Source organism: Pristiophorus japonicus, chromosome 8 (genome assembly GCF_044704955.1).
Source record: "Pristiophorus japonicus isolate sPriJap1 chromosome 8, sPriJap1.hap1, whole genome shotgun sequence".
NCBI lineage: Eukaryota > Metazoa > Chordata > Chondrichthyes > Pristiophoridae > Pristiophorus > Pristiophorus japonicus.
In genome coordinates, this window is record NC_091984.1 from 217,898,344 (window position 1) to 218,154,122 (window position 255,779).

The 255,779-nt window shown below is 42.9% G+C and overlaps 2 protein-coding genes and 1 long non-coding RNA gene across 3 annotated transcripts; 1 reads left to right on the plus strand and 2 right to left on the minus strand.

Moving 5' to 3' along the window:
* Positions 1-916: 916 nt before the first annotated feature.
* On the minus strand, positions 917-59,765 carry pxmp2 (peroxisomal membrane protein 2). The gene is made up of 5 exons (XM_070886375.1): positions 59,624-59,765; positions 35,785-35,901; positions 32,313-32,475; positions 28,443-28,562; positions 917-4,757 (listed from the first exon to the last, which is right to left on the minus strand). The coding sequence occupies exons 1-5, from the start codon at positions 59,725-59,727 to the stop codon at positions 4,689-4,691; spliced, it is 573 nt and encodes a 190-aa protein (XP_070742476.1). The 5' UTR covers positions 59,728-59,765; the 3' UTR covers positions 917-4,688.
* Positions 59,766-62,085: 2,320 nt separating this feature from the next.
* Positions 62,086-188,245, plus strand: pole (polymerase (DNA directed), epsilon). The gene is made up of 49 exons (XM_070887921.1): positions 62,086-62,190; positions 64,594-64,729; positions 64,950-65,030; positions 66,163-66,207; positions 67,453-67,545; positions 67,653-67,807; positions 74,555-74,693; positions 77,371-77,451; positions 77,867-77,974; positions 79,139-79,249; positions 79,522-79,607; positions 85,364-85,483; positions 87,125-87,257; positions 92,871-92,984; positions 97,241-97,453; positions 98,658-98,765; positions 99,976-100,104; positions 104,839-104,941; positions 112,160-112,306; positions 112,697-112,842; positions 113,390-113,538; positions 115,823-115,915; positions 117,258-117,402; positions 117,856-118,013; positions 120,480-120,675; positions 124,457-124,671; positions 125,235-125,337; positions 126,406-126,486; positions 128,914-129,036; positions 131,412-131,627; positions 134,019-134,225; positions 138,573-138,716; positions 139,070-139,210; positions 142,093-142,246; positions 145,736-145,842; positions 148,865-149,041; positions 151,128-151,351; positions 152,297-152,517; positions 153,299-153,503; positions 154,366-154,539; positions 156,350-156,475; positions 157,748-157,880; positions 162,390-162,576; positions 170,062-170,193; positions 171,418-171,611; positions 173,680-173,880; positions 183,026-183,151; positions 185,433-185,522; positions 185,880-188,245. Exons 1-49 carry the CDS (start codon positions 62,126-62,128, stop codon positions 185,991-185,993), a joined length of 6,849 nt encoding a protein of 2,282 aa, XP_070744022.1. The 5' UTR covers positions 62,086-62,125; the 3' UTR covers positions 185,994-188,245.
* LOC139269000 (uncharacterized) lies at positions 152,295-240,518 on the minus strand. The gene is made up of 3 exons (XR_011594145.1): positions 240,470-240,518; positions 170,044-170,296; positions 152,295-152,423 (listed from the first exon to the last, which is right to left on the minus strand). It is a non-coding gene; the product is annotated as an uncharacterized lncRNA (long non-coding RNA).
* Between the last annotated feature and the right edge of the window lie 15,261 nt (positions 240,519-255,779).

Genomic DNA, 255,779 nt, shown 5'->3' on the forward strand with positions numbered 1-255,779 from the left:
TCTTGCCCATGCGAATGTCCTCACTCCCAAGATGTTGAGGATGTAAAAGCCGGTTTTCAGCGCATGCGCATTGTGCGCTGAAAACCGGCTTTTGCTATGCCTTCCCAGGTCCGTACACACTCCATATGGACCCAGGGAGGCCATAATGTCTGGGCCAATATAATACATTTCTAGGTATTGAAGCTGTCAGAACCCAGCAAGTTTAATTCTTTGTCCCACTAAATTGCTTCTCCAGATGGCAAATAATCAATTTTGGAGCAGAGAGAAACTGCTGATGTGACTTTCTGAAGATCAATAAAGCTTCTGGTGGTTGTTTTTATATATTTACACTCTTTTCTTTGAGAATAGTGTGCAGTAGTGGAAGGATTCACAGGCTAACACTCTTTCCATGGCTATAACTATCTTTATACTAGCCAATAAGGCGGGAGAGTTTAATAGACTCCCACAACCAATATAGTGAGGGCCACCCACACCCATTGGCTCCACTCTTCCTTTGACTACCCTTTTGCTATTTACGTTTATAAAAGACTTTTGGGTTCCTTTTAATGTGAGCTGCTAATCTATTCTCATACTCTTTATTTGCCCCTCTTCCCTATTTTAGCTCTCCTCTGAGCTTTCTGTATTCAGCTTGGTTCTTTACTGAATTATAAACCTTACATTTGTCATAAGCCTCCTTTTCCTGTCTCATTATAATCTTTATAGCATTAGGGTAGATCTGCAGGGAGCTCTAGTTTTGGATGCCCTTTCTTTCCCCCTTGTGGGAATGTGTATTGTCTTTACCTGAACTAGCTCCTGTTTGAAGGCTTCCCCTTGTTCAATTACTGTTTTGCCCATAAATCTTTGATTCCAATCCACCTGGGCCAGATCTGTTTTCAACTCACTTTTATTTTTGAATTTTTAATATGAAGAGTAGGCACACATAGATTATTAAATTGAATAAATTAATTGACAACATATAGAATTATATAATAGAGATTAAAATACACTAGAGACGCAACAGTGGTTCCAGACAAGCTTTTTATCATCATGGGGTGTGTGAAGAAGCCAGTGTAGATAAGAGACTATGGGGTAGAAGTTTGTCTTGGCGGTAGCGCTAAACAGGCAGTATGACATCGGACCCCAGTTATACGCCCCACTTGATATTCAGTTCTACTGAAGTTAATGGAAATTAATATCGGCAGGGAACATAACGAATTGATACCGTCCAAGACGAATTTCTACTCCCATGTTTCCTTTGTAATAAAGATTGGAAGAGATAAGATATCAGGGTGGACATAACTAAGGGTAACAGCAGCTGTGCCGACAGGTTACACACAGGTGGGCAGTGATGAGACTGTTCCACACATTTGTGCAACATAATGAAACGTACAAAAATTCAACTCCCAAAAGCTTAAAAGAGGAACACTTGAATTTCTCTCTTTGAGGCTAGCTTAAGCAGCAGAAAAGATCTCCTGAAGTATGTAAGTATTATTGTACATATATTTCATATATACTGCATGTAAGGGATAACATTTTATTACCTCATTGCCTTGATTTAATAAGGTATTAATCAGATGTTTTTCAGTGTTACCCTACTCCTTGAACTTAAGGATGTATGACAATATCCTAGAATAACTCTTCTTCTTAGGCAGTCCTTCGGAGCCGAGGATGACTTGCTTCCGCACTAAAAATGAGTTCTCAGGTGACTGATGAGTCCAATGCGGGACCTAGTCACTGTCACAGGTAGGGCAGACGGTGATTGATGGGAGGTTGGTTGAAAGGATGGGTAGGTGGAGTGCTCGAGTTGTCCTGCGCTCCTTCTGCCGTTTGCGCTTTGCACCCGGCAAAGAGACTTGAGGAGTTCGGCACCTTCCCGGATGCTTCTCCTCCACTTTGTGCTGTTGGGCTAGGGATTCCCAGGTGTCGGTGGGGATGGTGCACTTTTTCAAGGAGGCTTTGAGAGTGTCCTTGAAACGTTTCCTCTGCCCACCTGGGGCTCGCTTGCCGTGTCGAAGCTCTGCATAGAGCGCTTGCTTTGGGAGTCTCGTATCGGGCATACGGACGATGTAGCCCATCCATTGGAGCAAATCGAGCATGGTCAATACTTCAATGCTGGGAATGTTGGCCTGTGCGAGAACACTAACATTCGTGCGCCTATCCTGCCAGTGGATTTGCAGCATCTTGCGGATGCAACATTGGTGGTACTTCTCCAGTGCTTTGAGGTGCCTGCTGTACATAGTCCATGTCTCTGAAGCATATTGTAGGGTGGGTATAACCACTGGTCTGGAGAGCATGAGCGTGGTGCTGTGTTTGAGGTCCTGGTCTTCAAACACTCTCTTCCTCAGGCGACCGAAGGCTACACTGGCACACTGAAGGCGGTGTTGGACTTAGTCATTGACGTCTGCCCTTGTTGACAGTAGGCTCCCGAGGTATGGAAAATGGTCCACTTTGTCCAAGGCCTCATCGTGGATTTTGGTAATGGGGAGGCTGTACTGTGTGGCGGGGGCAGGTTGGTAGAGGACCTTTGTCTTACGGATGTTTAGTGTAAGGCCCATGCTCTCGTACACTTCTGTGAAGGTGTTGACGCTGGTTTGGAGTTCGGCCTCAGAGTGTGTGCAGACGCAAGCGTCGTCTGTGTACTGTAATTCAATGACAGGATGGGACGACCTTGGATCTGGACTGGAGGCAATGGAGGTTGAACAGTTTCCCATTTGTTCTGTAGATTAGCTCCACTCCAGCGGGGAGCTTACTGAAGGGGAGATGGAGCATTGCAGCAAGGAAGATCAAGAAGAGCGTCGGTGCGATGACACAGCCTTGCTTGACCCCGGTCCGTACATGAATTAGTTCTGTGGTGGATCCATTGGTCAGGATCACGGCTTGCATGTCATTGTGAAACAGGCGGAGTATGGTGACAAATTTTTGAGGGCAGCCGAACTCGAGGAGGACGCTCCATAATCCCTCATGGTTGACAGTGTCAAAGGCCTGTGTGAGGTCGAAGAAGGCCATGGTGTTGTTGGTGTTGTTCCCTGCATTTCTCTTGAATTTGACGCACGGTGAAGAATAACTCCACATAATGCCAGTAGGGATATATGACAATATTCTATATAAACGCAAGAGACACCACTGTGGGCAAGCACAGAAATTGAATATGATTGAAGACAGATTTGGATAAACCTAAAACTACAATAGTTGTTAATGTATCCAGTTCTTGTGTTAAATTCTGATTGGTTTGGAGTATAATAAAGCATGTCTAATTATATATCGAACCATCTTCTGTGATTATATTTCAGTTTGTTGAAGCGGTTGTTTTTTCTTAATGTATTTTCAATAGATTTTCACATTACAGAAACTCTCAACTCACCTCCAGACAATTTTCCATTGATTTGGTGCTGAAAATCAGGTTCCAGGAGGGGCATGCAGGGCCAAAAATTGTCACAAAAATTGTGTGCTATATGTACTGTGCCTCCCTAGTGCTATGCAAGTGCATCAATGGATCCAATTTCCAGCACAAGGACTAGGGAAAATTAAGGGAAGAATCCAGTACCCACCCCCCTGCCACCTAAGAAAAAAATAACAGGAAAATAGTTTTTTTAACTGATCCACCAACCAAAAACATCCAAGAAATTTATGCCCAAGATCAATAAAAACTGACTTTAATGATCCTTAATTTTAATCCACTCAACCTTGCTAAGTCACTTGAGTCTTTATCAAATGTTCTTCACTCAACGAACAAATTTAGCATTTCATAGTTTCTCCACTGAATATTTTTGACTGTATTTAGTGCTAATCAGTGCTACAAACTGTGAAATGAAAGAGATTCTCAACAATTAACCGCATGGCTGCAGAACATTCATTAATTCCTGTTAATTTGTTATTTTGGTTTCGTTAAAAAAAAGTCTTTTAACATTTAGCTTCAAATACATTTGTGATAATGTATATAATGTTCCGGGGCAAATTTACTTCATCCCAATACATAATGATGCAATATACTTCATACAGTATTGTAACATATATGTATATAGTAGGCTATCCCTTTAAAACATACCGTAAAATAAAATATAACATCACTGTATTATCAATCATATTGTACCACAGCACTTCAGTTTTAGCCATATAATTTGATTATGGAGTTTGCTAGCTGTTTGAAACAAAACTACCTCAATCAATTAATTTATCAATATATTTGGAAACTGTATCAAAATTCCTGAGTACATTAAATAAGATTCCTGAATTCAGTATACATTATAGATAGTAAACACAGGTAGGATGGAACAGCAAAATTTTGGCTTCATATGGCATTCTTGCTTTGTTCCGACAGTTTACAATTTCAACTGAACCCTTTGATTGGTTACTGCTTTGTTATGCACTACAGCCCAATTATCCTGTAAATGATCAAATGTACTTTTAACATCTAATGTAGAAAATAATTTACAGAATTAACGAATGTTCAGCAAAGAAGTTAAAAAAGAAGCTTTTTGTAAATGCCACAGGCTGGCTTATACTATATCTTGTTGTTGTCATGACACATTTCATAGTTCCTTCTCTGAGTAAAACAGCTATCAGATGTTTTGTGAAAACATAGAAAATTACATTAGATTTAGGATTTGGCCAAAGTCCATTTCATTGCATTCTTCTTTCAAAGTCAAAGTTATTCTCAAAGTGGAAGAAATCATTCTCAGTAGATGGTGGCCAATGTTAATGATGCAGCATCATCTCCTGTTTGAAGCTAGGTACGCATACCAGAATAGAGCTACCAGATTAGCAAACAGCACACGGAACTGAAAAAACAAACAACAAAAGAAAACAATAATTAATAGACAGGGTATATTATACTAATAGTCATGTTGTTCATACTCGAGTCATTAGTAATCAATTTAAATGTAGCTCAGTACCATAGCAGGCTGAGCATTCCCTTGACATTCTGGGTTCAAATGCTTGCACTGATGGGCTTTGTAAACCATTCGCCTAAGGCAAAAATGATTTCATCTGTTCACTGCCAAGCTACCACAAGGGACACCTGGTGAAAGCAGAACCCCTCACCTGAGAAGGGGTGTCCAAAACTTAACTTAGTTTATCTGGGAATAGAGAACATAAAAAAGTATAGAAACATCTACCTTAGAATAGAGAACATACAAAAAGTATGGAAAAAAGCTATTTAGCCCAAAAGGCATGTTCCTTCTACAAGCCATGTAAAATATCTTGTTTAATCACCTCGGGGAAAGTTATTTCTAAATATTCCAATTCCCAAAGACAGGATGAACTCCAGAACATTTATCCATCTTGGGGAATTTAGACCAAATCAAAAGGTTGCTGAATGCTATATACACGTTAGGGGCTGGGCCCATGTGGTGGAGGTCCTTCAGTGTGGTTAATTGTAGTCTTATGCATTAGAGTTTGGGAAACTCCAAGCATGTTTGTACAATGTAGGTTTCCTACTAAAGATTACAGATAAAGATGGGGACACAAGGGTCATAATTGATCAATCATTAAGGTGCACAGGCAGTGTGATAAAGCCATTGGGAAAGAAAATAAGGTTTTAGGCTTTATCCCAGAGGGTAAAAACACTATATGCAGGCTATACAAAGCTTTGGTGTATCCATTTTAGAGCATTGTGATCTCACACATAGGGGATATGGAATCCCTGGAGAAACTACAGAGGTGGGCGAGAACATAAGAATTAGGAGCAGGAGTATGCCATATGGCCCTTCGTGCCTGCTCCACCATTCAAGAAGATCATGGCCGATTTTCAACCTCAACTCCACTTTCCCGCCTGATCCCCATTTCCCTCAATTCCCCGAGAGTCCAAAAGTCTATCTATCTCAGCCTTGAATATACTCAATGACTCAGCATCCACAGCCCTTTCAGGTAGAGAATTCCAAAGATTCACAATCTTTTGAGTGATGAAATTCCTCCTAATCTCAGTCGTAAATGGGAAACCCCTTATCCTGGACAATGCCCCCTACTTTTAGACTCTTCAGGCAGGGGAAACAACCTCTCAGCATCTACTCTATCAATCCACCTCTTATGTTTCAATGAGATCACCCTTCATTCTTCTCAACTCCAGACAGTATAGGCCCAATCTACTCAATATCTCCTCATAGGACAACCTTCTCATCCCAGGGATCAATCTAGTGAAACTTCGTTCCACCACCTCGAAGGCATATATGTTCTTTCTCAGATAAGGAGACCAAAACTGTGCACAGCACTCCAAGGGCCCAAATTTGGCCCTCTGTTTAAAACTGCACACCTCCGAGCCCCCGCCGACTTTTTACCTTAAAAGCTGCGCCGAAAAAACTTGCTGCGATCATGGCCGCTTCTCAGGCCATCTGTGGAGCTGGTGTGGCGTATAATGAAGAGGGCGGGGGGGGGGTGGAGCTAGGTCCGTGCTGGCCGCGCAGAGCCAGCAGGGGGGCGGGGCCTAATCTGAGTGACTGTGTGAGTGCTGGCAGCGCACGCATGCGCGTTGCAGCGTTCGCGCTTGCTCAGTGGGGCATTAACATTGGCAATCGGCCATTTTTAAAGGGAGAACCTCTCACTGAGTTTTGGATGTTTTGAAAGCTATAGGAGTGCTGTTTGTAGTACTCTGCAAGAATTCAGCTGCTAAACTTCCATAAGGAGTGCTGCATAGGTGAGAATAATTCAGCAAAATAAGGAGTTTGTGTTTTTAAAAATCAGAGTGTCAATTCAATTGAGCAATGCAAAACCATGCCCCCAGAACGAAGAATTTCACGCATCAAGAAGTGGAAGTACAAGTGAATATAATCGAGGAAAGGTGGCAGGAGCTGGACACCGAGCAACAGAGGTCGTGTAAAATTGCCATTAATAAATAAACGCTGGTACAAACTTGCAGAAGATTACTGCGCAATGGTGAATGTCACGAGAAGTGGAAGGCAGTGTAAAAAGAAATGGCAGGACCTTGGTCAAGCAGTTAGTGTAAGTAATATTTTCATTTGTCAATTGTCAAGATGGAATTGCATCTGTAAATGTGACCATCTGTATATGTCCCACCCAACAGAAAGACACCCTCTCTAACAAGTTATGTTTTAATCTTTGCAGAAAAAATTGGCCCACAACAAAAGGGAAAGAACTCGAACAGGAGGAGGCCCGCCAAATCTGCACCCATTGACACCCTTAGAACAGAGGGTCGCTGCTTTGATGGGCCTAGCTGGAGAAAAGCAATCAGTACTGCACAAGCTGGGCCCAGACGTGAGGGAGAGGGTAAGTACTGAAAATTACTCGTGGCCCTTCAAATCAACCTGCTGCCTGGCCTGCTACGTGTGAGCCTACTCATGCCACCTATCCTGCCCCCTCCTCTGCTGCTAACCATTTGACTGTTCTGTTATATTTTGTAGAACCTGATGCCAAATCCTGAAGATACAGAAGAAGATTCAGATGCGGGCGAGCCAGACCAACTTTGTAGGGGGGAAGGGGGTGGCCATGGAGAGATATGAAGGGGAGAATCTTGAACTTGCGTTGCCAAGCACTTCCATGATTTCTGATTCGTCATTCTGTGGTTTGAGCACGACCCAGTCTCTGCATTATGGTTTAGGGTCTGATTCGTCACGCCATGGTTTCAGCTCATCCCAGTCCCTGCATAGTGGTTTAGGGTCTGGTTCGACATTCCGTGGTTTCAGCTCATCCCAGTCCTTGCATAGTGGTTTAGGGTCTGGTTCGACATTCCGTGGTTTCAGCTCATCCCAGTCCCTGCATAGTGGTTTAGGGTCTTGTTCGACATTCTGTGGTTTCAGCTCGTCTCAGTCCCTGCATAATGGTTTAAGGTTTGGTCCGATATTGGATGCTTTCGAAAGTCCAGAGGTTGCAGGTTCCAGTGCTGCTGGAATGCAGTATGGATCATTCAGTGCCCCAGTATCCCAGCCTGCTGGAATGCAGTATGGAACACCCAGGGGCCCACCATCCAAGGTTCTGGGTCCCATTCCTGCTTGAATGCAGTATGAAACACCCAGGGGCCCACTGTCCGAGGTTCTGGGTCCCACTCCTGCTGGAATGCAGTATGGAACACCCAGGGACCCACCGTCCGAGGTTCTGGGTCCCACTCCTGCTGGAATGCAGCATGGAACACCCAGGGACCCACTGTCCTAGTGCTGGTGAAATGCAGCCTGTAATACCCATGGCCACACCTTCCCAACCTGCACCTCACACTGAAGGGGTTCCACTAGACAGACCCAGGGCGAGGCCAAGGAGAAATGTACCATGCTGTCCTGAGCTGGAGGGTGCAACAGATGTGGCTCAGGTGATGGCATTGGGTATGGAGACCAATGAGCTTACCCGATCACTCGTAAACACCGTCAGTGGGGTGGGTGATGAGGTAATGACACTGACGGTAGAAATAGCAATAGTGTCACGGGACATGAGGGAGGACATTTCCGAGGCAGTGGGAACGATGGCACAGGCCATCAGGGAGGGAATGTCACAGGCAGCCGAAACGATGGCACTGGCCATCAGGGATGTAGCTGCTGCAATAAGAGAACACAGCCAGGCTAATCCACTGCCATTCCATGGCAATACCCACACTAGTCTCTGTAGAGTCCCAAGCCGTAAATCCCCCCCCTCTACCACCATCACCAACACCCATGAAGCAGTGCACATTCACTGAGATGTGGATCTGAGATGGGTGCAGCCTTTCTTTGCTGCTGTTGTTTTTGTTGTTGTTGTTGATTTTACTCTTGTAACTGTTTTCAAATGTAAATTGTTTTGTAAGTGATATAACTTTACAAGACTAAAGTGACCTTAAAGTTTTTAAGTAATCTTCCAGTGTAAGTTTTTTCTAATGGAAACTGTTTTGTAAGTTTTGTAACTTTACAACTTATAAGTGATCTTAGGTTTTTAAGTGATCTTAAGAGCGTAAATGTTCTCACATTTTGTAAGTTATTTATTTTTGCACCTAAAAAGTGATCTTGAAGTTTAAGTGATTTTAGAGTGTAAGATTTTTCACATTGAAATTGTTTTGTAACTTTTGTAACTTTACAAGTTTATAAGTGCTCTTAAAGTTTTTAAGTGATCTTAAAGAGTCATATTAAAGTACAGTTTGATAAAAAAAACATCATTACACTAAAGTGTAAATTCTAAAATTTCAATAAAATATTTTTTACATTGAAACTGAATCATGTTCCATTAACACAACACACAGCCCAGCTCTTCTCACTCCCAAAACAAGGTAAGAAACCCAAAGGTCTTTTGTTCTCTCCCCCTCCCCCTTCAGTCATGTGACTTCTTTATCCCTCCTTGTTAGCAACCCCCCCCCCCCCCCCCCGCCACAGCCTGCAGAGTTCTGCCTTCTCCCTCCCTCCCACAGCCTTCCGCGTTCTTTCTCGCTCTCCCCCTTCCTCCCACAGCCTGCCGCGTTTTCTCCGTTTCTCTCCCCCACCCCCCCACACAGCCTGCCGCGTTCTTTCTCACTCACCCCTCTTCCTTCCACAACCTGCCGCGTTCTTTTTCACTCTTCCCCCCCGCATCCTGCCACGTTTTCTCCGTTTCTCTCCCCTTTCCCCCTCCCCCCACAGGCTGCTGCGTTCTCCCGATTCTTGCCCTGGCCGAAGGTCTTGCCGGTGTCCTGCCCTTTGCCCTGGCCAAATGGACTCCAGCACGGCCAGCCTTCAGTTTAAGGTAGGATTTGGTGCAGTACTTTTATTTGTTACTTTCATTATTTACTTCACTTCTTTATTTTTTATTGAATTGTTATTACTGCTTGTGCTTTCTTTGATGCTTAGTGGTGCTTGAAATGTTGTTTAGGTGCAGGGTTCCTTCTATCTTTTTATTTTTATTTATTGATTGCTTATTACTTTGGTCTTGGTGCTTTCGGTGCAGGGTTGCTTCTATTTTATTTGTTAATTAATTGCTTATTACTTTTTGTGCTTTGTTTGGTGCTTGGTGGTGCTTGAAATGTAGTTACTTGCACCGATTCCTTAATTGTAAGTAAAGTCTTTCTATGCGGACATACGCTGCCCTAAGTTAGTTTAGTACAACTTTTTTCTGGCCAAATTGGCATAAATGGTGTAAGTGGCTGGGAACGCCTCCTTTTGAAAAAAAAACTGACCTAACAAAAACCCTAACTCACTTACACTGGCTCAAATTAAATAGCCATATTTGCAACTTTTAAGATACACCAGAAAAATCAAGTTACACCAAAAAAAACGGTGCAACTCATGGGGAAATTTGGGCTCCAGGTGCGGTCTCATCAAAGCCCTGTATAATTGCAGTAAGACTTCCTTACTCTTGTACTACAAACCCCTTGCAATAAAGGGCAGTATTAGCAAATATGCCATTTGCCTTCCTAATTGCTTGCTGTACCTGCATGCTAACTTTGTGTTTCCTGTACAGGACAGCTAAATTTCTTTGAACACCAACATTTAATAGTTTCTCACCATTTAAAAAATATTCTGTTTTTCTATTCTTGCTACCAAAGTGAATAACCTCTTATTTCCCCACATTATACTTCATCTGCCACCTTCTTGCCCATTCACTTAACCTGTATATATCCCCTTGCAGGCTCTTTGATTCCTCCTCACAGCTTACTTTGCCACCTACAACAACAACTTATATTTATATAGTGCCTTTAGCACAGTGAAACATTCCAAGGTACTTCACAGGAGTATTATGAGGCAAAAAAAAAAAAAAATTTTGACCGAGCCACATAAGGAAAAATTAGGGCAGGTGATCAAAAGCTTGGTCAAAGAGGTAGGTTTTAAGGAGCGTCATAAAGGAGAAAGGAGAGATAGAGAGGGGCAGAGGCTTAGGCAGGGAATTCCAGAGCTTAGGGCCAAGGCAACAGAAGGCACGGCCACCAATGGTTGAGCGATTATAATCAGGGATGCACAAGAGGGTAGAATTAGAGGAGCGCAGACATCTCGGGGTTTTGGAGCTGGAGGAGATTACAGAGATTGGGAGGGGCAAGGCCATGAAGAGACTTGAAAAGAAGGATGAGAATTTTGAAATCAAGGTATTGCTTAACTGGGTAACAATGTAGGTCAGCGAGCACAGGTATGATGGATGAGTGGGACCTGGTGCGAGTTAGGACACAGGCAGACGAATTTTGGATCACCTCTAGTTTATGTACGATAGAATGTGGGAGGCCAGCCCAGACAGCATTGGAATAGTCAAGTCTCAAGGTAACAAAGGCATGGATGAAGGTTTCAGCAGCAGATGAGCTGAGGCAAGGGCAGAGATAGGGGATGTTATGGAGGTGGAACAAGGCAGTCTTAGCAATGCTGCAGATATGTGGTCAAAAGCTCATTTCATGGTCAAATATGACACCAAGGTTGCGAACAGTCTGGCTCAGCATCAGACAGAGGTTGGGGAGAGGGATGGAGTCTGTGGCTAGGGAATGGGTTTGTGGTGGAGACCAAAAACAATGGCTTCGGCCTTCCCAATATTGAATTGGAGAAAATTTCTGCTCATCTAGAACTAGATGTCGGACAAGCAGTCTGACAATTTAAAGAACGAGCAGGGGTTGAGGGACGTGGTAGTGAAGTAGAGCTGGGTGTCATCAACGTAAATGTGGAAACTGACGCTGTATTTTCAGATGATGTCGCCAGGGGGCAACATGTAGATGAGAAATAGGAGAGGGTCAAGAATAGATACTTGGAGGACACCAGAGGTACCGATGCTGGGATGGGAAGAGAAGCTATTGTAGGTGATTCTCTCGCTACAAATAGATAGATAAGAATGGAACCAGGTGAGTGCAGTCTCACTCAGTTGGATGATGGTGAAGAGGCGTTGGAGGAGGATGGAGTGGTCAACCGTGTCAAAGGCTGCAGACAGGTCGAGAAGGAGGGATACTTTACCTTTGTCACAATCACAAAGGATGTCATTTGTGACTTTGATGAGAGCCATTTCGATACTGTGGCAGACACGAAAACCGGATTGGAGAGTTTCAAACATGGAATTGTGGGAAAGATGGGCACAGATTTGGGAGGCAACAACACGCTCAAGGATTTTGGAGAGGAAAGGGAGGTTGGAGATGGTGCGATAGGTTGTAAGGACGGAGGGGTCAAAGATAGGTTTTTGAGGAGAGGAGTAATGACGGCAGATTTGAGGGAGAGGGGGACAGTACCTGAGGAAGGAGAACAGTTAACAATGTCAACTAACATGGGAGCCAGAAAAGGAAGTTAGGTGGTCAGCAATTTGGTTGGAATAGGGACAAGGGAGCAGGTAGCGGGTCTCATGGACAGGATGAGCTCGGAAAGATCATTAATAGAGAATTCAAACAGGGTGCATTCAGACAGGCTGTGAGAATTCACAGACTTCCCAGTCAGAGATGCTACGTGAGTGGGAGCATGTTGCATTAAGTCATCAATCAACTTGACATTTTAGCACCTTTGGTAGCGAGCCAATTAAAGGTTAACAGAATATCAATTGAGCCAATAAGGTCAAAGAGGACACGTTCTTTTCTGTAAACTGAGCCAGGTATAAGAACAGCCATTTTGGCCATGTGGTCTCAGTAAGACAAAGGAACTTACAATCAGCTAAAAGCTTGTTGCTGCTGCCAGAATAAAAGTTATGTTAAAACTACAACCGGAGTTCGCATTTCATTGAAAATGAAGAGATCTAACAATCATGAGGAGAGATCGGAGAGAAACTGGAAAGATGTGAGGTCAGGGATCAGGCAGGGGGGATCCTGAGAGGAGGTTTGGCCTGGTAAGGAAGGGAAGAGGCAGAGGCGGCCGAACAGATGGTCTCAATCTCAGAGACAAAGACATCCATGAGCTCCTCACACTTATTGTATCATCAGCAAACTTGGATACATTGCACTCGGTCCTGTCATCCAAGTCTTTAATCTAGATTGTAAGTAGCTGAGGCCCAAGCACTGATCCTTGCAGCAACCCATTAGTTGCAGCCTGCCAACTGGAAAATGATCCATTTATCCCGACTCTCTGTTTTCTGTCCGTTAATCAATCCTCTTTCTGTGCTAATATATTATTTCCTACCCCCGAGCACTTATTTTGTGCAGTAACTTTTTAATGTGGCACTTAAAACTCTAATAAATGTGTTCAACACAATTTCCCTTTCATAAAACCATGTTAACTCTGCCAAATCATAAAGTTAAAGCTAATCAAAATGATACTCAAACGTAGGGCTTTTGGGCTCAATTTTCCCCGATGCCGTTTTTTGGCACATTGCAAGAGTTACGCCCGTTTTTTGGACCCCAACTACTCCTAAACAATAGCTAGCAAGTTTCCCCATTCTATTTTTTGAAATAGGTGCTGCGCAGCCTGTCCTTTAGCTTTGGGGGGGTGGAGCCTAATGTCTGCGCCAAAAAAACTATGCTCTCCTTCTGCACATGCGCGGAAAAAAAGGACATTTTTGACATGACTGGGATGGGCGAGCATGCCCAGTACTGCTCCCGGTCTGCAGTTGGCTATTTTTAAAGAGTCAGTTGTGTGTGAGAACTTTAATTCTCATTGGAAAAATCAGAGATGCAATACAATATGCAACACGGCTCAAGGACCACGAATTTCTTACAGGATGAAGTGAAGGCACTAGTTACTGTAATTAAGGCCAGATTGCACAAACTGGGCACCAGCAGAGGTCACATAAAAATTTCACCAAAAGAAATGAAGAAATGCTGGCATCAACTTGCAGAAGATTACTGTGAAATGGTGACCATTCCAAGATCTGGAGGCCAGTACAAAAAGTGGCAGGACCTTGGTCAAGTTGTTAGTGTAAGTAACATTTTCATTTATTCAAAAGGAATTGCAATGGTAAATGTGACCATCTGTATATGTCCCACCAAGCAGAAAGACACCCTCTCTACAAAGTTATATTTTCATCTTTGCAGAGGAAGGTGGCACACAACAAACGGAAAGAACTCGAACAGGAGGAGGCCCGGCAAATCTGCACCTACTGACACTCTTGGAAGAGAGGGTCGCTGCTTTGATGGGTCCTGCCTGGAGAAAAGCAACCACTGCGCAAGCTGGGCCCACACTTGAGGGAGAAGGTAAGTCCTGCAAATTTCACAGTCTGGCTTTCCTAAATGTTAAGTACTACATGGGCTAGCCATGCTTCGGTTCATGGGGATGTCTCCATCAGCTATGCTTCGGTTGATGCAATGTGCTATCATTCATCGTGGTCCTTCAAATGAGCTTTCTGCCTGCACTGTGTGTACCTACTCATGCCACCCTGCCCCCTCCTCTGCTGCTAACCATTTGTCTGTTCTGTTATATTTTGCAAAACGTGAGGCCAACCTAGACGAGTCTGAAGAGGAGAACATCTTCCAATCCCACCTTCCAGACCAAGAGCATGGGGGTGAGGGGGAGGTGATGGATCAAGCCCACACTGTTGTACTCACTCTGGAGGTGCAGGTGTCGCTCATTGAGGTGCCAAGCCTTTTCCTGACATTCCATGGTTGGGACATTCATGGTTTCTCACATTCCGAGGTTGGGGATTCCAGTGGGATGCAGCAAGGCACACCCAGGGCCCCACCGGCCGAGGCTGCGGGTCCCAGTGGGATGCAGCGAGCCACACCCAGGGCGAGGAGGGGAAGGAAAGCTCGACTGCGCTCTCCTGAGGTGCAGGATCTAACAGATGTGGTTCGGATGATGGCAATGAGTGCGGAGAGCACTGACGTTACACGATCACTCCTAGACACCATCAGTGGGATGGGTGATGAGGTATCAGGATTGTCGGGAGAAGTAACAACACTCTCACGAGAAATGGGAACACTGTCCAAGAACATGAGGGAGACAATGTCTCAGGTAGCTGATACGCTGTCGGTGAGCATGAGGGAGGGAATGTTGGAGGTAGTTGAGACACTGTCAGGGCACATGAGGGAGGGAATGTCGGAGTTAGCTGCTGTAATAACGGAACACGTCCAGATCCTGCGCCCATTTACAGAACTGCCGCTCCCACTCCAATCCCCAGATCAGCCTTTGAAGAGGCCCAAGCCGGGCCTTCCTTCCACATTACCACCTGCGCCCACCCCCACCCCCCATCAAGAAGTGTGCATTACCCGAGATGTTCGAAAGAATAAGCTTGGTACCAACCCGAGAAACACTGCGCCACCACCTGCAGGCAGTGGAGGAGTCAACAAGAGCAAGCGCAGCAGGCGGTCTTAGAATAAGGTGGATGCCTTTCTTTGCTGCTGTTGTTGTTATTATTATTGTTAATGTTGTAACAGTTCTCAAATTAAAAGTTTTTTGTAAATTAAGTAAATTTACAAATTTAAAAGTTTATAAGTGATCTTAACTGAAAACTTTAAAGTTTGATACAAGAATATTTTTATTAAAAGTTAAGTACAGACAAGTTTGTTAAACTTTTGAATAAAATATATTTTAAATTATAACTGAATAATTTCCATTATTTTTCCATTATTAAACACAACTTTTTGAAATAAAGAATAATAATTTCCATTATTTGTTCCATTAACACAACACAACATTACGGAACAGGTCCAAACAGTAAACATGGTCCATTTGGAATAGTTGCCGCTGAGCCTTCAGGCAGCAAAGCGTTCATGGATGAGCTGCTGGCGCACAGCTTGAGCAATCGTTAAAGGGGCACAATGGCCTGCCCTCCTCCACCGTCATGCTCCAGGTTCAGGTAGTTGCATGGCTTCCTCGTCCTCCTCCTCCTCATTATTGTTGTGTATCTGTAAAGCATGCACTCCCATGTTCCGCCACCAGGCAGCTCATCCCCTGAAGTCCCAAGGGATGCTGGGATCCCTTGGGAGCACTGTATATAAGCCGGCCCCTAAGGCCTGTTCCTCACTCTGGAGTGTCTTATTAAAGACTGAGGTCACAGTTACTTTAACCTCCCTGTGTGCAGTTTCATCTGTGTTAGGAACACAATAACTGGCGACGAGTATACAAATCCAACGCAAAGATGCAGCAAACTGTGGGCATCCTGAAGAAGTTCACGGAGGGTGAGGACTGGGAAGCCTATGTCGAACGGCTAGACCAGTACTTTGTAGCCAATGAGCTGGACAGAGAAGGAAGCGCTGCAAAAAGGAGAGCGGTCCTCCTCACGGTCTGCGGGGCACCGACCTACAGCCTCATGAAGAATCTTCTGGCTCCGGTGAAACCCACAGATATGTCGTATGAGGAACTGTGTACACTGGCTCGGGAGCATCTCAACCCGAGGGAGAGCGTGCTGATGGCGAGGTATCGGTTCTACACGTGCCAGCGATCTGAAGGTCAGGAAGTGGCGAGCTACATCGCCGAGCTAAGGCAACTTGCAGGACGATATGAGTTTGATGGCGACCTGGAGCAAATGCTCAGAGACATTTTTATACTGGGCATTGGCCACGACACCATCCTACGAAAACTTTTGACTGTAGAGACACCGACCCTCAGTAAGGTAATTGCGAAAGCACAGGCGTTTATGTCCACCAGTGATAACACCAAACAAATCTCTCAGCACATAAGTGCTAGCAATGTTCATAAATTAACTGGAACTGTGTTTGCAAGCAGAAATGTACAGGGCAGGAACCACGAGTCTGAAACTGCCAGCAGGCCTCAGGTGACCCAGATGACTCAGAGTCCCCAACAAAGGATGACTGCAAGGCAATTCACACCTTGTTGGCGTTGTGGAGGCTTCCATTCAACCTATTCATGCCGCTTCAAAGGGTATGTTTGCAAGAGCTGTGGAACAATGGGGCACCTCCAACGAGCTTGCAGAGGAGCTGCAAGCTCTGCAAAACCTGCTAACCACCACCTGGCAGAGGAAGATCGGTCCATGGTGGATCAAAGCAATTTCGAGCCACAGAGAGGAGTCAGATGCTGAAGTACACGGGGTGCACACATTTTCGACGAAATGTCCACCTATAATGCTAATCGTAAAATTGAATGGCTTACCCGTAGCCATTGAACTGGACACTGGCGCTAGCCAATCCATCATGAGTAAAAAGATGTTTGAGAGACTGTGGTGCAACAAGGCATTCAGACCAGCCCTGAGCCCCATCCACACGAAACTGAGAACGTACACCAAAGAGTTTATCACTGTCCTGAGGCGGTGCCATGGTCAAGATCATCTACGAGGGCACGGTGCATGAACTGCCACTCTGGATTGTCCTGGGCGATGGCCCCACACAGCTTGGAAGGAGCTGGCTGGGCAAAATCCGTTGGAACTGGGATGACATCCGAGCGCTATCACATGTCGATGAGGCCTCATGTACCCAGGTTCTTAACAAATTTCATTCCTTTTTTGAGCCAGGCATTGGAAACTTCCAGGGCGAAGGTGCAGATCGATAAGGCGCGAATGGTACCTCACATGATGAGGGAGAGAGTGGAAATCGAGCTGGACAGGCTGCAACACGAGGGCATCATTTCCCCAGTGGAATTCAGCGAGTGGGCCAGTCTGATTGTTCCAGTACTCAAAAGTGATGGCACGGTCAGGATTTGCAGCGATCATAAAGTAACTATTAATCGTTTCTCGCTACAGAACCAATACCCGCTACCTAAGGCAGACGACCTATTTGCGACATTGGCAGGAGACAAGATGTTCACCAAGCTCGACCTCACTTCAGCCTACATGACGCAGGAGCTGGAGGAGTCTTCAAAGGGCCTCACCTGCATCAAGGGACTGTTTATCTAAACAGATGCCCGTTTGGAATTCGGTCGGCTGCAGCGATCTTCCAGAGAAACATGGAGAGCTTACTCAAGTCGGTACCACACACGGTGGCTTTTCAGGACAACATATTGGTCACGGGTCGGGACACCGTCGAGCACCTACAAAACCTGGAGGAGCACCGTCGAGCACCTACAAAAACTGGGTCGCGTGTAGCTGCGGCTGAAGAGGTCGAAATGCGTCTTCATGGCAACAGAAGTGGAGTTTTTGAGGAGAAAGATTGCGGCGGACGGCATTCGGTCCACAGACGCCAAGACAGAGGCTATCAGGAATGCGCCCAGGCCACAGAATGTCACGGAGCTGCGGTCGTTCCTGGGACTCCTCAACTATTTTGGTAACTTCCTACCGGGGTTAAGCACCCTCTTAGAGCCCCTACATGTGTTATTGCGTAAAGGTGAGAACTGGGTATGGGGAAAAAAAACAAGTAATTGCTTTTGAGAAAGCCAGAAACATTTTATGTTCCAACAAGCTGCTTGTATTATATAACCCGTGTAAAAGACTTGTGCTGGCATGTGAGGCATCGTCGTACGGAGTCGGGCGTGTATTACAACAAGCTAACGTTGCAGGGAAGTTGCAACCTGTCGTCTATGCTTCCAGGAGCTTGTCTAAGGCCGAGAGGGCCGACAGTATGATTGAGAAAGAGGCATTAGCATGTTTGTTCAGGGTAAAGAAAATGCATCAGTACCTGTTTGGCCTCAAATTTGAGCAGGAAACCGATCACAAGCCCCTCATATCCCTGTTCACTGAAAACAAGGGGATAAATACTAATGCCTCAGCCCGCAGACAAAGGTGGGCACTCGCGCTATCGGCGTATAACTATACCATCCGCCACAGGCCAGGCACCGAGAACTGTGCGGATGCTCTCAGTCGGCTACCATTGCCCACCACGGGGGTGGAAATGGCGCAGCCTGCAAACTTGCTGATGGTGGCGCAGCCTGCTGACTTGTTGATGGTCATGGAAGCATTTGGAAATGATAAATCACCTGTCACGGCCCGCCAGATTCGGACTTGGACCAGCCAAGATCCTCTGCTGTCCCTAGTAAAAAGCTGTGTACTGCATGGGAGCTGGGCCAGCATCCCCGTTGAAATGCAAGAGCTAATCAAGCCATTCCAGCGGCGAAAGGACGAGCTGTCCATTCAGGCAGACTGCCTGTTGTGGGGTAACTGCGTAGTGCTACCAAAAAAGGGCAGGGAGACGTTCATCTCGGATCTCCACAGCACACACCCGGGTATAGTAATGATGAAAGCAATAGCCAGATCCCACGTGTGGTGGCCCGGTATCGACTCTGACTTCGAGTCCTGTGTACGGCAATTCAGCGTGTGTGCCCGGAGAGGCACCACTAAGTTTGTAGTCCTGGCCCTCCAGACCATGGTAGAGGATCCATGTCAACTATGTGGGCCCGTTTCTCGGTAAAATGTTCCTGGTGGTGGTGGATGCTTTTTCAAAATGGATTGAATGTGAAATAATGTTGGGAAGCACCGCCACTGCCACCTTGAAAGCCTGAGGGCCATGTTTCCCACCCATGGCCTGCCTGACATACTGGTCAGTGACAACGGGCCATGTTTCACCAGTGCCGAATTTAAAGAATTCATGACCCGCAATGGGATCAAACATGTCACCTCGGCTCCATTTAAATCAGCCGCCAATGGGCAGGCAGAGCAGGCAGTACAAACCATCAAACAGAGCCTTAAACGAGTCACAGAAGGCTCACTCCAAACCCGCCTGTCCTGAGTACTGCTCAGCGACCGCACGAGACCCCACTCACTCACAGGGGTGCCCCCGGCTGAGCTACTCATGAAAAGGACACTTAAAATCAGACACTCGCTGGTTCACCCCAACCTGCATGGTCAGATAGAGAACAGACAGCAGCAACAAATTGTAAACGATGGTCGTGCCACTGTGTCACGGGAAATTGATCTGAATGACCCTGTGTATGTGCTAAACTATGGACATGGTCCCACGTGGATCACGGGCACGGTGATAGCTAAAGAAGGGAGTAGGATGTTTGTAGTCAAACTAGACAATGGACAAATTTGCAGAAAGCACCTGGACCAAACAGACTGCCCTGAACAACCCACAGCAGACACCACCTTTTTCAAGCCCACAACACACACCCAAAGGATCAACGACACCACGCCGGACCAGGAAATTGAACCCATCAGGCCCAACAGCCCAGCAAGGCCAAGCTCACCTAGCAGCCCTGCAGGGCCAACAATACGCCAGCCCAGCGAAGGCACAGCCAACACATCAGAACAGACATTTGTACTGAGGCGGTCCACCAGGGAAAGAAAGGCTCCCGACCGCCTCACCTTGTAAATAGTTTTCACTTTGACTTTGGGCGGGGCGGGGTGAGTGATGTTGTGTATCTGTAAAGTATGCAATTCCATGTTCTGCCACCAGTGAGCTCATCCCCTGAAGTCCCAAGGGATCCCAGCATCCCTTTGGAGCACTGTATATAAGCCGGCCCCTAAGGCCTGTTCCTCACTCTGGAGTGTCTTATTAAAGACTGAGGTCACTGTTACTTTAACCTCCCTGTGTGCAGTCTCATCTGTGTTAGGAACACAAGTTATCTGCATCTTCCTCCTCATCATCAGCCACTCTCACCTCAGGTGGATCTTCTACTACCAACTGCTGCTGCCTTACGATGGCTAAATTATGCAGCGTGAAGCACACAACAGTGAACTGACCGACAATCTCAGGGGAGTATTGCAAGTAGCCTCCGCAATGGTCTAGACATCGGAAACGCTGTTTCAAGATGACAATGTTCTTCTCTGTTATGCTGCGCGTCGCAATGTACGACATGTTGTATTCCCAGTCAGCTTCCGTCTGGGTTATGAGTAGGGGCGTCATGAGCCAAGTGGCAAGGCCGAACCCTTTGTCTCCCAGTAGCCAGCTCTGCCCTTCTAGCTGCTGCTGAAACATGACAGATATAATGCTCTCACGTAGGATGAATGCATCATGGGTGATGCATCAACTGACATGATGTGATGCATATCGCCACACACAAGCTGCACAGTAACGGAGTGGAAATCTTTTCTGCTCCTGTACATCTCGGAATCCTCCAAAGTTGCTCGCAAGGTGATGTAGATACAATCAATGCAGCCCTGTACCTTTAGGAAGCCAGAAATCCTGGAGAAGTCCATAGCCCTTTCACGTATTGCCTGGGGAACTTTGCGTAGTCATTCCTCCGGGCATAAGAACATAAGAAATAGGAGCAGGAGTAGACTATACAGTCCCTCGAGCCTGCTCAGCCATTTAATACGATCATGGCTGATCCGATCATGGACTCCACTTCCCTGCTCGCTCCCCATAACCCCTTATCGTTTAAGAAACTGTCTATTTCTGTCTTAAATTTCTTCAATGTCCCAGCTTCCACAGCTCTCTGAGGCAGCGAATTCCAGATTTACAACCCTCTGAGAAGAAATTTCTCCTCCTCTCAGTTTTAAATGGGCGGCCCATTATTCTAAGATTATGCCCTCGACTTCTAGTCTCCCCGATCATCTTCTCTGCATCACCCTTGTCAAGCCCCCTCATAATCTTATATATTTCGATAAGATGACCGCTCATTCTTCTGAATTCCCAGTGAGTAGAGGCCCAACCTACTCAACCTTTCCTCATAAGTCAACCCCCTCATCCCCGGAATCAACCTAGTGAACCTTCTTTGAACTGCCTCCAAAGCAAGTATATCCTTTCGTAAATATGGAAACCAAAACTGCACGCAGTATTCCAGGTGTGGCCTCACCAATACACTGTATAACTGTAGCAAGACTTCCCTGCTTTTATACTCCATCCCCTTTGCAATAAAGGCCAAGATTCCATTGGGCTTCCTGATCACTTGCTGTACCTACATACTATCCTTTTGTGTTTCATGCACAAGTACCCCCAGGTCCTGCTGTACTGCAGCACTTTGCAATCTTTCTCCATTTAAAAAATAACTTGCTCTTTGATTTTTTCTGCCAAAGTGCATGACCTCACACTTTCCAACATTATACTCCATCTGCCAAATTTTTTGCCCACTCACTTAGTCTGTCTATGTCCTTTTGCAGATTTTTTGTGTCCGCCTCACACATTGCTTTTCCTCCCATCTTTGTATCATCAGCAAACTTGGCTACATTACACTCAGTCCCTTATTCCAAGTCATTAATATAGATTGTAAATAGTTGGGGTCCCAGCATATAGTGCAGCAGTCACCTGCAGAATGCAGATATGTGTTGCATGTTGAGAAATGGTGCACACAGCCCCAGTTGTGGCCTGGAATGATCCAGATGCATAACAAAGCAGTCCTCATGACGCTTCTAGATTGCAGGTCTGCTTTTACTAACTCGTAGATCTCAGTTACAACTTTTTTGCGGAAACGCAGCCTTCTCACACTGTCTGCATCACTCAGGTGCAGGTAAGAACGCCTGACTCGATATACCCGATGTGGATAAGGCCTCCTGCCCGTTATTGTACGTGCTCGGCGGTTCCTCATGTGATAACGTCGAATCAATCGTCTCCTCCTCAGCACCATCATGCAGAAGGCTTGCACAAGGTATGGCATTGTCAGTATTGCCCCCATGATTAAATTGTATCTTTTCAAGAAGCTCAAGACAGCAGGACAAGCTTCTTTGTTCTCTCTCTCCCCAAGGTCGACGTCCTAGTATGGACCACACCCACGTCTGCGCATGCGCAATAGGCTTGTTTAGAACGGGAAGCTTGACATTCAAATGAGGACATTTGGGGCAACAAAGTCTAATGCAATTCTTTAATTTTAATATTTTTTTCAAAGAACCACCCCACCACCAACCGAATGTCTCCTCACTGGGCTCGAGAGTTGGCCGGCAGAATCGCTCCCTTGCCCGAACACGGGGCTCAGCAAACACCCACCCCCGGGGACTTCTTTTGATGCTGCCGCATAGTGTAAGAGTTCTCATCCCATCAGTTTAGCTTCCACACCAGCCCCCACCCATCACCACCACCCCCCCAACACACACACAACCCCCCAGGCCTCTTTTGATGCTGCTGCATAGTGTAAGGGTTCTCATCCCTTCAATTCGGCTTCCAAACACCCCTCGGGCTTCTTTTGAAGCCAAGCCCCAAGCCCTTGTGTCCGGGCGAGGGACTGATTCTGCCGGCCGATGCTCCGACCCTCGAGCCTGGTTTGGAGTCGTTCGGTAGTGGCGTGGCACTTTGAAAAAAATCCCAAATTAAAGAATTGCATTAAACCTTCATTTTCTGTGTTTTAAGTTTGAAAAAAATTAAGCTTCATGATGCATATTCTTTGTCTTCTTGACTCCCTCCAAATCTTCGCCTAAAAACAATGGCATCTTTCTGTGCCGATTTTTTAATGTGCGCTGTTTTTTCTTAAGTTCCCAAAAGGTTTTTTCTCAGTGGTCACATACGCTGTCCAAGGAAAAATGTAAGTTGGCCAAACTTGCATAAATATGAAAAACTGGCCCAGACATTAGGTTATGCCCCTATCATGCAAAAAAAAAACCTAAAAAAATCGTAACTAGCTGAGTTTCGCTGGCGCACAATCTTTGGGGAAACTTAGATATTTTAATTTAGGCCAAAAAAAGCAGCGCTCCAAAAACACAGTGCCGATAACTAGGGAAAATTGAGCCCTTTAAGTTATCAGGATAGGCACCAAGGTTATTTTCTATAGGGAAACACAGGATTATGACTGAATATTTTAAAATGATAAAGGGATTAGATTTTATACAGTTGGATAGATTATTTGAGCTGAATAGGGATGGTAGAATAAGGAGGCATGCATATCAAATTCTTAGACAAAGAATTAGGTTAAATATTCGGAAGCATTTCTTTCAACAGAGTCATCGCCCTTTGGAACAGATAATCAAAGAATGTAACCAATATGGATTCCCTATAATCCTTTAAAAGGGAGTTAGACAAGTTCCTGAGACGAAGGCACTTCCCAGTTATAAAAGGCAAATTATGGGTCAATTGGAATTAAAAGTATTTGAGGTACTACAGATTCCTGGAGCTTTGCTTAATTGCCTTCGGGAGTTGTTGTGGAATTTCCCAGAATTTCTACTGCTCCAGGACCTTGCGTAATTGGGGGATAGACCAATGCTCTGTGGCTACATCATTTCTGGATGGGGTAGACTTGATAGACCAGATGGTCTTTTATGGTCCTTTTCATATGTTTGTAGGTATATATCAGAGATACCTGCTGGTTTTACAGGACATAAGAACATGCCTGAAGGAGAGACTTGCACATCAAATAAATGTTTACATTTTATAAAATATGTATAATAATTCCACAATTAACATTAAATCTGAATGTTGAATGTAAAATTAGGATTTTAAATTGTCTTTACTTTCCCCTTTGATATTATAGAACGGGTTTTCGCAATATAAACGTCACAGAATTAAATTGCATTCTTTATCCCATTCATGAATTTTATTTTTTCATTTTTACAACATCTTTCATTTATGTAGGACCTTTAACTTAAGATACATTCCTCCCCATGTCATAGAACATCCTTCGATTGAGGAGAAGGACAGCGTGTTCTCCCTCTAAGTTTGAAATTATCTTTCTACTCATTTGTTTCTGTATCTGCTGCCAGAAGGTGCCCGAGAGGCCTAGAGTGACTCAGTTGACCATGTTTCCTCCATGTAATCAGTCACTAAATCTTTGCTCAGCACTCCCAACTAAAACAGCAACTGGATTTGTGAAACTGCCACATAGTGAATGATGGGATCACAAATCTGCAGCCGATAACTCTGTGGCAGAGCTTGCATGGAGTACAATCACATGACAAAATCCCTGAAGAAATAGCACTTTTGAGGGCACACAGGCAACTTTATTGATTTCTCTTGATGGACAGAATTTTGCCCTTGACCTGGACAAACCTCTGACATAACTGCCAAGCAGCTACCAGACAATGGGGCAAAATTTGGTTCTGTCAGGATCCCACCCGGAAATTTCTGGAGAGGCGGGGGGGGGGGGGGGGGGAAGGGGGGAGGGAGGGTGGCGGGAGTGAGGCAGAAGGCATATCTTCACCACCCACTACATCAAGGGGATGTGGATGTGGGAATTCATGAATTTCTCCGGGACTTCTGCCCAATAAAACTCATGTCTGCTCAAGTATAGGTTCTATTATCTTCCAAAAGCCCCAAAATACTTAAATAAAAAGATAATGAGTATAGCAAATAAGGTGGATGAGCTAAGAGCACAGGTAAACATTTGGGAGTATGACATTATAGCCATTAAAGAAACATGGCTGAAAGAGGGGCAGGTTTGGCAGATCAATATTCCTGGTTACAGGATTTTTAGACAAGATAGAAAGGGGGGTAAAAAGTGGGGGTGGGGGTGTTGCGGTACTGATTAAAGGAACTATTACAACAGTGAGGAGGGATGATATGTTAGAGGGATCATCAAATGAGGCCATATGGGTCGAATTGAAAAATAAAAAAGGGGCGATCACACTGCTGGACGTGTATTATAGACCCCCAAACAGTGGGAGGGAGATAGAGGAGCAAAGATGTAGACAAATTGCTGTGGAAGTTCAAAAATCATAGGGTAGTAATAGTAGGGGATTTTAACTATCCAAATATTGATTGGGACAAATATAGTGTGAAGGATATAAAGGGTGCGGAATTCTTGAAATGAATTTAAGAGAACTTTTTTTAGTCAGTATGTAGCTAGCCCAACACGAGAGGGGGTGATCTTGGATTTGGTTTTGGAGAATGAAGCTGGGCAAGTTGAAGGGGTATTAGGGAGAGCACTTGAGTGCCAGCGATCATAATTCAGTCAGATTCAAGTTGGTTATGAATAAGGACAAGGACAGGCCTGGAATAAAAGTCCCGAATTGGGGAAAAGCTAATTTTGCTAAGCTAAGAGTGATTTGGTCATAGTGGATTGGAAACAGCTACTTGTGGGTAAATCAGCATCGGAACAGTGGGAGGCATCTAAGGAGAAGATCCGGAAGGCGCAGGTCAAACATGTGCCCTTAAAGAAAAAGGTTGGGAATAATAATAATTCTAGAGCCCCCTGGATGTCTAGGGACTTACAAGGGAGGATAAAGAAAAAAAGGGACGCTTATGTAACATTCCAATGGTGAAATACTATAGAATCTTTAAAGGAATATAGAAAGTTAAGAGGCAAAATTAAAAAGAATATTAGGAATGCTAAGAGAGAGCATGAGAAATTCTTGGCTAGTAAAATTAAGGAAAACCCTAAGATGTTCTATAAATGTATTGAGAGTAAGAAGGTAACTAAAGAAAGGGTAGGGCCTATTAGAGACCATGTGGGTAATCTTTGTGTGGAGGCAGAAGATGTTGGTAAGGTTCTTAACGAATACTTTGCATCTGTTTTCACAAAGGAAAGGGGCAATGCAGATACTGCTATCGAGGAGGAGTGTGATATTCTGAATGAAATAAATATAGTAAGAGGGGAAGTATTAAGAGGTTTAGCAGCTTTGAAAGTAGATAAGTCCCCAGGCCCAGATGAAATGCATCCCAGGCTGTTGAGCAAAGTAAAAGAGCAAATAACAGAGGCCTTGACCATCATTTTCCAGTCCTCTTTGGATTTGGACATGGTGCCGGAGGATTGAAGGACTGCTAATGCAGTACCCTTGTTTAAGAAAGGAAAAAGGGATAGGCCGAGTAATTACAGGCCTGTCAGCCTAACCGCAGTGGTGGGAAAATTATTGGAAAAAATCCTGAAAGACAGGATAAATCTACATTTGGAAAGGCAGGGATTAATTAGGGACAGTCAGCACGGATTTGTTAAGGGAAGATCGTGTTTGACTAACCGGATTGAACTTTTTGAGGAGGTAACCAAGAAGGTCGATGAGGGTAATGCGTACGATGTAGTGTACATGAACTTTAGCAAAGCTTTTGATAAGGTCCCACATGATAGACTGGTCAAGGAGGTTAAAGCCCATGGGATCCAGGACAACGTGGCAAGTTGGATCCAAAATTGGCTTGGAGGTAGGAAGCAAAGGGTAATGGTTGATGGATGTTTTTGTGACTGGAAGGATGTTTCCAGTGGGGTTCCGCAGGGCTCAGTACTGGGTCCCTTGCTGTTTGTGGTATATATCAACGATTTAGATTTGAATATAGGGAGTATGATTAAGAAGTTTGCAGACGACACTAAAATTGGCTGTGTGGTTGATAATGAAGAAGAAAGTCATAGGTTGCAGGAGGATATCAATCTACTAGTCAGGTGGGCAGAGCAGTGGCAAATGGAATTTAATTCAGAGAAGTGTGAGGTGATGCACTTTGGGAGGGCTAATAAGGAAAGGGTATAGACATTATTAAGTGGCCTACTGCTTAGTGTAGATGAACAAAGGGACCTTGGCGTGCTTGTCCACAGATCCCTGAAAGTAGCAGGCCAGATGGATATGGTGGTTAAGAAGGCATACGGAATGCTTGCCTTTATTGGCTGAGGCATAGAATATAAGAACATGGAGGTTATGCTTAAATTGTATAATACTTTGGTTAGGCCACAGCTGGAGTACTGCGTGCAGTTCTGGTCGCCGTATTATAGGAAGGACGCGATTGCACTACAGAGGGTGGAGAGGAGATTTACTAGGATGCTGCCGGGAATGGAGAATCTTAGTTATGAGGACAGATTGGATAGGCTGGGTTTGTTCTCATTGGAACAGAGGAGGTTGAGAGGAGACCTCATTGAGGTTTACAAAATATTGAGGGGCCTGGACATAGTGGATAGTAAGGGCCTATTTCCATTGGCGGAGGGGTCTATTATGAGGGGACATAGTTTTAAGGTGGGTGGTGGAAGGTTTAGAGGGGATTTGAGGGGGGGGGTTCTTTATGCAGAGGGTTGTGGGGATCTGGAACTTGCTGCCTGGAAGAGTGGTGGGTGCAGAAACCTTCACCACTTTTAAAAGTTAGTTGGATAGACGTTATGGACCTAGAGCTGGTAATTGGGATTAGACTGGATGACCTTTTTTTGGCCGATGCAATATTAATGGTAAGTACTGCAGAGAATCGAATACGGCCAGGGTGATCTCCTGGACTAGTTTCGATCGCCTGGATGGGTCAGAGAGGAATTTTCCCAGATTTTTTTCTCCCTAAATTAGCCTGAATTTTTATCTGTTTTTTACCTCTCCCAGGAGATCACATGGCTCTGGTTGTGGTGGAGTGTAGAATGTTTTCAGTATAAGGGGTGTCGCAGTTGTGTGAGGTGGACTAGTTGGGCTGGATGCTCTTTGCCCTTCCGTCATTGTTCATAGGTTTATATGTAACTGTCAGGGCTGCTGACCAAGGGCCATGCGGCTCTTTGTCGGCTAGCATGGACATGGTGGGCTGAAATGGCCTCCTTCTGCACTGTAAATTTCTATGTTTCTATAATTTATTGTCTATGAAGAGCTATGCTCGTGAAACTTCTAATGCCCCATTTACCTGCCCCTTCCTATTGGGGCGTTTGACTTCTTACTAGGAGTGGCAAGCTGCTGCTTCAATGGTGCAACTTATAATGCCCCATTTAGCTGGTCTGTCCAAATGGGGCCTTTGACTGCCTATTAGGAATAGCAGGAGGCTAATCCAATTTTCTGTGACTCCATCAGGGCAGGTGCCGTTGGTGCTCCCTTACAGGCATGGGCCACTCATCCAGAATATGCAGATAATCCCGATTCTTGTTCCTGACAGGGTCTGCATCTTTGCAATCGTTACTTTGGGCCAATGCTCTTTACCTAGGTGAGTGTGAAGCTCATGCTTAAGCATTGCCTTTCCTTCGAGCAGCAATGTTGATTCATGCTGGGCATTTTAAAATATTACACAGGTGAACCTTGAAAATGGCTGTTGCTGCTTAAATATATTGGCAGAGCTCAATAATCCAGGCAAAACATGTGGGCATAGTACCAGTCATTCATCAATCATATTCACCTCTACAACAAACAAACTTTTTTTTTACCTGAGCAGGAACATAATTAATGTTAATGTACTGGAAGATTGTCCAAACTTTCCAGTTCATTTTCAGTGCTGTCCAGTATCCAGTCTGCATCTTATCCTTTAGTGCCTTCAGGTTCTTCCCCTATTACAGACACAAAATTTCTGGTCATTTTAGTGGATCATTCCACTCAGTATAGCCAACTGATACACACGAAAATAAAACATCTCAAAGCACTTCACAAAATTAATTACTTTTAGAATGACTTTTATGTAGGCAGATAAGGAAGCTTTCCGCATCAGCAATGCCGCACAAACATAGTATTAGTTGGAAAGGAATTTTGGCCAGATCACCTGAAGAACTCCTTGTTTTTTTTTCCCCCAAGTAGTTCCATGCAGTCTTTAATGTCCACCCAAATCACTTAAACAGGCAGACAGAACCTTGGTTTAATGTCTCATGTGCAATGCAGCACTCCTACAATACTGCACTGATGTGTCAGCCTCGATTATGCACTCAAGTCCAAGTGTGGGACTTAATCCCACAACTTTCTGACCAAGAGACAGGAGTGCTACCAACTGAGCCATGCAAATATAGAAACATAGAAAATAGGTGCAGGAGGAGACCATTCAATGTGATCATGGCTGATCATGCAACTTCAGGACCCCATTCCTGCTTTCTCTCATACCTCTTTATCCCTTTAGCCTTAAGGGCCACATCGAACTCCCTTTTAACTATATCTAACGAACTGGCCTCAACAACTTTCTGTGGTAGAGAATTCCACAGGTTCACAATTCTCTGAGTGAAGAAGTTTCTCCTCATCTCGGTCCTAAATGGCTTACTCCTTATCCTTAGACTGTGACCCCAGGTTCTGGACTTCCTCAACATCGGGAACGTTCTTCCTGCACTTAACCTGTCCAATCCTGTCAGAATTTTCTATGTTTCTATGAGATCCCCTCTCATTCTTCTAAATTCCAGTGAATATAAGCCTAGTCGATCCAGTCTTTCTTCATACGTCAGACCTGCCATCCCGGGAATCAGTCTGGTGAACATTCGCCGCACACTCTCAATAGCAAGAATGTCCTCCCTCAGATTAGGAGACCAAAACTGTACACAATATTCAAGGTGTGGCCTCACCAAGGCCCTGTACAATTGCAGTAACACCTCCCTGATCCTACACTCAAATCCTCTCGCTATGAAGGCCAACATGCCATTTGCCTTCTTCACCGCCTGCTGTACCTGCATACCAACTTTCAATGACTGATGTACCATGACACCCAGGTCTTGTTGCACCTCCCCGTTTCCTAATCTGTCACCATTCAGATAATATTCTGCCTTCCTGTTTTTGCCACCAAAGTGGATAACCTCACATTTATCCACATTATACTGCATCTGCCATACATTTGCCCACTCACCTAACCTGTCCAAGTCACCCTGCAGCCTCTCAGCATCCTCCTCACAGCTCACACAGTCACCCAGCTTAGTGTCATCTTCAAACTTGGAGATATTACATTTAATTCCTTCGTCTAAATCATTGATGTATATTGTAAATAGCTGGGGTCCCAGCACTGAACCTTGCGGTACCCCACTAGTCACTGCCTGCCATTCTGAAAAGGACCCGTTTATTCCTACTCTTTGCTTCCTGTCTGCCAACCAGTTCTCTATCCATGTCAATACATTACCCAAATACCATGTGCTTTAATTTTGCAAACTAATCTCTAGTGTGGGACCTTGTCAAAAGCCTTTTGAAAGTCCAAATACACCACATCCACTGGTTCTCCATTGTTCACTCTACTCGTTACACCCTCAAAAAATTCTAGAAGATTTTTCAAGCATGATTTTCCTTTCATAAATCCATGCTGACTTGGACTGATCCTGTCACTGCTTTTCAAATGTGCTGCTATTACATCTTTAATAATTGATTCCAACATTTTCCCGACTACTGATGTCAGGCTAACCGGTCAAAAATTCCCTGTTTTCTCTCTCCCTCCTTTTTTAAAAAAGTGGGGTTACATTAGTTACCCTCCAATCCATAGGAACTGATCCAGAGTCTATAGAATGTTGGAAAATGACCACCAATGCATTGAGTACTCTGGCAGACTATCAGGCCCTGGGGATTTTAATCGGTCTTCAATCCCATCAATTTCCCGAACACAATTTCCTGACTAATAAGGATTTCCTTCAGTTCCTCCTTCTCGCTAGACCCTCGGTCCCCTAGTATTTCCAGGTGGTTATTTGTGACTTCCTTAGTGAAGACAGAACCAAAGTATTTGTTCAATTGGTCTGCCATTTCTTTGTTCCCCATTATAAATTCACTTGATTCTGACTGCAAGGGGCCTACATTTGTCGTCACTAATCTTTTTCTCTTCACATATCTATAGAAGCTTTTGCAGTCAGTTTTTATGTTCCCTGCAATCTTACTCTCATACTCTATTTTCCCCCTCCTAATTAAACCCTTTGTCCTCCTCTGCTGAATTCTAAATTTCTCCCAGTCCTCAGGTTTGCTGCTTTTTCTGGCCAATTTATTTGCCTCTTCCTTGGATTTAACATGATCCCTATATTTCCCTTGTTAGCCACGGTTGAGCCACCTTCCCAGTTTTATTTTTACGCCAGTCAGGAATGTACAATTATTGAAGTTCATCCATGTGATCTTTAAATGTCTGCCATTGCCTATCCACCGTCAACCCTTTAAGTATCATTCACCAGTCTATCCTAGCCAATTCACGTCACATACCATCAAAGTTATCTTTCTTTAAGTTAATGACTGTAGACTCTGAATTAACTGTGTCACTCTCCCATCTTAATGAAGAATTCTACCATATTATGGTCACTCTTCCCCAAGGGGCCTCGCACAACAAGATTGCCAATTAATCCTCTCTCACACTAAAACCCTCCTATTAACCCGAGTTTACAACCTTTCAGAAGATTAGGAAATAAATACAAACAAGGAAGGTCATTGGCCCATCATTCATCTATCGTTCCCTACCACAGAATTCTACTGGCTCTTGAATGACTTAAGGTTTCCGCCTCCACTAGCCAGAAGCTAATTCCAAATGTGTATTACTCTTTGGGCAAGTTCTTTCTGACAGCAGTCCTTAATTTGCCTAACACCAATTTGATCCTATACCCCTTTTTCCTACTGTCACAGTTCATCTTAAAGCAGCGCTCCAGATTTACCTTTTCAGATAAGGCGTCAAAGAAAGTCTCTATCATTTGAATATCTAATTTGGGTAATAGGTGTCAGCCGTGGCTCAGTTGGTTGTTCCAGGGACTTGAGCACAAAGGGCAAAAGAACCCTTGGCACTATTTCGAAGAAGAGCGGGGGAGTTATCCCAGATGTCCTGGCCAATATTTATCCTCAATCAACATCATTAAAACAAATTATTTGGTCATTATTACATTGCTGTTTGGCATGACCCCTTGTTGCTTCCAGGACATATTGTTGTCAAACATTATGCTGGATACACAAGAAATTCACTGCCTTTCTGACAGGTGCTAGTCTGCTTAACCCAATCTATATGAAAGTTAAATCGCCCATTAAGACCACTCTGCCTTTACTACACACTTGGCTGATCAATGCATTTATACAATCACAGCTGCTACCAGAGGGCTTATACATAACTTTCATTTACATTTTTTTTAAATCAATTTTGTACTCATGCTCTCAAAGGCCTCGAAAACTCTGCAATCATTCTCTCTTACCACAACACCATTGTATTTTCTTTCAGAGCCCACAACTACAATATCTAAAATATCACAACGCTACGCTATCTGTCGCAGATTCCACAAAACCACAATCTCTTAGGCCTCCTATCCCCATATTTGCTTTCACTCAGCCACCCATGACAACCATCCCAAGATGTCTATTTTGTCCTGGTGATGAACACTAGGACCCACCTCAAGTAGACTGATAACCACAAAAAAAAGAGCGAGGAATGCTGGAGCAAATATCAGACGGTCCAGCAGAAGTCTCTTTATTTGGGAGTAGGGAACATTGGATGGAATCAGTTTATCCAGATAGTGGTAGAAGTAATGACTTAGAGGGCCCGTGAAAACCAACCTGAAACAGAAAGTAAAAGCACAAACTATGTTTAGTGAAGCAAAATAATCAGAAATATTTATGTTCTCATTAGGCTTTAACAAAAAGTGAGGAAAAGTTTTAATTACAGGAATCAGTCCATTTGTGGCAAGGAGAGGCAAAGCAAAGTTACTGTTAATAGTCCAATTATTTTTGGTCCATACAACTGAACTAAGAAACTAACCAGAGAGAATTTAGCACAGTTACTGAAACAGAATTGATTAAATAAGCATCTGAGAAGCAACAATCCATCCCGTTGTAAAACCATCCTGTATTTAGCAGAGGCAACAACAACAAAAAATGTATAATGTTTCAGCAAAGGGGCTAAGACCAGATTGGGCAATGCTGCAGAGGAGGAAGAAACTGTCTTTGTGATAGAGAGGACATGGGGTCTGAAACTCAGCACAAGAGCAAACAGGATACCCAAGATGCAAACAATCTAGTCTTGTTCAGCCTGAGGCGGGGAGGGCAATGGCATAAGTGGCAAGTTCCTATGAAGAAAGAAACCCAGAAGAGGCAGGCTTATAAAAAGAAAGGAGGCAGCAGGGAGAGGAGGTTCTGTTCTAGATAAAAGGCCAGAATGCAGAGGAGTTATTTGCCTGTGGGACACGATTTCCAAGCAGGGACGGGGTGGGGGGGCTTCTGGTCCCGACGCTGGGCAATTTTGACTCCATAGCGTAAATACTATTTTTGTAAAACAGGATCCCCACCGGGAAGCCAGCCTGATTGGGCGGGGAACACTGCAGGAGAGGCCGCAGCTCAGGAGCAGGTGAATGCGGCTGCTGGAGGAGAGGGGGCATGTGGCTTATTGGGAACGGGGGGGAAAAAAAAAAAAATCGCAGGGCTCAGAGACAGATCAGACGCAGAGATGGGAAGGATGAACGGTGATTGCAGGTGGGGATGCTTGGTGATTACGGGTTGGGGGGGGGGGGGCAGAGGTGCAGGTTAGCTCAGGAAGGGGGGTGGTGGGAAGCATTACTGCTCCTACTGGCCCACAAGCAGTGCTGTAAAGGCACTTACCTCTTCTACACAGCAGTCCTCACATCCCATTAGCTTTTCCGAGACCCTGGAAACCCGGCCAGCCAGGGTTAAATCTAAAATCGAGATAATAGCTGAGGCACGCAACCTCATTAAATTTTTTGAATGAGCAACCTGCCTCCTGTCTTTTCAAAAGTTCGTACAGCACACATAGGGGGGATATTGTTATATCCCAAGGGTTACACAGTCATATTTGGGAGCGATGGGCAACTCCCAAAGAAGTAGGACATTCTGACCACTTGACCGGAGTAAGTGACACAACTGAGTCTAAGAAGGCATCTATGCAGACCCTATTCCAGCATCAGTGCCCAAGCAGAACCACATTCCAGTACTAGTTGTGTGGCAGATAATATGCACAGTGATGCAGACTTTCAGAACAGTAACACAGGTGTCAGCCCCCTTAGATGTCTGCACACGTGATTAAAAAGTAGCCTAGGCCAGGCTTCCCTTGCAGCAGCAGCAAGATATAGCCTACAGCTTGGCTCTTGGAGACCTCATTTGCTCTGAGATGAGGACCACTTTGGTCCCCAAATGGCTCCTGCTGTTAAGCACCAGCCAATCACTTCAGAACCTATTGCTACTAAAGGAGCACTGTGGAGAAGCAGGAGACTAGGTTTAATTTGTCATCTTTCTGTTTCCCCCTCTGTGCCATTAATCAATAATACTTTGTGAATGGCAAAATTATGCAGCAAACCACGACAATGCACAACTACTGTACTGCAGTACTCCCAGCTTCTAACAAGTCACTTAAAATTTACCTTCAAAATACCAGTGGTTTGCTTAGTTATAATGCTGTTGGCACCATAAGCCTCATTGTATTGGTGTTCACCAGGGGTCCTTGTGATCTGAACTGCAATGAGCAGCTGATTGGCTGATGTTTTCAATAATCCCAAATTCTACTTAAAAAAGAGGTAATAGAAACATAGAAACATAGAAAATAGGTGCAGGAGTAGGCCATTCGGCCCTTCTAGCCTGCACCGCCATTCAATGAGTTCATGGCATAAAAGTTGAGTGCCATTAAAATTGTTACTGACACCAGCAATGGGGTGCCTCTGATAGATGCCTCCTATGGTGTCTGATGAGCCTGGCCTCCTGATTTTCCTCTTTCTATTAAAAGCAGAGGTAAAGGGAAATTCTGAAAGGAAACACCATTGTCTGTGATAGTGAAATGATTAACATGAAAGAAATGAAGGACCACAACATTAAGAGCAAGGATGGAATAGGGTAGATAATAGCAGACTGTTTCCATTAATTAAGGGGTCTATAATAAAGGGCAATAGATCCATGATTAAATGCAAGAGATTTAGAACAGCGCAAGAGAAACTGCTTTACTCAGAGAGTTGCAGAATTCACTTCCAGGGTTAGTGGTTCTGGCAGAAACTATGTCAACATTCAAGAGTACATTGAATAGTTTGATGAATGAAAAGGGCATAAGGATTATGGAAACAGGGCAGGTAAATGTGATTAGGACTATTTGCTTGCATGGAGGATAAATGCCAACAGGGATTAGTTGGGCTGAATGGCCTGTTTCATGTTGAAACCTCTAAGTATGCATTTCTATGTAACGAGATGCAAAAAGTAGGAAAAAAGATTATTCATTAGAAAAGTAGAACCTAATACAGATTCCTGAGAATAAGGCCTTAAACTCCAAATGCAGATTGGCCTAGCAGCCACGAACACCTCTTTTATACTGGTTTTCATTTCAGCTACCTTTAGATATGATTTGCGCATGGTGGGCATTATTTTAGTGTGTGCCACTGGCTGCCAATGTGGCACTTTGCAGAAAATTGCAATGGATGTTTTTATACCTCCCTGTCCTAGTTCCCTCTTACAGCCACCCTGAAAATGGATGCTAAAATATGAGATCGTACTTCACTAATTCAAACAGAATAATTGTCAAATCACTGGTAGTATTACTAAAATCTTGACTTATTCAAACAGAATAACTGTCAAAGCACTCGTAGCATAACAGACGCAGTGAGCACAAATGGTATGTATTAATGTACTGCCACTACCTGGAATCATTCTCCAGGATTATCTACAACCCCAGGCACTCAGAGCTGTAAACTACTGTGTATATAGGTACTATACTTGGTATTCTGTATACTATGAATGTGACTGTGTTGCATCCAAAGAACAATTGCAATAACATTTTAGAAAAGAAAAAACAATAAGAGTAAACTCAAACACGATACTTAAATTCAGAGTTGAAAAGTAGGGCAAAACACCATTGGCAGTCCAGAGTTTCCTTACCCAAATACTCCAAATCTGACCGGGCCTCCAAAGCTGAGACTCTTGACTGTATTTGGGCCCTTGCCTCGTCGTTCCATAATTTGAGACAAAACATTTCCAAGTCCTGAGAGAATGCCACTGTGAGGAAGAAGAAATAAAGACAAATGAGCATATTAAATCAGAAGCCAATTCTCCCTTCTTGCATTTGGAAACCATGGGGAGTTAAATTGGAAGGCATGGGAGAATACAAGAGTGGAGCCAAGCATTTATTTTTCATTCTCTATTCCCTTACTTTTTTCTACTTGCTGAAGTGAGGGTGCAGCAATTTTGTTGGAATATTCATATCAGCAATTATGCCACTTACGTTTTTACTATCAGAGTGACTGCTGCCAATGTCTGAAGCTGAAATACCAGAAGCTGGCGGAGGCTGCGCAGAAGGATTCTGCGCATAAATGTTAACTTTCATAAAGCCGATAGAAATTCAACATAAGCCGATAGAAACACCAAGTCAAATCTTAATTTTAATTTTATTTTCAGCTCAGTTCGGCAGCGCATAAACGTGAACTTTCTCGGCTCAGTTCAGCAGCAGCGATCTCGTTTCCCCACCTCCTCCCTTGTTGGTAATATTTAACATTAAACTATCATCAGCCATGTCTATTTTTTCTAAAATGTAAAACTCAGTGGATGCTGACTGTTGAGAAACTCCAGGAGCTTTCACTTCTCGCATGCAGAACCCAGAGCCGAGCCAGTCCCCACCTTCAAATCACATCAGCGACCAGAAACACATTAGAAACTACTGGAAAATGCAAGTATCTTTACTTCTAATATTTACAAAGATGATTTATTTTGTGAACAAACCACATTAATATATCACTGCCTGCTGCCAACAAAGTCAGGCGAGAACAACTAAGAAACTGAGCATGCGCAACAACTTTATTTCATTGGCATCAGTCGTGTCCTTTTACTATTGCATTGGAACAAGAGTAGGCCATTCAGCCCGTCGAGCCTGTTCCAATGTTCAGTTAGATCATGGCTGTTCTGCATATCGGTATATAGGGCTCAAGTTTCCACATGATTTGCGCCTGATTTTTAGGAGCAACTGGTGGAGAACGGACTATCTTAGAAATCGCAATTCTCCACATTTTTTTTTTTGCAGTTCTAGTCAGGTCGAACAGTTCTACTTTGGAACTGAATTTTTTCTTCAAAAGGGGGCGTGTCCGGTCACTGACGCCTGATTTCAAAGTTTCCATAGTGAAAACGTACTCCAAACTAAGTTAGAATGGAGCAAGTGAAGATTTTTGTAGAACTGAAAAAACCTGTTCTACACATTAAAAAATCAGGCGCAGGTTACAAATTAGGCGTCCGTTACAAATTAGGCGTCCAGAACGAGGTGGGGGGGGAGGAAGGGAAGTCATTAAATTCTACAATAAATCCTTATTTATACTTCTACAAATATTATACAAATAAATCCAACTTGAATAAACATTTATAAGCAAGGAAAAGATTAAATAAACCATCTTCCTACCTGTGTGAAAGTGCTTCAGGCACGGAGAATGCTGCAGTTAGCCTGAGGTGCCCGTTCTTCCCGCGTGGGTGGGGAGGGAGGGGAGAGGAGGCGCCCGTTCTTTCCCGCGGGGGTGGGGAGGAGACGCCCGTTCTTCCCGCGGGGGGGAGGGAGGGAAGGAGACAGTGAGAAGGCTGCAAGTGCTGATGTGCTGATGGCAATGTGCTTTTATTAAAAAAAATTTCAAAAATTAAACAGCTACAAAGAACTACAAAAATGGCCAAGTGCCAATGTTTTTTTCACACTGAGCATGCGCGAACGCTCCAACGTGCACGCGCAGGGTTGCCGGCAGGAAAAAAACTAATTTAAATATTACCCGCCTCCTCCCACTTACAAAATCGGCGCGAGTGTAGGCTCCGCCCTCCTGGGCGCCGCGCCAGGCAGACAAGGAGCTGCAGGGCGCTCCAGAATCACGATTTTTGTTTTAGGCGCGAAAAACGGGCGTCCAGCTCGGAGGGGCGCCCGTTTTTTATCGTGTGGAAACTTGGGCCCATAAAAAGGAAAAGAGTGGCTAAAGAAAATGTTGGTCCCTTAGAGGAAGAGACCGGGGAATTAGTGATGGGGAACATGGAGATGGCAGAAACTCTGAACAAATCTTTTGTATCAGTCTTTACGGTAGAGGACACTAATAATATCCCAACAGTGGATAGTCAAAGGGCTATCGGGGGGGAGGAACTTACCATAATCACAATCACTAAGGAGGTGGTACTCAGTAAGATAATGGGACTAAAGGCGGATAAATCCCCTGGACCTGATGGATTGCATCCTAGGGGCTTAAGAGAAGTAGCGGCAGGGATCGTGGATGCATTGGTTGTAATTTACCAAAATTCCCTGGATTCTGGGGAGGTCCCAGCAGATTCAAAAACTGCAAATGTAATGCTCCTATTTAAAAAAGGAGGCAGACAAAAAGCAGGAAACTATAGCCTAACACCTGTGGTTGGAAAATGTTGGAGTCCATTATTAAAGAAGCAGTAGCAGGACATTTGGAAAAACATAATTCAGTCAGGCAGAGTCAGCATGGATTTATGAAGGGGAAGTCATGTTTGACAAATTTGCTGGAATTCTTTGAGGATGTAACGAATAGGGTGGATAAAGGGGAACCCGTGGATGTGGTGTATTTGGACTTCCAGAAGGCATTTGACAAGGTGCCACATAAAAGGTTACTGCACAGGATAAAAGTTCACGAGATAGAGGATTGGCTAACTAACAGAAAACAGAGAGTCGGGATAAATGGTTCATTTTCTGGTTGGCAATCAGTTACTAGTAGGGTGCTGCAGGGATCAGTGCTGGGACCCCAACTATTTACAATCTATATTAATGACTTGGAAGAAGGGACCGAATGTAACATAGCCAAGTTTACTGACGATACAAAGATGGGAGGAAAAGCAATGTGTGAGGAGGTCACAAAAAACCTGCAAAAGGACAGGCAAGCTAAGTGAGTGGGCAAAAATTTGGCAAATGGAGTATAATGTTGGAAAGTGTTGAGGTTATGCACTTTGGCAGAAAAATATCAAAGAGCAAGTTATTATTTAAATGGAGAAAAATTGCAAAGTGCTGCAGTACGGCGGGACCTGGGGGTCCTGGTGCATGAAGCACAAAAGGTTAGTATGCGGGTACAGCAAGTGATCAGGAAGGCCAATGGAATCTTGGCCTTTATTGCAAAGGGGATGGAGTATAAAAGCAGGGAAGTCTTGCTACAGCTATACAGGGTATTGGTGAAGCCACACCTGGAATACTGCATACAGTTTTGGTTTCCATATTTACAAAAGGTTTTCTTGCTTTGGAAGCAGTTCAGAGAAGGTTCATGAGGTTGATTCTGGAGATGAGGGGGTTGACTTATGAGGAAAGGTTGAGTAGGTTGGGCCTCTACTCATTGGGAATTCAGAAGAATGAGAGGTGATCTTATCGAAATGTATAAGATTATGAGGGGGCTTGACAAGATGAATGCAGAGAGGATGCTTCCACTGATGGGGGAGACTAGAACTAGGGGGCATAATCTTAGAATAAGGGGCTGCCCATTTAAAACTGTGATGAGGAGGAATTTCTTCTCTGAGGGTTGTAAATGGTTAATTATAGCAACAGTGACCACTGTGCTCTGAAGTTTAAGTTAATAAAAATCTTACAATTTCAGTTTTTAAATTTTCAATTAACCTAGCTTTTGGGGAGAGTTCCAGATTTCCACTACGCTTTGTGTGAAGAAGTGCTTTCTGACTTCACTCCTCAACAGCCTAGCTCTAATTTTAAGGTTATACCCCCTTGTTATGGATTCCCCCCACCAAAGGAAATAGTTTCTATCTACCCTATCAAATCCTTTAATCATCTCAAACACCTCAATTAGATCACCCCTTAATCTTCTATATGCAAGAGACTACAAGCCTAGGTTATGCAACATGTCCTTGTAAGTTAACTCTTTTAGCCACAGTAACATTCCATGAATCTGTGCTGCACCCGGTCTAAGGCCAATATATCCTTCCTGAGGTGCAGTGATCAGAACTGAATGCAGCACTTAAGATGGGGTTGAACTAGAGACTTGCACAGCTGTTACATAACCACCCCTTTGTATTCCAATCCTCGAGATAAAGGCCAACATTCCATTAGCCGTTTTAATTATATTTTGCACCTGTCATTAGCTTTTAATGATTCCTGTACTTGGGCCCCTAAATCTCTCATCACCCACAGTTCCTAGCTTCCGCCATTTAAAAAATATTCTGATCAATCTTTCTTGAGTCCAATGTGGATGACCTCACATCCTCTCACATTGATCCATCTGCTCCCAGCAACACTATTTACTATTTCTCTTAGTTTAAGATGTGAGCATTGGCTCAGTGGTAGCACTATCACCTCTGCATCAGAAAGTTGTGGGTTCAAGTCCCACTCCAGAGACTTGAGCACGTAATCTTGGCTGACACTTCAGTACTGAGTAGTGCTGCACTGTTGGAGGTGCCATCTTTCATAGAATGAAACATCAGATAAAATATCTGCCCTCTCAGGTGGACATAAAAGATTGTATGGCACTATTCGGAGAAGAGGAGGGGGGGTTCTCCCCGGTGTCCTGAGAATTATGTATGCTTCAACCAACATCACTAAAAACTTTATCTTGTCATTATCTCATTGCTGTGGGACCTTGCTGTGCACAAATTGGCGGCCACGATTACTACATTATAGCAGTGCCTAAACTTCAAAACTTCATTGGCTGTAAAATACTTTGGGATGTCCTGAGCGAGAGAAAGACGCTGGATAAATAAAGATTTTAAATGTGATGTATGTGACGCATGTTTAATTATTAATAAAATCAGAGAGTGGATAGTCTGGTATTGCAACAGGACAGATGTTCCAGTATATCAGAGATTAATCACCCACTTTCACATATCCTTTCCCCAGCCAGTGTAGCAAATGCTCTAACTGACCTGTGAGAGCTTGATGGACAATACAGCGGGAGCTTCTCTCTTCATCTAACCTGTGCTGTACATGATGTTGACACTCGGTACCAAAATCGAAAAGTGTTCTATTCTCTGTAATGATATCCTCAAAGAGCACATAAATAAAAAAGAAACAGTGTCCCAGCATTGACCCTTGCTCATTCTGATAGTTCGTAGAGGTGATGCAGCTAAACGTTAGTAACTAGAGTGACTGTCAGCAAGCAAGACTACAAGCCCTACTTTCTGCACTCAGCAGTTACTGATAACTTTAGCCTTTCTTTATTACTGCAGACTTTGTCCATATCAGTACTTTGTCAGTGACTCTGGAAGTAAATGATTAATTATAGCAACAGTGACCCCTGTGCTCTGAAGTTTAAGTTAATAATAAAACATGTGACTTCAGTGGAACTCAAATACTTTCTCTCTCAGGAATTCCTTTGCTGTTGAACGCAGCTTGTGCACAATCTCTGCACAGTACAATCTCAAAGAACACATATGCTTCAGTTAGAAATGATTCCAATCTAATTACAAAGATATTCATGTTCTTAACAGCAGCAGTCAATTTCGGATATCTTCTTGGCTTTGTGATGATCAGTAACTAAAAGGCTAACTTTCTAAATCAAGCTTCCTAACAGATTGGATTCTACAAAAAAATAAGGTGATGAGTGGAGGGTCTCAGGAGAGTCACTATTACAAAGAAACAATCGCTGATTCTTCCAGCCTGTTTCCCACACCCCAGAGAAATCAGTTAAAGTTGCTTTCAATTTGTGCTTTCTTCATTATCACATATCCTTCCCACAGTTGTACGAGACTTTGGACCATATCTCAATCAGGGAACTTCAATTTGACTATCAATTTGAAGGCCCTGAGAAATGGAATTAGAAGGGGTTTTCTTCCCCATAGCATACTACTGACAAGGAAATCACAGTTTTACAATGTAAAAAATGCTGCTAATCACCGTAAACAATTCCATTATGTCACATGCACAGCATCTGCTTAACGCACTCCATGGAACTGCACAAAAATTGATGGGCTTAACGACTCGAAATACAATTAATCGGTCTTCAAATTCCTTTCTCAGTTGGTCTAGATCACAAATTAAAATAAAACATAGGGCAATACGATGGCAGTGTGTTATAGCTACGGAGTGGTAGAATGCTGATTCACCTCATGATTCCCTTCTTGATGTTAATTGTGCTACAGTGGGAATTTCTGTTCAGCAGCCAGGTGTTTCCCATAGGGAGGAGGCAAACAACTAGAGGCCCAAATTGCAAATAACTGTAGTTATTGTGTTCCCAATTTCAGTAATTTTAACACTACAGAGCAGAATCTGAGCATATCCAGGTCTTTACGTAAAGCTTAAGCTGACCACTTAAATATGCATTAGCAGTCTGTTGATGACATTTGCCCAATGTTCCCTACCTACTTAGAGGGAAACCAGGTGGCCTTTACTTCTAGAGACCTATGCAAGACTGTCTGAAAGCAGCTGATGGTGAGGGGGACTGGAAAATGCATTTAAAATACATACATTGGCAATGGACAGATTGCACCTCCAGCACTTCTTTTTATCGATATGCCCAGACTCCAAAAAAGGCTGAGGCACACAGACAAGGAATGCGCCACATTAAATTCCCAGTCGGTGCTGAGTTACATGATTTCCTGGCTCGGTGAGGAAGCCAAAAAAATCAACCACTCCTGATCACTGTCCAGACCTTTGCTGGAAAGCATGTGCGTAGAAGAATGAAAAGGACGAAAAGTGAGTCTTCATTGTCAGATATTGATATCACCAGATCTCTTACCACTTTGGATTCTCTTATTACTTCAAACAGGTATGCCCCACTTTGTGATTTGGGGAACACGACAGGCAGTGAGGTCAGCACCAGTGACACCGAACCTCAATGCTCATATCAGCATCTTGGAAAAGGTATGGGAACGGCTGAAAGTCCAAATGGTTGTCGTTTGAACAGCCAAGGAAGAGCAAGAGGCAATGGGCAATCCTTATCGGCACACAGACAGCACCCTAGGTAGAGGTAAGGCTCTGTCAAGCGCAGTCTTCTGTTTTCGAGGGGCCAAAGTAGCTGATACCTGGGTGTGGATGAATTGATGAAAGGTGAGTGTTAAGATACTGCAGTAGGTTTACATATTGGAACTAATGATATTATGGCTAGAAGTCCATTTGTTTTGTAGGATTCCTACAAAAGCCTCGTAGATGCCCTTCAGCAAAGGGGTGCAAGGGTAGTAGTCTCCGGGCTATTACCAATCATGTCCAGATCAATGGAGAGGAACAGCCGAATCGCAGGATTCAACGTATGGTTTCGGGACTTCTGCAAAGAAGCTTCACTTCATCGATAATGGGAAGTGTTCACTGGACAAGGTAGGATGTTCAGGAGGGACAGCTTCCACCTTAACTTCTTGGGAGCAAAAAGGCTGGCAGAGGGTCTTGAGCATGCTTTCAGAAAGCATTCCAACTAATTCAGCAACGGGATAATGTAGATAAGTTCAAAGTTAGTCTTATATAATTACATAGATGCTAAGCATGAAGAGGAACCAGGTAGGAAACAAACAAGAATTAATAAATTTAAGAAATTAGATGGGAGACCTTTAAATTGCTTTTATGTAAATGCAAGGAGTGTTAGAAGCAAATTGTTAGAATTACAATCTTATGCTATGTTGGATAATTTAAACATATTGTGTATTTCTGAGACATGGCTAGATGACAATGATGGCACAGAAATTCACCTAAAGGGCTACGAGGGTTAGAAACATAGAAAATAGGTGCAGAAGTAGGCCATTTGGCCCTTCAAGCCTGCACCACCATTCAATAAGATCATGGCTGATCATTCCCTCAGTACCCTTTTCTTGCTTTCTCTCCATACTCCTTGATCCCTTTAGCCGTAAGGGCCATATCTAACTCCCTCTTGAATATATCCAATGAACTGGCATCAACAACTCTCTGCGGTAGGGAATTCCACAGGCTAACAACTCTCTGAGTGAAGAAGTTTCTCCTCATCTCAGTCCTAAATGGCCTACCCCTTATCCTAAGACTGTGTCCCCCAGTTCTGGACTTCCCCAACATCGGGAACATTCTTCCCGCATCTAACCTGTCCAGTCCCGTCACAATCTTTTAAGTTTCTATGAGATCCCCTCTCATCCTTCTAACCTCCAGTGTATAAAGGCCCAGTTGATCCAGTCTCTCCTCATGTCAGTCCCGCCATCCCGGGAATCAGTCTGGTGAACCTTCGCTGCACTCTCTCAATAGCAAGAATGTCCTTCCTCAGATTAGGAGACCAAAACTGAACACAATATTCCAGGTGAGGCCTCACCAAGGCCCTGTACAACTGCAGTAAGACCTCCCTGCTCCTATACTCAAATCCCCTAGCTATGAAGGCCAACATACCATTTGCCTTCTTCATCGCCTGCTGTACCTGCATGCCAACTTTCAACGACTGATGAACCATGACACCCAGGTCTCGTTGCTCCTCCCCCTTTCCTAATCTGCCGCCATTCAGATAATATTCTGCCTTCGTGTTTTTGCCCCCAAAGTCGATAACCTCACAGTTATCCACATTATACTGCATCTGCCATGCATTTGCCCACTCACCTAACCTGTCCAAGTCACCCTACAGCTTTTTAGCGTCCTCCTCACAGCTCACACTGCCATCTAGCTTAGTGTCATCTGCAAACTTGGAGATATTACACTCAATTCCTTCTTCTAAAATCATTCATGTATATTGTAAAGTGCTGGGGTCCCAGCACTGAGCCCTGCGGTGCTCCACTGGTCATTGCCTGCCATTCTGAAAAGGACCTATTTATCCCGACTCTCTGCTTCCTGTCTGCCAACCAGTTCTCTATTCACGCCAGTACAGTACCCCCAATACCATGTGCTTTGATTTTGCACACCAATCTCTTGTGTGGGACCTTGTCAAAAGCCTTTTGTAAGTCCAAATACACCACATCCACTGGTTCTGCCTTGTCCACTCTACTAGTTACATCCTCAAAAAATTCCAGAAGATTTGTCAAGCATGATTTCCCTTTCATAAATCCATGCTGACTTGGACCGATCCTGTCACTGCTTTCCAAATGCGCTGCTATGACATCCTTAATAATTGATTCCAACATTTTCCCCACCACTGATGTCAGGCTAACCGGTTTATAATTACCCGTTTTCTCTCTCTCTCCTTTTTTAAACAGTGGTGTTACATTAGCTACCCTCCAGTCCATAGGAATTGAGCCAGAGTCGATAGACTGTTGGAAAATGATCACCAATGCATCCACTATTTCTATGGCCACTTCCTTAAGTACTCTGGGATGCAGACTATCAGGCCCCGGGGATTTATCGGCCTTCAATCCCATCAATTTCCCTAACACAATTTCCCGCTTTATAAGGATATCCTTCAGTTCCTCCTTCTCACTCGACCCTTGGTCCCCTAGTATTTCCGGAAGGTTATTTGTGTCTTCCTTCGTGAAAACAAAACCAAAGTATTTGTTTAATTGGTCCGCCATTTCGTTGTTCCCCATTATAAATTCACCTGAATCTGACTGCAAGGGACCTACGTTTGTCATCACTAATCTTTTTCTCTTCACATATCGAAAGAAGCTTTTGCAGTCAGTTTTTATGTTCCCAGCAAGCTTCCTCTCATACTCTATTTTCCCCCTCCTAATTAAACCCTTTGTCCTCCTCTGCTGTATTACAAAATTCTCCCAGTCCTCAGGTTTGCTGCTTTTTCTGGCCAATTTATATGCCTCTTCCTTGGCTTTAACACTATCCTTAATTTCCCTTGTTAGCCACGGTTGAGCCATCTTCCCCGTTTTATTTTTACTCCAGACAGGGATGTACAATTGTTGAAGTTCATCCATATGATCTTTAAATGTTTGCCATTGCCTATCCACCGTCAACCCTCTAAGTATCACTCGCCAGTCTATTCTAGCCAATTCACGTCTCATACAATCGAAGTTACCTTTCCCCAAGTTCAGGACCCTAGTCTCTGAATTAACTGTGTTACTCTCCATCTTAATAAAGAATTCTACCATATTATGGTCACTCTTCTCCAAGGGGCCTCGCACAACAAGATTGTTAATTAGTCCTTTCTTATTACACATCACCCAGTCTAGGATGGCCAGCTCTCTAGTTGGTTCCTCGACATATTGGTCTACAAAACCATCCCTAAAACACTCCAGGAAATCCTCCTCCACCGCATTGCTACCAGTTTGGTTAGCCCAGTCAATAGGTAGATTAATGTCGCCCATGAAAGGACAAAAGGTTCGGTCAAAGGGGAGGCGGTGTTGCTATTTTTATCAATGAGGATCTAACAGCTAGAGAAAGACTTCATATTGCCTCATCAGGCTCAGCTGAATTTATCTGGGTTCAAGTGGACCAAGCTCACAGCCAGGGATTAATTATCGGTAATTGTTATAGGCCCCCGGGTCAGACATTTGAACGTGATGAGTTATTATGGAAACAGATCACTGATGCTTTTAATATAAAATGCCACCTTTGTCTGGTGATTTTAATTTTCCTGGCATTCAGTGGCAGGATGGTTTACCTGCTGTTGTGGTGGGAAGTGCAGCTGAATAATTTATTGAAAATATACAAGACTGTTTCCTGACTCAACATGTTAATGAAGTAACTAGGGGAAATCATATATTTGATCTGGTGTTTAGTAGTGAGCCTGACCTCTGTTCCCTACCTACTTAGAGGGAAACCAGTTGGTCTTTACTTCTAGAGACCTATACAACACGAGGGGGAACATCTGGGCAACAGTGATCACAACATTATATTGATGTTGAATATAAATAGAACATTTTTAAGAACAAGATTAAAAATGTGGTAAACAAACATGTACCCAAAATCAAAAGATGTGATGTACAAATAAGATGTAAACAGAAATGTTTCTGTAAATTAAAGATATTTACCACTCAAATAAATAGGGTTGAATACAAGGAACTAAAGAAAATGAAGGCTGCTATTAGATCAGCAAAAAGGCTAATGGAAAAAAGGATTGTAGACAACTGGGAAGAGCTTTTTTTTTTAGTTATGTAAAGAGTCAGAGAACTATCAAAGACTGTATATGGCCACTAAAGGGTGTTCAAGAACAGGTTACAAAGGACTCACTAAGTATGGCGGAAATATTAAAAGAGTACTTTGCATCAATCTTCATCCTTGAAGATGATGCTCGAATATTAGAATTTAATAATACTAGTTTTCTAAGTAACATTAACATAGATAAGCATATTGTTTAGAAAGAATTAAGAACTTGAAATTAAATAGAGCAGCCGGGCCAGATAATAACCACCCGAGGGTCCTCCAGGAGATGGGACATGTGCTGTGTGAGCCCCTAGCCTATATTTTTAATACCTCACTGCATTCTGGAATGGTTCCTACATATTGGAAGGAGGCGAATGTAGACCCCATTTTTAAAAAAGGTGACAAGGCAGACCTTTGGCCTATCAGTTTAACATCAGTAATAGGTAAGATGCTTGAATTAATCTGAAGGTTGCAATATATGAATAATTGGATAGGGAGGGACATATTAGGGACACCCAACACTCATAAAAAAGAGGTCATGTCTCACAAATCGAATTATATATTTTTTTAAGTTACAAAGTTGGTGGACGAGGGAAACCCAGTAGATTTCCAAAAAGCTTTTGACAAAGTACCGCATAAGAAGCTTCTCTATAAGATGGTATTAGTGGAAATATATATAATTAGATTCAGAACTGGCTGGCAGAATGTGGGCAAAGAGTAGTTATAGATGAATTTGGATCTTTTCGGAGACCAGTCACCAGTGGTGTCCCGTAGGGATCAGTGCTGGGACCGTTGCTTTTTATTAATGATCTGGCTTTTGGGGTTGGGGGCACAATTTGCAAATTTGCAGATGATACCATGATCTGTGCGAGTGTTAGAATGGTAGAAGATGCTCTTCTGCTTCAGGCAGATCTTAATGTGTTAGAAGATTTCGCTCAAGACTGGAAAATAATGTATAACTTAGATAAGTGCAGTATTATGCAAGTGGGCAGGGCAAATGCTCAAAATTCATACAGCCTCCAGGGAAAGGCATTAAAGATGATGGAGATAGAAAGATATTTGTGTATTCTAGTGCATACTTCTTTAAAAGATACATGACCAATGTTGTGCAGCGATAGCTAGAACAAATAGGATGTTGGGCTGTATCCATAGGACAATTGAGTATAAGACGAGGTGTACTGTTTTGTCCTTGTACATGACCTTAGTCAGGCCGCACATGGAATACTGTGTCTAGTTTTGGTCTCCTCACATGGTGGGTGAGGCTCTAGAAAGAGTGCAGAAGAGGGCCACTAGACTAATTCCAGGAATAAAGCATCTTAGTTATCAAGATAGGCTAAAAGAGTTGGGGCTCTATACCTTAGAGCAGCGTAGACTTAGGGGGGATATGCTTGAGGTTTATAAGATAATGAAGTGAATAGACGGTGTTCCAGCTGAGTTTATTTCAATTAAATAGGTTAGGCAGGAACAAGGGTCACAAATTTAAGTCGCATAAGGCTAGATCTAGGTTAGATGTCAAGAGAATAGTAGACCTCGAGAACAAGCTGCCGCTTCATGTGGTGGATGCAGACTCACTGAATTCCTTCAAGCAAAAGCTGGATTTGTTTCTGGCTGTGGTGGTGATCACCTCTTACAGAAGGTAGGTACTGCAGGAAATTTAATGGCCAGAGTCTCCTTGACTAGTTTTGGTCGCTTAGATGGATTGGAGAGGAATTTCCCAGATTTTTTCCCCAAACTGGCCTGGGTTTTTTAATCTTTTTTTGCCCCTCCCAGGAGATTACATGATTTTGGGTGGGGTAGAGTGTATATGACGAGATACACAAGGTATCGCAATTGTGTGAGACAGGCTCGATGGACCGGATGATCTTTACCTGTCCATCGTTGTTCGTAGATCTTGATTGAAGAGAGTCAAATAGCCTGCTAACATTCAATGTCTAGACTCACACATGAACAAGGTTCCAGATAGGAACCAGTGTTGGTGTCAATGGAACTATACCTTGATGAGTGCTAATACTTTTAGGAGAAAAGGGGAAAACAACTGAAAATAAAGGACACAAAAAAGATGACATGAAGTACCAACTAAAGTGTTTACTGCAGCAATGATACAAAGGGCATTTCACTATGTCTAAATGTGAAGAATATGTTTAACCTGCTCTCCCATTGACCTAGCATTACTGCAATGCTAGATTCACCCAAGTCATGTGTTGACAATCATTTTTTTTTCTACAGTGACATGACTCACAGACACCAGTAATTTCAAACAGGAGTTCCATGTGGCCATATGGTACAGTAAGTTTACATGAGATTGATACAATAGATGTATGTGAACCAAATTGGTTGCAGTAGGTTACTGAACCAGAGAGATTAGCTACACAACTTGCACAGCTCTGGAATTATCTCCATAAACCTCGCCACCTCTCTCTTCTCTAAGATTCTCCTTAAAACCTACCTCTTTGAGCAAGTTTTTCTCCTTCTTTGATTCGGTGCCATTTTTTGTCTGATTGCTCTCTTGTGAAGTGCCTTGGAGAAAGGATGGTTATGGGGAGGGTTTTATGATTCTAAGGGGTATATATAAACCAAACTAGAATAAAATATTTGACTTAACTACAAACTGCATTCAGGGGCCCCAGTATCAAGCTCAGAAAAGGGAAGGCAAACAGTTTAGATTTAATTATTTCACACAAAGGGTGGTGGAATGTGTGGAACAGACTAACCAGGGAGACAATGGGGATAGTGTCAGCAAATTCAGGAGGGAGCTAGATGGGTTTTTTTAAGTAAGCAATTAAGAGATAGATAGCATGTTATTTTTCAAACCGGTTAGTCCCACTCCCCACTCTTTCTTCATACCCCTGTAAATGTTTCCTTTTCAGAGATATATATCCCTTTTGAAAGTTACAAGTGAATCTATTTACTCCACCCTTTCAGGCAGCACATTCCAGATCATAATAAACTGCTGCATCAAAAAAAATTCTCACTCTTCCATCTCATTCTTTTTCCAATGATCCTAAATCTGGTTACCAACCCACCTCCATTCAGGAAGGAAGATCGTGTAGAGTTTCTCATCCTATCTTCTTTGCAGAAATCACTGCTAAAAGTGCACATCTCCAGATGTTGATTGAGGACAGGATGAGGCCTAGCAGTGATGCTCCCAGTCACTGAATAGCTTGCTGACACTTGCATTCTAGGCTTACACATGAATTATGGCCTTTTAAGCAAGGTAGCTTGGAATGGAACTGTATCTCAAAATTGTCAAGTGAAAAAAAACACATAGGAAAGAAATGATTTTACTCTTGTTTTGGTCCCACTAGCCACATTTATTTGAGTTGGATAAAAATGTTATTTGCTGAAAGAAACGATTCAATATTCTCTGTACTCTGTACTTCTGGACGAAAGCCAAATGATAACAAATACAACCTAAGCTTTTAACAAAAATGACGAACTAAATATTAAAGGAATACATTTAACACAAAAATACCCCAAGTCAATAGCTAAAGATAGGCGAACCTATGGTAAAGTGAGCATTACAAGGCAGTAATATGCTGAAAGGCCCTCATATCATAACCTTGGAGGTTTAAGCTCTAGTGGGTTTTCTACATACTCCAGACACAAGAGATGAGTTAGTACCTGATTTCTTTTCATATAACTGAACTATGTGAACTGAAATGATAGATATTTATTAGAAAGAGCACACAAAGTACACTAGATCTGAAAAAATGTCTTTGAATTCAAAAAAGGCAGTAATGTTTATTTAAACATTTGCGAATTTGTACCACAGGAATACAACAGGAATAATCAAGGACGCTTGTTTGTGGTTTTCACAGAAAAATTGATAGGAACACAAGAACAGGAGTAGACCATTGAGTTCCTTGAGCCTGTTCCACCATTCAACGAGATCATGGCTGATCTGCCGCCTAACTCGATATACCCGCTTTTGCCCCCTATCCCTTAATATCCTTCGTTAACAAAAAGCTATCAATCTCAATCAAACTTCGATCAGGTCACCCCTTAACCTTCTAAATTCTAGGGAATACAACTCAATTTGTGTCATCTCTCCTCGTAATTTAACCCTTCGAGTATAGGTATCATTGTGGTAAACCTATGCTGCACTCCATCCAAGGCCAGTATATCCTTACTAAGATGTGGTGCCCAGAACTGCTCATAGTACTCCAGATATGGTCTAACCAGGGTTTTGTATAGTTGCAGCATAACTTCTATCCCCTTGTATTCTAGTCCTCCAGATGTAAAAGACAGCATTCCATTAGCCTTGTTGAATATTTTCTATACCTGTTCATGATAATTTAATGATCTATGTACCTGGACACCAAGTCGCTTTGGACCTCCACTGCTTTTAGTATTTCACCATTTAGAAAGTACCCTATTCTATCCTTTTTATGTTCAAAGTGGATGACCTCACATTTGCCTACATTGAAATCCATTTGCCACAGTTTTGCCCATTTAGACCGTGGGCTGAGTCTCAAATTATTGCTTTTCCGTAGGCAGAAAGCATGCCAAAACCCAGAGTGATGATGTTATTGCGAGTTACTTAAATGACCAGTCACAACTGCTGTATTTGTCAGTACCGCAAAATCAGCCAATTATGATCTCTATTACATCGATTAGTCAGTGACTGCATGCACTGAAACAATGGCGTGCTGCATGCATGTAGTTGCAGGAGCCAAAGGCAACATAATTTTTTCTTCGGACTCTAGCTGGATAACAATTTTCACGAGTGTTCATCAGTGGAAATTTACTGGAATGAGAGAAGCTAAAATTGCAAAGAATGCCATCGAAAGTTTAGATCTGGAGCTGGTTATTGCACCAGAAAGACTCGCAATAATCCCACATTTGATTGGATATCATCAGCAGTGCTACATGCGTTTCATTGATAAATCCAAGATCGACAGAGCCAAGAAGAAGCAAGAATGGGAAAATTCAAATTATGAACGCGAGTATACGTGATCTTACAGTATTTCTTATGAAACTGTGTCAGCCTACAAAAATGTTTATATTCAACTTTTGTTCCTTAGTTCAATAGTTATGCCATTTGACACATTCCATTTCGTGGGCCTGCTTCAGCCCCATATACTCATTTCTGTGTAGACTGACTGACTCTAAACTTCTCACTCTGGTCATAACATGCACAAAGACAGCAAAAAACTTTTTTTGACCAAGGGTCATTGTCAGTGGGGCTAATTAGAATATCCATTTTATCATTCCTTTGCAGCCATTGCAGAACCCGTACGGAAAGAAGAGGAGAGGAGTGAAGCCTCCACTCAAAAGACAACAGACCCTAAGGTTATACCTGCGAGGGCTTCCCATCTTCTTCCAGTGCAGTGCCTTCAATGCAAGAAGGACAAGAACACTGTGGAGAGACATAGCCAAAAGAGATGAAGAGACACGCTGGTACAATGTGCTAGGGAAAAGAAAGTCCATAGCAACCATTTTTAATTTTTTTCTTTGTTTTTGGCTATTTCTCGGTAACACTCAATTTTCAGTCTTTGGAACATTTGGGTTTTGCTTCAGATACATAAACATACTTAGCATAGTTCTAGGTACTTCCCACACGGGGATTACAGAACTAAAAATCTAGGGAAGAAAACAGGCTTCGACCCACGGTCTAATTCACTTAACCTATCGATATCCTTTTGTAATTTTATGCTTTGATCTACATTGCCTACAATGCCACGTATCTTTGTGTCATCGACAAATTTGGATATATGGCTTTCTATGCCATCATCCAAGTCATTATAAATACCGTGAATGGTTCAGATCCCTGCGGGACACCACTACCTTAATTAACAGACTCTTATGTAGGACTTTAATCAAATGCCTTCTGGAAGTCCATATAAATAGCATCCATAGACATTCCCTTGTCCATTACTTTAGTCACTTCCTCAAAAAATGTAATCAGCTTTGTCAGGCACAACCTACCTTTCAGAAATCCATGCTGGCTCTGTCTGATCAACTAAAATTTTGAGAATTGTTCAGCCACCCCATTCTTAAATTATAGACTCGAGCAATTTCCTGACAACAGATGTTAGACTAACTGGTCAATAATTTCTTGGTTTCCCTCTCTCACCATTCTTAAATAGTGGAGTGACATGCCCAATTTTCCAATCTAAAGGAATGGTTCCTGAATTGAGAGAACTGTGGAAGATTATAGTTAGGGTATCTGCAATGCGCTCACCTACTTCCTTTAAAACCCTAGGATCGAAACCATCTGATCCTGAGGGTTTGTCACTCTTTAGTGCCATTACTTTCTTCATTACAGTGATTTTACTTACTCTACTCGTGTCAGCTTTGGCTTAGTGGGTAGCACTCTCGCCTCTGACTTAGAAGGTTGTGGGTTCATGTCCCACTCCAGGGACTTAAGCACAAAAATCTAGGCTGACACTCCAGTGCAGTGCTGTTGGAGGTGCTTACTTTTGGATGAGACATTAAACCGAGGCCCTGTTTGCTCTCTCAGGTGGACGTAAAAGATCCCATGGCACTATTTTAATCAGGGGAGTTATCCCCGGTGACCTGGCCAATATTGATCCCGCAATCAACATAACAAAAACAGATTATCTGTTCATTATCACATTGCTGTTTGTGGGAGCTTGCTATGCACAAATTGGCTGCTGCATTCCTAAAATTACAATACACTCCAAAAGTACTTAATTGGCTGTAAAATGCTTTGAGAAAGGTTATGAAAGGTGCTATATAAATGCAAGTCGTTTTACCGTAAATACTGATGCCATGAAAGGTGGAGAAGATTAACTTCACTCACTCCAACAGGAAACCATGGGCCCTGTTCCGTCAACTTGGCGGGGCAAAACCCACCTATAAACACAGGATGACCCTCAGAGCGGATGCCATTGCATCCCACTTGATATATACATCAAAGGCTTTCGACAAACTTGATGACGGTACCAAGATCGTCAACTATGTCTGATCCATTAATCTTGGATGAACTAAACGCAGCCCTGTCGACAATCAAATCTGGAAAAGCTGCTGGCACAGATGTGTTTACCCAGAATTCTTAAAAGGACTGGGACCCAAAGTGAAGAGATGATTGACCTCCTTTTCTGATACTGGCAACTGGTAAAATTCCACCTCTTTGGAGGGAGACTAAAATAATTGCCCACCTGAAGCAGGGGAAGAATGCTTGTGAAGCCTCCAGTTACTGCCTGATCTCCTTACTTTACACTTGTTATAAAGTTCTGGAGAGGCTACTACGCCACAGACTAGCCCCCATCATTGAGCCAACTATTCCTAATGAGCAAGCGGGCTTCCGGAGCGGCTGTAACTGCTGCAACCAAGTGGTAGCTTTATCAACGCACACTGAAGCAGGCTTCCAGCACCAGCTCAAGACCACCGTAGCACTCGTGGAACTGTTAGTGGTGTATGACACAGTATGGAAGCATGACTGCTTTTCAAGCTGTCCACCATTTTACCCTGCAGAACAACGATCATCTTCTCATCTCCATTCTTAGCAACCGCCGCTCCGGTGTATACTCTGGCACCCAGAAGAGCAGATATAGAACATTGAACAACGGACTCCCACAGGGTTCTGTCCTGGCACCCATGTTATTCAACATTTACACCAGCGACCTGACCGAAACAGAGTCCCGCAAGTTCATATAACGCTGATGACATTGCCCTGGCCACGCTAAATATGAATCTGCCCATCACCGAAGAGACCCTGTCCGTGATTTACAAAGGATGGAGACCTAATTCTACCGACGGTGACTTCGGCCAAACCCGCAAAAGACCGTCATCTCGACATTCCACCTCAACTCCCATCAAGCAAATCAAGCTTTGAAGGTCTCCTTTAGCGGTTCAGAGGTAAACCATGCCAAAAAACCCTCCTATTTAGGAGTCATGCTTGATGGCACCCTGTCATATAGACAACATCTCCAGAACCTTGGGAAGAAACTAAAAAGTAGGGTCAACTTGATCTAGAAACTCGCCGGAACTTCATGGGGAGCAGACGCCCAAACCCTCCGTACGGCAGCACTCATAGAAACATAGAAAATAGGTGCAGGAGTAGGCCATTCGGTGCTTCTAGCCTGCACCGCCATTCAATGAGTTCAGGCTGAACATGCAACTTCAGTACTCCCTTCCTGCTTTCTCGCCATACCCCTTGATCCCCCTAGTAGTAAGGACTTCATCTAACTCCCTTTTGAATATATTTAGTGAATTGGCCTCAACAACTTTCTGTGGTAGAGCATTCCACAGGTTCACCACTCTCTGGGTGAAGAAGTTTCTCCTCATCTCGGTCCTAAATGGCTTACCCCTTATCCTTAGACTGTGACCCCTGGTTCTGGACTTCCCCAACATTGGGAACATTCTTCCTGCATCTAACCTGTCTAAACCCGTCAGAATTTTAAACGTTTCTTTGAGGTCCCCTCTCATTCTTCTGAACTCCAGTGAATACAAGCCCAGTTGATCCAGTCTTTCTTGATAGGTTAGTCCCACCATCCCGGGAATCAGTCTGGTGAACCTTCGCAGCACTCCCTCAATAGCAAGAATGTCCTTCCTCAAGTTAGGAGACCAAAACTGTACACAATACTCCAGGTGTGGCCTCACAAAGGCCCTGTACAACTGCAGCAACACCTCCCTGCCCCTGTACTCAAATCCCCTCGCTATGAAGGCCAACATGCCATTTTCTTTCTTAACTGCCTGCTTTACCTGCATGCCAACCTTCAATGACTGATGTAACATGACACCCAGGTCTCGTTGCACCTCCACTTTTCCTAATCTGTCACCATTCAGATAATAGTCTGTCTCTCTGTTTTTACCACCAAAGTGGATAACCTCACATTTATCCACATTATACTTCATCTGCCATGCATTTGCCCACTCACCTAACCTATCCAAGTCACTCTGCAGCCTCATAGCATCCTCCTCGCAGCTCACACTGCCACCAACTTATCCGCAAATTTGGAGATACTACATTTAATCCCCTCGTCTAAATCATTAATGTACAGTGTAAACAGCTGAGGCCCCAGCACAGAACCTTGCGGTACCCCACTAGTCACTGCCTGCCATTCTGAAAAGTACCCATTTACTCCTACTCTTTGCTTCCTGTCTGACAACTAGTTCTCAATCCACGTCAGCACACTACCCCCAATCCCATGTGCTTTAACTTTGCACATTAATCTCTTGTGTGGGACCTGGTTGAAAGTCTTCTGAAAGTCCAAATATACCACATCAACTGGTTCTCCCTTGTCCACTTTACTGGAAACATCCTCAAAAAATTCCAGAAGATTTGTCAAGCATGATTTCCCTTTCACAAATCCATGCTGACTTGGACCTATCATGTCACCTCTTTCCAAATGCGCTGCAATGACATCCTTAATAATTGATTCCATCATTTTACCCACTACTGAGATCAGGCTGACCAGTCTATAATTCCGTGTTTTTTCTCTCCCTCCTTTTTTAAAAAGTGGGGTTACATTGGCTACCCTCCACTCGATAGGAACTGATCCAGAGTCAATGGAATGTTGGAAAATGACTGTCAATGCATCCGCTATTTCCAAGGCCACCTCCTTAAGTACTCTGGGATGCAGTCCATCAGGCCCTGGGGATTTCTCGGCCTTCAATCCCATTAATTTCTCCAACACAATTTCCCGACTAATAAAGGTTTCCCTCAGTTCCTTCTCCTTACTAGACCCTCTGACCCCTTTTATATCCGGAAGTTTGTTTGTGTCCTCCTTAGTGAATACCGAATCAAAGTACTTGTTCAATTGGTCTGCCATTTCTTTGTTCCCCGTTATGACTTCCCCTGATTCTGACTGCAGGGGACCTACGTTTGTCTTTACTAACCGTTTTCTCTTTATATATCTATAGAAACTTTTGCAATCCATCTTAATGTTCCCTGCAAGCTTCTTCTCGTACTCCATTTTCCCTGCCCTAATCAAACCCTTTGTCCTCCTCTGCTGAGTTCTAAATTTCTCCCAGTCCCCTGGTTCGCTGCTATTTCTGGCCAATTTGTATGCCACTTCCTTGGCTTTAATACTATCCCTGATTTCCCTTGATAGCCACGGTTGAGCCATGTTCCCTTTTTTATTTTTACGCCAGACAGGAATGTACAATTGTTGTAGTTCATCCATGCGGTCTCTAAATGTCTGCCATTGCCCATCCACAGTCAACCCCTTAAGTATCATTCACCAATCTATCCTAGCCAATTCACGCCTCATACCTTCAAAGTTACCCTTCTTTAAGTTCTGGACCATGGTCTCTGAATTAACTGTTTCATTCTCCATCCTAATGCAGAATTCCACTATATTATTGTCACTCTTCCCCAAGGGGCCTCGCACAACGAGATTGCTAATTAATCCTCTCTCACTACACAACACCCAGTCTAAAATGGCCTCCCCCTTAATTGGTTCCTCGACATATTGGTCTAGAAAACCATCCAGTATGCACTCTAGGAAATCCTCCTCCACCGTATTGCTTCCAGTTTGGCTAGCCCAGTCTATGTGCATATTAAAGTCACTCATTATAATTGCTGCACCTTTATTGCATGCACCCCTAATTTCCTGTTTGATGCCCTCCCCAACATCACTACTACTGTTTGGAGGTCTGTACACAACTCCCACTAACGTTTTTTGCCCTTTGGTGTTCTGCAGCTCTACCCTTATAGATTCCACATCATCCAAGCTAATGTCTTTCCTAACTATTGCATTAATCTCCTCTTTAACCAGCAATGCTACCCCACCTCCTTTTCCTTTTATTCTATCCTTCCTGAATGTTGACTACCCCTGGATGTTGAGTTCCCAGCCCTGATCATCCTGGAGCCACGTCTCCGTAATCCCAATCACATCATATTTGTTAACATCTATTTGCACAGTTAATTCATCCACCTTATTACGGATACTCCTTGCATTAAGACACAAAGCCTTCAGGCTTGTTTTTTTAACACCCTTTGTCCTTTTAGAATTTTGCTGTACAGTGGCCCTTTTTGTTCTTTTTCTTGGGTTTCTCTGCCCTCCACTTTTCCTCATCTCCTTTCTGTATTTTGCTTGTCTCCTTTTTGTTTCCCTCTGACTCGTCCTGGTGTACTCTACAGCGGAGTACTGTTCTCCGACATGGCTATCAAGTACGCATGCCAAATCCGTTGATGTCCAGCTGAATTCTACAATGAGAATTATCACCAGTATGCTTTTATCGACACCAACACCATGGCTGCCTGTGCTTGCAAACCATCAACTGCCTCAGAACTAGTCATGATAGATGCAGCCCCCCTTCTCCATAGATGGAAGATAAAAGCATACCCATCCCGTGACCCTGGAGCACATCATTGTGCACTGCCCTCAGAGAAAATTTACAGGCAACATACAAGATATCCACGCTGTTACACTGGAAGCTTTGGCCTGGATATCCGACTTAGAAATTGACATTTCATTTGCTTTGCTACTACCATACGAAAGAAGAAGATTGACAATATCACCGCTTTCAGTTTTTAAGAGGCCAACATTGCTGCTGACTACCCTCTTTTTCCTAATATAATTGTAAAAATTCTTTGTATCACTTCCAAGTTTCTTTTCATACTCCTTTTAGTAGCTCTTACTATCTGTTTTGTGATACTTTGCAGTCCTTTTACCTTCCCTATTCGTCGGGATCGGTGCTATATTTTGCATTTTTGGTATGCTTTTTCTTTTAGTTTTATGCCTTTATTTATTTCGGCATTTCTTTGGCAAGTAGAACTCTTGCCCTTCAGGGATAGACACTGGGTATGATGGCATTATGAAATTCAATCCCAAAACATCAGTAAACGTCCCACATCCAATGCAATAAAAATGGAATTGGAAGTATCCCGGGTGAGCCGAGATGATGTAATAGGAGCCACATTAGATGGGCAAAATGAAGGAAATTGAAGTTGAGTGAGCTCTATCTGGATTAGCTTTTTGTTTCTGTTCCTCCCCCCTCCTCCCACCAGCTTTTTGGATCTCAAAAAAAATTCTAATTATTTTCAAATATCTGCTGATTATTTTAATTCTGTTTTCCAGCAGAACTGGAACGCATCATCAAGAGTTTTTCCACAACCAGTAAGTTACAAATAAAACAAGCTGATTCACACTATTAGTTCCCATCGTTTTGGATGAAGTTCCTGACCTTTTCGTCACTTTGGTGTTTTTCAATGCTGTTTACAGCTCATCTTACCTTCTCGCTCTCTACTTTGATGGAAAATATTTGTGCCCACAAATAATTATAATTCGGCATCTTGAGCTAATAAAATATACACCATTGGGGAACCTGTGTGAGACAGATCTTTGGAGGTGAATATTTTGCTGATTTGGGGTGTCAGGTGTCAGCTGTGGCTCAGTGGGTTGCACACTGGCCTCTGAGTCAGGTGGTTATGGGTTTAAGTCTCACTCCAGGAATTTGAGCACATAAATCTAGATTGACACTCCAGTTCAGTGCTGAGGGAGTGCTACACTATCGGGAGTTACCGAAAGACGTTAAACCGAGGCCGTGTCTGCCCTCTCAGGTGGACTTAAAATAAACCATGGCACTATTTAGAAGAGTTGGGGAATTATCTGGCCAATATTAATCCCTCAATCAATATAACAAAAACAGATTATCTGGTCATTGCTGTTTGTGGGAATTTTCTGTGAGCAAGTTGGCTGCAGCGTTTCCCCCATTACAACAGTGACTACATTCCTAAAGTATTTCATTGGCTGTAAAGTGCTTTGAGACGTCCAGTGGTCGTGAAAGGTGCTATATAAATGCAAGTCTTTATTTTTTCCCTATAAAATTACCACGCAAAAAATAAACATAAATCTCAGTTCAAACTCTCGCAGCTGCTGGCATCTCGCATCATTTTCTAGAGCGGTGCGTACTAATCTCGAGTTGAAATATGTTTACCTGGTGATTGACTTGGTCAGTATTGGGTATTTCTTTAGCAGGAGCAAGTACTGATGCAGCAGGAGTCTACTGAAAGGTCGGTCGGGTGTGGAATGTCCTGACATCGTTCAATCTTAGCTTCAGCACCCTCGCATGCACACCACTTCCGTTTACTGGAATTGGACTGATACAATTCGCTGGGTGACTACCGTAAATAACCGAATTATAGTGCCAGCAGATCCCGGCCCTCCGACTGGCAGTGACAGAAATTACTGGAACCCAGCACCGCGTTTAGAGCAGTGTGTTGTAGTAAGATCGGTGTAAATTATGAGAGTGCTTTGTAAAATCCCCAGTATCTATACCGAATAAAAACTTGTTTTAAGTCCACATCTATCTCTGAGCAGTTTGCCAATAGCTAATATTTACTATATACTGAAGGATCATTAATAAATCAGATTTATAATCGAATATTTTTAAAGCTCACTCTCCTATCAAAAGACTGATTATACAACCTTTCCTTCCATACACAATATCGGGACCCTTCTCGTTAATGATTACGTAATAAGAGGCGAGATGAAATTTTGTTTTTACGCAGCGCGTTATGATCTGGAATGCCCTGCCTGAAAGGGTGGTGAAACCATATTCAATAATTTTCAAAAGGGAATTGGATAAGTACTTGAAGGGGAAACATTTTCTGGGCTAAAGGGAAAGAGCGTGGGAGTGGAACTAATGGGATTGCTCTTTCAAAGAACCGTACAGGTATGATGGACTGAATGATTTATTTCTGTGTTGCATTATGCCATGATTCTAATAAGTACATACAGCCCATGCAATGTGGACTCCTTAAAAAAAAGTTTATTGTATTTGAAGAAAATGCACAATAACCATAATTAATAAAAGGGAAATTAAATTACATCACATCACCTATTGATACTTCAGCTATAAATACAGCTATATACGAGGAATCTCTCTATGACAGATGGGGAATCAGACCAGTCCAGGATTCTGTGCATTATTTTCCATAAAAGATTGGGAACAAGTGTTCCAGCAACCAAAGGAGATATATCTACCACCAACAAGAACAGCCAGTGTTTACGAATTGATTTATTAGGTTATGAATAGATCCACCGTTTAACCAAGCAAATATTGGTAGTGTTGGAAATGTAAAATAAAGACAGAAAATTCGCAGAGAATAATTCCATAAATTCATTACCAAGTTATCTGATCCTGGCTGGGGAGAAGCTACATTTGGCCTCAGCTCCTATGCGCTAAGGAGTGAAAAATTACAACACTTGTTCCTGATTGGTGTCCCATGATCCTTGCTGGAAGTGCATATGTGAATGGATGGTCCATGTGTGCAGAATTGGGTTCAGCAGTCAATTATAAAAGCAAGGAAGACTTACATTTATATATTCATGACCAAAGCGCTTCAAAATATTTTTGAAGTGTAGTCACTGTTGTAACGTAGGAAATGTGGCAGCATTTGCACACCTGTTTTAATGATGTTGGTTTTGGGATGAATATTGGCCAAGCTCGTGGGGCTAACTCCCCTGCAAAATAGTCCAATGAGAAGACAGGCAGGGCCTCACCAGCAATACAGCATCTCAGACAGTGCAGCACTCCTTCAGTACGGGTATCAGCCTAGATTTTGTGCTCAAGTCTCTGGAGTAGGACTTGCACCCACAATCTTTTGACTCAGACACAAGGATGGTACCAACTGAGGCACAGCTGACCCTGCATGTAGTGGAAGGAAATAAAGGGATATGAGGGAGTATGGCAAGATGTAATTGGAGAGGAGGTTCGTGTGGAGTTTAAACACCAGCATAGACCAATTGGGCCGAATGGCTTGTTTCGTGCTGCAAATTCACTGCTCATTGTCAAGATTCATTGACCATGTTGGTGGGATACCAACGTCTGCTTGTGATTGGGAAAACGTACACCAGCAATAAGTCAATGTCAAGAGAGGAGGGTGGGGATAAAATCAAGAAAAAAGTACAAGCAGATTATGGGTCCTCATCCTATCACATGGGCCATTCATGAATTCAAATTATTACTGATCCAGCTCTGACGAAAGGTCATCGACCCGAAACGTTAACTCTGTTTTCTCTCCGCAGATGCTGCCTAATCTACTGAGTATTTCCAGCATTTCCTGTTTTGATTTCAGATTTCCAGCCTCCACAGTATTTTACTTTTGTAGCTGAACAAGAATCAGTGCCTGCAGTCAATATACTCTAGGAGGTAGAAGCCTCTCACTGAAATCTATATGGACGGAAAGCGGTGGCTTTTTCCTACAATAGAGCCCTTGCCCCGCTACCAGTTTGCTCGGATAATAACGGTACTGAACACGTTGGAGTCAAAGCGTCTTCCGCATTTTTATCCAATCAGAAAGCTTCCCGGTAACGTCCAATCAGCGAGTGGATGGATGATCTCGCGGTGTTGCAAGAGTGAGGTCTCGCGAGAGTCGCAGGAGCGCGCGAATCGAGTGTGGGTGAATGAGTGGCGCCGAGCTGAAAACTGGTCGTGATGGTGTTGCAGAACAGCGGCAGGTTCAGGCCGGAGCGCGGCCAGGGCTCTGACAACAATTACCCGTAAGTTTTACAATTATTTGTAATTGTGTGAGAATGGGGCTGACGCGGGGGACGGTGGACACGAGTAGTTAGCAACAAGTGTGAGCGCCAGCTCCCGAGTCAAAAACAAACCCGAGACCGTGAACCCGATAGCAACCCTTCACTATCTCCACAGTCAGACTGATTGCTCACCCTTTCTGTGCCCCAGCCGGTGCTGTGTTCTCATTCACTTTGATCACCGTGTTGTCTTATTTGATTGTTTAGCATGTTATGATTGGAAAGCGATCGGCGAATCTACGTCCTTCCCACTGGCATCTCTCTGCCCGCCCCCGCTTGTTTTGTGCTATCCTTACCTGAAAGAGGTGGTTGAAATAAAAAATAATCGAGTGTTTGAAAGCTACGATATCAACGGGAAATAGTGAAGCTATATAATTCACACAGCCATTTCAGTGCTGGGTCGACTGGTTCCTTTTCTTCTAATCTGCGTGTATGAGTTGGTAAGAATATTGGTAGATAATTTGAGTGCATTTGGATTATTGTCTGATTTGATTGAAGGACTGACTATGGTATCTATGGGAGCATACGAGACCATCCATACTTCTGTGTGTGGATTCTGTTCTAAACTTCTGTTGCAGTCTGTTTATAATCATGGATGTTTAATATTGTTGTAGTTCTAACTTGTTAATGGAATTTTAACTAAAATATTTGTAAAATGATCAGCTTCAGTTTTTCAGATTTATAGAATTGAGGAAACACAAATGTTAAAAGATGCGTTGAATCATTTTTACGTGGAGTTAAAATAACATGGAAAGTGTGGGCAAGGACAGGGGCGATGGTTGAATGGGTCTTGTTGCGGGATAGGATATGGGCCGAGTTTTGGATGAGTTGAAATGTATAGGGGGTAGAGGATGGGATGTCTCAAAGTGCAAAGTCCTACCCAGTAATAAGATAAATGACCAGTGAAGTTATTTTTGATGATGTTGGTTGAGGATTGATATCATAGTCAAGACACCAGGAGAACTCTCTGCTTTTGTGATAGTGCCATGGGAATGTTTATGTCCAACTGAGCAGGCAGACTGCCTCAGTTTGTCAAAAAAGAACACCTCTGACAGTGCAGTGCTCCCTCAGTATGATGACTTCTGTTCCTGACTGCTATTTTAGTCAGTATTGTAAATAGTTCCCCTCAGGCTGACCCCCTACCTTCCAAAATTAACATCAGAGAATCCTACAACACAGAGGAAGGTAATTCAACCGATCGACTCTTTGAAAGAGCTATCCAATTAGTCCCACACCCCTGCTCTTTCACCATGGACCACCTCATTTTTCTCTTTTAAGTATTCAATTGCCTTTTGAAAGTTACAATTGAATCTGCTTCCACCACTGTTTAAGACAATGCATTCCAGATAATAACAATTTGCTGGGTTTAAAAAAAAAGTCGTCTCATCTCCTGCCTGTTTTTTTCCTGGCAATTAACTGTCTCTCTTGCAAGTGTAAGCAGTTTCTTCCTATCTACTCTATCTAAACCCCATATCATTTTGAACACCTCTATTAAATCTCCCCTTAATCTTCTCTACTGTAAGGTGAACAATCCCAGATTCTCTACTTGTAACTGAAGTCTCTCATCCCTGGTACCATTTCAAGTAAGTCTTTTCACCCTCTGCAAGGCCTTGGCATCCTTCCTAAAGTGTGGGACCTAGAATTGGACACAATACTTCAGCTGAGGCAGAACCAGTGATTTACAAAATTTACCATAACTTCCTTGCTTTAGTACTCTATTTATAAAGCCTAGGATCCCCTTTGCATTTTTAACAACTTTTTTTAACAGCCTTAACAACATGTCCTGCTAGCTTCAAAGATTTGTGTATGTGAACCCCCAGGTTTTTCTTGTCTTTTAAAATGGTATCAGTTAGTCATCACCCTCTTCCTCAAATAAATCGCTCACCATCGACCACCCTGTCCTCTCTAATCACAATTCCATCTTCCAACTACCTTTTCCTTTCCAAGGTTGTTTTAAAAGTTTTCCTTCTCACATCTGTGCCCACCCTGGCTGATAAGTCGGTTCCTGATAATACTGAAATGAAAACAGAAAATGCTGGAATACACTTAGCAGATCAGAAAGTATCTGTGAAGAGAGTTTCAGGTCGATGACCTTTCATCAGTTTCCGATACAGGGTACTACTTAAACAAAAAGTAAGACTTGCATTTATATAGCACCTTTCACTGCCCCAGGATGCCCCAAAGTGCTTTACAGCCAATAAAGTACTTTTGAAGTGTAGTCACTATTGTAATATAGGATCAGAATTGGATTTTTCAATTACACCATGGATCCAAAGTGGCAGAAACAAGTAAGGATCCAGCTCCATTCTTGTACTAAGTGATGAAATGGCTGTTAATGGATGATATAACTTGTCTTTTTGTTCTCAGTGACGATGGCTCCTCCCTTCCTGCACTCAAGCGCCTGGAGCGCAGTCAGTGGACTGATGAGATGGATGCACGGTTTGGATTTGATCGCCTCAAAGATCCAGGCGAGAAGACCGGCTGGCTTATCAACATGCACCCAGTCAGTTGCTCTTCTGAGTTTACCTTGGTTCTACTGGAAATAATTGCTACACGATAACCCTGGGCATTGTGATGATTGAGCTGCAAATTGCGCAATCAATGTTGTTTATGTAGTTTATAGTGACTGAGTAATTTTTCAGGGATCAGAGATCAGTATAAAGTTAGTATATCAAAATTGCCACTCTTTTCCTGCACTGATGTATATTGATTTCAATTTACAGGCAGAAATCTTGGATGAAGACAAGAGAATGATCAGTGTTGTGGATTATTATTTTGTTGAGGAGGATGGGAGCAGGTTTAAGGTCTGTAACAATGTATGCAAGCACACTTGCATGTCCTACCCTTGTATGCCAAGGCCATGAGCCATCTCTAACTCCATCTAATAAAAGTCAAATAGTTAGGTTTTCATGTACAGCTATTAATTCGTGTTTTTTATATATACCCTAATTATTGCAGTTGGATCATTTTATATTTGGTAATAAAATAGGTCCTCATCATTTTTACCATGTAGTTCAACATTTTTGTGTGTAGATATATTGATATGTGTGTGTATATATACATAAGAAGAGGAGCAGACCATTCATCCCTTCGAGTCTGCCATTCAGTTAGATTGTAGCTGATCTGTACCTCAATTTCTTTAGACACAAATAGCTTCAATTGCTGTTTGTGTCGAATTACTAATTTGCACTATGATGGATGTATTCATCATCTAGGAATGGGCTGACAACATACACAGGAGTAACTGGGCTTTTATATGTTGTGAATTTGGCTTTCTGTACACAATTGACACTGCAATATGATGAAAGTGTAAGTTTTGATACCGAGGTAGGTAATTCCGCCTCCAATTTTAATGTCAATTTACGTCAGGTTTTTCTTGTCCCATGTTTGAAACCCTATGTGTAACCTCGGGTCCTGTGATCTCGAACTAAATTATTTTAAATTTTCCCAGCCATGTTCCAAATCTTCCACTGTTCCCTATTTATGATCTTGTGTCCCCAAGTACCATATTAAATAGACAGAGACTGGTTCTCGTATTGGACTGTACAGCTACCTAAGAACTCATGTTAAGAGTGGAAGCAAGTCTTCCTCGATTCCGAGGGACTGCCTATGATAATGATGATGATTTAAATAGACTGTCAAAAACACAGGATAAACACTAGCTTTCTTGATTAAGCTAACACAATTAGCCTTTCTTGTGAATGTTCTGCACCAAGGAATAGCTGTTGTTGTATTTTAGACCAATTTTCACATTAAAATACCAAATACAGAACTGGTTAAACATGGTCAGAAGGTGACTAGGAACAAATATTTTTTTAGTTCCTTTTCACTTCTCTCCATTGTTTCCATTTATCTTTGTTTTATATTTATTTAAATTTTGTCACTATCTATATTGTCACTATTCATTGTTATTCATTCAGTTTTTTCTTTTTTCAGGTTGCTCTACCTTTCCAGCCTTATTTCTATGTTGCCACAAAAAAGGTTTGTAGAAAATCACCCATGAATCTGGCCAATAAGTGAAAATAAGCCAAATATATGTAGCAACAGGTTTTTTGCATGCATATGCTCAGCACATAAGAACATAAGAAATAGGAGCAGGAGTAGACCATTTGGCCCTTCGCGCCTACTCCACCATTTAATAAGATCATGACTGATTTGATCATGGACCCAGCTCCACTTCCCTGCCCACTCCCCATGACGCTTTATTCCTTTATCGCTCAAAAACCTGTCTATCTCCACCTTTAACTATATTCAATGACCCAGCCTTCACAGCTCTTTAGGGCAGAGAATTCCACAGATTTAGAACCCTCTGAAGAAATTCCTCCTCATCTTAGTTTTAAATGGGTGGCCCCTTATTCTGAGACTATGCCCCCCAGTTTTAGTTTCTCCTATCAGTGGAAACATCCTCTCTGCATCCATCTTGTCGAGCACCCTCATTATCTTATATGTTTCACCTCCCATTTTTCTGAACTCCAGTGAGTAGAGGCCCAACCTACTCAACTTATCTTCATAAGTCAACCCCCTCATCTCTGGAATCAACCTAGTGAACCTTCTCTGAACAGCCTCCAATGCAAGTATATCCTTCCTTAAATACGGAGACCAAAACTGTACACAGTACTCCAGGCGTGGCCTTACCAATACCCTGTACAGTTGCAGCAGGACTTCTCTGCTTTTATACTCTATCCACCTTGCAATAAAGGCCAACATTCCATTTGCTTTCCTTGCTGTACCTGCATACTAACTTTTTGTGTTTCATGCACAAGGACCCCCAGGTCCCTCTACTGTAGCACTACAATTTTTTTCCATTCAAATTATAATTTTTTCTTCTATTTTTTTTCTGCAAAGTTGATAACCTCACATTTTCCCACATTATCATCTGCCAAATTTTTGCCCACTCACTTAGCCTGTCTATATCTCTTTGCAGCCTACCCATACATTGTATGTTAACCTGTTTTTTTACAGTAAACAAAAATGTAAATGCTTGGATATGTTTTATGAATGGAACTTAAACACTTCGAGATTGCAGAGTACTAATGGCACTGTTTTGAATAAGCTGCTACTGTGATTGGACAAAATACTTTGAGGAGCAGGGCTTTGAGAACCATGATTACCCTCATTGTGAGGAATAGACCTGTACTAAAAGATCTTTAAATTAATAAAATGTAACAAATTGTGGAATAGATTGCAGTGAAGGCAACTTTAGAGCTTTTTATTTTAAAATAACAGGGCTGTGAGCGAGAGGTTTCATCATTCTTGTCCAAGAAATTTCAAGGCAAATTAAGTAAAATATCAACCACTCCGAAAGAGGACTTGGATCTGGTGAGTTTTTGTTCTACCACTCTTTGTTTTTGTGTGAAGGCTGAGAAACTAAAACAATGTTTGGGTGGTATGTTATATTATAATCTTTTAACTATGCTTTTCTACAGCCTAATCACCTTGTTGGCTTGAAGAGACTCTACATTAAGCTCGCCTTTAACACCATTGATGACCTGATAAAAGTTCGGAAGGAGATTTCCCCAGCTGTAAGGAAAAACAAAGAGAGGGAGAAATCAAATGATGCCTATACTGTTATGTTGTCCAGGTAATTCCACCATTGATGATGTTTGTGACGTGTTTTCATTGTTGGAATGTTGCTGTTGTTGGCTTCCCACCTTCTGCAATTTCTCTGCGTTATTTAGGATTAGTCTTGTAATAAGTAACACTCTTTTTGGTTCTGAGAGAGGTTATAATAGAGTGTACTGAGATTGCCATGATAAATATCAACACATAAAGTACCAGTGATTGATTATTCAGATGTGAGTCAGTTTGAAGCCCGTAGTACAATAGTTGTTTTTCTTCTTACACTAAATGTATCTTTTGACAAATTGTCTTTTTAGTTCTGTTGGGTGCTGCTGCAATAAGAAGCACTTTTGAAGAATTCAGTTTCTTATAATATCCTAATTTAATTTCACACAAAAATGAGCCTTTCCAGAACGGATGAATAGAGATTTACACTGTGCTGGTGGCGGAGCACGTTGTGTAACAGTGACTCAAAGAGCCTTGTGTTGCTACTGCAGCATTCTGTACCTTGGCTTTATATCTTGTGATTTCTTTATGTAAAGAGTTTCAACCATGGCCGCAAAAGGATATACAAATTAAGTACTTTCGCTATTAGGAAGAAGGATCACTGGCTGGCTCTTCAACGCCTGCTGGTGACTGGTTACTGTGACGTTGGCAAAGGTCGATGGTTATTTAGAAATTATTTGACTGACAAGGAACAGAGTTAAGGTAAATAGCTGTTGCTCTGATTGGAGAGGGTTCGAAGTAGTGTAACTGGGGGCAGTGATGGTTCCACTTTTGTTCTTGGTGTACTATACATAAATGCCTTGGACTTGGGCATAAGGAGCGCAATCTTGAAATTTGCCGATAACCCAAAAGTAGGGGATTGGGATAACCTTCAGGAAGACAGATGGGTTTGTAAAATGGGAAGACGGGTGGAAGATGCAACTTAACGTGGATAAGCATAATGTGGGAGGAAAAACAAGGAATGGGGTGTATATTTAGACATTGAATGGTGTGGCTTAAGAATTATAGAATTTGTATAAAACATTGATTAGGCCACTGTTATGATACTTTGTGCAGTTTTGGAAGCCCTATTATAGAAAGGATAGTTAAGTCAGTAATGAGGAATCATCAATTTAACATTGTCAGAGTGAGCAGAGATCTTGGGTGAAATTTCTTTGCACATCAGGTTAGAGAGCACAAAGTATTTTGCTACGGGGATTGGTTGAGACAAAAATTGCATCTTTTAAGGAAAAATTGGATTAATGTTTGAAGCAGATACAGGGCTCTGAGGAGAGAGCAGAGCAGTAGGATTCATTTTGGATTTTAACAGGGTAGGTGAATATGATTAGGGTTGCTTGCTTGTGTGAAGGGTAAATGCCAACACAGCCTAGTTGAGCCTATTTCCATGTTGTAACTTGGAGTTATTTATTTGTTCTACGAAGAACAGGCACAAATACGATGGGCTGACAGATCTGTGCTGTAAACTTCTGTGCTTATGGGCTTCAGGACGTCACCTAGTTACTTTCTTGGCTGCAGGATGACACAATGGGCCCAAGTTTCCACACGCGCCTAGAACGGCGCAGTCCCGACCTGGACGCCCGCTTTTCGCGCCACAAAGTGCGCCTAAAAAAATCCTCCGTATTCTCTACCTACCTGCAGGTCCTCTGGCCCTCGGCGCAGCCAGCACAAGCTGTGGGGGGGGCGGAGCCAGGTCCCTGCGCTGAAAACAGTGCCGGGACCTCTGCACATGCACGCTACAGTGGGCACGCAAGTGCAGTAGCTCCAGGCGGCGAACTGTGTGGGAGGGGCCCGAAGCACGCAGCCCCTAGCCCTGGCTGAATGGCCTCACTGGGGCTGCGTGAATAAGGCTCCTCCCACGGCCAGCTCCTGCCCCCCCCCCCCGGACCAGACCCGACACCTGCCTCCGGACCAGACCCGACACCCGCTCCCCCCCCCCACCCCTCGACTGACCCGACCCGACCCGCGCTCCTGTTCCCGCTCCCTGCCTCGACCTGACCCGCGCTCCTGTTCCCGCTCCCCGACTGGACCCGACCCGCGCTCCCGACCCCCACCCCACTGGACCCGACCCGACTCCCGCTCCCGGACTGGATCCGACCTGACCTCTCCCTCCCCCTCTCTCTCTCTCTCTCTCTCTCTCTCTCTCTTCTCCCCCTCCCCCCCCGACCCGAACCGAACCTCCCCGACCCAACCCAACGCCACCTACCTGTAAATCTGGTGCTGGGGACGGGCCCTGCCCGAAGTCTCGGGCCGGCCCCTTCAGCCTTTGGTCCCGAAAGGCCTGCCTGAAGCACTTTCACACAGGTAGGAAGATGGTTTATTTAATCTTTTCTTTGTTTATAAATGTTTATTCAGGTTGGATTTATTTGTATAATATTTGTATAAGTATAAATAAGGATTTATTATACAATTTAATGACTTCCCTTCTCCCCCCCCCCTCCCCCCCCACCTCGTTCTGGACGCCTAATTTGTAACCTGCGCCTGATTTTTTTTAAATGTGTAGAACAAGTTTTTTCAGTTCCACAAAAATCTTCACTTGCTCCATTCTACTTTAGTTTGGAGTACGTTTTTACTGTGGAAACTTTGAAATCAGACGTTAGTGGCCGAACACGCCTCCTTTTGAAGAAAAAATTCTGTTCCAAAGTAGAATTGTTCTACCTGACTAGAACTGCAGAAAAAAAATGTGAAGAATTGCGATTTCTAAGATAGTCCGTTCTACACCAGTTGCTCCGAAAAATTAGGCGCAAATCATGTGGAAACTTGGGCCCATAGTGACTGACTGAGTGTTAGAAGGACAGTGGAAAAGCAGCTTTAAAATTTAATGACTTGCAGAGTTTCTCCTTGAATTGTCCACTCTACGGGCCCAAATTTCCACACGATAAAAAACGGGCGCCCCTCCGAGCTGGGCGCCTGTTTTTCGCGCCTAAAACGGCGCCGGAAAAAAAAACGCGCGATTCTGGAGCGCCCTGCAGCTCCATGTCTGCCTGGCGTGGCGCCCAGGGAGGCGGAACCTACACTCGCGCCGATTTTGTAAGTGGGAGGGGGCGGGTACTATTTAAATTAGTTTTTTTCCTGCCGGCAACGCTGCGCGTGCGCGTTGGAGCGTTCGCGCACGCGCAGTGTGAAGGAAACATTGGCACTCGGCCATTTTTGTAGTTCTTTGTAGCTGTTTAATTTTTGAACATTTTTAAATAAAAGCACATTGTCATCAGCACTTGCAGCCTTCTCACTGAGAACGGGCGCCTCCCCCCCCCCCCGGGCGGGAAGAACGGGCGCCTCAGGCTGACTGCAGCATTCTCTGTGCCTGAAGCACTTTCACACAAGTAGGAAGATGGTTTATTTAATCTTTTCTTTGCTTATAAATGTTTATTCAGGTTGGATTTATTTGTATAATATTTGTAGAAGTATAAATAAGGATTTATTGTAGAATTTAATGACTTCCCTTCCTCCCCCCTCCCCCCCACCTCGTTCTGGATGCCTAATTTGTAACCTGCGCCTGATTTTTTAATGTGTAGAACCGGTTTTTTCAGTTCTACAAAAATCTTCACTTGCTCCATTCTAACTTAGTTTGGAGTACGTTTTCACTGTGGAAACTTTGAAATCAGGCGTCAGTGGCCGGACACGCCCCCTTTTGAAGAAAAAATTCTGTTCCAAAGTAGAACTGTTCTACCTGACTAGAACTGCAGAAAAAAAAATGTGGAGAATTGCGATTTCTAAGATAATCCATTCTCCACCAGTTGCTCCTAAAAAATCAGGCGCAAATCATGTGGAAACTTGGGCCCGATTTGGTTGAGCATGCTTTATATTAACACTAAAAAAAATAAGATAAACTAATTTGTGACCTGCTTCAGTTGGTTCAACTTTGTAATAAGTGCTGATATCGGAGGCACTGGCTGGGAAGTGTTTCTGTCTGACAATATAAGGAAGCTAAACTAATTTAGCAGCTAGCGCTGAAAGAACTGACAATTTTGTCACTTGATAAAGAGTAAGAAAGGAAAAACATCCAGTTTAGGTGTGGTTCACATTGTTGTACCCAAATAGTGTGGAAGATGTAGTGTGATGCGTATAAGGTGGCCAAGGTTAGTGAGAAACTAGAAGATTGGGAAAATTTTAAACGATATCAAAGAATGACTAAGAAAGCAATAAAGAAAGGAAAGATGGATTACGAAAGTAAACTTGTGCAAAATATAAAAACAGATAGTAAAAGCTTTTACCGATATATAAAACGGAAAAGAGTGACAAAAGTAAATGTTGGTTCCTTAGAAGATGAGAAGGGGGATTTAATAATTGGAAATGTGGAAATGGCTGAGACCTTAAACAATTATTTTGCTTCGGTCTTCACAGTAGAAGACACAAAAACCATGCCAAAAATTGCTGGTCACGGGAATGTGGGAAGGGAGGACCTTGAGATAATCACTATCACTAGGGGGGTAGTGCTTGACAGGCTAATGGGACTCGAGGTAGACAAGTCCCCTGGTCCTGATGAAATGCATCCCAGGGTATTAAAAGAGATGGCGGAAGTTATAACAGATGCATTCGTTATAATCTACCAAAATTCTCTGGACTCTGGGGAGGTACCAGCGGATTGGAAAGCAGCTAATGTTATGCCTCTGTTTAAAAAAAAAAGGGGGCAGACAAAAGGCAGGTAACTATAGGCCGGTTAGTTTAACATCTGTAATGGGGAAAATGCTTGAAGCTATCATTAAGGAAGAAATAGCGGGACATCTAGATAGGAATAGTGCAATCAAGCAGACGCAACATGGATTCATGAAGGGGAAATCATGTTTAACTAATTTACTGGAATTCTTTGAGGATATAACGAGCATGGTGGATAGAGGTGTACCGATGGATGTGGTGTATTTAGATTTCCAAAAGACATTCGATAAGGTGCCACACAAAAGGTTACTGCAGAAGATAAAGGTTCGAGGAGTCAGAGGAAATGTATTAGCATGGATAGAGAATTGGCTGGCTAACAGAAAGCAGAGAGTTGGGATAAATGGGTCTTTTTGGGTTGGAAGTCGGTGGTTAGTGGTGTGCCACAGGGTTCGGTGCTGGGACCACAACTGTTTACAATATACATAGATGACCTGGAAGAGGGGACAGAGTGTAGTGTAACAAAATTTGCAGATGACACAAAGATTAGTGGGAAAGCGGGTTGTGTAGAGGACAGAGAGGCTGCAAAGAGATTTAGATAGGTTAAGCGAATGGGCTAAGGTTTGGCAGATGGAATACAATGTCAGAAAATGTGAGGTCATCCACCTTGGGGGGGAAAAACAGTAAAAGGGAATATTATTTGAATGGGTAGAAATTACAACATGCTGCAGTGCAGAGGAACCTGGGGGTCCTTGTGCATGAATCCCAAAAAGTTAGTTTACAGGTGCATCAGGTAATCAGGAAGGCGAATGGAATGTTGGCCTTCATTGCGAGAGGGATGGAGTACAAAAGCAGCAAGGTCCTGCTGCAACTGTACAGTGTATTGGTGAGGCCACACCTGGAGTATTGCATGCAGTTTTGGTCACCTTATTTAAGGAAAGATATACTAGCTTTGGAGGGGGTACAGAGACGATTCACTAGGCTGATTCCAGAGATGAGGGGGTTACCTTATGATGATAGATTGAGTAGACTGGGTCTTTACTCGTTGGAGTTCAGAAGGATGAGGGGGTATCTTATAGAAACATTTAAAATCATGAAAGGGATAGACAAGATAGAGGCAGAGAGGTTGTTTCCACTGGTCGGGGAGACTAGAACTAGGGGGCACAGCCTCAAAATATGGGGGAGCCAATTTAAAACCGAGTTGAGAAGGAATTTCTTCTCCCAGAGGGTTGTGAATCTGGAATTCTCTGCCCAAGGAAGCAGTTGAGGCTAGCTCATTGAATGTATTCAAATCACAGATAGATAGATTTTTAACCAATAAGGGAATTAAGGGTTATGGGGAGCGGGCGGGTAAGTGGAGCTGAGTCCACGACCAGATCAACCATGATCTTGTTGAATGGCAGAGCAGGCTCGAGGAGCTAGATGGCCTACTCTTGTTCCTAATTCTTATGTTCTTATGTCCTACATGCTTATGATTTTTCTTCTTCATCCCGTTTCCCCCTGAAAGAGACCTGGAATAAAGTTGGCTGTCTTATCACACCTTTTTAAAAATTTGTACATACATGGGATGTGGGGGTCGCTGGCAAGGCCTGCATTTATTGTCCATCCATAATTGCCCTCGAAGTTGGTGGTGACCCCCCTTCTACAACGGAGTGGCTTACTAGGCCATTTCAGAGGGCAGTTAAGGGGGCAACCACATTGCTGTGGGTTTAAAGTCACATATAGGCCAGTCCGGGTAAAGACGGCAGATTTCCTTCCCCAAAGGACATTAATGAACCAGATGGGTTTTTAAGGCGATCGCTAGTTTCATGGTCACCATTACTGTCACTAGCTTTTTATTCCAGATTAAATTAATTAATTGAATTTAAAGTGCCATGGTGGAATTTGAGCTTGCGCCTCTGGATTACTAATCCCTTAATTTAACCAATATGCTACCGTTCCCAATCACTACTGAGAAACTGTGCATCCTGAAGAGTATAGGAAAGGACTGTGCACACTGAAATCACATGCAAATCACCATTTAGTTATTTTTAGGGATGATTTTGTTGTTTATTAATAAATTGCTGAATTCTCATTGGTCTATCGGTAAGTTTTTGTAATCCTATTCCTGCACTGAATAGGATCTTGTGACAATTTTTGCTCTACGTTTAGTGATATTTGTTTGTAATGGTAGTGCCTTGGCTGGGGGCAGTGTGACCGAAGAGGAAGGAACCTCGAAGAAAATTTCTGATCAAATGGAAAACATCATTGACATCCGAGAATATGATGTACCTTATCATGTCCGAGTATCCATTGATCTGAAGATTCAAGTGGTGAGTACATCACTATTTTGTATATATTTATGGGCTGAAACATAGAAAATAGTGCAGGAGTAAGCCATTTGGCCCTTCGAGCCTGCACCACCATTCAGTAAGATCATGGCTGATCATTCACCTCAGTACCCCTTTCCTCCTTTCTCTCCATACCCCTTGATCCCATTAGCCGTAAGGGCCATATCTAACTCTCCCTTGAATATATCCAATGAACTGGCATCAACAACTCTGCGGTAGGGAATTCTACAGGTTAACAACTCTCTGAGTGAAGAAGTTTCTCCTCATCTCAGTCCTAAATGGCTTACCCCTTATCCTTAGACTGTGTCCCCTGGTTCTGGACTTCACCAACATCGGAAACATTCTTCCTACATCTGACCTGTCCAGTCCCATCAGAATTTTCTATGAGATCCTAAACTCCAGTGAACACAGGCCCAGTCGATTCAGTCTCTCCTCATATGTCAGTCCTGCCATCTCAGGAATCAGTCTGGTGAACCTTCGCTGCACTCCCTCAATAGCAAGAATGTCCTTCCTCAGATTAGGAGACCAAAACTGAACACAATATTCCAGGTGAGGCCTCACTAAGGCCCTGTACAACTGCAGTAAGACCTCCCTGCTCCTATACTCAAATCCCCTAGCTATGAAGGCCAACATACCATTTGCCTTCTTCATCGCCTGCTGTACCTGCATGCCAACATTCAATGACTGATGTATCATGACACCCAGGTCTCGTTGCATCCCCCCCTTTTCTTAATCTGCTGCCATTCAGATAATATTCTGCCTTCGCGTTTCTGCCACCAAAGTGGATAACCTCACATTTATCCACATTATACTGCATCTGCCATGCATTTTCCCACTCACCTAACCTGTCCAAATCATCCTGCAGCCTCTTAGCGTCCTCCTCACAGCTCACACCGCCCCCCCAGCTTAGTGTCATCTGAAAACTTGGAGATATTACACTCAATTCCTTCATCTAAATCATTAATGTATATTGGAAATAGTTGGGGTCCCAGCACTGAGCCCTGCGGCACTTCACGAGTCACTGCCTGCCATTCTGAAAAGTACCCGTTTATCCCGACTCTCTGCTTCCTGTCTGCCAACCAGTTCTCTATCCATGCCAGTACAGTACCCCCAATACCATGTGCTTTAATTTTGCACACCAATCTCTTGTGTGGGACCTTGTCAAAAGCCTTTTGAAAGTCCAAAAACACCACATCCACTGGTTCTCCCTTGTCCACTCTACCAGTTACATCCTCAAAAAATTCAAGAAGATTTGTCAAGCATGCTTTCCCTTTCATAAATCCATGCTGATTTGGACCGGTCCTGTCACTGCTTTCCAAATGCTCTGCTATTTTATCTTTAATAATTGATTCCAACATTTTCCCCACTACTGATGTCAGGCTAACCGGTCTATAATTACCCGTTTTCTCTCTCCCTCCTTTCTTAAAAAGTAGTGTTACACTAGTGTTTTCTGCCCTTTGGTATTCTGTAGCTCCACCCATCATCCAAGCTAATGTCCTTCCTTACTATTGCGTTAATTTCCTCTTTAACTAGCAACGCCACCCCACCTCCTTTTCCTTTCTGTCTATCCTTCCTGAATGTTGAATACCTCTGGATGTTGAGTCCCCAACCTTGGTCACCGTGGAGCCATGTCTCCGTGATGCCAGTTACATCATATCCATTAACTGCTATCTGCGCAGTTAATTCGTCCACCTTATTCCAAATACTCCTCGCATTGAGGCACAGAGCCTTCAGGCTTGTCTTTTTAACACACTTTGCCCCTTTAGAATTTTGCTGTAATGTGGCCCTTTTTGCTTTTTGCCTTGGGTTTCTCTGCCCTCCACTTTTACTTTTCTTCTTTCTATCTTTTCTGCCCCATTCTACTTCCCTCTGTCTCCCTGCATCGGTTCCCATCCCCCTGCCATATTAGTTTAACCCCTCCCCAACAGCCAACAGCACTAGCAAACACTCCCCCTAGGACATTGGTTTCAGTCCTGCCCAGGTGCAGACCATCCGGTTTGTACTGGTCCCACATCCCCCAGAACCTGTTCCAATATCCCAAGAATTTGAATCCCTCTCTTCTGCACCACTCCTCAAGCCACGTATTCATCTGAGCTATCCTGCGATTCCTACTCTGACTAGCACGTGGCACCGGTAGCAATCCTGAGATTACTATTTTTGAGGTCCGACCTTTTAATTTAGCTCCTAGCTCCCTAAATTCGTCTTGTAGGACCTCATCCCATTTTTTACCTATATCGTTGGTACCTATATGCACCACGACAACTGCCTGTTCACTGAAATGTTGATAACTGAGCAACCAAGAGTTGCATGAAAGTATTCCTGTGATTGAGTCTCTCTTTCAATTTTAATTAAACTTGGGACACATGGGGTGGAATTTTTCTAACACTATTCAAGGGTTCGGCTGTAGTAGGGCTGCATCCTGAAATTGAGATTATTGGGAATAGAATTCTCGTGTGACCGTTCTCCTGCAAGTGACTCCTGTAGGATGACTGCCACTGGCATTAAATGTAACTGCTTATCTCGGTGAAATATGAGCAACGCAAGGTTATGAATGCTTTGTTTAAGTGGAAAGGTAGTTCTGTAGTTTAGTCTATCTTCGGCAGTGTCAACTTGATTATGCATCGATTAAGATTATATTTTTTACACTCTTACTTTCTAGGCACATTGGTACAATATTCGAATCCGTGGTGGTATCTATCCTCCCGAGATCATACGTAGGGATGACTTGGTTGAAAGACCAGTAAGTAGTAGATGAATGTACAGTTTCATCCAAATCTGAAAGAAGCAAGATATACCTACAGTAAACCAAACTCCTTTTTTGTATAACATACCAGTTAGGCGCGTTTTCCTTTTTATTTTTCCCAATTGATCTGTGTATAATACAGTTCTATTGTAAATGTATAGTTGTGTTTACACTTTAAGTAAAGTTGCTCATAGAATTTAATTGCACTTATGAGGAACATAATCCCAGAATTATGTTATTGAGCTCACTAAAAACTCTTTAAATTCAACTTCTTGTATATAATTTCCATTTTAGAACCATGTATTAATAGCAAAGATGGGAATCCAGAGTTATGCTAGTTTTTATACAAGTTCTTTATCTTTGGATGATTTGAATGGGATATTTATTTTTTCTATACTATTGACTTTTTCAGGATCCTGTTGTTTTGGCTTTTGACATTGAAACTACAAAACTGCCATTGAAATTTCCAGATGCTGAGAATGACCAAATTATGATGATTTCCTATATGATTGATGGACAGGTTTGTTTAGTTATTTTAATAAAAATGAAAACTGCAAATGCTCAAGTTCAAAGCAGGTTGATCAGCGCGTGGAATAGCAAAAAACCCGCTGTGCAGTTCTTGCATTATTTTTAAATTTAAATTTAATGTCAACTCTAAGAGTGGGTCACAGAAAATATACCAAGCAACGGTGGATTGAGTAGCAAGAAGGGACATATTAAGTACTCCATTAGTCAATACTACAGCTTAAATCTGCAACTGCATTTGAAGTCCAGTGAAACATTGGTAAGACTGAAACCATCATGCTGCCACAAACTCAGCAACCGTGACACCTATTTCATCCCTCTCCTTGGCCACTGTCTCAGGTTGAAGCAGACTGTTTGCAACCTTACATCCTATTCAACAGTGGGCTGAGCTTCTGACCCCATATCTTCTCCATCACAAAGACTGCTGACTTCCACTTTTATAACATCGCCTCAGAGCAGCCCATTTTCTGCTAAAAGCGTCACCCATGCATTTACCACCTCCTCCAGACTTGATTATTTCAATGCTTTCCTGGCTGGCCTCCCATCCTCCACCCTTCATAAACTTCAGCTCATGCAAACCCTGTTGCCTGTATCCTATCCCGCACCAAGTCTCACTCACCCGTCACTCCTGTCCTTGCTGCCTTCTATTGGCTCCCAGTCGCACAATGCCTCAAACTTAAAATTTTCATCCACGTGTTTAAATCCCTTCATGGCCTCACCCCTCCATCATTGTAACTCTTCCCCTCCCCGACCCTTCCAGCTCCTCTAACTCAATTCTTGTTTCCTCCAACTCTGGCATTTTGTGCAACCCCGTTAGCATTGACAGCTGTACCTTCAGCCGCCTAGGTCTTGTGCGCTGTAATTTCCTCCCTATACCCCTCACCACCTCCCTATTCTTTAAGATCCTTGTTAAAACCCACCTCTTTGACCAAGCTTTAGGTCACCCCTCCGAACATTTCCATCTTTGGCTCACATCCATTTTATTCTAATTTTGCTTCTGATATGTCTTGGGATATTTTTCCACGTTAAAGGTGCTATACAAATGCAAGTTGTTGTTGGAGTCTTATCAGCTGTTTCTCAGTGTTGTACAGGACAGTAACTGATATATGACTTTGAAATCACGTGCATGCATAATATTTAATTTTATATGTCTTTTCAGGGCTATTTGATCACAAACAGGGAAATTGTGTCTGAAGATATTGAGGATTTTGAATTTACACCAAAGCCAGAATATGAAGGCCCTTTTTGTGTTTTTAATGAGCCAGATGAGGTGGGTGAAATCTGTTTGATTAACTTATTTGATTTGATACGATATTTTGAAAGTGTTTGTTGGGTGATTTAGCTTTTTACACTAAAGTGTAACTGTAGAATGTGTGTAGTGTTAGCCACTTGAGTCAATCATTCCCCATTTCACAGGTGCCGACTCCTGTCCAGTTACCGTCTTCCTCAATTTACAGAAGTCATTTTATGAAAAGACTTGACTTTTGCTAATGGCTGGTGAGCTGTAGTCACTGTGAGCTTTTACTTTTTATTGTGGTTTAGGCAAGCTTAATTCGGAGATGGTTTGAACACGTCCAGGAAACTAAACCCAACATACTTGTGACATATAATGGCGACTCTTTCGATTGGTGAGTGTTGTGTTTTCACTTTAGTATTTTGTTTATTATTCATACTGCAGTGACTGATACTCCATAATCTTTAAAGCTAGGGCAAGTGCTTTGTTCAGATCTGCTCTAAGTGACATTTTCACTGCCTCTGGGACTTCTCAATGATTGGCTACTCTCAGCTAAACCCATTACCTTTCCTAGGAACTTGCAGTCCCATCTGTCACAACAACCAACTTTTTAATGCATATGAGTAGTATTTGAGCAGCAAATTACACTGCATAAGGCAGGAGGTGGCGATTTGAGGATTTGTTGTGTGATGTTTGGTCTGTGTTAAATCCGTTGCCCTGCATGGCAAAGTTAGGAGTATTGCAGTATTGTGATAGAGGACTCTGAATAATCCTGAATATCCTGTTTAATTGGTCTTGTCCTCTTTCCCTTCCTAAAAATAACAGTTTAATGCAGTTATAAATCACAATGAACATGTTGGATTAGCAAAAAGGGGCTGAGAAGATTTTAAAAGAAACACTTACTATGTACTTAAATAAATACAGAAACTGTGGTAAACACTCGGCAGGTCAGACAACATCTGTGGAGGGAGAAACAGAGTTAGTGTTTCAGGTCCATGACCTTTCATTAGATCTGGAAGATGTTGGATGAACAGCTTTGAAACAAGTACAAATTTGAGTACTGGCTCTGTACTTGCTTAAAAGCTGCTTTATCTCTCAAATCTTTCAGGTTTTGATGAAAGGGCATTGATCTGAAACATTAACTCTTTCTCTCTCCACAGGTGCTGTCTGACCTGCTGAGTGTTTACAGCATTTTCTTTTTTTATTTCAGATTTTCAGCATATGTAGTATTTTCCTTTTTGTCTTGCTATGTAGTTTATAGTTCAACTTGCTGTAGATAAGTAAAAGGGACAAGGGAATTCCTACAATGTCTACAGGACTCCTTTCTAACCCAGCATGCAAGACACCCAACAAGGGAGGATTCACTCCTGGATCTCATAATGGAAAATGAACCAGAGTAGATAAATGAAGTAAAAGTAGGGGACTATCTAGGCAATAGCAACCACAATATAATATTTAGGATAATATTTCAGAAGGATGCAAGAATGACAAAGACCAGGGTAATAGATTGGAGAAAAGCTTATTTTAAGGGGCTGAGAATAGAACTTGGGTGAAAATAAAATGGACAACAATATTGGTGAATAGTGATGTCGAACAGCAATGGAAAACATTTACAATGGTGTTCAACAGAGCCCAGGAAAAATATATTCTGCTTTTTAAAAAAAAAAGCTGAGACATTGTGGATGAATAAAGACGTAAGGAAAGGGATGTACGCTCAGTACGTGTACAGCAGAGGAGAGCAAGACAAGGGAGAATACAAAGAGACTTGGAGAGAAGTCAAAAAAACAATTAGGAAGGTAAAGGGGAATTAGGAAATTATCAAGGAACATAATAAAATATTCTACAGGCACAAATAAAAAAAAAAAGAAGGAAAATCAGGATGGGAATAGGGCCATTAAGGGATAGTCAGGATAAAATCACAGCAGCAATATTGAAATGGCAGAAATATTAAATAATTATTTTGCTTCAGTATTTACCAGAGAGACTAATCATGTGGATATGACATCGGAAGATGAGATTAGAAATGATATAACCACATTTAAAGTAAAAAAAGAAATGCTAAATAAACTCCAAGAATAAAACCCCAGGTCCGGATTGATTGCAACCGCACATTCAAAAAAAAAACGAGGGAAGAGATAGCAACGGCACTATTGCACGTATTTAATAATTCATTTGAAAAAGGTGTAATGCCAGAGGACTAGCAGATAGCTAACATTATACCTATATTTAAGAAGGAGATAGAATATGTTCAGGGAACGATATGCCAGTCAGCTTAACAATGGAATCCCTACTAAAGGAGGATATAGAAAAACATCTAGAAACCAAAAATATAATGATGAATAGTCAACATGAATTTCAAAAGGGAAAGTCTTCCTCGACCAACCTCATTGAATTCGAGAGAAATAGACAAGGATAATTGAATAAATGTAATTTATCTAGATTTCCAAAATGCCTTCGATCAGGAACAACATAATTGACTAATGAATAAGGTCCAAGCAAGCGGAGTCAGGGGACAAGAGGCATAATGGATAGCTGGCTGGCTGAGACAACAAGCAGAGTAGGGATAAAGGATAGCTATTCACAGTGGCAGAAGGTGGGAAGTGAGGTCCCACAAGGATCCGTGCCGAGTCTGCTGCTGTTCACAATTTATATCAACGATTTAGACTTTGAAATCAAAAATACAATTTCTAAATTTGCAGACGACACCAAATTGGGAGGGATAGTCAAAACACTGAGGAGGACGGCAACAAATTACAAGAAGACATTAATAAACTTACAGGATGGCCATATAATTGGCAAATGAATTTCAACATAGATAAGTGAGACATTTTGGTTAAAAATAAATGAGACCCACGTATTACTTGGGAAAATAAGAATATAAATGGGGATAGAGGAGCAAAAGGATCTGAGAGTACAAATACACAAATCAGTAAAAGTTGTAACCTAGGTCAATAAAGCCAATAATTGAAAAATAGAGAAGTTATACTAAACTTGTATCAAACCCTGGTTCGACCACACTTTGAGTACTGTGTTCAGTTCTGGTTGCCATATTATAAAAAGGGCACTAGAGAGGGTGCAAAAAAGATTTACAATGATAATACCAGGACTGAGTGTATACATATCAGAAAAGGGGGAACAGGCCGGGTCGCTTTTCTCGAGAAAAGAGAAGGCTGAGGGGTGTCCTAATAGGAGTTTTTTAAATTATGGAAGGTTTGATAAAGTAGATGCAGAGTGTGTTTCCACTTGTGGGGAAGAACAAACTTAGAGGCCATCAATATAAGGTAGTCACCTAGAAGTGGGCGCACATGTGCAGTAGCTCCAGGCGCCCAAAACTGTGTGGGAGGGGCCCGAAGCATGCAGCCCCTAGCCCTGGCCGAATGGCCTCACTGGGGCTGCATGCATAAGGCTCCTCCCACGCCCAGCTCCTGCTTTCTCCCGACCCGACTCGACTCCTGCCCCCCCTGGACCCGACCCGCCTCCCCCCCACGAACCGAACCGACCTCCCTCCCACCACCCCTCCGACCTGACCCGCGCTCCCGACCCCGGCCCCCTCGGCCCGGTACCGGACCCAACCCAACCTGATCTCCGTCCCCCCGCCCCCAACACGAACTGACCCGTGCTCTCCTGCCCCCACCCCCGACCCGACCCGACCCATGCTCCCGACCCGACCCAACGCCACCTACCTGTAAATCTGGTGCTGGAGACGGGCCCTGCCCGAAGTCTTGGGGCCCAGCCCGTTCAGCCTTCGCTCCCCCATCTCCTTCCCTCCCCCCCCATCTCCTTCACTCCCCCCCCCCATCTCCTTCACCCCCCCCCATCTCCTTCCCTCCCCCCCCATCTCCTTCCCTCCCCCCCCCATCTCCTTCCCTCCCCCCCCATCTCCTTCCCTCCCCCCCCATCTCCTTCCCTCCCCCCCCCCCATCTCCTTCCCTCCCCCCCCCCCATCTCCTTCCCTCCCCCCACATCTCCTTCCCCCCCCTTCTCCTTTCTCCCCCCCCCTTCTCCTTTCTCCCCCCCATCTCCTTTCTCCCCCCCCCTTCTCCTTTCTCCCCCCCTTCTCCTTTCTCCCCCCCCCCTTCTCCTTTCTCCCCCCCCCTTCTCCTTTCTCCCCCCCCCTTCTCCTTTCTCCCCCCTTCTCCTTTCTCCCCCCCTTCTCCTTTCTCCCCCCCTTCTCCTTTCTCCCCCCCTTCTCCTTTCTCCCCCCCCTTCTCCTTTCTCCCCCCCTTCTCCTTTCTCCCCCCCCTTCTCCTTTCTCCCCCCCCTTCTCCTTTCTCCCCCCCTTCTCCTTTCTCCCCCCCCTTCTCCTTTCTCCCCCCCCTTCTCCTTTCTCCCCCCCCTTCTCCTTTCTCCCCCCCCCTTCTCCTTTCTCCCCCCCCCCTTCTCCTTTCTCCCCCCCCCCTTCTCCTTTCTCCCCCCTTCTCCTTTCTCCCCCCTTCTCCTTTCTCCCCCCTTCTCCTTTCTCCCCCCCTTCTCCTTTCTCCCCCCTTCTCCTTTCTCCCCCCCCTTCTCCTTTCTCCCCCCCCTTCTCCTTTCTCCCCCCCCTTCTCCTTTCTCCCCCCCCTTCTCCTTTCTCCCCCCCCTTCTCCTTTCTCCCCCCCCTTCTCCTTTCTCCCCCCCTTTACCTTTCTCCCCCCTTCCCCTTCTCCTCTTTTCCCTCCCCCTTCCCCTCCTCCTCTTTTCTCCCCCCCTTTGCCTTCTCCTCTTTTCTCCCCCCCTTCCCCTTCTCCTCTTCTCCTCTTCTCTCCCCCCCTTCCCCTTCTCCTCTTCTCTTCCCCCCCCCCCCTTCCCCTTCTCCCCCCCCTTCCCTCACTGTCAGAAACACAGACACTGACAGACAGAGAGTGAGACACACACACAGACAGACAGAGAGATAGAGACACACTGGAGGGGGTTTCTTATTAATTTTTTTTGATTTATTGGTTGATTTATTGATGTTTTTATCATTTATTATTGATGATGGCTCTTTATTTGTAAAACTGAAGTGTTTAATGTTTGTAAACTTTCCTTTAAACCCCCCCCCCCATTTCCCTACGCCTGATTTGTAACCTACGTCTGATTTTCTAAAGTGTAGACAAGGTTTTTTAGAGCGTACAAAAATCTTCACTTACTCCATTCTAAGTTAGTTTGGAGTAAGTTTTCACTGCCGAAACTTTGAAAACAGGCGTAAGTGGCCGGACACTCCCCCTTTTGGAAAAAAATTCTGTTCCAAAGTGAAACTGTTCTAACTGACTAGAACTGGAGCAAACTAAATGCCAAGAATTTGAATTTCTTAAGATACTCCGTTCTACACCAGTTGCTCCAAAAATCAGGAGCAACTGAGGCCGAAACTTGGGCCCTAGATGCCATAAGCGTTCTTTGTAGGTAGAATGCAAAATGTATTGGTAACATTTCCAGAAGTGATATTGGCCCAGAATTTGCGGTGGATATTAACACCGTTCGCTGTTATTGCCCCTTTGAAACTGACCGCAACTTCAGTATTTTGCGCTACATAAATGCGGAAATCATGAAGTTGTGGTCAGTCGCACACACAGCCGACAATCAGTGTAATCTGTCAAATCAGGAAAACTGGCAACAACTTTGGTTCTTCTGTGGTAATATCACCATTAAATACCCCATTAAAAGTTAGACTCTTTTGGGTTAGGTGGAACTGGGGTTTTTACATCGTATTGATCGCTAATCAAACCTTATAGTCCTGAAAATTTATTTATATTTTGTGGAGTACCAAATTTATCAATTTTAATAAAAAATAAAATTTAAGAAACTTAATTTTGTTTAAATGTTTGTTCATCTTTATTTCAGGTTTACCTTTTCCCCATTTGAAAGCCCAAATCTTTGTTTGGCTTTCTAACATTTAAAACAAGTTAGAATCAAGGGAGCTTGCTCACTTCCTGGTTCTCAGTCTGAGAGAATTCTGCATTGCAGTTGGCTGCTCAGACAGTTTGTTGACGTCACAGAGGCTCGTGTTGAGGATTCCTCATTAATTTGTGCTGATTTTATTGCATGTCAGAAAAAACACACTTCTGTCCACAGAGATCATGAGATCTTTGTGGGAAGTTTACTTCTGGGCTGTTATTTTGCACTGGAGAGTGGAAGAGTCTTAAGTACATTGCTTTCTTCAGAACTAATTTGCATTTGGTCTATGCTTTCCAGGCCTTTTGTGGAGACACGAGCAGCGGTGCATGGTTTGAACATGTACAAAGAGATTGGCTTTCAGAAGGATAGCCAGGGCGAGTTTAAAGCCAGTCAGAGCATTCATATGGACTGCTACAGGTACAAGATTCGGGCTGATAGAATTGTCTTTATTTGTACAAGTGAACTTAATTGTAACATGATTAATGTAGATGTCTGAAGTTTGGGTACCTTTGCCTTTATTCTCCAGTTGGGAGTTCTTGATGTCAACAGTTGATGTCCCCAAAGTGGAAACTATTCCATTCCCCAACATTGACATTTTTCATCGTGAACATTTTAAAAACTTTTTAATTGTACCCCATTCATTCAGCGACAACTATTATAGATATAACCTTCATTAAAGTGCCAGCCTGAGATTGAGGACGTAGTCTCTGCTGCCTTTGTGAGCAATGACCCAGTGTCCTTCCATAATTGCTAAAACTTTGACTCCGTAAACTGCTCTGCAGCCTTCACAGACCTTCACATTAATGTCCCCAAAAGGAAATGGATTCTGTTGTTGCCCAAGGAATCCACTTTCACATGTGTGCCACTAAACCACTGCTAAAATAGAGTTGCTTGCTGAAATACAAATAGGAAATGCTAGAAACACTCAGCAGGTCAGGCAGCATCTATGGGGAGAAAAACTGAGTTAACAATTTGGATCGATGACTGTATTTGATTGCTGATGTGGTTTGATAAACTGCAACATGTCCTTTAGCAAGGGATTCTCGTTCCTTTCCCTGGCAACTATCTGAGGCTGAACCAGGCTGTTCTCAACCTTGGTTTGTCCCCGAGATGAGTTTCCGTGCTATCACTAAGACCGCCTATTTCCACCTCCGTAACATCGCTCAACTCCACTCCTGCCTCAACTCATCTACTGCTGAAACCCTGATCCATGCCTTTGTTATCTCTAGACTTGGATATTCCAACTCGCTCCTGGCTCTCCTCTCATCTTCCACCCTTCATAAGCTTAAGCTCATCCAAAACTCTGCTGCCCATGTCCTAACTTGCACCAAGTCCCTTTCACCCTCCACCCCTGTGCTCGCTGACCTACACTGACTCCTAGTGAAGCAAAACCTCATTTAAAAAAAAAAATAATAATAATTCTCATCCTTGTTTTCAAATTCCTTCATGGCCTCGCCTGTCCCTATCTCTGTAACCATCCAGCCCTACAACCCTCCGAAATATCTCCGCTCCTCCAATGCTGGCCTCTTGTGCATTGCCGATTTTAATCACTCCATCATTGGGGCTGTGCCTTCAGCTGCCAAGAACCTGAGCTTTGGAATTCCCTCTCTAAACCTTTCCACGTCTCCTCCTTTTAAGACGCTCCTTAAAACCTACCTCTTTGACCAAGCGTCTGTCCTAATTTCTGCTTATGTACCTCAGTGTCTGCTTTTGTTTGATGATGCTCCTGTGAAGCATCACGTGACGTTTCACTGCATTAAAGGTGCTATGTAAATACAAGTGGTTGTTGTTGTTATAAACAAATTGCCTCCCATGAGCAGTGTAGTGGCCAATGATTTTTGTACACCCTACACTTTGGGAGTAAACTGCCGAGGAAAGCTCAGATTTGTCTTGAGCATATTTGCTGAAAAGTAGTGGGTATGAGTACACTTCATCTTGAGGCCTCGAATATTCTTTATTCCATATGTTCAGAATGGCACATACAGCAGCCCCTCTCCCCATTTGGGCTGCTGTTGGACTGGAGTGTAATTTTTAAATTGAGTGCCCTTTTCATGCCAGGTGGGTCAAGAGAGATAGTTACCTCCCTGTGGGCAGTCAGAATTTGAAGGCTGCAGCCAAGGCCAAACTGGGATATGACCCTGTGGAGTTGGACCCTGAAGATATGTGTCGAATGGCCACCGAAGAACCACAGGTAACAACAGCAGATGGGTAGTAAATGTTCAGAAAAGATGAATGAACGGGGATTGCTTCTGCAGTGATTGCATGTGAAAATGCCAAAAGGTGGCTGGCAGAACTTGGGGTGTTGGAAGAATGAACACGGGTATCTCGAAGGAAAATGTATCACTGGGAAGCAGAAATGGGATGGAAAGGTGTGCTTGGTGGTGGGAAATATGGTACAAAACAATCTGGTTAATACAGGGACCAATGGTATCGGATCGGAAGGCAATGGCTCTGTCATCATTGAGAGTGGAGGCATAGGAAATGGAACAGATGTATAGAAACATAGAAAATAGGTGCAGGAGCAGGCCATTCAGCCCTTCTAGCCTGCATCGCCATTCAATGAGTTCATGGCTGAACATGAAACTTCAGTACCCCTTTCCTGCTTTCTCGCCATACCCCTTGATCCCCCGAGTAGTAAGGACTTCATCTAACTCCCTTTTATAGAAACATAGAAAATAGGTGCAGGAGCAGGCCATTCAGCCCTTCTAGCCTGCACCGCCATTCAACGAGTTCATGGCTGAACATGAAACTTCAGTACCCACTTCCTGCTTTCACGCCATACCCCTTGATCCCCCGAGTAGTAAGGACTTCATCTAACTCCCTTTTGAATATATTTAGTGAATTGGCCTCAACTACTTCCCGTGGTAGAGAATTCCACAGGTTCACCACTCTCTGGGTGAAGAAGTTTCTCCTTATCTCGGTCCTAAATGGCTTACCCCTTATCCTTAGACTGTGACCCCTGGTTCTGGACTTCCCCAACATTGGGAACATTCTTCCTGCATCCAACCTGTCCAAACCCGTCAGAATTTTAAACGTTTCTATGAGGTCCCCTCTCACTCTTCTGAACTCCAGTGAATACAAGCCCAGTTGATTCAGTCTTTCTTGATAGGTCAGTCCCACCATCCCGGGAATCAGTCTGGTGAATCTTCGCTGCACTCCCTCAACAGCAAGTATGTCCTTCCTCAAGTTAGGAGACCAAAACTGTACACAATACTCCAGGTGTGGCCTCACCAAGGCCCTGTACAACTGTAGCAACACCTCCCTGCCCCTGTACTCAAATCCCCTCGCTATGAAGGCCAACATGCCATTTGCTTTCTTAACCGCCTGCTGTACCTGCATGCCAACCTTCAATGACTGATGTACCATGACACCCAGGTCTCGTTGCACCTTCCCTTTTCCTAATCTGTCACCATTCAGATAATAGTCTGTCTCTCTGTTTTTACCACCAAAGTGGATAACCTCACATTTATCCACATTATACTTCATCTGCCACGCATTTGCCCACTCACCTAACCTATCCAAGTCACTCTGCAGCCTCATAGCATCCTCCTCGCAGCTCACACTGCCACCCAACTTAGTGTCATCCGCAAATTTGGAGATACTACATTTAATCTAAATTTAATGTATAATGTAAACAGCTGGGGCCCCAGCACAGAACCTTGCGGTACCCCACTAGTCACTGCCTGCCATTCTGAAAAGTACCCATTTACTCCTACTCTTTGCTTCCTGTCTGACAACCAGTTCTCAATCCACGTCAGCACACTACCCCCAATCCCATGTGCTTTAACTTTGCTCATTAATCTCTTGTGTGGGACCTTGTCGAAAGCCTTCTGAAAGTCCAAATATACCACATCAACTGGTTCTCCTTTGTCCACTTTACTGGAAACATCCTCAAAATTCCAGAAGATTTGTCAAGCATGATTTCCCTTTCACAAATCCATGCTGACTTGGACCTATCATGTCACCATTTTCCAAATGCGCTGCTATGACATCCTTAATAATTGATTCCATCATTTTACCCACTACTGAGGTCAGGCTGACCGGTCTATAATTCCCTGTTTTCTCTCTCCCTCCTTTTTTAAAAAGTGGGGTTACATTGGCTACCCTCCACTCGATAGGAACTGATCCAGAGTCAATGGAATGTTGGAAAATGACTGTCAATGCATCCGCTATTTCCAAGGCCACCTCCTTAAGTACTCTGGGATGCAGTCCATCAGGCCCTGGGGATTTCTCGGCCTTCAATCCCATCAATTTCCCCAACACAATTTCCCGACTAATAAAGGTTTCCCTCAGTTTCTCCTCCTTACTCGACCCTCTGACCCTTTTTATATCCGGAAGGTTGTTTGTGTCCTCCTTAGTGAATACTGAACCAAAGTACTTGTTCAATTGGTCTGCCATTTCTTTGTTCCTCATCATGACTTCCCCTGATTCTGACTGCAGGGAACCTACCTTTGTCTTTACTAACCTTTTCCTCTTTACATACCTATAGAAACTTTTGCAATCCGCCTTAATGTTCCCTGCAAGCTTCTTCTCGTACTCCATTTTCCCTGCCCTAATCAAACCCTTTGTCCTCCTCTGCTGAGTTCTAAATTTCTCCCAGTCCCCAGGTTCGCTGCTATTTCTGGCCAATTTGTATGCCACTTCCTTGGCTTTAATACTATCCCTGATTTCCCTAGATAGCCACGGTTGAGCCACCTTCCCTTTTTTATTTTTACACCAGACAGGAATGTACACTTGTTGTAATTCATCCATGCGGTCTCTAAATCTCTGCCATTGCCCATCCACAGTCAACCCCTTAAGTATCATTCACCAATCTATCCTAGCCAATTCACGCCTTATACCTTCAAAGTTACCCTTCTTTAAGTTCTGGACCATGGTCTCTGAATTAACTGTTTCATTCTCCATCCTAATGCAGAATTCCACCATATTATGGTCACTCTTCCCCAAGGGGCCTCGCACAATGAGATTGCTAATTAATCCTCTCTCATTACACAACACCTAGTCTAAGATGGCCTCCCCCCTAGTTGGTTCCTCGACATATTGGTCTAGAAAACCATCCCTTATGCACTCCAGGAAATCCTCCTCCACCGTATTGCTTCCAGTTTGACTAGCCCAATCTATGTGCATATTAAAGTCACCCATTATAACTGCTGCACCTTTATTGCATGCACCCCTAATTTCCTGTTTGATGCCCTCCCCAACATCACTACTACTATTTGGAGGTCTGTACACAACTCCCACTAATGTTTTTTGCCCTTTGGTGTTCTGCAGCTCTACCCATATAGATTCCACATCATCCAAGCTAATGTCTTTCCTAACTATTGCATTAATCTCCTCTTTAACCAGCAATGCTACCCCACCTCCTTTTCCTTTTATTCTATCCTTCCTGAATGTTGAATACCCCTGGATGTTGAGTTCCCAGCCCTGATCATCCTGGAGCCACGTCTCCGTAATCCCAATCACATCATATTTGTTAACATCTATTTGCACAGTTAATTCATCCACCTCATTGCGGATACTCCTTGCATTAAGACACAAAGCCTTCAGGCTTGTTTTTTTAACACCCTTTGTCCTTTTAGAATTTTGCTGTACAGTGGCCCTTTTTGTTCTTTGCCTTGGGTTTCTCTGCCCTCCACTTTTCCTCATCTCCTTTCTGTCTTTTGCTTTTGCCTCCTTTTTGTCTCCCTCTGTCTCCCTGCATTGGTTCCCATCCCCCTGCCATATTAGTTTAACTCCTCCCCAACAGCATTAGCAAACACTCCCCCTGGGACATTGGTTCCGGTCCTGCCCAGGTGCAGACCGTCCGGTTTGTACTGGTCCCATCTCCCCCAGAACCAGTTCCAATGCCACAGGAATTTGAATCCCTCCCTGCTGCACCACTGCTCAAGCCACATATTCATCTGCGCTATCCTGCGATTCCTACTCTGACTAGCACGTGGCACTGGTAGCAATCCCGAGATTACTACTTTTGAAGTCCTACTTTTTAATTTAGCTCCTAGCTCCTTAAATTCGTATCTTTTTTTACCTATGTCGTTGATACCAATGTGCACCACGACAACTGGCTGTTCTCCCTCCCATTTCAGAATGTCCTGCACCCGCTCCGAGACATCCTTGACCCTTGCACCAGGGAGGCAACATAACATCCTGGAGTCTCGGTTGCGGCCGCAGAAACACCTATCTATTCCCCTCACCATCGAATCCCCTATCACTATCGCGCTCCCACTCTTTTTTCCTGCCCTCTTGTGCAGCAGAGCCAGCCACGGTGCCATGAACTTGGCTGCTGCTGCCCTCCCCTGATGAGTCATCAAAGTGGTGTATCTGTTTTGCAGGGGGATGACCACAGGGGACCCCTGCACTACCTTCCTTGCACTGCTCTTCCTGCTGGTCTTCCATTCCCTATCTGGCTGTGGACCCTTCTCCTGCGGTAAGACCAACTCACTACACGTGATACTCACGTCATTCTCAGCATCGTGGATGCTCCAGAGTGAATCCACCCTCAGCTCCAATTCCGCAACGTGGACCGTCAGGAGCTCGAGGCGGATATACTTCCCACATACGTGGTCCCCAGGGACACTGGAAGTGTCCCTGAGTTCCCACATGGTACAGGAGGAGCATATCACGTGACCGAGCTCTCCTGCCATGCCTTAACCCTTAGATACCCTTAAATTGGTAATAACAATGTTACAGTTCACTTACTGATATAAAAAAGAAAAAGAAAAGCTACTCACCAATCACCAGCCAATCACTTACCCCATTGGCTGTGACGTCACCTTTTGATTCCTTTCTACTTAGATTTTGCTTTCTCTCCCGCTGTAGCTGCACCGGTACGCCTTTTATAGGCCGCTCCCGCCTCTCACCAACTGCCGCTGGCTCTCGATCTCCCGCTGGGCCTTTTATAGGCCGCTCCCGCCTCTCACCAACTGCCACTGGCTCTCGATCTCCCGCTAGGCCTTTTATAGGCCGCTCCCGCCTCTCACCAACTGCCACTGGCTCTCGATCTCCCGCTAGGCCTTTTATAGGCCGCTCCCGCCTCTCACCAACTGCCACTGGCTCTCGATCTCCCGCTAGGCCTTTTATAGGCCGCTCCCGCCTCTCACCAACTGCCGCTCTTATCTTGCCTGAGGTAAAATGACTGTTCTGAGGCTCTGGTGTGGAAAGTGGAGTCTGGACATGTATCGATGTCTGTGGTAAGCTTTTAGGCAGAGATTGGAAGAGAGTGAAGTTAGGGAAGGTAAGAGTTGGAAATGGAATCTATAAAAATGAGGGATGGGTGGAAATTGGAAGTATAATTAATTAAATTGTCCAGATGGGATCTGAATCAAGAAGCAGCGTCAGACTGTTAATGTAACTGGGTCAGGGTGTTGAGTAGTGTTGGAGCATAGTGTACAATAGAAAGGCATAGTGGACTTTTAGGAACATTTTTTGTTGACTGGTTGTTTAGGATGAGAACAAATTCAGCCGACAGAGGATGGCAGTGATGCAACTATTTCTTCCACTATTTGAAGTTGTTGAAGCCCGGAAGCCATTCTTATGAGAACTGGAGATGTAGTTTACAAATCTGTTTACAACTGAACCAATGCAAATAATGTTTTCTTAATTATTACTATCAATTTCTATGAATTTTTCCATTGTAAATATTTCAATTTGCATTTTAACTGAAACATAGCAGAAATTAATAATTAAAATCATTTGTACTGTTTCATTTGCAATTGACAATATTAAGGTGATTAAGATTAATGGCCCAAAAGTGGGAATATACATTCCTAGAATGTCAGACTGTCTGGATTTTTAATTTTTGTTGCAGACATTGGCCACGTACTCGGTGTCTGATGCTGTGGCTACCTATTACATGTACATGAAGTATGTGCACCCCTTCATTTTTGCCTTGTGCACAATCATCCCGATGGAGCCCGATGAGGTAGGTTTACAAAATGTTTTCTTGGAATTGTCTCTCGGATTTGGGGGATGTTGGCAATTGCCCATCCCTTGTTGCCTTGAGAGGTGCTGGTGTGCTGCCGCCTTGAGCTGCGCCAGTTCTTGTGATGGAGTTCCTACAGTGGTTTTTGGTAGGGAATTTAAGCGATAATGAAAGACAGCAGTGTATGTGTGCCAGAATGGCACTTGGAGGTGATGGTATTCCCGTGACATTGCTGCTCTTGTCCTTCCTGGTGGTTGAGTGGGCAGGGTAGGGAAGTGCTGTTGAAGTAATCTTGCTGAGTTGGTGTAATGTATCCTCGAGATCATGCATACTGAAGCTGCAATGCATTAACACCCCTGTCACCAGATTTAACGACCATTCTTCTATCACCAATCAAGTGAACTATGTTCTGGATCGTGACAAGCTTCTTGTGTTATTGTGATTGCACGCATCGAAACAGTTGAAGTTGGATGGGCTGAGCAACTGCTGCAGTAATGGGGCTTTCAACAAGAATAACCATCTTCTGTTTTGGCTGGAATGTTATCAGTGACTGGCGAGTTTTCTCATTGACCTCAGTTTTTCTAGGGTTCTTGTGACATACCTAGTCAAATACTGTTGTGATATCGAGAACGGCTGCTCTTATCTGGATCAAGGCTGTGATGAGCTTTGGAGCCGAGTGGTTCTGGTAAAATCCAAACTGAACATTAGCAAGCAGGTTATAGGTTTATTTTTCTTGAAGTATTGTACAAGTTGAATCTTTCCAGTCTGGCGCCCTCGGGACCTGACTGCCTCCGGGGTCAGGCTGGCGTGCCGCGTCCTGGCGCCGGCTGCTCTCCCCGCCCCCCCCCCCCCGGTCGACTCGGTGCAGAGAGGGAGCGAGGCATAGTGGCCGACTGAGGCGCCAAAGCTGGGCACGAAATGCTGTGCAGAGCGACCCGGCCACATTGTGTGCATGGGGGAATTATGCCGGGCCAAAGAATCCCAGACTAGAGAGGTTCAACCTGTATCTTAAAACCAGGTTGAATATTATGTAATTGTAGGGATAGGTTAAAATGATACAACTGTTGGGAAGTGCCTTAGTTCAGCATGTTGTTCCATGAAGTGATGGCATGTCGATTTGTGCCTGTGCCTTCCCATTAGGAGGCCAGTCATTGCAGCCGTAGAGCATCGCTCCCGGAGTTCCTTAGGCAAGTGTCCTCAACCCAACCATCTTCAGCCATTTTATCAATGACCTTCCCTCTGTGATAAGGTCCGGAGTGGGGCTACTTGCTAATTCCACAGTGTTCTTCATCATTGTAAATAGAAGCTATACATTTACTCAAAGGGGAAAATTACAGAAAATTCGAAGGGTAAGTTTTACTCTCTAGGACTGCTGCTGTTTAGCTAGCAGTCTTGTCGTTGCCTGCATGTTTACTGAACATGTATGGCCAGGCAGAGTTCAGATTAAGAGGAAATATTTCACTTTTATAACAAGGGGGGTACATGTTTTATCTATAATAACGACTTGGAAGAGTGTAACGTAGCCAAGTTTGCTGACGATACAAAGATGGGAGGAAAAGCAATGTGTGAGGAGGATACAAAAAACCTGCAAAAGGACATAGGCTAAGTGAGTGGGCAAAAATTTGGCAGATGGAGTATAATGTTGGAAAGTGTGAGATCATGCACTTTGGCAGAAAAAAATCGAAGAGCAAAATATTATTTAAATGGAGAAAGATTGCAAAGTGCCGCAGTACAGCGGAACTTGGGGGTACTTGTGCATGAAACACAAAAGGGTAGTATGCAGGTACAACAAGTGATCAGGAAGGCGAATGGAATCTTGGCCTTTATTGCAAAGGGGTTGGAGTATAAAAGCAGGAAGTCTTGCTACAGCTATATAAGGTATTGATGAGGCCACACTGGAATACTGCGTGCAGTTTTGGTTTCCATATTTACGAAAGGATATACTTGCTTTGGATGCAGTTCAGAAAAGGTTCACTAGGTTGATTCCGGGGATGAGAGGGTTGACTTATGAGGAAAGGTTGAGCAGGTTGGGCCTCTACTCATTGGAATTCAGAAGAATGAAAGGTGATCTTATTGAAATTTATAAGATTATGAGGGGACTTGACAAGGTAGATGCAGAGAGGATGTTTCCACTGATGGGAGAGACTAGAACTAGAGGGCATGATCTTAGAATAAGGGGCTGCCCATTTAAAACAGAGATGAGGAGAAATTTCTTCTCTGAGGGTTGTAAATCTGTGAAATTCGCTGCCTCAGAGCTGTGAAAGCTGGGACATTGAATAAATTTAAGACAGAAATAGACAGTTTCTTAAACAATAAGGGGATATGGGGAGTGGACGGGGAAGTGGAGTTGAGTCCATGATCAAATCAGCCATGATCTTACTGAATGGTGGAGCAGGCTCGAGGGGCCGTATGGCCTACTCCTGTTCCTATTTCTTATGTTCTTATGTTTTACTGTTAAGATAAAAACAGATTGGTGATGCATATATTTCAAATTCAGCTGCCAGTAATTTGAAACTTGTTGAATTGCTGGTGCAAATTTGCAAGACCAATGATCGACAGTTCAATGTGGAGATTTGCAAAGTGAATTTGGAATATTTTAAAGGTGAGAGTTAGGAGTTATGGTGGAGCAAACCGATTTAGGTGTCCAAAATCACTAAGTAAATGTTCAGGTACAAAAACTAATCAAAGGCAAATAAAATGGAACGCTTGCTTTTATTATCTGAGATTGGAATTCAGAAGTGATACTTCAGTTCGACAGAGCCTTGATCAAACACCATCTGGAATATTGTGTTCAATTTTGAGCATTGAACCTCAGGAAAGATCCATTGGCCTTGGAAGGGATACAATGCAGATTCACCAGAATACCAGAGCTTAAAGGGCTAAATTATGAGGGCAGGTTGCATAAGCTTGGATTGTATCCCCTTGAGTTTAGAAGATTCAGGAGTGATCTAATTGAAGTACTTAATATGATTAAGGGATTTGATAGGTTAGATAGAGAGAATCCATTTCCTCTGGTGGGGGCATCTAGAAAAGGGGGCCATAATCTTAATTCGAGCTCAGCTGTTCAGAAGTAAAACTAGGGAGCTCTTTTTCCACACAGGTTCGTGGAAATCTGAAACTCCCCAGAAGGCTTTTTGGATGCTGGGTGTAATGTATGCACATGTGAGAATGCTCACTGGTTTGTTGAGTTGTGGGTGGCTTAGCCAGTCACGTGATGTTCACAAAACTCAATAAAACCCCTGCCAGTTGGGTTCAGGGGATTCACGATGAGGCAGGTGCTTGAGCCTGATGGATGAACTGTAATGTGATCAGCCGGTCCAGGCAGCAGGCGGTCGAGGGGGTTGTTCAGCCCGACTGCCTGCCTCTCTTCCGCGGTTACATCCGAGCCAGGGTGTCCCTGGAGATGGAGCACGCGGTGTTCACTAGTACGTTCGCGGCCTTCCGTGAGAGGTGGGCGCCGGAGGGACTGGAGTGCATCGTCACCCCGGCAACCAAATTTAAATTTGATCATTTAAGTTTAAAGTTTAATTTGTTTCATTTGCCGGTTTTAGTGCCTCCTCTCCCCCCCCCCCCCCCATTTAGCCAGGGGGTACTTGTAAAATTTGTGTGTTGGTGCCCTCCCAAAAAAAAAAAGGGGGACATTGGAAAAAAATATATATATTTTGAAGTGTGACCCCCCTTGCATGAGGCATTTGTTTAAAGTGCACAACTAAAATAGTTTAACTGTAATGTATAGTGTGATTGTTAAACCTTTGCTAATAAACCAACTAGTTCTTAATAGCAATGTGTTGCTATGAATTCTTAAGCAAAGAACCCATGAGACAAATGCATTACACTCGGTCAATTGAAATTTTCAATACTGCGAATGATAGATTTTTTTTTAGGTAAGGGTATCAAGAGGTATGGATCAACGGTAAATAAATGGAGTTGAGGTACAGATCAGCCATGATCTGATTGAATAGTGGAACAGGTTCAAGTGGCTGAAAGGCCTACACCTATGTTCCTATGTTTGACAGAGTTACTAACTTTCCACTGCTGTCTTGCAATGCACAATCCCTGCCACAAGATGGCACTAAGCTTTTTGCAATGTCATAATATGGTTGTATTTGCATTTTATATATAGCACAGTATTAATTAGATTTTTTCACTTACCTGATGCAGTCAATTTCCCCCTTTCTATAGTAGGATTTCACACTGTTGAAGAGTAATTAAATGTATTTTCATTCCTGTGTTAAGTTCTGCTTTGTCTCCATCAGGTGTTACGAAAAGGTTCTGGAACACTTTGTGAGGCACTCCTGATGGTGCAGGCTTTTCACGCCAACATAATCTTCCCAAACAAGCAAGAACAAATCTTCAATAAGCTAACCAATGATGGTCATGTACTTGACTCGGAGACATATGTAGGAGGACATGTGGAGGCTTTGGAATCGGGTGTTTTTCGCAGTGACATACCATGCCGATTTAAAATGGTGTGTATTGAGAACTACCACATCTGCTGTCACACTTTAAAGGCACAACAGAAATTATAGAGTTTATTTGAAATCTGTGAAAAACTATACCTGTGGCATAGAAGAGGGCAAACTGTTTCTCACATCAAAATTGTTGCTTGCAGTAAAATCAATGTAAACGTTGTATGCCTGTTTTCAGATGTTAATAAAACTTGTATGAAGTTGAATGCTGGTCCTTAAACGAGGAAGGGCCGATATAGTTTGTGAGGTTCTTCACTGCCTCCATTCACGTTACATTGTGCTGAGAGAGACTTGGAATTACAGAATGGTATAGCACAAATGGGTCAGTCAGCCCATTGTATCTCCTTGTGCCATTAAGTTTAATTCCATTCTCCTCACTCCCCATACTCTTTAATATTCGCTCTTTTTATGCAACTATCTAATTCCATTTTTAATGAACTCATGGACTCTGCCTCTGTGTGGAGAATCATTTTTCTAAACTTCCCCTTTAATTTTGTGATTTTTCTTAAACATGTATCATCTCATTAGAGCTACCTGTTGGATGGCCACTAATAATCTTGAAGACTTCTGTTGGGATATTCCTTGACAGGAAGAATGCTTCTGGTAGGCAAGGCTGGTCTTGCATGTTTTTTTTGAGAATGGAGCCTCTGGCTGTGTTTACTTCTTAGCCACAACCCAAAATGTTCAAACTCTGTCAGTCAAATTTGTGACTTGTTTGGAGCTCCAAAGTCCAATTAATTTCTAAACCAGCTACCTTAATATCTAATTTTTCAAAATCAGTACGTTCGCATTCCAATGGACAACAATAAAGTGGGAGGACTGTGTTTGGGACACAGTTACTGAGCAGAGGTCAGAAACTTTTACGTAGCAGCAACGGAAGATTTGAGGGAGGGCCCACACCCTTTCCTCCCTAGCTGCCGCAACTAACAATCTTGCCTATGTATTAGCAGTAAGGATTCCATTGCTTCAAGATTTCAGAATAGGTCTGCTGACTGCCCTCTCAGTTAGGATCAGGAACTTGTTGGTCTTCTCTTTGTATTGTGTTCTCGGTCAGTTTTATTTTATATGTAAATTATGAACAAAGCAGCACTAGCTAGGAATTGAACATAGAGATTTAAGAAGAATTGTAAGCCAGTATTGGCGTTTTGTTTATCAGACATGCATTGTTGATTCCATTGTAATTTCTCATTGTCTTCCCTTTCAGAACCCAGCTGCATTTGACTTTTTGCTGCAGAGAGTGGAGGACACCATGCGACATGCCATTGAGGAGGAGGAGAAACTCCCCATGGAGGAGATTACCAATTTCCAAGAGGTGATCAATGTTATAGTCCTTCGAGGTTATAAACTAGAGGTTATCCAAAACTCGGCTGCCCCTGTCCTAACTTGCACCCAGTCCTGCTCACCCATCACCCCTGTGTTCGCTGACCTACGTTGGATCTCTGTTAAGCAATGCCTTGATTTTCAAAATTCTCATCCTTGTTTTCAAATCCCTCCCTGGCCTCGCTCCTTCCTATCTCTAATCTCTACCAGCCCCACAACTCTCCAAAATGTCTGCACTCTTCTAATTCTGCCCTCTTGAGCATCCCTGATTATGATCGCTCAACCATTGGTGCCTCAGCTTAAGTTCTAGAATTCCTTCCCTAAACCTCTCCGCCTCTCTACCTCTCTTTCCTCCAAGATGCTCTAATGTGGCTCGCTGTCAATTTTTGTCTCGTAATACTCCTGTGAAACGCCTTGGGACGTTGCACAACGTTAAAGGCGCTATAGAAATGCAAGTTATTGTGTGTGCTGTAAATGATGGGAGGATAATGGAGGAATTGTTCCATTTCAGCTACCTTTAAATAAAAATCTTAGGGATGTAAGTATGTACTCTTTTAAACACTTCAATTGACTCTTGTATGCTATTTTGGGGCAGCCTATTCCACATTCTTGCAACCATCTTGCACAAATTTCTTTTGGAATTGTTTTTCACTGGTTTAGTTCAAATTCTGAGCTGATTCCTCCAACCAAACGGAAAGCCATTCTCTATTTACCTTGTTGATTCTTTTCATTGTTTTAAATGCCTTAACTATCCCATTTCCAGGGGAAAATAACCCAAGTTATCCAGTCTCTCATTTCAGCTCTCTCATTACAGCTCAGTTCCTTTATCCCAACTATGCTGGTGAATCATTACTGGAATTTTTCCACGGCCAGTTTATCCTCAAAAGCTGGCTGCCTAAAAATGCAGAATATTGCACATTTTTCGTAGTATTTACATTTTTGAGTAGCAAACTTCATAGTTTAAAAAAAGTGTTTTATAGTAAATGCTGTTTGAAACATTTTTGATTAACTTGTTGCTTTTTTTCCCCTCTGATTTTGTTTTGAGTTTCTCTTGTCTGTGAAAAATGACTGAACACGCAATCCATGACCGGGTTGGTTGAAAGCGGAAAGAAGTCGAACCATATGATTGGATATCTTGGGTTGTGCTCAACAATAATTTCACTTCTGAGGAATTTCAGATGGATTTATTTTCTCTCCTGTAGGTGTGTGATGAGATTAAAAAGAAACTGAACTGTTTGAAGGAAGTCCCCAACCGGATTGAATGTCCCCTCATTTACCACTTGGATGTTGGGGCGATGTACCCTAACATCATTTTGACCAACCGTCTACAGGTACTGTCATACGTTAGCTTGTGGTTTCTCTGTACTAAATTATCTTGGCTTGATGATCCAAATTTTAAGCTTCTCATCTGGTTAGCATTAGTTGTTGCCAAACCAGTAGTTTTACCATGCTGTTAATAACTCATAACCTGAAGAATAAGTCATAATGGTACATAATTGAGGTGCCTAGTGCTGTAGGTATAGTTTCAAATGTTAGATCACAGGTGGCTGAGTGGGGGAAAACATGCGCTCCTACAGTTTACACTTAGTGAAAATTAAAGTTCATTGTGCCTCAACTGCCTAGTCTTGCTCAGACTGGAACTATCAGCACTCTGTTGAACCAGGAGAAATTCTTGAACTTGTGTTAAAACTAGGGTTGGCAAGTGATCAATCTTGAGATAAAAAATGTTTAATATCCATTCATCTTGGTTTTAATCTCGCATTTAATTGATGCAGTTCCTGCATTGAGTTCATGCAAATTTGTTTTACATCAAGCGTACGGCACAGGAATAGGCCATTCTGTCCATGGTCTATGCAGGCATTTATGCTCCACACGAGCCTCCTCCCTGCAACTAACCCTATCAGTATATCTTCTGTTCCTTTCTCCCTCATGCTTATGTAGCTTTGCCTTAAATGCCTCTGTTATTTACCTCAAATACTCTTTGTTGTAGCGCATTCCACATTCTTGCCACTCCAATGCCTATATATCCTTTTTTATAATGCGGAGACCAAAACTGCACAGTACTCTATGGCCTAAGCAAGGTTCGATACAAGTTTAATATAACTTCTCTGCTTATGAAAGAGAAATCATGTTTGACAAATCTATTTTTTGAGGTTGTAACTAGCAGAATGGATAAGGAGAAACCAGTGAATGTGGTGTGTTTGGATTTTCAGAATGCATTTGATAAGATGCCACATGAGGTTATTAAACAAAATTAGGGTAATATACTAGCATGGATTGGTGATTGGTTAATGGACGGAAAACATTTTTGGGTTGGCAGGCTATAACAAGTGGAGTACCATAAGGATCAGTTCTTGCGCCTCAGCTATTTACATATCTAAAAGCAAAGAGTCTTCAAGGGGATATAGACAGGCTAAATGAGTGGGTATGAACATGGCAAATGGAATATAATGTTGCGACTTTGGTAGGAAAAATAGAAAAGGTGAGAGATTGGGAAAAGTTGGTGTCAGAGGGACCTGGATATCCTTGTACACGAATCACTGAAAGTTAACATGCAGGTACAGCATGCAATTTAGAAAGCACAATGTTATGTTGGCCTTTATTACAAGATGATTTGAGTATCGGAGTAAAGACGTCTTACTGCATTTGTATAGGGCCTTGGTGAGACCACACCTGGAATACTGTGTACAGCTTTGGTCTCCTTACCTAAGGAAGGATATACTTGCTGTGGATACTTGCCATGGCGGGAGTGCAACGAAGGTTCAGCAGACTGATTCCTGGGATGGGGGGGATTGTCTATAAGAAGAGATTGAATAGATTAGGCCTATATTCACTAGAGTTTAGAAGAATGAGAGGTGATCTCATTGAAGCATACAAAATTCTTACAGGGCTTGACAGTGTATATGCGGCGAGGATGTTTCCTCTGGCCGGGGAGTCTAGAATCAGGAGTCACAGAATAAGGCGTCAGCCATTTAGGACTGAGCTGAGGAGAAATTTCTTCATTTAGTGGATGGTGAATCTTTGGAATTCTCTACCTGAGGTCTGTGGAGGCTCGTTGGTGATTATATTCAAGACAGAGATCGATAGCTTTTTGAAGATTAAGGGAATCAAGGGATATGGGGATAGCGATGGCAAGTGGAGTTGAGGAAAAAGATCAGCCATGATCTTATTGAATGGTGGAGCAGGCTCGAAGGGCCAAATGTCCTACTCCTGCTCCTATTTCTTATGTTCTTATTTTTTCAGTTCTATCCCTCCAGAAATGAATCTCAGTGCTTGGTTTATCTTTTTTATGGCCTTATTAGCCAGTGTCGCTGATCGTGATTTGTATATCTGCTCCCCTAGATCCCTTTGCTCCTCTAATCCATTCACTCTTATTTAGACTCTTCTAATCTAAGCAGTATGTGATCTCTTTATTCTTCCTACCAAAATATACCACCTTTCACATGTCCACATGTCTGTATTGAAATTCATTTGCCAATTAAATGCCCATTCTGCAAGCTTATTAATGTCTTCCTGTATTTTGACACAATCTTCCTTTGTATTAATTACACCTCCCAATTTGGTGTCATCTGCAAATTTTGAAATTGTACTTCTGATTCCCGAGTCTAAATCATTAATGTAAATTGTGAACAATAGTGGTCCCAGCACCGATCCCCATGGAACACCTTTTTTGTCATTCTGTGTAGCTACTTTTAACACCTTCTGTTTCCTGATTGCCTTCCAGTCTGCTACCTGTCCCCTCACCCCACGTGCTCTGACCTTAGTCATGAGTCTAATATGCAGTACTTTATCAAAGGCCTTTTGAAAATCCAAAATATTACATCTACTACATTACCCTTGTCTACTGATAGCAGAATTCACAAAACAACCCTGAATTTAAAAACCCTGTTTTCCTATTTCTGGATCATATTGTTGGTTGCTCGTTTCTATGACTTTGTTTTTTTTAATTCAGTTCAATTTTTAGTAGGAAGAAAATACTATCTGTCTATAGATTTGTAGATAACTTGTTCGGTATGTATTATTAAAACTTTGAATCAAATGTTTTGTAATTAGATATGTTTCACTTTTTTTTCTGTTTGAAAGCCTCACTGAAGTATCTGAATGTTCATTCTGGCCATGGATGAATATCTCTTTTGAAGGAGTGTTTTGGGAAGTTCTGAGGCTATTGAGGGGGTCTAGTTGAAAGAGTTCGGGATTCTGAATCACAGCTATATATTTTCCACTTGCTGGATTTTTGGCGCCCGTGTATGTTAACGTGCGACTTTTTTTTGTGTCTGTGTACGTTCATGGCAGGAAAAAAAAATCGGGACTTTCGCTAAAGAAATACTTGAATTTGGCATCGCACTCTCCGAAGTTAGTCTGGGGGACGGAGCTTGAAGTTTGCGCTAAAAACTCTGGGCATGTGCGAAAAGCTGAAGTTGCCAGGGCAACCAGAAACGCTGAAGTTCGCTCCCCCGAAAGGACTGCTACCCCACCGCCACCAAAAGGGCGCCAAAGGACCTCCCCACCCCCGGCTGGACCCACTGCCACTGCTTCCCCTTGGTTGGACCCGCAGCCACCCCCCACACCCAGTTGGACCCACGGTCCCCCTCCCCCTGGGTCCAGCGAGGGGAGAGCAGTCCTTTCGGCCTGGGATTGCAGTGGGGGGGAGCAGTGCATTCGGCCCGGAAATCTTCCCTTGTTCCAAAAAGAGTTCCCTGTGGAGGGAAAAAAAGTATTTTTGTATTCTTATTGCCTCGCTCCTGTCCTCTTGTGCGCCGCGCCGATTCCTTAACTTCACAGATGTTTTTTTTTGCTGTGCTTTTGGCCAGTGTGCGCTGTGCTGAAAAAAATCGTGGATGGCCAAAATCGATTAAGTGTACAAAAATGTCGCTGATCCCGTTTTGACTTGGGTCGGCAGCAAAAAATGCTATGGTTAAAAAAAAAACTGCCGCGCACAGTCGGCACTGGCGTCCAAATGTTGGCAAAAGTTGAAAAGGGAGTATTTCACGCCAAAAAAACGTTTGTGTGCCATTTTTTGGCATCCAATCGGGGCGCAAATAGGGGCCATAATTTTGAATCTGATCTGAGGAGAGACCATGGCAGTTAAGCAAGTTGTGACCAGAAAAGTGTTCAGGACTTCGTGATGCAGTTATTGAGTGCAAAGTGGAAACAAATTACTCCCTAACATGGCCTATATGTTCCAATTGTAGCACTGACAGTAAGTAATGTTATGATTGGATAACCTAGGCCCATATCTTTTGATGAATGAAACTACTTTCAAGAATTGTTGCATCAGCTGAAGTCCAGAAAGGAGACAGTTATTTTAAAAGGTGACTGACAACCAGTCGGTGTCTTTATAGTTTCTCTTCCTCTCTGGGTATCTCTTAAGTCATGCCATACCTGATCAAAGTTTGCTGGCATTATGAGGTGTAAGGAGATTTTTTTATGCAAAATGTTGGAAAAACATAGAATGCCCCACCTGAAAACGTGATGAAAGCAGAATTTCATTATAGCTTTTTAAAGGGAAGTAGTTAAATATTTAAGAAAAATTCTGAAAGGAACGGGCAGGGGCGTGGTACTAAGTGCTTAGTCCTTTTTGGGGAATCAGTGCTTGTGTGATGAGTCAATGGCCTCCTCCAGTATTCCAACAAAAGGAGCTTTGCTTATGTTACTGGGAGCGCTTAATGTTGCAAAATAGAGTTAAAATGGAAAAATGATTCTTGCTCAGCAGTGGTATCCCTCACCTTGAGCACAAAAAATAATATTTTCTACGTGCCATTAACCTGACACAATCTTTGTTCCTCATTGACCAGAGATCAACCAACTTCATTTTGGATGTTCTAGATGAGCTCAAATTGATTCTAATTAATTGAACTTTGAGCCTACTTAGTTATAGAGATTATCTGATTATACATTCAAGTTTGCAGGCCCAGACAGATTTGTTTGAATTTTCTAGTACGAGTACGATATCCGATGTAGTTTGCTTGTTTTATTATTGAGTAATTAATTAATGCTTCTAGGTAAAGCTTCCATTTGTGTGACTAGTTAATCGTCTCACAATTTAGTACCCTTTCTTCCTGCAGCCTTCTGCCATAGTGGATGAAGCCATATGTGCAGCCTGTGATTTCAACAAACCAGGTGCAAATTGTCAGCGTAAGATGACCTGGACATGGAGAGGAGAGTTCAGTGAGTACAATTATTCATTGGCGTTGTGTCTGGCATGTAGTAAATCTGTCTCATACCTTCAGTGCCTGTAATAATTTGAATTATTACCTTTGTTACCTCTGGACTTGAATATTCCAACACACTCCTGGTTGGCCTCCCACGTTCTACCTTACGTAAACTTGGACATCCAAAATTAAGCTGCCCATGTCCTAACTCGTACCAAGTCCCGTTCACCCATCACCCCAGTGTTCACTGACCTACATTGGCTCCCAGTTAAACAACGCCTCGATTTCAAAATTCTCATCCTTGTTTTCAAATCCCTCCATGATCTCGCCTCTCCCAAGCTCTCTAATATCCTCCAGCTCCACAACCCCCTGAGATATCTGCGTTCCTTTAATTCCGTCCTCGTGAGCATCCCTGATTTTCATCGCTCAACACTTGGTGATCGTGCCTTCAGCTGCTTAGGACCCAAGCTCTGGAATTACCTCGCTAAACCCCTCCGCCGCTCTATCTCGCTTTCCTCCTTAAAAACGCTCCTTAAAACCTACCTCTCATCTGCCCTAATTTCTCCGTGTGATGCTCAGTGTCAAATTTTTGTTTGATAACGCTCCTATGAAGCGCCGTGGGATGTTTTACTCTGTTAAAGGTGGTATATAAATACATGTATGTGTGTTTGTTTTTGGAGGAGCATTAGTTTTATATTTTTATAATGTTCCTTTGTACAGAACTTGCTGTTTTTCTGATTTTGATAGCACAGTAATTTTTCTATCTTAAAGGGTGTTGAACATCTTGCTTATAAAAATGTATGTGACAGAGAAAACTGGATCTTATTAAGGTGATGGCATTGCTTCTTGGAGCTTAGTCAGAACGTTTTTAATTATTTAGCAGGAACTTTTATGAAACAAATGATGCATTTTTTCACTCTTTTGTGTGTTTCAATATTTCATTAGTAAATGCATTAGAGAATTCAACCAGTTTTACAGAATGCAAATCCTGTATGCTTATAGAATTCTTAAATTGGAGAAATCAGTATCCTTATTGTCTTGCTTCTGTAATCTGTTGTCTATGGTGCTAGTCAGGTAATCTGATATTGCTATCAAACGAGTCATTATCCAGGGTTGTCGGCAGGCCTCCAATTTATAGGGCTCAATTTTCCACATTGGGTGATTTTTGGCACATTTGAAGAGGTACGTCCGATTTTTTTTTTTTATGCCCTGACTGCTCCAGAAAAAAAAGTTCTGGAGTTTCACCGGAATTAACTTTGAATTTAGCGAGGCGCACATTGGCCTTAAGGTCTGTGGGTGGAGCTTAAGGCCTGTGCCAAAAACTGATGTTTTGATGATAACGAGGGATGCTCTGTGGGGCTGAGACTGGGAATGGAAACTGATGCTGGGCTGGAAACGGGAAAATGACGCTGCTGCTATCCCGAGCCGAAAGGACCACCTTGCCCCCCCCCCCCCCACCCGGTGCCGCTGTCAGCCCAGACTGAAAGGACCCCCGGTGCTACTGTCATCTCGGGACCAATTCCACTCTTCCCCCCCCCCCCCCACCACCACCACCACGCTAAATGCCCCTCAGTGCCATGTCTTCTGCGCGGCTAAAAGAATGGCGTTTTCCCTCTGCCGGTTTCCTCTTCTCTGCGCCGATTTCCTTAAGTGTAGGGAAGGTTTTTCAGAAGGATGCAATGTACCATTTTAGAAAAAAAATTGTTCTTGGCCAAACTCGCTTAAATGGCCAGAAGTGGCGCATCCGGCAAGTTCCGCCCCCAATGACGTCAAAAAATTGAGAACTAATAAATTGGACATACCTACTTTAGAACGGCACAGAAACTTTGGTGAAACTTGCAGATTTTAGTCTGCTCCCAAAAAAAGCATCGTATGCCAAAATAAAGCGCAGAATGATGCCGAAAATTCAGCGCGTGGTATTGCTGAAGGTGGGATTCTGTACTATCGGCCTGGATTTTGCCAGTGCTCAGGGTGGGTTCGGAGACAGGTTGGCTATCAAAATCTAAGATTGACAGTGGAACGAGATACCGCTGTGAACCAGCCTCTGTCAGTTTCCGAAGTATCAGGTCTGCCTGCGCTTTACAGAACCGACACCAAACAGCGGGTGAGCCAGTTGAAGTAGTTAAGGGGGTGTTTAAAGGTACTTACACAGCATTTTACCATCTACTTCCCATTTTTCCAGCTTTTTGACGACTTTCACAGTGCTCGGGATGAGGTGACAGCTACAAAAGTGGTACAGAAGCTACCATCTCACAGCTGTACACTTTCCAATCTTAGAAGCTGGAGCGTTCAGGATTTGGAATATACTTTTCAACTTTAGGAAGGTTGGAAGTGTTCCAATTCTCTATCCAGTGTCACCACCTTGGAGCAACCTCTCTCACCATTGACCGATCACTTCTGCCTTCTCAACTTTAGATGCCGTCTATTCCAGCAGCATCGGTGCCTTTGAAAAAAATCTCTCATTGGTCCTCAGAATACCACCACGATTAGCCCCAACACCAACATCACTAGGCACACCAGCATTACTAACAACAACACCAACCTTCTCTGCAATCATCTGAAGCTGCACAGGACACAGCACATGACCATATTGCTGCCAGGGTTGGCCTCACCCTGGCCAGATTTACACTTGATGCTGTACAGCCTGGCTGCTACATGATGCAGCAAGTTGGCATGACCCCACACACCAACGCCATAAAGCATCCCTACAATGCCCAAGCCTTCACACTCATCACCATTGTGGGGAGGGGAGGGGGGGGGTTCCGTTATATCGCATCATTCACAACAACTCACTAAGCCTCTTCCAAATGTGCGCACAAATCTGTCCAAGAAGGCAAAGTGTTCAAAATAAAGATTTCAATGTTTAACAACACATTAACAGAAACTTTATATGATCGTTGGCTAAAAAACTCGTGCCTAACTTTGTTTGTTAGTTGGTATGATTGGACAAGGATGAGTGTGAGGGGTGGCCAGTGAGATGGGAATATGATGATGTAGACAGACAGAGAGGGAGGTGCAAGGCAGTTGGTGTGAATAAGGATGTGCAGGAGTAGGCTAGGGAAGGCAGAGTGATGGGGATGTGATGAGTGGCACAGCAGGATGAGGTTGAGTGGCTTTGCAGTAACCTCTCGTGATCTACTGAGATCATTAAAAACTTTGTGCCACTGCAGCCAGGTCCGCCTGACTACATCCCTGCTTGTGTCCTCCTGTGCAATGAGCATCCAGGCTGCGATGGTGTCCTGGGGAGATCTCTTCCGCTCATTGGAAGGGATGGGAACCTCTCTGCATGCAGTGACTCCCTCCATTAGCATGTGGAGGGAGTCATGCGAGAGCATGGGTGCTACCATGCACCTTTTATACAGTGCTTGTAGCACCTCATTACTGCAGAACACTGACAGCACAACTGTCAAAATGAATGTGGAAATGGTCCCTTTCAGGAAACCGGCTGATGACATGTCATCAAATGGTGACATCAGACCCGCTTCCTTTTAATTGGCCGAGAACCTCGCAGGGCGGGCTTAACTAGCCCAATCAAGGAAACATCGTGGTGAAGTGGGCATGGAACCAGGAGCAGGGTTGGAACACTCCCTTGCCGTCGCCTGACTCTCCCGACCCAGTCGGCGAAATTGCGGCCATAGTTCTCTTTTTATATCATGTCCTTACATATGATTGCAGTATCAAAACAGAATTTATCTTAAACTAGAAATTTTAATTTGGCTCCACAACAACTTCTGCTATTCCAAGCAAGGTGCATGGAGGACATGGACCAAAGCTACACTTTCCTCTTTTGTTCCTCCTTTCCCCCACCCTAATATAAACCTAGAGATTGTGAACACTCTCTGCAGACAGATGTGCTGGATGTACTTCAGCTGCTTTGGATTTCTGTTGACAAAAGTCACTGGTAAATTTAAGGGTTTTTGAAGGAATTTTTTTCCACATAAAGGGTTTCGAAAATTGTTACTTTTAATGTTTTTAAAATAAAATATATTCTTGCAAGTACAGGTGCAGAGTTCGGAATCCGTAAAATGTTCTGGAATCCAGACCCGGCGACCCTGCCGATCTCGGTGCCCTGCCGCTGCCCGACATCGGGCCTCGCCCCGCTGCCGCTGCCCTTACCTCGAGGCCTCCTCGCCGGCCCGCCCGACGACCACCTCGGCAGGCCCTGGACGGCAGGTACCCCCACCCCCCCATCTGACTTTTCGAAATTTGGAAATACCCAAACCTGGGCTCGGGTGTTTCCAGATTTGTGACGTCAGAAAGACTTTCCAAAGTCCGGAAAAACGCGGAATCCGGAACGGCCTCGGTCGTGTGGGTTCCGGATTCGGGACGCTGCACCTGTATTTTAAAAGAGGAACCTAGGTTAATATACTAAATGAAACTTGTTTCCCCAGAGACTAAACAATTAGCAATTTGTTAACTTGTCTAGATAATCGAAGAATCCTTCACACCCATTTTGTTGGAAAGTTCTTTGATCCATGTCTGCCTGTGAAGAGGGAACTAAATAGAAAGAGGCTGTTTGAAAAAGGAAGGCTGTGAGAGCGGTGATGCTTGTAAACATCGGTCCAAAAGCTTTACGCAGGCTCAGGGTCAGAAATGCTGGATGGAACAGTTAAAAGACATCTTGTTCAGGTCAAATAAGATGACCCACTGATGTTGAGAAACATGGCATGCTCTTTATTTTTTTATCATTGTGAAGATAAGATTGAACTAAGTGAATGTTTGTATGTTCACTTACTGTGAAACAATGCAGCTTAACAATTAGCATAAAGCCTTTTCTCAGAAATGCTTTCTTGGTCTACCTTCAAAGAGATTAAAGAAGCATTCGTATGAAAGACGAATATTCAGTCCAGATCAGGAAGGGGTGCTATTGTTGGGACTCTGGGTTACGCTATTGCGTATGTAGATATAGAGCACTATGGGCTAGAAATTGGCCAGCCTTGCGCCTGTTTTTTCAGCAATATTTTGCCTTTTTTGATGTTAAAAGGTGCTCGCCTAAATTGGCCAAAGTTGTGCACCAGCAGTTTTGAAATGCCGCTGAAAAGCAGACTGCTGTCGTGCAACGCCAAAAAAAGCAATATTGCTTTAAATTGGCTGTTCAGCGCACCCGTATTCTGCACAGAATAAAATGCCCGAGAAAAGCCTGCATTGCGGTCCTAGAAACAGCGGTAAGTATAAAGACGTGCAAAAAAGGTGAGTCACGTTTTTTAATTTTTAATTCTATTGCAGCAGTTACTTAGTTAAGGGTCTTTGTAAATGTGATTTTTGTTTTTTGCAATTTTTTTTGTGTTTTTCCCCCCTCCCAGGGCCTGTCTTTTTAGCGGTAATTGGCCTCGGACTAAAGTTGGCGAGGACCGTGGGTTCCACCGCGAATCCTCGTGTAATGCCGATTTTTACCATCGGGTGCATTTTGTTGCCAATTTTACCCCTTTAAAAAAATAGCAGTATTTGTAACAGTATTTTTGCGCAAAAATGCCGGGGGAAAAATACCATTATCGCCAAAAGACCAATTTCTAGCCCTGTGAGTCAATTGCCACAAAAGTACGACACTCGGACTACTTACGAGATGACTGCGACACTGAACCTGGGGAGGTAGCTATAGCAGACCTGAATTTCTCAAGGTACCATTTAGTGAAATGGGTGTTTAGTAAAAAGATTTTCTCTCTAACCAAAGGTAATTTAAAACATATGTAAAATACGTGGCACTGGGGGGGCCACGGGCGGCGAGGGTCGGAGGACTGGTGAAAATCTGCGGGTGGCAAGGATCAGCGTGCGGCCAGAACCAGCAGCATTTACATTACTCCTCTGCCATCGACTCCCAATGCAGTCTTGTGCAGTCAACCGGATTACTAAATATAATCTTCCCAGGGGCCAGCAGAGGGGCCGGGATCCAAGGCCAAAATAGGCGCGACCATTAGCAAGGACCCAGCGGCTGGAGAGAGAACGGAAAGTGCAGCAGAGCCTGCGAATGGAGAGGGGGCAGGGGTGGTGATGGCCTGGAATACAGTGGCAGTATCTTTATGGATAAACCCACAAGCTGCTCCAAGATCAATGTGCTCACCTACAGCACGATTCCTGAGGGTTTTAATCCTCTCCACCACCTATCCCCTGAGCAAATAACATTTTTCTTTACAGAAACTAGCTCTGTAAAAAGCTATTGTGCATGAGAAACTGAAATGCAGAGCATTCGCAAGTCACTTGTAAAACACTTAAAACCAGTTACCGTCTCATTATTGCGAAGCACTTAGCAAGACTTACAGGAAATTGACTCTTAATGTTTCAGAAAGTGTATTTACAGGGGGAAGTCACTATTGTGTGACTGGAGATCTCCACTCTCTGGTCTTTCTCGTTGCCATCCCCCACCAACCACAGACAGGCAGAACCTTTGTGTGCTGTTTTACCCCAAGCTTGGCTTTCTTCCCCTCCATCACTTGGACTGCATTCTCTTACCTCCCTGACATTAACTGCCTCAGTATACTTGTCCCTTTACTGATGAAATTTATCCACACATTTATTATCTAGGTTTGCCTTGTCTCTACCCTGCGTAAGCTACAACTCATTCCAAATACTCGCATGTGATTTCTGTCCTTGCTAAGCTTTACTGGTTCCTCATATCCAGCATTTTGGCTTTAGGATCCTCATCCTCTCCTTCAAATCTCTCCATGGCTTTGTCCCACTCTACTTCAGCAAACTTCTCGTTGTTTGTTCCTGTACGCACCTATATTTCCTTTTGGCTGTGACCTACACTTGCCTGCTCATTCAGTCTCACTGTTGGTGGCAGCTTCTTCAACCTGGTGTCAACCTCCCTCCTTTCAATTTTTTTTTCCCTCAGCTTTCCATTTTTATCTGTCTTTCCTTTGATGTCTACACCTCCCAAGAGTTGGTTACGAAAAAGATACAGCTGGGTTTTAAGTGTCACAGTCTGCTTACGAGAACAGCTGTTGAAGCATTTAGAGAGAAAGTATACAAAACTTAATGGGGATTATAGGTCAACTTTAACTCCAGTTTGAAAAGTGGAATCCTTACCTCCTGTTTCTTTTTTATCTGGCTATCCTGTTGGTACAGATTCACTAAGAATATTCTGTAAGAGCTACTATTTATGATACTGTATTTTAAGATTTTAAATTCATTTTGAACAAGACTTCCCACATATAAGTATGCAAAAAAACCTCCAGCTTAACTAGAGTAAATTATGCTTCTTAAAATGGCATGCTAATTTTGCAGTTTATCTTTACAGTGCCCGCCTCACGCAGTGAGTACCATCGTATTCAACAGCAGCTTGAATCTGAGAAGTTCCCTTCTGTTTTCCCAAATGGACGGCCACAAGCTTTCCATGAGCTATCCCGTGAAGAGCAGGCCAAATACGAAAAGAAGCGACTGGCAGGTAAAACTAAATTAATCTTTCATTAACAGTTTTGTGTTTGGGTATCTTCAATTTTGTATATTTTAGTTTCTTGTATTCGTACGTTTCCATGGGCTACAGATATCCTGTGTTTAGTTGGTTGCGTAGCCACCATCTTGTTGGACAACCCCATGGTCACTGAAGGGTGCATGGTGTAAAGCAAATTGTAGCATTACAAAAGTTACACTGGCTGAAATCAACCAAGTCAATATATTGCTGTCCAGTCGTAAATGGTGGTTGATTAATCCTCCAGATTTTTGATGGAAATGAACTCAATAACTCAATTTTCACCATTCTAGAAAAGTTTGCTCAGTTTCTGCAACTTGTACTGCTATTGACTGTGTGTAATGCATCTCTCTCCGTTTTTTTCAGACTATTGTCGCAAAGCTTACAAGAAAATCCGCGTCACTAGGATAGAGGAGAGAGTAACTACAATTTGCCAGCGTGAAAATTCTTTCTATGTAGACACAGTGCGAGCTTTCCGTGACCGGCGGTATGAATTTAAGGGTTCACACAAGGCAAGATTTTGCACTCCCATGACCTATTTTTCTACGTGGTCGAACTCTTAAAATTCAATATCATTCTTTAATCAACATGACGATAGAGAATTCTGTATTTATAAATATTTGGTATTATTTTGGGAAAATCCATAATCCAGCTTCACTCTAGTTTCCTTTCGTTTCTTCCCCAACCACCACAATCACTTAACTACATTTGACCTAGTTCATAGATTTTCTTTGGGTCATCTTATCTATTTTAAGTCTTTAATTTTTGCCCTCATAAGAAACTATCCACTTGCTACTGTCGCCTCTAAATTAAAAGCCTCATTCCAGGACTAGAGCACATAGTACTGAGAGAGTGGTGCATTCTCCAAGCTATTGACCTTCAGATCAGATGTTAATTTGAGGCCCAGATGCTTGCCACATTTGCTTCTGTAGATCACTGCACTTTAAAGTAATTATATGTGAAGCACTTTGAGATAAGTGTTACGATGATATGCAAGTGCAAGTCTTTATTTTTGATTTTTGCCAATTCCTATCTTTAGTGACTTTTATTTTTTTCTAGGTATGGAAGAAGAAACTGTCTGCTGCCATTGAGTGTGGAGATGCTACAGAAATCAAACGTTGTAAGAACATGGAGATCTTGTATGAGTCCCTGCAGCTGGCACACAAGTGTATTCTAAACTCTTTCTATGGCTATGTCATGCGCAAAGGGTTAGTAATCAACTAAATACAAATGGTCAAGTATTGGTAGATACGGCTTGTTTTAACAGCAATAATTATGAGACCGTGCACTAGAATATCAGCTTGTATCTCAGGACTAGGGTGCAGTTTTAATCTGCTTACTGGATTGCCAATTTTAGTGCTGTGTCAATGTTAAACAGTGAACAGAGCCCTCAATGCCTCCCCATGATGTAGAAGGAAGGAATGGTAATGCCCCTTAAGATTTGTGAGATCCCAATGACCCATTGGATTAGTATACAGGTTGTACCTCTCCAGTCAGTCCTGCGCCCTCGGGGCCTGACCTGTGCCAGTTCAGAGAATTTGCTGAACCAAGGGAGGTCATGCCTAGCCTAGGCTTACCAGTACCTGAAGACAGCGCCCGGGCTCCTGAACTACTTCACCACACTCCGGCTGCGAAACTCGGGCCTTGCTCTCTCCGTTCTGGTTTGCTGTTCTTTTTTTTAAGATTGTGTCGACCAGCTCCCGGAACAGTCGCACTCCCCTCCATCGCCACACCCGGTCCTGCCACCACTCACGCTCCAGGCACGGGACTGATGCTGAACCACAGGTGGTGCTGGATCAGAGAGTCCCAAACTGGACAGGTACAACCTTGTCACGGAGTCGGCTGTAGGTCCAGAGCCATAGTTTCACACATGGCAAATTAAAATAATGTAATTCTGAGTCTAAAATATTTTTGCAGGTTCAGATATTGTCATCATTCATTGGCCTAATGTTCCTATATATGGAGCTGTTCTTTTTTTCCTCAGTGTCTGAAATATACAGTGACAACACTGCAGTTGAAAATGTGATTTATTCTATGGGCTGAAACGAGATTGTTTTCTGTTGTTTGTAAATTCAATTCTTGGAAACTCAACAGGATGGTTATATCTATCTATACATAATCTTGTATCTGGTGTATCAAGACTTTCAAAGGTGTTTCATCCCAGATCTTCGCAAGTCTGAGCAAGAATTAGTGATTGGCTGCCTGAAGTAAGGGCTTATTTTTTAAATTACCAAATATGCAATTAAAGGAATATGAAAAAAAATTTAAAAATACGTGATTCACTTAGTCAGTATCAGTAAAAGTTGATAGCACCATTAAACTGAGCAATTTGCTGTGATTATTGGTAGCACAAATCAAATGACTACAAATATTTTAAGTTTGTTTGAACTGCCATCCTGACGATGCCCCCCCCCCCCCCCCGATAAAAATTTACCAGTAAGAGTAACATTTAGAACATAAGACGATACAGCATTAAATAATGCTGAATAAAGTGCGTGTTGCATAAAGTTGCCAGTAATGTATTGTAAATTCCTGGAAAACATTTTCTTGGAGAGTCCTAATCCATTTCACGAACCTGACGCTCAATTGACTGGAGCTTGAATTATTCGATCAGGCTTTATTTTCTTTTGCAAATGCCTGGGATCCTTTTCCTTGAAATCCAGGTCAATCACAGCAAAGTGCCTTTCCCATTCCTTTTGGCTCCAACTACCCTCTCTGCTCGATTCCAACAAGCTGACTGGCTCCTCTGCAGCGGCCAGACCAGCCCGTCTTGTCATTCCTGGTCTGCTGTAGCTCAGTGCACTTGATTCCTATTTAAAATCCAGTTCATTCTTCTAAGAGTTGTTTCTGTCACCGATCACAGTGGGGTAAATATTTGTTCTGGCTTTTTATTTCTTTTAAACCATATGTATTTCGTTAGTTGAGAGGTGGGGGGTGGTGGGGAATAATGGATGAAACATTTGTAAGGAAATGCTTTCAGTAACTTAGTTTGCCTTATCCTTTCTAAGAAATTAGATGTAATAAATTTGAGTCCTAATTGATCATTTTCACATTGGCTAATCAGGTGGAAAAAATTTGAACTGTGGTGAAATAGGTGTGCCACAGAAATGTTTTTTGAGTTCTTAACATTGGATGGGTGACTGACAAAATACATGCGGGATGATTTTATTTTCACAATATAGATTTGTATGTTTTGTCTAGTATGCAATTCATATTTGCAAGTTTTGTGTCACTGGTACCTGATTGGCTCTTTTTCCTCACCCCATGCTAAATGGTGAAATGCATTTTGCAGTCACAAGGGTCGGAACGCATGGAACAGACTGAAGAAACTGTCTTTTATACTATCTACATAGAGGCTTGAAAACTGGACCATTTTTACCCTTTCAACTGAGGAGAATACCTTACTGCTGCTGAAACAACAACAAAGTTAAAATGTGAATGAAGTCCAGGGAAATAACTTTTGTGTGTGTGTGTGTGTGTGTTCTCTGACAGGGCTCGTTGGTATTCCATGGAAATGGCTGGGATTGTCTGTCACACTGGAGCGAATATCATCATGCAAGCCAGAGAGCTGATAGAACAGATTGGGTGAGGGAGTTATGGAATATGGATTTCATGGCTGTTAATTGTTTATTCTTTAAAATCTTCCTCTTCACTTGTCTCTGTTAATCTGCAACTATCCTGATGCTGCCCATTATTTTGCAAATGGATGTATTGAGTGGGTACCTTACATTAAGATTCTTGGTCCCTCGAGTAAATTGGTACTGAGGAGTATTGTAATATTCACTTCTTGAAGGTGCTCATGTAAGCTTCAGGATGGTCTCGTGTAGATTCCACTTTAGACATGTACTGCCTGTTTGGATTCCCATTTCCCACTTTTCAATACTCTATTTTTGCATTTATGTTGGAGAGGAGAGAACATTTCTGACATATTTCAATGTGCATGTTCATCAATAGCATCTGAGCTGTTCAGTTGTGAATGCTTTAAAAACACACGGCTAGAAATGATGGCTGGCATCAAGTTCCTAAAGGATTGGGTGGCTTTTTTGATATTCAATATGAGTGAAATCTGTTGAAGTCACGAGTCAACTAGCAGAAAGAAAATGCCTGGAAATTCAGGCGAAAATATGAATAGGGAAGGGAGGGAAATTAGTTGAAATCTCAGTTTGAATCTGAGTGCAGTGACCGCTAACCAGTGCTCGAGGGATTGAGCTTTGCTGGCCTCATTCTGTTCGTCTATGGGACAGGCAGTGACAGTTTTTGTGCCGTAAGGCAAAAAGTACACAGCTTTATTTTAACATAGAAACATAGAAAATAGGTGCAGGAGTCGGCCATTCGTCCCTTCGAGCCTGCACCACGATTCAATAAAATCATGGCCGATCATTCACCTCAGTACCCCTTTCCCGCTTTCTCTCCATACACCTTGATCTCTTTAGCCGTAAGGGCCATATCTAACTCCCTCTTGAATGTATCTAATGAACTGGCATCAACAACTCTCTGTGGTAGAGAATTCCACAGGTTAACAATTCTCTGAGTGAAGAAGTTTCTCCTCATCTCAGTCCTAAATGGCTTACCCTTTACCCTTAGACTGTGACCCCTGGTTCTGGACTTCCCCAACATCAGGAACATTATTCCTGCATCTAACCTGTCCAGTCCCGTCAAAATTTTATGTTTCTGTGAGATCCCCTCTCATTCTTCTAAACTCCAGTGAATACAGGCCCAGTCGATCCAGTCTCTCCTCATATGCCAGTCCTGCCATGCCAGGAATCAGTCTGGTGAACCTTCACTGCTCCCCTCAATAGCAAGAACGTTCTTCCTCAGATTAGGAGACCAAAACTGAACACAATATTCCAGGTTTATTTCTGGCAAAATGTGGAGCTTTTCTCCAATTTAAACAATAAGCACTTAACCTACTTGTTTCTATTAACAGGCGACCTTTGGAGCTCGACACTGATGGTATTTGGTGTGTCCTTCCTAATTCTTTCCCAGAGAACTTTGTTGTCAAGTCAAACAATTCTAAAAAGCCAAAAGTTACAATCTCCTACCCTGGTGCTATGCTCAATATCCTGGTGAAGGTAAGAATGAAGCCAGCTCAGAAACCTCCTTAAATATTGCTGACAATGCAGCTGGAGTATGTAGGTTGTGCCAGGATTGTGGGGGTGGGGGCGGGAGAGAATATTGAATAATAGGACTTCCACTATACTGCAGTCATCTATTTTCTAATTTCTGTTAATTTAAAGTGTTTGTGTGAATGGATTTCAAAAGATATTTAACCCATAGAGTTAAATATTAAAATATATTTTAATTGGAGTTTGTTCTGAAATGCTTAAGGGCCATTTTCTAATTTCAGAGGTTCAGACTTTGTGTTTGGGAGAGAGAAACGCAAATGCCGACTGGTGGTGTTTTCCAGTGCTATCTATTTGCATAGCTTATTCAATTCCTGATTGTTCACGACAGTGGATATGTAATGTTGTTGAATGAGTTGGTGTGTTTTGCTGCAGCTAAACCTTGACATTTTTCTGCTGCAGGAGAGATTCACTAATGAACAGTACCAGGAGTTGGTGGACCCTGCAACGCTGACCTACGTCACCCACTTAGAAAACAGCATCTTTTTTGAGGTTGATGGTCCTTATCTGGCTATGATTCTGCCAGCTTCCAAAGAGGAAGGAAAGAAACTCAAAAAAAGGTAGAAGTAACAGAATGGCAGATTTCCCAGGTTGCTGTGCTTTGTAACACTAGCTGATCTCCATTGAGTTGCTCATTGGTATTCTGGGATCTGAAGCATGGCTATGATGTTTAGCTGCTACGGTGGCACTGTACTTTCCTGGGCTCCTTGTGAAGGACACTGCTCATTTACTCCCGATGGGAAAGTTGCTTAAATAGACACATTTGTAAGATTTGGATCACAGGTCACACACAGATTACCCAAAGGGTCTTGGGAGTTGTAAGGTATTTTATTAAAGAGTTGCAGTTTTAAGCATAATCAGATACTACATGCGATTGAGATAGATATAGTAGACATACAACCCGTGACAGATGAGGGCAATCTACGGCCCCGGAACAACCGGACAGATGGTGGTCTCTGATTGGGTGGATGCCTGTGGCAGTGGTCACTTCTGTTGGGTTATCCCTTGAGCTGTTGGAGGTATTAGACTATCAGCCAGCATCGATCCACCCCGGAGGTTAAACTTGACCGAGGTGTTAGGCCGTAGCCAGCAAGCGTCCACCTCGGGGAAGCCGTCTCCCCAAGCTGCCTATTTATCTCTCTCGGCCACCCGTTTTTATAACTTATTTCAATGGATTGACACCAGGTATCTATCAGTCATTTTTACCCATCCCATGGTCCAATTACAGGAGAGGGGGTACTACTGACAGCCCCCTCCCATCTTGCTGAGGTCAGCTATTTCCTTATCTGTGTTCTAAATGTCTTGCTTTGTTTATAAAGACATTTTCCTTATCCAACTGGCTCCGAGCTAAACCCCTTATCGGCATAGCTATGCCCTGAAGGCCTGTTTTTCTGTCTTGACCTCAGCTCTCCGTCTGCTGAGATGGCACAAGTACTTCTTTTATAAAACAATTTTTTCTTTTATAATTCGCAATTTCTTCGGATTCATGATTTCTTGAGGTCAATTAGAAGTTGCAGAGTGAAGAGACCAGGTTATCAAAGTTGTAAGAAGTGACTGGCTTTAGGGCTTACGAGGAAATACCTCGGCGGGTAGGAATATTAAGTCCAAACTTCTGTGAGCGGCCGAGGTGTTCAAATAAAAATGTTAATGAACATAGTTGGATATAAATCAATTTGATTGCTGGCGCCTACTCATGTGAAATATTTACTTTTTGTGTCATTTTAAACCTTATTATGGACATTAGAAATTTCAGCTGCTGAAAATATTTTGAAATCCATTTTAAATGATTTGTTTGGTTGAGTTTCAGATCAAGTCAATTTTTGAGTGTCCATAGTTGCAAGTGATTCAGGCTGTTCAGAGTTGACCTTTTAAAAACATATATTTCAACCAGTCAATTCAAAAGCTGTAGTGTATGCAATATCTAAATATAGGGCTGGAATTTGCTGCTTGCCCGGTTAGTTAGACTTTTTCCTGAAGCCTTCAGCTCACATTTTGTTTGCCCTGTAAGTTGCTGGTGGTGCAAGCTAATGGTGTGGCGAGATCAACAGGGCATCTTGGACCTTGGTGACCAACAGTGTATCTCCTTAAGCAATAAGATTTAAGGATTGAGAAATAAACGGAGGAAGGACTGAGAAGGAGGGTGAATTAGAGTGGGTGAATTCAATGTCAAATCAGGTACAGGTAATGAGGGAATTAAAGATTGAATCAAGAGAGAAAGAAGACAAAAGAGCAGTAAAAAAAAATTTTACCGTTTGGCATTTTTAAAAATCTTCAATAATTCACTACCTGAAGGAATGAGACTCCACACTTTTAATTGTTCACTTTTTGGGTCAGAGAGGTTGATGGCAGCCATGAACAATTATCACATTGTTGAAAGGTACTTGTGCTGATAATTACTAAACATCACTTTCTGTAGCATGTTTAATGGGCAATTATTGTGCAAATGAAGCAACTTCATGAAACTCCTGAGGGCACGATGTCATTTTCGTGAAGTTAACAATGTCCCAAATCATCCAGCAACTTGTGGCGATTTGCAATTCACAGGGTGTCTCTTCCTTGCCACAAATTGCTGGCTGATTTGCACATTAATAATGGCAGGCATTGTTCAAATCCTGTTACTTTTTCAGCCAATTATGATCCATAGTTTATTTTTTACCCTTGCTGATAGTAACCATCTGCTGGGATGTGAGCAACAGCAATTTTGCCCGCTTTCCCTCCAAGGATCCTGTTACAAATAGTCATGAACATCAGCAATGCAAGTCTGTGCCTGCCACTTTCTCCTCCACTTGACTTTTGCTGGAGTATGTTTCACAAGGTCCTCATGAGTGAATGAATATCTTTATATGTATCCAAACAGTGAGTGTCGATGGGCTATTGGACTGTGTAGGGCCCTGGATGACTTATCCTCTTGCTTGAGGGAGATCCATTTAGTCAGAAAACTTATTTGGAAAGCAACTTTAAGTGGGCAGTAGCCACTGTCATCGACATGTTTTTGTGAATGATACTGGTCACTTTGTTTCTGGCAGATATGCAGTGTTTAATGAGGATGGCTCACTGGCTGAACTGAAAGGCTTTGAAGTGAAGCGTCGTGGGGAATTGCAGCTCATCAAGATTTTTCAGTCTTCTGTGTTCGAGGCCTTTCTGAAAGGCACCACGTTGGAGGAAGTGTATGCATCTGTTGCCAAAGTAGCAGATTACTGGTTGGATGTACTCTACAGCAAGGTACGGATGACAATATTTAGCTGGTACAGAAACATAGAAAATAGGTGCAGGAATAGGCCATTCGGCTCTTTGAGCCTGCACCACCATTCAATGATCAGCCATGATCTTCTTCACCTCAGTGCCCCTTTCCTGCTTTCTCTCCATACCCCTTGACCCCTTTGGCCGTAAGGGCCATATCTAACTCCCTCTTAAATATATCCAACAAACTGGCATCAACAATTCTCTGCAGTAGGGAATTCCACAGGTTAACAACTCTGAGTGAAGAAATTTCTCCTCATCTCAGTCCTAAATGGCTTACCCCTTATCCTTAGACTGTGTCCCCTGGTTCTGGACTTCGCCAACATCGGGAACATTCTTCCTACATCTAACCTGTCCAGTCCCATCAGAATTTTATATGTTTCTATGAGATCCCTTCTCATCCTTCTAAACTCCAGTGAATACAGGCCCAGTCAATCCAGTCTCTCCTCATATGTCAGTCCAGCCATCCCGGGAATCAGTCTGGTGAACCTTCGCTGCACTTCCTCAATAGCAAGAACATCCTTCCTCAGATTAGGAGACCAAAACTGAACACAATATTCCAGGTTTATTTCTGGAGCTTTTCTCCAGTTTAAACAATAAGCACTCAACCTACTTGTTTCTATTAACAGGTGACCTTTATGTTCCCGACAAGCTTCCTCTCATACTCTATTTTCCCCCTCCTAATTAAACCCTTTGTCCTCCTCTGCTGAATTCTAAATTTCTCCTAGTCTGCAGGTTTGCTGCTTTTTCTTGCCAGTTTATATGCCTCTTCCTTGGATTTAACACTATCCTTAATTTCCCTTGTTAGCCACAGTTGAACCACCTTCCCCGTTTTACTTTTACTCCAGACAGGGATATACAATTGAAGTTCATCCATGTGATTAAATGTTTGCCATTGCCTATCCACTGTCAATCCTTTAAGTATCATTCGCCAGTCTATTCTAGCCAATTCATGTCTCATACCATCAAAGTTACCTTTCCTTAAGTTCAGGACCCTAGTCTGAATTAACTGTGTCACTCGCCATCTTGATAAAGAATTCTACCATATTATGGTCACTCTTCCCCAAGGAGCCTCGCACAACAAGATTGCTAATTAGTCCTTTCTCATTACACATCACCCAGTCTAGGATGGACAGCCCTCTAGTTGGTTCCTCGACATATTGGTCTAGAAAACCATCCCTAATAAACGTCAGGAAATCCTCCTCCACCGTATTGCTACCAGTTTGGTTAGCCTAATCTATATGTAGATTAAAGTTGCCCATGATAACTGCTGTACCTTTATTGCACGCTTACCTAATTTCTTGTTTGATGCTGTCCCCAACCTCACTACTACTGTTTGGTGGTCTGTATACAACTCCCACTAGCGTTTTCTGCCCTTTGGTATTCCGCAGCTCCACCCATACAGATTCCACATCATCCAAGCTAATGTCCTTCCTTACTATTGCGCTAATTTCCTCTTTAACCAGCAATGCTATCCCACCTCCTTTTCCTTTCTGTCTATCCTTCCTGAATGTTGAGTTCCCAGCCTTGGTCACCCTGGAGCCATGTCTCCGTGATGCCAATTATATCATATTCATTAATTGCTGCATGTGCAGTTAATTTGTCCACCTTATTACGAATACTCGCATTGAAGCACAGAGCCTTCAGGCTTGTCTTTTTAACACACTTTGTTTGCCCTTTTAGAATTTTGCTGCAGTGTGGCCCTTTTTGATTTTTGCCTTGGGTTTCTCTGCCCTCCACTTTTACTTTTACTTCTTTCTATCTTTTGCTTCAGCCCCCCTTCTATTTCTCTCTGTCTTCCTGCATAGGTTCCCATTCCCCTGCCATATTAGTTTAACCCCTCCCCAACAGCACTCGCAAACACTTCCCCTGGGACATTGGTTCCGATCCTGCCCAGGTGCAGACCATCCGGTTTGTACTGTCCCACCTCCCCCAGAACCGGTTCCAATGTCCCAGGAATTTGAATCCCTCCCTTCTGCACCACTCCTCAAGCCACGTATTCATCTGAGTTATCCTGCGATTCCTATTCTGACACCACATTTCAGCAATAACTCCAGTCAGACTGAAGTCTATGTTTAAGAAGTACTGGAGGGTTTGCTGTGGATTGCTTTTGACTATTCCTTAAAGCCCATTTACTGCAGTTACTTTGTTACACTGTTCAACTAACTCACCAGAAAACATTAAGACAATGCTATCAATGGCAGAAATAACTAATCTGGAGTCATAGAATTCCATCTGAACAGATGATTGAAAAAACCCATGTATGAGAACTTAAATAAAAAGTTTTAACAATTGATTTGATTGTAAGATCTGACTGTTCAAATGCAGTCTATTTAGAATTTATTGAAACACTGAGCCAGCGTTGCAGGTAAATCTGCTGATGCAGAATCAAAGGAGGATCTATTGGAAGGGTTGGCCAAAAGCTTGGTCAGAGGAGATTTTTTCAAAGGGTCTTAACGGAGATCAGGGAGGTACAGAGTCAGAGGGACTTAGGGAGGTAATTCCAGAGTTTGTGGCTCAAATGGCTGAAGGCAAGAGGCCAGAGTTGGAGGAATGGACAGTTCTGGAGAAGATTGCAAGGCTGGAGACGGATGAAAATTTAAAATTGGAGGCATTGAGGGACCAGGAGCTCAAGTAGGTTAATAGGTGGGTGAGTGGAATATTTGTGCAGGATAGAAAGGGGCAGCAATTGGGCTGAGCTGAAGTTTATGGTGGCTGGGAGGCCTGTCAGGAAACCATTAGAATAGTTGAGCATGGAGGTGACAAAGGCATAGATGACTGTTTTAACAACAGATGTGGCAGGTGCGGAGGCGAGCAATGTTATGCTAGTGAAAGTAGCTTTGTGATGGAGAGGATATGAGGCTGGAAGCATAGGCACAGGGCTGAAATAGGATGCCGAGGTTGAGAACAGTCTGATTTAACCAAAGGCAATAGCCAGGGAGTGGGATTAAATCAGTGGCAAGGGTATGGAGTTTGTGAGCGAAGCTTATGGCTTCTGTTTTCCAAATGTTTGGCTAGACAAAATTGTGGCAAGACTGGATGTTTGATGAGCAATTTGACAGCACAGAGGAAGTGGAGGGTGGAAAGATAGAGCTGGGTGTTGTTGGGCATACATGTGTACGTTGACCCCCATGTCTTTGGATGATGTCACCAAAAGATAGCATGAAGAGGAGGTAGCCACGTACAGATCCTTGGGGCACACTAAAAGTAATAGTGCAGGAACAGGATGAGAAGCCATTGCTGGAGATGCTCTGGTTGTGTTTGGATAGGCAAGAGTGTAATCTAGCAAGGACAGTCCCGCTGAGCTGCATAGCAGAGGAGAGATGCGGAGGAGGGTGGTGAGGTCGACTTTGTCTAAGGTCGAGGAGGACAAGGAAGGAAAATGCACCGTCACATTCACAGTCACAGAGGATGTAATTTCTGACCTTGATTAGGGCCTTTTTTTGTGCTGAGGCAAGGGTGGAAACTTGTTTGTAGAGATTCAAAATGGAGTTGCAGGAAATGTTGGGCACAGATTTGGGAGACAACATGTTCAGGAACTTTGGAGAGAAAGGGGAGGTTGGAGATGGGGTGATTTGAGACTTATGTGTTATGACTGCTGTTTTGAAATGGAAGGGGATAGTACCTGAGGAGAGGGAACCATTTACAAGAGAAGCCATTCTTTTCCAAATGGAAGTGTGAATGCTGAAAAACATGCTTACCCTGAGAAAGAAGCTTCTTATGGGTGGTTTGAGTAGACCTATCTTCTTGTTTCAATTTATAGGCGTCGAACATGCCTGACTCAGAACTGTTTGAATTGATATCTGAGAATCGATCGATGTCCCGTAAATTAGAGGATTATGGAGGACAGAAATCCACCTCAATCAGCACTGCTAAACGGCTCGCCGAATTTCTTGGGGATCAAATGGTGAAGGATGCAGGGCTGAGTTGCCGTTTTGTCATCTCCAAGAAACCAGAGGGGTCCCCAGTCACTGACAGGTAAGAAAAGGAAAAATCCTAGCCAGCATACTAAAGTCTCTCACTAAATTATGTAAACTTTTTATTTGTGGTTCCTTGCAATAATTATTTCTATTTTAGAAGTATAAACCGTAAAACCATCGAAGTCAAAAGTATTATATGCTAAATGGAGAGTAAATATCCACAATAATGAATGGAGAGAAAGTTGGAGTTTTGCAGAACTGCTATTAAAATGAGTCACACATCAGGTGTGTAGGAGTATAATTTGTCCCTAATTATCCATGATCTCCAGTTGCTGCCAGAGAAAATAGGGTATTTAAGTTCTTCAAGATATGTCTTGTTTTGCTCATGTCTTCAAGCTTCAGCTTGACTCAGTTGGTAGCACTCTCCCCTCTGTCAGGTGATGAATTCGAACTCCGCTATAGATTTGAGCATGTAATCTCGGCTGATGCTTCAGTGCAGTGCTGAAAACAATTCATTCACTTGCTGTTTGTGATTAGTGAGCAGTAATCTGTAATAAAACACTGAGACTTTTTGAGGATGTGAAAGGCACAATATAAGTGCAAGTTCTTGATCTCTTGCAGAGCAATTCCACTGGCCATTTTCCAGGCAGAGCCAAGCGTTAAAAAGCACTATCTAAGGAAGTGGTTGAAAAGTCCCTCCTTGCACGACTTGGATATTCGATTAGTAAGTTTCACCGAGGAGAATTTTCTTCCTTTTCACACCCATTTTAGGTATTTGCTTGGAGCTTTGAATTTTGATGATTTTTATTCCATGTATCAAGTAACTGCCAAATAATTCTCAACGGTTAAGTTTAAACATGCTAAATTCAACATCTAAAGTTTAGACATAATCCAAATTTGCACATGATGCCAAGCTAGGAAATATGGTAAAATGTCACGAAGAGAATAGAAATTGCAAAAAGACATAAATTAAATAAGTCGTAAAAATGATGGCAAATGCAGTTCCATCTACCAACGTGAGAGGTTATTCACCATGATTAAGATTGGCTGCTGGGAATGCAGTCTCAATGAGGAAGTGATAATGGGGTCCAGATGCAGATACCATTAAAAAGCTAACTTGCAGGCACCAAAAGGACAAAGTGTTGCTGAGTTTTAGCACAAAATATGGAATATAAAAGCAAGGGAAGTATTGCTGCAGTTAGACAGGGTACTGGTTAGTCCTTATTTTAGTATTGTAGGCACCCCACATTAATATGGATATACTGGCCTTGGTGGAAACCCAGTGATTTGGGTGAATAGTACCTGGGATGAAGGGAATTGGCTGTGATGAGAAATTAAATAAACTTGGGTTGAATTTGCTGAAGATAAGAATGTTAAAGGACGATCTGAGTTTAAAATCATGATGGGAATTGACAAAGGAGCAACTGCTTCTCTATTAGTAGAATCCAGAACAATGAAATATAATACAATTAGAATATAGGAAGTTTCTTCACACACACGGAATGAGAATTTGGAAGCACTGTATCAGAAAGCCATAGATACTGAGTTGATTGAAATATTCAAAAGAATGATCGGTACTTGGGAAGCAAAGGTATGATTAAATGGATATAGAGAACGGGTGGGAATTGGTATAATTTATGATAGTGCTGCCAAAGCAAACAAAATGGGAGAGGATGCTCTTGCTAAGAGAAATATGCACAAAGGATGGGAAAGAATTTAAATGAATAGAATTATTCTCTCATCCCTAATTTGTCAATGGAGCTACAATACAATGCGAGTCTGTTCCTTCTAGATCCTTGACTGGGATTATTACATTGAGCGTCTTGGCAGCGCCATCCAGAAGATTATCACCATCCCTGCAGCCCTTCAGCAGGTAAGTACCTTCACTTCATTCTAATGCTTTATTTTCAAATTACTTGAAATTCTAGATTTCTATAAATTAAAATTGGACGTGACTGCTGCCAACGGACCGGAAGTAGTTGCGCATGCACAGTTCCAGTGTTTTTTTTTGTTCTCGTTGCAAAATGAAGAATAAAGAAGCAGATTCAAAAATCTAGTTTAATTTAATAATTGTGTGAATTGTAGAATTTATTCAGCTTTGAGCCATTTGTTTGTGCATTAAATTGTGGTTGGTCAGAGTCAGCAGTTTTCAGGTAGGGATAGTTTGGCTCCAGCATCGTCTATTTTGCCCACAGGTAGTTGCGTTTGTTAATATTTTGCAAATTACTATTCTGAGACTTGGAAGCATTCAGAGATTCCTGTAACAGTGGTAGGGACGGTAGATTGGGAATCTCGTAACATCAATGAAACTTTATTAGTGATGTGCTTCAGCACTTCTCAGATCCTCCGTCTGTTGTGGCGAATGTTATTTTTAAAATTTGGGTCCTGACAGTTGTGTTCTGCACAGCTTCCAGTTCGTTGGCAGCAGTCACTCCGATTTAAAATTTGATGTTTAAAGCCTGTGGTAGTTGGAGCTGCTGGCAGAGGGAGGGATGCAAGTTCTTTAGCAGCTAATTGCTTGTGTCCATTGCCGTTAATGTTAAAGTACTCAGTATGGGGATCCCAGATCTTGACTAGCTTTTATTGGAAATGTACAAAATTGAAGCCAGCTACTTCTATGTTTGTCCTTGTGAACTGCAGTGAATCAGTAGAATTCACAGCAAGCTGTGCATTATGTACCTCATGAGCCATATTTAGTGACATGTACAGAATTTTGCAATAATAGGTTACACATAAGCCTTTCACCTTTGGGACTTCTAATCCGGTCCAGATGAATGGGATAAATATCTCCTCTTGTCTGTCAGTTATAAAAGGCTTACTTGAGATCTTTGAGCAGTTTCAGCACAATTCTTAAAGGGTAGGGCTGCTGGTTCAGCCCCATTTTCCCTTTGCCATCATTCCACCTTTGAAACTTTGGGATCAGGCATGTACGGAAATCCCAATGTTGCGGTCAGTCTATGCCCCCCTGCCCACAGAACCAGCAATCTGTGTAATCAGCCAAATCATTGAAACTGACAGAAACGTCAGTTCTTCTGTAGTAAGTACGCAATTAAATTCCCCACTAAAAGTTAGACCCATGGGGATTTTAACAGCGTAATGACTGCTAAACAAATGTTATGGGCCTGGAAAACTAATTTTAATTTTGTGCATTGTGAAATTTGTCCATTTTAATTTTTAAAATTCTTAAACTTTAAAACAAATAAAACTTTTGTTTGAAAAGTTTGTCCATCTTTATTTCAGGTTTCCCTTTTCCCCATGTGAGAGCCCCAATATTTCTTTTGCTCTCTCTAACTATTTTAAAAGCTAGAATTCTAAGACTTTTTGGCTTCCTTGTTTGCTGTCTATGAGAATTCTGTCTTTTGATTGGCTGCTTAAACCGCCTGTTGACGTTACAGCAGTTCGAATAAGGGGATCCCACTAAGTTCCATTGAATTGAAGGTTGGAAAACCTGAAGTTCTTGACGCAGGGATTGCGAGATCCTTGTGTGAAGCGAACTTCAGGGCTAGCAGCGAACACCTTCACTTCGCCGCTGACCGCAAATTCCAGGCCATTAACATTCTCACTCGGATCACAAGATGGCTGCTGCACAAAATGGAAAAATGTCAAATTCAAGCAATAAATGATTCAAGTCTGGGATTAAGGGCTGAGGCTTGTTGATAGAACTACATGGACTCTGCATGTACCTGAGTGGACAGTACTTGATGCTAGCAACAGATGCCCAAAATATATATTGTTCCATTCCCCAACATTTATGTCTCATATTGATCACAAAAACAGCAGTAAAATATTTCACACAGTCTCCAGTCATATTGTTTCATTGACCAACCAAAATATTGCATTCTATTAGAGCAAACTTGTGCTTTTTTTTTTAGAAGTTGTTTTGACTACAACTGGAGCCCTAGCTCCCATCTCTTCCAGTTTGCGGGAGGATCGGTAACCAGTAAAACTGACTGAAAAATGTAACTGCATTATGATGTCTGTTTTGCCTTTTGGCTAAAACATTCAATAAATGCCTGCTAACATTGAACAATTAGTAAGAGATTGGTGGTATTTTAATCATCACAAATCCAATTACTAAGAGCGTGTCTGCTGAGTGCCGGTCTGTTTAATTGTAATTTCCAATAGATTACCACTAATTTGGCCGTGTTCAGTTGCTGGATTTGCAAATACAGTAGTAGCACAAGTCTAATAGATGATCAGTGCAGCCCACAATATAACCTACAATATAATGAAAGCATTTTGGAACATGCTGATGCTATCTTTGTTCAGTCTGTGCTAAATGGGAATCGTTCCCTTGCAGGTGAAGAATCCAGTTCCACGAGTACGACATCCTGACTGGCTTCATAAGAAACTGTTGGAAAAGAATGATGTTTACAAGCAAAAGAAAATTAATGAGCTTTTCACGAATGCTGGAGTTAAGCAGGTATGTATTCTCCAGTTAGTGTTGTGAACTAATATTGAAGAGAATTTGGCTGGAATTCTGCAAAATTCTCTTCCCAAAGCACTATCCTCTTTGCCCCTCTCTGATGATCTTCTTAGGCAGTCCCTCGGAGTCGAGGATGACTTGCTTCCACACTAAAAATGAATTCTTGGGTGACTGATGAGACCAATGCGAGATCAACAGTCTCTGTCACAGGTGGGACAGACGGTGGTTGAAGGAACGGGTGGGTGGGGTACTTGGCTTGTTGTGCGCTCCTTGCGCTATTTACGCTTGGCTTCAGCTTGCTCCTGGCCAAGAGACTCTGTCCGGCACCTTCCCGGATGCTTCACCTTCACTTCGAGTGGTCTTGGGCCAGGGATTCCCAGGTGTCGGTGGGGATGTTGCATTTTTTCAAGGAGGCTTTGAGGGTGTCCTTGAAGCATTTCCTCTGCCCACCTGGGGCCCGCTTGCCGTGTCGGAGCTCCAAGTAGAGCGCTTGTTTTGGGAGTCTCGTATTGGGCATGCGGACGATGTGGCTCGTCCAGTGGAGCTGATCGAGCGTGGTCAATGCTTCGATGCTGAGGTTGTTGGCCTGAGCAAGAACACTGACATTGGTGCGCCTATCCTGCCAATGGATTTGCAGGATCTTGCAGAGGCAGCATTGATGGTACTTCTCCAGTGCTATGAGGTGCCTGCTTTACATAGTCCATGTCTCTGAAGCATATAGGAGTACGCATATCACTACTGCTCTGTAGACCATGAGCTTGGTGCCGGTTTTGAGGTCCTGGTCTTCAAACATTCTCGTCCTCAGGTGACTGAACAATGTTGGACTTCGTCATCGACGTTTGCCCTGTTGACAGTTGGCTCCCAAGGTATGGAAAATAGTCCACGTTGTCCAAGGCCTCATCCTGGATTTTGATAATCGGGAGGGCAGTACTGTATGGTGGGGGCAGATTGATAGAGGATCTTGGTCTTACAGATGTTTAGTGTAAGGCCCATGCTCTCGTACGCTTCTGTGAAGGTGTTGACGATGATTTAGAGTTCGGCCTCCGAGTGTGCGCAGATGCAAGCGTCGTCTACATACTGTAATCCAGTGACAGGATGGGACGACCTTGGATCTGGACTGGAGGCGGCGGAGGTTGAATAGTTTTCTGTTTGTTCTGTAGATTAGTTCCACTCCAGCAGGGAGCTTACTGAGGGTGAGATGGAGCATTTCAGCAAGGAAGATCAAGAAGACTGTCGGTGCAGTGATGAAGCCCTGCTTGATCCCAGTCCGTATGTGAATTGGGTCTGTGGTGGATCCGTTGGTCAGGATCACGGCTTGCATGTCATTGTGAAGCAGGCAGAGGATGGTAACAAACCTTTGAGGGCAGCCGAATTTGAGGAAGACACTCCATAATCCCTCATGGTTGACCGTGTGAGGTCAAAGAAGGCCATGTACAAGGGTTGGTGTTCCCTGTGGTGAAGATCATGTCCATTGTGCCTCTTAGTGGGTGGAATCTGCAGTGTGACTCTGGGAACATGGAGAAGGTGATTGAGGAGGATTCTTGTGATGACTTTCCCTGTAGCCGACAGCAGCGAAACTCCTCTGTAATTATTGCAATCTGACTTGTCACCTTTCTTGAAGCTGGTTACGATTGTGGCATCTCGGATCCCCTGGCATGATTTCCTCCTTCCAAATAAGAGAAATGAGAACATGTATTCGAGCCAATGGTGCTTCTCCGCCATGGTTTAGTGCTTTGGCGGGGATTCCATCTGCTACTGAGACCTTGTAGTTCTTCAATTGTCGGATGGCCTTTTCTATCTCCATGACTGGGGATGTGCTGAGATGGTGGTGGGTAGCATGCTGCGAGATGGAGTTAAGGACACTCACGTCGAAGACAGAGTCTCGGTTAAGGAGATCTTCGAAGTGCTCCTTCCAGCGGGCACTGAACTTGATGAATACCTTTCCGTTCTTGGCCAGCAGTGAGGTAGGACCTGGAACGTCAGCGAGGCGCTGACCCGACCTGGGTGGGAACACCTCCAGCAACACTGGGGAAAAGAAGAGGAGCTAGCCACCGCAGGGAAGCCGTGCGAGCCGTCTTGATGAGGGTGACAAAATCGAAGCGGGCGACTAAATCGACATCACAAAATCCGGTGATGGTCCTGTTATGTATCTTCAACATTTTCTCTTTATTTCAGATTTCTTGCTTTTCTTTTCATCGCTAAAGAATTATTTTTGAAAACCCTTTTTTTTTAGAAAGTACTTTGGGAAGAAGTTAAATGCCTTGAACCTAGAATTGTTTATTTCAGATTCAAGAGGACTGATGTGTGTCCCTCTGGGGGTGGGGGGGTGCTCTGTTTAAAATGTTGTAATAAATATAGTCTGTATATTTCAGGTGACATCCAATCAGATTATGGCGAGTGGTCAACAATCAGAAATTGGTGATCTAGAAGACTTTGGTGTTTCCAAGCGTAGAGTACAGCCAGTTATCCCCATCAGCACGAAGAGGAGGCGTATAAATGAAGAGAGCGAGGAGGTATCTCAAGAACTGGAATTAACCCAATCTTGGAGAGAGATATTGGGACCTCCACCACCACTGGGAGCTACAAAGGTAACTTATAACTGGCATGCTGAAATTAAATGGACTCACTTCAATTCAATTATATTTGAATTTACTTGTTTTAATTTTGCAAGTTAAAACACTGAACAGTAACATAAGCGGGCAGTAAAATAAAGACTACCAACTGATGAGGTCTCTGGGCCTCAAGTTCAGTTTAAGATCACAAAAGATAAGTACAGGTGATGGAGGCCATTTAACCCACCTAGCTTATGTTTCCATAGAAATTCACAATCCTCTTCTATATGCACATTCACAATGTTTAACTGCATCTTGAATTATTTTAGAGTTTTTGAGTCCACTACCTTATTTGGAAGACCAATTCAGGTATTAATCATTTTGTGTGAAGAAGTGTGTCCTGTCATCAGTCCTGGACTTGCGTTTCACCAACATCCCCTTTGTCCTGCAGTTCTAGTTTAACTTCAAATATGGTTCCAGATTAACTTATTCTATTTAAATTAGTCCCCTACTTCCAAGGTCCATCCTTATTCACTTCCTTTCAAGCTCCTATCTTTGCCAGCTGTAAGGGTCCTATGTGAATGATTTTTGTTGGCCTTAATGCAGTTCATGGTGGCTGTGTCCACTACTAAATTCTCTTCAGCATAGATTTGCACCGAATTATTCAGAGAAGCTGGAATGCTCATTGCTGCATCAGAGCAGGGTTGTCCAAGTTTATGACTTTGTGGGCTGCATAGGTGCAAACAATTGAGCCTGGGTGGGGGGAGGATAGCAAGTTGCATATAAAGTTTAAATCCATGTTCCCCTTAATTTGCATAATTATACAATTGTTAATACAAACATATCTTAGTTTTCGGATTTAGGATTCATTCACCAATGAGGCCTTTCTAACAAGGCAGCCAGCAAATACAAACAGGACGGAGATACTTGGGCTTTGAAGGCTGAATTGCCAGGGCTGTGCGTTGCCACACGTCTGCTTTAGTGGGTATTCTTGTGAGTTAGGGTCAGGATGGAGAAAACTTTATTCTGCATCAATCTATCTTATACATTAATTGGTGCATTGGATACTGACACTGGCTGCCCTAAGTAGGAGAGTTATAGTCTTCAGAATTGATGTCTTATCACTTTGAATGAACAGAAATATCACACACAAGAAAATAAAAACTTGATGAACCTTTCTTCATATCTCCTCATCTGTGTGAACTCTAGTTAATATATTTGTGTGCTGAGATGGTATTTGAGTGAGGCAAGTTAGAGCCTATGTATGAATGAGCCTTGGGGCTTGCATGTAAAGTTTAAAATCATGTTCCCATGGAGAGCCTGCATATATTTATGTATACATAGTCCTCATCTATATATTTGATCTTCATCTGTCTATATGTGTTCCACAACAGTAAGTTTATTATTCTTTGTTATGTACAATGTGTCCTAACAGCAGCATTTGACTTTCTGGAACATTCTTTGCAGTATTCCATTATTAACTCCCATTGACTGTTTGCCACTGTTGATCTCTGTTTCTAAATGCTGGTATTTTTAGATCTGGGATTAGCACTAGCCTGTCTGTTTTGGTGTGTTAAGTGGGTAGCCATTGACTGCTCTCTTGTCTATCATCATGTCTTGGGTAAATTCTGTTGCACTGCAAAATCAAAGTTTCTAAATTGCTCTGCTTTTATGCTTTCATTGCTAATTGCTGGACACTGTTTAACAGATATAAAGAAGATGTTGCTTGTGCACTGAATTTCTTTTTTTTTCTTGTATCCAAGAGGTATCTCCGGTGTTACTAATACAAAACCAAAATACTGCGGATGCTGGAAATTTTAAATAAAACAGAAAATGCTCAGCAGGTCAGGCAGCATCATTAGAGAGAGAAATAGAGTTAACGTTTCAGAGCGATGACCTTTCATCAGAACGCCTGATGAGAAGTCATTAACCTGAAACGTGAACTCTGTTTCTCTCTCCATAGATGCTGCCTGACCTGCTGAGTATTGACAGCATTTTCTGTTTTTATTTCCATTAATGAAGCGGATTCCCTTTTTCAGGGCCCTGAGTTTAGATCCAGCATCTGAACTCTAGTCTCATTCTCGTGGGTTTCCTTGGCTTTCAACCAGGCCACTAAACCAGCACTCTGCAGAAGTCGGTCACTGAAATACACTAAACATTACCTCACTGGAAGTTAATGATGGCGTAACTTTTGGCCTTACACATGATGGGGATTGGTTTATGCATTGCATTGTAAAGCATGTTTACTGTTGAGGAAACAGTTAAAGCTCGTATTTAATTCAGATTGATATGTCTGCACAGGGCACTGAATAAGCGTTTTTAGTCCACTACATATGGAAACGGGGGGAAAAGCTGCCTGTCCATCTAGTGTTAATTGACTTATTAATTTGAAATTAACTTCCTAATTTGCATTACATTTTGAAACAGAATGAACGGTTAGTGTGGCTGAGGTATCAGAAGAAGAAATGGGAGCTACAGGCAAAACAAAGAAAGGCGCGTAGGAAGAGACGAAGGCTGGACGACGGTGCAGCTGCACCAGGTAGACCTATTCGAGATGGTCCCGCAACCAGCCTCAGCAGCTTTTTGCGTCGAACTGCCCGCACCATTCTAGATATGCCATGGCAGATTGTACAGGTAATGTTTGTTAAATTGGCAAAGAATGACTAAAAAAAAATGATTAAGAAAGAGAAGATAGATTATGAAAGTAAACTAGCCCAAAATATAAAAACAGATAGCAAGAGTTTCTATAGCTTTATAAAAAGGAAAAGAGTGGCTGAAGTAAATGTTGGTCCCTTAGAGGACGAGGCCTGGGAATTAGTAATGGGGAACATGGAGATGGCAGAAACTCTGAACAAATATTTTGTATCGGTGTTTACGGTAGAGGGCACTAATAATATCCCAACAGTGGATAGTCAAGGAGCTATGGGCGGGAGGAACTTACCACAATCACAATCACTAAGGAGGTGGTACTCAGTAAGATAATGGGAATAAAGGCGGATAAATCCCCTAGACCTGATGGCTTGCATTCTGGGGTCTTAAGAGAAGTAGCGGCAGTGATGGTGGATGCATTGGTTGTAATTTACCAAAATTCCCTGGATTCTGGGGAGGTCCCAGCAGATTGGAAAACTGCAAATGTAACGCCCCTATTTAAAAAAAGGAGGCAGACAAAAAGCAGGAAACTATAGACCAGTTAGCTAACATCTGTGGTTGGGAAAATGTTGGAGTCCATTATTCAAGAAGCAGTAGCAGGACATTTGGAAAAACATAATTCAGTCAGGCAATTTGCTGGAATTCGTTGACGATGTAACGAACAGGGTCGATAAAGGGGAACCAATGGATGTGGTGTATTTGGACTTCCAGAAGCTATTGACAAGTGCCACATAAAAGGTTATTGCACAAGATTAAAGTTCGCGGGGTCGGGAGTAATATGTTAACATAGATAGAGGATTGACTAACTAACAGAGAATCGGGATAAATGGTTCATTCTCTGGTTGGCAATCAGTAATTAGTGAAGTGCTGCAGGGATCAGTGCTGGGACCCAACTATTTACACTCTGTACCTTCGTCCAAGTCATTAATATAGATTGTAATGTAGCCAAGTTTGCTGACGATACAAAGATGGGAGGGAAAGCAATGTGTGAGGAGGACACAAAAAACCTGCAAAAGGACATAGACATGAGTGGGCAAAAATTTGGCAGATGGAGTATAATGTTGGAAAGTGTGAGGTTATGCACTTTGGCAGAAAGAATCATAATTTAAATGGAGAAAAATTGCAAAGTGCTGCAGTACAGCAGGACCTAGGGGTACTTGTGCATGAAACATAAAAGGTTAGTATGTAGGTACAGCAAGTGATCAGGAAGGCCAATGGAATCTTGGCCTTTATTGCAAAGAGGATGGAGTATAAAAGCAGGGAAGTCTTGCTATAGTTATGCAGGGTATTGGTGAGGCCACACCTGGAATACTACGTACAGTTTTGGTTTCCATATTTACAAAAATATATACTTGCTTTGGAGGCATTCAGAGAAGGTTCACTAGGTTGATTCCGGAGATGAGATGGTTGACTGATGAGGAAAGGTTGAGTAGGTTGGGCCTCTACTCATCGGAATTCAGAAGAATGAGAGCTGATCTTATCGAAACATATAAGATTACAAGGTGGATGCAGAGAGGATGTTTCCACTGATGGGGGAGACTGGAACTAGGGGGCATAATCTTAGAATAAAGGGTTGCCCATTTAAAGCCGAGATGAGGAGGAATTTCTTCTGAGGGTTGTAAATCTGTGGAATTCACTGACCCAAAGAGCTATGGAAGCTGGGTCATTGAATTAATTTAAGACCAAGATGGACAGTTTCTTAAACGATAAGGAGTTGTGGGGAGCGGGCAGGGAAGTGGACCTGAGTCCATGATCGGATCAGCCATGATCGTATTAAATGGCGGAGCAGGCTCGAGGAGCCTACTCCTGCTATTTCTTATGTTCTTATGGTGTGGTTTGATCTCGGAATGTATTGGATCATGGCAGTAATTTCATATTGGACCTGATTATGGACTTTCTGAATTATTCAGCTTCCAGAAATAAAACCAAACAGAGGCCTATCAGACTAGTGTAGCCCTTTTCTAGAGCAACCAAAATTAATCCAACTGTCTCGTGCTTTCCCCGTAGACTTTTATCTTCCTCTGCTTCAACTATTTATCCAGTTGTCCCTTAAAAGATCAACTTGTCTCTGTCTCAACCACTCTTATCCTCCAACAAGTCTCTGTGTATAGAAATGTCTCCTAACCATTCTCCTTAATATCTATGATAATCACTGGAAGATGAGAAATACTCTCCCTATTCATCTATCAAAACTGTTTATAATATTAAAATCCCTACATCTATTAGCCTTCTCTGCTTCAGTGGAAATGGTCCCAGTATCTCATGTCTCTTCTAATAACTATAGTTTCCCATTCCGGGCAACAGCAAGATGAATTTACACTGTACTCTCTCTGTCTTTAATGTCCTTTCTATAATGGGGCAGCCAAAAGTGCACTCTTTTCCACATTAAATTCCATCTGCCACCTGTCTGCCCATTCCTATGTGTGTCTTCCTGAAGTCACTTACAGGACTCATCATTTGCATGCCTTTTACTTTTATGTTGTCAGCATATTTCAAGATTGAGTTCTCGAGATCCAAATCCAGATTATCTATATATACACAGAGAACATAAAATGGGCCCAACTCTCACCCCTGGGATACACCACTTCCTTTTCCAGTCTGAACACACTCATTCATCCCAACTTTTTGTTCAGCAACTTTCTATCCGTGCTGCTACATTTCCTCTTGTACCATGCGCCTGAATTTTTCGACCAAACCTCTTGAGACACCTTTTTGAGCCTTTTGACTATCTCTTAAAGGCAAGTAGTTTTTTGAGAAATTTAACAAATCTGTGGCCATTTTTGATTAACTTTATCATATGCCTTACAAGTTTCAGTATAATTATTTACGGCTGGAAATTCATCAACCTCCCTCCGCATTTTTCGGCGATATTTCATCGTTTTGTGTGGTAAACGTGCGGCAGGAAATTCCTTGAAGTCTTCCGCCGGCGGTTTTGGAATAACGCTGGGGAGCGGACCACCGGCATGCAAGACTGGAACAAGTGCTTTCACTCAAGTTTGGCCACAGCGGTGACCCGTAGATAGGGTCAAAGAACACGCCAAGGAACAATTGTCAGTGCAGCCTTTGGAAACAGCGGTAGGTATGAAAACCTGCAAAAAAGGTAAGTTGAAGTTTATTTTAAAATTCTTTTGCAGCGATTCACTAAAAAGGGTCTTGTGACTGTTGCGATTTTTAATTTTTTTTTGTTTTTTGGAAAAATAGTTGTTTTCCCCCCCCCTCCCTAGGCCCAACTCTCAGCGGTAATCTGCCTTGGTCTAAAGTTGGCGAGGAGCGCGGTTTCTGTCGCGAATTCTCGTACAACGCCGATTTTTCCCGCCAGGCGGATTTTTTCCTGAATTTTCTGCCGTGGAGTCATAGCGGTTTTTTTTGGCTAGAAACCGGAGATAGCGGAAGGTTGATGAATTTCTAGCCCAATGACCCTAAATATCCATGTCTCCTTTCTGTTTTATAGGAATATGTATGTTTTGTACTCTTGTGTATTAAGGCCACCTATTTCCACCTCCGTAACATCGTCCAACACTGCCCCTGCCTCAGCTCATCTACTGCTGAAACCCTCAGCCATACCTTTGCTGCCTCAAGATTTGACTATTCCAATGCACTGACCTCCCATCATCCACCGTCCCTAAACATAAGCGCAACTAAAACTCTGCTGCCCCGATCGTAACTCACACCAAGTCCCGTTCACCCATCACCCCTGTGCTCGCTGACCTACATTGGCGTCCTGTCCGGCAACACCTCTATTTTAGAATTCTCATCCTTGTTTTCAAATCCTTCTATGGCTTCATCCCTCCCTATCTCTATAACCCTCTCCAGCCTACAACCTTCCAGCCCTACAATCTCCAAGATACCTATGCTCCTCCAATTCTGAGCTCTAGCACATCCCCGATTTTAATTGCTCCTTGCCTTCAGCTGCCAAAACTCTTAAGCTCTGGAATAACCTCCCTAAACTTCTCAGCCTCTCTCCCTCTTTCTTCTCAAATGCTCCTTAAAACCTATCTCTTTGATCAAGCTTTTCGTCATCTGCCCTAATATCTCATGATGTGGCTCGGTATCAATTTTTATTTGACCGCTCCTGTGAAACACCTTGGGATGTTTCAACTAAGTTAAAGGCGCTATATAAATGCAAGTTGTTGATTTCCCACTGCTGATCTGTCAACCTGTTATCTTTTCTGTCCAGTTAATTGAGGGCATATCTCATTATTTTTATTGACTCCTAAATTGTCATTCTTATTGAACCATGTGATCTTGGCATGGAAGCTCTTGTAATTAGATTCCACTGTACTACTGTAGAATGTGAAGTGCTTTAAGTAAGTTATTCTCTCAATGGTTCAGATTGCAGAAACAAGTCAGCCTGGTCTCTTCAAACTGTGGGCTGTTGTTGGTAATGACTTGCATTGCATCAAACTCAACATCCCTCGAGTGTTCTACGTCAATCAGCGGATCCCAAAAGCAGAGGATGGCGCTGTTTACAAGAAAGTAAGTATACCATATTTCTTTCTCATTTTTCTTGGCTTTTTTACAAACAAATCTTATTTTCCACATATCAGATCTATGTTAATATGGTGGACTGCAGGAATTTGAACTCAAGAATTTGAATGTCTGTGGAGGGCTTCAGTTACACGTTGAAATATTTTAAAAATGGAAAATGATGAAAGAGTTCAGCAGGATGATCAGCATCTGAAAGAGTAAAGATAGAATCTGCAAAGCTTGGTTATTATGGGTTTAACAACTGTTTAATGGGACAGTTTGAGAAATAGCAATTTGGCATTTTGTACTTTGGCACTTTTTTTTGCTTCTTTGTTGAAATCTATTTCCATGTGTATTCACAGGTCAACCGTATCCTGCCCCGCTCCAATATTGTTTACAACCTGTATGAATATTCTGTGCCAGAAGATATGTACCAGGAGCACATCAATGAGATCAATGCTGACCTCTCTGCTCCGGATATTGAGGGAGTTTACGAAACACAGGTCTGAATAGCTGTTGGTGATGGATGGAATTTGTCTATAATAGGTTACGTCTGTTGCAGTTGGAGCATTTTCCCCAAAACCTGAATCTCAACGAATCAGCTGTTTTTTAAAACACATTGAGGGTGTGAAATTGGTCAAAACAGACGATAGCAAGTCAGCAGCTCGTTTTACATTTGATTTTCTATTTAATTGAAGCGAAAGGAAAAGAAAAGTGGGTGGTGTCTAACACAGGTCTGAATAGCTGTTGGTGATGGATGGAATTTGTCTATAATAGGTTACGTCTGTTGCAGTTGGAGCATTTTCCCCAAAACCTGAATCTCAACGAATCAGCTGTTTTTTAAAACACATTGAGGGTGTGAAATTGGTCAAAACAGACGATAGCAAGTCAGCAGCTCGTTTTACATTTGATTTTCTATTTAATTGAAGCGAAAGGAAAAGAAAAGTGGGTGGTGTCTAAAACAGGCTGCTAATTTATTATCGCCCGAGACCAGTTTCATCCCCCGTGTCTTTACAACTATTTTGTTGTATCAGTAAAACAATAAAACATTAAATCAAGTGCCAAACTGAAACCTGTTTGTCAGCTGCAGAGAGTTGGTGTAGCCCAGGTCTCTAAATTAACCTTAATCATGGAAGATTGCTCACTAGTAAAATACGTAGGATGCTCATTACGTCTCCTTTCAACTCAAAAGGCAGGAAATTACCTATTGCATCAATTTATACAGGCTAAATTACTGTGCTGATTTATTTATAATTTTTTTTTAATTCATAGAAGCAAAAAAACATAATAGTATGAGAGAATGCGAACCAGTGCACAATGGGTTAAATACCATTTCCAGAATGTTACATCTAGAATTCCTTACAGTTGCTTGCAATGGGGCAGCTTCTTTAAATATATTTAGATGAACCTTCTCTTGATCTTTGGCAGAAGTACATGGCCTCAGTGTTTCCTTTGAGGCGAGATGTTACACGTGGAATAAATGAGCCTCAAATATCCATAAACCCTGGTGTGTCCTCATCAGAAGCAAAAATTAGCAGCCAGAGCTAGGATATTTATCCAGTGGAAATTTCTAATGTAAAGCTATTTCTTTTGAACAGGCCAAGTTGTTGCTAAGTATGGGTATTTTGGCCAATAACTTATTTCCTCATTTCCATTTCAATTTCAACCTGACTGCACAAGACCAGAACTGGAAATTGCACAATGTTCTGACAAATACTGCATTAATATTTTAGTTCCACTGCTCTTCCCCTCCCCCAACCTCCTCATCGGAGGAAAGCTTTACGGCTATATGGGTGGACAGTATCCCTGCTTGGTGGACATGGAATGTGTGTGCCAGGTCCATAATTTTACACTTTGTGAAAAGAACAGTCCTAGCCTTTTGAACTATACAAACCAAAGAGAGAATTTCTTATTTTTGTCACTGTCCAAAGTTTTGGGCAGTGAAAAGGAAAGTAAACCACTACAATGGCACCTCCATTATCCGCCATTGGGGAACAGTTAGCAGATAATTTAGAGCCGCCAAATTTTGTTCTTGCATAGATGGTGCAACAATACTATAGGTGTGGGAATTAAGACAAGTAAAATGTGAAGAATGTGTTATTATCAAGATTAGATGAAATGCAGAAATTGCTATGCACCAAGACAATGTCTCATACTTTGTCCTGTGAGAATTCTGGTGGATAATGGGAATGTGCAATGAAGATTCAACTGAATATGCAGAGGTTAGCCTTGCTTAATTTTTCCAAATAAGTTTAACCTTTGTATTTAATCACTTGTTTTGTATTTCATTTGCTATTTCAGACAGAAACCAACAGATTGTACACAAGTATTTAGTCTTTTATGGTCTTGGGTAGTGTAGTCTGGAATAATGCCATCCTTTTACGAAAAGCTTCTTGAAGTCGGCAAATGCAGTAGTATTGTGTAATTCAGCAACAAACTAATTCATATTTATATCTACAGTAATGATTACTCTTCAAAAATGTTGATTGTGCCATTTGAACGTTGAAGATATTTTAACATTGGCAGAGTTGCAAGTGGGCCTTGGCCACTTTGACCTATTATGGAAAGTAATCTTAGAGCTTTCTATTTTGAAATTCTCCAAACCATGCATACATGTATACCTATCCAGAGAAAACAGGTTAACTGCTGCATCAGAACAGCAGTCAGCAGATATGGACACATTCAAAGTAAAAAGGAAAAGCTGCAAATGCTTGAAATCTGAAATAAAATCAGAAACTTTTGGAAACACACAGCAGCACCATCTGCATTTGCAAAGAGAATAAAGACATTAATAGTTCAAGTTGATTGGTTCCAGGTATAGTAATCTTCGATATGGCCAAAAAAAGCTACAGATGTTACATTCACTCTCATTTGGCTGTAAGAATTTGCCTGCACTAAATTAATGTTTATGAGGAGTGCTCAACAAAGGGACTTGGACTCTGGGACAGCAATGCACTGTATTCAGGACTGCAAAAGTACAGATCAGGACTGAGCTTTCTCCTACTTGATCTGCAGAGTGAGCTTTTTTCTTTTGGGCTATTTCCAGAGTATTTGGAGCCATCATTTGTAAGCTATCATCATGTGTGCGGAATATTGTCATGCAACGAAGAAATCAACCGCTCATGCAGTATCGATTAAATAGCCTACCATTATCACAGAAAGTTCAGCAACAAAGGAAGCCAGGTGGCCCACATATCCCAGTGCTATCTCCACCTCTGCACTATTTACACTAATCCCATTTTCCCATCGTCTTCAAAATGTTTTAAGTGTTTATCTAATTCCCTATTGATTATAGCAATTAATATGATTTCAACAGTCACTTGTAGTATTGAAAAGTTAGTACTGCAAGTGTTAACCAGGCTTTTTTCCCTATGCTTTTTCCTAGGTTCCCCTGCTCTTTCGTGCCCTCATCCAGCTTGGATGTGTCTGTATGGTCAATAGACAGATAGCACTCCATCTTGCAGGACGGGAAGCAGACACCTTTGAGTTGGAACAGCTGGATATGCGTTCCTTGGCACAATTTAATTACCTGGAACCAGGTAATACTAGTCTTCATTGGGGTTTTGACCAATCTCAGAATATCCTACAAAAACACCAGATAATTTAGTAAGATTTGTGGTATTTCTTCACTGGGGAGAAATGGAATAGTGAGTGTGTATATGTCTCATCTGTAAGTCCTGCACATCTGCTGTAAAGCGGTGCATGTTATATATTGCAGCATGAGCTGATGTAGAAAGTAGCCAACATTATGCTGGTATTCAAGAATAACTTGCTGTAATAGCTTCAACTGGTATGCATAAATGGTGTCTGGTTTCTTCATAGATACTAAACAGCGCTTGTGCAATGTGCAAATCAATGTTTTCTTTACTCTATGGACTCTAAATTATGCTTTTTACGTGAGGTAGTGTCCACATTCCAACTGTAATAAATGGAACAGCCACTGATTTTTATCAGTAATTCTTTCTTCTCAGTGCTTCCAATTTTACCTATGGCATTTTCTGTAAATATTATAGTGTGCTTTAATCTATTTGGCATGCCTTGCCAATTTAAAAAAAAATGAGCGATTGATTACTCTTTTCAGTTTTGAAGATAGCCAAGAGTGAGTAAACCACAAACCTTCAAATATGTTTTGGTATGTGGGGAACATTGTGATACAGATGTAGCATCGAGAATCCAGAACCCTCAGAACCAAGGGTTCTGGATTCCGGGCTTTTCTGGACTTTTGGTCATCTTTCTGGCGTCACTAATCTGGAAACACCCGAGCCCAGGTTTGGGTATTTCTGGATTTCGGAACGTCAGAAAGGAGGGAGGGGGGTGGGCGCCGAGGACAGAGGGTCTGAGCCACGCCGAGGATTTTCGGGCGCGCCAGCGAGGTGGCCCTGAGGTAAGGGCAGCGTGGCAAGGCCCCGAGGTCAGGCAGCAGCAAGGCCCTGAGGTCGGCGGGTCCAGATTACGGAACATTTTCCGGACGACTCTGTGACCAATCATTCCGGAACTCTGGATTTTCGATGCTACACCTGTATGTTGAATCATCTGTTTGGCTCCTAGAATGACCCAGTGAATAGGTTCATTTGTGACAATTGGGAAAAGTTGCATTGGAATCGTACTGTTCTGTTTCAGGGAGAAGGGGAAGTATAAAAGGAAATCAAGACCGCTTGGCTCAATAAGTAGACTTCCTAATGGGTACTCATACAGCAACATTGATGATAATTGGAATGATTCAATATCCTAGATGATTCCTCTCTCATGTCTTGCCCTGTTTCTTCCCCCACCCACCCCTCATACTATGCCACCATCAGAAACTGTCTGATTTCCCTCAGGCTCTTTATGTGAGTCTCTATATGAAATCAATGTGTTGGTACGTTTATGGGGATAATTATCTCATGGGAATTTGAGGAAAGCAATGAATTTAATAAAACTTGACATATTGAAATGGATTTTCCACAGCCAGAGAAAAACTCTTACATAAATGGTCAATTTCAGCTGACTGTAATTTTATTTTATAAAAATTACTGAGTCTTTTGATGCGAGTTTAAAATAATGCATTGCTAAAATGCAGCATTGAAGACATTTACACTTCAGGTATGTGCTTAAGTGGCATTAGTATCTCGACAAACAGCAGTAAAGATCTACCAAGAGGGAGTAGAAAAAAGCCAAAATTAAATTTCTTTGCTCTAAAAGGTGCTTAAATGTCTAGAAACGGGCTCTCCATTTTCAAGTTAAATAGCACTAATCTGTTTTGTAACTGAAGAAGTTGTGAAAAGGAGCCAACTGAATTTATAAAACTTTACGAATTAGTTGGTGAGCTGTTTGATTCACAAGCAACATCCTCACTTGTACTGGTTGGAAACCAGTTAGCCTTCGGCATTGCCGCCAGCTTTTCAGGATTTCTTCAATCCAATGATTATTTTAAAACGAAACTAAAAGTTGTTTGTTTGCAAGTCTCCTCAGGCGTGTGTCCACAAAGTCAATACTACTTGATGGAAATTTCAGAATTTTCTAAAGTTTCTTTCTCTATCCTCAAGCTTATGGCTAATGCCTCCTGGAATGAAACCGTTCTAGCTCTGGATAGAGCATTGCATCCAAAGCTTGGAGAGAGACATTTCCCAGTAAACATTAAAAGCTTGCAATTATAAGGCAAGACAAGTTACTTAAATAATTTAGGTTTATTTCCCAAGTAGATTAGAAATAACTGCCAGTTTACACACAACAGAAGACAATGTTCAATTTTTTCGAAACTCCCAAACGCAAACTGTCTCTTCACATTATTAAATGTTGGGTGATTCTCTAGCGGTAAAAGAAATATAGTTACAATTGAATTTAGTATTAAAGCATACTTTCAAGCATACATTGTTATTTTGGTTATACAGATGATCATCTATAAAATATATTAATATGCGACAAAGTTGATGAATGGTTAAAATATTTGTAGTTTTTAACTATCTCAACCTGAATATTGAGAGACGAACAGCCAATTAATTCAAAGTCAAGACAGAATACACCTAGAGATACAGTTTAAAAATACTACAAAGATTTAACATTTTCTCTCTACCTATTTTGTATGTATATATTTTTAATTAAAGGCTGATTTAATATAGCCAGGTTAATTGTTAGTTAAAACCTGATATATTCCTTTTGCTAGCTATAAGCTCATCTAGTTTAAGATATCAGCCGTGGGTTTGTGGTAACACTCTCGCTTCCAAGTCAAAAGGTTGTTGACACTTAAGCACATAACATAGGTTGGCATTTCAGAAAGTTCTGCACTGTAGAGTTGGTGTCTTTTGGATGAGACATTAAACTTGGGTCCCATCTCTTCTCTCTGATGGCAGTAAAAGATATCATGGCACTATCCTAAAAAGAGCAGGGGAATTCCCCTGGTGTCCAGGCTAGCATTTATCCCTCAACCAGCACCACTAAAAATGATTACCTGATCATTTATCTCGTGCTGTTTGTGACACCTTGCTGTGTGTAAATTGGCGACTGTATTTGCCTACATTACAACAGCTACTGCACTTCACAACTGATGAAGAGCTGTGGAAAATCCTTGGATTGTAAAAGGCGTCATATAAAATAACTTTCTTTTTTTGCCTTATGTGGATTGGCTATGATTGCTCATCTTTTATTCAAATATAAATATGGTATCTGTAATGCACAACTGAGTTGTCAACACAATTCTGCGCCGAGTCCCATTTCAAGTTTGGTTGACTTGTACTTGCAGAGTCCCTTCCTGAGTATTTGGCTCCATCTTAAACTTCGAAGGCCTCCTGCAAACTTGGTGGCCTAAAGTAGCCCAAAGCACCAATGACTTGTGGCTCCAAAAAAGAACTTTTTTTTAAAATGCCCAAAATTGAATTTTCAAACCAGCTCAATTCTGATGGAAAACCATGATTATACTGGTCCCCAGCCACATGTGTTCCTGCCCATTGATAGAGTGAAGTGACTGGGGTATTGGACATTTACAAGGTAGAAAAAGAGTTAAATTGCATAATGATTGCATGTGAAATAACTCGTCTCTCTTGTTTTTGCAGGTAGTGTCCGACACATTTACTTCTATCATAATGCTCAAGGGAGTAAGGCCCTATTTGGGCTGTTCATTCCCTCTCAAAGGAAGGCTTCTGTATTTGTTCTTGACACTGTAAGTAATTTTAAGGACATCAGCCTTGTCGAAAGGCTAACTACATATGAGTACTTCAAGAGGGAAGATTTGCCCCATAAAATAATTATGGTGTTTTGCTTTAAGTAAAGACCAAATGGGCCAGGTTCGATTCTGTGGTGCACGAGCTGATCTCGGCTAGGTAACCATAAGGGCATTACAGTTGACCTTGGCAAACCTGGGCTCGGGAAAGCAAAGTCGACCACAGTTTCACCGAAATACTTGTGTGACTCTCACTGGAAAGCTCACATGTGGTTGAGGAGGACACGATAAGACTCCATTTTGATGTGTGCCAGGATTCACAGTTTTGGCTCCAGATAGTAGAGGGCTACTAATGTCTGTGGCACTGTAACCCAAGAAGAGTCTGCACTTTTAGGAGAAAGGAAGGGAATTCAGAAAAATGGTATTAAAAAGATACAGGAGTAAAGCTGATCTGCTGTCAGGAGAAAACACTATGTGCCCTGGATATTGTCAGTTGTGGGCTGTTTTACTGAGTGTAAAAGATATTTGTGTCTTTGTCAGTGCAATGAAGTTAATGAGTTTTGGAGGTGCAAGTAAATGGGATCCCAATGTTTTGCATCTTACTCTACATTTTATGACTAAAACTGTCTCTGTGAAATGGATGTTTTCAAATATGGCCCTTCGGGACATGCGAGGTTCCCCCTTGCAGTCTGTGCTGAGGGCTATCTTAACGGAAGCTGCTGGATGTAATGATTGTGGGCAGATCATGTGGAACTCCTGGAAGCTGGTTACAGGTTAATATTGATGGAACTGAAAGACAGGTATCTGTTCTTCCTCTCGGTCAGAAACTCATACATGGCATGGGAAAATTAAGGAAGGGGACAATATGTGTGAACCAAGGTGGTGAGCCTTACGACTGGGTGCACATAAAATAAATGCGAGGAGGGAATAATAAAAGTAAACACTGATTCATGTTTATGTTGTAAGCCACTTAGCTTCAAGATTTATTTTAGTGGGTTAGCTAGTCATAGTTGTGGATTGGTGGTAGGTATCCTTAGTTTCCTTTGAAATGCATTTTGTGAAAGATGGGGTGTTTGTGTGGTGAAGACATGACGTTTGTTTATTATAGAAACTAATTTCATATGGAACATAAATTTGTGCCTTCATTTTATTTTCCAATCTGAAAAAGTTGACTTTAAATGAATTTGGGCTAAGCTTCAGACTAAAGACGGCTGAAGTTTCAATAGCTTCCCATGCAGGAAGTTGTACACAAGCTGTGCAACCTAGGATCAACTCTATCCGAGAACTTATCTCTAGATGACTACTAGCTAAATTCTTGTATCGAAAAGGCACCAACTACATTTGGCTGATTGACTAAGCATATGTTGAATAATAGGAAATTAGAATTGAGCACCAAGATATCGCTGTATCAAACATTGCTATATGGCAGCGAGACCTGGACCACCTATACCAGGTACGAAAGAAGACTAAACTCTTTCGACACCTGCTGTATTTCAAATATCAAGTTTGAAGATAAAATTCCTGACACCAATGTACTTGAGGAAGCTAAGTTGCCAAGTGCAGCATGGATGCCTTCGGAAGCATGGCCATCTATTTTGGATGGAAGATGAGTGTATCTCAAAGGATCCCCATTAGCAAGAACTTTCATGTTTCAAAGGCTGCTGGGACGACCTTGGCTTGGATACAAAGATGTTTTCAAGATGAAACTTGAAAATCTTTAATGTCGATTCTGCAAGCTGGAAAGATGTAGCTAACAACAGGGTTACACTGGAGGGCTGAGGGCCAAGATTGAGGAAAGAGATGAGAGCTAGGAGGAAATCGCATCAGGTTTCAAGATTTAATATTGCATGGGCTTCATCATCTGACCCTGCACCACCTTAGCAATCAGGAATGCTTGAGAATTGGACTCCGCAGCTACTCGCGTTGCAGCATGGCAAAGTAACTCAACTGCTTTAGTACTTACACTATCTTTCAATACATACAGCTGCTACTCGGGGGCCCGAGCACAAAAGTGGTACCAATTACCACAAAATTGGCAATTTAGTCTGGGGGACCATAGAATTGCTGGTATGGAAAATATCACCTTGGTATAGAAGATGTACATTGAGGCAAGATGTTAGGGCAGAGTAGAGGTGGTTTGTGCTGCATTTGACCAGGGAGTTCTTGTTGCTGTCACCTTCTTTCTGAAAAATAAATAGTTTATTTTACTTGTGCCAGTGTTCAAAATTATGAGGGGTTTTGATAGAGTAGATAGGGGGGAAACTGTTTCCACTGGCAGGAAGGTCAGTAACTCAGACACAGATTTAAGAGATATTTTTTTAACTTTGACCTTTGGGCTGGAATGCATTGCCTGAAAGGGTGGAGGAAGAAGATTCAATAATAACTCTCAAAAGGGAATTGAATATATACGGAAAAGGAAAAATATCGCAGGGTTTTGGGGAAAGAGCAGGAGAGCGGAACTGATTGGTAGCTCTTTCAAAGATTTGGCACAGGCACGATGGGCCAAATGTTCTCCATCCACTGAATGATTCTAGTGCATTTTTCACCACTTGAGCACAAAATTTCCCATGAACTATTTGTCCTAATATTGGTCAGGCATAGTACCTGAAGCTGGACACTACCCAAACATTTATTGATTAAAGGTGGGATTTTAAATTTTTGACCAGATCAAGTCTACCATTCTCAAATGGATTGCGGGAATTTTGTGGGAAGCATATTGATGACACCATACCAATAAAATTCCCCAATTAACAGCTTTTGGGTTTTGCAGGAGACAAAGTGGACATCTGATAGTGACTGACTACTGATTTTAAATCACTGATGCAACTTCTCTGATATTTTTGAATATACCTCAGTAGTAAGCTAGTTCCTGTTGTTTCTCACTGATTTAACATAACATTTTTTTCTGAATAACAACTGTTGATGGTTTGAAATGGCATGAGCTATTGGGAAGCGAAATGATTTCTTGCCATTTTATTTGCTGGTTGCTGTTCCCGATGTCTTTGGCTTTATCTCACTGTAGGTGCGCAGTAATCAGATGCCAAATTTGAGTAACCTGTACGCAGCTGAGCGCACCGCTATGCTGGAGAAATTGGATGAAGAACTGCTGCCACCTGATAAGCACACATTTGAAGTTCGGGCAGAAAAGGACACAAAACTAGTCTACAGAGCAATTCAACGGCTTCTGCTGAGCTACAAGGTAATGACTTCTATTGGGAAGATGTGGTGTTGGGAGAATAAGGCATGACTTAAAGATAAAAGGAGGTTTTTGTCCAATCATCGGGGCTTCCTATTTTAAATAGGTTAAAGATACAAATAGAAAAACGTACTGTGTGTTTGTGTATTTTAAAGACCTCAATTTTGTGTGATTTTTAACTGAGCATCAATTATTACGACTGAGTCGCTGAGTAAAAGTTGCAGTATGATCTTTCAACTGGAGTAATTTCATATTGAATAAAAGTAACATTAGAATTTGTCAGATATTTTTATTAAAATGATATAACTAATGACACGTAAACTGGTGGGCTAGCACTGCGCATACAGGAGCGCCCATTGATAAAGTAAGTCTGCTGACACAGGTGTACATATTGGTGTTTTACTGTTATAACTTTCAAGGTTTGGATGGGTCAAGTAAAAGTGTCATATGTTTAATATATATATTTAAACTGGTCATAGATTTTTACGGCAATCCACAGCTAGCAACTGAATTTATTCACTTCTGTTTTACAAATTGTCAAGTTACGTGGGAGAAGATGGGGGATGGGGTTCCAATTTGGAACAACTTGATTTTTGCCTTGTAATAAGTCCAAGCTTCACATTATCCATATATATTTGTGCATTCTACACTTGGCTTCCTTCACTTGATGTGATAACCTTACTCACTGGTTGCTGCTGTGATGAGATCAGGACTGTCCTATTCTATTCAAGAAAAGAGGAGACAGAAAGCAGGAAACTATAGACCAGTTAGCCTAACTCTGTCATTGGAAAAATGCTGGAGTCCATTATTAAGGATAGTAGCAGGACATTTAGAAAACTATAATACAATCAAGCAGAGTCAGCATGGTTTTATGAAAGGGAAATCATGTTTGACAAATTTGCTAGAATTCTTTGAGGATGTAACGAGTAAGGTGGATAAAGGGTAACCACCAGATGTAGTGTATTTAATTTTCAGAAGGCATTCGATAAGGTGCCACATAAGAGGTTAATGCACAAGGTAAGAGTTCACAGGGTTGGAGGTAATATATTAGCATGGATAGAGGATTGGCTTACTAACAGAAAACAGAGAGTTGGGGTAAATGGGTCATTTTCAGGTTGACAAACTGTAACTAGTGGGGTGCCACAGGGATCAGTGCTGGCACCTCAACTATTTACAATCTATATTAATGACTTGGATGAAGGGACCGAGTAGATTTGGCTACTTGATACTCTGTCTCTTCATCCAAGTCATTAATATAGATTGTAAATAGTTGAGGCCCTAACACTGATCCCTGTGGCACCCCACTAGTTACAAATAACAGAAATGAGGAGGAATTTCTTCTCCCAGAGGGTCGTGAATCTTTGGAATTCTCTACCCCAGAGAGCTGTGGAGGCTGCATCATTGAATATATTTCAGGTGGAGATAGACAGACATATTTTTGAACGACAGGGGAGTCGAGGGTTATGGGGAGCGGACAGGAAAGTGGAGTTGAGGCCAAGATCAGATCAGCCGTGATCTTATTGAATGGCGGAGCAGGCTCGAGGGGCCAAATGGCCTACTCCTGCTCCTATTTCTTATGTTCTATTTCCACCCTCCTGCTCTGAGGGTTCTCTTTCCCCCCCCGGCCGGACTGTTCAGTTTACTCTTGCAGAATTGCTCCCGACTAAATTGAGTAAAATTCCTATGCTAATTGCTCAATGACATCAGTCTTGTCTGAATTTTCGTCTCTTTACTACAGTTAGATTGAAAAAGTTGGCAAGATTAGTCATTTGGTTATTAACAACTTTGCCCTTGGTTATTAACAACTTTGCCCATCAGTTATGATTTATTTATGGCTTGCTTTTGCACTACAGGGTTTGCAATGCCCCTAGGTTGTGTGGCTTGCTTAATGTGTTGCACAACTATGTCTGGCAATCTAACATGTTGTCTCTCCGTACTATGTCAATTTCTAAACGGAGGGATGGGCGGCAATTGAAGATTAATCTTTCATTTCTGTAAAAAATTTGATCGCAGACTGATTTCCATTTAAAATGCAGCATTCTGTATAGGAGTGGAAGGTACCTGATTGATTTTAATTTGTTTTTTTAAGGATGAAAGAAGAGGTCCAACTCTCATAGCTGTACAATCGAAGTGGGATCTTAAGAGGCTGACCAACGGAATGCCAGTCCTGGATGAGTTTCCATTGGTGCCTGTTCATGTAATTGATGACATTAGCTATGGTGTATTGGATTGGCAGCGTCATGGTGTGCGTAGAATGATCAGACACTACCTCAGCCTGGATAGCATTCTGTCTAAGGCATTTGAGATGGCCAGGTAGGAATAGTTTTAGCTTCCCAAAGTCGATAGGTGATATAACATGTCTGTAAAATTGAACTGCTTTCTGCCAAGCTCTTTCAATGGTTTAGAAGGGAGCTTAGGTGAATTTGCAGCCCAGTACCATACCTGTAAAGGAGATCTCTGGTCTGTGCTAACTTAGGCAGGAGGGACTACAATTGGCCACAGTACCCTGGGATTAGGGAGGGGAAAGAAATCAGTCAGGGTTTCTACTCCTGTTTAGCCATGTAGTGACCTTGCTGGAATGTGCAGGTGTGTGGATGTTGGATAAGGATGTGATTGCTGTCAGCTATTGCACCCCCACCATGGAATTGCTTACTGACACTCTGTCAAGGCTAGCACATAACGAATGGCCACATGGGTAAGTTACAATACTCCAGTTTATGCCTTCTGAAGAAAAGTGGAGAAGATTGGAGGAGAAAACAATCCGGAACCTGCCATGCATTGGTGGAATTTGCATTCTTGTCCGTCTATACAAAGGTATCTCATCCATGTGCTTAAGAAAATCTTAAAGTATAATACTAGGCTGCTCTTGTGCACCTCCAATTGCTAGTTATGTAGTAACATTGGCAGAAGTCTTGGAGCAAGTTCCTCAATGGCTGGGGAAGTTGCATGGTGCAGGGACAAACTTGAGAGGCTCAACTTCAAAAAGTTTAAACTGGAGTGACTGGAGGAAACAATATTAGAAAGGGAAAAATCCACTCATTTCTTGTGTACATCCCAAGGTCTGACACTAGCAGAATCTGAGAATAGATCACATTCTATCCATTTGGATGAAAATGCTTACATGGCACGTGCTCATTACAACAGGGAAATCGCGGAAGTGAATAAAGCAAAATAAAATAAGAGCATTGAAGAATTTTTAGTAAATTGCCAGGCAGTAAACAAATATTCTTTATTACTAACTACATAATTCCATTCCAGATATTACCACATTCCCATTGGAAATCTTCCAGATGACATCTCTACCTTTGGATCAGACCTCTTCTTTTCCAGACATCTTCGACGACACAACCATCTGTTGTGGCTTTCCCCAACATCTCGGCCAGATCTGGGAGGGAAAGAGGCAGACGATAATCGACTGGTAATGGAGTTTGACGAGAGGTCAACAGTTGAGATTAATAATCCAGGGTGTTACTCTACAGGTACGTGGGCTGCTATACAGCAGCAAATACTGCTTCATAAGGATAACAGCTACTTTTTCTTTCAGGTTGTTCAAAGCTGCAGATTGTTTCTTCTCTTTTCCTTCCTCTTTCACAGAAGCAGGAACCAATACAAGAATTTGAATGGGAGGGAGGTGGGGGGGATTAAAATTAAATACTGCATGGAGACCAGCAGAAAAATATCAAACCAGGAAAAAAACCTGCATCTACAATAGGCACAGCCGCATGGCTTGCAGGTGCTTGCAGACATGGAATACATTTTGCGCCTTTCAAATTTGTTTTATCCAGTGGTTGTTCCTGCACAACAGCCACCGCAGGCATAAGTAAGGTCACTGCACAAAAGATAAGAGTAGTAGCAGTCGGGGGCAATATCTTTTCGGTATGGGCCATGGATGCTTCCACTGATTTCATTATTGCCCCCAGTCTTGCAATTTGTTTATCTCTAAACATTAGCTGCTCCTTTGTGGCTTTTTCTTAAAGGAGTCTCCTTTTTTTCTCCTTCTCAGCTAGTTCCTATTTTCTCCTTGTGTAGACATCACCAGGCTATGCATTTCCTGGCACTGAGGGCAGATGGCCTCTACATTTGCCACTCTTCAGCTGGCAATAAGGGTGCAGTAAGTCTTTCTCCAAGAGTGTACCTTCTCAAAGTTTTGTTAAGTGCATTTTAATTCAGATAATGGGATTCAGTCACTATTAGAGTTTTGTGAAATTTTAAATATTGCAATATTCTAGATATTCATCAGTAAAACATTCTCTCCTCTAGTTTCTGTGGAGCTGGATATTCAGAGCCTGGCTGTGAATACCATCCTTCAGTCCCATCACATTAACGATATGGAGGGAGCATCCAGTATTGGTGTCAGCTTCGATGTTATCCAGCAAGCTTCACTTGAAGACATGATGGCTGGTAACCAGGCAGCTAATGCACTGGCCAGTTATGATGAGACAGCGTTGTGCTCCAACACTTTCAGGTATTTTTGTGGGGAGAGGGGAGATTGGAAGCAGGTTCACTTGGGACCCTTCATCGGCGTTCAGGCGCTGATCAATCTGATATTCTATTGGGGTCCAAGAACTAATTTGCATAAATCTTTGTAATTCTTCAGGTAGCTTTTTCAGTAAATAAGTGCTTTTAGTATTACCGTTCATTGGAAGGTAAATGATTAAAGCTGTTCCATAACATACCAATTTATGTGCTGATGTGACATAGGCCTGCTATTCCCTTTCCACACTGGCTTACAAGTTGATGGAAGATAATGCAGTAAGAATTTAAGACATATGTCACGTGCAAGTTTTTTTTCTTTCCCAGTGGGTTACTACATAAACACTAATTTGTTTTAACAATTTGTTTCAAGGTCCTGGGCCCTATTTCTCAACTTGGTACACTTTGTTGTACTGGATTGTGAAGCATTCACTAACTATGCAGCTCTTTAGTCTAAACAGCGACCAAGGAATGTTGCTGAAAATTGGCCGTAGCTGATGCCTGTTTGGAACTGTCTTTGGGCACTGCAGCTTTTTTTTCCCCTCCCTGAGTAACACGCACATTCTGCAGTTGACTGGGCAGATGGCTGTCTTCTCCGAGCCTCTACCAGTGATTCTCAGAGCAAGTTGTCAGGAAGCTCGCACCAGTGCCATCATAAATATTACTTTTCCCTTTCATTCTCAAGTTGGTCATTTCTCATAGTAGCACAACTGATTGGCACTTAAACATGGGGGAATTAGACCAGTGATGTTATGTATTGCTGCTCTGTGAGCACAATGAGTGTCAACAATTGTTTTTACTGTCCCTGCTTAAAGCATTGTTCATTGCTCATGAGTGTGTTTCTGTTGTTTCAGAATTTTGAAAAGCATGGTTGTTGGCTGGGTGAAGGAGATCACCCACTATCAGAATATATATGCTGATAACCAAGTGATGCACTTTTATCGTTGGCTGCGATCTCCTTCATCACTGCTGTATGACCCTGCACTACACCGTACTCTCCACAACATGATGAAGAAACTGTTTCTGCAGTAAGTTTTTTTTTAAAAGTATAAGCACCTTGTGAAACCAGACTGCAGTTTCCTGAAGGAGGCAGGTGGCTGTGGTATTTTTAATGTATCAACACTTTCCTTAAAATTTTGCAAGTTTACTTTTAAGCTCTTTCTGAGCACATATTCTGTTCTGTCTTGGAATCTATTGACAGAACAGGATAAATGTTTCAGAAGGTACCTGTACCCTAATGTGCTAACAAAGATGTGGTTGACCAAGGAGAATTAATTCATGCAGTGCCCTGGTACTTGAAAAATTCATAGTTACCATAGAAATAGCAAAAATCCTCAAGATATTTGCCTGACTGGGCATTTGCCAATAGGAGCAGTATATAAAGAAAGATAATTTGTCATAATGGTTTGCAATTAATGCTATTTTCTAAAGGGGGCATTCTCTTCCTGTAGTTATGTAAGGTGCAAGATGATTGGTTTGCTTCACATCATAGAAACAGTGAGTTAGAATGTTATCAGATACTCAAAGGTAAAGAAATTGAAGGATGGCAGCAGACTTCTTTTGTAAAGAAAACTTGTTATTCTTGACTTTCAACAAGTATTTTGATTTTTTTTTCCAAAAAATAATTGGAGTGGATATTTCATACATAGCAAGCAAATATTTAAGTCTGTAATTGAAATCTGATTCCTTATGCACTCTTTTTTTTTGATGTGGTTGTGATTGCTATTTTATATTTAATGTATCAACACTTTTTGTCTTGGTATCTATTGACAGAATAGGATAAATGTTTCAGAAGGTACCTGTACCCTAATGTGCTAACACTTTTAATGTAAGCAATCCCATGACAAGGTGCAGCTTTTCTAATGAGAACCATGTTTTAGGCTTTTTTACTCCGATATTTCTTTTATGCTTAGTGCTTATTACTCTAGGGTGTAAAAATAAACCCAGCAACTACAGGCCAGTCAGTGTAACCTCAATAGTGGGGAAGCTTTTAGAAAAAATAATCAGATGAAATTGGGTATCGCCCTGTTTGGGGCACTAACTTTTAAAAGTTTGAAAAATTAGCGCCAGGCGCTAATCATTTCAAACTTTACAAAAATTTGACATTTGCACTCCCAGAAGTGCTCCACTTTCTTCCTGGAACACAAACGTCAACAGGCGGGGCAGTGAGTTGAGCAGTGAAAGGTTCCTTCCCTCCCTTAAAGGGAAGGGCCATCGCTGCGGGCTTTGCAAAGGAAAGGAAACTTGCCATGCCCACGACGGCAGCCACAATCACGCCCGATCAGCCCGACACTCCAGCATTGAGTGCCGGGCCGATCAATCACGGGCAAGAACAAGCGAAAAAAAGCTGCAAGAGAGAAGTTATGTTTTTTTTTTACTTGCCTCAGCCACCTCGCCTTTAAGCATCGATCCGAAGCAGCTATCCACCCAATGCATGCCTCCTGCAGCTGTCGGTGTTTTCAGGGGCCATAACATAATTTCAGGACTGGAGTGTTGCACACGGCGATGATGTCACGATCTCCGGGTGAAAGAGATTGGGGTGCACCATCGTACCGCCACCGCAAAACTCCCACCGAATATGGTAGGAGTTGCTGATGTTGCCGTGCCCAGTCACAAAACCTTTTGTGTCCTGTTACCGCCCCTCTGGCACATTGGAACCCAATTTCACTCCCTAAGTTTCTGTAGCAGTATTGAATTGTCCTGGAAATTTGATCTCTTGGTCAGAAAGTGATGATGCCCAATGATTTTTAAAAGAAAGTCACCCAGCAGAGTGTCCATCAAAATGGATAAGTTGTGATCTGGATACAGAAGTGCTACATTTATATATTTTTTTCCTAGGTTGGTGGCAGAGTTTAAAAGGTTGGGTTCATCTGTGATTTATGCCAACTTCAACCGTATAATGCTATGCACCAAGAAGCGGCGGATTGAGGATTCAATAGGATATGTGGAATACATCACAAAGAGGTAATGTCTGCATTCGTACACAAATGAGCCATTTAAATTATAAGGAGAGCCTTAAAGTCAAATATGGGAAAAAACATCAATTAATAAATCTTTTATCAAAATTGGAAATATATCATCTTTTTAAAGAACCTGTATTTTTTTAATTGAAAATAAGATCATCAATAATGTAGTTCGACTGCTGTGAATCTGTAAAACAAAAATAATATCTTACATTTTGGATTAATTTCATGCTTTGTAGAATTCTTCCCACCCTAGTGGCATTATTGTTCTGTTTTGTGGTTGATCTAATTAGACTACAACCTGCATATCCCTTGCCCCAATTCCCCGGCTCCCATATTTTGTGGCTGAGGTGTTAGACTGCTATTGGCTAGTCTGTCTGGATTCAGCTTGGCTCAGTTGGTGGTACTCTTATTTCTGAGTCAGGTGTTTAGTGCAAATCCACTGCATTTGAATGCAGAATCTAGGCTTACGGTTCACTGCAGGTAAAGGAGTGCTGCATTGTCAGGGGTGCCTGATCATTTCAGGTGACATGTTAAACAGAGGCCGTGTCTGCTTGCTCAGGTAAAAGTAACATTACATGGCACTATTCAAACAAGATTGGGGAGTTTTCCAATATTCATTCCTCAACCACCACCACCACTACAAATAGATTATCTAATCATTGATTCATTTGCTGTTTGTGGACCCTTGCTGTGTGCAAATGTGTTTCCATGCTTGCCGAAGTAACAGTGACTGCATTTCAAAAGTAATACATTAGTTATAAAAGGCTTTGGAATATCCTGGGGATGGGATATGGTGTGATATAATTGCAAGTCTGTTCTCTTTGCTTCAGACAGATCTAGGTGATGGTTCAGTCCTTGTGCTTATTTGGTGCATTCTGACCTTAACTATGGGAGTAACTGACGACAGTTGGGTATGAACAATGATGTTGTATGGACCTATTGTACCGTTCCTGCAAAAACAGTTAGTTTCAGCAGTAAATTGTTCACATTTTTATTTACAAGCAGTTGTATGTCTCTGATTCAGCTGTCGGTACTGATTGCTTATTAGGCTGCAGATTGATGTGATTCAGTAGAGCAAAGCAGCTCTGAAACCTGGCCGTAAACCTGAGATAGATGTGTGGGAAATTTGAATAACCATTAAGGTTGAGATTTCCAGCCTTTTAGGATTGGAGTAATTATCCCATGAGTGATGCTAGGATCATTGTACCTTGCATGAAAGAAATGGGCTGCTTGAGTAATTTAGCTTTTTTTTAAATTTACAAAAAAACAGCATTCATTCTCGTGAAATTTTCCACTCGCTCTCCATCTCATTTTCTCGCTGCTGGGAGTTCCTACTCTGGATGGATCCAGCCAATTGTGGTGGCATTAAGGGGAAACTTCCCTCTGGCGTTTTCAGCAGAGAGGTATGAGGCTCTTTCTTTTCTCTAAAGGTGCTGAATCGTATACGTAGATCGTGACCAAAAATCTAAGTTTTTATTTGAGTTAAAGTTCCTACTAGCTGTATTGGTGTAACCATAAATGATGGCGAAGTGTGTGATTTTTAGTGACTCAGTTGTCATAAGGATTATTTAGAATATTGGTACTGATGCATTATCGGATAAGGCACACTTAAACCAGTGCTAATTTAAATTAATCATCTCAAATTGCACCCACCATCATTGACAGCCTTTAGTAACAAGGCTTCACCCTTGCAGGCTGTTTACCATAAACCCAAGACAAAAATCTATAATCGGCAGCTGGAAGTCTGACAGAATTCAGGCCATAAGAATTTTATGTGCTCACCAGTACTGTAGGAATGCAGATCTTGAACCTGAACCCCAATTGGACATTCAATCGTTGAGACGCAACAGATATTAAGATAGGGGGTGATCAGCTGGAAAATCCTAATGTTGCAATATCCACAGCTGATGCAGAGAACCTCAAAATGTCCAGAGTTTGATTATATGATGCTGTATTTTGCTCCTGTCAATTATAATAACGTTTATTTATATAGCACCTTTAACGTAGTAAAACGTCCCAAGGCGCTTCACAACAATTTTACAACTCGTTAGATATTGACCATTGAAGGAAAGCGAGAAAAAGAGTAAAAAGAGGTTAAAAGCTTGGGTCTGAAGCGGCAGCCAAAATGCACACGCAGATAGACACAGGTGAAAAAACTGAAAAAAAGACATTCAAATTACATTGTAAATAATACAATAAGGAGTATACAATGGTCAGATCAGTATAACAAAGATTAATTATAATTAAGAAAAATTAAATAATGTATACCATAATTATAAATTAAGTTAAAATTAGAAAATCAATAATTGAACCAAATTAAATCAGTTATTAGTTTTCTTTAAGATTCATTCCCTGTCCAGTGATTCAATTGATCCCATATACACCCACCTGAATAATGAGAAGATAACATTCTGCCAGTTGTCTGAATAAAATGCAGTATTGATTGAAAACCATTAAAATTTTGGCTTACCAAGATCAAGGACTGTACAGAGCTACAAAGTTGTGTATCTATCATTACTTTATTTTCCTAACTATAAAGATGCAAAGATAACATGATTATCTGAGCGAACATCACAAATGGTATAGTAACTTGATGTAGAAAATGCAACAGCACTGCAGTAGCTGGGCTCAACTTGGTGTAAGACAGTTACAGACCCTCAGACTTGGCTCAATTTGAAACTGATGGTCTTGAAGATTACACTGTATGTAGTCTCTCATAGTTACATAAGCAAACAACTGATAGTACTATCAGTTTTTTTTTTAAAAAGCTCATGACTTCTTTGGTTGCATATCATCTCAGCTAAACTGAATTTCCTATATTTTTCTTTTCCTTTTATTCTGATCGGAGTATTCTTGGCTGGATTAGTCTTCAGTGAAAATAGACCAAGGAAAAAGCCATCTTCTTTCTCTAATTAACCCATAAGTCATGTCATGTCATGTCTGTTTTTACATCTAAAAGTTAAAACTGTCTAAAGAATGTTTATTTCATGTCCAAATTGCAGAATTTTAGCTTTATTTTTACTTTTTAAATTGTAAACACTATTTAAGCCTTTAATGTGTCTATTGATGAGGCTTGGATTATCCAACTGTGGTCAAGTAATTACATGTTGTAAAACTTGTCAACTTAAGTGCTTTTTTTGATTACGCTTCTGAAGCACTTTAGAATGCTTGTCTACATTAAAGATGCCAGATAAATACAAGTTGTTGTTTGACCTAAAGCTTATTAAAGATTGCCTCCTGCTGACTATCCAAGATTTTTACAGGAGATCTTAACTAATGGGGAATGATTGACCACCGATATAAGAAAAGTTGCCATTTGATTTTCAACTTAAATTACTGATTTGATTTTTCTTGGGTGGGTGCAGGGGAAAAGGCTCGAGCACCATTGGAACTATTAAAAGTTTGAATTAATTAAATGGTTACATTTTTGTAATATAGACTGTTCATAGAACGTTATGGTAGCCAATGGAATTTTGCCGATTACAGTTGTAATGATCCTTTCATTGCATGTCCCTGTGGAAGCACACTAACTGCCGAAACCACTACTATGGCTAAAACTAAAGAACCCACCCACCCACCTAAACTTAAAATCATGCATCTGTTATTACATTACTGCTAATGGGAAGTGTTTCATATCGTACATTGGGAATGGAAGTAATGGTATTCCTCAGCAATCAAATCGTTAAATTTGATAGCTGTCTGGATATACAACTTTAAAAGGAGTTTAAGCGAATGATGAACGAGCTCTAAAAGGGAACTGATTGGGTAGATAGAGCAAAACTATTTCTGCTGGTTCAGGAGTCCAGGGCTAAGGAATATAGCCTAAAAATTAGAGCCAGGCCTTTCAGCAATGAAATTAGGAAACACTTCTACACGCAAAGTGGGGTAGATGTTTGGAACTCTTTGCAAACGGCAGTTGATGCTGGTCAATTGTTAACTTTTTTAATCCAAGATTGATGGGTATTAAGGAATCTGGGGCAAAGGCAGGTATATGAGCTAGGTCACAGATCACCCATGATTTCATTGAATGGCAGAACAGGCTCAAGGGGCTAAATGGTCTACTCCTGTTCCTATGAAGATTACCTATATGAAAATAAACTAGTAGATAACAGTCAATACAGATTTAGAAGAGAGCGTTACTTTTTTGACTTTTTGAAGAAGTGATATCCCAGAGTTGGAAAGTCCATGATTTAGTGCACTTGGACTTCGTGAAAGTCTTTGATATAAGTCTTGCATTGATGGCTGCTACACAAACATGTGGCATTGGGTATGCTCGGTAAACTTGGCAATAGATAAAGAATTGGTTGAAAGAGAGGAAATAGTAAGTATTGGGGAAGTAATATTGGATGCAAAGATGTACTGAGTGGAGTTTCTCAGGGATCAATGCTGACACTTCACTATTTCTAATTTACATAACCTACTGGATTTAGAAGCTCATTGGAAGATTTTCAGATTCAATAATTTTGCTAAATTAAATGGAGGGAGCAATCAAATCTGACGAAGCAGCCAAAGAACTACAGAAGGACTTGGCCTAAATTTGCGAGTTGGAAGAACTGTAGCAAATGTAATTCAGTACTAAGATGTGCAAGTTATTGAATATCAGAGGAAAATATAGAGGACACACTCAGTAATTGGTTTAGAAATTACCAAATGTAATTTGAGAGTGATGGACTTAATACTGACCATGCCTGGTCATTGCAGAGTAGTGATCAATAAAGCAAACAGAATGCTGAGATATATTACCAATCCAGTAGATTATAAATGAGGGTGTCATGCTTGAGCTGAGTTAGATCCCACATTGATTATGGCCACGAAGGCAGCAGGGAAATATCCAAGCTCTGAAAACAATGTAGGGAAGGGTCACTGGGCCAATTATGTTTTAAAAAAAATCTGATTCTTCAACATTAAAGAAGGGATCATTACAAAGGTATGCAAGATATTAAGTGGAAAAGAAAAGGCAAATCTGGAGCATTATTTCATGATAAAAAATGACTGCAGGCAAGCAGGTGTAACTGCAAACTCGAGAAAGCAAATGCAGGGTTGATGTCGGGACATATTTCTCTGCAGGCAATGATTAATACCTAGAATGATCTTTGGGTATAATTATGGAGGCAAAATCTCTCGAATAATTCAAGAGGCAGTTGGATGCTTTGAGGGGTGGACAGGTTTCAATAGAAGCATGAGCTGGATGGGACGAACGGTCTCCTGCATCCTTACATAAGAGCAAGAACCATCCCAGGTTGCTATCATGCCTCTACTGTTGGCTGATCGGGATGCCTTAGGAGTAGCCCAGCTGCTGTGTTGACTGTAGGTGGTGCGTAGCTCATGGAGATCAAAGCAACAAAGGAGAAAATAGAGAGAGCTGAAGCAATTACTAAAATGACAACAAAAGGGTGGGGATGGGGTGGAATTGCTAGGATGGTTTCAAGGTTGTAATCTAATCTTGACTGCTCAAAACAGCTGATGTCAGCCTAGTTCTACTCTCCTCTCTTTTCCTACCTTGACCCTCAATACCATTTGCTGTTTCTTGAGCAGATGACCTGATTCCAGACTTCTGCTCACATTGGGAGGTAAATAAACAAACTGTACAAACTGTACTTTACATTTGTTCAAGATCTCTTCCAGGCAGAGGAACTGGGTGAATCGCAAGTGAATTCTTTATTTTAAGAGTGAGATAAAGAAAAGGAAATGGTGACCTGGAAATGTATACTGCTTTTAAAATTACACCTACTTGGTAAACCTGTATTGCAAAAATTGATCTGCAATGAAGGTGTTAAAAAAAATGTCTAATTGTGACACAAGGAAATGTATTGGTTAGACCAGTAAATGTTTTGCTTTGCTAATTAACTTTTGAGTCTCATCATCAAAGCAGAAACCATAAGTGAACAATGTGTGGTAATTTTGTTGTTCAGATGGAGAAGGATAAAGAAACAAAGGAACGCATTGAAGATGAAGACAGCGATGATGATGAAGAGATTAATTCTGAGGGTGAGGAAGGTGGCACAGATGTAGAAGACCTTTTGGACAATAACTGGAATATCATGCAGTATCTTCCACAAGCATCCTCTTGCCAGAGCTACTTCCTCATGATTGTCTCAGGTACTGCATGTTACAAGCCTATGGGCCAAATATTATATAATATATTCTATCTCTAGATTATAAAGTGAGTTTTTTTTAATGAATTGCGATTTAATCTGATGATTAAAAAATGTTATCTGTTGATGTTCAGCCATGAACTCATTGAATGGTGGTGCAGGCTCGAAGGGCCGAATGGCCAACTCCACCTATTTTCTATGTTTCTAATCTTTGTTTTAATCAATATTTAATTAATATGATTACTGCATCCAACTGATTGAGATTTGTGTTATTGCTGTTGCTATTATCATTCCAAAATTGCAACACAAATTTGTTGGTTATGAGCCCAACAGAAATTTATGGGTTATTTATCTGATTCACTGTCTACTGATCTGCACCACACACACACAAGCACTGAACCAGTAAGCATATATGCTGTTGAATGTTATTGCAATTCATTTGGAGATCTTAAAGCAGAATAATTATTCGAACAAGTCCTTGCGTGTTTCTGAAAAAAATGTTTTAGTTCGTTCATTCCAGTTTGTTGTCCTCTGGCTCTGGAATGCAGTAATTTACACCTGTCAAAAATCTGGTTGGCTAGAATCCTCGTTTTTTTTTATCTCTGGTGTTTGCAATAACGTGGATAGAGGTGAAATCAATCTTTGCTTGCCACAGCAACCAGCCAAGTTATGCAAATAATCAGAGTTAATGAGCCTTGCAGATCCAGGCAAGTCCTGTTGATCACAGGCAGACTCACAGGAACAACAGGTTAAACGTCAAGGTGTGTATTTAAAAAGCATACCCAGACCACACACAACAGTATAAGCATTCAGTACAATTACTTAATTAATATTAGATTTTAATCTAATTTCCTTTTCAAATAGTGACGCCTGAATTTAGAGCAAAGATTTTACAATCGTAGTCACACCAAATTAATTTTAAAATGTTACTTATCAAGAAATATTGGCAACATTTTTTTTTATTTTTACCGATTTGTCAGTTTATATCTTGCAATAATCTCCCTTCCTTGGCGGCTGCTCCCTTGCTGAGCGTAAACCCAGTCTGAATTCATTAGTAACACACAAATTTGTTAAAAGAAACAAAAGATCTGAAGACAAGCCTGCACTGGGTCATCAGCAGCCGCTGCTACCCTGTTGTGACTCGCTCGTTGCTCCCAACGCCATTGTCACTATTAATACGGGAGCATGCTGCATAATGGGAGTTATAAAGTCCATCACCCAACCTTCTGCAATGTGTTGTTTGGAGGACCAAGAACCTGAAGAACCACATCTGGCAAGCTTTGCAAAATCACACCTGTTCTGAACATGTCCAATGCAAAGTGGAAATTCATTAAATTAGAACAATGTAACATTTCTTTGGTTACTAAAATAACCATACCTCTTCATGCCTTGTAATAACCTGGATGCGACACCCCGCCCCCAGGAACCTGTAGTATAAAATGGATTTCATAATTTTATTGGGGTTTTTTTTTCGCTGCTTCCGTTACGTTGGTGTTGACTGCGCCAATGCTACTAGTGATTTATAATCCTGAGGTTATTGGGCTGTAGTTAATCTGCAGTGTTGAGCTCTAATCATGAAAGTCTGCTTGTGAATAACATCTTTGCTCATCATGCAGTTGCTTTAGTGATGAGTGTTCAGGCTTTCAATACGAAACCAATGGTTTATTTTTGGTGAGGGGGGGAGCGGTTTCTTGAACTGGTTTGGGAATCAAAGTTCAAAATAGGCATCATCAGATTAATCAGTTTTAACCACAGAATGCAAAAAGGCTGAACTGAAAGTAGATCAGAGGCACAAATTCAAACTGGTGGAAAGTAAAATCTCACATCTCAAACACAATCTCTCACATCTCAGACACACAACTGGGATGGGACAAATATCCTTCTCTACACATGTTGATCTTCTGATGTAAAGTCAAAGACTACTCCCTAGTTCATTCCTCAGGATCACTTTCATTAGAGCTTCCTTGCATATCTTAAAGTTCAATTTTTGTCACTTTTTTATTCATTAACTGGATGTGGGTGTCGCTGACAAGGCCAGCATTTTTTGCCCATCCCTAATTGCCTGTGGGAAGTTGGTGGTGAGCTGCCTTCTTGTCAACTGAGTGGCTTGGTAAGACATTTCAGAGGCCAGTTAAGAGTTAACCACATTGCTGTGGGTCTGGAGACACACATCGGCCCACATATAGGTGACTTTAATATGCATATAGATTGGGCTAACCAAACTGGAAGCAATACGATGGAGGAGGATTTCCTGGAGTGCATAAGGGATGGTTTTCTAGACCAATATGTCGAGGAACCAACTAGGGGGGAGGCCATCTTAGACTGAGTGTTGTGTAATGAGAGAGGATTAATTAGCAATCTCGTTGTGCGAGGACCCTTGGGGAAGAGTGACCATAATATGGTGGAATTCTACATTAGGATGGAGAATGAAACAGTTAATTCAGAGACCATGGTCCAGAACTTAAAGAAGGGTAACTTTGAAGGTATGAGGTGTGAATTGGCTAGGATAGATTGGCGAATGATACTTAAAGGGTTGACAGTGGTTGGGCAATGGCAGATATTTAGAGACCGCATGGATGAACTACAACAATTGTACATCCCTGTCTGGTGTAAAAATAAAAAAGGGAAGGTGGCTCAACCGTGGCTATCAAGGGAAATCAGGGATAGTATTAAAGCCAAGGAAGTGGCATACAAATTGGCCAGAAATAGCAGTGAACCCAGGGACTGGGAGAAATTTAGAACTCAGCAGAGGAGGACAAAGGATTTGATTAGAGCAGGGAAAATAGAGTACGAGAGGAAGCTTGCAGGGAACATTAAGACGGACTGCAAAAGTTTCTATAGATATGTAAAGAGAAAAAGGTTAGTAAAGACAAAGGTAGGTCCCCTGCAGTCAGAATCAGGGGAAGTCATAACTGGGAACAAAGAAATGGTAGACCAATTGAACAAGTACTTTGGTTCGGTACTCACTAAGGAGGACACAAACAACCTTCCGGATATAAAAGGGGTCAGAGGGTCTAGTAAGAAGGAGGAACTGAGGGAAATTGTGTTGGGGAAATTGGTGGGATTGAAGGCAGATAAATCCCCAGGGCCTGATGGTCTGCATCCCAGAGTACTTAAGGAAGTGGCCTTGGAAATAGTGGATGCATTGATAGTCATTTCCCAACATTCCATTGACTCTGGATCAGTTCCTATGGAGTGGAGGTTAGCCAATATAACCCCACTTTTTTAAAAAAAGGAGGGAGAGAGAAAACGGAATTATAGACCGGTCAGCCTGACATCGGTCGTGGGTAAAATGATGGAATCAATTATTAAGGATGTCATAGCAGCGCATTTGGAAAGAGGTGACATGATAAGTCCAAGTCAGCATGGATTTGTGAAAGGGAAATCATGCTTGACAAATCTTCTGGAATTTTTTGAGGATGTTTCTAGTAGGGTGGACAAGGGAGAACCAGTTGATGTGGTGTATTTGGACTTTCAGAAGGCTTTCGACAAGGTCCCACACAAGAGATTAATGTGCAAAGTTAAAGCACATGGGATTGGGGGTAGTGTGCTGACATGGATTGAGAACTGGTTGGCAGACAGGAAGCGAAGAGTAGGAGTAAATGGGTACTTTTCAGAATGGCAGGCAATAACTATTGGGGTACCGCAAGGTTCTGTGCTGGGGCCCCAGCTGTTTACATTGTACATTAATGATTTAGACGAGGGGATTAAATGCAGTATCTCCAAATTTGCAGATGAAACTAAGTTGGGTGGCAGTGTGAGCTGCGAGGAGGATGCTATGAGGCTGCAGAGTGACTTGGATAGGTTAGGTGAGTGGGCAAATGCATGACAGATGTAGTATAATGTGGATAAATGTGAGGTTATCCACTTTGGTGGTAAAAACAGAGAGACAGACTATTATCTGAATGGTGACAGATTAGGAAAAGGGGAGGTGCAACGAAACCTGGGTGTCATGGTACATCAGTCATTGAAGGTTGGCATGCAGGTACAGCAGGCGGTTAAGAAAGAAAATGGCATGTTGGCCTTCATAGCGAGGGGATTGGAGTACAGGGGCGGGGAGATGTTGCTACAGTTGTACAGGGCCTTGGTGAGGCCACACCTGGAGTATTGTGTACAGTTTTGGTCTCCTAACCTGAGGAAGGACATTCTTGATATTGAGGGAGTGCAGCAAAGGTTCACCAGACTGATTCCCGGGATGGCGGGACCGACATATCAAGAAAGACTGGATCAACTGGACTTGTATTCACTGGAGTTCAGAAGAATGAGAGGGGATCTCATCGAAACATTTAAAATTCTGATGGGTTTAGACAGGTTAGATGCAGGAAGAATGTTCCCAATGTTGGGGAAGTCCAGAACCAGGGGTCACAGTCTAAGGATAAGGGGTAAGCCATTTAGGACCGAGATGAGGAGAAACTTCTTCACCCAGAGAGTGGTGAACCTGTGGAATTCTCTACCACAGAAAGTTGTTGAGGCCAATTCACTAAATATACTCAAAAAGGAGTTAGATGTAGTCCTTACTACCAGGGGGAATCAACGGGTATGGCGAGAAAGCAGGAATGGGGTACTGAAGTTGCATGTTCAGCCATGAACTCATTGAATGGCGGTGCAGGCTCGAATGGCCGACTCCTGCAACTATTTTCTATGTTTCTATGACAGGGTACTGGTGGCAGGTTTCCTTCCCTAAAGGACATTAGTGAACTGGATGGGTTTTTATAACAATCTAGTCGTTTCATGGTCACCATTACTGATACTAACTTTTTATTCCAGATTTATTTAATTAACTGAATTTAAAGTCCACTGCTGCCGTGGTGGGATTTGAACTCGTGTCTCCAGATCATTTAATCCAGACCTCTGGATTGCTGGTCTAGTAACATGACCACTATGCCACCATTCCTGTTGCTGGGATATAGTTCTGTAGGCATCAACAGCGCTCTATTGTGTCACCCAAATGGTTTATCTTTGTGTTGGTCTAAACAGTGAGGCACCAGGGACATTATAGTTCAGCCCAAACCTGCCCTCGGTCATCCACGTGCACATTTCCTGAAGGTGTCATGGATAGTAATCAGCATCAAGAATCCTGTTTCTACCCTCTTCCGCCTGCCCCCTCGCCCCTTACTCCTTGGGTATTGAGGACCAATTGTAGTTCCCAAACTGTTGCCCAGGCTGAGATTAGATAACTCAGTGCAGTGCAGAAACCAGGAAGAAGAAGAAAAAACAAAAATGATTACTAACCTGGATGTTAAGTAGAAAAGGTGAAATACACTGAATAAAGCTGTGTTCGTCCCCTGCTACATTTTAGTACAGAATAAGATTTCCTTCATTCAAAATAAATATAGGCTATAAAGCTTTTACTGCTCCTTTTTGCCTGAAGGTGCTGATTCTTGCTGAGGTACAGTTCTATGGGCATCAACTGTTCTCTATTGCACCTGGTCTTTTTGTCTCATTACTTAATAATTGTAGCAAATACCCATTTTCTTGTATATTTGCAATTCTAATGCCAGATTAAGCTAATTTTATATTGTAATAATAAAATCCTATTTTACAGAAAAGTGTAACTTAGGCTGTAAATGTAAAATGTGCAAAAATTACAAGATTTTTTCATTTGAACTCTAGTTAATATTTGAAACTCCAAAACTGCAATTTCTTTTCACTTACTAAACAAGTTGATCAGATGTTCACTTTGGTGGAGTTAACGATCACAACCTCCTTTATTGAAATTTCGGGTATTTATAGAATACTATTAAATACAGTTTTCTTGCCAATATATCTGCAATCCTTGCTTCATTAATTATCATTAGTTATTAAGGATTGGCAAGAAAGATGATCCAATTATAGATTGCTTCCAATATCACCCTTTTCCAACTGGTAGTGTGTCTGAAGCTAACCAATATTGAATGGAGGAAATCATATTCTGTAGCAGAGGAAGGACAAAACCTTATTCAGTGTGTTGTACCTTTTCAACTTAAAATCCAGGTTAGTATTAATTTTTTTTTTATTTAGTGCAATCTCCTGACAAAACTGGCAAGCAATAAATAATTATAGTAATAGGGGGGAGCAATTCAGTATCTCCCCTTTTGGGGCCACTTACAGAAGACGCAAAGGAGCCTATTTTGCCCCCTCTGTGTTCAGCTGTGGGTTTGCTCATAGGTCGACTGTGTCTGGAGCACAGTTGTGAAGTTCAGCTGCTGTTCCTTTTCAGGCTAGTGTTTCTCATAATTGTTTTTAAATTCAAAGTCCTTCATGACCTTGCCCCTCCCTACGTCTGTACTCTTCTCCAGCCCTGTAACCCGAACCGCAGAAGTCTCGATTCTTCTGATTCTAGCTTCATTACTCCCTCGGCCCCCCCCCCCACCTACCCCTTTACTCCACAATTGGTTGCTGTGCCTTTAAGGGCCATAGTCCCCATGCTTTGGAATTCTCTCCCTGAATCTTTTCTCATCTCCATCCCCACCTCATTACCAAACTTTTGATCCATCCCTCTTATTAGCTGCTCCTTTGGTTCAACATCTAAATTTTTCCTTCCACTTCTGTGAGCCTCATTGAACATTTTTCACGATTAAAGGTGCTCCATAACTGCAAGTTGCTGCTGTTTACTCCATGTGTTGTGAATGGTTTGAATAGATCCTGTGGTCAGTTAGAACTTTAGTAAAAGTGATTACAGATCGCCAGGTGTTTGTGCATTGTTTTTAAACCAGTTTTACCATTATCTATGACAAGACATCTCTTACTTAACAGTTTGTTAAATTATAACAAGTTAAAAGTAATGACAGCATGAAATACTTTAGTTTCGGACAGTATTCCATTGTAATTGGAAATGAGCTAGAAATTGTGGAACAGAATATTCTTACGGATTTTCACTGAGCTTCGCATTATGCATGCTAGAAAAGAACATTGAGAACGGTGCAGCTTATCAGCAATTTATAACTCCGTTGTTTTAACTTTCCAGGTCTGAAAAAAGCAGCATACCTTTTTTATTCATGGCACTTTTCAGTGTAGTGGATGCTCTTAAAAGTTTTAATATATCTTTCCACCTTTCTCTCTCTCTCTCCACCCCCGACCACTATCCCTGGGCCATTTGTTTGCAAATGAGATTCTTTGTGTGATGCATTTTTAGATCACATCCAAACATTGAATGAGGCAAAATGGGGAAGGGAAAAGTTGGCAATCACCGTTGTCACACAGTTAAGATGAGTTGCAGAGTGATATTGGTAGAGAATTGATCTCTTCCTTTCCCTTTTCTAGCGATTTAATGTGGCCAGGCGAAGCCATTTCATTTCTCAGAAATATTGAAAATGACCAATTGGCAGAATAGAGACAGAAAATGAATTATGGGCAAAGTTAATGTGAACATTATTGTAACTGACCTCTTCTCTGCAACACCCCGCCCCCGCCTTGCTAAATTAAAATTCTATGTCTCCACGCAAGTCATCTTATTGTCAGTGAATTTATTTCTGCAGTTTCATGTACTCACCACATTGAAATCTTTCAGCTTACATTGTAGCTGTGTACCACAGCATGAAGGAGGAACTGAGACGTAATGCCCCAGGATGTACTCCTATCAAACGACAAGGAACCAGCCAGATCTCTCAGGAGCCATCAGGAGAAACTGGCACTTTAGCAGGTGAGAAATTAAAAATGCAGAAAGTAGTGTTCAGAGAAAGACACTAGTTTTCATCCCATTCATTATAGTTCTTTTGTTTTTGAAATCATTTTGAAAGATTGACCTGTGGAAAAATGCAAAAAGAATTTGTGTCATATATCAGAAATGTAAAATAAACTGAACCAGTTGCAATTTATTCAATAGATCAATTCTTAAATTAGAACAACTTTTAACAATCAATACTGTTGCTTTTTTCTACACACTTTTAAGACGACTTTTTAAATTAACAAAGATTATGGGTTGTGTAACTTGAAAAGAGGAGATTTTCTATAAACTGTACTTATTACAGTAATAGACTATTTTGACTGAGATTTTGTGCAGATAAACACTATTTTCAGGCAGCAACCATAGTGCTTGTCATATTCTCAAGGTTTCCAGCCCTCCGTTGTCAGTGTCAGGCATGGCTAAGTGGTAACACTCTCGCTTCTGAGTCAGAAGGTTGTGGGTTTGAGTCCCACTCCAGAGACTTGAGCATAAAATCCAGGCTGACACTCTTGTGCAATACTGAGGTGTTTCAGACGAAGCGTTAAACTGAGGCCCCATCTCAGCTGGATGTAAAAGATCTTGGGGCACTATTTTGAAGAAGAGCAGGGGAGTTCTCCCTGGTGCCCTAGCAAATGTTTATCCCATCACTTTAAAAAAAAAACACAGATTATCTGGTTATTATCACATTGCTGTTTGTGGGATCTTGGTGTGTGCAATTTGGCTGCAGCGTTTCCTACATTACAACAGTGATTGCACTTCAAAAAATACTTTACTGGTTCTAAAGTGCTTTGGAACATCCTGATGTTGTGAATGGAGGGTAAATGGGGTTGAGGTGCAGATCAGCCGTGATCTAATATAATAGACCATAACTAGGTGTCATAAGTATAAGACGATCACCAATAAATCCAATCTGGAGTTCAGGAGAAACCTCTTTACCCAAGAATGGTAAGGATGTGGAACTTGCTACCGCGAGGAGTAGTTGAGATAAATTGCATAGATGCATTTAAGGGTCAGCTAAATATGCACATGACTGAGAATGGAATAGAAGGATATGTTGATAGGGTGAGATGAAGAGGAGTCGGAGGAGGCTCCTGTGGAGCATAAACACTGGCATGGACCAGTTGGGAAGAGTGGCCAGTTTCTGTGCTGGCGACTCATGTAACTACATGCAAGTCTTTTTTTCTCTCTTTAATTCTGCAGGAATGATCACCTTCTCTCAGGAGTATGTGTCTAATGAGCTCACACAAAACTTCTTCACCATCACTCAGAAGATTCAGAAGAAGGTGAGCGGCAATAGATATTCCACTGAACCTTCTGAAATGTTCCCAATTCTGCCTGGCTCCTATCTTCCATTCAACAACCCAGCACTGGAATTCATCAAATCGGTCTGTAAGGTGAGGCAAACAGAGCTTTTCAATTTACCTCGAGCAGCATAATCGTATTTAGGATTTACTGTCTTGGAATGGAATTTGGGGGGGGGGGGGTGTCTAATGTTAGAAAACGTCACTTTCACTTCTGAGATCCAGGTTCAAATTCAATCAACTGCAAAGGAAGAATGGCATTCTCTGGGTGGAGGGGATGGATTATGCAATGTTATAACAGTCCTTTGGAAATGTATTATTTAAATCAATTTAAAAGAATGGCAGCTATCTTGATTAGTTCTATATTTGATGGATTTGATCAATCTCAGTTCTTAGGAGATACCACTGAAAAACACATTTTTCCAAGCAAAACTTGGCACAAATTTGTGTTTAATACGTTGTCTTAGTTTGGTTTTTAGAATGGTATTTTAGTTTTGAAATAACTTAGTAATGTGAAATCCTACATGAAGTATATTTGAAATATAGTCACCGCAGTAACTATTTGTACTAAGTCTTCCTTCTGCGCAGGTGCAGAAACAAGAGTTAGGACAAATATCACCATCGCCGCCGCCCGCCCAGTGCAATTCCTACTAATCCTTTTCTGCACCACGTTTCCTCCACTGAGCAGCCGAACACATCTGCCGAGCCTCCCACAGCGCCGGGCCCCGAGCCATCTCCCGCAGTCCCGAGCAGGCCCCGAGCCTCCCGCAGCGCCTGGGAGAGCCGGTGGCAGGAGAGAGAGAGAGAGAGAGAGAGAGAGAGAGAGAGAGAGAGAGAGAGAGAGAGAGAGAGAGAGAGAGAGAGAGAGAGAGAGAGAGAGAGAGAGAGGCAGGCGGGGAGAGCGCTTTGGGGGGGGCGGGGAGGAAAGAGAGAGAGCGAGCCTGGGAGGTTGGAGAGAGAGACACAGGTGGGGGGATGGAGAGGGAACTCTGAGAAGATGGATCACATTGTTCCTGTCCTCTGGTGCATGCAAGCTCGGTGCATGTGTTACAAGGGACATCGTTGGGGTGGATGAATTCCAGAGGTCACGACACTATCACTATTCACTTTATACCCAATAAACATGTTAACAATCTGCACACAATGCCCCATCTATGTGGGGGGTAAGGTCATGCGCTTGGGTAGGGGTCTTCAGCTGGTGGAGGGATGCACTTGCACTGGGGTAATGGACTTCAGCTGGGGGAGGGATGCACTTGTGCTGGGGTAAGGGACTTCGGCTGGAAATTGGTGGCTTTTGGGGAGATCTATCTCAGTGGCTTCTGAAGTCAAAATGTATCAAATTACAAATTGGAATTTCACTCAACTTGGGGTGAGCAGTTCCAGTTACACATTCCAGAGGAACTTTGGGGTGTGGCTTATCCTCCAAGGGGACCAATTAGCAATAGGTCTGGAGAGCAAATCAGAGAAACGGCTGCATTTCAGTTAGTACAAAGAGATGATTCCTATGTCACTGTTGTAATGTAGATAAAAGCAGCAACCAGTTTGCACTCAGCAAGGTCCCACAAACAGCAACGTGATAAATGACTAGATAATCTACTTTTATTTGTGTTGGTTGAGAATAAATGTTGGCCATGACACCTGGAGAAATCCCCTACTCTTTGAATAGTATCATGGGATCTTATACATCCAACCGAGAGGGCAGACGGGGCCTCAATTTAATATCTCATCTGAAAGACAGCGCCTCTGACAGTGCTGCACTCCCTCAGTACTGCATTGAAGTGTCGACCTCAATTATGTGCTCAAATGTCGGTGACTTGAACCCACAATCTTGAGTCAGCTACAAGAATGCTACCACTGAGCAATGGCAGATGCTTAGATTTCAGTACAAACTTTATTTTTATTTTTTAATATAATATTGTTTAAGCTTGATGTGCATTGTAGAAGGAGCTTCTCGTTCTGCTATTCTTGACTGAGTGATGCATGATGTCATTTGGCACATAAAATAAAAAATATCCCATTTTCTTGCATTCCCAGCCTTCACTTTTATAGCACAAAGTTTGCACAAATATTAGTGCTCGTGTATGAAAAATAAAATCCTATTTGTTGTATATGAGTACATTATACAAACACCCTGTTGCAGTGCACTCTTGTCTTCAAATAGATCTTGTCTCTGGATTCGAACATAACCAATCAGGTTAACAAGTTGAAGCGGGATCTTCTACGTCTAATTGACGTAGGTGAATTCTCTGAGGAAGCCCAGTTTAAAGATCCCTGCCAGTCCTACATACTATCTGAGATTATCTGCAGGAATTGCAACTTCTGCCGAGACCTGGACCTTTGCAAAGACCCTTCCATCTTGCAGGTAGGTAAGGAGGGATTCATCATTTCTGGCACTGTTTTCTTTCAGCGGGCAGGCAGCTGAGAGTCTAATCTTGACGCATCCATTTGTAAATGTTGGAGGAAATGGATTATTCACATTTTTCAGACATTTCAGAATTGTCAATGTGTAGTGTAGTGCAAAGTGTGCACTGAGCAATGTTGTATTGTCAGAAGTAAAGCATCATCTTTATTAGGCCCTAAATCAATAAATAATAGAGGTTTGTAAGAAAGGTACGGCAATAGTCATGGGCGATTTTCATCTTCATATTGATTGGACAAATCAAATTGGCCAAGGTAGCCTTGAGGAAGTGTTCATAAGAGTGCATCCAGGATGGTTTTCTTGAACAGTATGTTGTGGAATCAACCAGGAACAGGCTATCTCAGATCTGGTGCTGTGTAATCAGACAGGATTAATAAATGATCTCATAGTAAAGGATCCTCTAGGAAAGAATGATCATAGCGGTTGAATTTCAAATTCAGTTGGAGGGTGAGAAAGTTGTGTCTCAAACCAGTGTCATGATCTTAAATAAAGGCGATTACAAAGGTATGAAGGCAGAGTTGGCTCAAGTGGACTGGGAAAATAGATTAAAGAGTAAGACGATTGATGAGCAGTGGCAAACATTTAAGGAGATATTTCATAACTCAACAAAAATATATTCCAGTGAGAAGGAAAGACTTTGAGACGGGAGAACCATCCTTGGCTAATTAAGGAAGTAAAGGATGGTATCAAATTGAAAACAATGACATACAATGTTGCCAAGATTAGTGGGAGGCCAGAGGATTGGGATTTTTTTTTAAAACCAACAACGAACGACTAAATAAATAATAGAGAGAGAAGATAGATTATGAGAGTAAACTAACAAGACATATAAAAACAGATAGTAAGAGCTTCTACAGCTATGTAAAAAGGAAGAGGGTAGCTAATGTAAACATTGATCCCTTAGAGGATGAGACTGGGGAACAGGGAAATGGCAGATACTTTGAACAAATATTTTGTATCGGTCTTCACGTTAGAAGACACTAAAACATCCCAATAATAGATAATCAAGGGGTTACAGGGACGAGGAAACTTAAAACAATCACTATCAAAGATAAAGTACTTGGTAAAATAATGGGACTAAACATAAGAACACAAGAAATAGGAGTGGGAGTAGGCCATTTGGCCCTTCGAGCCTGCTCCGCCATTTAATAAGATCACGGCTGATCTGATCATGGATTCAGCTCCACTTCCCTGCCTGCTTCCCATAAGCCTTTATTCCTTTATCGCTCAAAAATCTGTTGTATCTCCACCTTAAATATATTCAATGACCCAGCCTCCACAGCTCACTTGGGCAGAGAATTCCACATTTACAACCAAGAAGAAATTCCTCCTCATCTGAGTTTTAAATGGGCAGCCCTTATTCTGAGACTATGCCCCCTAGTTTTAGTTTCCCCTATGAGTGGAAATATCCTCTCTGCATCCATCTTGTCGAGCCCCCTCATTATCTTGTTTCGATAAGATCATCTCTCATTCTTCTGAACTCCAATGCGTATAGGCCCAACCTACTCAACCTATCTTCATAAGTCAACCCCCTCATCTCCGGAATCAACCTAGTGATCCTTCTCTGAACAGCTTCCAATGTAAGTATATCCTTCCTTTAAATATGAATACCAAAACTGTATGTAATACTCTAGGTATGGCCTCACCAATACCCTGTACAGTTGTAGCAGGACTTCTCTGCTTTTATACTCTACCCTCCTTGCAATAAAGGTAGACAAGTCCCTGGACCTGATGGCCTACAACTTGGGTCTTAAACGAGATGGCTGCAGGATACAGGATGCATTAGTTACAATCTACCAAAATTCCCTGGAGTCTGGAGAGGTCCCAGCGGATTGGAAAACTACAAATGTAACGCCCCTATTTAAAAAAGGAGGGAGACAGAAAGCAGAAAACTATAGGCCAGTTAGCCTAACATCTGCTGGAGTCCATCATTAAGGAAACAGTAGCTGGACATTTGGAAAATCATAATACAGTCAGCAGAGTCAGCATGGTTTTATGAAAGGGAAATTATGTTTTACAAATTTGCTGGAGTTCTTTCGAGATATAATGAGCAGGGTGGATAAGGGGGGAACCAGTGGATGGGTGCTGTATTTGGATTTCCAGAAGGCATTTGATAAGGTGCTACATAAAAGATTACGGCACAAGATAAGAGCTCACTGGGTTGGGGTAATATATTAGCATGGATAGAGGATTCGCTAACTAACAGAAAACAGAGTCGGGATAAATGGGTAATTTTACAGTTGGCAAACCGTGACTAGTGGGGTGCCGCAGGGATCGGTGCTCTGTCCTCAACTATTTACCATCTATATTAATGTCTTGAATGAAGGGACCGAATGTAATGTAGTCAAGTTTGTTGACTACACAAAGAGGGGTGGGAAAGCAAGTTGTGAGGAGGACATAAAGAATCTGCAAACATTTGGCAGATGGAGTATAATGTGGGAAAGTGTGACGTTATCCACTTTGGCAGGAAAAATAAAAAAGCAAATTTTAATTTAAATAGAGAAAAATTGCAATGTGCTGCAGTACAGAGGGATATGCGTGTGCTTGTGCCTGAAACCCAAAAGGTTTGTATGCAGGTACAGCAAGTAATCAGGAAGGCAAATGGAATGTTGGCCTTTATTGCAAGTAGGATGGAGTATAAAAGCAGGGAAGTCCTGCTACAACTGTACAGGTATTGGTGAGACCACACCTAGAGTACTGTGTAGTTTTGGTCGCCTTATTTAAGGAGGGATATACTTGCATTAGAGGCAGTTCAGAGGAGGTTCACTGCGTTGATTTCTGAGATGAACATAAGAAATAGGAGTAGGCCATAGGCCCCTCGAGCCTGCTCCGCCATTAATACGATCATGGCTGATCGGATCATGGACTTGGGTCCACTTCCCTGCCCGCTCCCCATAACCCCTTATTCCCTTATTGTTTAAGAAACTGTCTATCTCTGTCTTAAATGTATTCGATGTCCCAGCTTCACAGCTCTCTGAGGCAGCGAATTCCACAGATTTACAATCCACTGAGAGAAGAAATTTCTCCTCATCTCACTGTTAAATGGGCGGCCCCTTATTCTAAGATTATGCCCTCTAGTTCTATCAGTGGAAACATTCTCTCTCTATCCACCTTGTCAAGCCCCCTCATAATCTTATACTTTTCGATAAGATCACCTCTCATTCTTCTGAATTCCAATGAATGGAGGCCCAACCTACTCAACCTTTCCTCATAAGTCAACCCACGCATCTCTGGAATCAACCTAGTGAAACTTTTCTGAAATGCCTCCAAAGCAAATATATCGCTTCGTAAATATGGAAACCAAAACTGCACGTAGTATTCCAGGTGTGGCCTCACCAATACCCTGTATAACTAGCAAGACCTCCCTGCTTTTATACTCCATCCCCTTTGCAATAAAGGCCATGATTCCATTGGCCTTCCTGATCACTTGCTGTACCTGCTTACTAACCTTTAGTGTTTCATGCACAAGTACCCCCAGGTCCCGCTGTACTGCGGCACTTTGCAGTTTTTCTCCATTTAAATAATAACTTGCTCTTTGATTTTTTTTTCTGCCAAAGTGCATGACCTCCCACTTTCCAACATTATACTCCATCTGCCAAATTTTTGCACACTCACTTAGCCTGTCTATGTCCTTTTGCAGATTTTTTATGTCCTCCTCACACATTGCTTTTCCCTCTCATCTTTGTATTGTTAGCAAACTTGGCTACATTACACTCGATCCCTTCTTCCTAGTCGTTAATATAGATTGTAAATAGTTGGGTCCCAGCACTGATTCCTACGGCACCCCCACTAGTTACTGATTGCCAACCCGAGAATGAACCATTTATCTCGGCTCTCTGTTTTCTGTTAGCCAATCCTCTATCCATGCTAATATATTACCCCCAACCCCGTGAACTTTTATCTTGTGCAGTAACCTTTTATGTGGCACCTTGTCAAATGCCTTCTGGAAATCTAAATACACCACATCCATTGGTTCCCCTTCATCCACCCTCTTCGTTACATCCTCAAAGAATTACAGTAAATTTGTCAAACATGACTTCCCTTTCATAAATCCATGCTGGCTCTGCCTGACCGAATTTTGTTTTTCCAAATGTCCCGCTACTACTTGTTTAATAATGGACTCCCAACATTTTCCCAACCACAGATGTTAGGCTAACTGGTCTATAGTTTCCTGCTTTTTGTCTGCCTCCTTTTATAAATGAGGGTGTTACATTTGCAGTTTTCCAATCTGCTGGGACCTCTCCAGAATCCAGGGAATTTTGGTTAATTACAACCAATTTATCCACACTCCCTATCGCTACTTCTCAAGACCCTAAGATGCAAGCCATCAGGTCCAGTGGATTTATTTGCCTTTAGTCCCATTATCTTACTGAGTACCACCTCCTTAGTTCCTTAGTGATTGTGTTAAGTTCCTCTCCCCCCCCCGCCCCATAGCCCTTGACTATCCACTGTCAGAATATTGTTACTGTTCTCTACCGGAAAGACGGATACAAAGTATTTGTTCAGAGTTTCTGCCATCTCCATGTTCCCCATTGCTAATTCCCCAGTCTCGTCATCTAAGGGACCAACATATACTTTAGCCACTCTTTTCCTTTTTATATACCTATAGAAACTCTTGCTATCTGTTTTTATATTTTGTGCTAGTTTACTTTCATACTTTTCGGGAAATTGTGTTGGGGAAATTGATGGGAATGAAGGCCGATAAATCCCCAGGTCCTGATGGACTGCATCCCTGTACTTAGAGGTGGCCTTGGAAATAGCGGATGCATTGACAGTCATTTTCCAACATTCCATAGACTCTGGCTACCCTCCACTCCACAGGAACTGATCCAATGTAACCCCACTTTTTAAAAAAGGAGGGAGAGAAAACAGGGAATTATAGACTGGTCAGCCTGACATCGGTAGTGGGTAAAATGAATGGAATCAATTATTAAGGATGTCATAGCAGCGCATTTGGAAAGAGGTGACATGATAGGTCCAAGTCAGCATGGATTTGTGAAAGGGAAATCATGCTTGACAAATCTTCTGGAATTTTTTGAGGATGTTTCCAGTAGAGTGGACAAGGGAGAACCAGTTGATGTGGTGTATTTGGACTTTCAGAAGGCTTTCGACAAGGTCCCACACAAGAGATTAATGTGCAAAGTTAAAGCACATGGGATTGGGGGTAGTGTGCTGACGTGGATTGAGAACTGGTTGTCAGACAGGAAGCAAAGAGTAGGAGTAAATGGGTACTTTTCAGAATGGCAGGCAGTGACTAGTGGGGTACCGCAAGGTTCTGTGCTGGGGCGCCAGCTGTTTACATTGTACATTAATGATTTGGACGTGGGGATTAAATGTAATATCTCCAAATTTGCGGATGACACTAAGTTGGGTGGCATTGTGAGCTGCGAGGAGGATGCTGTGAGGCTGCAGAGTGACTTGGATAGGTTAGATGAGTGGGCAAATGCATGGCAGATGAAGTATAATGTGGATAAATGTGAGGTTATCCACTTTGCTAAAAACAGAGAGACAGACTATTATCTGAATGGTGACAGATTAGGAAAAGGGGAGGTGCAACGAGACCTGGGTGTCATGGTACATCAGTCATTGAAGGTTGGCATGCAGGTACAGCAGGCGGTTAAGAAAGCAAATGACATGTTGGCCTTCATAGCGAGGGGATTTTGAGTACAGGGGCAGGGAGGTGTTACTACAGTTGTACAGGGCCTTGGTGAGGCCACACCTGGAGTATTGTGTACAGTTTTGGTCTCCTAACTTGAGGAAGGACATTCTTGCTATTGAGGGAGTGCAGCGAAGGTTCACCAGGCTGATTCCCGGGATGGCGGGACTGACATATCAAGAAAGACTGGATCAACTGGGCTTGTATTCACTGGAGTTCAGAAGAATGAGAGGGGATCTCATAGAAACGTTTAAAATTCTGATGGGTTTAGACAGGTTAGATGCAGGAAGAATGTTCCCAATGTTGGGGAAGTCCAGAACCAGGGGTCACAGTCGAAGGATAAGGGGTAAGCCATTTAGGACCGAGATGAGGAGAAACTTCTTCACCCAGAGAGTGGTGAACCTGTGGAATTCTCTACCACAGAAAGTTGTTGAGGCCAATTCACTAAATGTATTCAAAAACGAGTTAGATGTAGTCCTTGATCCCCCTAGTAGTCAGGGGTAATACAAGAAAGCAGGAATGGAGTACTGAAGTTGCGTGTTCAGCCATGAACTCTTTGAATGGCGGTGCAGGCTCGAAGGGCTGAATGGCCTACTCCTGCACCTATTTTCTATGTCTGTTTCTATGTCTATAGTTTACCTTCCCTTTCTTAATCATTTTTTTTAGTCATCCTTTGCTGGCTTTTAAAAGCTTCCCAATCTTCTTTCCTCCCACTAGTTTGAAGGGGTTAACTTATGAAGAAAGGTTGAACAGGTTGGGCCTATATTCATTGGAACTTAGAAGAATGAGAGGTGATCTTATTGAAACATAAGATACTGAGGGGGGCTCAACAAGGTAGATGCAGAGAGGCTGTTTCCACTAGTGGGTGAATTTAGAACTAGAGGGCATAGTCTCAGAATAAGGGGTCGCCCATTTAGAACTGAGATAAGGAGGAATTTTGTCTCTGAGGATCATAAATCTATGGCATTCTCTGCCCCAGAGAGCTGTGGAGGCTGGGTCATTGAATATATTTAAGGTGGCGATACAGATTTTTGAACGATAAGGGAGTGAAGGGTTATGGGGAGCGGTCAGGGAAATGGAAATGAACCCAAGATCAGATCAGCCATGATCTTATTAAATGGCGGAACAGGCTCGTGGGGCCAAATGGCCTAATCCTGCAGCTCCTATTTCTTATGTCTTTATTTTATTGAAAAGCTGTTTTTACATGGACTATTTTGTGCTCATTACTTTGTATAAAAAAATTTAATCAAAATAAAAAGATATGGAAAAGTTATCCAGTGGACATCAGTGTTGATAAAATTCATAGAATTGTACAGAAGGATCCATTCAGCCCATTGTTATTGTCCCAGCTCTTTTGAAAGAGCTATCCAATTTGTCCTAACCCCCTGCTCTTTCACAATAACCCAGCAACTGTTTCTATTCTAAGTGTATAGTCTTGCCGCATGCGTGCTAGGAATGCTTTATTATCTGGGATTTCAAATGGAGCTGAACATTGTGAAATTATCAGTGAACAACCCAAATCTGATATTATGACGGGAAGCTCACTAATGAAGCAGTTGAAGATAGTTGGGTTAAGTACACTGCCCTGAGGAACTCCTGCAGTGATGTCCTGGGGCTGAGATGATTGGCCTCCAACAACCACAAGCATCTTTCTTTGCGCTAGCTATGATAAAAGTTACTATTGAAATTGCTTCCACCACTCTTTCAGATGATTTATTCCACATCATAACTACTCGCTTAGTAAAAAAAAAATTATCTTCTCCCCTCTGTTTCCTTTGCCAATTATCTTAAATATGAGTCCTCTGATTAGTGACCCTCTTGTCTGTAGAAGCAGTTTCTCTTTATCTACTCCATCAAATTCCTTCATAATTTTGAACACCTATTAAATCTCTCAATCTTCTCTGCTCTAAGGAGAACAATCTCAGCTTCTCTAGTCTCTCCTTACAACTTAAGACACTCATCCCTGGTATAATCTCCACTGCATCTTCTCCAAGGCCTTGACACCTTTCCTAAAATACTCCAGCTGGTGACTTATAAAGGTTTTGCATAATTTCCTTGCTTTTGCCTCTTGTTTATAAAGTCAAAATCCTGTGCGTTTTAACAGTTTTATCAACTTGTCCTGCCGCCTTTAACATTTTTAACAGGTCCTGCTCTCAATCAGCAGCAGCGTGATGAAATGAGCCGTCAACAGTACTATCAAGCGACACTTACGATAACCAGCTCATTGATACTCAGTTTGGGTTCCACCAAGACCACTCGGCTCCAGATCTCATTACAGCCTTGGTCCAAATATGGACAAAAGAGCTGCATTCCAAAGGTGACTCAAGAGTGACTGCCCTTGACATCAAGGCTGCATTCAGCCCTAGTAAAACTGAAGTAAATGGTGATCTAGCACAAAGGAAGATGGTTGGAGGCCAATCATCTTAGCCCCAGGACATCACTGCAGGAGTTCCTCAGGGCAGTGTACTTAGCCCAACTATCTTCAACTGCTTCATTAGTGAGCTTCCCGTTATTATATCAGATTTGGGTTGTTCACTGAGATTTGCACAGTGTTCAGCTCCATTTGAAATTCCTCATAATAAAGCAGTCCTGGTCCACATGCAGCAAAATTTGGACAACATCCAGGTTAGGGCTGATAAGTGGCAAGTAACATTTGCGCCACAAGTGCCAGATAATGACCATCCCTAACAAGAGAAAGTGTAACCACCTCCCCATGACATTCAGTGGCATTACCATCACTGAATCCCCCACCATCAACATCATGGCGGGTCACCATTGACCAGAAACTTAGGTGGACCTGCCACGTAAATGCCATGGCTACTAGAGCAGGTCAGAGGCTGGGAGTTCGTCTGCAAGTGACTCACCTTCTGACTCCCCAAAGCTTCTCCACCATCTGCAAGGCACAAGTCAGGAGTGTGATGGAATACTCTCCACTTGCCTGGATCGATGCAGCTGCAACACTCCAAAAGCTCGATACCATCCAGGACAAAGCAGTCCATTTGATCGTCAGCCCAGCCACCACCTGAGACATCCACCACTATTCTGTCGCAGCTATTGCAGGAGTACAGCTTGTTTCTAAACATGCTGCTTTGTACAAAATATGGGTAGGGCTTAAGTATAAATATATTTTCATGATTGAAACATTTCTTTGAGTTTATTTGTGCACAGACCAATATGCTGGCACTTTAGCACATTTTTCCTCCATTTTAATATTTTTAAATGATGGTACAACTTTGAATTTTAAATGCTTTAAAGATTCCATCCTGCTTCCATACCACTTTTTAAAAATTGAAATTTCAGTTTTTTGGCAATGCTTTGTGCAGTATAATCATGCTTTATGTATTTCGTTGCTTTTGCTCTTGTTGCTTGTGTTTTAGTGTTTAACGCTTGAAGCTTGCAGACAGCGATTCTAACTCTTTGTTTTTTTGGCAGGATGGCACGGTGTTACCAAAGTGGTGTTGTACTAATTGCCAGACTGAATATGACTCTGATTCCATAGAAATGGCACTAGTAGAAGCACTGAAGAAGAAAATGATGGCCTATACACTTCAAGATTTGGTACGTTAACAAAATGCTAATACTTTAAGCAGCTTATGGCTGAACCATTGCTGTATCCCTTTTATTCTAGCTGCGACACATACGGATCCACACCCACTTTATTGAGGAAGACGGACAGTGTTGCCGATTTGTGCCTAGATGTCACTAAAATTTTGGAAATAACAATTATTTCATTTTGACAGTGTGCAGTATTCCTGAATAATAGACCTGGGCATCTGAATGGAAACCTAGTGCCAGAATCTTGGGGCTCAATTTTGGCCAGGAGTTGCTTTTTTTTGAAGTAACTTGATTTTTCTGGCGTATCTTAAAAATCCCCATTTTGCATATTCAATTTGCACCATTTTTTTAGGTTAGTTAAGTTTTTCTCAAAAGGGGGCGTTATCAGCCACCTATGCCAGTTTTGGCCATTTAGGCCACTTTGGCCAGCTAATAGTTACTCCAAATCTACTTCAGCCCGTGTATGTGGCCACTTCAGAAAACCCTTGCGGAGAGTTAAGAAATCAGCGCAGGTAGGTTCGGCCTGGAATGGGGTGGGAAGGGAAGCGGAGAGGACCTGCATCTAAAAAACCAAGACTTATAAAGCACTAAACAAAGCACAAAAAGTAATAAGCATTCAATAACACAAAAAAAATAGAAGTAAGTTCATCTGAAAAATTCGCCCCGGGAAGGCAGCAGGCCGGCCGGTGCGGGAGGCCACTCGGCCTGGGATAGGTGCGGGACGACAACACACCAGGAGACCATTTAGCCAGGGATGGGGCGGGAGCGATTGAACTGCCGTCATCGGATCACACACAGGCTGCAGGAAGCAAACTCACCGGACAGCAAAACACAAGCAGCTACGATTCCTTTTAAAAATGGCCGATTGCCAAATTTTGGCGCTACTGCGCATGCACGGACATTGCGACCCGACTCCAATGCGCATGTGCAGATGTCCCAGCACTGTTTTCAGCGCAGGACGATGGCTCTGCCCCCGACTCGACTGGCCACGCTGGCGACCGAGGAGAGGCCGGACAGTGGCCAAAGTGGGGAGGAATTTTTTCGGTGCACTTCTAAATGGAGAAAAGCGGCGCATCTCCGGTAAGTGCGCCGAAAAAAGGGATGGGCCAAAATTGAGCCCATTGATCTAACGGTAATTTTAGCACTAAACTAGTTTAGTTTGCAGGGGTTGGGGAATATTTTGAAGCAATTCAGCACAAAAGAGAGGTGGAATCATAGAAGCATTCGGACTTAGAAATTGCATCTTGTTTTTGTGCTAAAGTGCCAGGATACAGGTCTGTGCCCTGATGCCCAAATAGGAAGGGCCACCAAATTGGACAAGTCAAATTTCTGTTAAAAGCAAATTAACTCCTTTGATTATTAAAGAACATTGGGTTCTTTGTACTCCTTCCAATAATTGAATGTCTCACTTATTGGAGGCCAGAAGTGGACACAGTGCAGAGTGTGATCTGACCAGAGAAATATACAGAACTTCCTCTGACCTTCCATTCTACTATTTTGGCTACGTAGTGCAACATTCTACTGGCTTTATCAATTGCTGTTCTGCATCGCTTTCACATATTGACCGTCAAATCTACTGAGACTTCTAGGTCTTTTTTTAAACTCGCCCTTGTCTTTTTCAACACCATTCCTCAATTATATGTGTAACCTTTTTTCTTACTCTATGTTCAGTACCTTACATTTGTTTGCATTAAATTTCAGCTGCCACTATTCCACCCGCCACTATTCCACCCATAAAAAATAGGAGCAGGAGTAGGCCACTTAGATATTTGCCCAACTCATTATGTAATTTCTGAGCTGCGACCCCCCCCCCCCCCCCCCCCCCGCCTTTCTCAGTTTGGTATCTTCTGAATATTTGGTTAATTTGCTTGGGTTTCTGAACCCGGGTCATGGATATAAATTAGAAATAGTAGTGGCCCCAAAACAAATCTTTGGAGCACCCCGCTCAGCACTACCTGATTCCCCTCTCTCATCCCTGGTCTCTTGTAATTTAGCCCTGTAAGCAGTCCACTGGAAGGTGCATCTCAGAGCTTGAACAGGTCTATGTCGTCAAGATTTAGTTAGTACAGTTTCTTAGTGGTGGTGATGTGGGAGGAAACTGTTTATTGTGTGTTTCAATTGATTGCACTGCTTAACGCTTTATTGTGTTGAATTTCCTTGTGCGTTATTTTAATACAGTTGTTAATCTGTGTAAACTAAATAATTAACTACCACATCTTCCCAATTAGTGTGCTATGAAAGAACAACTGCTGGACAAGATTTAATTTTCTTTTTTTTTCTCCAGATTTGTTCAAAATGTAAAGGCGTCAAAGAAGCCAACATGCCTATCTACTGTAGCTGTGCCCGGGACTTCGATTTGACCATTTCTGTGAAGGTATATTTCATTCCATACCAACATATTCTGGCACATTTGAATAAAAGTTGTCCATCACTGTCAGAAATTTTATCTGATATTGGTTGAAAATGATTTACTTTTTTTTTCTTGTTACTTGTCTGCTTCAATTTTTTCTCAATTTTCAGAAAAATGAACTAGAAATTGTATTAAGAATCTCCCACACTTTTAATTTAGCATCTGTGGCCCCCTTCTTCCCTATCACCATATCCCATCCGTGCCCCCCCCCCCCCCAAAAAAAAAACTGGATTTCCAGCTGCATCTCAGTCCCTCTTGTGTTTATATGCTAAGTAGACTGACCTAATGCATGCATTTTGTTTTTCATCTGTATGAATATAGGGATTTATGGAGCAAATCCAGGTCTTCAGGAATATTGCCAGACACTACAGCATGCCCTTCCTGTTGGAGACTGTTGATTGGATGTTTAGGATGAATACACACTTGAGGCCATGAAGTCGAAAGAATTAACAAGATGAACAAACATATATACTGCTTGAATAAAATTATGGACTTCGCTATTTGTAGGTGCATACAGAGTTAACCCTTTCTACATTGAGGACTGTTTAAATCTGTTTCTCTGATCCCAGCAGATGCTGCACAATCCCAGCATTCCTCCATTCTGGTGGATGACACGGGTCTCTGCTGCAACCCCCTGATTGTGATGTTACAATTCAGCATAGCAAGTTCTTCCTAGTAACAAAGTTATCCCCTCTATGGCACTGTTGGATGGTGAAACGGATTTCTTGAAAGAATGAGCATCATCCAACTTGAAATGTTCCCTGATTTATTCAAGCTTGGATGCTAGTAAATTAATTTGGTAACTGTTCAATAATTTCCAATTCAGATCGGTGCTTATTCTTATCTACTACATGTAGTACAGGTACTGCACTACTGAGAGGGTGATTACAATATAATATTGTAATGTATTCAAAAGGATTTAAGCGTCAGTGTTCCGATTAAGCTCAAGCAATTTAGAAGTTCTATTGTACCTTGGAATTAAGTTCTAGTCTTGAACTCTGTCCCTTGTATATGTTGTGTCTAATTTATGCAGTATGTAGAATTTTGTGGAAATACTGGGCTTGTAGCCATTTGGGGGAATTTCAGAGAGTTTTGACCAAGGTTCGCAGAAGTTATTCCTCCTTTTCAAAATGTTTAATGCAGGTTTATAAAAATGATCATGGAGCAGTCCTGCATCACATGGAGGAGCTGATGAGGGAAACTTCCGAACAGAGTATATTATAACTACTCCATGTGTGTCCTTGTGCTGGTTGTAAGTATTGTATGTACTGAGTATCATCAGCTTATTTTGATCCATGCATTGTATGTGAGATATCAAAAGAAAACTCTTACAGAAGACCCCTGACAAATGACAGCATCAATGGAATTATCCAGTATTCTAATTGATGATATTGTAGATTTAAATTGTACGAATAAAATGACATCTGGCTCCTCTCTAATTCAACCTGTGAAAGCATATTCACAATATATTTTTCACTACAAAGCCATGAAATTATACAATTTTTTTTAAATTTAAAAAAACTTGTAAATAAAAAAATGAATAATGTAGTATACAATAGGTTAGGATGTGCTAATTGATCCATGTAACCAGACTAAATTAGGCCATAAGTGTCTACACCAGCACAGCCTAACAAACAAATGATGCTTGGTCTGATTTTGTGACTGTGCTCTTTTTTATATCACTGCTGTATGCAGTACAATTATTTAATTAATCAGATTGGAAGCTGATAGCTCTATCTGTATAGGTAGTTGCCACCTGTGTAGTGGTCATTCCTAACTATTTTCTAACCTTCAGTTTCTTTTAAGGTCAAACATTTTTATGAGTTGAGGAAGCAGTTAATGGCCCACACCTCCAATCAGGCAAGACATGAGCTGAAAACCCACCTTAAATGTGAGGCAAAAAAAGGAAAAATGATGTGGCGGTAATTTTTTTATGTTGACTGATTGGGTTTGACAACAATGTAGGCTAGTGTTAATTGGCCAATGCATCTGGGCCTCTGCCATTGTCATATTCAACTGAAGATGATGGGACAAAAGACTAGTTGGTGGAATTGGGTTACATTTAAACTGAAAAAAAATATTTTATAGCACATGTCCTAATGTTTGGGCAGAATTTTTATTTTTTTTGTCTGAACTTTTTAATGTATGATTGCTGGAAGCTTTGTGCAGGAGGAACGTATGTGATGAGTACTCCACTGGACAAGAGGAGGATAATGAATCCCTGTTACTGGCATAATTTGCTGTTTTGACTGTTGGGATTCCAACCTGAGTGAACAGAGTTTGTCTTCTTTCATTTGTAAATCAATTACTATAATTTTAATTCATGTTCTGGTTTCAAATCCACCAATTTGCAGTTTAACCATGTATAGTATACTTGGCTACGAGTGTTTGGGGCAGGATAATCCCTACAGAGGGGTTTGAAGGAAAAGATGAGGGTGTTATTTCTTCTTGACGTGTTGTATTTCCAAACTGTTCCTATTTTTGTTTGAATACTTGAAGAAATCTGCATAGAGCTAGTTGGTTATAATTATAAATTCATTTTTTTTGTTTTGGCAGTTTTGTTTACTTTTGGCAGTTGTTTCCACTGGAACTGAACTTTGCTGAAATTGTGTGAATATTTTTCAATGTTTTACAGTGCAATGCAAATAAAATATTGTCACTTCTTTGGGACACCCTCACTCTTTCAAGTTGGTTTGTGTTTAACTTGTGTACTAATGAGCAGTGGTAAACAGTGGCAATGCAGCAATTCATTGACATTTACATAGTATTACACAGTATTTGCAGCACAGAAACGTGCTATTTGGCCCAACAGGTCTGTGCCGGTGTTTATGCTCCACACGAACCTCCTCCCACCCTTTTTATCCCATCAACATATCCTTCTATTCCTTTCTCCTTCATGTATTTATCTCATTTACCTTTAAATGCATCTATGCTATTTGCCTGAACTAGTTCTTGTGGTAGCGAGTTCCACACTCTTAACAACTCTCTGGGTAAAAAAGTTTCTCCTGAATTCCCCATTTGATATATTAGTGACTATCTTATCTTTATGACCACTAGTCTCGCCCGCAAGTGGAAACATCTTCTCTACATTTACCATATCAAGCCCTCTTGAAGACCTCTATCAGTTCTCAGCCCAGTCTTCTCTTTCCTGATGGGTATACTTTCTCAGTTCTGGTATCATTCTAGTAGATCATCTTTGCACCTTTGCCTCTATCTTTTTTATAATATGGAGTGACTGCCCGTGCTTGTACATGGTTCTCAAGTCACCAGAGAGAGGATATACAGTCCCAGTGGGGTTCTGATATTAACTGAGGTTTCATTGGAAGCTGCTGAGTGGCAGTGCAAGGCAGTTACAGATTAATGCAGCCAGTGCTGTCAGGGAGCTCACACTAGCTGTTTCATATCGGTAGAGTCAGGTCAATTTGGAATAGAGGGTTTTTTCCAAGTTTTTCATCCATTAACTAGAGAAATCTGATGCAGTGATAATCTCTCTTGTATTACTTTTGGCATTATCTTGAAACGTCAGGGTGGCTTTCTTTCGCCAGGCTTTTGTCCAGGATGCTTAAAGTCATCAGAGAAAGAAGATGGCAATCTGATTAATTTGTATATGTTTAAAATCAAGGAACCAAAGGGATATAGCGTTGTGGGTCCGTATTGCCTGGTCCACCAATTTCTTGTACTGTTAGTGAAGTTTTACACGAAGATTTTCTATTGATTTTGAGGTATTCTGGAGGATTCAGTTCTGTTAAAACATATATTTTTTGATTTGAAAATAATCTAAACAGAAGGGGAATGAAGGTCTCCAAATCTTCCTATCTGCTCCTCATGCTAGATTTTCTGGCCCTTTTAATTTACCAACTGCCACAATGTTGCCAGAAAGTACATCAGACAGCCCATTATTGTTTGAGTAGCGTGAACTAGTCTGATGGTTCTGTTTTCAGTGGTGCTGTGCAAGTGTCAACTTCCAGTGCCATCATAACAAGCTTAAGAAACTGATCACTTCCTAATTTGCTGACCTCAATCCCATCAATTACAGGTTAAAAAGACAGTGTGCAGATTTTCATGTTATTAACAAAATAAACAATGGAACAGTGCAGTCAGAGCTGAGTGAAGTACGATATAGGTAAAAAAACAGGATGAGGTCCTACGAGACGAATTTAGGGAGCTAGGAGTTAAATTAAAAAGTAGGACCTCAAAAGTAGTAATCTCAGGATTGCAACCAGTGCCACGTGCTAGTCAGAGTAGGAATCGCAGGATAGCTCCGATGAATACGTGGCTTGAGCAGTGGTGCAGAGGGTAGGGATTCAAATTCCTCGGACATTGGAACCGGTTCTGGGGGAGGTGGGACCATTACAAACCGGACGGTCTGAACCTGGGCAGGACCGGAACTAATGTCCATGGGGGAGTGTTTGCTCGTGCTGTTTGGGAGGAGTTAAACTAATATGGTAGAGAGGTGGGAACCTATGCAGGGAGACAGAGGGAAATAGAAGGGGGGCTGAAGCAAAAGATAGAAAAAAGTAAAAGTGGAGGGCAGAGAAACCCAACGCAAAAATCAAAAAAGGGCCACACTGCAGCAAAATTCTAAAAGGGCAAACAAAGTGTGTTTAAAAAGACATGCCTGAAGGCTCTGTGCTTCAATGCGAGGAGTATTCGTAACAAGATGGACGAATTAACTGCGCAGATAGCAGTTAACGGGTATGATGTGATTGGCATCACGGAAACATGGCTCCAGAGTGACCAAGGCTGGGAACTTAACATCCAGGAGTATTCAACATTTAGGAAGGATAGACAGAAAAGAAAAGGAGGCGGGGTGGCCTTGCTGGTTAAAGAAGAAATTAATGCAATTGTAAGGAAGGACATTAGCTTGGATGATGTGGAATCGGTATGGGTGGAGCTACGGAATACCAAAGGGCAGAAAACACTAGTGGGAGTTGTGTACAGGCCACCACATAGTAGTGAGGTTGGGGACAGCATCAAACAACAAATAAGGGATGTGTGCAATAAAGGTACAGCAGTAATCATGGGCGACTTTAATCTGCATATTGATTTGGCTAACCTAACTGGTAGCAATACGGTGGAGGACGATTTCCTAGAGTGTATTAGGGATGGATTTCTGGACCAATATGTCGAGGAACCAACCAGAGAGCTGGCCATCCTCGACTGGGTGATGTGTAATGAGAAGGGACTAATTAGCAATCTTGTTGTGCGAGGCCCCTTGGGGAAGAGTGACCATAATATGGTAGAATTCTTTATTAAGATGGAGAGTGACACAGTTAATTCAGAAACTAAGGTCCTGAACTTAAGGAAAGGTAACTTTGATGGTATGAGGCGCGAATTGGCTAGATTAGACTGGCAAATGATATTAAAGGTTTGACGGTGGATAGGCAATGGCAAACCTTTAAAGATCATATGGACGAACTTCAACAATTGTACATCCCTGTCTGGAGTAAAAATAAAACGGGGAAGGTGGCTCAACCGTGGCTAACGAGGGTTAAATCCAAGGAAGAGGCATACAAATTTGCCAGAAAAAGTAGCAAACCGGAGGACTGGGAGAAATTTAGAATACAGCAGAGGAGGACAAAGGGTTTAATTAAGAGGGGGGAAATAGAGTACGAGAGGAAGCTTGCCGGAAACACAAAAAATGACTGCAAAAGCTTCTATAGGTATGTGAAGAGAAAAAGATTAGTGAAGACCAGCGTTGGTCCCTTGCAGTCGGATTCGGGTGAATTTATAATGGGGAACAATGAAATGGCAGACCAACTGAACAAGTACTTTGGTCTGTCTTCACAAAGAAAGACACAAATAACCTTCCCGATGTACTAGGGGTCCGAAGGACTAGTGAGCAGGAGGAACTGAAGGATATCCTTATTAGGCGGGAAATTGTGTTGGGGAAATTGACGGGGTTGAAGGCCGATAAATACCCAAGGCTTGATAGTCTGCATCCCAGAGTACTTAAGGAAGTGGCCCTTGAAATAGTGGATGCATTGGTGATAATTTTCCAACAGTCTATCGATTCTGGATCAGTTCCTATGGACTGAAGGGTTGCTAATGTAACACCACTTTTTTAAAAAGGAGGGAGAGAGAAAACGGGTAATTACAGACCAGTTCGCCTGACATCGGTGGTGGGGAAAATGTTGGAATTGATCATTAAGGATGAAATAGCAGCGCATTTGGAGAGCAGTGATAGGATTGGTCCAAGTCAGCATGGATTTATGAAAGGGAAATCATGCTTGACAAATCTTCTGGAATTTTTTGAGGATGTAACTAGTACAGTGGACAAGGGAGAACCAGTGGATGTGGTGTATTTGGACTTTCAAAAGGCTTTTGACATGGTCCCACACAAGAGATTGGTGTGCAAAATCAAAGCACATGGTATTGGGGGTAATGTACTGACGTGGATAGAGAACTGGTTGGCAGACAGGAAGCAGAGAGTCGGGATTAACAGATCCTTTTCAGAATAATAGGCTGTGACTAGTGGAGTGCCGCAGGGCTCAGTTTTGGTCTCCTAATCTGAGGAAGGATGTTCTGGCTATTGAGGGAGTGCAACGAAGGTTCATCAGACTGATACCAGGGGTGGCTGGGCTGTCATATGAGGAGAGACTGGATCAACTGGGCCTTTATTCACTGGAGTTTAGAAGGATGAGAGGGGATCTCATAGAAACAAGTAAGATTCTGACTGGACTAGACAGGCTAGATGCAGGAAGAATGTTCCTGATGTTGGGGAAGTCCAGAACCAGGGGTAAGGGGAAGGCCGTTTAGAACTGAGATGAGGAGAAACTTCTTCACTCAGAGAGTTGTTAACCTGTGGAATTCCCTGCCGCAGAGAGTTGTTGATGCCAGTTCATTGGATATATTCAAGAGGGAGTTAGATATGGCCCTTACAGTTAAGGGGATCAAGGGGTATGGAGAGAAAGCAGGAAAGGGGTACTGAAGGAATGATCAGCCATGATCTTATTGAATGGCGGTGCAGGCTCGAAGGGCCGAATGGCCTACTCCTGCACCTATTTTCTATGTTTTTACAGGTGAATCTTTTTGTCAGCTACTATCTGTGGCTAAGAGACCAAGAAGGAAAGAAAGACTTGGATTTATGTAGCGTCTTTCGACCATCTGATGTCTTGAAGTGCTTTATAGACGATGAAGTACTTTTGGAGTGTAGTCGCCGTTGTAATGTAGGAAATGCGGCAGCCAATTTGCGCACAAACAGCAATGTGATAATGACCAGGAAAACTACTCTGTTCCCAGGCCTCTAGTCTGCTGCAGATGAAGGAGGAATCCCATAATTCCAAATGATGTATATTCTCTGATTTTTTTTTTAATTCCTTTCCTTTAAGAGTTACTTGTCAATTTGATGCCTTTTGCACATGAACATGACCACTATCAGCAAGTTGCTGTTTGCAGAGTCTTGCATGTGAATCTGTGTTCCTTCACTATATGGTAGCTCAGTCTGCACTTTCTTTTGCCAGGTTAGAAACAAATTTGGATTGACATTGCAATGGTTGTGCTACTTCTTGTCATATTTAACAAAACTGTGGCTTAAAGCTGGCTGTGGGTCAATAGTAATCAAATGAAACTGGTGCTTTGGGTCACATTGGTATTCTTAATGCATTCCAAGTTTCAACTGAGCAACGGTATGATCGAGAAATCACTTTACGGCAGGGGCATTCTTGTCATGGTAAATGTAATCCAAGGCATTTAAATGCTGAGGAATTTATAAATTACTGTTTACAGCAATTTCTGTTCATTGAAGGAATGTAAATAAAAGTTTAATGCATTGTTTAAACAATGAGCTGGCAATTCTATGCAGTTCACCTGCTTATTGTGGGCAGTATCTGACTTTGCAAGTCTTTTGTATCATCATGCTCTTTTATCCTGTTCTATTATAACTTGACTCCAGTATTGTGTACTGGCTGCTGGAAAATGTGTGAACAACTTGTGTTTTTTTCTCAAAATGATGTATCGCTTTTCTGATCAGGAACTTGGGGCATAACTGTGAGGCATGAAATGCATGCCATTATTTTCTGGAAACTAAATGTAGATCTACCAGCAAGCCACCGAGGAATACCAAAATATCCATACATGTGATGTCACCTGGTCACATGCCTGTGAACCAATTTCTGGCATTTAAGTAAGTCTAGAGCCCTCTGGATGTCAAGGGGCATACAGGGTTGGATAAAGAAAAAAAGGGAAGCTTATGACATACCGAGGGATCAATACTGCAGAAAGCCTGGAGGAGTATAGGAAGTGCAGGGGTGAAATTAAAAAGGAAATTAGGAAAGCATGAAGATATTTTGGCAAGTAAAATCAAGGAAAACCCAAAAATGTTTTATAAGCACATTAAAAACAAGAGGATAACTAAGGAAAGTGTAGGGCCTATTAGAGACCATAAAGGTAACCTGTGTGTGGAGGCGGAAGAGTGGGTATGGTTCTTAATGAATACTTTGCGTCTGTTTTCACAAAAGGGAGGGGCAATGCAGATACTGGAATCGGGAGAAGGAGTGTGAAATATTAGATGAAATAACCATAGTGAGAGAGGAAGTATTGAGGGATTTAGCAGCTTTGAAAGTGGTACTGGCGGACTGCTAATCTTCCTTTGTTTAAAAAGGAAGAAAGGGATAGACCGAGTAATTACAGGCTGTCATCCTCACCTCGGTGATGGGAAAATTATTGGAGAAAATTGTGAGGGACAGGATAAATCTTCATTTCGAAAGATATTGATCAATCGAGGACCGTCAGCATGGATTTGTTCAGGGAAGGTCCTGTCAGACTAAGTTGATTGAATTTTTTGAGGAGGTAACAAAGAATCAATGTTTGATGTAGTGTATATGGATTTTAGTAAGGCTTTTGATAAGGTCCCACATGGCAGACTGGTTACAAAATTAAAAGCCAATGGGATCCAAGGCAAAGTGGAAAGTTTGATCCAAAATTGGCTCAGAGGCTGGAAGCAAAGGGTAATGGTTGATTGGGTGTTTTTGTGACTGAAAGGCAGGGCTCAGGACTAGATCCCTTTTGTTGTATATATCAATGATTTAGACTTGAATATAGTGGGTATGATTTAAGAAGTTTTCAGATGAAACAAAAATTGGCTGTGTGGTTGATAATGAAGAAGAAAATTGTAGACTGCAGGAAGATATCAATGAACTGGTCAGGTGTGCAGAACAGTGGCAAATGGAATTCAATCAGAGCAGTGTGAGGTAATGCATTTGGGGAAGGCTAGCCAGGCTAGGGAATACACATTAAATGGTAGGACACTGAGAAATGTAGAGAAACAAAGGGACCTTGGAGTGCATGTCCACAGATCCCTGAAGTTAGCAGGCTAGGTAGGTAAGGTGGTTAAGAAGGCATATGGAATACTTGCCTTTATTAGCCAAGGCATAGAATACAAAAGCAAGGAGGTTATGCTTGAACTATATAAAACACTGGTTAGACCTCAGTTGGAGTACTGTGTGCAGTTCTGCTCACCACATTACAGGAAAGATGTGGTTGCACTCGAGAGGGTACAGAGGAGATTTACGAGGGTGTTGCCCGGACTGGAGAATGTTAGTTATGAGAAAAGATTGGATAGACTGTGTTTGTTTTCTTTAGAACTGAGGAGGCTGAGGGGAGACCTTTTTGAGGTGTATAAAATTATGAGGGGCCTAGATAGAGTGGATAGGATGTACCTATTCCCCTTAAGTAGAGGGATCAACAACCAGAGGGCAGAGATTTAAAGTAATTGGTAGGAGGTTTAGAGGGGATTTGAGGAAAATGTTTTCACCCAGAGGATGGTGGGGGTCTAGAACTCGCTGCCTGAAAACATGGTGGAGGCAGAGACCCTCACCACATGTACTTGAAGTGCAGTAGCCTACAGAGCTATGGACCAAAACTGGAAAGTGAGATTAGACTGGATTGCTCTTTGTCGGCCTGTGCGGACACAATGGGCCGAAATGGCCTCCTTCCGTGCTGTACATATCTATGAACCCACAAAATGGTCATTTATGGTTTTGGGGTTCTGGCCAGTGAATCCTTTCACTCAAGTTCCGAAAGTTTTGGCTTGACCTGTACTGGTGGCCATGATTATATTTTATTCAGTAAGCGAAACTTGATGCATTACATTATCTGAGCAGTAGCGAACAAGGCGCAATCATGAGTTATATTTCCCGTTATGCCCTGGGTAGAAGATCACGATCTCCAGGAGTTCACCCCTGCCAGCCCACGCCCCAGGCTCCTTCGTCCGATTGATGTGACGTGTAGGTCCTGCGCCAGCCCATCCCTCCTTGGTCTGTTTGTTGGATGGTCCCAAGCCTCTAGCCAAATACCTCTACACTTTTTTTCTGTGATTGAGAGACCCCCTTCTTCTACTGTTACTTTCAATTCAATCTATAGAGCTTCCCTGGACCTATCACCGGTTGACACTTAACCTTCCTTTCTTTCTCCATAGGATCTCATGTCACATGACCACCTGCAGTTCTTTTTTGTACTTTTTTTTTTCACAACAGTTAAGCTATTCCAAGACCTTGGTTGACATGCAGGTCCCTTTAATCTATGTCTGCTTTGCTTCATTATCAGTCTAGTTGCTACACTTGAGCAGTTCCCAGCCCTTTTCCAAGGTCCTGCTGTAACATTTCAATTCACTATTGTTCAGTTATATATATATATTGTGATAAATGTTTACTCTTTATTTAGTCAAATTAGCCATTATTTTCCCATCTACCCTTTTTAGCTAATTATGATTGTCTACAGATAATAATTTGTTCATTAAAACTTGTTTTTATAAGTAAAATAACCATAATCTTACAAATTGGATGCAGCTGGTGGAATCCTTGTGTAAATTGTGTAAAACAGATCATTAAGGCTTACCAAAAACATCTGCCATCCTGAATATAAAGTAAAGATTAATGGGGTGGCTTGACCCATCCACCTCCATGGCACGAACCTGGTATTGCAGTACTTCCAGGAACGGTGCATTGGCGCAGAGTGATCCTTGATGTGTGCAAGGTGACCTCTGGCGTTTGTGATTTGACAAAGAATTGGAACGATTGGCTACAAATTTTAAAAAAAAAATTAATTTTTCAACAATTGTGTTTTCTATATTTGCAATAACCTGCTCCATGTTGGAAGTGGCTTCAATCATCCTGCTTCGGCCTGTCTGGTCTTGCTTAATGCAGCAACATCAATGTCATTCTTAATAGCGTCTTTGCAATAAATAAGTTTCCCTATTTGCACTAAGCACTCATTGCTGTTCTCATGCCAGTAACATTCAGCTGATACATCCTCTTACTGGTTTCAAGAGGGAAGGCTATGAAGTTTTACAGAGCTGGATTTCTTGCAATTCTTTATGCTTATCGTGCATAGTAGTCCTTGTGGCTTAATTTATTGCATGAAATAAAATGTGCTGTGGCATTTCCTGCATCCTGTAAGTTCAAGAGACAGTATTGGCCTTTTCAGTTTGAAATACTAAATAGCCTCAGACATTAGAATGTTACGAAATAATACTGGTACAACTAATTCCCTGCAAGAATTGTGGACAAGCTAATCAACTGTAGCTATGACACTAGCATCTACCCAACACTGAAAATTGGTCAGGTATGTCCTATTCGCAAAAGGCAAGGCAAATCTAACCTAGCTAATTACTGTTATGTAAGCCTCCTCACAATCATCAGTAAAGTGATGAAGTCGTTAGTTGGTCTGCGATACCTACTCACCAGTAATCTGCTCAACAATGCTCAACCCACTTGGCTCTTGATCTCATTGCAGCCTTGATCCACAAATGGACATACAAGCTAAATACCAAAGGAGGAGTGAGGCGAACTGTAGGGCCCCTACTAATACTGAGGTCATTCAGGAAATCTCCCAGTGGCTGGAGTCATACCTGACGCACACAAAGGTGTTTGTAGTTGTCGAAGACCAATTCACTGTTCCAGGATATCGCTGCTGCAGTTCCTCAGGGGGAAGATCCTAGGCCCAACCATCTTTAACTGCTTCATTAATGACCTTCCCTTTGTCAAAAGGTCAAGAGTGTAGCTGTTCACTAATAATTCTAGTGTTCGCCTCCACAACTGCTTCAATAATGAATTTGCTCATACCAGCGCAAAGCAGGACCTCGGCATCATCCAGACTGGGGCTGACAAGTGGAATGTAACATGTGCCCTACACAAGTGTCAAGCAATGATCATCTTGAACAAGAGAAAACCCAACCACTTCCCCATACCTTTTTAATTGCTGAGTCCCCCACCATCAACATCCTGGGACTCGCTGCTGACCAAAAGCCTAACTGCATTAGACATCAATGCTATGAATACTAGATGAGGGCAGAGGTTGGTACTCTGCAATGGGTGGCTTCCCTCCTGCTCTCAAAGACTCTGTACCATCTACAAGGCTAAAGTCCCTGACCATAACATGATTGAATTTGGCATCAAGTTTCAGAGGGAGAAGGGAGCGTAACGAACCAAATTTTCAAACTTAATTATAGCTGACTTTGAATGAATGAGATATAAACTGACCACATTAAGCCAGGCAGAATTGTTAATGGGTAACAATGAGAAGTATTGAAAAGATAAATTTGGTACAGAACATGACAAGGGCATACCTCTGAGGCAAAAGTTCCACTTGTGTAGTTAGCCAACCATGGTCAACAAATGAGAAGATACAGTATAAAGCTAAGAGGATTGCACAAATGCCAAGCAAAGAGGAGGAGCAAAAGCTCGCAGGAGGCACTACCCACAAAACAGTCTACAGGTAGAGGATCAATTTCCTTGACCTGCCTGACCAGTGTCTCATAAGGCATAGTATATCCCGGCAGGTGGTATCAGATATCTGCAACCTCCAAAAAGACCTGGTGGCCACACTTTACCAGTTGCTGTCAGTCACCACCGCCCTCAACTTTTTTGCCTCCGGATCCTTCCCGAGCTCTGCCACAAACATATGCAGAATCTCCAAGGTGGCCATGCACAAATGCATAAGACAGTGATTGGGTTATTTTCCAGGGCCGGCAATTATGTCAACTTTGCCACCAATGACGCTAGTTAGAATGAGTGTGCGCTTGGCTTTGTGGCTCTAGCTGGTTTCCCACAGGGTGCCATCGATTGCCCATGCGTGGCAATCCAAGCAACCCCAGAACAACCATGCATATTTGTGACCCTTAAGGGCTACCATTCCCCCTTAAGGGCTACCATTCCATCAATGTCCAGCTAGTGTGCAACCACAAAATGATCTTTATGCAGGTGTCAGCAACATTCCCTTACAGCTGCCATTCTGCTTTTGTCCTCGACAGTCCAAGCTCAGTGATCTCTTCGCACCTGGAAGCAGGCTTGAGGGGTGGCTGCTAGGCGACGAGGGGTACCCACTGAAAACTTGGCTCATGACTCCTGACAGAAACCCGACCATTGAAGCCCAACAGTGCTGCAATGAATGCCATATCACCCACCACCAGATATGTGATTGAACAGGATTATCTGCATACTGACGGTGCATTTCAGGTACCTGGATAGATCTGGAGGCACCCTTCAGTATGCACCAGTCAGGATCTCCAGAATGGTTGTGGTTTGCTGTGCTGTGCACAACATTGCGCAAAATTGAGGCTTAGGGCTGCAGGAGGAACAAGGAAAAGGGCTCAGATCCTCCTTGGACAATTTGGAGGGAAAGGAGGAAGAAGAAGCACTGTTGACGACACCTTCCATCATTTTGCTGATGATTGAGAGTAAACCGATGGGGCAGTAATTGGCTGGATTTTTATGGACATGTCATACCTGGGCAATTTTCCACTTTGTCAGGTAGATGCCAGTGTTGTAGCTGTATTGGAACAACTTGGCTAGAGACGCGGCTAGTTTTGGAGCACAACTGGGATGTTGGTGGGGCGATGTTCATGGAGCCTCCTCCTCCCATTAGCTGTTTAATTGTCCACCATCATTCACAACTGGATATGGCAGGATTGCACAACTTTAATCTGATCCATTGGTTGTGAGATCACTTAGTTCTATCTGTAGCCTGCTGCTTCTGCTGTTTAGTCCTGTGTTGTAGCTTCCCCAGATTGGCACTTCATTTTTAAGGTACGCCTGGTGCTGCTCCTGGCATGCTCTTCTACACTCCTCATTGAACCAGGATTCCCCTCATGTCTCCTCTAAACTTCCCCCCCAATTACTTTAAATCTATGTCCCCTGGTTGTTGACCCCTCTGCCAAGAGAAATAGGCCCCTCATAATCTCGTTGTGCGAGGCCTCTTGGGGAAGAGTGACCATAATATGGTGGAATTCTGCATTAGGATGGAGAATGAAAGTTAATTCAGAGACCATGGTCCAGAACTTAAAGAAGGCTAACTTTGAAGGTATGAGGCATGAATTGGCTAGGATAGATTGGCGATTGATACTTAAGGGGTTGACTGTGAATGGGCAATGGCAGACATTTAGAGACCGCATGGATGAACTACAACAATTGTACATTCTTGTCTGGCGTAAAAATAAAAAAGGGAAGGTGGCTCAACCGTGGCTATCAAGGGAAATCAGGGATAGTATTAAAGCCAAGGAAGTGGCATACAAATTGGCCAGAAATAGCAGCGAACACGGGGACTGGGAGAAATTTAGAACTCAGCAGAGGAGGACAAAGGGTTTGATTAGGGCAGGGAAAATGGAGTACGAGAAGAAGCTTGCAGGGAACATTAAGACGGATTGCAAAAGTTTCTATAGATATGTAAAGAGAAAAAGGTTAGTAAAGAGAAAAAGGTTAGTAAAGACAAACGTAGGTCCTCTGCAGTCAGAATCAGGGGAAGTCATAACGGGGAACAAAGAAATGGCAGACCAATTGAACAAGTACTTTGGTTCGGTATTCACTAAGGAGGACACAAACAATCTTCCGGATATAAAAGGGGTCAGAGGGTCGAGTAAGGAGGAGGAACTGAGGGAAATCCTTATTAGTCAGGAAATTGTCTTGGGGAAATTGATGGGATTGAAGGCCGAGAAATCCCCAGGGCCTGATGGACTGCATCCCAGAGTACTTAAGGAGGTGGTCTTGGAAATAGCGGATGCATTGATAGTCATTTTCCAACATTCCATTGACTCTGGATCAGTTCCTATCGAGTGGAGGGTAGCCAATGTAACCCCACTTTTTAAAAAAGGAGGGAGAGAGAAAACAGGGAATTATAGACCGGTCAGCCTGACATCGGTAGTGGGTAAAATGATGGAATCAATTATTTAGGATGTCATAGCAGCGCATTTGGAAAGAGGTGACATGATAAGTCCAAGTCAGCATGGATTTGTGAAAGGGAAATCATGCTTAACAAATCTGGAATTTTTTGAGGATGTTTCCAGTAGAGTGGACAAGAGAGAACCAGTTGATGTGGTATATTTGGACTTTCAGAAGGCTTTCGACAAGGTCCCACACAAGAGATTAATGTGCAAAGTTAAAGCACAATGGGATTGGGGGTAGTGTGCTGACATGGATTGAGAACTGGTTGTCAGACAGGAAGCAAAGAGTAGGAGTAAATGGGGACTTTTCAGAATGGCAGGCAGTGACTAGTGGGGTACTGCAAGGTTCTGTGCTGGGGCCCCAGCTGTTTACACTACATTAATGATTTAGACGAGGGGATTAAATGTAGTATCTCCAAATTTGCGGATGACACTAAGTTGGGTGGCAGTGTGAGCTGCGAGGAGGATGCTATGAGGCTGCAGAGCGACTTGGATAGGTTAGGTGAGTGGGCAAATGCATGGCAGATGAAGTCTAATGTGGATAAATGTGAGGTTATCCACTTTGGTGGTAAAAACAAAGAGACAGACTATTATCTGAATGGTGACAGATTAGGAAAAGGGGAGGTGCAACGAGACCTGGGTGTCATGGTACATCAGTCATTGAAGGTTGGCATGCAGGTACAGCAGGCGGTTAAGAAAGCAAATGGCATGTTGGCCTTCATAGCGAGGGGATTTGAGTGCAGGGGCAGGGAGGTGTTGCTACAGTTGTACAGGGCCTTGGTGAGGCCACACCTGGAGTATTGTGTACAGTTTTGGTCTCCTAACTTGAGGAAGGATATTCTTGCTATTGAGGGAGTGCAGCGAAGATTCACCAGACTGATTCCCAGGATGGTGGGACTGACCTATCAAGAAAGACTGGATCAACTGGGCTTGTATTCACTGGAGTTCAGAAGAATGAGAGGGGACCTCATAGAAACGTTTAAAATTCTGATGGGTTTAGACAGGTTAGATGCCTACTCCTGCACCTATTTTCTATGTTTCTATGTTTATACACCCCAATCAGGTCTCCCCTCAGCCTCCTCCGTTCCAAAGAAAACAGATCCAGCATCTCCAATCTTTCCTCACAGCCAAAATTCTCTAGTCAAGGCAATATTCTTGTACATCTCCTCTGCACCCTTTCCAGTGAAGTCACACATTTCCTGTGATATGGTGACCAGAATTGCACACAGTACTCCAGCTGCAGCCTAACCAGTGTTTTATACAGTTCAAGCATAACCTCCCTGCTCTTGTTTTCCATGCCTCGACTAATAAAGGCAAGTATTCCATATGCCTTCTTAACCATCTTATCTACCTGGCCTGCTCCCTTTAGGGATCCTTTTTTCCTCTACACTTTTCAGTCATACCGTTTAATGTATATTCCCTTGCCTTGTTGAGCAAAATTTCCCCAATTGCTGCAGGGATCGAGCAGTATATGGTTCTTACATCGTGGAAGACAATGATAAAGAGCAGCTTTTACAACCCAGATGCATATCCTGCCACGTGGATCTTGGGATATTTGCTAAGTGGATTCATGTGATCGGTCACAGTCCAGACTGGATATTTACACAGATGAGATGTTAAACTGAGGACCTTTCTGCTTGCTAAGATGGATGTAAAAGATCACATAGCACTCTTCGAAGATGAGCAAGGAGTTCTCCCGATCTCCAAAACAACATTGATCCCTCACATTTTTCACAATCGAAAGTTGTAGAGAGTCGAAAGATATATATAGACTTAGGCATTAGGCACCTGCTGGATATTTAGAACTCACATAAGCTTAAATGGACAACTGTTGTGAAACATATAAAGGTGCATGTAATCCTTTGTTCTGTGAAGAGAAACCTGGATACGGTCCTGAGTTTTTCCTTCCCGCTGAGCGTAATAAAAGCTGCTTCAGCATTGGAACCGACCCTGAGTGTTGAGTGATTCTTCTAAGAAAACACTAACGCTAACAATGGCGTAGTCGGCAGGATTTCCCGGAGTCGCTGGACGCCCTTGGAAAAAACCCGGGTGAGTATAAAAAAACTATTTTTAAGTATAAAGGGTGCGGAAGGTGGAAGCTGGTTGATCGACATGAGGAGACGGTCTAATATCTCAAACGCCTAGCCTGAGCCTGAATTAAGAGGACTTTTGTCCCACGTGACGGCCAGGAACCAAGTAGGCGTAGGGAACACACTTAGACCGTGGGATCGTGATACCGAGAGACATCTTCCGGACCCAGTAGTGTAATTTGAAATACCCCGGGATAGAACCAAGCGGTGTACAGCGGCTAACGGAATCCAAACCTGTGAACAGGGTCGGACCAACAGGCTGAGCGGTGGTAGGTAGTCGTTAAGGATATGTAGAGCACTGCGGGAATTGCTTAAACGCGTTTTTAAGAATTGTATAAGTTTGTGCAACAGCAGAACTTGTGACCTGACAGTAGCCAAGAGACAGTTTACTACAAGTCGCGCTAGAAAGAAAGCGGACCTCTGAGAGTAGATTCCTAACGGTAGTAGTCCTACCCAGGAATGGCCATGAAAACAAGTAAACTCGAGTGGGGACCAGAAGGGTCGCTTACCCGCCACCTGGCGGAAAAACAAAAGAAGCTTATTGAAAATATGATTAAAGCAGGGTGGAATCCTCAGGAATTAGTTATGTGAGGAATTATTTAGATAAAACTACGAATTCCCTGAAAGGTCATGGATCCAAAAATAGAGCCGGCCAAAACAAGAAGAGAGACTGTTGTAAATCGTTGAGTGAGAAGTGTCTGTGTGATTTTTGACTGCAGAATGAATTTTTTTATGTTTTCATGTTCCGAAAGTCTGGTTGGAAGAGGAATGCAAGTGTCTGTTTATTTTAGAAACAGAGTGAAAGTCTTTTTTTTTTAAACCCTTTGTAATGTTGTCCTGTATGTGGGAAGTTTTAAGACATTTAAGTTAGAAACACAGGTGTGGATTTATTCGGATGATAAGTTACGGAGCTAGGAAAATAAACAAATAAAGAATAGGTTTGTTGAGCAAAATATTTATTTGACATGCTCACTTACTTGCCGAAAGAAAACATGCAATGATTGATTGGGTTGAAAGACATAAATTTGGTCTCGGAATGAGATAAAGAATGCTTAAAAAAAAAGAGAGCTTCTAAAAAAAAAAGTTTTAAATAAAGATTGAAATTACAAAGTTTGAATTGGGATTTTGAGATATTCAGAGAAGGCACAGGAAATACTGAGGTGGATTTAAAAAAAAAAGATTAAATTAAATCTGATCAGGTCAAACTCCTGGGCAAGTGGCGAGCTATCTGCGAAGGTGTAAAAGGAACTTTTGGAAAATGTTAAAAAACAGCAAGCTTTAGTAACGACTTTGAAACTGGAGCATTTTGAGATAACGAAAAAGCACTCAAACTCTCAAAGATGGACTTCATTCCAGTTATGGAGAAAAAGAAAAAGATAAAGACGCCACTTTGAAAGTAAACAAATGATTTTAAATTAACAACTTTATGGAGTTACGAACCCTCCGTGTAAAATACAAAACCTAATTTGAAGAAAGAAAAAAAAAGATGTAACAGACTAAATGGAAAAAGACATAACTTACTAAATACTAGTTGATGTTTGCTGTGAAAAAGATATTGGTTTAATTAGAAGAAAAAAAAAATTGGAATAAGTAAAAAACACTCTACATGGATTCGAATTTTCAATTATGAAAAAGTTTCAATGCAGTTTGAAAAGATTTCCAAAATGTCCCGAACAGTCTAAACAAGCAGGAGGGTTTTGAAGATAACGAGGAGAAAGAGAGAAATAAAAAAAAAACAGAATTGAATTTCAGTAAACAAAATTGCTATTGTATGTGTGGTCTTGTTTTAAAACAATTTAAAAAAAAAAAAATTCTTTGGCAAGTACTTGAATTAGAAGTTAAGAAAACATTGGAGTTTACTCTAATGATTTATGCTGTTTAACGGATTCCTAATTTCGAAGCCAGTTTTGAAGGCACAAAGACTTTTTTTTTCCAGATGATTACGTGAAGTCACGTAATGACATCAGGTCTTCTTACAAACCTGGAAAGGAGTTAACCCTTTCCATTGACAGCCGTTTTATACTGAACATTATTAATTTGGATTTCTTAATAGGAAAAAAAAAGACTCACCTAACAGAGGAAACAAAAATAAAAACAGAACTAGCTTATGTAATAATACTTGCCTGATACAATAAAGAAATAGATATTCAATAAACAGGCTGGAAGAGATAACGGGACTAGACGGATAGTGCAGTGCGCAGCCATAGCACCATCACCTCTGGCAATAGAGCCAATGTACCCCACGGTGGGTAGGTGTAGTCCACAAACCCAACCTAACGGTAAAGCAGACAGCGATGTTTGGAGGAATAGCTTTGGCCTTGGTCATAGGAGTTTGGGTAATATTTAAGTGGGTAAAGACACGGGCGCACGCCCTACAGATTCAGCTCGAAATGGTTCGATTATAACCTTGTGCTTCTGATTTTGCAGGGTGACAGGGACTCTCGTAGAGCAAAAAACTTAACCCCTGGTGACGACCAGGCCGTCTGTTTAAAATTACAGATAATACTTACCGGAATGGGAATACGAACGGCGCTACTCGTAATCTGGATAGCCCTGCGACATGCACGTACCCTGGGCAACACCGACGGACAGCAGAGCACGCTGGAAATAAACAACTATATGAACTATGGTGTCTTGTTTAATTTAACGGCCGGAATGTGCATCCCAGCAGCCAAGGACTGGAGCAAGGACAGGACTTATTTTAATGCATGGTTACAAGTGAATCCTAATAAGAATCCTAATAAGAATAAGAGTATGTGTACAGTGCTCCACGGGTATAAGGAGCAGATGCATTAAACGGAGGGATGTCAAAGGGCCTGATGAATGTACTTTCGGCATAATTTGCGCGCCTCCGGGACAATCCCAGCAATCAGTCATCCGCAAGAAGGGAATGGGGCTGTGTGGGTATTACGAGGAGGCGGGGGCGGCTGCAATATAATTGTATGTATGTTTCTCACCCCCTCCGACACCGCGCCCCATAAGAATCACTACATTGCCCGAAGAACTGCCTTGTCCCATAACTACTAAGGGACCAGAAAATGGGATTGCAATGTACAACGAAGGGGAATTATTGTATGATAATGTTAAACATGAAATTGTGCCTGTTCTGATCAATATTTCAGGCATCCAGATGCCGGAATATTGTACCGAACAGTCAAGGAAGATGTACAATGTATTAAGTAAAGTCGTAATGCAGCAGGCTGCCGATGCCATGGGTGCCAGTAAGTTCCGGGGACAGGGGTTAGCACCCAGGGTGAAGAGGGAAATAGTAAATGATGTTGCTACCGTTTTCAATACAGGAACCTCCATAGTGAACTCGATAGACATACAAGGGCTAAATGAGAGGGTAGAACAGCTTAAAGGGGTGATGAAGGGGTTATTGGAGAGGGTGGAGCAAAACCAGGAAGACCAGGCCAACCTAGGAAAGGAGGGTGCCGAAATCCAGTTGGATGGCATCTCAGTCCTGGAAGCTCACGCTAAAACCATCAATCACCTCATTGATAGAGAACAAGAAGATACAATAAAGCAAAGACAGGGGCAACTCTGTCATGCTTATGGTCTGTGGATGGTGGGACAGATCCGCCACAACCTCGACCAGATCCAACGCGGGGAAGTACCCGATTGGATAGACAGTTCACATTTAGCTCAGTTGGCGAACCAAAGGGGGACACTGGATAATTGTACTCTGAAGGGACTGACCCGAGTATACCCCGCAATTCCAGATTGCCAGATGGGTAGGACTACCGGGATAGGGATAGTCCTGTTGATCCCTATAGCAACGCCGGACTCAGGGCCGTTCCCCTTATACCAACTAGAGAATATCGGAGTAATACGGGAAAATGTCTCCATACGCTACTACCTGACCACCACCTCTGCCGTTCGTCGAAACAACATACTTACTGGGATTTCCCTAGCAGATTGCAAGCAAAGGGGGGGAAATCACAGTATGCCCTCACCCGGTGGGCCGAGGTGAACTAGACGAGTGCGGGTTTAACCGAACCAACGGGTGTGTACTAGAAATAGTGCCCGCACACATGCACTTCGCGAGGGCAGGCTACGGAGGGAGGGGAAGATACTGCGTCTCTACTACTGAGAGTTCATACCAGTATAATGACCTACAGTGCCCTATACCGCAGCCAAACTTTTGCTTTACACCACTACGACCTGTCGCGATCGGGCAAGCGCATATCACCCAGGTTAGGCGCCGGAAGTCCGAAGTTATTGAAGTAACTGATCAGCTCCATGATCATTTGCAGGATTATGACGAGCCAGAGCAGGTCCCTATCCCACATCTCACGGAGGTATTACGGGAGTTAAGGCTCAGAGTGGGGCAATCCGTAAAACTCTATCACCAGCTACAAACTAAAATCAAAGAACTGGAAGAAGATACCGAGGTAGACTTACAAAGTCAGAGTTGGTGGAGAAAGGTCTGGGACTGGGGAATAAATGTGAACATCCACCCATGGATCCGAATTATTTCACACACACTGGTCGGAATACAATTAATCTTAGCAATAACATGGGGCGTGATGGCCTGCCAGGTATGCAGGCGCCACAAACGGCAGAAACGGACCAATCACCGTTCCCTGGATATTAAACAAGTCTGTTTGATAAGGGGACGGGAGGAGCTAGCCTTTGTTAATTTGATTTGAGCAACCGGAACTCCTGAAACCGCGTGACTGGCCAGCACGTTGAGGCAAGGAATACCGGGCCGTGCACAAATATCAGATAAAGGCAGTATTTCGGTTAAAAGGGGACTAGGGCTAGTCCCTTTACCGAAAGGGGGAATTGTTGTAGAGAGTCGAAAGATATATATAGACTTAGGCATTAGGCACCTGCTGGATATTTAGAACTCACATAAGCTTAAATGGACAACTGTTGTGAAACATATAAAGGTGCATGTAATCCTTTGTTCTGTGAAGAGAAACCTGGATACGGTCCTGAGTTTTTCCTTCCCGCTGAGCGTAATAAAAGCTGCTTCAGCATTGGAACCGACCCTGAGTGTTGAGTGATTCTTCTAAGAAAACACTAACGCTAACACTGTGCCTCGAAGAAACACAAAATGATGACAATTGACCTGTAGATATGTGTGTATGTGCACATATATAATATATATGGTCGAGGCCAGCAGCGAGGTCGGCAACCTTGGCGTCCAATGTGGCCCTGAGCTGAGCTTCTGGCTCAATATACTCCTTCACCAAAACTGTGAACTTCCACCTCCATAATATCGCCTCTCTCCTTCCCTGCCTCAGCCCATCGCTACTTCCTTACCATTTTAAATTCCTGATATTTGAAATCTCATTACTATTTCACATACAACTCCGAATCTTTTACGAATGAACTATTCATATTTTAAACCAGAGACATTTAGTCAAGGCTATTAGAAAAAATCAGAGCTAATTAGATTATTTGATAAATCTTTGAGTTCAAGTTATTTAGTAATTGGCAGCTACGGTTACTTTAAAGTTATTTCAAGGTTGATGTGGGAAACTTCTGTGATTTATGGTATCAGGTGATAATCATATTTCAAAGATTTTTCAAACCTATGTGCCCACAATTTGACTCTTTTCTCCTGTAAGAATTGTTTATGTGCAAACATTTCTGTGAAACAACAGACTGGTGAGACTAATTTTGGATCAGCTTTACAGTCTTGTGGGACTGAGGAAGTAGCTGCCAAAAAAAAAGGAGTCAATTGTGACCTTTTCTTGACATCCATCCAGCTACATGTCATCGGCCTATCTGCCTGCCAATAAATCTACTTATCTGTACACCTACCCACCTCAGCTATTTATCTATTCATTGCTGTATTTACCTGCCTGTAACTTTATCTTTTAATGTAGCATATTATGATTGTATATGTCAAACCCACTTGTGTATAACTTCTACACCCCTGGGCAAAAATATCCAGTCCAATCTCAGGCTTTTGGGACAGGCAGAGGTCTTCAGTAACAAATGTTACTGACTGCATTCAAAGGCATAATTCAATAGATAAATTCAATCATGCTATTGTGAACTATGAAATGTCTAATTTTAAAATGTTGTTTGAAACTTTATTTTGGACATTAGCAATTTCAGTTACTGAGGGAAAAAAGCAGGATTTTGAGCAATTTGTGGGAACCCAGTGGCAAGATTGTGCAATTAGTGGTAAGTATAAACAGGCAAAATACATTACAAATGTGGACATAGGAATTTATAATAGAGAAAAGATGGCACAAAGAATGTGACAACAGGAAGTCAAGTCAAAGAAGTGCACAGTATGATGATTTTTTTAATTGATTATAGATATTTTATCTGCTTTAACAAGTTGCAATTGTTAGAACATTGCAATCCTAAATTGGCAAATAATTTACATTTAACCTAACCCCTTTAAAAGCTATTTGGGGTCAAACCTAATTTATTTTCCTCCTTTTTTTACCCAGTTATGTTGCTCCTCTCCTGAAATGGTTTGTGTTCTTGCAGGAGATGGTGGGGGATGATTGTTGGGCAGGAAAAGAGACAGCTGAGATGGGGTGAGTCCATGAAGGGATTTAAACACGAGAATTATCAATTTGAAGAATTGGGTGACCATGAGTCAATGAAATGCAGGGATGATGGCCAAGTGGGACTTGGTGTGGTATAGGATACAGGCAACAAAGATTTGGAGGAGCTGAAGTTTATAAAGGTTGGAGGAGGGGAGGTTGCCTTGAAATAATTGAGTCTGGATGAGGGTTTCCGAGGCAGATGAGGTGAAGTAGGGCACAGGCAGGTGATATCTGAGATGAAAGCAGGCAATTTTTGTGATGGAGAGGTTTTGGGGTCAAAAGCTCAATTTAGGATTAGGATTAACAGTCTTAATAATAACAACAACTTGTATTTATATAGTGCTTTTAACATAGTAAAATGTCCCAAGGTGCTTTACAGGGGTAAATTTGACAATAAGTTTAAGATTGAAGCCGGGGACAGGAAAGGAATCAGTGGCAAGGTTAGAGTTTCCAGTGCTTAGCTGGAGGAAATTGCAACTCGTCCAAGACTGTGTCATGTATGCAAACTCTTTGTATTCACGATGTAACTATGTATAATGTACCAGCTAAGGGCGCTGCTGTTGGAGGCCCGGGGTTTCCTGCCCTGGTGTGCAGGGAATATAAAAGGCCGCCAGCCATGCTGCTCCTCACTTTGCAGTCGTATTAAATGGACTGAAGTCACACAGCTCTTACTCACAGTACAAGGCCTCGTGGAGTTATTCGATGGTAATTGCAGACATAATAGACTGGATTTAGAACAAACTGTTTGGATGCACAGAGGCAGTGGCGGGGTCAAGAGAGGTGGTGAAATGGTAGTGCTGGACTTTGCCAGCGTACATTTTGGAAGCTGACTCCCTGTCTGCGATTGATGTTGCCAAGTATCGGCATGTAGCTGAAGAGGAAGAGGAATCAACGATAGATCCTTGATATACTCCAAAGGTAACAGTGCAGTAGTGGAAAAAGAAGCCATTGCTAGAGATGCTCTGGCTACAGTTGTCCCTGACTATGTGTGCGGGAGGTGTGTCCAGCTGCAGCTCCTGACAGACCGCATGATGGCGCTGAAGCTACGGATGGATTCACTCTGGAGCATGCGCGATGCTGAGAATGTTGTGGATAGCACATTTAGTGAGTTGGTCACACCGCAGGTAAGGGTTAGGACAGATAGTGAATGGGTGACCAAGAGACAAGGCAAGAGCAGGAAGGTAGTGCAGGAGTCCCCTGCGGTCATCTCCCTCCAAAACAGATATACCGTTTTGAATACTGTTGGGGGAGATGACTTACCAGGGAAAGGCACGAGCAGCCAGGTTCATGGCACCGTGGGTGGCTCTGCTGCACAGAAGGGTGGGAAAAAGAGTGGGAGAGCTATAGTGATAGGGGACTCTATTATAAGGGGAATAGATAGGAGTTTCTGCGGCCGCAACCGAGACTCCAGGATGGTATGTTGCCTCTCTGGTGCAAGGGTCAAGGATGTCTCGGAGCGGCTGCAGAGCATTCTGGAGAGGGAGGGTGAACAGCCAGTTGTCATGGTACATGTAGGTACCAACGATATAGGTAAAAAGCGGGAAGAGGTCCTACAAGCTGAATTTAGGGAGCTAGGAGTTAAATTAAAAAGTAGGACCTCAAAGGTAATAATCTCTGGATTGCTACCAGAGCCATGTGCTAATCAGAGTAGAGGGAGCAGGTTAGTTAGAATAAATACATGGCTTGAGCAGTGGTGCAAGAGGGAGGGATTCAAATTCCTGGGACATTGGAACCAGTTCTGGGGGAAGTGGGACCTGTACAAAAGGGACGGTCTGCACTTGGGCAGGACTGGAACTGATGTCCTGGGGATAACATTTGCTAATGCAGTTCGGGAGTGTTTAAACTAATATGACAGGGGGATGGGAACCTATCCAGCGAGATAGGGCGAAGTAATATGGAGTCAGAAACAGATGGTAGAAAGGTAAAAAGCATTAGTGGAAGGCCGAGTAAACAAAGGCAAGAAATAAAAAGGGCCACACTACATCATAATTCTAAAAGGACAAAGGGTGTTAAAAAAACAAGCCTGAAGGCTTTGTGTCTTAATGCAAGGAGTATCCGTAATAAGGTGGATGAATTAACTGTGCAAATAGATGTTAACAGATACGATGTGATTGGGATTACAGTGACGTGGCTCCAGGATGATCAGGGCTGGGAACTCAACATCCATCGGTATTCAACATTCAGGAAGGATAGAATAAAAGGAAAAGTAGGTGGGGTAGCATTGCTGGTTAAAGAGGAGATTAATGCAATAGTTAGGAAGGACATTAGCTTGGATGATGTGGCATCTATATGGGTAGAGCTGCAGAACACCAAAGGGCAAAAAACATTAGTGGGAGTTGTGTACAGACCTCCAAACAGTAGTAGTGATGTTGGGGAGGGCATCAAACAGGAAATTAGGGGTGCATGCAATAAAGGTGCAGCAGTTATCATGGGTGACTTTAATATGCACATAGATTGGGCTAACTAAACTGGAAGCAATACGGTGGAGGAGGATTTCCTGGCGTGCATAAGGGATGGTTTTCTAGACCAATATGTCGAGGAACCAACTAGAGGGGAGGCCACCTTAGATTGGGTGTTGTGTAATGAGAGAGGATTAATTAGCAATCTCGTTGTGCGAGGCCCCTTGGGAAAGAGTGACCATAATATGGTGGAATTCTGCATTAGGATGGAGAATGAAACACTTAATTCAGAGACCATGGTCCAGAACTTAAAGAAGGGTAACTTTGAAGGTATGAGGCGTGAATTGGCTAGAATAGATTGGCGAATGATACTTGAGGGGTTGACTGTGGGTGGGCAATGGCAGGCATTTAGAGACCGCATGGATGAACTACAACAGTTGTACATCCCTGTCAGGCGTAAAAATAAAAAAGGGAAGGTGGCTCAAGGAAGTGGCATACAAATTGACCAGAAATAGCAGTGAACCCGGGGACTGGGAGAAATTTAGAACTCAGCAGAGGAGGACAAAGGGTTTGATTAGGGCAGAGAAAATAGAGTACGAGAGGAAGCTTGCAGGGAACATTAAGACGGACTGCAAAAGCTTCTATAGATAGGTAAAGAGAAAAAGGATAGTAAAGACAAACGTAGGTTCTCTACAGTCAGAATCAGGGGAAGTCATAACGGAGAACAAAGAAATGGCAGACCAATTGAACAAGTACTTTGGTTCGGTATTCACTAAGGAGGACACAAACAACCTTCCGGATATAAAAGGGGTCAGAGGGTCTAGTAAGGAGGAGGAACTGAGGGAAATCCTTATTAGTCGGGAAATTGTCTTGGGGAAATTGATGGGATTGAAGGCCGAGAAATCCCCAGGGCCTGATGGACTGCATCCCAGAGTACTTAAGGAGGTGGTCTTGGAAATAGCGGATGCATTGACAGTCATTTTCCAACATTCCATTGACTCTGGATCAGTTCCTATCGAGTGGAGGGTAGCCAATGTAACCCCACTTTTTAAAAAAGGAGGGAGAGAGAAAACAGGGAATTATAGACCGGTCAGCCTGAAATCGGTAGTGGGTAAAATGATGGAATCAATTATTAAGGATGTCATAGCAGTGCATTTGGAAAGAGGTGACATGATAGGTCCAAGTCAGCATGGATTTGTGAAAGGAACATCATGCCTGAAAAATCTTCTGGAATTTTTTGAGGATGTTTCCAGTAGAGTGGACAAGGGACAACCAGTTGATGTGGTGTATTTGGACTTTCAGAAGGCTTTCGACAAGGTCCCACACAAGAGATTAATGTGCAAAGTTAAAGCACATGGGATTGGGGATAGTGTGCTGACGTGGATTGAGAACTGGTTGGCAGACAGGAAGCAAAAAGTAGGAGTAAATGGGTACTTTTCAGAATGGCAGGCAGTGACTAGTGGGGTACCACAAGGTTCTGTGCTGGGGCCCCAGCTGTGTTTACATTGCTTTAGACGAGGGGATTAAATGTAGTATCTCCAAGTTTGCGGATGACACTAAGTTGGATGGCAGTGTGAGCTGCGAGGAGGATGCTATGAGGCTGCAGAGTGACTTGGATAGGTTAGGTGAGTGGGCAAATGCATGGCAGATGAAGTATAATGTGGATAAATGTGAGGTTATCCACTGGTGGTAAAAACAGAGACAGACTATTATCTGAATGGTGACAGATTAGGAAAAGGGGAGGTGCAACGAGACCTGGGTGTCATGGTACATCAGTCATTGAAGGTTGGCATGCAGGTACAGCAGGCGGTTAAGAAAGCAAATGGTATGTTGGCCTTCATAGCAAGGGGATTTGAGTACAGGGGCAGGGAGGTGTTACTACAGTTGTACAGGGCCTTGGTGAGGCCACACCTGGAGTATTGTGTACAATTTTGGTCTCCTAATTTGAGGAAGGACATTCTTGCTACTGAGGGAGTGCAGCAAAGGTTCACCAGACTGATTCCCGGGATGGCGGGACTGACATATCAAGAAAGACTGGATCAACTGGGCTTGTATTCACTGGAGTTCAGAAGAATGAGAGGGGATCTCATCGAAATGTTTAAAATTCTGATGGGTTTAGACAGGTTAGATGCAGGAAGAATGTTCCCAATGTTGGGGAAGTCCAGAACCAGAGGTCACAGTCTAAGGATAAGGGGTAAGCCATTTAGGACCGAGATGAGGAGAACTTCTTTAACCAGAGAGTGGTGAACCTGTGGAATTCTCTATCACAGAAAGTTGTTGAGGCCAATTCACTAAATATATTCATAAAGGAGTTAGATGTAGTCCTTCCTACTCGGGGGATCAAGGGGTATGGCGAGAAAGCAGGAATGGGGTACTGATGTTGCATGTTCAGCCATGAACTAATTGAATGGCCCACTCCTGCACCTATTTTCTATGTTTCTATGAAACCAAGTGAGGGCAGTCCCACTCGGGAAAGGAAGTTGGGTGGTCATCAGTTTAGTGGGAATGGAATCAAGGGAGAGTAGGGGGGGTCTCATGGACATAATTAGCTCAGTGAGCACATGTGGGAGATGGAAGTGAAGCTAGAAAGAGATGCAGGTTCAGGGCTAGGGGAGAGCATGGGGAAAGTTTAGCTTGGTGAGTAAGAGGAAGTGGGTAAGTTACTGAACAGGTGGTCTCAATCTAAATAATAGTGAACTCCATGGAGATGTTTTTATTCGTTCCGGGATGTGGGCATCGCTGGCAAGGCCAGTATTTATTGCCCATCCCTAATTGCCCTCAAGGAGGTGATGGTGAGTCACCGCCTTGAACCGCAGGAGTCCGTGTGGTGAAGGTACCCCCATAGCTGTTAGAGAGAGAGAGTTCCAGGATTTTGACTCCGTGACAATGAAGGAATGGCAATGTATTTCCAAGTCAGGATGGTGTGTGACTTGGAGTGGAACTTGCAGGTGATGGTGCTCCCATGCGCCTGCTGCCCTGGTCCTTCTAGGTGGTAGAGGTTGCGGGTTTGAGAGGTGCTGCCGAAGAAGCCGTGGCGAGTTGCTGCAGTGCATCTTATAGATGGTGCGCCGGTGGTGGAGGGGGTGAATGTTGCAGTTGGTGGATGGGGTACCAATCAAAGTGGGCTGCTTTGTCCTGGATGTGTCAAGCTTCTTAAGTGTTGGAGCTGCACTCATCCAGGCAAGTGGACAGTATTCCATCATATTCCTGACTTGTGCCTTGTAGATGGTGGAAAGGCTTTGGGGAGTCAGGAGGTGAGACAGTTGCCGCAGAATCTCCAGCCTCTGACCTGCTCTCGTAGCCACAGTATTTATGTGGCTGGTCGAGTTAAGTTTATGGTCAATGGTGACCCCTAAGATATTGATAGTGGGGGATTTGGCGATGATAGTTGTTTATGGAGAAAGAGTAAGACTGAACACTGTAAGCCCAAAGTGTGACCTTAGTCTTTTATTGCAGGTCTCCTGAGTGCCTCTCCAACCTGTGAAGCCTTCTTAAATACCTGTGCTCCCAAGGGATTATGGGATCCCTTGGGACTCTGGGGAATGAGCCCTCTGGTAGCTGTACAGAGTAAATACAAGTCCATATATATAACAACATTTCCTCCCAAAGTCAATAGTGTAACCATTTACAAAGTGAGTCGATCTGGGGCCCTTTTTGCTCTGGTTGATCCTTTTGGTGTGAAAGCTGGTGTTGTTGAATCATTTGTTGGGCTCTCGCTGGGCTGCTGTGCAGCTGGCCTTGCTTGGCTGCCAGGTGTGTTGGGGCCCTGCAGGGCTGCTGTGGATGATGGGTTCTGCTTTGTGTTCAACTGTGGTGTCGGTTGCCACTGGTGTGTGTGTTTGGGGATCAAAAAACATAGAAACATAGAAAATAGGTGCAGGAGTAGGCCATTCGGCCCTTCGAGTCTGCACCGCCATTCAATAAGATCATGGCTGATCATTCCTTCATTCTCTCCATACCCCTTGATCCCCTTAGCCGTAAGGGCCATATCTAACCCCCTCTTGAATATATCCAATGAACTGGCATCAACAACTCTCTGCGGCAGGGAATTCAATAGGTTAACAACTCTCTGAGTGAAGAAGTTTCTCCTCATCAGTCCTAAATGGCCTACCCCTTATCCTAAGACTATTACCCCTGGTTCTCGACTTCCCCAACATCAGGAGCATTTTTCCCGCATCTAACCTGTCCCGTCCCGTCAGAATCTTATACATTTCTATAATGAGATCCCCTCAAATCCTTCTAAACTCCAGTGAATAAAGGCCCAGTTGATCCAGTCTCTCCTCACATGACAGTCCAGCCATCCCTAGAATCAGTCTGGTGAACCTTTGCTGCACTCCCTCAATAGCAAGAACGTCCTTCCTCAGATTAGGAGACCAAAACTGAACATAATATTCCAGGTGTGGCCTCACTAAGGCCCTATACAACTGAAGTAAGACCTCCCTGCTTCGATACTCAAATCCCCTAGCTATGAAGGCCAACATACCATTTGCCTTCTTCACCGCCTGCTGTACCTGCATGCCCACTTTCAGCGACTGATGAACCAGGACACCCAGGTCTCGTTGCACCTTCCCTTTTCCTAATCTGCCGCCATTCAGATAATATTCTGCCTTCGTGTTTTTGCCCCCAAAATGGTTAACCTCACATTTATCAAAATTAAACTGCATCTGCCATGCATTTGCCCACTCATCTAACCTGTCCAAGTCACCCTGCAGCCTCTTGGCGTCCTCCTCACAGCTCACACTGCCACCAAGTTTAGTGTCATCCGCAAAGTTGGAGATAATTACAGTCAATTCCTTCATCTAAATCATTAATGTATATTGTAAAGAGCTGGGGTCCTAGCACTGAGCCCTGCAGCACTCCACGAGTCACTGCCTGCCATTCTGAAAAGGACCCGTTTATCCAGACTCTCTGCTTCCTGTCTGCCAACCAATTCTCTATCCATGTCAGTACATTACTCCCAATACCATGCGCTTTGATTTTGCACACCAATCTCTTGAGTGGGACCTTGTCAAAAGTCTTTTGAAAGTACAAATACACCACATCCACTGGTTCTCCCTTGTCCACTCTGCTAGTTACATCCTCAAAAAATTCCAGAAGATTTGTCAAGCATGATTTCCCTTTCATTAATCCATGCTGACTTGGTCCTATCCTTTCACTGCTTTCCAAATGCACTGCTATTTCATCCTTAATGATCGATTCTAACATTTTCCCCATTACTGATGTCAGGCTAACCGGTCTATAATTACCCGTTTTCTCTCTCCCTCCCTTTTTAAAAAGTGGTATTACATTAGCTACCCTCCAGTCCATAGGAACTGATCCAGAGTCGATAGACTGTTGGAAAATGATCACCAATGCATCCACTATTTCTAAGGCCACTTCCTTTAGTACTCTGGGATGCAGACTATCAGACCCGGGGATTTATCGGCTTTCAATCCCATCAATTTCCCTAACACAATTTCCCGCTTTATAAAGATATCCTTCAGTTCCTCCTTCTCACTAGACCCTTGTATTTCCGGAAGGTTATTTGTGTCTTCCTTCGTGGAGACAGAACCAAAGTATTTGTTCAATTGGTCTGCCATTTCTTGTTCCCCATTATAAATTCACCTGAATCAGACTGCAAGGGACCTACGTTTGTCTTCACTAGTCCTTTTCTCTTCACATATTTATAGAAGCTTTTAGTCAGTTTTTATGTTCCCTGCAAGCTTCCTCTCGTACTCTATTTTCCCCCTCTTAATGAAACCCTTAGTCTTCCTCTGTTAAATTCTAAATTTCTCCCAGTCCTCCGGTTTGTTGCTTTTTCTAGCCAAATTATATGCCTGTTCCTTGGCTTTAACATTATCCTTAATTTCCCTTGTTAGCCATGGTTGAGCCACCTTCCCTGTTTTATTTTTATTCCAGACATGGATGTACAATTGCTGAAGTTCATCCATGTGATCTTTAAATGTCCACCGCCAACCCTTTAAGTATCCTTTGCCAGTCTATTCTAGCCAATTTACACCTCATACCGTCGAAGTTATCTTTCCTTAAGTTCAGGATCCTAGTTTCCGAATTAACTGTGTCACTCTCCATCTTAATAAAGAATTCTACCATATTATGGTCACTCTTCCCCAAGGGGCCTCGCACAACAAGATTGCTAATTAGTCCCTTCTCATTACACATCACCCAGTCTAGGATGGCCAGCTCTCTAGTTGGTTCCTCGACATATTGGTCTAGAAAACCATTCCTAATACACTCCAGGAAATCCTCCTCCACCGCATTGCTACCAATTTGGTTAGCCCAATCAATATGTAGATTAAAGTCGCCCATGATAATTGCTGTACCTTTATTGCACACATCCCTTATTTCTTTTTGATGCTGTCCCCAACCTCACTACTACTGTTCGGTGGTCTGTACACAACTCCCACTCGCATTTTCTGCCATTTTGGAATTTCGCAGCTCTATCCATACTGATTCCACATCATCCAGGCTAATGTTCCTCCTGACAATTGCATTAATTTCCTCTTTAACCAGCAACGCCACCCCGCCTCCTTTTCCTTTCTGTCTATCCTTCCTAAATGCTGAATACCCTTGTATGTTGAGTTCCCAGCCTTGGTGTCTCTGTGATGCCAATTACATCATGCCCGTTAACTGCTATCTGCGCAGTTAATTCGTCCACCTTATTCCGAATACTCCTCGCATTGAGGCACAGAGTCTTCAGGCTTGTCTTTCTAACACACTTTGCCCCTTTAGAATTTTGCTGTAATGTGGCCCTTTTTGTTTTTTGCCTTGGGTTTCTCTGCCCTCCACTTTTACTATTCTCCTTTCTATCTTTTGCTTCTGACTCCATTTTATTTCCCTCTGTCTCCCTGCATAGGTTCCCATCCCCCTGCCATATTAGTTTAACTCCTCCCGAACAGCACTAGCAAACACTCCCCCTAGGACATTAGTTCCGGTCCTGCCCAGATACAGACCGTCTGGTTTGTACTGGTCCCACCTCCCCCAGAACCGGTTCCAATGCCCCAGGAATTTGAATTCCTCCCTTTTGCACCACTGCTTAAGCCACGTATTAATCTGAGCTATCCTGCGATTCTGACTCTGACTAGCACGTGGCAGGTAGGGTCCAAGGCAGGTTGCTCAGGGTAGTCCGTGAATCGGAGTATGATTTGGTCCAAGTGTTTCCGGTGAATAAGTCCATTTGAAAGTTTGACCCGAAACACCCTGCTCCCCTCTTTGGCCACGACAGTGCCGGAAAGCCATTGGGAACTTGTCCATAATTTAACACACATACAGGATCATTGACTTCAATCTCACGTGACACATTTGCGCTATCATGGTATGCACTTTGTTGAAGCCGCTTTCTCTCGACCTGTTCATGTAGATCAGGGTGAACTAACGAGAGCCTTGTCTTAAGTGCTCTTTTCATGAACAGTTCATCAGGTGGGATCCCAGTGAGTGAGTGTGGTCTCATGCAGTAGCTAAACAGGACTCGGGATAGGCGGGTCTGCAGTGAGCCTTCAGTTACCCTCTTCAAGCCTTGCTTGATGGTTTCCACTGCTCTCTCTGCCTGACTATTGGACACTGGTTTAAACGGGGCAGATGTGACATGTTTGATCCCATTACGGGTCATGAATTCTTTGAACTCAGCACTGGTAAAACATGGCCCGTTGTCGCTCACCAGGACATCGGGTAGGCTGTGTGTGGCAAACATGGCCCGCAGGCTTTCAGTGGTGTCAGCGGACATGCTAGCTGACATTATCTCATGTAATCCATTTGGAGTACGCATCTACAACCACAAGGAACATTTTACCCAAGAACGGGCCTGCATAGTCGACGTGCACCATAGACCACGGTTTGGAGGGCCAAGACCATAAACTTAGCGGTGCCTCCCTGGGTACATTGCTTAACTGCGAGCATGTATTACATCTGCGAACGCAGGACTCTTAAGTCCGCATCGATACCGAGCCACCATACGTGGGATCTGGCTATCGCTTTCATCATTACGATGCCTGGGTGGGTACTGTGGAGGTCATTGATGAAGGTGTCTCTGCCCTTCTTGGGGACCACTACTCGATTGTCCCACAGAAGACAGTCTGCCTGTATAGACATTTCACCTTTGCGCTGCTAGAACGGCTTTATCGCTTCCTGCATTTCCACTGGGACACTGGACCAGCTCCCGTGAAGCACACAGCTTTTGACTAGAGATAATGGGCCCAAGTTTCCACACGCGCCTAGAACGGCGCAGTCCCGACCTGGACGCCCGTTTTTCGCGCCACAAAGTGCGCCTAAAAAAATCCTCGGTATTCTCCACCTACTTGCAGGTCCTCTGGCCCTCGGCGCAGCCAGCACGAGCTGTCGGAGGGCGGAGCCAGGTCCCTGCGCTGAAAACAGTGCCGGACCTCTGCACATGCACGCTACAGTGGGCACGCAAGTGCAGTAGCTCCAGGCGCCGAACTGTGTGGGAGGGGCCCGAAGCACGCAGCCCCTAGCCCTGGCTGAATGGCCTCACTGGGGCTGCATGAATAAGGCTCCTCCCACGGCCAGCTCCTGCTCTTCCCCCCCCCCCCACTCCCCCGACCAGACCCGACACTCGCTCCCCGCCCTCGCCCTGCTTCCCGACACCCGCCCCCCCGCCTCCGGACCAGACCCGACACCCGCTCCCCTACCCCCCTCCCACCCCACCCCCTGCCTCCGGACCAGACCAGATCTCTCTCTTTCCCACCCCTCTCTCTCTCCCTCTCTCTCTCTCTCTTTTCCCCCCCCCCCCCCCCTCTCTCTCTCTCTCCGCCTCCCCCCCGACACGACCCAAACCGAACCTCCCCGACCTGACCCAACCCCACCTACCTGTAAATCTGGTGCTGGGGACGGGCCCTGCCCGAAGTCTCGGGCCGGCCCGTTCAGCCTTCGGTCCCGAAAGGCCTGCCTGAAGCACTTTCACACAGGTAGGAAGATGGTTTATTTAATCTTTTCTTTGCTTATAAATGTTTATTCAGGTTGGATTTATTTGTATAATATTTGTATAAGTATAAATAAGGATTTATTATAGAATTTAATGACTTCCCTCCCCCCCCCCCCCCCCCCCCTCGTTCTGGACGCCTAATTTGTAACCTGCGCCTGATTTTTTAATGTGTAGAACAGGTTTTTTCAGTTCTACAAAAATCTTCACTTGCTCCATTCTACTTTAGTTTGGAGTACGTTTTCACTGTGGAAACTTTCAAATCAGACGTCAGTGGCCGGACACGCCCCCTTTTGAAGAAAAAATTCTGTTCCAAAGTAGAACTGTTCTACCTGACTAGAACTGCAGAAAAAGAAATGTGGAGAATTGCGATTTCTAAGATAGTCCATTCTCCACCAGTTGCTCCTAAAAATCAGGCACAAATCATGTGGAAACTTGGGCCCAATAAGAGGTCCTGGCTTGTCCAGGTTTGTCAGGTTTTGATCTTCCGGGTAGTGACAGGTTATTGCTCACTCTCAAATGCTTCCATAACCATGGCTAGATCTGCAGGCTGCGCCATTTCCACCCCCATGGTGGACAATGGCTGCCTACTGAGAGCATCAGCGCAGTTTTCTATGCCTGGCCTGTGGCAGTTAGCGTAGTTGTATGCGGACAACGTGAGTGCCCATCTCTGGATGCGGGCCGATGCGTTGGTATTTATACCTTACTCTCGGAAAACAGGGATATAAGTGGCTTCGGGTCAGTTTCCAATTTGAATTTTAGCCCAAAGAGGTATTGATGCATTTTCTCTACCCCATAGACACACGCTAACACTTCTTTTTCAATCATGCTGTAGGCTTTCTCGGCCTTAGACAGACTCCTGGATGTATAAGCAACTGGTTGCAGTTTCCCGAAATCATTAGCTTGTTGCAATACACACCCAACGCCATATGATGACTCATCACATGCTAGTACCAAACGCTTACATGGATCATACAACACAAGTAATTTGTTTGAGCATAACAATTTTCTCGCTTTTACAAAGGCATTTTCTTGGCTTTTTACCCAAACTCATTCGCCCCCTTTTCGTAGTAAGACATGTAGTGGTTCTAGCAGGGTGCTGAGACCTGGTAAGAAGTTACCTAAGTAGTTCAAGAGTCCCAGAAACGACCGCAGCTCCGTCACGTTCTGTGGCCCGGTGCATTCTCGATTGCCTCCGTCTTCGCGTTGCTGGGCCTGATGCCGTCCGCCGCAATCCTCCTTCCCAGAAACTCCACTTCAGACGCCAGAAAAACGCACTTCGAGTGTTTTAACCTGAGTCCCACACGGTTGAGTCGACTAAGAAATATAGAAAATAGGTGCAGGAGCAGGCCATTCGGCCCCTCGAGCCTGCACCGCCATTCAATAAGATCATGGCTGATCATTCCCTCAGTATCGCTTTCCTGCTTTCTCTCCATATCCCTTGATCCCCTTAGCTGTAAGGGCCATATCTAACTCCCTCTTGAATATATCCAATGAACTGGCATTGACAACTCTTTTCGGCAGGGAATTCCACAGGTTAACAACTCTCCGAGTGAAAAAGTTTCTCCTCGTCTCAGTCCTAAATGCCCTGCCCCTTATCCTAAGACTGTGTCCCCTGGTTCTGGACTTCCCCAACATCAGGAACATTCTACCTGCATCTAACTAACCTGTCCTGTCCCATCAGAATCTTGTATGTTTCTATGAGATCCCCTCTCATCCTTCTAAACTCCAATGCATAAGGCCCAGTTGATCCAGTCTCTCCTCATATCTCAGTTCAGCCATCCCGGTAATCAGTCTGGTGAACCTTTGCTGCACTCCCTCAATAGCAAGAGCGTCCTTCCTCAGATTAGGAGACCAAAACTGAACACAATATTCCAGGTGAGGCCTCACCAAGGCCCTGTACAACTGCAGTAAGACCTCCCACCTCCTATACTCAAATCCCCTAGCTATGAAGGCTGCTGTACCTGTATGCCAACTTTGAATGACTGATGCAGCATGACACCGAGATCTCGTTGCAGCTCCCCTTTTCCTAATCTGCCGCTATTCAGATAATATTCTGTCTTCGCGTTTTTGCCCCCAAAGTGGATAACCTCACATTTATCCACATTATAATGCATCTGCCATGCATTTGCCCACTCACCTAACCTGTCCAAGTCACCCTGCAGCCTCTTAGCATCCCCCTCTCAGCTCACACCGCCACCCAGTTTAGTGTCATCTGCAAACCTGGAGATATTACACTCAATTCCTTCATCTAAATCATTGATGTATATTGTAAAGAGCTGGGGTCCCAGCACTGAGCCTTGCGGCACTCCACTAGTCACTGCCTGCCATTCTGAAAAGGACCCGTTTATCCCAACTCTCTGCTTCCTGTCTGCCAACCAGTTCTCTATCCACGTCAGTATATTACCCCCAATACCATGTGCTTTGATTTTGCACACCAATCTCTTGTGTGGGACCTTGTCCAAATACACCACATCCACTGGTTCTCCTTTGTCCCACTCTACTGTTTACATTCTCAAAAAATTCCAGAAGATTTGTCAAACATGATTTCCCCTTCATAAATCCATTTCCGACTTGGACTGATCCTGCCACTGCTTTCCAAATGCGCTGCTACTTCATCCTTAATAATTGATTCCAACAATTTCCCCACTACTGATGTCAGGCTAACTCGTCTATAATTACCCGCTTTCTCTCGCCCTCCCTTTTTAAAAAGTGGTGTTACATTAGCTACCCTCCAGTCCATAGGAACTGATCCAGTGTCGATAGACTGTTGGAAAATGATCACCAATGCATCCACTATTTCTAGGGCCACTTCCTTAAGTACTCTGGGATGCAGACTATCAGGCCCCAGGAATTTATCGGCCTTCAATCCCATCAATTTCCCTAACACAATTTCCCGCCTAATAAGGATCTCCTTCAGATCCTCCTTCTCACTCGGTTATTTGGTTCTGTCTTCATGAAGGAAGATACAAAGTATTTGTTGAATTGGTGTGCCATTTTTCTGTTCCCCATTATAAATTCACCTGAATCCGACTGCAAGGGACATACGTTTGTCTTCACTAATCTTTTTCTCTTCACATATCTTTTGAAGCTTTTGCAGTCAGTTTTTATGTTCCCGGCAAGCTTCTTCTTGTACTCTATATTCCCCCTCTTAATTAAACCCTTTGTCATCCTCTGCTGAATTCTAAATTTCTCCCAGTCCTCAGGTTTGCTGCTTTTTCTGGCCAATTTATATGCCTCTTCCTTGGATTTAACACTATCCTTAATTTCCCTTGTTAGGCACGGTTGGGCCACCTTCCAAGTTTTATTTTTACTCCAGACAGGGATGTACAATTGCTGAAGTTCATCCATGTGATCTTTAAATGTTTGCCATTGCCTAGCCACCGGCAACCCTTTAAGTGTCTTTTGCCAGTCTATCCTAGCCAATTCATGCCTCAAACCATCGAAATTACCTTTCCTTCAGTTCAGGACTCTAGTTTCTGAATTAACTGTGTCACTCTCCATCTTAATAAAGAATTCTACCATGTTATGGTCACTCTTCCCCAAGGGGTCTCGCACCACAATTATTCCAACAATTAGATTGCTAATTAGTCCTTTCTCATTACACATCACCCAGTCTAGGATGGCCAGCTCCCTAGTTGGTTCCTCGACATATTGGTCTAGAAAACCATCCCTAATACACTCCAGGAAATCCTCCTCCATTGCATTGCTACCAGTTTGGTTAGCCCAATCAATATATAGATTAAAGTCACCCATGATAATTGCTGTACCTTTATTGCATGCATCCCTAATTTCTTGTTTGATGCTGTCCCCAACCTTACTACTACTGTTTTATTGATCTGTACACAACTCCCACTAGCGTTTTCTGCCCCTTGGTATTCCGTAGCTCCACCCATACCGATTCCACATCATCCATCTAATGACCTTTCTTACTATTGCATTAATTTCCTCTTTAACCAGCAATGCCACCCCGCCTCCTTTTCCTTTCTGTCTATCTTTCCTAAATGTTGAATACCCCTGGATGTTGAGTTCCCAGCCTTGGTCACCCTGGAGCCATGTCTCCGTGATGCCAATTACATCATACCCGTTAACTGCTATCTGCGCAGTTAATTTGTCCACCTTATTCCGAATACTCCTCGCATTGAGGCACAGAGTCTTCAGGCTTGTCTTTTTAACACACTTTGCCCCTTTAGAATTTTGCTGTAATGTGGCCCTTTTTGCTTTTTGCCTTGGGTTTCTCTGCCCTCCACTTTTACTTTTCTTCTTTCTATCTTTTGCTTTTGCCCCCATTCTGCTTCCCTCTGTCTCCATGCCATATTAGTTTAACTCCTCCCCAACAGCATTAGCAAACACTCCCCCTAGGACATTGGTTCCAGTCCTGCCCAGGTGTGGACCATCCGGTTTGTACTGGTCCCACCTCCCCCAGAACCGGTTCCAATGTCCCAGGAATTTGAATCCCTCCCTTCTGGACCACTCCTCAAGCCACATATTCATCTGAGCTATCCTGCGATTCCTACTCTGACTAGCACGTGGCACTGGTAGTAATCCTGAGATTACTACTTTTGAGGTCCTACTTTTTAATTTAGCTCCTAGCTCCCTAAATTCGTCTTGTAGGACCTCATCTCGTTTTTTACCTATATGCACCATGACAACTGGCTGTTCACCCCCACTTTTCAGAATGCCCTGCACCCGCTCCGAGACATCCTTGACCCTTGCACCAGGGAGGCAACATACCATCCTGGAGTCTCGGTTGCAGCCGCAGAAGCATCTATCTATTCCCCTTACAATTGAATCCCCTATCACTATCGCTCTCCCACTCTTTTTCCTGCCCTCCTGTGCAGCAGAGCCACCCATGGTGCCATGAACTTGGTTGCTGCTGCCCTCCCCTGATGAGTCATCCCCCCCCCCCGCAACATTACCCAAAGCGGTGTATCTGTTTTGCAGGGGGATGACCGCATGGGACCCCTGCACTACCTTCCTTGCACTGCTCTTCCTGTTGGTCACCCATTCCCTATCTGGCTGTATACCCTTTACCTGTGGTAAGACCAACTCACTAAACGTGCGATTCACATCATTCTCCAGGTTCTGCAGGTGCTCGACTGTTCAGACCTGTGACCAAGATGTCGTCCTGGAAGATCACAGGTGTGCGGACCGACTTCAGTAAACTTTACATGTTTCTCTGGAATATTGCCGCCGCTGATTGGATTCCAAACGGGCATCTATTATAAACAAAAAAACCTTTGTGTGTGTTGATGCAGGTGAGGGCCTTCAATGATTCCTCCAGTTCCTGCGTCAGATCCAGCTTCGTGAACGTCTTTCCTCCCGCCACTGTTGCAAAGAGGTCGTCGGCTTTTGATAGTGTGTATTGGTCCTGTAGAAACGATTGATAGTTACTTTGTAATCGCCACAGATTCTGACGGTGCCGTCTCCCTTGAGGACTGGGACAATAGGACTGGCCCACTCGTTGAACTCGATCGGTGAAATGATGCCCTCTCGTTGCAGCCGGTCTCGCTCATCTCTATCCTTTCTCTCATCACGTACGGTACTGCTCTCGCCTTGTGATGGATGGGTTGCGCCCCCGGAATTAGGTGGATCTGCACATTTGCTCCTTGGAATTTCCCAATGCCTGGTTCGAACAGCAAAGGAAATTTGTTTAAGACCTGGGCACACGAAGTGTCGTCAGCAGGCGATAGCACTCGGACATTGTCCCAGTTCCAGCGTATCTTTCCCAGCCAGCTCCTGCCGAGCAGCATGGGACCATCGCCCAGTACCACCCAGAGTGGTAGCTTGTGCACCGTTCCATCGTAGGAGACCTTTACGGTAGCACTGCCGATTACAGGAATCAGTTCTTTAATGTAAGTTCTTAACTTAAGTTCCCACGAGACTAAGACTGGCCTTGAGGCCTTGTTGCACCACAACCTTTCGAAAGTTTTTTTGCCCATGATGGACTGGCTCGCACCCGTGTCCAGCTCCATTGACACCGGAAGTCCATTTAGTTCAGCATTATCGGGGGACAATTCGTGGTGAATGTGTGTACCCATGTACCTCTGCCTCCTCGATCTGAGGCTCTGGTTCGTAGTGATCCTCTGTGGATCTGTCCTCCTCTGCAACGTGGTGGTTTGCAGGTTTAACAGTCTTAGCAGCTCGCCTGCACGCTCGTTGGAGGTGTCCCATTGTTCCACAGCCCTTGCAAACGTACTCTTTGAATTGGCATGAATGGAAAAGATGATCACCACCGCAGCGCCAACAAGGTGTTAATTGCCTTGCATTCATCAGCCTTGATGGTGGACTCTTGAGACATCTGCGGACGTGTAGCTGCAGGTATTTGTGACCTGCCCTGTACGTTACGATTTGAAAACAACATCATTTTGTTCACCGTACTTGTAGCAGCACTTGTGTGCTGAGAGATTTGCTTAGTATTGTCACTGGTGGCAATGAACGCCTGGGCTATTGCTATGACCTTACTCGAGGTTGGGGTCTCTACAGTCAAAAGTTTGCGAAGTATGGTTTCGTGGCCAATGCCAAGTGTGAAAAAATCTGAGCATGTGCTCCAAATGTCCTTCAAATTCGCAATGTCCTACAAAGCGTCTCAGCTCGGCGACATAACTCGCCACTTCCTGGCCTTCAGACCTATTGTAGGTGTAGAACCGGTACCTCGCCATCAGATCGTTTTACTTTGGATTCAAATGCTCTCGGATCAGTGTGCACAAATCGGTGTACGATTTCTCCATGGGTTTTGCTGGAGTGAGCAGATTCTTCATGAGGCCATACATTGGTGCCCCACAGACGGTGAGGAGGATTGCTCTATGTTTGGCAGTGCTCTCTTCCCCATCTAGCTCGTTGGCCACAAAGTATTGGCCGAGTCGCTCCACAAAAGTTTCCCAATCATCTTCCTCCAAGAATTTCTCCAGGATGCCCATTGTTCTTTGCATCTTTGGGTTCGCTATCTGTATCTCGTTGCCAGTTGTTGTGTATGGAGAAAGAATCAGACTGAACACTGTGAGCTCAAAGTAAAGTGTGACCATAGTCTTTTATTGCAGGTCTCCAAAGTGCCTCTCCAACCTGTGAAGCCTTCTTAAATACCTGTGCTCCCAAGGGATTATGGGAGCCCTCTGGTGGTTTTACAGAGTAAATACAAGTCCACATATATAACAGTAATGCTTTTGAATATCATGGGGAGGTGGTTAGACTCTTGCTTGTTGGAGATGATCATTGCCTGGCACTTGTGTGGCATGAATGTTGCTTGCCACTCATCAGCCCAAGCCTGAATGTCGTCCAGATCTTGTTGCATGAGGGCATGGCCTGATTCATTTTCTGAGGAGTTACAAATGGAACTGAACACTATGCGAACATCCCCGCTTCTGAACTTGTGATGGATGGAAGATCATTGATGAAGCAGCTGAAGATGGTTGGGCCTAGGACACTGTCCTGAGGAACTCCTGCAGCAATGTCCTGGGGCTGGGATGATTGATCTCCAACAACCATAACCATCTTCTTTTGTGTTACGTATAACTCCAGTCAGTGGAGAGTTTGCCCCCTGATTCCCATTGACTTTATTTTTACTAGGGCTCCTTGATGCCACACTTGGTCAAATGCTGCCTTGATGTCAAGGGCAGTCACTCTCACCTCACCTTTGGAACTTAGCTCTTTTGTCCATGTTTGGACCAAGGCTATTCTGAGGTCTGTAGCCGAGTGGTCCTGGCAGATAAAGGTGGAGGAACCAAGTGGGGGTTTCGGAGATGGTTAGTAGTGGAGAAAAGAAGCTGGGGGTTATCTTTACTGTCCCGGATGATCCTACAGTAGTTAATGGTTTTGGCTAAGGAGATTGTGAGCTAAAAGCATTTGATGTGGTCCAGCTAGATCTGGCGATGGATTCCAAGCCCCTGACCTCTATGGCTCCTTTTCCATTATACCAAGTAATCCTAGGTGCTCAAATAGAAACTCTCTCCCTCATTATTTTTCTGTCTCTTCCTGTCACCACCCTCATCCCCCAATCTGAATCAGGCCTTGACATCCATGATTCACATTGCTAACAAGAAGGGAACCTAGCTCTGTTTTTAGATTGAACTGGAGACCAGTGGGCAGTTCAAGAGAGCAACAAAATGTGGGTCTCTGATGCTGTTGGTTCTCCTGATTTCAGGTCTTTTGTGTTGAAGATGGCGCAAGTACCAAATTTCTACCGTGAATGGCACTCCATCAATGTAAAACCTCATCAATGCAACAGTACCACGGAATGTTTATTGCTGTCAGCAGGTGCAAGGTGTTGGCACTTGATACTTTCAGTCGTTGCACTAGAATCATACGCTGTAAATCAATTGTATCTTTCTGTACCTAATGTGCTCAATTTTTATCTTCCTTTTATCAGTAGCCAGGATGCAAAGCAAGATGGAACACAAGCTGCAGGAAGTTACTGAGACCAAGAAGGGTGAGGCTGTCCAGAAGGGAGTGGCAGGGTGGGGACTCGGGTTGGAGGGAATAAAGAGGCAGGGGATAGTATGCAGATTATGCTGTTGAAATGGGGGTGACTGCTGGGGTGTAGAAGTGGAGAGGAGTGCACATTTCTCGATGTAAAACAATTTACACTAAGCTTATTATTCCCTTTTATTTGGGGTTCTGCCATCCAGGTCTACTATCCTGTGAATCATGTAATTTTGTTGTTTTGCTATAGAATAGCCTCTGGCAACCTTCAGTCAATATCATGTCAGCTACTAGTGCCATTTATTAAGCTGAAGCACTTTTTAAAACATCTTCTGGCTGGTAGAAAACGATTACTGAGGCTGTGATTTAATCCCCAGGTTCAGCTAATTCCCAAGCAACAAATTTTATATATATATTACCTAATTTTTTGATAATGCCAGATTATCGAATCACACCTCTTACAGTTTTGAGTCAACATAATTCTGGCCGTAACTGTCTTCATGGTTGGTGTAGTTTCTGTCTCCAGTGGGAGTAACTTTATCTCCGTTCCTGTCTACACTACGGTTTTTATTTTATTGAGTATGTAATAATGTCATTGTCAATAGCAAGAAGAGAGTAAATCTTTTACTCTATCAGGCATTTGATGACATCTTGCAGTGTCCAAGGCGCAGCGGCCCCGACCTGCAAGGACCATCAGCAAGTCGGGACCTTCAAAGGAGCATACCACTTGAAGGTACAGCGCATACTGGAGAGCGACAGCTGTGAAGAGGGCGACTGGATTGGACATCACCAAGGTCCAGGTCGCTGATTGGATTGTGGGCAGGTATAGCAGGAGCGGCGAGATTGGGGCGCAGGAGTGGTGAGTGATTGTGGAGCCTAGGAGAGGCGTGAGTTCAGGGCCCAGAAAAGGCGAGGGCCCAGGGGCAGCACGGGCCAGCCCACACTGCAATAGGTGTGTGCACTTGGTCCGTGCAGCAGAGCTGGTCTCCAGTTGTCTTGGTTAATCCTTGCCACTGGACCAAGACCTAGCTTTGTCAAGCCCGTGTGGTGGCTGGTGTGTAACGTCCACCACACGTTAAAAAAATCCACGCACAGGCATCTTCCACCCTTCAACATGTAGTTCGGGACCTGGAATATTAGCTTCTTCATGGAAACATCTGTGAACTCATCCCTTTTTAGTGTGGAAGCAAGTCATCCTCGATACGAGGTACCGCCTATGATGATGGTGCAGTCCCTCTGAATGTTTTTACATGCATTTTGCTTACTGCCAATCATACATATTATAAATAATGTCAGGTAATTGCTTAAATTTATTTCTAGACTGTACCCACCTTAAGTACACAGCACTTTTGTTATTCGTGAGAACTAATTCAGTTCATTATAACAACATTCAAGGGTGGGTCATGAATTGAACAACAGAACTGGATGCCACAGTGAGCTAGAATTCAGTCCATTTATCGGATACTGGATTTAAATCCAGCACAGACTAATGGAGTGAGAACTACTTTTTCTGAAAGCTATAAAGATTTAAATAAAAATTATTTTTTCAATCTTAACTCAATTTTCTGTATGTATGGGTTCACAGCATGAATCTGCCCCTATTTCAGCACAAATTGGTACTGTGCTCGGTCTGACAAAAACAGCAGGAGGATGACTGCTGTATGGAAAAGAAAAAGCCATTTGAGTGCAATAGGGGATTGTCTTCTGAAAATGGGGATAAAGGCACACAGTGAACCCTACTCTGCATTTAAACATACTATACATGACCTGAAAATGGACAGACACCCTACCCTATACCACAATATGTCAAAGTGTGTTGGAATGAGGGGCAACACGTTTGCTTTTAAAATTCAGCTTGTTTTTTCTCAAAAGACATCGGGCTAGATTTTACACTTTTGTGCAAATTGCCCAAAAATGGGCGTTATTTCTGGCGTGGGCGGTAAAAATGGGTTTTCAGATTGCCGGCTTGTCGCCCATTCTCAAAGCCCCTAGTCTCCATTTTTGAAACTGGGCTTTACCGCGAGCGATATTAAATGAGCGTTAGCGCTAAATCTCTCTGATCTTCTGCCGTAAGTGTCACCGTCCTTAGCAACGGCATGGCAACACTTGATTCCCGAGATGCAGGAGGTCAAGGGTCATCATTACATGTGAATAAGAGGAGACCTAGAGAGAGGAAGCTGTGAGGGAGTGAAGGCGTGGCTGGGTGTGGTGTGGCTGATTTGGAAGTAAGGAGGGAGACTTTAGAGCAGATTGGGGAAAAATAATAGCTGTTACCAAAGCCAGATATTTGCCCGAATTTGGGCCTATAATGAAGGGAGAGGAGGATGCGACACATCACGCTGTGCAGACTGACACTGGCGAGAGCAGTGAGATGGGAGAGGAACACATTGGAGGCCGCAAAAGAGCGAGGAGTTCTCGGACAAGGCAAATGCCTCCCTCCTGCAGGAGGTCGAGTTACACTGGGGTGATTTGACACAGGGAGGGCGTGGGAAGCCCACCCCAAAGGCCTACCAGAAGATATGGGCTGAGATAGCAGAGATGGTCTCGTCGGTGACCAATAAGGAGCGTGAGGGCAACCAATGCCGCAAACAATGGAACGACCTTGTCGGATCCACAAGAGTAAGTATTACGTTTATTTACATGTACTTATAAATATATATCATTTGATTTGTAAGAGTCATGTAATTTGATTTGTAAGAGGCACAGCAGTCGTCGGAGGCGCGAGTGCGAGCAGTGGGGAGTCCAGGGATCGCCGAGGCCTATAAAAAGGCACAGCAGTCGTCGGAGGCGGGAGTGCGAGCAGTGGGGAGTCCAGGGATCGCCGAGGCCTATAAAAAGGCACAGCAGTCGTCGGAGGCGGGAGTGCGAGCAGCGGGGAGTCCGGGGATCGGCGGAGGCCTATAAAAAGGCCAGCTGGTGCAGCAGGGTGAGAGGGCAAAAAAAAAAGTAGAAAGAAATCGAAATGTGACGTCACAGCCAAGGGGGTAAATGATTGGTAAGTAGTTTTTCTTTTTCCTTTGTATATCAGTAAGTAACCTTTAGCATTGTTGTTGCCAATTTAAGTTTATCTAAGGGTTAAGTCATGGCAGGACAGCTCGGACACATGTTATGCTCCTCCTGTACTATGTGGGAAGTCAGGGACTCTTCCAGTGTCCCTGACGACTACGTGTGCGGGAAGTGCATCCGCCTGCAGCTCCTGACGGACCGCATTGCGGCACCGGAGCTGCGGGTGGATTCACTCTGGAGCATCCACGATGCTGAGAATGACGTGAATAACACATTTAGTGAGTTGGTCTTACCGCAGGTAAAGGGTACACAACCAGACAGGGAATGGATGACCAACAGGAAGAGCAGTGGAAGGAAGGTAGTGCAGGGGTCCCCTGTGGTCATCTCCCTACAAAACAGATACACCGCTTTGGGTACTGTTGAGGGGATGACTCATCAGGGGAGGGCAGCAGCAGCCAAGTTCATGGCACCGTGGGTGGCTCTGCTGCACAGGAGGGCAGGAAAAAGAGTGGGAGAGCTATAGTGATGGATTCAATTGTAAGGGGAATAGATAGACGTTTCTGCGGACGCAACCGAGACTCCAGGATGGTATGTTGCCTCCATGGCGCAAGGGTCAAGGATGTCTCTGAGCGGGTGCAGGTCATTCTGAAAAGGGAGGGTGAACAGCCAGTTGTCGTGGTGCATATAGGTAAAAAATGGGATGAGGTCCAACAAGATGAATTTAGGGAGCTAGGAGCTAAATTAAAAAGTAGGACCTGAAAAGTAGTAATCTCAGGATTGCTACCAGTGCCACGTGCTAGTCACAGTAGGAATAGCAGGATAACTCAGATCAATACGTGGCTTGAGCAGTGGTGCAGAAAGGAGAGATTCAAATTCCTGGGACATTGGAACCGATTCTGGGGGAGGTGAGAGGTCTGCACCTGGGCAGGACCAGAGCCAATGTCCTAGGGGGAGTGTTAGTGTTTGCTAGTGCTGTTGGGGAGGAGTTAAACTAATATGGCAGGGGATGGGAACATATGCAGGGAAACAGAGGGAAGTAGAATGGGGGCAGAAGCAAAAGATAGAAAAAAGAAAAGTAAAACTGGAGGGCAGAGAAACCGAAGGCAAAAAGCAAAAAGGGCCGCATTACAACAAAATTCTAAAGGGGCAAAGTGTGTTAAAAAGACAAGCCTGAAGGCTCTGTGCCTCAATGCGAGGAGTATTCGGAATAAGGTGGACGAATTAACTGCGCAGATAGCAGTTAACGGGTATGATGTAATTGGCATCAAGGAGACATGGCTCCAGGGTGACCAAGGCTAGGAACTCAACATCCAGAGGTATTCAACATTTAGGAAAGATAGACAGAAAGGAAAAGGAGGCGGGGTGGCATTGCTGGTTAAAGAGGAAATTAATGCAATAGTAAGAAAGGACGTTAGCTTGGATGATGTGGAATCGGTATGGGTGGAGCTACGGAATACCAAGAGGCAGAAAATGCTAGTGGGAGTTGTGTACAGACCACCAAACAGTAGTAGTAAGGTTGGGGACAGCATCAAACAAGAAATTAGGGATGCATGCAATAAAGGTACAGCAGTTATCATGGGTGACTTTAATCTACATATTGATTGGGCGAACCAAACTGGTAGCAATGCGGTGGAGGAGGATTTCCTCGAGTGTATTAGGGATGATTTTCTCGACCAATATGTCAAGGAACCAACTAGGGAGCTGGCTATCCTAGACTGGGTGATGTGTAATGAGAAAGGGATAATTAGCAATCTTGTTGTGCGAGGCCCCTTGGGGAAGAGTAACCATAACATGGTAGAATTCTTTATTAAGATGGAGAATGACACAGTTAATTCACAAACTAGGTTCCTGAACTTAAGGAAAGGTAACTTCGATGGTTTGAGGCGTGAATTGGCTAGCATAGACTGGCAAATGATACTTAAAGGGTTGACGGTCGATAGGCAATGGCAAACATTTAAAGATCACAAGGATGAACTTCAGCAAATGTACATCCCAGTCGGAGTAAAAATAAAATGGGAAAGGTGGCTCAACCATGGCTAACAAGGGAAATTAAGGATAGTGTTAAATCCAAGGAAGAGGCATATAAATTGGCCAGAAAAAGCAACAAACCTGAGGACTGGGAGAAATTTAGAATTCAGCAGAGGAGGACAAAGGGTTTAATTAAAAGGGGGAAAGTAGAGTGCGAGAAGAAGCTTGCCAGGAACATAAGAACTGACTGCAAAAGCTTCTATAGATATGTGAAGAGAAAAAGACTAGTGAAGACAAACGTAGGTCCCTTGCAGTCTGATTCAGGTGAAATTATAATGGGGAACAAAGAAATGGCAGACCAATTGAACAAATACTTTGGTTCTGTCTTCACGAAGGAAGACACAAATAATCTTCCGGAAGTACTAGGGGACCGAGGATCTAGTGAGCAGGAGGAACTGAAGGATATCCTTATTAGGGGGAAATTGTGTTACGGAAATTGATGAGATTGAAGGCCGATAAATCCCCAGGGCCTGATAGTCTGCATCCCAGAGTACTTACGGAAGTGACCCTAGAAATAGTGGATGCATTGGTGATCATTTTCCAACAGTCTATCGACTCTGGATCAGTTCCTATAGACTGGAGTGTAGCTAATGTAACACCACTTTTTAAAAAAGGAGGGAGAGAGAAAGTGAGTAATTGTAGACCGGTTAGCCTGACATCAGTAGTGGGGAAAATGTTGGAATCAATTATTAAGGATGAAATAGCAGCGCATTTGGAAAGCAGTGACAGGATCGGTCCAAGTCAGCATGGATTTATGAAGGGGAAATCATGCTTGACAAATCTTCTGGAATTTTTTGAGGATGTAACTAGTATAGAGTGGACAAGGGAGAACCAGTCGATGTGGTGTATTTGGACTTTCAAAAGGCTTTTGACAAGGTCCCACACGAGATTGGTGTGCAAAATCAAAGAACATGGTATTGGGGGTAATATACTGACGTGGATAGAGAACTGGTTGGCAGACAGGAAGCAGAGAGTTGGGATAAACGGGTCCTTTTCAGAATGGCAGGCAGTGACTAGTGGAGTGCCGCAAGGCTCAGTGCTGGGACCCCAGCTCTTTACAATATACATCAATGATTTAGATGAAGGAATTGAGTGTAATATCTCCAGGTTTGCAGATGACACTAAACTGGGTGGCGGTGTGAGCTGTGAGGGGAACGTTAGGAGGCTGCAGGGTGACTTGGACAGGTTAGGTGAGTGGGCAAATGCATGGCAGATGCATTATAATGTGCATAAATGTGAGGTTATCCACTTTGGGGGCAAAAACGCGAAGACAGAATATTATCTGAATGGTGGCAGATTAGGAAAAGGGGAGGTGCAACGAGACCTGGGTGTCATGGTGCATCAGTCATTCAAAATTGGCATATAGGTACAGCAGGCGGTGAAGAAGGCAAATGGTATGTTGGCCTTCATAGCTAGGGGAGTTCAGTATAAGAGCAGGGAGGTCTTACCTCAGGGCCTTGGTGAGGCTTCAATAGAATAGTGTGTTCAGTTTTGGTCTCCTAATCTGAGGAAGGACATTCTTGCTATTGAGGGAGTGCAGCGAAGGTTCACCAGACTGATTCCCGGGATGGCAGGACTGACCTATGAGGAGAGACTGGATCAACTGGGCCTTTATACATTGGAGTTTAGAAGGATGAGAGGGGATCTCATAGAAACATATAAGATTCTGATGGGATGGGACAGGTTACATGCGGGTAGAATGTTCCTGATGTTGGGGAAGTCCAGAACCAGGGGACACAGTCTTAGGATAAGGGGTAGGCCATTTAGGACTGAGATGAGGAGAAACTTCTTCACTCAGAGTTATTAACCTGTGGAATTCCCTGCCGTAGAGAGCTGTTGATGTCAGTTCATTGGATATATTCAAGAGGGAGTTAGATATGGCCTCATAAGGGGATCAAGGGGTATGGAGAGAAAGCAGGAAAGGGGTACTGAGGGAATGATCAACCATGATCTTATTGAATGGTGGTGCAGGCTCAAAGGGCCAAATGGTCTACTCCTCACCTATTTTCTATGTTTCTCTGTTTCTATGAGTGACTATAATCAGATGTGAGGTCTTTCACTTTTACCAGGATTGTTGTAATCAAAGCCTGTATTCATGGTGTACGTCTTTAGGTAAAGAATGATAATTATAATAATCATGATTACATCTGTCGGTTATGTGTTATTTCAGCCTCTGTGACAGTACCTAGCAATGATATCACACAATGATCTCATGCCATGTCATGCTGTTACCTTTTACAGAAGAAGCTATCGACTCTGAGGTCTGTGCAGAGGCGAACTGGGCCACCAGTCATCACTGACATGGAGGAGAGAGAGGGTGCTTGCACTCGTAGGAAAGAACACCCGGAAGGCCACGCAAGCAGCTGAAGACCCTGAAGTGATGCCACTTGAGTAAATTATACACCATTGCATGATGCAAGGTCAATTGATGCCATACCCACTCATATCCGAACAATAATATATGATGGATGGGTTCTAAAATTGTATAAATAATGCTGGCCTAATGAAAATCGTTGCAATGCACAATGTGTTGATGGTCATGAAATGTTATGTCTATGATGATTTTGATAGCTGTGGTGCTTTTGTTGTGCATATGCTGTGTGGAGCGCTGGACTCATCTTGTGACCCTAGCACACCTTTCTCCTCTAATAACTTCATTTCTGTTTTGCAGCTCAGCCAGCAACACAGTCCCAGGCAAGACCACTGAGGCCTGAAAGTGGGGACACGGGGCTGGACTCGGTGGACAATACTACATCTGCTACTGAGGAGCTCCGATTCTCGCCCGTCAATCTGCTGGGTCTGTTCTCTACGGATGAGAGCGCTAACTTCGAGGAACCTGCATTGCCAAGCTCCAGAAGATATTCCATCCCAAGGCCATCTAGTGCTCCTCCGGCCATTCCCGCCTCTACTCTGGAGGTAAAAGGCCCAAACACCTCAGCACAGGGCACCCCAGGTGTCCTCGGGACGGCACCGACCCCGCCGAGGTTTCATGGACGCAGCAGATCTGGTCTACGAGCACCAGACGAGAGCCGAGAGGTGGATAAGTTGTCCAGGAGAACTGTAGACATTGGTGACCAGATCCTCGATGCAATGGGGAGCATATCCCGACAGCTGGCCTTCATCTCCGGCATCATGACGGAGTACGTTCCGCGGATGGCGGAAGCCCTGGAGGCGATAGGCAAGAACATTTCTGGCACAGGTCTCCCAGTGGTCGCAGAGCACGGCACTCCACCCCTATGTTCGGCACCACCAGTGCCAACGACAGATGAGAGGCAGGATCAAGATCCAGCTTCTGGATCCGAGAATGTTCTCACCTCGGTACCCTCTGCTCCCGTATCTGTTCATTTCCCCCCCCCCCCCCAATGAGGCACCGCCTGAGGAGCTCTTCGGCCACGTGGCGTGGAGTGAGGAGGGGAAAGTGCAGAGGTGAGGAGAAGGGGAGGGGGGGAAGGAAAGTGACCTGCATGTCCGCAGATGATGGCTGTGTTCTACCTCCATCTCGGTGTATGCAATTTGTTGTAATTTTTGCGGGGAGAGGAGGACACACTCCTGCTTTGCATTTGTACTCGATGTGTTGTTGGACATGTTGACCATTTGATTGATGTCAATGGTCAAATAATTGGGGTGGGGGTGGGGTGTTTTTACCCGTGATACTTATGATTTCAGACCAATGGTCATATAAAATGTTTTTTATTCAACATGACCTTGTTGCGCATTGTCTCAGATAGCTGGACCGTTGCACACTGGTGATTCCTTAACATGAAAGGGTTAAATACAACTTAACTTCAATCAACTTGAACTTTAACTGGCACCAAAGTGATGCCTACCAGTGATGTCTGAGCTGCACACACACAGTAGTGTGTCAACTTTGTCAATTACAGCAACGTTCTTTCAGGCAAATCGCTCATTTATGAGCTCCTGACTTAAGAGTCTTGCAGCTATGTAGCCACCACGGGTCCTTTCCTGCAGTCTGGAGGGGGGCGTGGGCATTGTTGCATAGTCAGCCTCATTGTCTGGCCCTAGATCAGCATCCAGCCCCTCGTCCTCCTCTTCCTCTCTCTCCTGAGGTGGACCATCGGTCCCTTCTGGCAATTTTTGTCCCCTCCTGATAGCCAGGTTGTGCAGCACGGAACACACGACTACGAATTTAGCTACTTGCTCAAGGTTGTATTGTAGCTCCCCTCCCTGAGTGCTCCAGGCATCTAAAGTGCTGCTTACCCACAGTTATTGTTTTCTGGACCACATTGCTTGTGTCTCTGTGGCTCTGGTTGTATCGCTTCTCGGCCTCGGTGTGGGTGTCACGGAGGGGGATCATCAGCCAGGTGGCTAGGCCATATCGGTTGTCACCAAGCATCCAGCATTGTCCTCGTGGCTGACTCTTAAACTGGTCAGACAGCGCTCTCACGCAGGATGTGAGCCTCATCGAAGCTGCCCGTACATTTGGCATTCACTGCCATTATTATCTGGTTATGGTCAACAACTTTTCTGTTACGAAAAAACTCTGGGTTCTGAGAAGGTGCCCGCATGGCGATGTGAGTACACTGTATTTCTCCCTGCACCCTGGGGAACTTAGCAATGCGGTAGAATGCTCCAGTCCTGTCAGTCTGAGCCTCCGTGGTTATGGGGAAGCTGATAAAGTCCATCCTACTTGCGTACAGGGACTCTGTGACCTGTCCAATATAGCGATGATTGGCATGGTGAGACAGAAGAGAAATCTCGACCGCGGAGGCCCGAAAGGAACGTAGAATGACAGTGCTGCGGTGTCCTTGACCTTGACGGACAGTGATGTCCTGATGGCAGGCTGCATATCTGGCCTGATGAGCGCGCATATTTCAGTGATCAGCACCTTGTGGAAGCGCAGTCTCCGAAGGCAGGTGTTCTCGGACACATCAAGGTAAGACCTCTTCACCCGTAAGTGCGACGTGTGTATGGTCTGGACCTCCTCCTCATTCTGGCACGTCTTAGATTGGGCACATAATGATATGCATTAGACGTTGTGCACTTTGCACTCTGCAGCATCTGCGTATTAATCGATGCAGGCTGAGAAATGGCTGGTCCCATTCCAATGAAAGTATAATAGCAATTGATCAGAAGCAATAATTTCCACACTAAAGCACAGCTACAGTAAAACCCAATCGTCCAGAGTCTGAAAAGATGTCTGTTGAGATGGTCACTTCACCTGAGAAGAACTCCAGAGTGAATCCAAACTCTCCCAAAGTTGAAGCAGCCTTTTCAATGAAGTGACCTGCGATTTGAAAAATGGCACCCACACTGCTGTGGTTAGTTCAGAACAGTCCCACTTTTTGGAGAGCGGTGTTTTGGGCGAGCGATATTGTAGACGAGATGTGTGTGAGGTGGTTAAAGTGACGCTGGCCGTTAGTTTTGGCAAATGTGTGCCAAATATTACAAAAAAAAGCGTGCGGTTGGTATTATTGAATCTCGCCGTTAATTACCTACCAAAAGTAACGCTGGGCGATATGGGTGTTGGTTTCGCTCATTCAGATGATTCCGCCCAAAAAAAGTGAGTGGGTGGTATTTTTTTCCCGGCGTTTACGTACACGCCGAAAGTAACGCTCGGCGATAAGTGTCTGAAAAATGGCCGTCATATTCCATTTTGTGGCTAACTGGGTGATATACCTCATTTCAGTGGTAAAGTGGGCGTTATGCATGCAAAACTAATGGAAAATCTAGCCCATCAAATTAGAAAGAGTAAAGACACTGCCTGATGCTTTCCATAGCTGTGTTTCTCTATCTCACACATGGAAGCAATTGGTAATTACTTTTTCTAACTGTTAACAAAACACAAATTAGATAATTCGTCAACTTGAAAATTCAATCGGCGTTCTTTTAGAAAATTGAGGTAACATTAACAGAAAGAAACACTCTCCTTCTCTGTATCACTCTCCAACAGTTTCTTTCTCCCTCTCTCCTGCTGTCCCTCCCTCAAACATCACTGCTTCTTTTTCAAAACAAATGCTCAATATAAACTTTACATCAATAAAAAAAAATTACATTTGTCCCCATGTCTTTCAAAATTATTTAAAACCAAGCAGCTAGAAACTGCTAGAAAGTAAAGAAAATGTTCTCTAAGTACAGCTGACAATGCTACTGATGTATCCTAGGAAATTAGGTACACTGCAAATCGAAATTCAGCTCAAAGTGTCACCGCTCTGGGCAAAAATATCAATCACATGCCTAGGCATTTGGAAGAGGCTTTCAAGTAAAATTTAAGGAAAGCATTAAAAGATATACACATCATTTCAATTGTTAATTTAATAATCTTATGAAATATATGATGGCCCTAAAATTCCTGTTAGACAATTCCCGCGGGCAATCTGCTAAAAGAAAGAAAGAAAAATGCACCTTGCCTTTCTCTCCTGCGCCGTCTTGAACTTCGATTTTGTTGTGAAGATTCCCGAGCAGTGTATAGCGTCACGCTGAACAGGAACGCAGCGCGCACGAAGCCTGCGGCTTCTTTCGTAGTCTGGCCCCGCCCACAGGAGCTGTCAAAAGGAGCTAATTTAAATAGGATTTTTTTTACCTTCAGTGCTGCAGTAGGTTAGAGATCACAAGACTTTGAAAGGTGAGATTTTTCAATGATTTTTTTAATCTTTTAGAATAGTTTAAAGATTGTCTAATTTATTTTAAACATTTTAACAGTTTTAAGCACTTTAAAAGTTAATTAAAACGATATAAAGACTGTTAAAATCCTTTTAAATAATTTGTAATAATTATCATTAAACAGATGAGTGAAATGGATGTATCTAGACAGGGGAACAATTAAATGATTTGATGAGATCTGCTAAGGTTTCTACAGTTATAAGAAATTTCACATGTTTTTAACCTATTTAAAAGTGCATTGTTAACTGACTTAATTCATCTGGTAAGATGAGCTCATTGTGAAGTTTTATGGCTGTGGTTCAATGAAAGGGCTTGTTTACGTTTATCTTTGAACTGCATCTAAGTTGTAAAAAGTCAACATTTGTGTGTCTCCAAGAGAGATAGGTGCTTGGTATTGTTTTATTTTGTATTTCACTATTTTATTTAATATTTATAGTATACATAGAAACATAGAAAATAGGTGCAGGAGTAGGCCATTCGGCCCTTCGAGCCTGCACCGCCATTCAGTGAGTTCATGAGCCTGGAGTCACTTGAAATTTTGATTCAACTTTTTTATTAACAACCAACGAAACATTACAACTGTTTGAAAAGTAACAAATATATCTTATTGATGAGTCTTTATTACAATAAAAAACCCAAATCACTTTAAACTGTACATGTTTTGAAAATGTTTGTAAGGTAGCAATTATCTAACAAAGATGAAAAACCTTGATGCAATAAAATGTTACTTTTTCACTTTAAATTCTGTTTCATCTTTTCTGTGCCTTGCTGGGCTGGGGCCGGCGGGGTGGAGAGGGAGGGAGGAGGTGACTGTATCATCACCTTGTAAGCTTGTTTCCATTTACTGCTGTTTATTCAGTTTGTGTTAAGCTTTTACTTTACAGAACTCAGCATGGGCTGAAGGCGGAGCTGTAAGGGGTGTCAACCTGTTATGACACTGCCTGGAAAGAGGAGGAATGCTAAACAGGAATATCCTAGTTCTGTATGAGGTCACACAAACACAAGATTAAAAACTGAGAATCTTTCATAGGATGCTTTCTATAAATAATAAATGCCACACCGATCACTTCTGTCAGCATAGCTCAGTGATTAGGAGACTACATTTGAAACTGGCTATGCATAGGATTGTAGGTTCAAAGATTGGATTGAATATAAGATGCTTTTATTTCTCTCTTGCCGCTATACAATGCGCACAGAATGCAGGCTGTACGCCTGCTTTATGAGGCGCAGAACTTTCGTGCCCTGATCCAGGGCAGAAGATTTCTAAAACTCTGATTTCTGCGCGAGAACTCATCGCCGGGCAAGACCTGTGTGCTGAAAACCGGCTTTTCCTATGACTTCCCAGGTCCGTAGGCACTTAGTATGTACCCGGGAAGACATCGGGACATCGGAATTTCAGCCCCAATATTTTGTTTAGATTCTTATTCTGAACATTGAAATTTTACTTAATGAGAAATGAATGGTAGATTAAAAAAACATTTTGAATCTATGTATCTTACCTGTGTTTCATTGACCGAGAACATTAAATGCTAATTGCTGACATCCGTGAGGCATAGATTTTAATAGCTAACATCTATAAAAACAGCGAGGGAGATGGCGTATTTCTGCATTCTAAGTTGATTTCTTTAATTAAAAAATCAGTTCAATTTAAAAACAAACAAAGCTTCTTTAAGGGAATCAGATGGGGTAGTGGGGAGAGAAGCAAGAAACACCTTGGGGAATGAATGGGAGTTGAATGAATGGCGTCTGCGTGTGTGTATGTGCACGTGTGAGTGTGTGCATATATGAATATAGCTTTAAGCTCCTATTGTACGTTACAATAGAATAATAAGAGAAGTTTTCTGATCCTCTATTGCCAGTAGGGAACCACACTCAAAGGAATCAAATGGGATAAGGCTGGGAACATCGATCAATGACTTTACACAAATCTATCCTTTATTTATTGAGTATGTAAAATTAGAATATTTTGAAACCAAATATAGTTGAGAAAAGATAATGGGGCAAAAATTGATGGCGTTACCACCCACTGCTGCCGACATTCCTCTGGTCGAACTGCCCAGTGTCACTTTTGTCATGGCCTGGAGCGGGCGGGAGGAGAGAACCGCCGGGAAACGCCCAACGACGTCAGCGGACAGCTGATGCGCGCAAGTACACTCCTGCCTGCCGAGATGCCATATTCATGCGGGCAGAAGTCGGCGGCAGGGCGGTGGTGGACCGCTGAGTGCAGGCAGCTCTGTCCTCGACGGTAAGTATGAAGATGCTGTAAAAAAGGTTAGTGAAGTTTATTTAAAATATTTCTTTACAGGTACTTACCTGGATGGGGTTCCCTGAAGGTCGTCGGGTGGTGTTTTTTGTTGTTTTTGATGCTTTTTATTTTTAGTTCTTCGACCCTCCATGGATCCGACTCCATCTTGGGTGGCAAGCGCCTCTGCCACCGAGAATGCGAGCTCCCACCGGCTGCCGCCCAGATTGACGGCGTACGTCGCAGATTTGCCGCTCTTTGACCTTCAAGGGACCTGGTGCTGAAAACCCCGCCCAAAGAACCGTCGGGGACCTCGATGGTCCTTTGGGCGGCACTTGGGCAGGCGGAGGCTTTCAACAAATTCAGGCCTAATGTTTTGAAAATTCTAATTGATTTAATTGCATTACTTTGAATACTGCTGTGTTGCTGATCTTAGGCATGTATTGGAGGCTGAGTGCTTCATTCAAGGGATTGGATAGAGTCGTGGCCAGGCTGCTGCTGTGATACACATGCAAGCAAGAAAGCAGCAGAGCCATCCACCTGTTTGGTTGCAACGGTGCATGGAGATAATGAATACAACTGGAAGTAGTTTACCCTTATTTCTAACAGGAGAAAATCAAAAGTATTAAATTGAATTGATTTTTTTTTTCAAAACAAAAATCAACAATTTATTTTTATCTCATTGTCTCGCATACAAAAAAATGCAAGAAGCATTCACCTTGCTTTGGCAAATCCAAGAACAGCACAAAAGGAGAAAAACTGGCCCATTGTGCCTGTGTCAGCAGTTTGAAAGAGCTTGCCAATTAATCCCATTCCATTGCTCTTTCTCCATAGCCCAGCACTTTTTTCCTTTTCTAGTATGTATCCATTACCCTCTTCAAAGTTATATTGAATCTGCTTCCACTATCCTTTCAGGCAGTGCATTCCAGATCATCCTAACCCGCTGCTTAAAAAAAATAAAAAAATTCTCCTCATCTCCCCTCTTGTCCTTTTGCCAGTTGTCTTAAATCTGTGTCCTCTGGTAACCAGCACTCCCACTAGTGGAAGTGGAAACAGCTTATCTTTATTTATTCTATACAAATTCCTTCATAATTTTGATCACCTCATTTAAATCTCTGCTTAAGCTTTTCTACTCTCAAATGATCAATCCCAGCTTCTCTCGTCTCGTCACAGATACTTCCCCTGGTTTGGGAGTCTAGAACTAGGCGTCACAGTCTCCGATTAAGAGGTTGGCTATTTAGGATTGAGATGAGAAGAAATTTCTTCAAAGGGTTGTGAATCTTTGGAATTCTCTACCCCAGAAGGCTGAGGATACTCAGTCATTGAGTATATTCAAGGCAGAGACTGATAATTTTATTGAATGCTAAGGGAATCAATGGGTATGGGAATAGTGCGGGAAGGTAGAATTGAGGTAGAAAATCAGCCGTGCTCTTATTGAATGGCGGAGCAGGCTCAAAAGGCCAAATGGTCTATGTTATGTATGCAACATTATGTAACTAGAATTCTACCACCACCAGAGGGTGTATCTGTTGGAATCCCAAAGGATCCCAGCATCCCTTGGGAGCACTGTATATAAGCAGGCCTCCCATGCTGTACCATCACTCTGGAGTTAGAATAAAGAGACTAAGATCATACTTACTCACGTCTACAGTACTCAGTTACATTGCCTTATTCGAGACTTAACAACTGCGATGAGATAATGAACCATGCAGAGAATGCAGAGAACTGTTGGTATCCTGGAGAAATTCTCAGAAGGGGACAATTGGGAGGCCTTTGTGGAACGACTCGACCAATACTTCGTGGCCAACGAGCTGGAAGGTAGTGCGAACACTGCCAAACGAAGGGCGATCCTCCTCACCCTCTGCGGGGCAACAACCTATGGTCTCATGAAGAATCTTCTTGCTCTGGTGAAACCAACATCCAAATCGTATGAAAAACTGTGTACGCTGGCCCGGGAGCACCTAACTCCGAAGGAGAGCGTTCTGATGGCAAGGTATCGATTTTACACATGTCAGCGGTCTGAAGGCCAGGAAGTGGCAAGCAACGTCGCTGAACTAAGGTGCCTTGCAGGACATTGCGAATTTGATGGATTCCTGGAGCAAATGCTAAGAGACATTTTTGTGCTTGACATTGGCCACGAGGTTATCCTTCGCAAACTATTGACTGTTGAAACACCGAACCTGAGCAAAGCCATAACGATAGCCCAGACATTTATGTCCACCAGCGATAACACCAAAACAAATTTTGCAGCATAAAGATGTTTCGGCAAGTACTGTACACAAAGTAACATCGTTTTTCAGGCAGGAATGCATATGGCAGCCTGCAGCTGCATGACCTCAGATGACAGAGTCTGCCATCAAGCGTTAATGCGAGGCAATTGACACCCTCTTGGCGCTGCGGAGGTGATCATCGAGCCCATCAATAGCAATTCAAACACTATGCGTGCAAAGGATGAGGAACATTGCAACCAGTCACTTATTCTTGTCCAAGGCTGAAAGGGCCTACAGCATGATTGAAAAAGCTCTGGCATGCATATACGGGGTTAAAAAAAAATGCATCAGTATCTGTTTGGGCTTAAGTTCGAGTTAGAAACTGACCACAGGCCGCTCATATCGCGATTCTCAGAGAGCAAAGGTATCAATATCAATGCCTCTGCTTGCATCCAAAGATGGGTGCTCACGCTGTCTGCATATGACTATTGTAATTCGCCACAGGCCAGGCACAGAGAACTGCGCTGATGCCCTCAGTCGGCTACCATTGCCCACCACCGGGGTGGAAATGGCACAGCCTGCAGACTTGCTCTTAGTGATGGATGCATTTGAAAACGAAAAGTCACCAGTCATGGCACGCCAGATCAAGACCTGGACCAGCCAGGATCCTTTACTGTCCCTTGTAAAAAAAAAAACTGTGTCCTCCATGGGAGCTGGGGCGGAGATGCAGGAAGAGATCAAACCATTCCAGCGGCGTAAAGATGAAATGTCCATACAGGCGGACTGTCTTTTGTGGGGTAATCATGTGGTTTTGCCCAAGAAAGGCAGGGAAACGTTCATACGCAATCTACACAGCACCCACCCAGGCATTGTAATGCTGAAAGCCATAGCCAGATCCCATGTGTGGTGGCCTGGCATCGACTCAGATTTGGAGTTTTGCATGCGCCAATGCAACACTTGCTCTCAACTGAGCAATGCACCCAGGGAGGCACCACTAAGTTTGTAGTCATGGCCCTCCAAACCGTGGTCGAGAATCCACGTTGACTTTGCTGGCCCGTTCCTAGGCAAAATATTCTTGGCTGTTGTGGATGCTCATTCAAAATGGATTGAGTGTGTAATAATGTCTAAGCACGTCCACTGCCACCATTGAAAACCTACGAGCCATGTTTGCCATGCACGGCCTGCCTGATGTTCTTGTCAGCGACAACGGGCCATGTTTAACCAGCGCTGAATTCAAGGAATTCATGACCTGCAATGGGATCAAGCACGTCACATCTGCCACGTTCAAGCCCGCATCTAGCGGCCAGGCAGAACGGGCAGTCCAAACCATCAAGCAAAGCTTGAAACGCATGTCGGAAGGCTCTCTGCAGACCCGCCTGTCCCAAGTCCTGCTCAGCTACCGCACCAGACCCTACTCACTCACCGAGGTTCCCCAGCAGAGCTGCTCATGAAAAGGGTGCTCAAAACAAGGCTCTCTCTAGTCCACCCTGATCTCCAGGATCATGTCGAGGGCATGTGGCATCAACAAAGCATGTACCATGATCGCGCAAATTTGTCACGCGATGTTGAAGTCAATGACCCTGTGTTTGTACTCAACGATAGACATGGTCCCAAATGGCTTGCTGGCACTGTCATAGCCAAAGAAGGGAGTAGAGTGTTTTGGGTCAAACTCGCAAATTGACTAACTTGCAGAAAGCATTTGGACCAAACCAAACTGTGATTCACAGACTGCCACGAGCAACCTGAAGAGGACACCACCAACTTCGACCCTCCAACACACAAACAAGTGGCAACCAACATCACGGTTGACCACGAAGCTGAACTCATCATCCCCAGCAGCCCAGCAAGGCCAGCTGCGCAGCAGCCCAGCGAAGGCCCAACCAACTCACCTGCACCTGTGTTTGTACCGAGACGATCGACTAGGGAGCGGAAAGCCCCAGATCGTCTCATCCTGTAAACAAGTGTACTATTGACTTTGGGAGGGAGTGATGTTATGTATGCAACACTATATACCCAGCACTCTACTGCCACCAGAGGGCGTATCTGTTGGAGTCCCACGGGATCCCAGCATCCCTTGGGAGCACTGTATATAAACAGGCCTCCCATGCTGTACCAACACTCTTGAGTTAGAATAAAGAGACCAAGGTCACACTTACTCACGTCTACAGTACTCAGTTACATTGCCTTATTCAAGACTTAACAGTCTACTCCTGCTCCTATTTCTTATGTTATGTTTTTATGTTCAAGTGGGAGCTGGACCAGTTCTTGACTGGGGCAGAGATCGCATCATATAGAAATGTCTTTATACATAGCACTTGGTCCATGCAATCACCTGAGAGGGTTGGAGAGAAGTTTTCCAGTATTTATTAGCCCTGGATTTTTTCTAAGGCTTTTTGCCTCTTCCAGAATATTACATGGCTGTTGGGAGGAGGTTGGGAAGTATCTAGTTATGATGCTTGTGACATCATGAGGTGTGGGCAGGCTTGATGAGCCAGCTGTTCCTTTTTTCGCCTGTCAATTTTGTATATTCATGGACTAAGAGCCCAAATCAGCCCATTTTCAGACACTACCATTCTGGCCGCTGGGACAACATCAAACATTGCAGCATGTGCTGTTTTTACACTTTTGTAAATTAAATATTTTACTTTAATTAAAAAAAACTTTTGCAGCATGGGCAGTTTTCACACTTGTAAAATAAATATTTTACTTTATATTAATAAAAATTGTAGTATCACTGCTTAGTCCTCTCTTACAAACCTGATAAACTATCTTTCAACATATTGGCCCAAGTGACAATGCCCTTTGAAGGCTGGAGCGTCATAATTGGGTTATCATTTGTTACTGAACCTTGATAGCGGCAACAACATACAATAATTAGGGGGCTTCTTTACTTTGATTTCTTGTTGTCAGTGAGATAAACGGTGAAGATGGATTGTAGATTCTACAAATGGACATAGAAACATAGAAAATAGGTGCAGGAGTAGGCCATACGGCCCTTTGAATGGCGGTGCAGGCTGGATGAGTTCATGGCTGAACATGCAACTTCAGTACCCCATTCCTGCTTTCTCGCCATACCCCTTGATCCCCCTAGTAGTAAGGACTATATCTAACTCCTTTTTGAATATATTTAGTGAATTGGCCTCAACAACTTTCTGTGGTCGAGAATTCCACAGGTTCACCACTCTCTGGGTGAAGAAGTTTCTCCTCATCTCGGTCCTAAATGGCTTACCCCTTATCCTTAGAACCCCTGGTTCTGGACTTCTCCAACATTGGGAACATTCTTCTTGCATCTAACCTGTCTAAACCCGTCAGAATTTTAAACGTTTCTATGAGATCCCCTCTCATTCTTCTGAACTCCAGTGAATACAAGCCCAGTTGATCCAGTCTTTCTTGATATGTCATGCAAGATTATCATGGATTAGTTGTATTTTAAGAATACTTGTTTTTTACCTTTAGTGATATATTCATCAGTAATAGATTTATAATTGTGTGCAAGAATTAAATATAAAAGTCTAATCATCAATTGTATGCAATGATAACCTGAATTATTTATGACATGTAACCCTTTCGATTCTAATTAAAAGTCCAAGAGTAAGTTGTACCCAGACAACATGGAGTGGGAAAGAGGGTTGCTGTGGTTGAATAGACTACAGCTAGCCTGGGGAGCAAGGTCAGATGTAGCTGCCACTGTAATGAAATGTTATGACATCTGCAGTGAATTTAAAAACATAGGCCTTTCGCAGTGAACAGCAAGACACTATGGAGACATGTTCCTTTTGTGTTGCCATAACTATCCCAGATATGAGTCTTGATGGTCAAAAACAGATGATGTAAGGCTGTCATAAGACTAGAACCTGTGTAAGCCAAGGTGCTGCAGAAGTGGCATCTTTATGATTCGACTTTGGGTTTGGGATGTAAGCCAGTGATTGGTTCCGGAGGACTTCCTAGGTTTTGAATGAGAGTAAGGGTATAAGAAGGGGGTCTTAACAGCCATAAAGTGCAGGAGTAGATTTAAGAAAGAGTAGATTATTTCAGGAAGAATCAAGGCTACACACGGGAGATGAGAGACAAGAGACACAGGATGCAGTTTACACACAGTTGTGGCATCTACCCAGAGTACAAGGGGCAATATAAGTCTCAATTATACTCTGACAACTGCTGTTCAATTACTGTCTTGCTTGTGCTGAATAATGTTAAATCACTGTCCCCAATACGGCTCAACCTCGAATCATTTGGTACAAGGGTCCCTCTTGGATCTTATAAATTGGTGAGCCAGCCAGGAGGTTGATTGACAATTGAGTCTTTTATAAACTATTCGGTACAAGTAAGATCCTAGGACTGGCATGGTTAACAGTTAAGGAAGGAAAACCTTCAGGGAATGTAGGTGCGACCTACCAACAGAAATAGCAACTAGTTAGTAGAAATGGCGTGCTAGACAGAAGTTGAACATGTCAGAGAATTATGTGTAACTGATTCAGAATCGTTTTCATCTCCTTTACCACTTTTCACTACCATCTTCTTTTGCTTTGTACTATCATACCTTTTGTCATTTAATCACTCCTGCCTTCCATCCAATCACAGACTTTCTCTTTTGTTCTTTTCTCTCCTGCCCCTGCACTTGCCTAAAATCTGTTGCATCTGTAATGTTTTTCAGTTCTGATGAAAGGTCAGCAACCTGAAATATTAACTCTGCTTCTCTCTCTACAGATGCTGCCTGACCTGCTGAGTATTTCCAGCATTTTCTGTTTTTATTTCAGGTTTCCAGCATCTGCAGTAATTTGCTCTTGCTGTTGAGTCCAGAAGCAGAGTCATATCAGAAGGCAATAGTGGGTCCAGAGCCAAGTGTCTCTGAGAAAGGTAGAATTAAACAAAAGGAAGCACTTGTTAGGCTATACAGCCCATTTCTGTGTGCAGCAAGAAGGGAAACATTTAGAAGCACAGAAAATAAGAGGAGACATTTAGAAATGCAAAAAATAAGAGAAGGAAAAAGAACTCCAGCAGCTAGAAACCAGGAATCTGGGAACTCAGCAAATGCAGGGGAAAAACAGAATTAGAGAACAAGTTGCGAAAGTTCAAAAGGTGGAATAAGGAACTTAACCAGCACTGAAGTTAATGGTACAAGCTGCCAGCTTCTGTGCTGAGAAAACTAAAACACAAGATTTACTGAGTGAAAGGAACCTTAAAGGATGCTGGCATTTCAGTTTGTGTGAAAATGTGTGTTAAAGTGTGGAAGTTTTCATGCATATGAATGTTTCTGAAGTTACAGGAGTACTTGACATTTCGGAAGGATAGGCAGAAAGGAAAAGGAGTTGGGGTAGCTCTGTTAATAAAGAATGAGATCAGAAAAGTAGTGAGAAATGATCTTGGCTCAAAAGATCAAGATGTAGAATCAGTTTGGATGAGGATACGAAATAGCAAAGAAAGAAGTCACTGGTGGGAGTAGTCTATAGGTCCCCTAAGAGTAGCTACACTGTAGGACAGAGTATAAATCAAGAATTAATGGGGGCTTGTAAGAGAGGTACTGCAATAATCGTGGGTGACTTTCATCTTCTTATAGATTGGACAAATCAAATTGGCAAAGGTAGCCTTGAGGACGAGTTCATAGAGTGTATTAGGGACAGTTTCTTCAAACAATATGTTCTGGAACCAACCAAGGAGCAAGATAGTTTAGATTTGGTAATGTGTAATGAGACAGGATTAATTAATGATCTCATAGTGAAGGATCCTCCAGGGAAGAGTGATAACATGTTTGAGGGTGAGAAACTTGGGTCTGAACATAGTGTCTTAAACCTAAATAAAAGCAATTACAAAAGTATGAAGACAGAATTGACTAAAGTGGAATGGGAAAATAGATGAAATGGTAAAGGTAGATAAGCAGTGGCAAACATTTAAGGAGATACTTCATAATTCTCAACAAATTCCTTTCAGAAAGAAAGACTCGACAAGAAGGATGAACCATCTGTGGCTAACTAAAAAAGTTAAGGATGGCATCAAATTGAAAGAAAAGGCACAAAAATGTAGCGAAAATTGGTGGTAGGCTAGAAGTTTGGGAAAATTGAAGAAACCAGCAAAGGATGACTCAAAAAATAATAGAGGACGAAAATAGATTGTGAGTAAACTAGCAAGAAATATAAAAACAGATAGTTTCGACAAATATATAAAAAGGAAAGAGTAGCAAAGTAAATATTGGTCCCTTAGAGGATGAGACTGGGGAATTAATAATGGGAAGCAAGGAAATGAATGAAACTTTAAACAAATATTTTGTATCTGTCTTCATGGATTCCAATAATAGTAGAAAATCAGGGGGCGAAAGGCAGGGAGAAAATTAAAACAATCATTATCACGAGAGAAAAAGTACTTGGCAAACTAATGGGACTAAAGGCTGACAAGTCCCCTGGACCTCATGGCCTGCATCCTAGGGTCTTAAAAGAAGTGGCTGCAGAGATAGTGGATGCATTGGTTGTAAGCTTCCAAAATTCCCTTGATTCTGGAAAGATACTAGCAGATTGAAAAACCGCAAATGTAATGCCCTTATTCAAGAAAGGAGGGAGACAGAAAGCAGGAAACTATAGGCCAGTTAGCCTAACATCTGTCATTCTGGAAATGCTGGAATCCATTATTAAGGAAGTAGTTGCAGGACATTTAGAAAATCATAATACAATTAAGCAGAGTCAACATGGTTTTGTGAAAGGGAAATCGTGTTTCACAAATTTATTAGAGTACTTTGAGGATTTAACAAGCAGGATGGATAAAGGGGAACCAGTAGATGTAATGTATTTGGATTTCCAAAAGGCATTCGACAAGGTCACTACACAAGATAAGCGCTCAAAGGTTTGATTAATATATTAGCAATGGATTATATATAAAGGATTGGCTAACTAACAGAAAGCAGAGAGTCGGGATAACTGGGTCTTCTTCAGGTTGGCAAACTGTAACTAGTGGGGTGCCACAGGGATATCAGTGCTGGGGCCTCAACTATCTACAATCTATATTCATGGCTTAGATGAATGGACCAAGTGTAATGTTGCAAAATTTGCTGATGATACAAAAATGGGTGGGAAACCAAGCTGTGAGGAAGACACAGCCTGCAAAGGGATATGTGACTGGGAAAACATTTTGCAGATAGAAACATAAAAACATAGAAAATAGGTGCAGGAGTAGGCCATTCGGCCCTTCTAGCCTGCACCGCCATTCAATGAGTTCATGGCTGAACATGCAACTTCAGTACCCCATTCCTGCTTTCTTGCCATACCCCTTGATCCCCCTAGTAGTAAGGACTACATCTAACTCCTTTTTGAATATATTTAGTGAATTGGCCTCAACAACTTTCTGTGGTAGAGAATTCCACAGGTTCACCACTCTCTGGGTGAAGAAGTTTCTCCTCATCTCGGTCCTAAATGGCTTAACCCTTATCCTTAGACTGTGACCCCTGGTTCTGGACTTCCCCAACATTGTGAACATTCTTCCTGCATCTAACCTGTCTAAACCCATCAGAATTTTAAACGTTTCAATAAGGTCCCCTCTCATTCTTCTGAACTCCAGTGAATACAAACCCAGTTGATTTAGTGTTTCTTGATAGGTCAGTCCCGCCATCCCGGGAATCAGTCTGGTGAACCTTCGCTGCACTCCCTCAATAACAAGAATGTCCTTCCTCAGGTTAGGAGACCAAAACTGTACACAATACTCCAGGTGTGGCCTCACCAAGGCCCTGTACAACTGTAGCAACACCTCCCTGCCCCTGTACTCAAATCCCCTCGCTATGAAGGCCAACATGCCATTTGCTTTCTTAACCGCCTGCTGTACCTGCATGCCAACCTTCAATGACTGATGTACCATGACACCCAGGTCTCGTTGCACCTGCCCCTTTTCCTAATCTGTCACCATTCAGATAATAGTCTGTCTCTTTGTTTTTACCACCAAAGTGGATAACCTCACATTTATCCACATTAGACTTCATCTGCCATGCATTTGCCCACTCACCTAACCTATCCAAGTCACTCTTCAGCCTCATAGCATCCTCCTCGCAGCTCACATTGCCACCTAACTTAGTGTCATCCGCAAATTTGGAGACACTACATTTAATCCCCTCGTCTAAATCATTAATATACAGTGTAAGCAGCTGGGGCCCCAGCACAGAACCTTGCGGTACCCCACTAGTCACTGCCTGCCATTCTGAAAAGTCCCCATTTACTCCTACTCTTTGCTTCCTGTCTGACAACCAGTTCTCAATCCATGTCAGCACACTACCCCCAATCCCATGTGCTTTAACTTTGCACATTAATCTCTTGTGTGGGACCTTGTCGAAAGCCGCCTGAAAGTCCAAATATACCACATCAAATGGTTCTCCCTTGTCCACTCTACTGGAAACATCCTCAAAAAATTCCAGAAGATTTGTCAAGCATGATTTCCCTTTCACAAATCCATGCTGACTTGGACCTATCATGTCACCTCTTTCCAAATGCGCTGCTATGACATCCTTAATAATTGATTCCATCATCTTACCCACTACCAATGTCAGGCTGACCGGTCTATAATTCCGTGTTTTCTCTCTTCCTCCTTTTTTAAAAAATGGGGTTACATTGGCTAACCTCCACTCGATAGGAACTGATCCAGAGTCAATGGAATGTTGGAAAATGACTGTCAATGCATCCGCTATTTCCAAGGTCACCTCCTTAAGTACTCTGGGATGCAGTCCATCAGGCCCTGGAGATTTATCGGCCTTCAATCCCATCAATTTCCCCAACACAATTTCCCGACTAATAAAGATTTCCCTCAGTTCTTCCTCCTTACTAGACCCTCTGACCCTTCTTATATCCGGAATGTTGTTAGTGTCCTCCTTAGTGAATATCGAACCAAAGTACTTGTTCAATTGGTCTGCCATTTATTTGTTCCCTTTTATGACTTCCCCTGATTCTGACTGCAGGGGACCTACATTTGTCTTTACTAACCTTTTTCTCTTTACATATCTATAGAAACTTTTGCAATCCGTCTTAATGTTCCCTGCAAGCTTCTTCTCGTACTCCATTTTCCCTGCCCTAATCAAACCCTTTGTCCTCCTCTGCTGAGTTCTAAATTTCTCCCAGTCTCCTGGTTTGCTGCTATTTCTGGCCAATTTGTATGCCACTTCCTTGGCTTTAATACTACCCCTGATTTCCCTTGATAGCCACGGTTGAGCCACCTTCACTTTTTTATTTTTATGCCACAGACAGGAATGTACAATTGTTGTAGTTCATCCATGCGGTCTCTAAATGTCTGCCACTGCCCATCCACAGTCAACCCCTCAAGTATCATTCGCCAATCAATCCTTGCCAATTCACGCCTCATACCTTCAAGTTACCCTTCTTTAAGTTCTGGACCATGGTCTCTGAATTAACTGTTTCATTCTCCATCCTAATGCAGAATTCCACCATATTATGGTCACTCTTCCCCAAGGGGCCTCACACAACGAGATTGCTAATTAATCCTCTCTCATTACACAACACCCAGTCTAAGATGGCCTCTCCCCTAGTTGGTTCCTCGACATATTGGTCTAGAAAACCATCCCTTATGCACTCCAGGAAATCCTCCTCCACCGCATTGCTTCCAGTTTAGTTAGCCCAATCTATGTGCATATTAAAGTCACCCATTATAACTGCTGCACCCTTATTGCATGCACCCATAATTTCTTCTTTGATGCCCTCCCCAACATCACTACTACTGTTTGGAGGTCTGTACAAAGATGGAGTATAATGTGGGAAAATGTGAGGTTATCCACTGTGGGAGGAAGAATAGAAAAGCAAAATATTATTGAAATGGAGAGAGACTACAGAATGCTGCGATACAGAGGGATCTGGGTGTCCTCGTACATGGAACACAAAACATTAGCATGCAGGTACAGAAAGTAATTGGGAAGGCAAATGGAATGTTGGCCTTTATTGCAAGAGGGATGGAGTATAAAAGTAGGGAAGTCTTGCTACAAGTCTTGCGGGGTATTGGTGAGGCCACACCTGGAGTACTGCATAGTTTTGATCTTATTTAAGGAGGGATATACTTGCATTGGAGGCAGTTAAGAGAAGGTTCACTAGGTTGATTCCTGGGATGAAAGATTGTCTTATAGGAAAGGTTGAGCCTGTACTCATTGGAGTTTAGAAGAATGAAAGGTGATCTTATTGAAACATGTATGATTCTGAGGGGGCTTGACTGGGTAGATGCTGAGAGGATGTTTCCTCTCATGGGGGAATCTATAACTAGGGGTCATAGTTTCAGAATAAATGGTCGCCCATTTAAGATGGAGATGAGGAGGAATTTCTTCTCTGAGGGCCATAAATCTTTGGAATTCTCTACCCCAGAGAGCTGTGGAAGCTGAGTCATTGAATATATTCAAGGCTGTGATAGACAGATTCTTTAACTATAGGGGAGTCAAAGGTTATGGGGAACAGGCAGGAAAGTGGAGGTGAGGCCAAGATGAGATCATTCTTATTGAATGGCAGAGCAGGCTCGAGGGGCCGTATGACTACACCTGCTCCTATTTCTTATGTTCTTTTGTCTGAACCTCTGTCTTTAAAAAAAGTATGTGTTATGTTTGTTTTAGCTCCACCTGCTTTTCTGTGCATAGTGCAGA

Excerpts from the sequence above, each read along its gene's own strand:
- pxmp2 (XM_070886375.1), bottom strand. The coding sequence starts at position 59,727 with ATGTCAGGACATTCCACACCCGACCGACCTTTCAGTAGACTCCTGCTG. Across the intron at positions 35,902-59,623 it reads CTGACCAAGTCAATCACCAG|TGGCATTCTCTCAGGACTTG; the intron begins GTAAACATATTT and ends TCTTCCTCACAG. Across the intron at positions 4,758-28,442 it reads TTAATTATGTTCCTGCTCAG|TTCCGTGTGCTGTTTGCTAA; the intron begins GTAAAAAAAAAG and ends TTGTTTTTTCAG.
- pole (XM_070887921.1), top strand. The coding sequence starts at position 62,126 with ATGGTGTTGCAGAACAGCGGCAGGTTCAGGCCGGAGCGCGGCCAGGGC. Across the intron at positions 62,191-64,593 it reads GGCTCTGACAACAATTACCC|TGACGATGGCTCCTCCCTTC; the intron begins GTAAGTTTTACA and ends TTTTGTTCTCAG. Across the intron at positions 183,152-185,432 it reads CCTATACACTTCAAGATTTG|ATTTGTTCAAAATGTAAAGG; the intron begins GTACGTTAACAA and ends TTTTTTCTCCAG.